Genomic DNA, 288,358 nt, shown 5'->3' on the forward strand with positions numbered 1-288,358 from the left:
GGGACAAAATTGGCGTCCCCATTTGGATCTTTACTGCGGCTACATTCAGCAGATGAAGAGTGCTTTCTGTCTTAATTGTTAGGTTGAGGTTAGTAATTGGGGTTAGGGTTAGGTTGACTCCGCGGGGAGGGAATTTAAGTCAGTATGCTACATTAAAAAATATGTGTCGACTGCTCGGGCACACTCGGGTGTCCGTGATAAATATCTCTGTTCCCATTCTGTTTTCCATGATTGCGTCTGGACCTTCTGAGACGGAAGAGATTTTCTTTTGCACTCATTTGTTTTGTATTTTTTATCATAGTTACTCTGTTTTAGTAGCTATAATTAGACAACCTGTAAACAAATTCCCAGCTTCACCAAACCAAGATTAATTATATATAATTCAGCCAGTTTGTCCACTGATGGTGGTGCAAAAATAAATGATTTAAATACTGCACTGTTTTTGCAATAACTCATAGTTGAAATACCTTTTATCTCTGCATAAAAGAAAAATTGCCTTTATATCTGAAATGAGAAACAAATGTGTTGCAACATATTTAAAGGGGAATTACCATTTTTTACAACCTGGACCTTTACACCCTTCTGGCATAACATATGATTGTTTACTCACACATATAACTTTGGTGTCATTTGGAGTTGTTTGGAAGATATTTAGCACCAGTGGAGCGCCACGTATATCCATATAGTGGGAGCGACTGGGGCACCGAAACGCAGCCTCTAAATAACGCATTATCTGCAGCGAAACTCGTTCATTTCAGCAATATTTTGTTATGATACGCTAGTGCTATTCCACATTGAGTCCGGAGTTACCTGTTGTCTATTCACAGACGTGCAGTGGTTTGTTGTTCTTTGGCCAGCTGTTCCTCTCTCTGCCTCCGCATCCTCCTTTCAACAAGCTTCTCATCCATATACTCTGGCACAAAACAGTAAGGACGTCCATCATAAACAAAGTCGTCGTCCACAACCTCAGAATCGGAAAAAATATTCAGCCATGTTGCAAAAAAATAGCAGTAGCAAATTACAGGTAAAGAAGCCGACCGTCGCGGGGTGCGCACGGAGCTCAGAGATGACATCATCCAGGTCAGAGGTTAGTAGGTCAATCTACAGACCTTTGATGATGCATTATATAGCATGAATGAAGGCATTTGTTTTAACCTACATGTGTCATAAGAGAATTAAGACGCACTTTAAACATCCTACATTGTTTTCACATTAAGTTTATTATAAGACTGTAAATCAAACATTTCAAACTATTCTTTTTAAATGCTGTTATTTCTGAGTGGGTTTTAATTTATGCTTTGACAAGGCCATGGAAAATCAACCATTCAACAAATCTACTTACTATAATTGGAATAAACATTTCTGCATAATTGCCTCTAAAAATAATCAGCCGTTTGAAACAGTCTGACCCTGAAAAGCTTTAAAAGTGTTGTCTGCTCCGCTGACTGACTGACTGAGATGCAATGCCTTCCGCTTCCTTTTTCTGCATAAAGAGCGATCCACGCCGAGCTAACGCTGCTGCATGTGGCCCCTGAAGAGCCACGTGTCAAGACAATCAGAGGGCCTGACAGTATCTCTTGAATAGTCGTCCTTCAGATAGCCTTCTCATCTGTCTAGCAGTCATGACTCTAAATGCAAAATCAGAGATGTGAGAAGAAGGCAATTAATTTTTCACCTGCAGGAAATTTAGATCTCGCCCGTGCCGTTAGCGAAATGTAAAAATCATAAATTCATGCGAATGCTTGGAAACGCATTCTGTACATGGCGCGTGTGTGAATTGTACTGTCGCTCCTGCTTTCTAATGTTCCTCTCCTCTGGGTAGACCCAGACTAATAATACTCATACTCCTCTCATCTGTCCAGAAATGTACAGTGTCTATTACAGCTCTCTCTCTCTTTTGTTTCCCCTCCAGGGCCCAAATGAACAGAGCAGTAATGGGAACATCACTTTCTCTTCCTCTTCTGTTCACCATCGTTCTTTCGCTTCGCTAGGAGGGAGACTGAAAAACAAGAGGTTAACAAGGAAAGAGCTGCCTGTTACTGTCGTTGCGTCAACCTTATGAACACACACACACGGTTACATGCACGGTGATAACTCTTTCCAGTAGATCAAACATGTGTGAGCTTGGAGGATTTATAGATATTTTGAAAAGAAAGGGATTAAATTAAGATCTTGCAGAAAATGTCTTGAGTTTCTCAAAAAAAAAATATGCAAAAAGTTTGGTTGGGCCATTGGTTTTTGAGCAAACTCAAAGCTATAATTAAATGTGGTGAAAATTATGTGGAAAATCTCGCTGTCATTTGTCCAGAGTGGTTATTGGACTGGGAATTGCACCTGCTGAAATGCCTGCTGTTGTGATGGCAGATGTAGTACTCGTGACAGCCAAGGTTTACAAGCGTTTGGCCGTAGTCTTGCCATTTCTTATTTTCGTAAATGTTGCATGCATATTTGACCTTAATACAAATGTTTAATCGAAATTTAGGCAGCTTCAAAACCGAGGAGAGGAGGAGATGCCAGATAGTGCTCTGCTTGGGGGTAGGTTTGTCCGAACTGATATATTTCAGAAGCTTTTTGATGGGTCGCTTCGAAATTGTATACAGACATTCATGCAACACACAGGATGACTTTTCACGTTGCAACGCCATTAGGGAGGTTTATATTTGTGGAGGAATGTCTCTCATATGTATAGCATCCATTGATGTTGTGCAGTCATTGCTGCACGCATTAAAATCATTGCACTTCTCTATATCACAGCCAGTTCTAGCTGACATGAAGGAATAATTACAACTGGATTCCGAACAGTTTTGTATTTCAAGGTTTTGTTCAGTTCACAACCTCGACTTCTTGTAATTCTTTGCATAATAAATCATGCATAACTTATCCTACCGTCACCTTCTAATGACAAGACCACACCTCAGTATGTACAAAGAAGTTTATTTTGACCAGGTTAAGGGGAGGGGAAAGGTAAGGGATGGGATGAAGGGATCGAGGGGATGGCAAGTAGGAAAATGTAGAGACCGATGGTGGTCCTCTGATGTTCGGACGGATGGAAAAACCAAGGGAGTGAGATTCCCCGCCTCGTTCCCTTTGCAATGAAATTGTAAAGGAGGGTAGAGGGTTGGAGGGGAGGGGTTTGAGAAGTGGGACAAACGGGCGAGGAGAGGTTATGCGCCTATATAGGTAGGTGCGGGTAATTGGATGTTTGAGGCGTGGACTTGTTCCTGAACCTAAGTTATATAACTTCATAATGAGGTGAAACAACTAATGTGAGCATTTATTTCAAAGTAAGTCTGTGCCTAAATGCTCCCTTGCAGAGCTGGTGGTGTAAGCCACATGAAGGACATTGGAGAAACGATAAGTAAACATGTTCCTCTTGGTGCCTCCTTCGGTTCCAAACACCACGAGGACAGTTTAACCTTGTAACAAATCATCATTATACAGCCGTGTTGTCTGTGGAGCGTGCAGAGAATGTGAGAGGTCAGGCCGGACCTAACCTCTCATATCCATGTACGTGAGATTGCGAGATCGTGTGTGCCGCTGCACTGTACTTGCAGTGGCGTGAGAGGATATGACGGGTCAGTGCAGCGCCGGGACGTGGAGATCGGGAGAACTGACCTTGGCTGTTCTATTGAATTAAAGTTTTTTTATTACAGAGTACGGCGCGAGGGAGGAGGAAAGGTCAGGAACATATTCATTGACTTAATGCTGTGAAATTATGTAGGCAATCATCTGCTATGTAACTACAGTAGCAGAGATTGTAGCAGTTCTATTAAAGGAGATATCACCATTAGAGTATAAGATGTGTTACTGGTAGTAGTGATAAAGACATTGTTTTCACATTAATTCATATCCATTGAAAAGTAATTATCGCTCATCTCCATTGCCTGATTTATATTTAGTAGGATAATTTGCCAGAATCCTCTCTCTCCGGTCTATTGTTATACCACCAATTGACTCAACATTTCTTTCCTGAGGTGTTGAGTTTTACTGGCTGTCGATTCACTCGGTTCTTGTTACAGACTGAATATTCCCCAAACACATTACACGTTTAATGCTGAACAAATGTATTGGTAATTAAGTGTAAAATCCATCATTTACACTGGAGAAGGAAAAAAAATGATATGAAATACCGGATTCATTCAGTAAAATTGTGTATGTATTCGTTTTAAACATTTATTTTCTCCATAAACATCACGGGGAACAAAAGTGTGCCATCATCAACCGACAGAATTAGCAGCCAACAAAGTTTGAAAGTAAAGTTAGAAATGTGTCTGCACCAGGAGCAAACTCAGACCAAAGCCGTAGCCATATGCAAAGAGGGGTGTTGTTCAAAGCTCCGCAAAGGGTCAAACACATTTGTAATGTGTGGATGAGCTTCCACAGAGCAGCACTACAGGGAGAGTGGCTATATTTTGCAGCAACAGGAGTTAAGTGAGATCACGAGGCGATCACAGGCTGGCAAGAGGATGTGAGAGTGGATGAGGAGCAGTGGAAAAAAAGAAAAAGCTGTAGAGTGCAGGATGGAAGACAGAGAGTAGAAAAACATTTTCAGTTACCGCAGCAAAAGTTCAATACCATTTTATACTGACGGGGTACATAAACAGCAAAACTGTTTCTTGCATTTGTCTGTCGTCTATAGATTACACACTTGTCAAATCAATATGTGCTGAACACCGTTTTCACCGTAAGAGTTCAACAAATAAATGCTTTCAAGCTTCAAGTCTCAAAGAGTTTGGGGGCGGTTTAATGAAAAACAAGTGGCCCCGTGCAACATCCCTGTGGAACTCCGCTAAGAAGAAAGCTTGGGTTGATGCGTTACAACTGGGATGATTCACGACAAACAGACAGCTGGTTTTCTCTTTACAATAATATATTTAATGTGAAGACAGACCACATGGCCTGGCATGTAATGTGGCCTGTCTGCAGCACTTTCAGTGTATGCACAATACACCATCTTAACCAAGCTACCAGAGACAGGGTCAGTGTTTTGGCAGCTGCCTGGCTTTTTGTCTTGGGCAGGTGTGCTTCCCTCAGGCTGCCCAAAGCTAAAATATTTCTAATGCTGCCAAATATTGGAAATCTGAGCTTGTCCACACACCTATGAATATAATGAATGTGTGTGCAACAGTATCTCTGTTGTTTTAGAGACGAGAGAAGTGAGCCATGTCAGCTGGGAGTTGGAAGCGGGATGAGGGTTGAAGGTCTGTTATTGTCTGAGATACCTGCTTAAATAAATCTAAGGTAGCAGTAGATGTACAAATGTGAAGAAAGAATACCAGCTTTAACAGTGCAGTTTGACTAAATGTAATGTAACTTTTCATCGACCACAACTAAACTATTAAAGATAAAAATGACTAAAATGTGACTAAGAAAAATAAGCATTTTCATCTGAAGACTAAGACTAAAGCTAAATCAAAGAAAATTACACTGATTTACAAAATAACCTACCATTGTTGTTGGAAAGTTGACTAAGTCTACACTTGTTTAAACTGTTCATATTTTAAAAGGAGGCTCATCCTCTGAAGAGCGTGAAAGTGTACTGCAAATGTCTGAGCTCCAGGCATGAATTTTGTAGGGAAATGAAATCCAAGACCAAAAGCAATAAAATCAAAACATCCGGTTACAAACAACAAAGACATGGGGTGTTAATTAGCAGCGACATTAAACTACATTATTCCTCCCTTTAAAACACAAACTGACTTAGCCCAAAGTGACCCAACACAGCAGAGCCCCGAGGCAGAACTGGAGGACGCACAAAATCTTCACGGCCTCTCACACACACACACATGCACAGTTATACAGAGTACATTTTCTCCAGGCCTTCCCCACAGTGGCCTCATGCAGGGCGATGGAGTGTCAGTCCTGTTTGACTGCTGTGAATGGGGAACAGGTGCAGCAGTCGACAGATGAGGACGACTGTCTCCCCAGCCTTCTGAATAAAACACCATCTTCATCTCAAACTTTAGGCCACCATACTCTGTAGTTAGGTTCAGGCACAAAAAAAAAAATGTTTGGTTCATCCAAGTCATGTCAGTTACTACTTTGTCCTTTAATACTTTAACATTTCACCACCAAACACACTATAAGGGACTCTGTGCAGTAACAGATATGTTTTGTTAAGTCTGTCGTCAAAGTCAAAACTATGAGATGTTTACTTGTTCCATATTTGGATTGTCGTGTCTAAGAATTTAGAAATTGCCGTTCATTCCTATCCATTGTCAGACAGATGGGAACCCAGAAGGGGGGGTCTTCTAGAAACAGCCCCCCGCCCCACACCTGTCCTGATACATGACCTCCAACCTGGAGCCTACCAATGACTGATTGAAGCAGATGGGGGAGTCTTAGACGGCTGTGCTGGCGGTTTCTCATCTTTTAGCCCAATAATCAGAAATGAATTGAGTTCCTCCTTCATTTCTTCCTGACCTTCAACAAAACGTACGCTACAGACACAGTGACGGTTTAGGCTGGCAAGCGTTCGCCATCGTCCGTGAGGTTTTGTGTTCAGTTTTCACCTACAATAATAATAATAATAATAATACATTTTATTTAAAAGCGCTTTTCAAGATACTCAAAGACACTTTACATAAAAAGGACATCAAATTAGCAAAACAATGTGAAATATAACATTAAAAACACAATAAACTGAGCTAAACATTAAAAGCAATTTTAAAAAGGTGTGTTTTTGTCAGAGATTTGAAGGTAGGAAGGTCGGTACAGTCGCGGATGTGTTTGGGGAGAGAGTTCCAGAGGGAGGGGGCAGCTGCAGAGAAGGCTCTGTCGCCCCAGGTTCGATGCTTGGTCTTGAGTGGTGGAGTAAGGAGGTTTGCGTCACATGAACGGAGGCTGCGGGATGGATTGTGGCGATGGAGCAGGTCAGTGAGATAGGAAGGGGCCTGGTTATGGAGGGCTTTGTGTGTGAGGAGGAGGATTTTGAACTGAATACGCTGTGGAACTGGGAGCCAGTGGAGTTTCTGGAGGACAGGAGTGATGTGATCACGGGAGCGGGTGTGGGTGAGCAGACGTGCAGCAGAATTTTGGATGTACTGAAGTTTATTTAAAGTTTTGGATGGTGTGCCATAGAGGATGCTGTTGCAGTAGTCAATTCTGGAAGTGATGAAGGCGTGAATGAGGGTTTCAGCAGCAGAGAAGGAGAGTGATGGACGGAGTCGGGCAATGTTCTTGAGGTGGAAGAAGGCAGTTCTGGTGATTTGATTGATGTGATGATCAAAGGAGAGGTTACTGTCAAAGATGACTCCGAGGTTGCGGCTGTTGGGGGATGGAGACAAGGTGGAGTTGTCGATGGTGAGGCGGAAACTGTCTGTGGTGTTGTTGAGGGATTTGGGGCCGATAATGATTAGGTCTGATTTGTCACAATTTAGTTTGAGGAAGTTGATCTGCATCCAGGATTTGATGTCAGCGAGGCAATTGGAGAGAGTGGAAAGAGTGGCGGGAGTGATGGAGTTGGTGGAGATATAAAGCTGGACGTCATCAGCATAACAGTGGAAATGGAGACCGTGGTGGCGAATGATGTTGCCAAGGGGGAGCAGGTAAAGTATGAAGAGGAGAGGACCAAGCACCGATCCCTGGGGGACACCTTGGGACAGAGGAACAGTGGAGGAGGTGCAGTTGTTGATGTGGATGAATTGTTGTCGGTCTGAGAGGTATGATTTGAGCCAGGAGAGTGCAGTGCCAGTGATGCCGAGGGAGGACTCAAGGCGGGAGAGGAGAATGGTGTGATTTATGGTGTCGAAAGCTGCAGTGAGGTCCAGGAGGATGAGGATGGTGAGCTGGCCGGAGTCTGCGGAGAGGAGGATGTCATTGGTGACTTTCAGGAGGGCTGTTTCGGTGCTGTGTTGGGAACGGAAACCGGATTGAAATGGTTCGAACAGGTCATTTGAGCAGAGGTGGGCTTTGAGTTGTGTGGCGACAATACGCTCCAGTATTTTGGACAGAAAGGGGAGATTGGAGATGGGCCGGAAGTTCGACAAGATGTCAGGGTTGAGTCCAGGTTTTTTGAGGATGGGGGTGATAGCAGCCAGTTTGAGTGAACGGGGGACTGAGCCAGACCTGAGGGAGGAGTTGATGATTTCTGTGATGAGTGTGGAGATGGCTGGTAAAGAGTCCTTAATGAGGTGAGATGGGATGGGATCCAGAACACATGTAGAGGTTTTCATGCCTATCATAATTTTGGGCAGCTCCCCTGGTGACACGGGGGAGAACTGAGACAGAGGCTGAGAGGTGAGGAGGGGAGGAGCAGGTGAGGGAGTGGGAGTGCAGGCCGTGGGGGCAGGAGAGGAGGACAAGTTGTTGTAAATGGTGTCGATTTTTGTTTGGAAGAATGAGAGAAAGGAGTTGCATTTGTCAGTGGTGAATGAGTTGGAGGTATTGTCGCTGGGCTTGAGGAGTTTATTTACTGTAGAAAACAGAGCCTTGGGGTTGGTGGAGCCAGAGTGAATGAGGTGAGAGTAGTAGGTGGATCGGGCAGTACTGAGAGCATCCTTGTACTGCTGAAGGTAATCTGTATAGGCTTGTAGATGGACAGTTAAACCGGTTTTCTTGTGAAGTCTTTCAAGCTGTCGTTTTTGTGATTTCATTTTGTGTAGTTCAGGAGTGTACCAGGGGGCAGAGTGGGTGAAGGAGACAGTTTTAGTTTTGATGGGGGCTAGCTGGTTGAGACAGGAGGAGAGTGTTACGTTGTAGAATTTGGTGAGGTCAGAGGGATTGTCAGTTAACGGAGGGGGGGAAGCAGATATTTTACTAGCAAGAGAGGCAGAAAGGGCTGAAGGGGAGATGGATTTGAGGTTTCTGAAAGATATTGTCCGTTTGTCCTTAGCGGTGGGAATGGGGATGTTGATGTCCATGATAATTGCCAAGTGGTCAGAGATGTTGAGGTTGACGCTGGAGAGGTGATGTAAGGTGAGACCAGTGGAGCAGACCAGGTCCAGGATGTGACCACGGCTGTGGGTGGCAAAGTTGACGTGTTGAGTGAAGTCGAAGCAGTGTAGCAGTTCCAGGAATTCAGTGGCAGATTTGCAGTCAGTGTCAATGTGGATGTTGAAGTCCCCCAGAAGAAGAACGGAAGGTGAGATGGCCGATAACTGGGTGAGGAAGTCAGAAAAGTCAGAGAGGAAGGAGGGGTTTGGTTTGGGAGGGCGGTAGATGATGGCAGTGACCAGAGGAGTGGGACCAGAGAGTTTGAATGTGAGGTGTTCAAAGGAGCGAGCAGCAGGGATGGAGATGGTGGATGTTTTAATGTCCTTCCTGTAGAATGCTGCTACACCACCTCCCCGCCCCTCAGATCGGGGTTTGTCCATGTAGGTGTATCCGGTCGGTGTGGTCTGGTTGAGAGAAAAGTAGTGAACACGTAGAGGAAGCCCTCTCAGCAAGTGTTGGGTGTATAAAATATCTTTCAATAGGGATTCAAGTCCAGCAGGGCTCTGTTGTGCAGTAAGTGTAGGAACTGTGTGACGTCTTAAAGATTATTGCTTTGACTTTTGGTCCATCTCTTGAACTCAGCATTACATTTTAAAGCCGAAGCCCAGAGTGTGAACTGAAAAACTTAAAGGGGAATTACCGTTTTTTACAACCTGGACCTTACACTCACCGGCCACTTTATTAGGTACACCTGTCCAACTGCTCGTTAACTTAAACTTCTAATCAGCCAATCACATGGCAGCAACTCAATGCATTTAGGCATGTAGACATGGTCAAGACGATCTGCTGCAGTTCAAACCAAGCATCAGTGTTCGTATAAGCTGATCGCCAAAGTTGCCAGGGTACGTGTTGCACCGAGCAGTCTGCAACAGGTTGAGTTGTGAAGATGGACGATTTCTCCACGACATCACCTGCAGGAATCCTGATAATGCGTCATGGCACAGGGTGGCGCCATTTTGGCCTCACCTGACGTCAAAAATAGGCAAAATGTTGGAGTGTCTGAATCTGAATAACTTCAAGCGTAGATGTAATTTAATCAAGAATGGGGAATTGTATATATATTTTTTTTTTTTTTGGATGAGGTTGTAAACATTTTTATTTTGGGGGCTGACTCACTTTTGGAGCCAACCCCAAGTGGTCATTTGGGGAACTGCAGTTTTTTTTTAGCACTTCCATATTTAGTCAGCTGCAGGGGTTGCTGTGTTGACACTTCTTGTAAAATAAGTGAAATGTTTGAAATGCCATTGGAGCATTAGGAATATCGTCCTTCCAATGGTTTAGATATTTCTGCATGGTGTTGATCTGAGTGACCAGTATTGCCATCCCTTGAGCAAAGTCACTAACACGGCTTCAAATAATGTGGTTTCTCTCTCAACCACCTTCCACTATAGCCACCACTTTTATTCTTTCCACCTGGAACTTTGTCCTACCCTCTTGTATCACCCACTAACAAGCAATCATACAGTGGCTACCGAGTGTGGACCAAAAGCAATAAATGTCAGGAGAGAAAACAGTAAATCTACAGTATGCTGACCCCCACTGTCCCAGTAGAGGAATGGCTATATAGACCGACATAGACAGGGGTGAAGTAAATCTCTCTGTGTCTCCCCTTAGCGATAAATGTCGACTTCAAGAGCGGACCCCATTTCCAGTATTCTCTTGTGACAGAAGAGTTATACTAACACACACACATATATACAGCTGGACAGACCCACTAACACACATGGCCTGACCTACACACACACAAATAACAGTAGAAACCATTTCAGTGCTCATGCCAGAGGACAAAACCATAACAGTAAAATATTAAATATGGCCTCATTGACCTCATTTTCCCCTCACATGTAAAAGTACATGTATGATCAGTAAAGACTTACTGCCTACAGTGCACACAATCGCTCATCAGTGTTGACAGTGACATTCAGTGACATTGCAGCAGGGCCACACGAAGAAAGAAAGAAAGAAGGAAGCCCTCTCAGCAAGTGTTGGGTGTATAAAATATCTTTCAATAGGGATTCAAGTCCAGCAGGGCTCTGTTGTGCAGTAAGTGTAGGAACTGTGTGACGTCTTAAAGATTATTGCTTTGACTTTTGGTCCATCTCTTGAACTCAGCATTACATTTTAAAGCCGAAGCCCAGAGTGTGAACTGAAAAACTTAAAGGGGAATTACCGTTTTTTACAACCTGGACCTTACACTCACCGGCCACTTTATTAGGTACACCTGTCCAACTGCTCGTTAACTTAAACTTCTAATCAGCCAATCACATGGCAGCAACTCAATGCATTTAGGCATGTAGACATGGTCAAGACGATCTGCTGCAGTTCAAACCAAGCATCAGAATGGGGAAGAAAGGTGATTTAAGTGACTTTGAACGTGGCATGGTTGTTGGTGCCAGACGGGCTGGTCTGAGTATTTCAGAAACTGCTGATCTACTGGGATTTTCACGCACAACCATCTCTAGGGCTTACAGAGATTGGTATGAAAAAGAGAAAATATCCAGTGAGCGGCAGTTCTGTGGGCGCAAATTCCTTGTTGATGCCAGAGGTCAGAGGAGAATGGCCAGACTGGTTCGAGCTGATAGAAAGGCAACAGTAACTCAAATAACCACTCGTTATAACCGAGGTATGCAGAAGAGCATCTCTGAACGCACAACACGTCGAACCTTGAGGCGGATGGGCTACAGCAGCAGAAGACCACACCGGGTGCCACTCCTGTCAGCTAAGAACAGGAAACTGAGGCTACAATTCGCACAGGCTCACCAAAATTGGACAAAAGAAAATTGGAAAAACGTTGCCTGGTCTGATGAGTCTCGATTTCTGCTGCGACATTCGGATGGTAGGGTCAGAATTTGGCGTCAACAACATGAAAGCATGGATCCATCCTGCCTTGTATCAACGGTTCAGGCTGGTGGTGGTGGTGTAATGGTGTGGGGGATATTTTCTTGGCACACTTTGGGCCCATTAGTACCAATTGAGCATCGTGTCAACGCCACAGCCTACCTGAGTATTGTTGCTGACCATGTCCATCCCTTTATGACCACAGTGTACCCATCTTCTGATGGCTACTTCCAGCAGGATAACGCGCCATGTCATAAAGCGCGAATCATCTCAGACTGGTTTCTTGAACATGACAATGAGTTCACTGTACTCAAATGGCCTCCACAGTCACCAGATCTCAATCCAATAGAGCACCTTTGGGATGTGGTGGAACGGGAGATTCGCATCATGGATGTGCAGCCGACAAATCTGCAGCAACTGCGTGATGCTATCATGTCAATATGGACCAAACTCTCTGAGGAATGTTTCCAGTACCTTGTTGAATCTATGCCACGAAGGATTAAAGCAGTTCTGAAGGCAAAAGGGGGTCCAACCCGGTACTAGCAAGGTGTACCTAATAAAGTGGCCGGTGAGTGTATTTCTGGCATAAAATATGATCATTTACTCACCCATATAACTTTGGTGTCGTTCGGACGATATTTAGATCTGCATATATCCATATAATGGGAGTGACTGGGGCACCGAAACGCAGCCTCTAAATAACGCATTATCTGCCGCAAAATTCGTTCATTTCACCAATATTTTCTTTGGCCAGCTGTTCCTCTCTCCGCCTCCGCATCCTCTTTTCAGTGAGCTCATCATCCGTATACTCGGGCTCAAAACCGTCCATCATAAACAAAGCCGTCGTCCACAACCTCAGAATCTGAAAAATATTCAGCCATGTTGCAAAAAACTAGCAGTAGCAAATTACAGGTAAACAAACCACGCTCAGAGATGACATCATCCAGGTCAGAGGTTAGTAGGTCAATCTTCAGACCCTGGATGATGATAACAGGTAACTCTGGACTCAACGGGCAATAGCACTAGCGTATCATAACAAAATATTGGTGAAATGAATGAGTTTCGTGGCAGATAATGTGTTATTTAGAGACTGCGTTTCGGTGCCCCAGTCACTCCCACTATATGGATATGTGCTGATCTAAATATCTGATGAACGACTCCAAATGACACTAGAGTTATATGGGTGAGTAAACGATCGTATTTTATGCCAGAAATAAGGTCTGGGTTCTAAAAAACGGTAAGTCCCCTTTAAGTTTTTCAGTTCACACTCTGGGCATCGGCTTTAAAACGCAATGCAAAAGTGAAGGGACAGGGATTTGGCGGCATGTCGGGTTTGTTTGCAGTCTGTATTTTCAGCAGTACTCTATTTACAGTAGCTATATATTTAAAATTAGTGAGTAGAGTGATAGAGGAAATGAGGGTTCTGGACGAAAACAACTGGAGCATTTATTCATTTTTGTTATCATTCCATCTTTGACTGAAAACATACAATACACAAAATTTGAACAAATGAATTGTCAGGAACACATGAATGCATTTGAATGCAACACAGAGGCTGTCAACTCCTCTGTGTTGCATTCAAATGCCATAAGCATCCATACAGGGGATCATAATCAGTTCAGCGCCCTGCTTTGCATTCTGCATGCACAGATAATGTGGCTGGTCAGTTCCAGCTGACCCCGCTGTCAGACAGATGGGAACCCGATGGGAGAGGAGGGGTGGGCTCTTCCTGAAACACCACCCACTGGTGCCCATGGCGGTCCTGATACGTGACCTCCAACCTGGAGCTCACCACAGAGCTGGTGACTGACTGAATAAGGTTTCTGCGAAAGTCAGAAGTCATGCCATGTTTGCATATTTCAGCTCGCCGATAAAACAGTGCGCGTATTTGACTTTCATCTTCTAGTCAACAAGTTGACGTTCATACAACCTGAAACGTGGTGTAGAGGTCAAACTTCACAGGGAGTTATTATTTTGTTTTATCTTTGGTTTTCCAGTGGCATACACGGTCTGCTTTTTAAATCTTCTCTGTATGCACGCAGACAATGGCGTTAAATATTCAAAGATGCTTTATTTGATTTTCGACACACACGAAAGGTATCAAAACGAGCCAACAGACTTCCTTCACGTTGGCGTGGCTAACCTGTTAGGAAACACATCGTGCAGACACAGAGCAGCATGAGTTGAATATTCATCCTTTATCATTTTAGTTTAACCTGTACCTACTTCAGAGGAAATTATGTTGCATGAACATGTGGACTCACCAGAAATGACGCAGCTGATCATAGTGCACTGCATGTTGCATTACCTGTCAGTATAATTACATTTACACCCATAAAAGCAAAAATAGAGGAACACAATTTGAGACATGGCATAACTTTTTAGTTGCTAAATGCTCCTTTATTTGTGACACAACATTAATTATGCAACAATTAGCTATTTGGCATTGTGCACTGTAGGTTTATCCAAGGGTCTTCTTCAGGTGCTTATGGTTGGCACTGCAAAATATGCCTAAGGGTAGCCATCTGAAATTATATTATATGATATTGTGACCAAAACTAAAAGAATACTTATTTCTGCAGTAAATTTGGGTATTTTATGGAGGTCTATGTGGATTAGGTTTTTGGTTCAAAGCTAAAAATCCCGAGTTCATAAGTGTGCGTTTCTGCATTTTTATGGCAGGTACGCACACAGCTGAAGGGGATGTAAGTCTCTGCCCCGATAACTATAACACCTCTGCTGCTTCAATTACACAGCCCTCCAAACATCCATCAGCCAAACAGCCCCAACAAGCGACCAGCGAAGGTCAGAGTTTGACAGCGTTAGATGAGGTGTTGATCAAAGCGACAGAGTTAAGCAGTGTTAAGGCAACAGAATAGTAGGTCATGTGCGAGCAGCCATCAGAGGTGGTTCCTGCACACAAACAAACCTCTGGCCGATGCTTTTAACTGTGCCGGCGTTGTATCCTTTAGTGCAATTATCGTCACAATTAGTCAGTCGTGGCCGCTTTGCAAGGTCTGACGAGACAATTTCACTCGAGGCTGACAAGAAATTAACTTTAACTTGATAATAACTTTATTTACAGAGCTTACAGGTTGTATCTAAAACTTTATTATAAACGGTATAATAATAAACGGTTTTTGGCTCAATAGCTAATCGCTCAAATTAAATAACGGGATTATTGCACAGAAGTGAATTTACATGTAACTTAATTGTTTAAATTACATCAAGGCTATAAATAAGTTTTGCATAATTAAGGGGATGGTGGCATTGACTGATGGCAAGGTGCTGTTAACAGGTTGTTAACCGCCCCGCCACACATGTTCCACCTCTTTGTCCAATTTTAAAATTAGCCAAGAATTCCTGTGGGTGGCATCGCTCAGACTTTCTTTATATACAGTAATAGGGTGAATGAGAAACACTGCATGGGTTTCTACTAAACCGTTGATTCTGCAGTTTCTGTCAAATCTGTTTTTAATATTTTTGGTTTTATAGCCAGCAGGCTTTTGTTTTTCTTTTGTTTTTTTGTACGCATTTGTTTTTTTTTTTAGCTGGTCACAGTTAGAAGCACAGAAAAGCGTTCACAGAATTCACTGTATAAAACAACATATATTTCACTCAGCTCAGTGAACTGAAGCAAGCCAAGGCGCAAGGTGAAGGTGGACAGAGGCTTCAGATAAATGCTAATGTTCCTCCATGCTGGCTGGTGAAAAATGTAAGGAGGTTATAAAATATTTTATGTTTTGTTGCTTGCTATTAGATTTTCTACTGAGGTAAACGTCCTGAACTAATGTTTCCCTTACCCCTTGGTGCAACTTTAAAACTTTTTCGTTTCCGCAGAGTCAAAAACTTTCCTAAAAATCACAGCAGAGCTGTTGCCGTTTGCTGGATCTCAGCCTAAACGCTGATGCTCACAAGCTGCCTCTGTGTCACCAATACATACCCACCAGTATTCTGCATATTGCCATTATACCACCTAAGGGCGTGACATGCTTGCATAATAACTTTTTGTGCATGAATCTCCTGCAGCCAACATACGCTTCAGGCTGCACGCAGGAATACGGCCCCACTTCGCCATTAATAATGAGCTGTTGTTGGAGATTTTCACCTGCCTCAGGTGAACTCTGCAGTTTTGTGTTGGGCATATTTGAAAACAACTTCTTTTTAGATTCATCTTCATAATTAATGTTACACACATTCGCCCCCACAGATACCCGTTAAAGTAAGTTTCTTTGAGAAGTTGTGACTAAACTGATTTTGAATAGTGACACTGCTCCTTTTCTGACAAACTAATTCATAATCAATCTTTTCTTTCTTTCAAAACGTGAGCATTCAAATTTGAAAAATGTCTAAAAACGAAGAGTACCGTGCACCTCAGTCAGGAGATAATATCCAGAGTATTAATGTGCATTATCAAACGTATCTAACGTATTGCAGCAACCACTACGATATTTTATCCCCCACTGCAGACTTTACATTATACGTATAAAAAACACATTTGTGTACTGAATCAAACTCCGTTCCTGAGCCGAGTGAGGAGTGAGCCGAATGCAATGTGTCTGTGTTGATATAATGAGCAAAACTGCCGTATGAATCACTCCTGTCATCGCAGGTATTACAGTTCCGTGCCGTAGGCCGTCCGCCGTGATTGATAACTCAGATGATTACACTTTGCCACGGGGGTGAGGAGGAAGAGCAGGAGGGATGAGGCAAAGGAAGGGACGTAATGACACTAATGATAATTACAGAATAACTAATACCTGAAACGTAAGGTAAAGAAGCTCTGCCTTCAGTCACAGACATGGCAGCATATACTTTAAAAGCATAAAAGACATTTAGTCAGTGTACAACTTTAATACAAAGGTAATCATATGTACCGTACATCTATGGGAGGCTCTAACTGTTGTGCAAAACTATGAACATTTAACAGATTCAAGTATGTGCAGGAAACATAAATCACGTAATGCTCATATAGCTGATCAGCAGCTGGTTGATGTGCTTTAAGTAAACCAGTGATAATGTTTTGTAAGATCTGGAGAGGGGAGGAAAAATAGTTGTCTGCAAAGGTGCAAAAGCGGGAGTTATTAATGTAACTAAGGTTCTACGAATACATTGATCAGGCATAACATTATGACCTAATATTGTGTAGGTCTCCCTTGTGCCTCCAAAACAGTTGTGACTCATCAGAGAACGGACATGGATCTTCTGAGGGTGTCCTGTGGTGTCTGGTAACAGAATGTTGTTAGTGGGGGGGCCTTTGAGGGGAGGGGCCTCTGTGGATCATCCCACAGATACTTGATCAGTTTGGGATCTAGAGAATTTGGAGGCCAGGTCAACACCTTGTGCTGTTCTTCATGTTTTTTTTTTAGTTGTTCCCAAACCGTTTTTGTGTGTGTGTCTGTGTCAGGCTGGATCCTGCTGGGGATGGCTGCTGCCATCAAGGAGTGTCATTGCTTTGAGGTGGGGGTGCCTGGTCTGGTCTAGGTGGGTGCTACATGTCTAAGTAACATCCACACATATGCCAGGTCTAACAGTTTCCCAGCAGAACATGGTCAGTGTTTATTTCTCCTGGCAGTGGTTTTAATGTTGTGGCTGCTTGTCAGGAATAATGAAATTGAATCTAGGAAGAGTCCAATAACAATGATGGTACAGATACAGGCTGGTAAATACTTAGAAGTCCCTCATTAAAGTTATGATCAGAACAAATAACAAACAATAAAGCTGCGTCCTCTAAGAGGATGCGAGTATCTCGATCATCTCAATCTTGCAATTACTCATTGTCACAATGACATTGTCTTTGCGTGGAGAATATTAATAATATCATATTAATTATGAATTCCTTACTACATTAATTATATGTTGCCGTTGCATGAGCACACAGCTGACAACGTAAGACTCATACATTGAAAAGTAAACAAACATGGAAGTAGTCATGTAATTTCAGAAGTATAATCATGAATGCACCGATGCATATATCCATTAATAATCATACTTCTGAAATGGCATGAGTGTAATTATTAATGCCTTGATGTTTATGTGACATTCTGAATTTAATTAATGTATATAAGCCCCACCCCTCCACCCCTTCCCCCTCCAAGTGATAAATTAATCTTTAACTGTGGCAATAAATCATAATTTATATATTGATTAAGTTGTACTAAAGTGAATAACTGTTACTAAAAACATCAAATAAATGTAATGGATAAAAAAAAGGTACAATAAAGAAGCAGAAATTCTCAAATAAATTACAACTGTTGCTCTCTTTATATTTACTGCTACAGCTGGCGTGTAAAACTCCCCCCAACTTTTTCAGCATCACAACGTTGGCAGTCCAACAAATTAGGTTTCCCTGAAATTCTGCTGTGTCACTTTGGCTGGCCTGTCCCGACAGCGTGCCCCTATAGCAGCTTGCTAATTACCGGACAGGGGCCTCGTTCTCCCAAACCAGACCTGACAGCGTTCCGTGGCGCAGCCACAACGTCACGGCGGCTAAATGAAGAAAGTGGAGCCGGTGAAAAGTCCCCGCGGCGATCCCGGCAGACTGCCCCTCCTAAAAGCAACACGGTTTGTCTATCATGTGTACGTTGGCCCCCCCGCGGCTGTTGTCAACATGCTCTGTAAATGTTGGACCTGCTCACCCTAAATAAACTAAGCTCCTGGGGGAAAAAAACAACATTTAATTCGTGCCCGGCTGAACACAGACAGAGCAGGTCAAATGTTTCCCTTGTAAATTTGCGTTCATTTCATGAGTTGGTGTTGCTTCCGCTACCTGAGCGTTTATGAGAAGACATCTGCATGTGTGTGTCATTACCAGGAGCTTGTCGGTGTGTGAATGACTCATTGCTACCTGATGAGAAAGTCTGTCAGTCACACTCCAACAGTGACGGGCTGATAATCACCTCCCAATTAGCCGGTCCGCGCGAACAGCACTATTTAATGGACTCTGGAAACAACATCTATTTTAGAGAGCTTGTTCCACAACTCTGGTGTTACCCTCCCGCGCGACCTTTGACCCTCGACTTAATTTGCGCCGCATGGGTCAAAACGACACATCCTGCAGAGGACGGAGGATGCAGTGCAGGCAGTTTAAACTTGCAGGTGTGATATAACTCTAATGGTTTTGCAAAGCATCCACTCTCTGTTTTTCTAGTGAGATAAATCAATAGGAATGCCGAGTTAATCCACCCACCTGTTTCAGACAGGGAGCAGGAGGGATAAAGGGAGTAACTGATGGATGTAAGAAAGGGATTTAATACAAAAATAAAACACAACTTGGATTGTTTTTTGGGGTAAAAATAGATTGAGAGTGTGCTTTATATATATTTATTTTAAACAGAGAGTAGACAGGATCGTCTGTTTGCAGCGAGAGGAGGCGAGGCTTCACACGAGGGCTGTATAACTCATTGCCCTCACAGGGGGTGGATGGGAATAAGAATCGAAGACAGCACTGGGGAGGGGGAGAGGAGGGGGGGCAATAACTGGGTGAATGCGGGGCGGGATGACGGAGAGTAGAAGAGGCTTATTAAAGGGAGGTGGAGAGGTGAGCTGTGTTTGTGCCAGTCTGTGCCAGAGTCGCTCGGATCGGTCCCTCTGTTTTGGCTGGCAGATGGGTCCTGTCGTGGCGCCGCCTGAAGGATGGCGAGCCATGCCGACGCCTCCTTCACTAGGAACGCACACACACACACACACACACACAATGTTCTTTTGCAATTTCACTTCCTTCCTTGCCAGCATGGACGCAGCACTGACAGATTGAGAGCAAACAGGCAGGCGGGCAATCAGCTCAGACACCTGAGAGCGCCCTAAGGACCCCCGCTCTTGCTGGCAGGCGGAAGGGACTGCTGGCTACGCTGCAAAACACCAATTAGGTCCTCAAAAAAAAAAAAAAAAAAGAAATAGAAAAAAAAAAGAGGGCTCCATTAAAAGACCAATTAAAGAGCCATTAGGCTCAGAGTAATGAGACGAGTGATACCTGTTAGGTCTGAACCAACCTGAACCAACAAAAATAAAGCAGCACCCAACACCTGAGCAGTTCAGTTTTATTGGATGGCCTCGTGGTGAGACATCATGCTCAGTCACTGAGGTTGAGCTGAGAGTGCACGCTAACATGGCAGAGGGTCATTGATTATTATCATATTCATTCATCCTTTTATTCAGTGACTGACGGCGACAAACCAACGAAGCAGAAAATAATGCTTCACATACAGTACTCCAAACGATCCATTTTGACATACAGTAAAATGATCCATATTTGCGGCGGGGCACATCCGAAGACTTCTTTCCCGGAGTGCGGTGATAAAGTGAGCTGCCACCGAATTCCCTTTCCAGTCGTTAAAACACAGTGGACTTTACAAGGGCAAGAAAAGGAATGGCTCGTAGACGGACACTGTCGCACAATCACTTAACCATGTGATTACTTTCCATTTCTATTGGCTGAAGTGGCCTCTCTCAAGTTTCTGAATCTGTCTGTGTGTGTGTGTGCATGTGCGAGTGAGAGGAAGGGTGAAAAAGCCAAAGACAGACGGAGGCAAGTGTCCTTCTGCTTGATATCTCGGCCGCCTCCATCAGGACCAATCAATACAATCCCTCAGAATTACTGTCACAACAGAATGACTTGCCCTGTCACGCAGAGAATACACGCACACACGCAAACATTTCCAAACACACACAGTCAAACTTTGTATCCTGCTCATTCTTCCCTCAAAACACACACACACACACATACACTGACTTCCATTATGTTTATTGAGGCAAACAGCAAGAAATTGAACTATTTTGCGCCGCTCTATGTTTACTTGACGCAACGAAAAGATTGCATGTTGAAATGGCTCTAACAGGTAGGCCCGGATCATTAACCTATCATAGACTTCACAGAGAGAAGGGGCAACGCATCACTACTTCCCCCTTCTGTGCAGAATTGGAGCCAATAAAATGCCATCTTGCACACAGTCATTTGTAAACAGAATCGAGGTCCGGATTCCTTTAAAGAGAAGGAGGAAAGAAAAGAGGAAATGTGCCTTTTTTTTTTTTTTTTTTTTTTGTGCATGTGCTGATTTCACAAACCTAGATAAGCCCTTATCCTGGTGTCGATAAAACCTGCTTAAACAAGGTAAAGTACTCAGAAAGAAACAGAGATACTGCAGGCGTGGCTTCAGCCAAGTGACACAACCAGTGGCTGCAACCTCAGTGGCTGTAAAATTAAGCCAAAGTGGAAGTGCAAGTCCTTGAATGGCCACTTGAGGTTGGCTCCAAAATCCCCACAGACTTCCATGTTAAAATGCCCAACCTTAGAGCAGAAAGAAACATGTACATGGGGGTAAATTTTAAGATAATCGGAATCAGAATCACATGCCTGCCTCATTTTTGAATTAGCCACGAGCTAGGTGGAGTCAAGCATCCAATGGGTGGCGTCATGAGGGGTTTGTCCAATTGTATATACACCAGTCAGTTACAACATTAAAACCAGTGACAGGAGAAGTAAATAACATTGACCATCTTGTGACAACTCATTGTTCTGTTGGGAAACTTTCGGACCTGGCTTCCATTAGCGGCATTCACCCCATAGCAATGACACTCCTTGGTGGCAGCAACCATCATAAAACGACACAAAAGTTTTAGGAACAACTCAACAAACCTTGAAACCTGGCCTCCAAATTCACTAGATCCCAACCTGATCAAGTATCTGCGGGATGCACTGGAACAAATCTGAACCACAGAGGCCCCTCCCCTCAACCCATAAGACCCAAAGGCCCCCCACTAACAACATTCTGTTGCCAGACACCACAGGACACCCTCAGAAGGACCATGTTCATTCTCTGATGAGTCACAACTGGCTCAAGGGAGACCTACACAATATGAGGAAGGTGGTCATAATGTTACGCCAGAAACATGTACACTGAAGAGATTCAGTTCACAGTGGAAGACAAATATTACTTTGTGGCCAAACATCAAAATAAAGTGGATCAGTGCAAAAAATATTAAAGAGACGCATCAAATCTAGATAAGTCACTTATAGCCGATGTCTGCATGTACTTCATGAATCCTCGGAATTTTTTTTTATTTATTCACTACCAGTTTGTGTTGAATATTTATATTAATCAAGTATACAAGGACTTGACTGAACAGACTTCTCTGTGCTCCACGCTGACAGAAATGTAATGCCATGTTAATTAAAGTACGAAGCGAGTTCTAAAATATTGATACTGGGGACATCAAGAAAATGACAGCATCTTTTATTTATTTTTCATTCTCACAACGTAATATCAACCCATGGCAGCTAAAGCATCATTATACGTTTTTACATTTTTCTTTTCTTTGTTTTGTTTGCACACTTGACAGATGAGATTGTAACTAATTCAAGCAGCGCATATATTTTTTATCACTGCGTAATTAGAACTATAACTTAATTTTACCTGAGTAAAATTACATCATTACACTTTTTTTCTGCCATGATTAACCATCCCTGATATTTAAAAGTGCGCTCACTTTCCATTTTTACAGGAGTTTAATTAATCTTAAAGGGGACTTTAACTTTGGTGTCATTTGGAGTCGTTTGGACGATATTTAGGTGTCGTGTATATCCATATAGTGGGAGTGACTGGGGCACCGAAACGCAGCCTCTAAATAACGTATTATCTGCCGCGAAACTCGTTCATTTCAATATTTTGTTATGATACGCTAGTGCTATTCCCCGTTGAGTCCGGAGTTAACCGTTACCGGTCTGTAGATTGACCTACGAACCTCTGACCTGGATGATGTCATCTTTGAGCGCCGCACGCCCCTGTGACGGTTGGCTTGTTAACCTGTAATTTGCTATTTTTTTTGCAACATGGCTGAATATTTTTCCGTTTCTGAGGTTGTGGACGTCGACTTTGTTTATGATGGACGTCCTTACCGTTTTGAGCCAGAGTATATGGATGAGGAGCTCGTTGAAAGGAGGATGCGGAGGCAGAGAGAGGAACAGCTGGCCAAAGAACAACAAACCGCTGCACGTCCACGAATAGAAAACAGGTAACTCCAGACTCAACGGCTAGTGCATAATATTTTGTTATTATGCACTAGCCGCTATGCTAGTGCATATCATAACAAAATATTGGTGAAATGAACGAGTTTCGTGGCTGATAATGCGTTATTTAGAGGCTGCATTTTGGAGCCCCATTCACTCCCATTATATGGATATACGCTTCACTCCGCTGGATCTAAATATCTTTCGAACGACTCCAAATGAAACCAAAGTTATATGGGTGAGTAAATGATCGTATTTTATGCCAGAAATAAGGTCCAGGTTGTAAAAAATGGTAATTCCCCTGTAATGGCTACTTGTATTTGTGATGTTGCTGCAAGTTGTACCGATGGAAGGTTTTTGTCTATTTGTCTGTGTAATGGAACGCCCTCCCAGAGCATCTGTGACAAACATGGCAACATTTTTATCTTGTTGGGACACAGACTCACTTCTGTCTCTCCATGTGAGGGCAGATCTGTCCTTGTTACATGGCTGCATATTGACTTTGGCAGGAAAATAGATATCATGTATCCTTGGGGTCACATTTGTCTTCATAGATAGCACGTTCAGACACAAAGATGAGGGGGGAGAGAATCGGGGATGACACAGAGATGGTCAATAAGTAATAAATGGAGAGGACAACAAGATAGAGAGGGAGTGAAGGACATGGGAAGAAAGGGACAGAGGGAGAACTAGGACACAGAAGGACAATGGAAAATGGAGGGAATGTGATAACCAGAGAGATAAAAAATTATCTTCAGATGCTGGCTGGCTGGCTGCTTTGGGCATCTGGGATGGGAGGATGAAGCGGAAGATAGGTGTGAGGTGATTAAAGTATTGTGTTGGCCCCATGAGGACTGACAGCCATCCCTTCCCTGCTCATATTTTCTTCACTCAGGAAATGCCATCTTCTCCTCGAGTCTTAATCACATGAGACCGTGTTGTAGCAGCTGGCCTCAATGTCAGCACAGGGCCGCTGCTCTGGGATCTGTGCAGGGATACAGCAAGGAGACAGATGCTGGTAACTAATGGCCGTCGCTACGGACACACCCACACAAGGTTTCCAGTGTGAACAGCTACACAAATGGCTGCACACATTTCAGCTGCACATGAATACAGACACATACATTTGTTCCTAGTTCCTCGTTTCTAGTTGCCAGGAAAAAAAGTTAAACAGCTTATTTTAATTGACATGTGAGTTTATTCTGTGCAGGACGTTTTAGCACTTGGACGCTTTTAATTTGCTTTTGCATTAAGTAAGCTGTGGTTTCTATAGTTATCTTTTAGGCAGATGGCATCACTCAAAAATGTTTCTCTGTACTGATTCAAGTATATACACTGATCAGGCATAACATTATGACCACCTTCCTAATGTTGTGTAGGTCTCCCTTGTGCCTCCAAAACATTTGTGACTCACCAGAGAATGGACATGGGCCTTCTGAGGGTGTTGTTAGTGGGGGCCTTTGGGTCCTATGGGTTGAGGGGAGGGGGCCTCTGTGGATCATCCCACAGATACTTGATCAGTTTGGGATTTATTGAATTCGAAGGCCAGGTCAACACCTTGTGCTGTTTTTCATGTTTTTTTTCCTGAGTTGTTCTTAAAGCATTTTTGTGCGTGTGTCTGTTTCTATGTCAGGCTGCATCCTGCTGGATTTCTATCAGACTGTGATTGCTATGGGGGTGGGGGTGCCTGGTCTGGTTTAGGTGGGTGCTACATGTCCAAGTAACATCCACATGAATGAATACCAGGTCCAAAAGTTTCCCAGCAGAACACTCTATTGTCACAAGATGGTCAATGTTATTTACTTTCCCTGTCAGTGGTTTTAATGTTGTGGCTGATCGGTGTATAGTATAAAACTGCATCTTCACGCAAGCACTGTTACACTAACAAATGCAAAGTAAATGTGTTTCTTCACATTAGACTGATACCAGTCAGAAAATGTTTGCAAATTAACACAATTTACTGAATTGCCGGTCGCACCACCTCATCTTATTGTGATATGTAAATTAAAAATGAGGCTGGAAAGAGACGGTATCATGCAGCTTTTTCACACAGCCATGAACATCATAATAACAGGATTTTTACATTAATGTCAGAAAACTGTAATTGTTCTGACTGCAGTTAGTTTTGTGGTTAATTATGGTTTCACATACGGCGTTTGGCTTGTTGGGATGGTTACTCCATCAGAATGAAAGTGCAGCCAAAGCTATGATTTACTCCAAGTTCAGTTTAATGACATATATGATGCGGTGTGTATTATGAGTCTAAATTGCATCCTTGCTTTGGGACACACACACGCACAGCTTCATTAAACTTACAGTTTAATCTACGTCTCCAACCGGGAAGTACACAGAATATGTAAACTCACGCACACAAACATTGTCATCTGTGTATACACAAACAGAACAAGGTCACTCTGGGCATCTGTGTAACCAGCAGTGTCGAATGTTTGGACTGCAAACTTGCACTTTAAGCCACTTCAAATAAAAGCACCGCACCGAACAATTGTCATCTGTATTCGGCACGTTTACTTTCATGCTCTCGGTCGCTTGTAATCAGGAGAGCTGCTTTTATTGTGCGAGGGCAAACTGAACAAGTGACCAACGGCGGATCGTTTAGTTGATGAAACTGTTTCAGAGACGAGAGAGGCAGTCTGGGGATAGGAGGGGAAGGAGGAAGGTTGTTGTGAAGACAGAAAATGATGAGGGAACTGACTGCTTTGAGAGCCTTGTCAGCAAAATATATTCAGGGTCACTTCTTATAAAAACAGACACACGTCTTTATCATGTATCTTTATTCTGTTTAACTGTGCTGCTACTTTTTTTATCTACTCAAAAAACTATTCAGCCATACACATGTGCAGCGGAATCAGTAAAAATGCATAAATATATTGTAGATGCATTAAAAATGAACATTTAGATTAGCATTCTATGTGCATTTCATATTATCTCCATGTATCAATTGTATATGCAGAGGCGTGCAAGCATATACTGTATATTCAGCACATATGATATACATTCACATAGTTGGGGAGGGTGAGTGTCAAGATATTAAAGGAGGGCGACTGGGGAGGGGGGGATTGTCGATATGGCATGTACTGTATGTGCAAGCACATGAATATTCACAACCATGAACGCACAAACACGCCACACACATGAACAAGCCTGTCCCAGCCCTTTAGCTGACCATCAATCTTCACTGACACATTATTAAGCATGATAGCTCTGGTGGGGTATATCTATATCGAGATTGGCTCTCTGTTTATTTACACAAACGCGTTAGCACGCGCCGATGCGCGCACACACCTCCCTCGTACTGTTTTGTTTTTCAAAGTGTCACACAGCTATCTGTCATGCTTTGAGGGGAAAATACATTTATAACTTCACATCTCCATCTGACTCCCCCGTTCCAAATGGAACTCGCCCCGGAGGGCTATGGTTCAGGCATAACCAAAGATGTTGTTTAGCAAACTCCACCAGCTGTAATATCACAAACATCAGCGCCGTAACCTACAAACAAAGTCAGTGTAAATGTGGTTTCTTGCAGTGCAGCTGATGCAGGTACAGTACATTTCAACGAGGTCTGTCTTTTGTTGTCTGAGAAACTAAATTTGTTCTCGCTTCTGCTTCCCCCCCCCCCCAATAGCTTTTAGCAACAGTTCACTGATGAGATTTTCAATTAGTAGGTGTCTATTTTAAAACTAAATAATAGGCGGATATTTGCAGTGTGTTCAGAGTATATAAAAAGGATGCAGAGTCCACCAAGGTACTATTTTGGGACATCTTCTGTTTAAGCTTTGATAATAGAAAATATACCAATACCCCTTTACATTTATAAAATAAACAAGGACAATTGAAAGATAGTTCTCAGCCTTTCACATGAATATGGAATAGAACAACTCAGGTTAAAATTCTTGGTATACAGCCAAGTAACTACAATATCCTGCAATGAGGACAGAAGAATATACAGCAGGAATTTGACGGCTCATGACTTGGAGAAACTTGTGTCGGTCTTCAGTTAACCAGGCTGCTGTGAAGCTGTCCTTAAAAAGTCAATCAGAAAGCTGCAGCTCAATCAGAACTCTGCTGCTCGAGTCGTCGCCGAAGCCAGAAAAGTGGATCACATCAACTCATTCTGCATTACTTTGGTTTTTACTTCAGTATTTTCAGTCGTTTCCGTCAGTGTGTCTTCATATATCGGCTGGTATTTTTTTTACATCTTGTCTGAATGCGTTTACGTCTTGTCTAAACTGTAAAGTTCTGTTATGGTGAATGGCGAAGTAGGACCCAAAGGCAGTACAGAAGGGAGGCAGAAGTAGGAAACGAAATAACTTAAATGAAAACTTAATAGAATAGGAATCTAAGAGCAGAAAGTGCTGTTGAGAGACAAAGAAAGCAAAAACACAAATCCCAAGACCAAAAGACAATCAAAAACCCAGTAAAACAGAGAACTGCAAGAAACAGCACAGCAAAGAGGAAAATTCACAGGCCAAAAGAACAAAGCGAACTGCAGCACTATATAAGCACTCATGGGCAGAGGGGGGACGAGACACAGGTGAAACTAATGAGGGTGGAGCACACAAGGAGAAACTAATCAAACAATCAAAGAGGGGAAACACACAGGGACAAGAAACACAGAGGAAAAGAAGCTTACAAAATAAAAACAGGAAACACAAGGAAACAGGATTAGAACAGAGGAACCAAAAACACAAGATCATGACAGAAAATATTCAAAAGTCCATACTATGGCAGTAACTTATTTTAAAAGCTCCTTTTTGGGGAAATTTGCCGTGCAAATCCACATGTCAATGTAAACTTTAAAGCTATTTTCTGTCAAAAGAAATGCATTAAAAAAAAACAACTAAGTGCATGTTGGTGAGAATGTCAACATAACACTAATAGTTTAGACTTTTGCGTCAAATTGGCGCTGAGCATACGCAAACCCTAACAACGTAGCTGACGTGCACCACCCCAGAAATGTTACCATGCTGCAACGTAGACCACAAGAGCTGTGATCGGTCCACTTGTAAGTAACATGTTTCCGCTTTAGTATTTACGGCTGCTTCATCATCTCTGCAATTTTCGAACTGATTGTTTTGGATCAATAAAGATGGAACACGTCAAGGAAAGGTTAACGGAGGAGGTTCAGAGGTAAAAACATTTGTATGACTCTTCTCTCTGGCAAAAAAGACACGGCGGCGACTAGCTATGGGTGGTTACATACGTAGTTTACGTACGTAGGTTATAGCGTTTATGTAACCTACGTACGTAAACTACGTATGTAATTTACGTACGTAGGTTACGCCGTCTATGTCCCGCAGTACCCTAAAAGAGCCTTAACAGTTTAAGTAAAGGACATGAATACTTCCTCTTCAACCAGGGCACAAACCTACAGATCTGACATCAACACGGTTCCACTTCAGTCGGGAAGTGCACAGTGCATTTTACATGGTATTGAATTGCAGCTCATCTTTTAACCTTCTTGGTCGCATTTGCGCTCGAGAGTGGGTGAATAAGAGAGATCTGATGTGCCAAAATGTGACTCTTAAATATTAAACTGCCTCCAGAGATGACACCATACAATAGTCTATTATTAGAGCAACTTTCTGTCTGTGACTTGTCAAACAAAACAAAAAGGTAATAGTTGCTTCTTCCTGTCATTTGCATATCTATGCATATTTAAATCGTAGAAGTCATTGATATATTGATACTCATGTACACATATACAGTATATTGTTTAAATATCAAATTTCACATTTTTCAATATGACTCTGACTGTTCTAGTTCAAGGGGCAGAGTGTGTTACATCTGATTAAAGCGAAAACACACTGTGCAACTTGAAGGTCAACCCTCACCCTGAGTGTTAAAATTCACTTTCCAACCACCGACAGCAATGCTAATGACCACATGAGAAGAGAGCCTCCTTAACAAATATTCTTCTCATGCTTCCCCCCGCCTCCCGGTTCCAGGAGACAAGGGGCCTCTCTTCAGGGGGTGTCCCTGCCGGCTGGCGATGACGGCTGCAGGGAGGCGGCGGAGTGACTGACGACTCAGAGATAGTCCGTCTGTCAGACAGAGTGATGGCTGGGAGACACTCGCTGACAGACCAGGCGAGACGAGAGGAAATAAGAGAAGAGGAGGAGGACGAGGAGGGAAGCCTGGCAGCTTTGTCTTTCGTTCTGGGGAGATATGGGAAATGGGGACAGCTGGAGAAAAAAAAACTGTGGTGGCTGTGTTGCTTGTGAACCATCAGCAGATACTTGTTGATAATGATTTCAAGAACGATCAAAGGCTGAAAATGTGCTCCATTATGCTCCATTAATCTTGTATCCACTGGATGTTGCTCAGTGATAGTCTGCAGCCAGTGTGAAAGCTCTCACTGGGACATAATGAACAGGCTAATCAGGCGAGCCTGTAATCAGCAAGTGTCTTAATTAGGGAGGGTTGTTGAAGAGCAGTGCTCCGCCTGGGTTCAATCAGTCAGGCCTCAACCGGCCACAATTTGAGCGAAAGATGTTTTGATGATACCTTTTGATTATAAGCCTTCCCTAATAAGATCTTTTTCATCGACAGTATTATCAGCCACACGGCTCAAGAGAAGGTAATGTCAGTCTGAGGAGGACATTTCTTTTATTTTCAGTAAAATAAATCAACGCCAGTTGGTTGCATTGACGGTAATAATCCTGAAGCGGTTGGCGACATGAATGCCGGCTATATGAAGCTACAAACTGCTCCTTTTTTTGTCGCTTTATGGTGCAGCTTTTTTCAGTTCTCCAATGACACAGTGAAGCATCAAAACAACTGCACTGTACGTGAGTGTTTCATGGGTTCATCTTCATGGAGAAGATGGCAACGAGTGCTTGAGCAACACCTCGAAAGCAACTTGTACCCGACAATGTACCTGGCCCAGCTTGGTCACTTCATAACGCTGTTGTGAAATCCAAGGATTCCCTGGGAGTACACCGAGTTCTCTGGTGCCACTGCGGTTGTCCCATATATATATGGACTGCCTTGAAATTTGAAAGCATTTACAGTACGTCTCCTCTATTGAAAAGTTCTAATAATTTTGGTAGTCCATTTATATTAAATGTTGCACCATTAGATCAAATTCATGGAAAAATACTTGTATTCTAATGACGTTTCCGTCAGACACAGCTGTATTTTGGTCCTATTTAGCAAACAGTCTGAGGCTAAGAAAGATTGTGGTAAAAACTAGGTCTGGTGTCCTACATATCCAAATCTCAGACAGTTACAGCAATGACAAAAAAAACCCGTTGGCGACACAAAGTGGACAGGTTCCTAATGGAACTAATCTAATTTTTGACGCAATTGACAACCAATGGGAACACCAGATGAAGCAGCAGCGGTGTTGGTGGTATTTTCTTTTCCAATAGAGAGCAATGACAACAAGAAGAGCTGTTTTTGATAATCCATAATGACGGTTTATGTTCTGCTTGATTGTGTGGTTGGGAAAGAGGTTTACCGAGACAACCAGAAGTGACTAATAGTTGGCTCCAGAGTGATAGCCAAAGAGTTTTACATGTGGACAGGGCTGTCCTCTTCAAAGTCGTGTAATTATCTTGACTGAACAATGGTATTTATAAGCAGATCAATAGTTGGTGACGCGGCCCCGTAGGTGAGTCCTGTGTCATAATGCTTCCCGCCGCTGTATTTCATTCCTCCATCTGTGCCACTTTCCGCCAGTCTTCTAAAGCCATGTGTCCAACTCCGAGTTTCGACTTTATCCCAAGCTAAATTTGAACCCTTCACCATGAAAACGTTGAAATTGATTTGCATATCCTTAGCTGCAAGAGCAGTCAATCATCCCAGTGTCGGGCGAAGTGCTTCCCCGGGGGTCACATGTGGTTTCCACTCTCAGGTTTGCCTCCTTCAGGCCCAACATATCCAGCACGAGCAGCGGCACCGAGACTCGCATTAGCATAAACCTTTCCCTTCTCTCTGCCTCTTTTCCTCTCTCCGCCTGCCCTTCACACACTCACTGACAAGTCCTATTTCCACCATGTTGAAACTAATTGGCCCACCACAGAACTAAGCTTTTACAACTCGATTGCTTTTCTCTTTCCTACCTGGGCTCAAGGCAGTTCAATCATGAGACTGAGTGGCATTTGTATTCAGCGCCAGTGTACGTGAAAGATCCTCCAGTTTTATTAAAACACAGAGTTTGTTATGTGTGGTTAAGAGTCTTTGTCTTAAGCTCTACACTCTTGATGTGTCAGGTACTTGAGGAGCCACGATGCTGCACGTCTTCCCATCAGCTATTTCTAACACTACATGTGCATGTGTTTCCTGTGCACGGATGTGAAGTATATTTTACATTCCTCAGGAAGAAAGAATCATCCAAGGTACAGCGTGTCAGGGGAGCTGAAGCCATTTTGAAAGGAAGTGATGGCTGTGCCTACCAACACCGTCATCATTATTCAGCAGAATGACAGCAACACATACTGTACTGTTTACTTGCAGGCTGCAGAAAGGAGAAAAATAATGAAACACAAAACAGTAAATGGAGAGGAGACAATAAGGCTGACAAGAAAGTTTCGAGGACCGCTGTGATGTTTTTGTCAACGTCAGCTTTTTATTTTCATTTCTTCTCTCTGTCTGGCTGCTATATTTTCCTCTTTTCCGTTTGCTCTGACTCATTGTACATTCTGCCTCCATCTTCGTCTTGTCTCTTGTCTTGTTTTTCCCTTTCCGTCTGCCTCCTCCACGCGCTCCATACCGCTCTTTCCTGTCATGTTATCATTGATTAAAAAGAACTTCCCAGAGGTCGCAGACATAATAAGCTCTTAAAAACGTTCATTAAGCCTGCAGCTCGGAGCACGGAGGGCTCGCCGCGCAGGTTTGGAGTAACGGGCACAAACATCTTTATGCGCGGAAACGCACTCAGAGGAACAGTGTTACTCAGATCTTGCGTGTGAACTTGTTTATATGTTAATCCTGGGTAATGAAGAAACAACGCGATGCAAGGGAGTTTATTGGTTGTCAGGTTCTGGAGTAAATGGAGGTGGAGTGATGAGAAGGGGTCAAGGGGATAGTGTGACGAGTGGGGTCGAACATGGAGATGGAAAATGGTTGTCAGACGTGGAGAAACCTAGAGAGCGAGACTCAGGATGAGGTGTCTAGAAAACGTTTCTCCTTGTCCACCAGGTTCCTGTGATGAAAAATGGAAAAGGACGTGGAGAACAGAGAGGGATGGGGGAGAGGTTCTGCTGGGAAACGTCTGGACCTGGTATACGTGTGGATGTTACTTAGACATGTACCACCCACCTAGACCAGACCAGGCACCCCCACCCCATAGCAATGACACTCCTTGATGGCAGCAACCAGGAGGATGCAACTCAAAAAACATGAAGAACGTCACAAGGTGTTGACCTGGCCTCCAAATTCACTAGATCCCAAACTGATCAAGTATCTGTGGGATGATCCACAGAGGCCCCTCCCCTCAACCCATAGGACCCAAAAGCCCCCCACTAACAACATTCTGTTACCAGACACCACAGGACACCCTCAATAGACCCATGTCCATTCTCTGATGAGTCACAACTGTTTTGGAGGCACAAGGGAGACGTACACAATATTAGGCAGGTGGTCATAATGTTATGTCAGATGAGTGAAGGTAAGAGTGGGAAATCTAAGGACATGTTCCTGAATTTAAGTCTTCATAACTTCATTATGAATAATTTTGATTGGTCTTCTGACCCTCATCACGTCACTGTCCCCTCCCCTAATTGACTTCCTGGTGTTTCTTCCCACGGTGATAATCTCCAATCAGCCATCTGCCGTGCCATCTCTGTGCGCCACCGCTCTGCCCTTCCCTCCGTCCCTCCGTCCCGCCACCACGTTACCACTTTCCCCTGCTGGCAATGCCAAAATGCAATATACTCTCAAAGCAGCCATCAACCAAAACACTGTATGAAATCATGCACTTGCCCTTTCTTGTGCAATTTATGTGTCACAACATCTAAGACGCTGTGTGTGTGTGAGAGTCTGTGTGAAAAAAGGCCCTCCTGTGATGGACGTAATAGGCCAGGACAGATGGCCTCCCATCCCACCAAAGCACCACCAGCACACACACACACACACACACATTTACATGCACAGACACACGCGCCCGGAGCACAGCCCCTGTGTCTGGTCGTGGTTGTTGTTGCCTGTTCCAGCGCTAGCCTTATTCTGTCGCTCAGAGCAGCAGGAGAGAGCTACATCTGTGCCGCGTTCGCTTGTGATGTCGGGACAGAAATAGAAGAGAAGGAGCCGCCGTTTGAACCGACCATTCAGCTCTCTGACATCTCTGGGTAAAAATAAGCTGTTCGGGACGCGGCAGGCTCTTTGGTGTTGTGCGTTGAGTTTAACATCTGTTCGTCATAACCTGGGAAAGCTTCACAGCGTGACGGGGCGTCTACAGGTGTGTGACCGGTCGCCTGATACTGGGTGAAATTTCAATTTGCTGTTGTTGCTAGAAATTCAGTTCAACTTCCCTGTTCATGATCAAGTTTGTCATCTGAGTGACTCCATGGGATGAAATAAAAGAAAGGAAGTCACTGTAACTGTGTTGTATTAACAAAGATGGAACAGGTCGAGGAAAGGTTAACTGAGGAGGTTCAGAGATACAAACATTCGCATGACTCTTCTTCGGCGAAATTTCAGCGAACGTTGCCATTGTTGAAAGTGAAGCAGGAACGTACAAGTATAAATGACTCACACCGATGCAGGCTACGTACGTAAGTTACGCCGTCTAATGTCCCGCAATGTCCCACAGCTTCTTTTCCAAAAGTCCATGGATAACGCATGTCCACACCAGAGCACCGTCAGGATGGGCGAACCCATCAAGGAAAACTTAAAAATGACAAAGAGTGCCCTTAGATGGCTGCTTTTTTAACATATGTTGCAAAGCCATTGTTGAAAGTGAAGCAGGAAGTGGAAACAAAAATTAACCTGACTGGCAAAAAAGACACAGCGTCATTGTCTAGCGTTTGGGTGGTGTTTTTACAGAGCAAGCTCGACTGACGAGCGTACAAGTATAAATGACTAACACCAACGTAGGCTACATACGTAAGTTACGCCGTCCAATGTCCCACAAAGGCACAAACCTTGTTTAAGAAGGAGAAGACATGCTCTGGAGGCAACAGTTTCTTTTCCGAAGACCATGGTCCATGGATGTCCACACCAGAGCATCGTCAGGATGGGCGAACCCATCAAGAAAAACTTAAAAATGACAAAGAGTGCGCTTAGATGGCTGCTTTTTTTAACATATGTTGCAAAGACAACCCTCTCAAATCGAGGAAGGCCCCATACAGTGCATCCAAAGTACTCCACATCCCCCAAAGGCGCCCCCTTTCATCTATCCTATGACAGATTAGTAGCACACATACATCTTCGCCCGGGGCTAACCAGAAGCTAAGATCAGAACTGGTTCTCGCTGCAAACAAATCAAACGAATCAGCCTGGGGGGAGCTATTTTCTAGGAGGTTAGAGACCACCCCTCTCCAACCTGTCTCAGCCCGGTTGATTTGTTCCAGAAGAAGAGGCGCGACTAGGTGCGAAATCTTGCATCGAAAAGTGGACCGGTTCTTGATTAATTTGAAAAGTAAAGAGGTTATTTCAATAAGTTACACAAAAACACAAAATGCCAGCTTCTGCACCAAGAGAGTGGTGACTCCTCCACGCCTCTCCAGCCGTGCCTTTTGTCCACACCGTCACAGGTGAAGCTGAGTGGAGTAATCAAGCCCATGCACCAGCCAAAGACACTTGCGCTGCACAGCTAATCGACCGTCTGGTTAAGATTTATTTATTCATAGTATTCACTGTGATCACTTTTGCCGAGAACAAATTACATCTGAAATCACACCGATGATGATCACCCACTCCAAACAACCCACTTACACACACACACACAAATATTCAAATGGCGAAGGCTTTTAAGTGTCCCAGGGTAGCCTTAAGCTTTGCTGAAACCCATTCCAGTAGTAAGGTGCATAAAACCAAACTTTGATGTGAAGACAATGATCTTTAATTAATTTATTTTTTGGGTTTTTTTTTGTTGGTTAATTTAAATATCATCTCTTTTATCTCTGCGTTTTGTTTACGATATAAAATCCCAAGGGTGTCAAATGTAACATCAGTTCTTCATGCAATAATACTGGATTTCATTCATTTGCCAGCATTACACAAACATAAGGTCCTTGAAATTAATTAAATTAGCAGAATTTATTATTAGCACGTCCACCTTGTACCCTGCATCAATTCTACAACAATGGTACGTACGTAGATAACATTTCTTGAACCTCCTTGCTTGACGGACCTATGCAATCATTCGTCGAGCTTTAGGTTTGAACTCCACGACGCCACTGCCCCTCAGTACAACAGGGCCAGACGTGAATCTGTCCAGAAACTCCCTTGCGCTTGACAGAAGAGTCAATCGGCAGATGCTAATCCTGAATCTCTGCTGATGAGAGATGTCGTCGGCGTGTCACAGAGGTCCACAAGTGAGAATTTTGTTGGCTGGGTGTCAGCGAGGGAACAGAATTAGAGGTTTGTTATAGTATCTGCTCGACAATCAAACCTGTTATATTTAAAGACAAGACGAAAACCCCAGAGGGTGGAGAAATGAAACCCCTACTGCATGTTCTGTTTGTGTGTCTGCTGATGTTGTGTTCATTTGTGTGAAATTACAGCACCGGAGCATTATCTGCATTTCCGTATCCATCATTACAGTTTTTGTTTGTCAATATCGAATGAGAGCGAGAGTGCCGTGAGTCATCAAGGTTGGTGACTGTTGTCTGCCGCTGAAGGATACTACAGGCTAAGAATAACTGAGGCCACAATGGAGAAATGACAAAAGCAGTAATTAGAAGCAGGATGAAACCCTAATGCAATTACACGGACTTGTTTCTGCGGAAAACAAGAGGATTAAAGTTTAAATGACTCATTTGCAAAGACAAGCAATAAAACAGTCATGTAATCTGGGTTTGAGGGCATAGAATGCACAACTCGTCATGCATTATTAATAGGTTTTATATTAAAAGTAATATATGCACGCTTCCTGCATATCCCATTACAGAGTGGAAGCGGGGCTATTGATTAAACACTTTATGTGTCTGACGCTTCATGTGCAAAGAGTAAGGCAACAGCTAGGAAAATAAAAGTGTATCGCTAACTTTTACTGTGTTGAATCCTGAAATCTGTGGATGCCCAACGTGGACAGTATTAAAGTGGCAAAGATTTTCGTGTAAATAAATGTCTGTTTAGTCACTTTCTTTTTTTAAGATAACACTATGAGGCCTGAGTCTATGACCTACTGTTGAAAGTGGTGTAACATTTGCATTTTTGCGGATTGGTTCTCATTCACGGCAAAAAAAAAAATGTTAAGATCCTGCTAATGTAATCTCGATGAACAGATACCTGGAACAGTGGATTCAAAGACTGCTGATAATTCAAGTTGGACATTTTTTACTGTTGCGCCGTCACATTTAAAGCATTTTTATTCCTTTAAAACTCGCAAAACCCCAGTTGACTTTTATCAAGAAGTAGCGGCAGGATATTTTGTCCGTGAGTTTTGCCCAAAAATGAGCCTCTAAAGGAAGAAATGGAACCTGAAGGAGCAGCCATAGTGAGCTGTTAGATGAAGAGCTGCAGATGCCATGTCACCAGGTAATGGTTGCTCACGTGATGATAGAAATAAGTCAGTTATTGCCTGTTGTGTGCGTGGTGCTAGCTTTAACCATTACCACCAAAGTAATGATGTAAACTTTAAACAGCTAGCTTGATTTTTAAAATTTTTTTAGCTAGTTAACTCCTGTAACCTCTTACATCAAAGAAAATTATAGGCCAATGGTGCTAACATAACACAGAAAAAAACATGTGAAGTTTCCTCGTATTTAGCTTAACAAGGCTATATATGCTACATCCTGTGCTGGCTAGCTAACCAGGCTGGCCTTTAGCATATTAGCATGCTACTAAGTGATAACCTCGCCAGTGATAGTGTTGGTCCAGTCAGCTAAACCATCCACGTACAAACCAACTTTGCAGAGTTTAGACTTTATCTTTGAAGACATGTTTTTGATGAAGTTAGTCTCAGTTTAGTTAGCTTCACTTCATTTCAGTTTGTGTCTCGTTGCTACATTGCTACATGGCAGAAGAAAAACAACATTTAATAAACCTTTCAGCACCAACTCAAAATAATTCATAGCAAAAAAAACATCTTTGGTCAGATTTTAGATTTCATTAAGGAGCTAATCATGCCATACAACATGCATACCAATGGCTGTTTGTTTGTCTGCAATGCAAAATGGAACTTGCAACAATCAAGTTAGTCGAGATTAGGCCAGTGCGCCTCTTGTCTACCTGTAAATAATTCCAAAGCCTCATCTCGTCTCACATCAAATATTTAAGTGGTTCCCAGAGTAATAAAGTTAGGATTGATTAGAGGACGTGCCCCTTCGTTTGGATGCCCGGGGCGGGACGGAACCAATAAGGGAGGTAATTAGACGAAGAGGAAGATCGTGAGGGGAGGGGTACACTTGAGTCTATCTCTGCGTTTGCATTTGTATGTAAGGGCAATTTAACTTACTTACCATTATCGTAATAGCAAGGGAAAGTAGGCCAATTAAATCTATTTAAATAGGCACTGAGATAGTGTCATTATTAGATTCCTTGTGTGTAGGCACGTGTAAAAAGTCACACGCTGGCCTGCCATTTATTTAATATTTAAGCCGCAGAAAGACTTGGTTTGGTTCTCTGAAGCACATGTATGCCATCTAGTGTTAGAATCAGGACTTGTGCAACAGTGTGTGAAAGAGAGAAGGAGATTTTACTCACCTTCACCTTAGTTTTTTTGGTAAGATATGGCAAAAGTGTTGCTGTTTTGCACATTGTACATACTGTGCCCTTGCCGGTTTCTCATTTTTTTCTGGTTATCATTTCCCCTGGAGCCTCAAATCCATTATATATTATTATTATATAACTAATCGCTGTGCAGCAGCCAAGCAGCCAAGCTCTCCGCTGATCAGAAACCTCCAGCAGGTGTCATTTCTGGCCTCTCAGCTTGCCGTCTCCTGGGACTCGTGTCGATTCAGTGCACCTGCGGTTTCAAGGCGAGGGGCTTTGGGTTTAGGGTGTAGGTGAGTCATTACGTTGTGAATCCTGAATAAATGACATGGAAAGGTTGGCCACCCATAGAGTGCGGCTGGCAAAATAATAGAAACACCACATGCAGGTGTTCAGAATTCGTACGTGGACGAGAAATAGTCGAACGTCCTATGTTTGTATTACCTGTGCATGTTTTTTGTCATCAATTTTAAAAGAAGAAAAGATATTTGTAGCCTCAAATCAAAAGTACTCTGATATGTGTGCAAGGATTATTCAAAAAGCTTACCTCTATCAAGACACGACATGAAAAATAAAAGTATTTTATTAGAAGTGTGTGTCAAAGATATCCAAAGAAGCAAAAATATTAAGTTCAAGCACTTGAGAACAAAAAAGCGAGGGCGTCTTTATCATCATAGCATTTCTCATGTTTATACATAATTTCCTATGATTTATAACTTGAAAAAGCAACGAAAGCAAAAGTATGATAAGTCAACAGCAATAGTGAAGATATATTTAAGTGGATTTAGGTTTATGGTAGAGTTCCTTAGATGTTTCAGTGCATATGACCAGTTGGTGGTTTAGAGTTAGAGAGGTTACAGTTATCCCCTCAGGGTTTTATAGTGAGGTTAGTTTAGGCCACCATGTTTTCAGTCTTCTAGCTGTCAGAGGAAAGTGTGGAACACGCGAGACTTCAGGCTTTTTGTCCGAGAAATGTTCCTCGTCGAGAACTTCATCACCTTGTACATATTTAAATAGCTTCCCAGGCTGGAGAACGGGAACCAGCGAGCAGTCCGTTGGTTCCCGTGAAGGTTCCAGAAGGAGGAGGAGCATCGCTGGAACACCTCGATGTTGACCGCGTACTGACCCGGCCCCCACTGGGACACGCGGACCAGCGTCACGGAGGAGGCGAAACCGCAGGTTTGAGGGGAAACGCCGTGAAACACAGACTCCCCGGGCCTCACGGACACGCCCCTCTCCCAGACCATGCCGCCCTCCTCCGCCAGTCCCATGCCGCTGACGTTACAGAGGGCCTGAAGGCACGCCTCCTCCAGGGCCTCCTTCTCGGGATTTCGGAGCAGGATGGCGACAAGACGAGGCACGGCGCCTCGGCGTAGCAGCAGCTCCTGCTGTTTAGCTGAAGGGCACAGAGTGTATTGCGTTGGTAGAAATGTACTGGACTGATTAGCATTTATATTTAGAAGTGAACTCAAATGGGAAGTGATCAGATGACACCAAAATCTTGCCTTACAGTGCAGCTACACCAATCAGGCATAACATTACGACCACCTGCCAAATATTGTGTAGGTCTCCCTTGTGCCTCTAAAACAGTTGTGACTCATCAGAGAATGGACATGGGCCTTCAGGGTGTCCTGTTGTGTCTGGCAACAGAATGTTATTAGTGAGGGGCCTTTGGGTCCTATGGGTTGAGGGGAGGGGCCTCTGTGGATCAGGCTTGTTCCAGTGCATCCCACAGATACTTGATCAGTTTGGGATCTAGTGAATTTGGAGGCCTGTGTCAGGCTGCATCCTGCTGGGGATGGCTGCTGCTATGGGGTGGGGGTGTCTGGTCTGGTCTAGGTGGGTGCTTCATGTCTAAGTAACATCCACATGAATGCCAGGTCCAAAGATTTCCCAGCAGAACATTGAATTGTCACAAGATGGTCAATGTTATTCACTTCTCCTGTCAGTGGTTTTAATGTTGTGGCTGATTGGTGTATATTACAGTTAAACATCAGTCAGGTGGTATTTTTCGGTAACTTTAACTTGACTTACGGCTGTCGTAAGACATGTGTGAGATGGTCCTGGCGGTGTGAAGAAGCAGCTCTTGGTTCGTGCTGGTCAGCACCGACAGCAGAGCCGTGACCAAACCTAAGTCGCCAAAACCTTTACGGATCACAGCTGACGGGAAACAACAACAAAAAAAACCCTCAATAAATCAAGACAGAACTAGAAATGACAACAAATATACAGCACAGAATGAGGAAGCTTCATTGATAAATAATAAATGGCGTATAAATAAAGTATAGGCTTTATATCTGTATGAATAACCTACATTCCTTGGCGAGTTCAGCCAGCAGTTTGGCAGTGAGCACAGCGAGAGGCCCTCTGCTCCTCAGAGACAGGGCCAGGATTGGCAGGATCCCACTGATCACTACCTGCTCAGCAGCGCCTTTCTCTGGACACAAACAGAATTGCATATGTAAACACAACAACGGAGGCCTTCACTATTCCGCTAAAGCTAATGTGACCACCTCAGTGTAACAGGGTGTCCCAATGGGATTGACCTTCAATAATCATACCTTGTTCACTTTGTAAGGTTAAACTAAATTTTGTCTTGAACAAAGAGGAGGCCTGAACTATATTAAGCTCTAGTAATCTTTAATCAGTGATCAGAAGTGACCTAAACAGAATCTTCCACTCAGTTTCAGCTTTACCCTCTACGTGATCCCTAAGACCCTTCATACCTCTACTACCTCTTTATCCCCCTGTTTCTCTCTCGCTGGGAGAAACAAATACAGCTTAACGTCCGCTAAGGACTTACAACTGTCGTGCACCTGATCCCTTAGTAGCCTCTCAGCCCCCCATCCCTCAGCTACAACAAAAAAAAGGGTTTTCTACATGTTTCATCATCTGCCACTACGGGTGGGAAGCGCGCTGTCTTAACGTGCACCAATATGGAAACACATAAATATGTAAATTACAAGCAGCAAACATAGCTGTCAGCACTTTGCAATTTAAATGCCATCAAACGAGAGGCGAGTAACCCCTCATTATGCCACCAAACTCACGACAAGCAATGACACATTTTATGCCGCTATAGCCGAAGCTTGAGCATGAACTGAAATCAACTCAGTGAAGTGAAACGGACTTACTCCTCTCCTTGATATTGGTCAGCACTGTGTTCAGATGGGGCTTAAGTTCGTCTTCAATCAGCTCCATGCCAAGGACTCTGATAGCACCTAATGCATTGTTCAAGTTGTCTGCGCCGACAGGAAATGGAAATATTGAGAGTCATGAAATGGGCGACAAATAACAGGCCAGGCATGGTATGGGTGATGTACGGGAGGTCAGGAAATATGAAAGCGATTACAGCAGAAGTGGCCGTGCTCATAAATCAACACGTGTGACATAAAAACACACTTGAGAAGGGCGTCTCCAGTGGGACTCCACTCCAGATAGTAAAGAACATGCCATTTATTTTCATTATTACACATGTCAGACTCTACTTTCCGGTTTAAAAGACCAGCACTTTTCTTGAATGCATTGTGGGTCTCTAGTGTGCTAGTGCCACACATGCATCAATTTCAAATATTGCCATTGCTATAGCCTTACAAAGAAGAATTTAGTCACAGTGGTTGTTACGTTCCTCTGAACCCCCCACTGCCCTTTTAGTGGAGGCGCAAGTGTCTTTGGATGATTCATGGGCTTAACTGCCTTAATCTGCCACACCATAGGAGGTTTGGCTAAAAGTGCACAGCTTGAAAGCCCTAAGAAGACATCTCCACTTTTGTGCTACAGAAAGTCACCCATAGACTTTGATCAAAATTAAATAAACCCTTATTTTTGTAACTTATAACACAGAAAAGTGTTGGCATGTAAATGACATTAACACAAATGGCACAATGGCAGGTTTTTGGTCATGCAGTAAGCAGAAACATTGCACAAATTAAAAAGATGTGACTTAATTAAGGATGTAGAAAGAAAAGTTAAGGGATCATCAAAGTTATTAATCCGAATGGAGGGGTAAATGTGTGTACCCAAATGTCATGGCAGTCCATTAAATTGTATTTTTAAGACATTAGTTTGAAAAAACCCTATGACCGATTAAGGAACAATTCTGAGGATTACAATAGTTAGTATTATCTAATCTCGTAGCAATTCACCCAATTTCTGATGGGAAAATGGTGGAATGGCCAAATTGTTTTACAGCAATACCAGCTGTACAAGGCTGATCTTAGTCACAGTTGAACCTGGAGCTAAACTCAAAAGTTGCATGTTAATGATTATTAGTTTTGTTGGCACGCTCATCCCATTTGGGTCTGTATGTCTGTACCGTGGCGGTCCATTGAGTTGTTGTTGAAACATCGCTCTGAAAACCACAAATGGGATCCTCATGGTCAGTATTCTCTTGGAGTCACGAATGTATTAAATCTAATATGGATTCATCCAAGAGTTCATGGCACAATGGTGGGCAGGCCAAACAATCTTATAGTGGCTCTGTGAAGGAGACCTAGCTAGGGTTACATGTTAATAACTAGCACCATACAGAATGTACAGTTGAGGTACAATTTAGTTTTTTGGTTTTTTGGTCGTACAGTTTACCAAATCTAAATTCTGACTTGATCCTAGCTCTTAAGGGATCAACAAAGTTAGCACATCAGGCTGAGGTACAAATACACGTACCTAATTTCGTGGTAGTCCATTCATAGTCCCTGAGACTACTTCCTGTTACTTGTGTCGACCTTAATGGTAACTGACAAGCAAAAAGTCAGAGGAGCACCAGTGTGTCCTCTTGGATCCAGTTGGACATTTTTAACCTGTATTTAGACTCAGCTATTTGCTAACTGCAACGTCAGAGCTGAGTTAGAGCACCAGACGAGACGAAAGAGAGAGAGCTTTATGAGCAGATGTCTGCAAGCTGCTGCCCACAACTGTTTGATACTGCTAGTTAGCAGCTTCATGGTGACTGCTTCAGTCAAGGAAACTTCAACAGTAAATAGGGGTTTCCAACTGGTCTGTACAATATAAAATGAGCCAGCTGAATAGTCCTTTGGTTAACTTATACAGTGGACAGTGACATATAATAACTAGTAGTCTAGTCACTATTTCACAACTTGCACCAGATCTATTTTGTAAACTGCTGCTGTTTTTAAAAAAAATCATATTTTAATTATTTTTAGCGTTTTATAGACTTATTACACTTGTCTTGCAGTCCGAGGCAGCCATTGACTTCTACTCTTTTCTGTCAGATTTAAAAATCAATTATCAGACTGTGGAAACTGAATTGTGAGATCGATTAAAAGTGAAAAGGCGATGCAGCGGTTGGCGTGGACATGGACTACATTACTGCACAAAGATAATATAATCGCCTCGATGCCATTGATGTTCACTGTTGTGTATTACACAACTCAAGTTTGCAGACTGTGCCGTTAAGTTTTAGGATAGGAAAATATATTAAAGAGCTTTACTATAGCACTCTTAGGAGCGTTTAATATCAACATTGGCCTTTAATAGATGTACAGTAAAAGAAAATAGCTAACATTAAAAACTACAACTCATTCATTTTCACAAAGTTAAGTTAACCTCCAAGAGAATCTGCTCAGTGGTCACCAGTATGTAAAAGCACCAGACAGTACATACATGCTAATGGGAAGCTTAAATTTTTAGGTATTACGATAACATTAAAAGTTTCACACTAAACCCATCGGTCATAATATTGCTCCACTCACCGTTTGGTGTGTAGGGTTGCAGTCGACTGGATCTCCATCTATCCTTGTGGGACCGTGCATATTTGTATGAAAGTGGCACATTGGGGTGTCCCATTCTGTGCCGTCCCGTCGTCTCTGGACTGCTTACAGTGAAACTTTCTCAAGTTGACATCCTGCACTTAAAACTGTGCTATTCTTTGGAGTCATTAGCCGTTGCTTTTAATCCACCTACTACAATTCACACCTCGATTTAATGGCACTGCCGCACTTCATAGCTCCAAAATAACACCCTCTGTAAACGTCTGTCTTCCTAGTACTCCAGCTGGCTTCCCGTTCGCTCTCAGGGTTAATGCAGAGCAAATCCTCACTAAAGCTGTTCCCTCTTCCACACCCCGTGTGTGTATGCGTGTGCACTGTCAAGGTATTAGCACTTGGCTGACTCTGCTGAGTGTATTCCTACCACCTAAAATCTCCCATAATGCCTTTCAGCTTCTAGAAAACCTGAGCCAAAACAACAACACCACAGACAGGTGGGTATCTGGCACTAGTTTGTGTACACAAGTGTATTATTAGTTGGCATTTTTCCTAGAATGCAACATGTGCAACGTAGAATAAGATTTTTGGTCGGTCCATAGCTTAATGAATAGTTTGTGCTCTATTTCTGAAAACCCTAACAAGAAAAATAATAGAAGCAACATGATTATGAAAACTTTTTTTTATATATTTTACTCAACTGTTCCAGTGACAATTGTCATGTTGTACTACCGCTGTGTAAATCTAAGAAATAAATACAACAGATAATCAGGAGACACAGTACCACCAGCTAAAAATATAGAACCTAAATCTCTAATATTGTTTCATCTACACGGTAGGCCATACTTGTGCTCAATCAATCATCATTTATCATTTTTCCATTTGTACATACACCAGTTTGTCTCTTCATTGAATACATAACTTGAAAAAAAATAATATATGATTCAGATTCAGTCAGACAACATGTACACAAAAACATGAAATTTTTTGAAATCGATGATTCACTTGAAAGGAATAGTTTGACATTCAAATGTGCTTTGCGGCCTTCTTGCACAGACTTAGACGAGAAGACTGACACCACACTCGCATACATGGAAATAACGCAGCGTGTTAGCCGATTAGCCTAGCTTAGCATTAAGACTGGAAACTTTTCTTCTACAAAATTCAAAAACCACAACATTTTAGCTGGCTAATTAACACAATATGTTGATTGTTTAACCAGTGCAACAACTGAACGAACACATTTAAATGCCTTACACTCGAGGAACAGCTCATAATCCCCTGTAAAACCAGTGTTTATGGTTTTATTACTTGCGTAAGAATTAAACATATAAAATCAAGGGTGATAGTGTGTGAGCTTTAGCATTACTGATAGGATTTTGTTCAATTTGAGCAGAACCAAGAGTTTCTAACGTAACTGCTGGTGAGGTGTGGTTAGCTGAAGTCATCAGAGCTCTGATCTCCTTCCCTGGATCTCAACCCATATCAGCCTATGCAAAGACGGTGTCCAATCGCTGAGTATATGTCTGAAAAAGTCTGTGATTGTGTCTTTAGAGCTTAAGACGTCATGTGACTGGGATCCACGGGTCCGTCTGTATTGAGACCACTGGAAACAGTCTCATAACCCACAGACACCAGGGTGAGCACATTACTCTCCATGTCTTCAGGCTTGACTTGCTCCTCTTGGGTCTCCATATGACAGGGGGCTACAGGTTCCTGTACAATCTTCTTCCTTGGTTTGGCCCGAGCTTTGTCTTTTGAAATGACCTTCCCTTGCTCTTTCACCCCTCCAGACGCCTTGTGGGGCTTCTCGCCGTCGGCTGAGCGGGTTTTGCGGTGGCGCCTGCGGATGCGGCGCATCAGCGGACTGGAGTTGACCGGGTCTGATGCCGCCGCGCCGGACAGGATGCGAATCTGCTGATCGATTACCATGACAATCATGTCCAGAGCAATGTCTAACATCCCAAGGCCGAGGCTGTGAGTGACGCTGTCAAACGCACCACTGTTGACCGGATCCTTGAAACATTTTCTCATATCCTCAAGGTGGTTTCTAGGACAAAAAAAGGACACTGTTAATGTCAGCTCATTACATCTTATTTTATCAAAACATTTTGAGCTGATCCATACTTGGTTTCAATAATTTTGGACCAGTGTTGGACTGTATTTGTCTCTGGGATGAGCTGTTTAGCCATGTTGTTGTAGTCGATGTAGTCATGGGCAAAATCCTTCATGTCTTCACACAAAGCTTGGGTATCACCTAACGAATTAAAAGAAAATACAGTTAAAACACAGTTGATTCTCAAATTTAAACACTGCTCCACATACAACTCTGTCACCTTCAGTGAGCTTGGAGAAGGAGGAGGATACGGAGGTAGTTGTGCTTGGCGTGAGGCCGAGTACATTAAGCGACTCTAGAAGTGTTTTCTTGCTGGCGGGGCCTCTGCTAACCCGGGTGTACGCTGCCAAGGACCGCAGGGACATCTTTTCTGGGGCCTGCAGACGCCTTTTAATTTCATCATACGAGATGAGATATTTCCCTGAAATTAGAGCAGCACATTCGGGAGTGATTCAGCAGCGTTCGGTCAAATCCGAACGGATACATTTTTAAGTGACAAAAGTTGTAAAGATTCAAATAACTGTCCACTCACGAGCCTTAGATCCTTTCATGTTGGGATCCAGGAGAGACGACACCTCTGCAAATGGCATCTGGCTGGCAGACTCTGAATTTATGTTCAAGTTTGGAGGCAGCTCCTGGTTCTGGTTCTGGTTCTGGTTCACATCCTCAGTCTGGACTGCGTCATCAACCTGCACCTGAGCCTGAATACTGGGCTCTATGGTGTGCATTTCCAGCTGGTTGTGGTCTAGCGGCGCCTGATTTTGTGCCTGAGGGAGGACTAATGTGTTTTCAGATAAACCCTGAAGGCTCATGCCGCCTTGCGCGACACTGCCAGCTTGTTCCGAAGGCACCTGAAAAATGCCCATGACCGGCTTCACCACAGTGAAAACCATGTTCCCCTGGGCATCCAGACCCACCATCCTAGTAGACTGGTCCATGTCGACGACGCGCAAAAACTTTACCTTTCAACCTGCAGGGAGGAGGCTCCGGATGCTTTAATGATCAGATCAGGTTACCCTAGAGGCCCATGTAGTGTTACAGTGGACTCTTCTGTTCTGTTCTAACCGACTAAAGGAGAACGTAAGCTGACTCCCTCTACAGTTACGGTAAAAATCTACCACATTAAAACGGTTACATTTCACTTTCTTGGTCCGGTTTCATGATGCAACGCTACAGCTGAGATTTCATTCTGGAAAAAAAGAAAAGGAAAAAGAAAAATCATGATTGATTGATTTTCTCATCTTTATAACTGACCTTTTGGGATGATCTGAGTAAGTAAAGCATTGACATTATTTCTGTATTAACTGTTAATATCTGACCTCTTTCTTCAGAGGTCAGCACATAGTTTAAACGGATCAAATAGTCTTAGTCTTTCTGTTTATGAACAAAACGAGGCTCAAATTGAAAAATAAAGATGGGTTTAAATGTGCAAGAAGTAGCAACTGAAGTAAAAGCACACAGAAAACTAAATATCAGAACTGTGTCAAAACAAAACAGGGCTCAAGTGTCAGGGAGAGGTCAGACACACAACACAAAACAATTATGGTGCTCTTTTCTTTTTTTTTTTTTGTTTGTGGCAAAACACTCCTGTTCTAGGAGGTTAAAGCTCCACAGCTGGCTTGTCTGGCTTTGCATGTTGTCATGTAATGTATTTATTCACCATGGTGAAAGGGAAATGCAGCGCAGGAGCTGCTCGCTCCGTGCGTCAAAGCGCACAAAGTATCCATCCAGACGCATTACGCACAGGTTCACAAGGAGGCGAATGGAATGAAAGCGTAAAAAGTACAATTAAAAAAAACCCACAGCTCTAATATGTACAAGATGAGAGCAAGCAATGTAGAAAGTGACAGGTTTTTGTGACTTTAAGGTAAATTCCTGTGAAGTTGTGCCAACTTGTGGGATTTAAACATCATGAGGCCTGACAGAGAGCGTGTTCAGAGTTTTAAGTCTCCCGCCCTATGCAAGAGTAGGCTGTTAAAGTAATAATTTATATACATAACGTCAAGCTTTATCGTTTCTATATGTATTTTAAAACAATAAAACATTAAGTTATCATGGTGTTACACTTATACGTGAAACCTGCCAACTAGAGACGCAAATCTTATCAAAAATTTAACAAACATCCATCATGGCCGCCGGGCTAGACTGTTGCTGTTTTGTTTTCTTCTATGGCAGGCCGAAAACGAGTCACAAAACAGGTCGAAACAAAGCGGGTCCCGGACGGTACACGCTAAAACTCACGAGCCCCTGCCCGTGAACGCAACCGGTGACGGCTGTCCCACTCACCGAACTGCCGTCTGGGTTCTCCTAAAAGGCCACTGATCCTAGAACGGTCCGCGTCGACGCCAGCGACATTTTTCCTTCTTCTCTGCTCTTGCTTCGGCGGGTTGCAAATCAGCCGCATGTGCACTACCGCTCGAGAGCGCTAATCCCGGCCCTCATTGGTCAACTGGCACGTCGATCACGAGGGGACGTGCGTTTTCATTGGACAAGAATGGAGTCAGTGGAAAAGAAGGAAGTGGTATTTCCGGCTCATATTTTTTTTTTTATAAATACAAAGTCGTAAAAGCTAATATTTATTCGTTTGTTTGTCTTTTTTTAATTTAATTTCAAGAATAAGAATAATATAATATTGGTTTTATTATTATTTTTCTCTACATAAGTGCAAACACTTATCGCAGTTATCAAAGGTTTGTAGTCACAGGCTTTTTAATTTTAATTTTAATTTTAATTTTGCTAAATGAATGGCTCTGCAGCCAAATACAGAAGCAGCATTTCAGCATTTCAGCATTTCAGATTAAATATTTCATCGTGTTCATCACAAGTCGTGTGCAAATTGTGCCTGCACCGCTACAAAAAATAATAATACAAACTTCTAATAATACAACGTGTACAACTCATAAATTAAACTTTAAAAAATGTGTATAGATGATCCTTATAAAATTAGTAAAATCACAGTATTAAATCACAAATATTAAAGTTAGCTGCTTAAGTTTCTCCTGACTCTGTATTGGTACTATTAATAATGTTATGCATCCTGGACAGTTCAAGCTTGTTCTGCCTCCTTGTGGCCTTTGTGCACCATCTAGTGGACAGATTTAAGCATTACATCCATCATGATATCCTTTACTCATTCACACTAAATGATTTTACTCATGAAATTATAGATTTTGTGTGTGTGTGTGTGTTATAGACCCAAACTTGCCACTTGCCAAAACGTTACATACATTTATAAACACCATAATAATATAAATATCCTGCACTAAATCCTCTTTCGGGGTACCGTGTCGTGGTGGTTAACACTGATGCCTCACAGCAAGAAGGTTCTGGGTTCAAATCCAGGCCGACTGGGCCTTTCTGTGTGGAGTTTGAATGTTCTCCCTGTGTCTCCAGGTACTCCGGATTCCTCCCCCTGTCCAAAGACATGCTCGTTAGATTCGTTGGTGATTCTAAATTGGCCGTAGGTGTGCATGTGAATGGTTGTCTGTCTCTCTGTGTTAGCCCTGCGATAGACTGGCGACCTGTCCAGAGTGTACCCTGCCTCTTTGCCCAATGACAGCTGGGATAGGCATGATGTCTCATGCTCCCTGAACCACTCTTTCACAATTTGAGCCTGATGAATCCTGGCATTGTCATCTTGGAATATGGCCGTGCCATCAGGGAAGAAAAAAATTCATCCACCTGGTCATTCAGTATATTCAGGTAGTCAGCTGACCTCATTCTTTGGACACATAATGTTGCTGAACCTAGACCTGAGCAACTGCAGCAACCCCAGATCATAGCACTGCCCCCACAGGCTGGTGCAGTAGACACTAGGCATGATGGGTGCATCACTTCACCTTTTACCCTGATGCGCTCATCACTCTGGAACAGGGTAAATCTGGACTCATCTGATCACATGACCTTCTTCCATTGCTCCAGAGTCTAATCTTTATGCTCTCTAGCAAACTGAAGCCTTTTTTTCCAGTTAGCCTCACTGATTAATGGTTTTCTTAAGGCTACACAGCTGTTCAGTCCCAATCCCTTGAGTTTTAATAATACATTGGACAGTTCTTAACCCAATTTTAGTAGTTTCTTCAATCTCCTTAAATGTTTTATCTGCTTGATGCATGCCAATGATTTGACCCTTCTCAAACATCTTTTCAGAATGAAAAGCTACTCATTACATCAGTTGGGGTTAAATAACTTGTTGCCAGCTGAAAGATAATCACCCATGCAGTAATTATCCAATAGGAGGCTTGGACCTATTTGCTTAGTTAAATCCAGGTGGTGTGTACTACAGGCTTTTACACAAACAGACCAAGACAGCAGACTGTAAAATATGTTACATATTTTATTTAAATTTGTTTCAATACAAATTAAAAAAAAAAAAAAAAAAATGTACAAAATAAAGCATAGAAAGTAGTAATTATGAAAACAATGTCCATGACAATAACATAAAAGAAAAAGGCAACAGTTAAATAATTCATTAAAAACACAAAGTCAGCTAATCTGGAAAAAACAAAAAAAAGACCTGATGCTGTGTATCTACACAAACGTTTAACAAGGGGGTTTCGGGTTAAGGAAAGGCATAGACCCGGGCCTGTGAGAACACAACAGTGAGTTTGAATCCAGAAGTTCACGATAACAAAGATGAACAAGTATTTTAATTCCTCAGATATTGAAACAATGTCACTACAAGAAACATTGATGTTGAAACGTGTTGAGAGTAGGCTGCTTTTTCTCAGTTTTTAATTCAATTTTTATCTTTTGTAATCTTTTCCTTACACTCTTATTTACATCGTTACTGTGAGGTTGAGCCGCATAAACATCCCATATTAACTTAGCTTCATAACAAGCAACATGACTTACCAAACCATATTCACTCATGATGAACAAACTTCAGTACAGTCCTGCATTCACAGTGTGCGTGACATCACCCCGACTTGACGATAACACGAGTAACTGAGCACGACAGCGAGCTAAAGTGGAAACACTTGACAGAACAGAACACACATTGTACGTTTAGCAATCTTTGGCGTCTGTAGGTGTCAGAGCCCGTCAGCGCCATCGCTCGGTGTCCACAGCGCAAGACACTCGGAGACCCGCGCGGAGGTGTCCAGCTCCTGTCTGGTCGGTCTCTGTCTAAATCTCAGTCTTCGTCCCGGCTCGGCTGGTTTGGGTGTTAGTGCTGGTGCTGGGAGTAAATGTGGGTGTCGGCTCAGTGTCTGCGTGTGCGCTGGGCGCCGGCGGTGCCTGTGGTGGTGATGTAGAGGAGGGGCTGGGGCTGCCGTAGCTGAGGCCCTCGCCTCAGGTTATTCAAGTTGGCCACAGGGGACTCTGCATTTTAATAATTATTATTAAAAACATCTATAATATTGATAATGGAATAAAGATGATTGAAAAGGGTGGAACAGTGGGTTACCTGTTTGCTGGCTGTTGTGGGGGGGCCTGACTTTGGCGAGATGAGGGATCCCTCTGTACTGGGGACGCAGCATGGGGGCCTGGGGCTGACCGTTAATGTGGAGATGAGGGTCTGATGTGCTGTCCAGAGGCCGAAACCTCTGAGCTGTGGTTGTCTTGGTTTGAGGCAGCTGCAAGTGAGAGGACGACGAAAATTACCAACTGATTATGAAAAGACACGCTTCAGACATGGCAGACACCCAGATCTAGAGACAGTATTACGACAATATCACACCAAGGAAAAGGAAGAGAACACAAAATATTTATACTCAGGTCAAACCGCAACTGAAAGATACTCACTGCTTGACCAGTGACCTCGAAAGAGCGCGAGCGTCTCTTTTTGCGGCGAGCTTCAAAGTCCACCTCACGAGGCGTCTGGTTCTTGGCGGCGGCCTGGCGGTTGCGCGGGCGCGTCCAGGTCACGTGCAGGCCGGGTCCCTCCCCGGTGCTGCTGGACAGGTTGTCGTCGGAGGTGGCGTGCCTCAGCTCGGGGCTGGGCTGCCTGCCGCGGCGCATTGGCAGACCTCTAGGGGGCGCCTCGCTCAGAGAAAGGGTGCTTTTCTGCTTCTTGGGGTCCAGGGGGGACGGCGCGGGGGGCAACCGCAAGGCGTCCACCTCAACAGCTTTGGTGCGTCGACGGGCTGCTTTTACCACGATGTTCTGGACCCCCTTCAGGATCTGCTGACGTTCTGTGGAAACACGGGGAGAATACTGTTGACAATCTGCTTTCATACACAGGACAGGAAGTTGACAGGCCATCAGAAAGCAACTCGTAAAGAAAATGAATCCCTTTTTGTGTGCACAGTTGAAGACCATTCATTTGACAGGCAGGAAATTAGCAATTTGAAGATGGTTTAAAAAGTGCAGTGAACTGCAGTTCCTCGAGTGTCCACTTGAGGCTCTAAAAGCGAGTTCATAGACCACCATGCAGAAATAAACACGTTTAAAACCTGGTGTAAAAACTGCTTTTAATTTTCCTGTTCAGGACAACTGTACAGGGTTTTTTGTTCTATATACAACCCACCAGTTTAAATTATAGGTTTAAATCATGCATATTAATAGCGTAGCCTCTTTGAGTGACAAGTGGGAGCCCTCATAGGTTGATAGCTGTCCGTCTAGAAGTCGTCTGTCTGCCTCAGCTCTACTCACCCTCCATCTCTTTCCTCATACATAAATCAGCTGGGAGCTAGGCGTATATATATATCTATATATATATAGATATATATATATATATATGTAAATATGTACCACTCTATACTTGTACCACTCTTCAGAAAATGTTTGGGTCTTTATATACAGTCACTGAGACACACTACATGTGTTTGAACGTCTTACCATTTCGCGAAAGCGGGATGTCGGTGCCGGCCTCGCTGCTCTCAGGTGAAGAGTCCAGGTGGCTGCTGACACTGTGGCTGAGATGGCTGTAGCTCAGAGAGCTCTCAGGAGCCAGAGGCTGCAGCTGCTGACGTGAGATGCAGGGTGCCACGTTACCATCAGACATTCACAGGAGTGTTTTGCTTTTTTCTTTTCTGCTCACGCTGAGTGCCAGCTCACTCAACCCCGTGCCTCTCCAAAATGAAATTTCGAAAGTACTCCAGACTCTTCTTACATCTAGTCAATGAGTCATACCTCTGATACATTTTCACAGAGAGAAAATTAGATCGAGGTGATATTATTTCAAGTAGTCATGCTGGTTTGAAATTTTCAACATGCTAAACTGAGAAAAAAAAATAAAAACTGTAGCAGGAGTTGAGAGAGAATAGTATGGTAGAGTTTCTTTTATGAAAGTGCGTGGGTTGGAAATGAAAAATTTTCCAGCAGAGTGAGAGACCTGTGTGAGTTTAATTCAAACAGGAAGCCCTGTAGCTCGAATTGAAAAGCAGCACCTGACTAGACTGTATTCTCAACGTGAGGCACCACTCAGGGATAGCTACTGAACCAAAATGAACCCGGAGCAATTACTGCGTATTAGAAATGTGCTTACCTCTCTGTTGCCTTTCCCATTAATGTGGATGGGAGGTGGGGTCATTACAGACGAGTTTTTCATCTGCCTGGCGTGAGGGCTGCTTTTGAAAACCCTGTTATTGTCCCTGACGCAGGTAGAAAGAGAACAAAATTGTGACCCCGTGCGTGCGGCTACAGTGACATTCCGAGTTAAATACAGCTTTAGAAATTTGAAATGAAAAACATTTGAACGAGACGTCCTCTTACAGCTCAGGCTCGGGCAGAATGGGAGGCAAAGTGTGTCTGCGGATCTTGGCTTGACCTCGTCTGCTGTCGGCGCACATGTTGCGCACGCTCTCCTGGTCTGAGTCCATGTCCTGCATGTTGTCGCGACCCTGAACAGGCAGGGTGATCTTGGGTAGAGAGCCCTCCTGGAAATAAGAGCACAGGAAGGTTTTATACCAGCGCTCATCTTATTTATGTCAAATTAGTTTATTAATGAATTGATTTGTCAGGCTGTGATTACCTTGATGGTGTGTCTGGTTGTCACCTTATCCAGGGCCATCGCTCTGTCCAGCTTCCTCTCATCTTGCTCCCTCATGTACACATCATACAGCTCCTGGAGGTGGGGAGGTACGAGCAGACTGTGGTCTGCAACACACAAGACAAGTATAATTAAATGAAGCAGATTTTAACTGGACTAGGGCTCCAGCTAACGATTTCTTCATGACTGGATTAACTGTTTCCTCAGAGAAACACAGACAATTTTCACATGAGTACCCAGCACCATCAGATGTTTTGAGAAATGAATAAATGATCTGTTTCACTGAGTCTTTTTTTGCAGCTCTCCGACAGACTCACCATCAATAAACTGCCTCTGCTGCTGGATGATTTCATCACACAGGTGCCTGTGCTGCTCAAAGCGTTGCACCACGAAGTTTTTCTGCCTGATGACGTTGTCTTTGAGCAGCGCGTGGGACTGCATCTCGGCGTTTTCGATTTCCAGCTCGTGCACCTTGCAGAGGAGGCCCAGGACCTCGCGCTGCTCCTCTGAGCTCACCCGCCGAGGCAGCAGCTCCTCCAAGCGCCGCGCTCGGTCCCTCAGCTCCAGAAACCTGCGCTCCAGCAACGCCTAGGAGAGAAGCGATTAACTGATCAGATTGAAGAAGATGCTGCGGACCTGTTTTCAGTTGATTGTTAAGAATCTCACCTTCTGTTTGTGAATCTTTTTCTGCTCGGCCATGAGCGCGACCAGGTTTTCTCGAGCCATTGCCACCTCCTGGGTCTCTGCGCTGTCCGGGGGAGACTCAGGGGAATCAGAGTCCTTCTCACTTTCATCCTTATTCATACTTTCCTTCCTCCTTTCTGCACGCCACTTCCTCCTGCGTCTGCTCCGCTCCTGCTCCCAGCTACGAGAACAACACACAGACGTACATTTAAACTGCCAGCAATCATAACATGTTATCTGGTTTTTGGAGCTACAGCACATTTGGAGGCATACACTCCTAATCAGGTCACCTTCATCAGTGAGAGTTAATGAGAAAACAAAGACCGTAGAAGTACAGTTGTTATGGTTACAACTAAAACACTGACTCTGCAATGGTTAGAAGGTGTTTGGAGGTGTCAATCTGGATCTCCATGTTGCTATTTTCCAGCTCCATCAGGCTCTTCCTGATCTCCATCTGTTGGCGGAAAGCATCCAGAAGCTGCTCCCTCAGATGATCCATCTCGGCCCGGCTCTGCTGGCTGGAGTGGGCCTGGACCTCCGCTGCAGACGGCATAAAAAGAAACAGTTATCGTTGAGTGGCTTCAATTGGCAGACATTTCTTCGTGTACTGAAGCCAGCGGTGTGGTCTTCACCCTGGACGTTGCGGATGTCGGCCCGGTCTGAGTTGAGCTGGCGGCTCGCCTGATCCGCGATCTTCTTTTTGAGGCGCTGGATCTCGCAGCGCAGGTCCGAGATGATGTTGGTGTACTGAGCAATGTGGTACGACACATTTATCAGGTTCTTCTTCACCTGAAGCATGCAATGACGAGAAGGAATACTTGTCACATGGTTCATAGTTTCAACATCTGTTAAGGTTTTATATGAGATATAATGAAATATTTTATTGTTCCATTAAAGCTATCTCTATCTATTAATTAGTAAAAGCAGAAAAGCAGCTGAAACTTTAAATATGTCATGCTCACCCGTGTTCGAATGCTTTTGGCACGGTCAGCGTACGCCAGCGTGTTACGAGACTCCTCAAAAGCCACAGAGGCAGGGCTGATATGGGCTATCATGACTGTCCGGCTGTTCCCGCCTAATGAGTCCTATGGTTCAAAGATGAGAAAGAGGATGATGAATGTAACAAAAGAACATGAATCGGAATCATCAACGCCGCTGGACCTTTAAACAGCCGTACCTTCAGGAGGCGCGTCAGCTTGCTGTCTCGATAGTTGACGTACTTGTTGCCGTTTTTGTCACTCAGGGCGTTAATGCAGTTGCCCAAAGCCAGGAGGGAACGGTTGATGTGAGCGCCTTCTTTCAACCGCTGACCCCGATTCTGAGTCTTAAGAGATGCAGAGAAAGATGAGTGAGAACACCTCTGAACTTACACCATCAGTAATGCTTTTTATGTCCTTGACAGAAACTGGAGCACAAGAGAGATAGGAGAATAAAAAAAAAATGCTGCAAAGGTATCCAGCTAGACTTGAACCAATAACATATTCAGTGGCTTGAAGAAAGAGTCAAAAACCTGATTTGGACAAATTTCTGCTGTAGTAGTATTTCATTAATAATCGGTCTAATCTGAACAAAAATGCCTCATTTAAACACATCAGTGAGAATAGATTGGCCTATCTGGATGGAACTTTAAACCAGACTGACCAACAACCATGTAAACACTTGATCTGATTGTTTCTCTTGGACAGAAATAAATGCATTCTTCGTTAATTTTGTACGTGATTGTCCCACGTGGAGTAAACTTCAACTGACGACACGAGGGTCAGAAACACGGAAGCAGCAAAACAACAAGTTGTTCAAACAAGTCTTTGAAAGGATGAATGGATTTTGAATCGACGCGAGTGGCAACCACAAAATGTGGTCATGTAAAGTTGGGAAAAAAAAAAAAAAAAGTTCTTCTTCTTCTGCTGTTGTATTTCCAGCCGATATTGCCCGTGTAAACAAGGGTAACGTCACAAACTTTCACGCACCAATCAGGATTCAGCAATATTTGAATTAGACTAGTGTCACATTCGGATTGTCCGGACCCAAATTAGCAGACTTCCCTTCATAAAACACCAGATACAACTGGATGGATTCTTGTTTAGGTATAAATAATGATGATGATGATAAACCAACAACACTCCAACTTCAGAACAGAAAGGAGTAGATTAAATGTTTTCTTTCCTCTTGACCAGCAGGTGGCAGTACCTCCTACCTTTGCTCCACCAGTACTGAACGAAATCAACTTCAACTTTCACTAACTGCATGCACGCCTCTTCTTTAGAGGCAGAGAAATGGTTCCCAGTGACCTCAATTGACTAACAGCTCTCTGTTCTGCTCAATTCCTAATGGATGTGCCTGTTCATCAATAGTATGGCGGTGAACCGTTCAAACAGTCTCCAAGGTGAATAAGTGCTCTCACTAGCCAACTGTTTGCATGCTAATCTCAAACTGTGGAAGCACGAGGCGGCGGCGACGTGAGCAACAAAGACAAGCCATTTATATGACGGACAAAAGCTGAAAAACGCAATCACAAACCTGAACAAATACTTCACCTAAGTGCTTAAAAAGAAGGCCAAATGAGGCCTAGAGAATGAATTGGCTCCTCTTCATCGTCTCATAATGCAGCTCTGCTTGAATCGACCGTACCAGTGTGAAAATATTTCACAAAGCGAAACAGCATTACACCGGCTGTGCTTGAGAACGATTTATCTGGCTGCTCAATTCTTCCACTTGAATCCCTCGTAATCTTTGTTAAAAAAAAAAAAAAAATGCTTTTATTGTACAATCCTGCTCAAGCTTTTAATTCTCTGTTTCAGAACAGAATTTTTCTTCCAGTGATTATACAAAGAGAGAGAGAGAGAAGGAAAGCAACACATGATGATTACAATTATCAAAGAAATATAACAACACTTATTAGAATCTTCTTGTTGGTTTCGTGCCAGCGGCGGCAGACGAGTACACATATTTTACTTACACCTCATAACTGTTTTTTTTTGGCCCCTCGGGGGGCAACAGAAACCAGCTGTGACTGTCACTGAGATATGTATCGTAACCTTGTAAGTTTATATGGCAAACTTAAACACAGATTTTGGCTCTGTTTTGGTCTCCACACATATCCTCCACACTTATTTTGACAAGCTAGTTGCGAACACCACTGTGCCGCCCTATATATTTCAGTTTACTACTGTTATATTTATAACAATGCACCATGATAAAATTTAAATTTGTACAATCACATGTTGCAATAGCTGTATTGTAATAAAAACACGTAAGTGGTTTCCATCGTAGTCAAATATTCCATCGTACTCCATTTCATTCCTCGTTAGTATAGTGGACAGTATCTCCGCCTGTCACGCGGAAGACCGGGGTTCGATTCCCCGACGGGGAGGTTTGCATTTTGGAGGAGCTGTGGAGTAGTGCTTAGAGGTGCAACTCGGACATGTATCCATGGCTGAGGCGTCGGGGGCTGCTGCCCACTGCTCCTACTGTACACACTACTGTGCGAACAGTAGTGTGTACAGTTGGAGCATGGTCAAACAGCATGATATGATATGATGATATTGTGCAACTACTAATTATAATTAGGACACTCCTTTGAAGACAACAATGTCCCCATTTTAGCTAGAGAAGAGAGATGGTAAACGATAAAGGAAGCCATCTATGTTAAATGTAAAAACCTTTCTCTGAACAGAGGAGGTGGAGTGAGATATAATCTGCCATCAATCTACAACACAGCCTCAACATCTGTCCCCAAGAAGATTCACCCCCATTCACACCTTGAGAATGGAGCCTCTGACTGACAAGGGGTCATTAGAGCATCATTCATTGGAGAAAGAGGACAGAGTCAAACAGTCTCTTTCAATGAACTTTTTTCTTGTTCTTGCAGCCCTAGGAGCGAGAACAAATGTCTCGCTTTTCGTGGAGTATGTAACAAGCTTAAGTATCTGGTTGTTAACAGACACTAGTCATGTAAGTTTATGATGTGTAACACCCACAGATGTTCCCATTTAAACTCCAATTCCCCAACACTCTTAGAACTGAAGAAGCTACTTGGATAAATTCCAAACATCTTCAAGAAACTCTGTTACCTTTCATTAGCGTTTTAGATAGACCGAGTTTATATATACACACCTGTGCTGCTCGCTCAGAGCCAGCGAGGTCGATCATGAAGAGGCGTGCGAAGCGGACCTCCTGCAGGACGTCACGACAGCGGCTCTGCTGTTTGACGGCCACCTGCAGCACGGCGTGGGAGCGGGACGATGTCTGATTGGCGGCTGTTGGCTCCTGTGTGCGCTGCTTGTTGCCCTTCATCAGTAGTTCCATGATCTGAAAAAGACACGAGTCGAGTTCTTTGTGGTGCTGGACTGAAATAAATGAGTCATCCAGCGGCGGGTTAGGTGACTTGTCTCACCTCTTGGGCATTGATGGTAGACACCTCTGTGATGCCAGCAACCTGAATCACCCCCTTGGAGTCTTCTCTTAGGTCTAGGAAGCCAGAGGATGGGTTCAGCAGGTCACGAATCATCTCGTTGTAGATCTAAAAAGACGCAGATAGAAATATAAATTGTCAGCTGAATGCACCTGCAATAAAGAGCAGAAGATGATGTTCCTTAGGACATGGACACACATACTGGGGACATGTTTATGGGGCGGCTGTGGCTCAGTAGGTAGAGTTGTCCAGAGTTGTGGACAACATGCTCGTGCGAGTAGAAATACACAGCCATTAACCATCTTCGACCATTGAAAAGGCTCCATTCAAGCTTTCAGGGCTCCTACACAGACTTAAACCTGCCGCAAACATTTCAAGTGCAACATTTTCAGCAGGTTTCTTTAAAAAATAAAACTTTTTGGGTGGCAGGCTGTCGTCAAACCTGGGCCTGTGCTCTCCTTTCTTGAAAAGAAAATTCAAGCGACTCCTTGGGACTGACAGCGACGGTTAAGCAGTGAAAGCCACTGTACCGCATAAAAGCTCAGTGCAGGAAGTGACATCGTGGACAGCGACCACTGGATGCCAGTCTGCCAGGAGCTTGGAAATGTAAAGACACTTTTTATTTGTCAAGGCGGCTGCTTTTACAGACACTGACAGTTGAGACACCCGTTCTGTTATTTTTTCCATTAGCACTCTCATTGCTGGTGAAGGCTGAGTGTGTCCAGTCATGTTAGCAGCTCTGGGAGTCATAGTTGTTGAAATTCAACCTGACAATCCAACACATTTCACCGAAAAACCACAACATCGTGGTGGCGCTGGAGGAAAAATCAGGCGAGCGAAGAACCAAAGTTATTGAAAGGGCCCTTTGCTGATCTTCAGCTCCAGGAACCAGTGACATCATTGGTTCTCGGAAGACCAATTTTTCATTTCTAGTCTTTTCCTCTGAGAATCCAGTGATTGTTTTAGATGGCGCTCATCTTCTGCTTGCTTGTATTGCTTTTATTTTTACTTTCCAAGAGCTAAAATTGCATATTTGAACGTAAGCGCAGAGGTTGTTAACAGAAACATAATCATTCTGCAATTAGCATTAATGCCAGCGTGGGTTGTTTTTGTTGGACGCAAATGCCAACACCAAAGGATCCCGTGGTTGAGTTACAATGCACGGATGTTTTACTCTTTATTTGGAAAGAGGTGTGCTTGAAATCTTCTTCAACATCCCATGGATAAATAGGAAAAAACTGAAAGGACAGAACATTACTGGGATTTAAAAGCCCACCTTCATGAGCTGGGCAGGTTGCTTGGCTACGATGCATAGAGTAGGTAGGGCGTGCAATAATTCCCATCCATACTGACCAAATACCCACATAAAAAGCAGCAATTTTCCCTTTTAAGATTCATCTTCTGTGCCAGAAGAAACTTACATGGCTGCTTTCCTAAGTTGCTGAGGTGTTTAATTCTGGACCAAAGCAGTAGCCAGAAGCAGCTGGCTGACTCTGCCTTCCGCTGAGCCTCGGTAATGTAGCTAAAAGGGTTTGTCCTCCTATTAAAGTTTTCCAAATGTGACACAGAACCACATGAGCAAACAAGGGTCAATGGTAAAGAATGGATAATGGTGTCGTTTTATCCATGAAGGTTATATTTATGTGTTTCCGTGCACGTGTTCGGGAGATTGCACACGTGAAACGGAGTGTGATCTGAAAAAGAAAAGGAGCAGATGTGTGCACTTCGCTCGGTCGGGCTATAAAACGGCGTTTAACCTCTTTGTGGCGAGGCAGCGGTGGTAACAGATTGCTGCCTAGAAACAGCAAACACACACACTTAACACACACACACACACATCCTTGTGTGAGGACCACAGACCAGTCTATGGTCAGGACACATCCCGTTGAGTTCAACCAGGGGAGGGAGCATCCTGACTGGATGACTGGCGTTTTAATAGGAAATTTTTCGCTTCCGCCCACCCCGACCGCTACTAAAGAGCTCCGCTTCAATAACGTTGTCAATCACTGAACATAATGATAGTGTCTGGCACTGAAAACAGAATGTAACTTTGATGTCTGATTGAAAATTTGTATGCAACAAGTGCTTGTATTGTGCCTTTTTCCTTTTCTGTTGGCGGCCAAATGTTCTTTTCATATTTGCTTCTTTTGTCTCTCGATACAAGGTTATATTCATCATCTGATTCACGCTTTCTGTTGTCATCATTTTCTTTTCTTTCGCTCCAAGCTTTTTCTTTAGCTGGAAAATATTTAAATAAATGACTCATTCTTCTTTATGTTGATTGCTGCAATCATTTCCAGAATGAAAGGAAAGGAAAGTTTTTTTTAAAATGTGAAATTCCCTGAATTTAAATAATACGTGCAATTAAGTAACTAGAAAATTAGGTTACATTTGTGAACTCAAGAAGAGCCCAAAGTGACCTCTTTAAGCACAGAGGAGTACGGCGTAGTTTCTGCTTTCAGAGTCAAATGAACCGACTCCTTTGTATCCAGTGCTGCTGGATCCTTTGTCACTAAACACACAGGCTGAGCTGTACCTTCTTGTCAGTAATGAGGTGTGGAACGAGGGCCAGAAAGCACACAGAGAAACATCAGCTACGCCGTTTTATCCGTGGCTCGTCATCCGCTGACAAAGGCGGAGGTAATCGCTCAGCTGACAGGAAACAGCTCATTTCACACCTGAAAGTACTGAGAGTTTCTGTACCACAAAAGCACCTTTACATCTGGAAAATAATACGTGATGTACTGTGTTATTTCGCATGTTTCTTCAATCGATAATGGTGTTAAAGTAGCAGGTGAGATGGAAGAATGACAAAGTTTCACTTTACATCATGACGCCAAATGTGTGGCCACAAAAAGAGTTTCTGTGGCTACATGAAGATAAGTAATTAGGCAGTGACAATCTGTATTGGTGCTAAACTAATACAAAATGTCTCTCCTTATATAAAAAAACTAATTACAGGGTTGCAATGCTAAAACTATGGCGGCCCGCCAGGGTCTAATTTACACCGCCATGCTCTCATAACGAATCGGAAATATATTTGCACGTTTCAAACAACGCTGTGCTTGCGTTGTTTTTCCTATTGCTCTTGATAGGACACCGGCCACTCACCTGTTCTGTACTGAATTTAACCTGACGGGGAAAACGGCACGAAGCAATTTGTGCTCTTGGTTTTTTAGACCATGGAGATTTACAGTTATTTAAAGAGAGTTGGTCAAAACCCGAAGGAAACGACTCCAGATGTAACGTGAACTAGCTTAACTTTATAAGCGCTAGCTAGCAAAGTTAGATTGAAAGTCAACTGTTTACTATAAATTAGATTTACTGAGTCTTTATTTAATCTTACATACATCTGCCCACAGAATGTCACGTCTCAAAAGCATTTTGTTTAGTCTTCAAAATTTTGTGGGAAACACTCAATTAAATATAAAAAGAAAAGAAAATAGAGAAATTATACGGTAGAAATTGAACACCCAGTGATAGCTCTGATGCTTTTATTACTAACCTCTGCTGTGTAAGTAAGTAAGTGGCTTTGTTTTCTTAACAAGGCAACTAAAATTATAGCTTCTTTCAACAAGTGGCAACAGCAACAAGGCAATTAAGCATGCTTTAGAAAACAGCAGAGCAACATGATGGACAACAGGAGACATACAACAGTCTTCATCTGTGTCTGTGTTTTTCTGTGGGGTTGTGGATGAGGATGCCAGCTCATTTCAAATGGATACAGAGTAAAGCGACACCAGCAGTATCTGCCTGCAGTTGGCATTAGCTAACAACCACAGATGTTATCAGTGTGGAGAGATGAGAGCAGAACCTAAATGCAATGTGGACAGAAGCAGAGATGGATGTCTGCGGTTCACACGTGAACAAATCAGCAGAAATCTCTGAGTGAGCAATCAACTTAATGGCTGTAACATTTCAAAGCCCCTCTGCAGGGCAATTAAAAAGATGTGTCACTGCCGCTGCACTAACTCTGATGATTCTGTGGGCACGTGACGGGAATACAAGTTGTTGACGTAAAATGAAAAGACCTACCTCCAGATAGGACATGGAGACGCTGTACAGCATGTCGTCACTGGTCTCCTCGATGGCACGGAACAGGTCGTTGAGAGTTCGGACGTAGATGCCGGGCTCCTTGTCTGTCCCCAACATGGTGTACGTCTTCCCACAACCTGATGGCAGCAGACGACTTTGAGATAGATTCTTTACACTTATTGATTTCATTTAGCATGTATTTAATCATTTTTAACAGTTTAAGGGGTGCTCTAATAATAATAATAATAAATACATTAATAATAAATCCCAACTTTGAAGTCAGGTTGCATCAAACATATAAGAATAAACTTAACAGATGTCATTCTCTCGGCTGTAACCTAAAACTTGCTTGCACAACAATACTTGAAAATAATAGCGCAGGAACACACTACCATTATTTAGAGCATCTCACATCATCTCTAAAGAAAATTCATGTAAAGGGTCGAAGAAGAAGAAGAAGAGGAAGAACTCCATGTAGCCTTTTAATACTTGTAGCTAATGTTAGTCTCAAAGGCTAGACATTTCACCGTTGCACCGCCGTGTCCTTGTAGACTTGTTTCTCTCAAGGATTATTCTGAAGTAATCGGGACGGCCCAATCAGTTTGGAAAGTTTAAGAGCAGATCGCATTAGTAGATAATATGGGCCAAACCTCGATACCAGGAAGGGTCAGACTCTTACGCTGATTGTGGAAGTGGGGGATATCAGGGATAAATTGTCCCAAACCTCTTTTTGGTGCTTCCATCGGCTTGTTTCTAGACTTCTTTACAGCAAAATTAATGTGAACCAACTCAGCTGGTGAGCTACAAACAGCAGACTGAAAAAATCTGCCAGTAATTGATGTAAACTGTGCACCATTTAGCAGCTAAAGAGCCCAAAGGATAAATTATTTAATGCAGTTTATATATATCATTTATACCATTATGTATTTATCAATTAAATTCACAATGAATATACTACTAGTATTAATCAAAACACCACCTTATGAAAGATGAGGGTCAAATATAGAATGTTTCCTGAAGCTAAACATGTTTAGTATTCCTGCACGACTGACAGATCCAGATGTGCTGTCTTAATTAGTCCCTGGCTCACCTGACTACTTCTCTGCAAGAGGAGACAAAGATGTCCGAGACAGATGGAGGGACAGAAGGGTGGCAAAGAAACAAGAGACAGATGGGTAACTTTGAGCAGCAACAGCACTCAGCTAACTCAGTCCACTAACTTGGTCCGTCACTACGCAACGGAAATGGAAGAAGCAGAGTATGACTCATTTTCTAATCAGACCTGAGCTAAAATTAAAAAAAACTAAAATGGATGCAAGTAAGACGTCTCGCCCGTTTCCTGAGAGTGTGCTGGCTAACTGACTCATGCTGGCCAGAGATTAAGTGTCACAAAGGTAGCACATGTAATTGGTGGATGAAGCACCTCTGTTCAGACAGAGCACTAAGTAATCTACCTGGGTCTAGAGCAACACACACAGAAAAAAACACACAAACCTGTGGGTCCGTAGGCAAACACAGTGGCATTGTAGCCTGAGATCAGGCCTTCAATCAGCCCTTTGGTTGTAGCTCGGTACACTTCCTCCTGCACAGGAGGAAAGAAATACATTTTCAAGTGATAAATGAGCACATAAAACACATTTGGTTCTTGACTGAAATTTGAAATTGTGTTTTTTTTTTTTTTTAACTCACCTGACTGGCTGAGAAATCGAATGCCACGTCAAACATGTAAGTCTTCTCCCTGGAGCGGTTGGCACGCAGGATGTCGTCTGGATCCTCCATGGGGTCCATCAGAACCACCATCTAATGATGAAGCAGAAGGCGGCGGCACAGGGGAGAGAGAGGCAGGTTAGTTAGTAGGTGTAGGTCTCCAAGCTTATATCGCCATCGGAGCCGCCAATTAACTCAATGATGTGTCTCTTATCCATCATTGTCAAAGGCTACACTAATGAGCGAGTGTGCTCTCATTTCAGTGGGGTGAGGTTTCGCTTGAAAGCACTGCAAAATTAGATTACCAAAATGACATTTGAAATGGTAGAGAAGTACAAAATACTGTCCCTGTCTTTAAATAAATGCAGTGATTGAATAGATTAAATAATTATAGCCACACGCAGGAGTGTGTTTATGAATTTACTTTACGCTTCAATGCACGGAAGCAAAATGAAAAAATGAAAAAATGTGCAGTCCACAGCTGCAGCATCTGATGGCTGGCTGACGCAGAATACAGATGCCTCTCTCTCTGTATGTGTCTATCGAGCCTCTCTGCATGTGGCGTAGGTCAGAAAAGATTTCAGCTCAGCTTTTTAGTTAGATTTATCTACTGCAGACGGACCCAGCCGTTTGTTTGATGTACTCCCACAGTGCAATGAAATGAGCTCGAGTACTAACTTAATCCACACCAGCCACCATGTTCATAACGTCTGCATTTGAATTCATATTTTATTTATGTTTTATATTTACATTGTCCTTTTTTAGTAGGTTTGAGTAAGCTTGGGCTGAATCTACTAGTGGGCGGCAGCTGGATGCTTCAACGGGTTATTGAATATCTTAATGTCAGTCGCGCCATGAGGTGTTAGAGCTTTGACACACCAAGCTCACGGTCAGGTGGGCTTCTGTTGCTTTCTGTAGCTTCTACTGTATTACAACATTGGCATCAGCATGGCATAGCATGTTGGATCAAAGATGGAGCCCGCCAGCGAAAGATCACTCTGATTAGAAAATGCAACGACAACGTCAAGAAGGGTTTTCTCATTTTCCATCATCATTTTTCTGTAACCGCTTGCTCTCATTGGGCGAGAGGTGGGGTACACCCTGGACAGGTCGCCAGTCTCTCACAGGGCTAACACATAGAGACAGACAACCACACTCACACCTACGGCCAATTTAGAATCACCAATTAACCTAACAAGCATGTCTTTGGACAGTGGGAGGAAGTACAGCTGAATCAGTTCGGGAAGTTTAAACAGATCTCATTACAAGATACCGGGAAAGGTCGGGCTCTTCTGCTGATTGTCGAAGGGGTGGGGGTGGGAACATTTTAGCCCAAACCTCTTTAGACTTTATTTCAGCCTTCATCAGCTTGTAGACGTCTCTACAGCAAAACTAATGTGAACCAACTCAGCTGGTGAGCTACAAACAATAGACAGAAAAAGAGCTGAAAAAAACTTCCTAGCTATCTAGCTAGTACTATAATAGTGTTTCACTTTTTGAATGACTGCCACTTCCTGGTTTGGACCTTTATTTCCTCCCACACAAATGAGAACCACACGCTAGATGGCTGGCGGATCGTTAATGTGCATCTTTTTGGCATAGGTGCACCTTATGTTGATGGTAGTTCTTTGATGTGGGTTTGGTGTGTCCGAGCCCTAGTGAGGGAAAAGCTTATGGTTGTAAAACCACCAATAAATATGTTTGCCTTCTTCATAAAACCAAATATGTGAGCCAAAACCATTGAATAAAATCATAATTTTTAAGTTGTTCAAATGACTTGAGCTACTTAACAGTCTATTCATCTACTCAGCTGAGGTACATATATCCTTGGTTTGGGAAATGTTAAAGGAAGCAGTCTTTTCAAATGTATGACAGGCTGTCAGTGTGACAAATGCACACCTCCCCTCTATAGATTCGCACTTCACAACATGTATGCATTTATGCAAATGTGCATCCACTCAGGCCATCTGCAATAATCCTGCCCACAGGACATAACGACCAAACGAGCAGCCCACATGTCAAGTACGTTCAGAGCGTCTGGAGGACAGAGACCAGTGAATTTAAGGGGAACGTGGGAACAAACTGTGCTTGCTGAAACTGTGCTTTGTGCATTTGACAGTCTGAGCAGTACAATCATGTCGTACAATCATGAATACGCAAAGACCGAAATGTCACATTGCTCCAATTGTGCCACTTGACAAAAGCCATAGCCTAAAAAAAAAATGTAATTTGGAAATCACAGCTCGCACAAGGCAGAACATGACATCAGAAATAAAATAATACCACTGACAATATCACTGAATCAGAGTGGCTGCAACTGACTTTGGTAGGCTGTAGGCAGCTGAAGAATTGTTGTTCCTTTCACAATATTGTGGGCCTGAATCTCCTGCCCGAAAAAGTCAATAATAATAATAAAGAAATATGGTGAAGAGGACACTTGAGTTTATTTCATATTGGGACGGCTGGGAGTTTGCCAGGTTTTTTTGTGCAGCAGTGGGCCTTGAGAGTCCTCTGAAGCCTGTAACGCTGAAGCACTCGGCTCGTTTGATGACCCCCTCAACCAGTGAGCCGCTCACTTTGAAGCCTCTCAATTGAAATTCAAGAGGAGAGATTTCACTTTTAATAAACTGACAACAGCGGATGAAGGCGGGTACCATGGAAAGATAGCATGAGCTGCAATCAGCAGAAAGGGGGAAAGGAGGGGAGGATGAAGTACAGTGCTAAAGGGAGAACGGGGATCGATGGAGACCACTGCATGTTTGTCCTTTGAATAAACTCAGAAATGTCTCTTCATTCAGTTCTCTTCTACGGCGTGCACACAATGATGACTCATTGTGCCCTAGACACAAGGTAGGAGAGTGAGAACAAATGGACAGCATGCTTGTCTGTTTCTGATCCTTCCTTCCTTTTCTTCCGTCTCATTCTCCTTACTTCCCGCTTCTCCGCTAACTCTTCTCTGCATGGCACCGGGCTGCAATGACGTACAAGTTCTGATCGCATTTCACAGCAAAGATAGTGTGAACAGCGGAGTACTTCTCTCGGTATCCAAGGTCAGAAGCTCTTAAGCCACTTAGTCTCATCGACAACCTTCCTAAACGTCACGAGTGTAGTTAGAAGAATCAGTTGATCAAAAGTCAGCAGAGGATGTCCGTGTGGTCCAGAGGAATGTTTTACAGTTTCATCAAAGCTTTGGCAATACAAAAAAAACACGTGTTCGCATCCTAGTGCACACGTCTCCATTAACTAAATTACTGTACCTAAGCTGAGTCTTTTAGACTCAGACATAATCCTACCAAAATATGACTTCTCAGCAGTCTGTAAGAGAAGAACCAGGCAGAGCAGAGTGAGTAGACACTTCATAAACAGATTCTGATCCACAATGAGCAGCAGTCATCTTATAGGCAGTCAGATAGTTGACGATAAACCTACTGATCAAGGGACTTCATTTCTTTACATATTGTCTTATATTGTGTTTTAGTTACTGTTAAGCCCATCCATTTTCCGTCCCAATTTTATTGTATATAATAAATATACTGATATAATATGAATTACCCACCACAGTTTCTTGGAGCCCCATGTAAGGTTTTTCAATGCAAACTGATTAATTAACACAATGGATGAATGGATCATGGGTGTTTGACCCTTTCTGTTGTTAAAACAATTGATTCAGCTCCACTATTTTATGATCTTTAAGTGATTTGATAGCTCTAACGTGAATCCTAATTGGTGATTATCTCCGAGTTGGGAGCTAAATGCAACAGAAAGTTGTTTTCCTGAAGTGTTACCGCCACACAGCATGCAGCGTACATCACCATTGTACTCTAGTTTCTTTGAGCCCAGTGGAAACATGCATTTCTGCACATCGGAGAACGCTATCTGTGGATGTAAAAAGAAACAGGTTTGTGTAAATAAGAGGTTACAATAAGGTGAAAATGATGTCTTTTCAATTGTATCCAGCTGTATGCGGACTAGACCTGTTTATATATGCATGGCGTACCTGTTTAATTGTGTTCCTTGAGAAAGCTGATGAGCATGCAACAGCGCTCTTACATAATCGCAGGTATAGCAGGTATCAAATAGTGTGTGCATCGATGCACACTTTTGTCTCGCCATTAAAGCCCGTGGGTGTTGATAACACCTCTCGTCCCATCTGTCATCTGTGTTTCTTGAGTTACACTACCTTCCAAAGCTCCACCCATGAACGTCCACACTCAGCAGCTGCTGCGTAGGAAGACTCTATACCACTAATTTTCTTAAGTCTTCTGATAAGACTATAAGATGCTGGCTCTAATGACTGCGGGGCAACATAAGACTGGATGTCTGGGCATGTGACTCATGGACGGAGTGTGCCAACACGTATGCCCTTCACACTAGACTGTCCTCTTTTCAATTAGGAGGCTTTGGAGAAACAAAGAGCCTAAGGTGAAGTACGGGTCAGTTTTAGCTGCTGAGCTCTGAGTGAACAGAGCAGGTAAAGGAACATTTGGAAACACGGCAGTCTCGTGGATACCATTAACTCTCCCACATATCCTCCCTCACTCTCTCTTTCTTTCCCGCAGTTGCATGGAAACATGTACTCATTGACACATAGCAACTAAGAAAGAGGCACTTCATGTCCAGTGCAACAAGCAAGTCTGTGCAAGCAGGGTGGCATGAGGCATAACTGACCACGGAACAGGAGGCCAGCGCACTCTCACTCAATATGTCTATTTGTATAGGATGAAAGGAGGTGACGTCTGTCGTGAATATTTTTATACTTAATAACATTCAGGAATTGGCAACGCTCTATGTCTGTGTGAACCAAGAGCAGGTGAGATGTTTGGAAATTCTGAGCATCTGAAAATACCACTAAAAGCTCATAATTTATTCAAAAAAAGGAACCGACCAAGCACATCTTGCAGCTCTAAACACAATCTGTCAAACACAGAAACCAGCAGAATCTCTATGATTTGCTCCACACGAATCCAACAGGCTTAAAACTGGGCTGTGAGTCAGTGGGCAGCTGCACAGCAACCATTCTCCAAACACAACTGCTACAATACAGCAAACACACAAATCCTGATAAGATTAAAAGAAATGACTGACTGGTGCAGTAGGGGGGGAAGCTTTAATTGCAATACTGTACAAACACTAAGGCATGAGTGCGCATTTGTTAACTATCTGTCAGTCTGCCAATGCGAACGTTTCTCTAACCTTCCAATTGCAAATCGTTTCTGAAGCTGGAGTAGGAGGTAGAAAATTACTGAATTACGCACAGATAAAGCGCAATCAGAATTCACTGTATGATTTCCTTTGGTTGCTGCATGTGCCGTTCTATTGGTGCTGACCATGTTTCAAAGATCAGGAAAGATCACAGTTTTATGTGAGTAATGTCAAAGTAAAGATTTTCCACTCTCACTGCTCTATCTACTAGGACCTATCACCTCTGACCTCTGACCACCGCTGACTAAATCGTGGGCGCCACTGAACAAGACATCAGTTCACCGAGAACCGCACAAAGTAAGAAAAGAAAAGCAATTTCCTGGTGGACAGCCCGTGTAAGCACGCTGACATTTTTAGCACTTTTAATCGTGCTGTCACAACAATCATCCCAATGCTACAGCCACTTTTCAACTGGATGCAGGGTGTAGCTCAATTTAACTCGACCCCAGGAGCTGACAAAACAAAATGGCCAGAGCGTGAATTTACACACCGTGGCGTTGAAAAAAAAAAAAGAGGCTCCTGAAATATTCATATCAGTACAAGGATCAGCCAAAGTCAAACAACAGCTTGCTTATGCAGCGACATGAAACCAATTAGCGTGATGGAATCATCTAAATGCCGTAAAGAGCAGCGGGGCGGCGATGGAGCACCGCTAGCCGTGCCCTTCTTGGCTGAGGGGTTTTCTTATCAACAGGACCTGCTGTTCGGGGGTCATTAAAGCAGCAGGCATGACTTAGTTGGGCATCTTGCTGATTATAGCACTGCTAGCTCCCAGCGCAGATCCATAATTCAAAGCCTGGATGTGGTGTGGTTTTACAAGCCAGCCAACCCTGGTTGGTTCTCACTGACTCCCTCCACTGTCCTGTGCCAAGTGGCAAACGCTGCCAAGACAGGCAACAAAAGTCAGCAGTTGAATAGACACGAACCACTTTTCATTGTCAACCTCTGGTTCATTACACCCAAATAATGGCTTGGGTCACTAATAAAATGACAAAAGAGAAAATTGAAATCTCATTCACACAAATGGCCTCTAGTGTACTGGGTGTTACTCATGCTGTAATAACACACAAAGACTAGAAGCAAAATAATTTTCCTGTCTCAGATTACTCAAGTAGTTTCCATGATAATCACAAATAGGCTTCAATCTGGTCATTGGCAGCATGTGAAACTGAAGTAAATACATTCAGTAGCTAAAAATAGACAAAACTCAAAGAGATAAGATGAAAATCCAACTGGACAACAGCACCAGATGTAGCAGCAGGAAGACTATTTTAAACAATAACATGCAGATGATGTCTGAAACAGAGCGATAGAGCCAAACCCTCGAAACCACCCGTACACACTGGCGTCACGTTTTACTGCTTACATTCGCGTCTTGTCTTTATTGCTCTGTTTTCAGCAGTCAGGAGGTTACATCCTCTTAGCTCAACAGGTTGAACATGCATGTACCGGAAAGATAAAGAGCAGTGCCTTTGTCAGTGTCTGAAGTAAATGTCGACCTCTGCATTTAATTTCTCCCTAGAGACGCCATCCTCACTTTAACCCTCATCCCCGAGTGATACAGTGGTTACCATGGAGGCATGTTTCCAATTCAGTATCAAGTGTGTTGTGAAATTCTGGCACATGGCTAAATTATTGTAATACTAGAAACCATTGGGAATTTTAAAAAGCTCCATTTGGATTCTAATCTGCATGAAAATACACCTGGTTGTTGGCAGTAGAGTGGAATGCAATGTCAAGAAATATAGTGAAAATAAAAAAAAAAAGAATGAATCCTACTGCCGTGGATCACCCAAAATTTGGGTGCACCGCAAGATCAATCCATTTACAGAAAACAGCGTTTTTAGGCATATAGATGGACTAATTAAAATAGGAGAGTCTATTTTGTCAGATTAATGTGAGACATGCAACTGAGTAAATGCTGAAACTGAAGCTGAGGCTGCTAGCGTGTTTGTGGACCCGCCCACATACAGTATAAAGCAATTTGCTCATCAGCCATCTCATCGTTGCTGACAGTTGTTTGCTTTTGGACATTCTACTCTCCGGTTGCCTCGGTAACCCTCTCGCAACCCCAAATGTTTCTGTGTGAAACAAGGAGACCGCTAAAATATCGCTAAGGTGCGTACGGAGCTAGCTCGTCTTGCTGCCACTGCTCTTCATTTGAAAAGATAATACCGCCAATGATGCCAGAGCTCCGTCTGGGTACACCGAACACTCCGAGCCCGCTATGTGAATTTGTTGGTAGTTGTGGAAGGTGTTTCCTTGCAATGTTGCAGTAAACATTTAGGGAAGTCAGTGCTTGTGTCATTTATCACCTACATCATACACTGAAATTGGTACTCACCTCAACTACATTGCTTCAAAGTTGACATTACTTTGTCTTAGTGCCCGCTTACTACGTGTTACCAAAGGTTTGTTTGTCTATCATCACTACAACTCACTGAAATTAATTCACTTATCTGTTGTCAAATTGGATTTGAAATGAACCATCAGCGCCAAAAGACACGCCAAAACCTACCGTCATCCTTGACTATCCTTTTATTTTCATGCTAATATTCATCTTTAATGTAATGACCAGCCTTCCAGCATCCACTGTAATACGAAAGAAGCATCTGTGTGGACAGCCGGGCTCTCTCTGAGTTCAATATATCCCCATTCCATTATCTTCGGGCTGCACACTGACATAACGGCGGAGTTGTTTAACAATGCCATCTGTGTGCCGTGTCAAGAATACGGCAAAGAACAAAGGATCAAGATCACAAAAAGAAAGCAATCGGGTCTCGGCAGTGACCTTTACGGGGCAACCTTTCAAGCTGCTCTTTCAGAAACGCAACCAAAGCTTTGGAAAATCCAGCGGGCACAATTGCAGCTGGTTATCTGATAGAAACCCTCAGCGCTGCCCTCTGCACCCCAACAATGCTACTGTATATCTCGTTTCAGGAGCTCTCCATGATTGCAGGTGTGTGTGTGTGTGTTGGATCGCAGCGTACCTGATACAGCGTGCCTGATAGCAAGGTCTGCTCTTCATTTGAGGTTACATAAGACGTCTGGCTGTGGCAAACAAATGCCCAACCAGTACAGTCAGATGAGGGTCGCAGCAATTCCGACTCAGACACTCAATAATAGGCCTTCAAGTTTATTGCATAACGCAATAAGAAGTCTAGAAAGATCAAGAATTGGATGACAGAAATCACCTTTCTATTTTTTTTCGTCCAATTTACCTCCTTTGATACTCTCATCATTTCCAAGGGCACATAGGACAGATGTACTAATGAATGCCACAAGCACAGATGGTTACAAAGGATAAGATGAACAATACAGTGGTTTCTCATTCATAAAAGCAATTCATTGTACCTTCGGAACACAATTAAGGTCTCAGATATGGAAGACCACCGGGTGACTTGATACTCCCGTTTATGACAATTCAAAATTAAATAATAAAATACATCAACCATGCATGTGTCCTTATTTTAAAGTGCAAAACTACCAACCCATCGCCTTTTCATTGTTCCTTGTCTTCCATACCAGATTTGGAGATATCCTGGAAACAAACAAACAACAGCACCACAAGCACACCCTCCTTGGCAGAGGTAATTAGGCTGATTACCAGCTAAGCTATTACTTAAGCACGTGGTAGCATCACAAACAACAAACATCCAAAGGTTTACCAACTGGCAGGGTAGTTCAGCAGCTGCCAGAGACTGGCATAGGTTGGTTGTTGAAGGTCAGAGGTAATCCTGAGGCGAGGGGCCAGAGGTCGACCATAACACACAAACTGGAGCAATCAATTACCCAGACAACAACACACACATACGCATTTACACACAATGGACGGAATCAAGTTACAGGTCTTTGTGGGTCAACATGTCGCCGCAGACTGACAATATGAGAAACAACTTCAGAGTCTGCTGCAATTTGGGTCTAAAAATGGGAAACCAAAAGATTTCGCTTAAAGTATGGTATTATTTTCAGTTTTCTACAAACCACTTTTAAGAAAATTCAAAATATAAAGAAGGACGCTGAAATATGAATCAGTGAGGTAGTAGTTTTGGAATTAAAGGGATTTAAGTCAGGAGAGCTAGGTAGGTGGTAGGTAGACAACAACAAAAATTGACAATGCTGAACATTTTACCAGTATTTTACAATGCAGAGTATTATGTTCATCTTTTTAACAGAGATGAATATTCGTGGTCCATAGTAGATGAATATTTGTAACTATAACAAAGAAGACACTGACGACTGCTAGTACTAGTCCATTTGAACATATATAAAGCCAGAATCTTTTTTGTTATTTTTCATTACAATTCTCACTATTATTATGATTCATCTGAATTACAAGACTCTTTTATAGATTAAAGGCAGAAAAAAACATGAAGAACCTTTAATAAGTAATGGCTTTTTGAGGGTCTTTTCAGACGGAGGCAGCAGCAAGCTGTGCAAGGATCGATTTAGTACAGTGTCAGGTTAACTTCACACCCATGTTCACACATAATGACAGTAATAGCAGAATGGTGCTCAACTGCATGCTATTTTCAGTGTTTTCGCCCATCAGACAAGACAAAATGGAAGATGTTGTCCATGTAAAACGCCAAACAGCCATTACGGTTTCCAAGTGGCTTCAAGCCTTTTGTGGCCAAACCAAAGGGATTCAAAAATAGACATTACTCTGTTTTTTTTACTCCGTTTTTTATGAATTACAGAAATTTAACAAAGAGGAAGTTTAAAAGAACAGTGACAAGTGGCCACACAAGACTGTAAATGTCAAAACTTAAAAGGTGAATGGAAATGGAAAACTGCCATAATTAATTTTCCTTTTAAAAATGCCAGTATGCGTGTTAAATATGCTTTTCTGACTGTGCTATTGGTGCAAAAAGACTAAAACTGAAAATGGCAATGAAAAGCTCTTAGAAGAACAAATGTTTTGTAATGTTTCACTATTAAACAGCCAAATTTCTGTCAACTGAATTTTGAAACAGCTACAGCGTTTAGCGTTTAGCTTGTATTAAAAACATAATGCACTTACTTTAAAAGAGCAAACAGGAGCTGGTCAAAATGAAGCTTCATAGTAAAATATGACCAAATATACTGAACTATTCAAGCCCATCTCAAAAAAAGCCTGCTTCAAACAGAAGCTTTTTAAGGGGAATATACACACAGGAAGAGACTAGTAGTACAAAAGACATATAATAAAATTCAGCTTTATCCAGTCTGTGGTGAGCTGTTATGTTCTTTAAACCAACATGTGTTTACATATCAGAAACCTGAGATGATTCTTGGCAATATTTTGAGTCTTAAAAAGGGTCATATTGCGTGACGTTAAGCTAATGTTTGAATGCTAACATGCTAACCTTTGTGACACAGTTCTGTTAAGCCTCCTTCATTAGCATCTGAGCAGCATGATTAGATGGAAGATCAGTATTTTCTCGTAAAACAGATCAAAGCAGAGGTGCCAGTTTCGTTTTCACAAAATTCTGGACGCCACCCTGCCAACTGCATAACATAAGTCATGACTCATATCAGATTTTCTGTTAATGACTCAGCCTTTTCTGAAGGGTGCACCCTTGTGGATTACGTTGGGTCACACTATTCCCTGCTTAGTTGGTGAGCGTGCGTAAACAATGCCCTTGCTTCCAGCTTTAACCGGCACTGCCACCGTTATTCGGGAAAAGCAGTCTCATGGATGAGACCATATAAACAACTTGTTGTTATGGCTGGAGTATTACACCGAAAGCCCCGCAGAGACTGATTCCCTCTAGATCCTTAAAACCCAAGGCAGACAGGAGATGTTTTCTCCCTAAACGGCCGACAATCGCTCGCTGAAAATCTGTCTGGCCCTCAGTGCCATCTGTTTTTCTGTCTGCAATTGCCAAAATCTATTTTTTGTCTACCTTTTGGTCTTTTAAACCATTTCATGCTGTCAGTGAATTATTATTTTTTTTTTTCCCAGCTCTTCTTAGAGTTCAGTTGTCAATGTGTTGAGTGGATATCAAGAGGATGCTTAGCAATTGTTCTTCACCTTAAGTGTGGGAATCGATTTGTGATCTATTGTGGCGATACACCAGTCCTTGCCTATCACCCAATAAAAACAGCACATTTACGGCCCCGGGCTAGCCTGGGCTTCCTGCTTGTGTGAGACTTATTAGGTGGCTACAGAGGAAGCAGGGGAACAAGGTGCTTCTGATTTGGTTACACAGAACAGAGAATACACAGAAAGAACCCACTGTGGACACAGATGAATAAGAGTTTTTCATTTAATCCTTTCCCTAAAATGAAAAATATGCTAACGCAATATGCATCATTAAAAGTCGATGAGGTTAGAGGAAAAACCCTTAGGGTAGTTCCTTCCTTTTCATCATGACCCTGTGGACCGATGAATGACTCACAAGATATCCACAGCATGGTGCAAACAATTTACCCCCACTCTTCACTATGTAACAGCTAGATTGTATAATTGTGTTTTTTCAATTAAATCGCATACTGAGCTCATTATGATATCAGGGTGTCCCATGGTCCGTACAGTAAAGACCTCGCTGTACCCTCTGAGGGTTTAGCAGTAAGTATGTTTACATGATTACAAGGCAGCTAACAACGCGGCCACTCTAGCTTCTGGTCTCATTCAGAGGCTGCTTAGCGCCACGCCCTGCCCTCTTGTTAAACCCAGGGGGGAGCATTAAGAGGGATGACATGCAACACACACAAACATGCACGGACCCACGCACAATGGCCCTTGTCGTAAACTCAAGGGAGGGACGGGGATCAGGGGAAGAAGAGAAAGAGCCACTTGTAGGTGGAAGTGGAGTCAGAGGAAATAACGAAAGCGAAGATTATCCACTTGCCAGGGGCAGACGAGTATATTTGACCTGACATATTAACCCAGCTTCGCGAAGAAGTAGGTCTACCTTGCATCTCAAAATAAACCGTACTCGTTGCCATTTTAGGTTCAGGTCTTTTTCCGGCCTCTGTCTCTGAGTGTGGAGGTTAAGTCTTCACCGTTAAAAAGGACATGGCTATTTGTATTTCCTTTCCTTGTCTTGTCCAGCCGTGAACCTATTCAAACACTCTGTCTCGTAAAAAAGAGTCCACATAGACAAAGTGTGCCCTTTATCCAGGTTTCCCCACATTTCTAACCAGCCTATTATAGCAATGGGCTGCTTTTTAAAAAACATTTCCATCAACAGAGGGTGGAGTAACATTAAGACGGCAAGTAAACTCGTCCGTATTTTTTCTGTGGTCATTTTGGGTTCAAGGTACTCACTAAAAGAATTGTGCATTTTGATTCAGGTTGGCTTCCTGAAACAGTCTGCAAGAACTTTCTGCAAGAACAGCCAGTACAATGTTCTCTGGAGTTTTCTGTAATCAAAAACCTAAATTAGATCATGCTTGGACTTTTGAGTACAAAGCCTTTCAAATTCAGTAGTTTGAATTCCAGGGGAGCTGCTTTTGCTGAATCAGGCCAACAGCAGTGCAGCCTCCAAGGTGAGGGCAATTTGAATCTCCTTTCACTGACAGAGCGACGTAGAGGGTGTCAGAAACTCTACACTGAGCACTTGAGGTGAGGTGCTTTGTACTCCACAAAGGCAGAAAATTTGCCAGTTCATGGCATACTGTAATCAAGTAGCCTTGTGCTTGGACCGGGCTGAATGCTGCGTATTGTTTTAAAGGGCTTGATCTTTACAAAGAAGCCGGGAGGCAAAATGGTACATTTTTGTTTGCCTACTGGCTGACATTCTCTCTTTCTCTCCTCTCTTTCTCTGAAAACAGAATACTCCTCAGACAACCACATGAAGGGGAAAAAGTCTTGCGCTCTTGTTATTGTGAAGAAGGGTTTTGAAGTTCACTATTATCTGAACTGAATTCAAAAGATGCCCATTAAAAGCCCCATCAATACTTGGTGTGGTGTATTCATTGCGACTGCACTCACAGTCCAGATTGCATTGACAAGCCCAGTTGTACAAATGTCCCATTAAAAGAAAGTCTTTAATTAATTCAGTTCAGCTGCGGACAGGAAAAAAAGAAGCAGCAACAACAACAAAAAACAAAAAATCCACAGTTGTCGGGGACCTCTTCCACTACTGTATTCCTTATTCTCACATACGTACGACCGCGGAACGGGATATATAAAACAAACAATGGCCCTGACCTTGTCTAGGTGTCTCCATGGAGACGGGGCCTCACCATAAAGCATTCCCCTCTGTGTGCGACTGACAGACAAACCCTGCTGAAGACATGCCGAACAAGTTCGAAGGCTAAGAAAGACGTATCCTGCAGGGTGTAAACACTCACTTCCACTAACTGGATAGTTCCATCTGCACGTGCATGGATACATTTATGAACACGCTTGATGGTTGTACTGACTTTATTATTGCTGACAAAGAAAAAACGATTTAAGAAATAAGGAATCCAGTGTTTATGAGGCAACACTACATAAGCATTTAATTGTATTCTCCAGCATATGGAATTTGATCAGTTTTAATATTCCTATTTACAGTACCACAACAGTTGGTTCATTGTAAGCTGAGTGAATTCAGTAGAGAGTTGAAAAGGTCCTCTCAGGTGTCTTCACAAGGTTGAGCGACCATCTTTATCCCTCCTACGCTAAACATAGCTTTACTGTTAGCCTCTTAAGGAGGGACCTCTCACCTCTGGGATGGAAAATACTGTCTGGCTGAAGCTAAATTTGTTTTCGAGCATCTGTTCAGAATGTAAATACAAACAACTTGTTTACTACCCGTCAATTTCCTAGTCCGAGAGCTCAAAGGAAACTCTAGGAAAGAGTAAATGGCACTCAAGGAGCTGGTGCGACCCAACGTCGTGTCCTTATTGAAAAGAAGAAATAATATACCAGAAGTCTAAAAAGTACATCAGTGTGAGGTCAGGTGAGGTCAGGTGTGGTATTTAAAGTGAGTGGATTTGAGTAAAAGCAGTTTTTTAAATTATCCTAGTCAAAGCACAGAGTATTTTTCAAAGCAACCAACAACAATCGCACCAAAAAATGTCTTCAGAGAGACTTAAAGATGAGGCTATCGCCAGCGGCAATATCTTTGATGACACATCATTGTGTGATAATGCAGCTACAAACAAGGACCAAAAACACACGATGCAATGTTCCTATTGGTCGTCTTTAGAGACTGTTTTTCATCTTCAGTCTGCCTGGTTGTACACTTGGCCTTTAACTCGACAAAGCATGATTCATAGTGTCTCAAGACAACACTAGTTGGGCTGGTTTCCTAATTTCCTCCACATCACCACTTCGTCTTCTGCAACAACCAAGTTAATTTTGTGATTATAGTTTTGGGGGGAAATTAGTATTTCTAAGTCACTCATTATGACCTTGACTGAATAAACACCAGAGTCAATTAGTATCTCATTCACAAATCCACCTCACTACACATCTGACCTGTGTACTACTCACTCAAGGACAAGAAAAGCCCTTTGAGCGTAACCGGGAACAGGTGGCTCGTGAAAGGTAGCGGCCGGATCCCCCGAGGATGTCAGCGGGGGGGGAGAGTGAACCAGAGGGGGACAGAGAGCAGGTGGCACAAGGCTTAACCTGAGCTAAACTCCATCCAATGAGCTCATCTCCTCTGGCTTAACCAGCTTCAAGTTGTCTGCTTTCTGCCAGGACAGGCAGATCTGAGTACTCCCACCCAGTCAGCCAAGTCAGCCACCAGCGCCCAGCTAATCTGTCTGAGCACAACTTGTGGGCCATATGGCCTTGGCCCATCTACTGTCTCACAAACAAAGTAATCAGCAGACAGTGCATTTATGAAGAGGCAGCGTGTGGAGAGGATTGGAGGTGTTGTTTGCGTGCACATACAGTGTCCGCATAAGTCTTTGATGTGATGGCTACGGCAGAGGTGACAGCTTAGGTAAACAGACTCAGACTTCCCGTCTACTATAATCCCACCACATCCTTGTGTTGACATGACCTACCTCTCTATATCCACTCCATTCATGTCGGGGGCAGTTCAGGTCAGCCCGTGGTTAAAAAGCAGAATCCCACGATCAATCTGTCTGACTAATAAATGCGCATGCATGTAAATGCACTGTGCTAACATTCAGATTGAAACTCATAGAGACCATACAGTATGACCAATCGATATGTAATTCTCTGTTTAGACACAATACAGCATTGATTGTGCTAGTTGGGAATAAAATCAACACAACATGAACAGGAGACACATAAATAGACTTCTTCTGCCTGAGTTTCAGTTGAGCTGGGGACAATAACAAAGCCTTGTTACGGAGGCTGTGTCAGCACCATATCCACCTTACTGGTGTTATGCTCTAATCCCCTGAGTCCAAGCCTATTTTAATGATGTCATGGCAAGCAGAAGTGCTGATGTTGTCCTTAAGACTCCTTGTAATTAAATTACTTCTGAGAAGACAGACAAACAACTCAGATCTGAGCGCCACTGAGTGTTGAGTGTCGAGTAAAATCCTTCAGCATCACGAGAAAACGCTGCTTATTACGCACATGCATGAATGCAATGCTTCCCTCCAGCACTTGTCACTTTTATGTCGAGGCAACCCTGCGCCAATGTGTCAGCTGCTGCTTCTTTTATTTTCCCGTTTCGGTAAAAACACCACCACCACCAACACCAGCAGGCCCGCAAAGCAGCCTGCACCGAGCCGGGAGACGACACAGCAGGTAGCAGTGCTCATTATCATTTGCAGTGCCGTCATCACCATTGCACATTCTGCTAAAAGGTCTCCAAGAGGGACCCGTTCAGAAGCAAAGGCCCGATGGCAAATATGGCCCTTGTGGGGCTTGGATAGAGTGGAAGGTCACATGCTAATACTGTGCACATAAAGTCCAGATATTCAGTATTTTATTGCTAAAATATATGAATCCAGAATCCAGCTTTATGAAATACAAAGTACAGAATATACACACAGTATGTATTTAACCTTTTGTTTGCTGTTGCGCACAGCTAAGGCCACCACAGCTAATCAATATTCAGCTCATTCAGAAACATCCCTGCGAGGGTTTTTACGCTAATGGAAATTAAAATTAGCATAACGACTCCATTCAAAGAGGTTTTCTTGCCAAATCAATCAGGAAGCCAAGCCGAGTAAACGGAGCCGAGCGCTGGGCTGTTAGAGTCGTTTTCATACGTCAAAATATCAGCAGATGGAAATTTAGAGACCGTTCAAATGTCATACCATAGGTAATTACAGCAGCAACTAATCTTTGTTATCAATTAGTCTACAGATTTTCTTTTTGATTGATTGATTAATTGTCTGGCCAACAGCATGTCTGTAACAACAGTCAATAATAATACTCGAGTTGCGTTGAACGTAATCAAGTTGACAGATATTAGCAAGGACGAATAAAATAATAAATATCGGATTGATTGATTGCCCGGCAGTTGCTGCATTTAAATGCACATTAGTATTCCACTAGTAGTTTGAATAATCAGCCCAATCATAATAAAAAAAAAAATACTCATATAACCACCTCACTCAGAACAGACTGGTCCAGATTGACGACTGTTTTGTAAACCTATGATAGTTCATTTAATATTAACGCCTCCTAATCGTGTATACACCATTGTTTCTCTTGTTTGGGAATAACTAAATTGTTTCTGTGCGTGAATTTACCCACGTGGGGGAAACATCGGGTGACGTGAAGGACAGGAGGAACAACGAGATGCTCAAACAAGAGTTTGAAAAGATGAACGAGGCCGGAATGGATGTCATCTTTGATGCTGTCAGCAAAGTTTGGGTTCAGAAGCTCTTGAACCAGAACCAGAAGCTTTGCGCATGTCAAGAAAAGTTCTATTGTCACTGATGTTTTGGTTCATGAAACACATCTTTCCAGATCATTTAATTAGCGTCCATTAAGTAGGAAACTCTATGTAAATAAGATAAGCTAATCCTTTAATTTATCCCACAGTTATAAGAGAACAATGCTAATAATTGGTGGAGTGTTTTTTTAAATAATTTCTAAATGCCAGGAAATGACTAAATAATAATTCTTTGAGTTCTCCTACTTACTACAGACACACTAATAGACTGAACTACCATCTGTCTTGCTGCGGCTGAATTCCAATTAAATTCCAGGCATTCGCTATGGTGAAGCTTTGGAAGAATTTGCTTTCAATCAGCTGGCAGAAAGGTCACTCTCTCTGCTACGGGTCTGACTCACCTAGCATTTAGTTACAAATGAAATGTGACATTTGAGCTTTACAAATGAGTTGTTTGTTAAAAGGAGCTGCTGGATCCACCAAGGTCTCTCTCTCTCCCTGCAGACATCTTATCTGTGCAGCCTCGTGATGGGCAGGAAGCGGGTTTTGAAAAGGAAGACAACCGACCTTTCCCACACAAGCGCAAGCACACACACACGGTGACCCCGTCACTCACTCAAGATACAGAGCGGTAGACTGAAGGGCGGCCATCTCACCTGGTCGTCCACTCTGTGGGCCACGATGGTAGCCGCCTCCTCCTGCTCGGCATCGCTGAGGGGTCGGATCCTCAAGGCGACCTGCGGCACACAGAGCGAATCCAGTTATCCTTGAATGTACGCAGCGCACATATTGAATTTGCAGAAATGATTGGGTTGGAAAGTGAATTGAACACCTTGATGTGGAGAAATGACACCGGCAGCACACGAGAGTACTCTGAATCTCCGACGATACATGAGTTTCTACTCATACTGATTCTGTGTTTGGTGCAGTTTTATCTAGAGCTGTAACTGTATATGTGACTGCGTTAAGACAACTTGTTAGACTTGCTCCGAGCTGAATGAAACTGCAATACAAGAGGAAAAAAAAAAACAGGCGCCTTTGTCAGCTGCAGCTCGTGTTTGCCTCGAACGGAAACATTACAAGTGATTAAAGCAGGCGCGTAATATTTTCCAGAGTAGCTCCGGCGTAACTCGGTGAAGTCTTAACAAAATCATCATCGCTGAAGATGTTGCCAGGATCATGTATTTAACAGAAAGCAGAATATGAAACACTAAAAAAAAAAAAGAGACATCTAACAACCCAAATTCGAGGAGAGGCAGTACAAAAGCTGCATGAGCAAGCTTTTTAAATGTCAAACACGGGATGAAAGATGTTTTTCTGTTCAACTTGACAATAAGGAAGAATCACATTAAGACCTGTCATCAAGTCCCGGGTTTAAACAAACCCCTCTCTGCCTTTTTCTGCATATTACTCATGCTCCTCTAAAGCTGAAGTGGAAATTCAAAAATGAGCATAAATACTTTTACCTCTATGTTAAGACTGGTGTAGGGCGAACATAGCATGTTGCCCAGAGCATGCTGGGATGATTTATAATAGATACACTTGCATGCCAGTACATCAGATACATTAAATGCATTCTGATTTAACTGTGCAGCACTATATCTTAGCTTAATGAAGTCACGGTTTTCAGTATTCTTTTAAATAACAGAATTGTACAGACAAATGTTTCTATTATTTTGACAAGCCCGTTTTAGTCAGCGGGCTAATTCAATCCAGTTTAACAGCGCCACAAACTACACCGTTGAATCATTCTGGTGCAGTTTCACCACGTTTAACCCGGATACCACAACAGAAGATGTAGTGCAGGACTTCTACATAAGAATGCGTCCGTTTTGATTGGTGAACCCAATGTTTTGGCAAGCGAGCGTAGTAGGACGAACGGATTACGACCTCGTTTAATTCCTAATCCCAGCCTTAATCACTTCCCGGCTTGATCGAAGCCAATCTCTTGTGCAAAAAGTAAGAAATAGAACTAAAGACGCACACGTTCAGAGTTGACCTGCCACTACTGTCTGCGTGTCTGAGTGATTTACTTTTAGGAAAACGTTCAGAGGTCAGCGGAAAGTCTTTTAAATGTGACACGGACAACAGCAGTAGCAGAGCTGCATCCATCCACAGGCATATGCAGCTAGTAAGAAATGTGCCCTTTAGTTTGGTATTATTTTATTAATAATAATACTACTACTAATAATAATAGCAATGCTTGTCCACCTTAGTTTTGCCCAGGCACCGAGAGGGGAGTAATAGGGTCCCCTCTCTGTCAGCGCCCTGTAGAAAACGCATTATAAGCCGGACAAGAGAGGCCAGGCAACTGAAACAGCCACTTCAATAATTCAGGTATGGGCTGCAGAACACAGTGCAGGGAGTGTACGGGAAAATTGAACATATAACACCTACAATGGGTGCTGTTTGGAGTCACAAGCAGACTGGAAAACAAGCTTTATATTAGGTACACGTGTACAATCTGCAGCAATGTAGTCGAAAATGTTCAATTTAAAGATTCTGTGTTGTTTTTTTGTTTTTTTTAGCATTTAGGACATAATGGGTGCTGGTGTAGGAGGTATAACATTGTGACCCCTTCACGTACCCCTTTTATGAGCTCAAAAATAAACAGAAACAGGACGTTACAGGAGCCATAAAAGTAGCTGGTTGAACAGGTGAGCCCAGTAAAGTGGACAGCTAAATAGGGTCAAGTAATTTTAGGTATCACATTAAAAAAAAACTCACAGTTAGTTGGTGGTCCTTTGATTCCCCCGTGTCCTTCATGGTCACTTTCGGTCAGGGTGGAGGATAAACGAGCGTCAACGGTAGACCATCCTGCTCCGTGTCGGTACCTGCATGTCTCCTCCTCCTCTTCCTCCTCCAAATAATAATAAAAACACCTGCAGAACACTCAAAAACTCACTGCCTACTGTTCAGGCTCCTTCTTTTAATGGCAACAGCCGAGCTGACAACCTCTCGTCGTGTCCGTTTCACTTAACGACCTGAAGCCGAGTTACTCTCTCTTCCTCGGGCTGTCCTTCAAACGCTCCTCCGCTGCGTCTCCGCCTCCTAACACACGTTTCCACGGGAATAATTCAGACGGTGAAACTGAAAAAGAGTTGAAGACCAAGCAGTAGCAGCAGACCACCTGCTACATACACCTACTTCCCCCGTCTGTCCTCTCTTCTCTCGCTGCCCTGCTGCTGCTGCTGCTGCTACCGTTGGTTCGTGTGTGTGCGTGTGTGTGTGCGCGCGTGTTCGTGTGTGTTTGTGTACGTGAGTGTTGTCCCTGGAGATCCGCGGATCACCGGCTCTATCAAGTCAGCTACTGGAAACAATAGGAACCTACTTCCGATTATAAAATAAAACCGTGTACTGTAAAATAATAAAATAAAACGTATTTCTGTTTTTTATGTGCTTTTACTGTCAGTTTGTTTCGTTCACAACATTTATACAAAATAAATAAATAAATAAATAAATAAATAATTGTGGACACGGGGCTAATGCTAACCTAAAAGTTAGCCTAATTAGCCGTTGACCTGTAGCAAAACGGAGTTTAAAAACATCAACTCCTGTGTTGAATGTGTCCATATGCCGCACAGAAACTCTTCTAACAACTCCATTAAAAAATAATAATATAATAATAATAAAAACATCCACTTTATAATAAAACACATTCAATTTATTTCTGCAGTTATGTTTGTGGATCAAAACAAAGATGGCGACCCTGGGCTGCCTGGACAGAAAACAGGTCACTTCAACAGAAAGTGATACATAGCACACCTTTTTATTCATTTATTTATTTATTTTTCTTATCGTTCAGATTAATAATAATAATAATAATAATAATAATTATATATATATAATTTTAATAAAAATTGTCCAGAGTTAATGGAAGTTTTAAGAGATTACCATCCATTTTTTTTTCAACTGCCTTTCTGGATTTTTCAGTTGACAGGAACTTTTGTGTCATGGATGTATGCTAATATTTACAGTTGGATTGAGACTAAAGGTAAAACAGCTTCAGTGAATAACGCTTTCTGCAGCACTATGCTGACATCTGCTGGAACAAAAAAAGAAATCACCTGTTTAGAGCTTCAATTTCAGGGAACTTAAAGGTCAAGACCAAGGACATTTTTTGAGATAAAATCAGGTAGATAGATAGATAGATAGATAGATAGATAGATAGATTTTCTATCTTGTGAGGAAAATTGCAAGATTTATGTAACAAGTTAGGTGTGGAATAAATATTCTGCAGGTTAATGCCTTAAAAGTACAGAGAGACTTCAGGTCTCAGAACGGTTCTGAGCTAAAAGGATCTTTTTTTTGTTCCTTAAAGTTTTATTGAGAATTTTTCCTTTAAGTAAGTGCAAAAACAATGTAAAAGCAATGCAAAAACATAGATGTAGTACTGTACAAGACATAGGGATCTTATAACCGAGTATTTTCAGATTCAAATCATATGGCATTTTCCAAAATTGTACTATTTTATAACACTTCCAAAAAACGTGAGTGATCTGTGTCCATTACTCCACATCCTCTTATTGTTTATTAATATATTTACTCTTGACCTCCCTCTAGATCCGTGAATTAATGGACATGTGATATATTTTCCGCATGTGTAGCTAATCTTCATCAGTGATTTTTATCTTAAATTATGATTCCCATTTTTCTTTTATTGCCCTGTGATGGACTGGCGACCTGTCCAGGGTGTACCCCTGCCTCTCGCCCGATGACAGCTGGGATAGTCTCCAGCAGACCCCCGCGACCCTTAACAGGAATAACCGGGTATAGAAAATTAATGAATGAATGAATTTTTCTTTTATCTATTTTGTTGAGCATCTATTTGATATCTATTTTTTTATATAGCCTGGATATAATTCTAACTTTGGTTTCTTTGTATGCATTGATTATGAGTTGGATCACGACATTCACTTCTCCGGAGGGGTCCATCCTGATCTCTTTCATAAAGCACTCTCTGAGTTGCAGGTACCTAAACAATTCATATTTATCTAAATCATAATTTCTTTTTCTATTTTGCTGTCCATCCTTCACCAGAACACACCATGCCATGATTCCAAAAGAATAGTTTTTTTAATAGATAACTTATTTTTAAAAAGGATAAAGTCAATGTTTTTAGGACACAAACACTCAACAAATAAATGAAGAAAATCAAGTTTTACTCAAAGCTCGTTTATTCAACTCACAGTTAGCCCCTCACATTTGGGGTCGCACACAAAATTAAGCACCACTCTCAGTGCCTGTACAGTGTCACATGCTGAAAGAAACAAAAAAAGCATCAATAAATGCCACTGCATGTATTAAAACCTACGGAAAATAAATCATTGTTAGTCAACACGAACAGGAACCGTGTGGATAGTTTGACGTGATGAAAATAATTACCTGAATATTCTCATTAGTTAAAGCAGCACAGCTTCCCACATCATGATAGAAACCTTTTTGTTATTTGCTGGATTAGAGACACGGAGAATTTGGATTAATGGGCTTTTTTTTTTTTTTTTTTAGAAAATACAAAACAAAGTGATCCTGTGCGATGCTGTCACACAAAACTAGAAAAAATATATATAAAAAAATGGCACACTGTTTAAACAAAATCAAACCAGACTAAGACAACAGTCTGTTATTGTACAATTTATTTACAAAAGCCGTGGTCTAAAGGTAGTCTTCTCTCCAGAGATTTAGAAACAAAGCTTCACTCGTTCCACGTGTGTCTGTGTGAGAATGTAAATAAATTATACCTCACGATTGCCTCCTGCTGTGTGCTGCCAGTGCTGGGTTTGTGCTTCACATATATCAAGCGTGAAGCATAATACACAGATAAAACAATATGGCACGCTTACATTGTGTTCACATTTTTACTCTTTGGAGACCTGAATGTTAAAAGTAACACGCATTTCCACTTCAAAGCTAAATGGTTCGATCCGTTTCAAAGTGTGAAGTCGGGTGAGAAAGGAACCCAACAGATTAGGAGCAGGTTAAATTTTGCAGGTTCGCTAAGAAAGGGCAGAAATGTCATTTAAAACACGGAGAGGACAGCGTGGGCATGGTTCCACTGGTCTGCGCCGGCCGTTGTCCTGAACTAACGAGATGTAGCACGCCGTCCTCCGTGACGCTTGTAACCGCCCCTGTCCTCTCGAAGGGGGTGGGGTGCGTCGCTGTCTCCCTCCTCCTCCTCAGGCAAATAAAGAAGTCTATGCTCGGAAGTCGTTTCCAAAGTGTCTACTCTGTTCCTCGGTCATGGACAGGTAGGTGGCCCTCATACTGGGGGAGTACTGTGGAGGAAAGACGGACACAGAGACACGTAGAGAGAATATTAGAAGCACGTCCTGTGAGCTGATGGTGAGGTTTCACAGTTTATGGCCTGATCTGAATAATCATTTAATAATGAAAGAAACAGGGCTCAAAGGAATGGTCCACAGAAAATCTGTCTTTTGACTCTCAAATTCAAGCTCCTGCAGCACCGGCATGCTACTCTGATACCGATGAACCTACGCAGAGAACAAAAGATTTAGTCAAAATGTTAAAATTAATTCAAAACAACTCCTACAGCATGATCCACTTCTCTGCAGTTTATCTGTGCACTCATTATTGTGCAGAAGGAGCAAGTGAAAACGCCCAAATTACAGTTTTGTTTGCACATTCTAACAGAACATAGCTTCTGTCTGAAATCAAAATTTGCCAGAAAGGCACTAGAATCAAGAGATTTCAAACAATGCACAGCTCTAATTGCAACGGCTGTGCACCCAAGTTGACAGCAGCTGCCGTCCTCAACAAAATGCCACCTTTCACACTTACAGCTGCGGAGTATTTGATGCTAAAAATACAGATTTTCAGTGGATCATACCTGTTTTTGCTATCCGCCTATCCTTCACTCGTTAAATACAGAGTTATGTTAAACACTTCCCATATAGAATTAATTCTACAGCACTACACGTGACGCCTGTCCGCGGCAGTGACAACTGTAGAATCGAAGGACTGTGGAGCAAGACTGCATGCAAAAGGGGGAGGCTAACGGTGAGGACGTCCGAACTACAGTACCGTCCCGTGAACACCAGGTGCAGACAAACCCTTGCTAAGTGAGAGGAACCGTCTGGAATGAGGACAACAGGTTGTGGGTTAAGAAGCCATGCCAAACAGGAAAACTGCACAGGAACCAAAGTGACGTGAAAGGTGGAAGGAGAGCTAACGGACGGAGATACGACAGTGGGGAGAGGTGAGGTAATCCTGAGGAAAAGTAGAAAAGACTTACTCGATTTCTATACTGCTGAGAGTATATCTCCAAAAGGTGATGAAAAGAAAGAGGGAATATAGAAATGAAAGATAAAGAACGAACACACAGGTGACAAACAAACGAACAAACAAAAAAAATATATAAAAGAAGCTGTTAGCCGAAGACGACTGCATGGTGCTGTACAGTTGTAGTCATGGGGGGAGAGTTCAATTATGCATTACATGCTGGTATTAATTATGAAAGAAAAGTCAAGAAAAGGCAGAGTAAATCACATTTTCTGCTTATAGTCCTGTTGGAACTACGGGATTATGATGATGATGACTGGCATAAATGGCTGATATTGGCCTATCAAAGAACACGATGCAGAAAAGATGTGTTGGGTAACCAGGAAATTGTGCTATTACACAATTTGTCCAGCAGAGGGCACACTGTTTTCAATCTTCTCAGCATTGTCTGAGTAATATGCTAGACCCTGACCCTGACGACCATCACGTTACTTGTCATCACATCTGTTTTTTTTATGTTTGTGAAGTTTCAGTCACTCAGGTCATGGTATATCTAAAACAAAACTAAAGGTGCAGACACACCAGACCGTTGTCAAAGAACTACCGGCATTGGAGGCCGACTGCGATGTCAGCTTACATCGCCTGTGTCTTGACTGAAAGACTGCACTTGAACAGAAAGTCTGCAGGCAAAGGCCAGCTGGCATATACACCAATCAGGCATAACATTATGACCACTGACAGGAGAAGTAAATATCATTGACCATCTTGTGACAATTCAGTGTTCTGCTGGGAAACTTTTGGACCTGGCATTCATTCATGTGGATGTTACTTTGGCATGTAGCGCCCACATAGACTAGACCAGACCAGGCAGCCCCACCCCATAGCAATGACACTCCTTGATGGCAGCAGCGATCCCCAGCAGGATGCAGCCTGCCACGGGCACGCTCACAAAAACACCACAAGGTGTTGACCTGGCCTTCAAATTCACTAGATCCCAACCTGATCAAGTATCTGTGGGATGATCCACAGAGGCCCCTCCCCTCAACCCATAGGACCCAAAGGCCCCCACTAACAACATTGTGTTGTAAGACACCACAGGACACCCTCAGAAGGTCCATGTCCATTCTCTGATGAGTCACAACTGTTTTGGAGGCACAAGGGAGACCTACACAATATTAGGAAGGTGGTCATAATGTTATGCCTGATCGATGTTGTTGTGCATGTGAATGAAAGGAAACCAGGATCTGCTATTAGCACGGAAGCTAGGACGACAGGAAGAGCTACAAACCATCGTACAATGCTGCTATGGTTAAGTCATTATGTCCAGGGCTCTACAGTTTATTCATGATAATGTTGCTGTAAAAATATTTGTGTATTAGATGAAGATATGAAACGAGACACTAATTATCGCTGATCAGAAACAAGCAGGTATTTGATTATGTATCTCTTTCTTACACACAATCTTAAAAGATCAATAGATTAGATTCATGCAAAATGCATGTATCTGATGTCTTTCATCACACGCTTGCGCGGCGTGTTATTAACAGGCTGTGCACAATGAAAATTTAATTCAGGTTGTTTCTATTTTTATCCCGGCGTGACATAATAGGAGGCAAGCGGCCCAGCAGGGGACGGATTAATTCAGCGAGGAAGAAAACCTCAAGTGTCAACGGTGAACAAGTTTATCGGTTAAGACCTGTGTCACCTCCTCCTGGGAGTTTGGACCGAAAGAAGCTAAAAGATGTTCTGTTCCTATTAAATATTAACAACATTACTTCCCCTCTCCTTGCTTTGCTGCTGTATGTTAGCTTCCTGTAGGTTATGGACGGCAGAGAATGGCACAGTGTGTAGCAAGAATTCCTCAAACCGAGGAAAGGAGGATGACAGAAAGTGAAATTAAACAAAGAGAGTAAGAGCTGAGTAAAAAATAAATAACACAATAGATGCTTATTTATAAGAAAGCCAGTTCCTGTGCTTTAAAGGCTAAATGTGTGTGTTAGTTGAGAGGGAAATGACATCATAGGAAAGACTTGGCCTCTGGGACCCAACGCACCGAGGGGGGTGGAGAGCCTCGTCCTATCAGAGGCACGTTCTCGTACCTCGGATTTCCCCCGAAAAGAGCGGCCTGGCCCCTGCCAAGAAAAAAAAAATAAAAAATGAAACTCAGATGCCGGAGGAATTCATTTCATACACATGTAAAATTAGGACGGGCGTTGTTTTCTCACATGTACTCAGACATGGGGGCGTTGGAGACGGCTGGGGCGGGCGGCTGCAGGCTGCTCTGGCTGCCCATGCTGCTGCTGTAGCTGCAGAAGCTGTGCATGTTGGCGTGGTTGGCGTTCTGAGAGAGGGGCCTCCTCGCCCTCGGGTTGAACGGGTCCTCCTCGTCAATGTCGTCGTAATCTTGTTCCCTATAGAGGGAAAAATCAGTGGAGTAACGTCAGCAGTTAATTTTTGTCATCAGACAAAACTTGTGCAACTGCGGTACAGGAAGAAAATTAGCTTAGGGTTGCTTGAGCATTTCTTGGCACATGTGATCACTTTATGTTCTCAGTGTATGGCGGGGGACTCTTCCTTCCTGAGAAAACATTTGGGTTCTTGTGCAGTTGCATGCATGGGTTGGCTCAGACAGTACAGTATGTGATGTGCACAGAGATCGGTGCAGGGAGAAGAAAATGAGGGCGCTCAGGCAGACAGGCAGGCAGGGAGATGAGCCCGAAGAAGTAACTGACCTGCAGGCAATTTGTCTCCATGCCCTGGGAATGGCACATAGCATGACAGTGAAGGCACAGGCGGCCAGGATGGAGAAAAGGCAGAGGTACAGCACACCCTCCACCCCGTCATAGCACACCCCGACCATGGCGTCCAGGTAGTCCTAAACATAAATACAAACAAAGCAGCAAAAAGACAGAAGGTATGCTCATTAGTCTGCCTGCTACGTTCGAATTCACGGCAGGCAAAATTAGCCAAAGATGGAAAAGCACTTAGAGCGCTGGTGTGTGTCATCTCCAGGCGGACGTATTCTTCACTCATGTATAACATTATCCTTGTAAAGCGCATTGCACGCATGAGACACAATGAACAAGTCAGACCCTGCGGAAAACTAACCTCATTCACAATGCTAAGAAAACGTTTTAGAGAAGCTGGATCTTGGCAAATTTAAAATTCTCTCTGTTGCGCTCTGCTCTGTTCCACGTTCACGTTGCAAGCTGAAATCCTACACGGCCACTTAGCTCTCCGAAGTTGACCCAGTTGCGCCGCTGTGATGCCAATTAGGATGCAGTGAACAAACCTTGTTGAGTCCTCTGCAGTCCAGCAGGGCGGTCAGCTGGTGCAGACTGGCCTCCGAGGAGTTGAGCAAATGCTGGATACCCACTAGATCTCTCTGGGGAGGGGTGAAAAATACTTATTTATACAGGACCACTGATACTACTCCTTAAGCAATTCATCTATTTGCACCGTGTGTGATACCTCGGCTGAGGGAAACAGAGGCACAGCAAACTGCAAGAGGCCCTGGATCTGGATCTGCATGGTGGTCAGAGACCTCTGGAAGATGGTCAGAGGCTGCAAACAACAACAGCGTACAAATGAGGTGCAACATTGATCTTAATGAAGTTATAGTATCATAATAGAGGAGTTGCATAAGTTAGAAATGAACGGTTCTCAGGCTGTTTTATGACTAAAGTAATAGATGTAATAGAACAAGCAATAAAAGAGGGCCAGAGTTATGCTTCGGTCTCATTCTTGGTGAAAATGCAGTGGTACCAATCACATACGTTTGTTTTAATTTTAATGTTTAAAGGATGACGACATCCAACAGCGTCAACAAGCGCTTGAGCAGCACCTCAATGGTGAATCGCCATGAAAATGAATCAAAAACTGAATTATTCCAAGAGTTAGCATGCACTAAGTCAAGCAAAATCATGAGAGCAATATGGTGACATGTAAACAAGACATGGCAGACAGATGTGTCCCTATCCCTAGCTTTGTACATTTAACATTTTTCTCACAACTGCATGTCCATCTCTTACGAGCATCAAAGTCCATCATTTTGAGCAAATGCAGATGTTCCTGTGATTAATATATTTATGAAATGAATCCCTTGATCCGTTTGTTTCGCTCTTTGTTGCTACACAAACACCGTGAACAGCCATAAATGTGTTCAGCTCCAAGCAACGAAATTCCACACATCTAGTCTGTACTGTAGCGTCCACGTTGTTTCAATAATCTGACTAAAAAGAGCATGAATGCACTCAAGTTGGAAAAACTATTTCCCAACTTGGAATATGAGACCACCCAAGGAGCATGTGAATGCACTGTAATACAGCACAGGGCTAAAATTTTAAATTCAAATCCTTCAGCACTGCAGAAAGATTCACTTCACTGTAACAGTAACTTTTGCCTTTAACCATTGTCTTACAGGAAAATTATTCCACCTTGAGTTGAAAAAAGTCAGATGCTGAAAACTATGATAATCTGTGGGGTGCTAAGCTAGGCTAGTTCACTATTAGCAGGGCTTGTTTAAGCTAATGCTATTTATCTATTACCTTATTATCTGGTTGACAATTACTAAGTTGTTTAAATGCCAGAATTTAAAAACTTTATTTTATTTTTTTTTAAATTAGAGGAAATTGGTAAGTTTGCTTCAGCTTGATTTAATGACGTGCAGTCACAGCTAGCATTAGCTAAAGCTAATTTAACCAGCCAGGATTTATTTGGTTTGTCTCCTTCTTTTGGAGATATTTGAAATAAATGACAATGTAAATGTTTTTATTTTCTAATTGCATTTAAATAGACATATAATATTAAATATATATTGTTAAAAATACACTCACTCTATAGTCACTTGTCAGAAAGTCAAATTAATTGAATTAAAGTCAAATATCTGTCACTGTAGTCATGTACGTTCTCACCAACAGGGGGCAAAATAAGCCTCCATAAAATAACTGGATAATGTTATCTGGGCTGACAGCACCTTCTGCCTTCTACCTTCTTTTCTTAATTAACATTCGAGTGCAACCGTGAGTGAATTGATCCGTCACGTCTCCAAAGTATAACTGTATCTTAACAGCAGTCATCCAATCTAACAAAAGAAGTCCCTGACCTGAGGCACAACGTTAAACTGAAACAGGATGTGGTCAATTGCCTCAACTATCTAGAAATGTAATTGGTTTCCTCTGATCTGATTTTTTTTTTTTTTTTTTATCCATTTTTTTGGCTCTGCAGGACTGCCGGCTCTCAGCTGCACGGTCTAATGGCCTGACCAGATTATTTTTTATTCCTCTTAGCTTGGGTGAACTCGTTCTGAGAGAAACAAAAATAGGACAGAGAAGGTGTACGGAGGAGGACGCGGAGAAAAAGGAAAAGAGACGATGATAAGAATAGAATACGGAGCTGTGGAAAGAATCAGAGCTGGCAGTGAAACAGAAGGGCACTGGGGGGCAGATCTACAGGGCGCCGCAGCCTGACAGCACACCAGAGACGGGGATTGACACATAAGAGGGAGAAAGAGGGAAAGCTTGTGTGTTTGCCAATCGCCGTGAATTCCTGTATCTGCCAGCTTGCTTGTGAACTTTGCACCTGTTGGGCTCTCTGTGAGGCAGAGAAAAGAGTGCTGACTTTGTTTACCAGGCCGGGTGATGCTTGCCTGCCCTCTGCCGCTGTGCTCTTCGGGGCATGTCTACCAGAGCCAGATAATAAGATCCGAGCTCTGCCCGGGCCGAGGCCTGCAAGAATCGACTTAACTGCTGACTGCTGTCAGCGGGGAAGTCAGCGATGTGACCCACAAACTCCTCTCTCACAACCCCACAGGAGAGGGAAGAGGAAGATTCGGCAGGTTGCTTCATCTTAATTTATTTATTTATTTTTTGGGTTTCATAGACTTTGTCTCGGGAGCTTAGCGTCAGTTAGGCGTGCTTTGACATGTGGCCGCCAAAATTGGAAATGCAAGTGAAAGAGAAAGGAGGAAGGAATAATGGAGGGAGGGTTGTCTGCTTGGAGATTTTATACGTGAGGCGAAGGATGCAACTCAAGCAGACAGGGCTGGACACAAAGAAAGAGTCGGATAAAGGAGGAGCCTGAGGGGCCAAAGAACACTTCCTCATTGAGCGCTGAGCACAGCGAGTTACAGGAAGATATGGTGACATTATTGTTTAAAGTAAGCACCAGAGAAAAAAAGTTTTAATTGGCTTTAAATGACTTAGAATTCAAATTTAAATTAAGATATCATATCTTAGGCTCAGGAACAAAACCACGCCGCTACTTTTTTTGAGCTCTTACCCTCAAAGCTGTGTCTAAACCCTCATTTCATTACAGCTTTCTGTGTGAGCTTTCTCCTTCCCTGGTTTCCTTTGCGTCCGAAGGCCATCTTCCATTTCCGCAGGCAATCTCGCTCGTCCCTTTCATTCGACCCCTTTCACCCCTCCATCTATTTCACCCCTCCATCTATATGCCCTGCAGGATAGGCAATTACATCTAATGGATGGATGGATGGATGGATGGATCCTTAAATTCCACCAGTTAACTATTTATTACTTCTTATTTTTCCCATGAATATCAGTTTCTTCTTCACACAGCAAGAAACCAACTTCTGGAGTCCTAACCAGACCGGGTATCACATCCCAGTGATTCAGCTTCAAACTATTCACCGCTAAAGCTTGATATTCTGCAGCGGTTCACTAAGAAGTTGGATTTTAATGTGTGTAATGCCAAATAAAATGGTAAAATGTGTGCATATTCGCTAAAATAACATAACATTCATCCCTGAACTTCAGTTATTTTGTTGATGAAGACACATTTAAGCGTCATGGTATTGAGTTTTTGAATATTTTCTGTGTCCCTCTTTGGATTTCCTCGTGTTTCCTGTTTCTCTTCCTTGGTTGTCTTGCTTTACTAAATATTCCTCCCTGCCATTGTCATATCGTCTGTTGAGTTGCCCGTTTGTTTTCCGGCATTCCAGCCTGTTGTCCCTAGTTCCATGTTCCTTGGACTTTGCTTTCTCTTTTTATCTGATTTCACAGTTTTTAGGATTTGTGTTTCAGGTTCCACCTGCCTACCCTGCAGTGCTTTTTGTTCCACATTTGCTTCCTGCTCCTGCCACCCATTGTGTCCTGCGCTTGGGTCCCGCCTCGCCACACACCATACCATTTAACCAAACTGAAATTGGCCGTCCACCATGAGTGATGTTTTAATTAAGCCTTTTTTTTTTTTTTTTTTTAGCTGCAGACAGCTTACAACCTGCAAATCAACTAGCTATAGCGTCGCTACTAGCTGATCTCACTATGCAGAAGCTCGGCGGTGCATCGCATCATGTTTCCTACCTGCTGGAAGGGGTTGGAGAGAGTCTGGTTGCAGTAAAGGTAGTAATGGACAATATCTGTGGAAAACACACACACATATTAAAAAACAAATGGACAAAAGAGGTTGATTAAAAGCATCTCTAACAGCTGAAACACAATTAGTGTCACCGCCACAGCTTTATGCTCTCATAATAACTCCATTAAAGGCAAATTATTCATATTATTCACAGTGAAGCTCACCCGCACCGACGATCCCCTTTGTCTGGCTCATGATATACTTGTCAGGGGACACGCAGAAATCACTTGTGCCCTGAAATAAAATAAAAAACAGGAGACGTGTGAGAGCATTGAACAGCAAACACCTGAAAGAGGATATAAGCTTCTTGGAATAAGTAATTCATAAAGGTCCATTCAGAGAAGGACGGAATCAGAGTGTCATGTCATAAGTGATCTATGTGATATTAATATTTCAGCAAGCGGAATAATAATGACTATCATCTTCACCTCTTCTTTTTTTTTTTTTTTTTTTTTTAGGCAAAGCAGGAAATAAGGCTGCTCTCATGATCCACTTTAGCGCGTCTAGACAGGAATACTTTTCAGTTCTGTCACTCGCTCGCAAACAGCTTTCACTTCTCCGGGAAAGTGCTAACGAGAGGAAACTTGCAAAATAACAAAAGCCGACGAGCTGAGGCCTCTTCTGAATCGTGCTGTCTGAATGCTAAATGTCCCCCGGGCTCAGGACAAACGCGCAGTTGCATGGCCTTCTCTCGGGGGCTACGCTAATGAGGCCCACAACCAGACGAAGCAAGCCGAGGTTCCCAGCTCAACCCGGGGTAGTTCGTTAGAAACGAGGAGCTCCACAGCTCAGGAGCAAGTTTATTAGAATTCCTGAAGGGACGACATGGATTCTGAGAGAATGCAAAGTCCTGACTGCACGGTAATAAGGAGTTCTGCGAAGGGGTGCATTCGCCATGCATTTATTTACGCCGTGCTCAGCCACCGATTCGTGTGGCTTGTGGCTTCCACGCACAATTTATAGATTCCCATGCAGACATGATGCGCATCTGTGAGTCAGCGGAGCGAAAAAATATGTCACACACACCTGAAAACACAGCCTGTAACCACACATGAAGATTCTCAGAAATACAAAACAAACATTCAAACCACAGAGGTTTTTTTTTTTTAGTATTATTTTTTAATGCGGCGGTGGCTGACATCGTTAGAGCAAGGCAACACAACTCATTTAAAGTCGGGGCACAGTTGTGTGACCGCAGGGGCTAGGAGATTTTCAGCCCTGACTCGCGGCATGGGGGAGAGGATGTGTCAGTCGGCGCTTTTACATGCACAATAGTAGCCCTCCGGCTTGTGGGCGTCAGTATAAAGTTCGGACAAGACAAAAGCATTTACAAAAATAAAAGCTCCGGCATCGACTGAGCGCGGGCTGCTGCAGACTATATTTTCAGGTGAGCGCAAGGAACATAACGGAGCTCTTGCATCGCCCAAAACACGCTCGCGCAGTCAATGCAAGGCCAGCTTTACCGAATATGACAATGCTCCAAATTTGATAAGGGTTATGTAAACAGCATGTTTAGGCCATAATCTGATGAAGACGTGAGGGATATGCTATTCTTGGGCAGGCATACATTTAAAATATGCGTCTTATTCTGGGTTTTTACAGCAGTTTGTGACACAGACGACGTCAACAGACTGTGGGAGAGATGCATGCGAAAAAGAACAGCCCCTATATCTGGTCAAAAAGGAGATGCGCTTTTAAACATCATGGAGGAATTGGATTTGAAAAGGGGTTTTTGGGTATGCACACATATCGTCTGTCAGGAATGAAAGAGGGAGGCTGTGTTTGGTCGAACCAGTTCATCCCATTTGCTGAATCTAAATGGGAAAATCAGCCACAACATTAAAACCATTGGCAGGAGAAGTAAATAACATTGACCATCTTGTGACAATTCAGTGTTCTGCTGGGAAACGTTTGGACCTGGCATACGTGTGGATGTTACTTAGACATGTAGCACCCACCTAGACCAGACCAGACACCCACACCCCATAGCAATGACATATCATGATGCAGCCTGACACACACACAAAAACGGTTTAGGAATAACTAAAAAAAACATGAAAGACAGCACAAGGTGTTGACCTCTCCTCCAAATTCACTAGATCCTGATCAAGTATCTGTAAGATGATCCACAGAGGCCCCTCCCCTCAACCCATAGGACCCAAAAGGCCACACACCGCAGGACACCCCCAGAAGGGCCCATGTCCATTCACAGTCACAACTGCTTTGGAGGCACAAGGGAGACGTATACAATATTAGGCGGGTGGTCATAATGTTATGCCTGATCAGTGTAAGTGGAAACAGGATAGCAAGTTATCCGGACACAAGGGTAAATATCAGAATATTTTGTGCATGTAAACGTAGCGGCTGATTTTCAGGCGTCTCTGATGTGGTAAAGCACCACACAAGCTCCTAGCAGGTGCTTCATACAGGAGCCTATCCCAGCTGTCATTGGGCGAGAGGCGGACACCGTGGACAGGTCGCCAGTCTATCGCAGGGCTAACACAGATAGACAGACGATCATTCGCACTCACACCTACGGCCAAATTAGAATCACCAATTAACCTAATGAGCATGTCTTTGGACGGTGGGAGGAAGCCGGAGTACCTGGAGAGAACCCACGCAGACACAGGGAGAACATGCAAACTCCACACAGAAAGGCTACCAGTGCTTCAGTTTCCTTTTAAAAGTCATAAACCACAAGAGTCATTTAAGGTGGAGAGTGACAAACATGAATAAATAAATTCAATTTGGCCCTGCGAGTGGACTGCTGACCTACTTGATGTTTACTAAAGTCTGCAGTCCCCCCCCAAAAAACGGGTAAATGCAAAAGATAATGGATGGCCTGAGTTTGCTGTGCATCAAGTCAGGAGTCTGAGTTTTACCATTACTGAAGGAAATCACAGTGATTCAGAACACCACAATAAACCAATTTTTTTAAATCACAGAAAATGTATTTTGAGGGGCTGTGGATTAGTGGTTACAGAGGTTGACTTGGAACTGGATGGTTCAAATGTGCTTCTTGCGTTTTTGAATGGAAGAGCACACATTTTCCCGCTGTGGCGTCAACTATTAAATAACTTGTGATGTTTAATTCTGTTTAATATTAACGCAAATCAAATATGTCTGAGTTTAGACAGTTGCTCAGACAAAAATATTAAATCTTTCTAAGTAGCAGAACGGGAAGCCTGCATGAAGGTGTGGTACGCAGGCGTTCCATGTCTGGAGTTAATGCATTGTGATTCAGTGTGGTCTGCACAGCTCTCAGTGACTAATCGCACATTTTCTAGACATTATACAACAAACACGCACACACACACACTCCTGTCCTGCTGCTTCAAAAAATCACACTTGTACAGATAAGGCTATACGACTGACACAGACCTCTAATTTAGGGTCCAATTATCTGTTCACACATTAAAACGATGTCTGAGGAGCCGGCGCAGATTGTTTATGTATCTGATTTGTCTCCTCTCAGGCAGAGAAGAGGCCCGGCGGACTTCAACCTCACAGTCACGCCGGGGCGAGCTTCAGTCAAGCGCCGCCAAAGGAAGACGGGTTACGCAACGGGGCAGCGTCATTTCCACAATTTTGTAAGACGCGCGAGTCAAATCATTCGCTGATCTTCCCTTTTTGTTTTGTTTCCTGCATACTTGTATGTTGCGTGCAAAAATATGCACATGGGAATGGACAGATTTCAGCGAAAGTTAACGGATTCTTTCATGTTTCGTAAAGGTCAAAGTCTGAGTGTTTTATAATAGGAAATTCACGGATGCACTGCAGTGACATTTGCTAGGAATGTTTTTCACAGAGGAAGCCATCTTTCCCTATAGCGCCACATCCCCACCTGAACTCGGCGTGCGTCATCATGTAGCCGGCTAATCCAGCTGTAAATCTTAAAGGGGAATTATCGTTTTTTACAACCTGGACCTTATTTCTAGCATAAAATACGATCGTTTACTCACCCATATAATTTTGGTGTCATTTGGAGTTGTTCGGACAATATTTAGATCCAGCGGAGTGCCGTGTATATCCATATAGTGGGAGTGACTGGGGCACCGGAACGCAGTCTCTAAATAACGCATTATCTGCCGCGAAACTTGTTAATTTCACCAATATTTTGTTGTGATACACTAGTGCTATTCCCCGTTGAGTCCGGAGTTACCTGTTATCATTATCTGGGGTCTGTAGATTGACCTACTAACCTCTGACCTGGATGATGTCTTCTCTGAGTGCCTTGCACACCCTGTGGCGGTTGGCTTGTTCACCTGTAATTTGCTACTGTTAGTTTTTTGCAACATGGCTGAATATTTTTCCAATTCTGAGGTTGTAGGACAACGACTTTGTTTATAATGGACGTCCTTACTGTTTTGAGCCAGAGTATATGGATGAGGAGCTCGTTGAAAGGAGGCAGATAATGCGTTATTTAGAGACTGCGTTTCGGTGCCCCATTCACTTCCACTATATGGATATATGTGGATCTAAATATCGTCCGAATGACTCCAAATGACATCAGAGTTATATGGGTGAGTAAGCGATCACATTTTATGCCAGAAATAAGGTCCAGGTTGTAAAAAACTGTAATTCCCCTTTAAATATGCTCCGTATAGAAAAGGTCTGCGTATACACAGGTAAGGGCGTGAATATCGATCCATCAAACGCAAACCACAGAGAGTGGAGACTCACAGAGAGGGCGTTACACTGGCAGATGCGAGAGAAACCAAAGTGAGGATCGAACCCCATTGCTCATTATTTCCATCTGAAATTCACACATGTAAACAATCCTCCACAGCCTCGAGAACATCCAACAACAAACCTGGAAAAAAGAAAGAATAGCAGGCCCGCCCGAGGCAGGTGATTCAAACACCGGAGATAATCCATCCGATATTCATTCTTCCAACTGTTTCTCTCTCTTATCACAGCGATCCCTCCCCTTCATTCAAACACTTGTGTGGCTTTTTTTAATATATTTATTATTTTATTTTTTTATCCGTAGCACGAAAACACTTTCATTATTCACCTATACAGTCCCGTGGGCTCTGAAAAGCAGCAATTGGATTCCTGTTGTCATAATCCTCGACTCTGAATCAGGCTATTCAGGCTCGTATAATGATGCTGACAAGGTGCAGGTTTGGGGGATTTTGTTCTTTTTGTCAGTCTATTTTTAGGCGTTTGACGGCAGAGATCAGAAGCGCATGAGGCAACAGACAGACAACTAAGATCAGAAGGGTTTCAGACTGGGCAGCGAGGAGGTGCTGAAGGCTTTGTAGATGACGCTGCATGGCTGGGAGGGGTCTTTCTCGCTTGCACGCGTTTTACAAAGAAGTTAAAAACTTAAAATTGAGCAAAGAGAGGCTGCTGGTTGGTGGAAATGCAGCTAAATGCATGCATGCAACTTTAGTGTGTTGTTTCTTGAAATAATAAGAATTCATACATGCGCATAAGTATACAGTGTACGAGGACACATGCAGAGCTTCTTCTACCTTAACCCTTAAACACTGAAAGACATTATTTTTTAAGTGCAGCCGCTGTGCACTTAAGGCAATTCATCATCGCTGCCAGGTAATAAGAATTGATTTCCGACCAGTTCACAGTAGTTTATAAGCCACTCAGTCAGGGGTGAGGAAGTGAAGCCACTCACCACGGCTGTGGCGAGGTCAACTCCCAGAGAAGTCCAGCTCAGGATCAGCGTCAGCACTCCGAACACCATCATCCTGCGGGGACACAAAGCAACAGCAAGGTCAAAAATCTGTTTATTTGTAGAATCAGGTGAAGCCCCCCCCCCCCCCCCCGTGAACCCGGTTCAGGAAAGGCTGTCGTTGATCTAAATGAATCGTTCAATAAATGTCAGCCCTCCATCCTGATTGTGATTTACAGGTGATCAGGCATAACATTATGACCTCCTAATATTGTCTAGGTCTCCCTTGTGCCTCCAAAACAGTTGTGACTCATCAGAGAATGGACATGGGCCTTCTGAGGGTGTCCTGTGTTGTCTGGCAACAGAATATTGTTAGTGTGGGGGAGTGAGGGGTTGAGGGGAGGGGCCTCTGTGGATCATCCCACAGACACTTGATCAGTTTGGGATCTAGTGAATTTGGAGGCCAGGTCAACACATTGTGCTGTTCTTAATGTTTTTTTAGTTGCATCTTGCTGGGGATGGCTGCTGCCATCAAGGAGTGTCATTACTATAGGGTGGTGATGTCTGGTTTGGTCTAGGTGGGTGGTACATGTCTAAATAACATCCACACGGATGCCCACACGAATGCCAGGTCCAAAAGTTTCCCAGCAGAACACTGAATTGTCACAAGATGGTCAATGTTATTGACTTCTCCTGTCAGTGGTTTTAATGTTGTGGCTGACCGGTGTATTTTCCAATTTACATTCTGCAAATGGGATGAACTGGTACAGACGATATGTTCAAGTCTAATGTTCCCTCACTTTTGTCTCTCCACCAAGAGAAAACTCACATTTAGCTTTTTTTTTTTATTACAGATGCTATACATGTTCAAACATGAGGAAGAAATAGCTTGACGTTAAGCTGCGGGATATGACAAATGAGTGGAAAACCCCAAAATGAAAAAAACAAATAAAAAAAATCAACTGGAATCTTTAATTAACACCGAAGGGAGCAATGGTGGAGCTGAGCTATTTTCATAACGGCATCTGTTATTGAAAGGAAACGGCGTGGGCCCCGAAGGGGAGGGAGTGCTGATCTCATTGGCCCGCCATCAACAGAAAAAGTCAGAGGTCATGTTTATTTCCACGGAGTTCATTTTTGCAGCCTCATCATACAGCTGCAGCGGTGTGGCCTCACAAGCGGAAAAATGACAAGCACCGCTTTATGTGCTCCATTGGCCTACATCTGATTACTGCCCCCTGGGTGGATGGGTGTTCCTGCACCCATGGGGACCTTAAAATGAGGACTCCCACCCTAATGATCTCAATTTATCATAAAACTGACGTCAAATGTATATATTCATGGGGGTTGGATGCATACCTCTGCTCAACTCTGTCTACACAATAAGACAGAAGAATCAATATCTATTAAAAGATGACACTGATCCTATCATCGATCACCTCTTGTTAGGCGTAATAATCTCTAGATAATCCAATCAGCTCTGGTTGATATGACCACTGTGACACTTTATAGATGCCATCACGGTTTAATATATGTTTTCTATATATATATATATATATATATATCCATCTCCAGGCTTATCGCCAGCACGCTCATCTTTCACCCGTCTCCAGCTAATCCATTTCACAACGCGCCGAGAAGACACCTTGCTCTCAACATTGAACTTGCTCCTTCACCATTTTCCTTCACCTTTCCGTGTCTCTATTCCCTGCAGTATCTTTTCATTGCCGCCATATCAGTCTTGCTGTTTGTCTTCCACCTTCTGTCTGACACAGAGCAGTCACTGAGCCTTGACACTTGACGAGATACGAAACGGGGGGGGGGGGGGAGGCTTCGCAGACTCCTTATCTTAATTTGAAATCGAAAAGCTGAACCGATGCGAAAGTTGCTTTATTGTCTCACTGCTTCAGTGTGGTTCACTGCAGTAATGTCTTAGCGATCTGCATATGATTACATGGCAGGTATCTTTTCTGAGAACAACGTGTACATCTATCGTCTCTCGTCCTTGTTGTTGATCACAACAAATGAACAGGAAGAAGTTTTATTTTCTTTAATTTATTCTCTTCTCTTGTGGAATACTGAATACTCTCACCTCGCCAGACTAATCTGAGCAGGAAAACACACTCTTTATCTGAACTGGTCATATCTTATGTCCCGGGGCACATGAGGGAACATTTGCCGATCACTGACCTAAGTGTTTGTCAAACCATTCTGGCTTTGTAATGCTGAACTATGGGAGAAAGTTTAAAAAACCCTGCCACCGAGTGACCAGGCAAACTAGAGCAATGCCCTCTGATCGCCCCCTCAGTGTCCTCACTAACAGAGACTATATTCAGTTTTGTGCTCTGGTGGGCAAAGGAGATGGGGTGTAAAAGTTGGAGAGGCCAATGAGCAGGGCATTTTACGGATGAGGTAAATTCTTCCTAATCTAAATCAGTTTGGAAAATAGTGTTTTTTCCCCTAAAACTGAAAAATCTTCTTTTATATCAAGCCTACAGCAAAGAAAGTGAAGGTTTAACAATCATTATACAAACCATCGTCAAGCTGCCTAATTAAAACCGAGTGAAATGAAAGTGATGTGACCTCAAAGCCGAGAGACAGAAGACTTGGGAACTCATTGCTAGTGCCAATTACCTTGCTGTAATAATCACATCTCTCTCTAAATTTCTAATTTTGGCTTCTGCCTTGTGATTGCCATGTCAGAAACCATTAGTGAGTGACTAAATGTGCCTCACCATCATGTATTTTTGTGTCTTGAACAAATTTAAGTCATTTTCCTGACTGTTTGTAATTCCTGATTGTTCCGAATTCTTGTTTGGCTAGTTTGAAATTGCTTTGTGTGCAATAACGGTGACTGCATACCTGGAGAATCCTTCAAGAGCCTTGAGTGATCTCTTCAAAGTTTGAAGAGCAGCTTTTGAATAAATCATCACACTACCTGCCTCTTATCTTGAGTTGTTTTGAATCAAAACCTGTGACCTGGATTTTCAGCCTCTGGACTGTAGCAAACAGTTCTGCCACTGGCTCATCGAATATTGAAAAACTGTGTTGTCTTCATACATGTGGATTCTGCACTTTATATCATAAATGTGCAAAAGTGCCAAGGACCAAGTACACTTCCCTGTGGTACACCACAAATGATTGCGGCTAGGATGGACAAATTTCAAGCAAAAACTTAACTATTTCCATGAGACGAGGTTTTTGTATTTTATTGCTGTTCAGTCTATAGACTATATTTGGAGCTCAAATAAATCAAATTAACTTAATTTTATGTAAATACTAGATGATTTTTTGCCACTATACTTGTATTATACCTGCAATTTCCTAAACTTCAGTTATCTCCTGAGTGGTGACGGATGAATTGAATCCATATGCTGAAGGATTCTCACATCTCTTAGTCATGTCACCTAGAAATTTATATAAATACAACTTTTTTTTTTTTTCTTTTTTTTTTCCCAACTGTGAAGGGAAGCCTGAAAGCTACTCCAGGCAGCTCAACTCAGTTTTCTGCTACACTCACACTACATACTCATCTCATTACAACACATACCTGACACATCCTTTTGATCACGGAGGCATACTTAAAGTGTCAGTGCTCGGCTTCTTTCAGATGCCTGCGCAGAAGCCGCTAACCTGAAAGCTATACCGCCGCTTGCTGACACTGTTGCTTCCACCTGTTCGCCTGAATCTGGCTTCCCCCTGAGGGCAAATTAGTGCCATCGCTTCCCACTCCCTGCTGAGCAATGAGGTGGGAACACAAATCCAAACATTAACGCTGCACATAATCTACATCCACAGAGCTGGTTGGCTGGAATGTGACACTGTGGGCTGGATTATGTTTACTGGCAGTCACTTTTAAAGAGAGTAAGAAGTGTTACGCTCCTTGCAGCTCGCACGCCATAAAGAAAGGGTTGGGGTGGATGTGGGCACATAAAGCAAAAGACTATGACACTAAACACCAGTGTTAATTTCCTGAGCACAGCTGGTGGTTAGGCTTAGGCAAAGAAAAGCACTTTGGGTAAAATTACATAGGTATAGACCGGTTCACAGCGTAAACATACAGTATCTCATCTTATGTTTCAAGTCACTGTTGGCCTTTTAAATACTTTAATCCATAAAATGTGATAGATGATGCGATATAGGAAGCCAGATTATGCAGCTTTATGTTGCAAATAAAGCAAAATAATGTGGCTTAATTAACCTCCACAATTAAAAGGTTGTGTTTGATGCCCGCGTGCCACAGTGAGTCACGTTGGCTGCCTGAGCCAGATCACAGGCTGTGCTTCATTCGCTGAACTTTCACATATCCTCGGGCTTATTGAGCGTTGGGCAGTCGGTAATCTGGACGGTCAAGGTTACCTGAACTGCACTGACCTCCCCTGTAAAACTGTTTATTACTTTCCGCACAGAGCTACGGCTTATGAATTCAGTTCTTGCTGTGTAGCCTTCCCCGTGACGGCTCTAACGATTTGTGTCAGCCGGGGAAACGATTTTTTTTTCTCTGCCGGGTCAGTGCTGTCTTTATTAATGACATTTTTATTTCCGCCATCACACCAAGACAGTGGATGGAAATTTGTTTGCCAAGCTAAAGGCATACGAATTCCCAACTCAAAAACATGCCTCTTCAATAAAAATATGGAGTGCAAAAAGATATCCATTCAAAAACTGCTGACAGCAAGGTTTTTTGGGTGTCTTTCCCTGTCTAACTTGTGGGTGTGACTCCTTGTCGAGGCTGTTGCTGTGTGTCATGCTAACACAGGGCCAGCCATTTATGAGTACCAGAAAGACTTGGGAGGCCTCCAGAGCATAATTCGCCTCCAACTGCTTCCACTCTACTGGAAGAGAGCATCCCTTGGGAGGCCGGACGACTCTTGACACTGACTCATCTTGTGTGTTCATAGAGGTGGGAGAGTGTAGTGGGGGGTGGGTTTGTGGTTAGTAGGGCAAGCTTGGTGCAGCTCACACTCTGAATTGAATGATTGAGGGAGACAGAAGGACGCTCGACTGCATGAATGGAGGCCGGGGTGGATTTCATGCCCGCTGACTATGACCAGTGGGAAAAGAGAGAATAAAAAAAACTGTATATGGTTGTGTTTTTATATACCCTGCATGTGTTTTTATTATTATTTTTTTTGTTTTCTTGTCACTTATAAAAGGTGAAATCAATTAAATATTAAAGTGAAAAAAGGCTAAATAATGAATCACATGCCGTACAAAGCTCCGGAAATACAGTACGTTTGTACGTCTGTAATTCAACGCGACTCAAGTCCGGAGCTATTTAAAACAGGTCAAGTGTTAAACTGGAATAACAATCTCCGGGAAGTTGTACTGTTGATAACATCGTTTGGCTTCGCTCCCATCTCTCCGCAGCTCTCCGGTCCAATTTGTAAGAGCGAAGCCATTCAGACGGCAACACTCTGAGCGAGTTGGGCTTACTGCTGGCATCGCTAAAAGGCAAACGGCGAAGTACAACGGGGCGAGCAGAGCAGTGTTTGTGCAAGGATATGATCCACTGCTTAGCTGCCTTGTTCGCAGGCAATTTCCCATGGGAAGAGAAGCAAACCCTGCACGAAGCCCCCTCTATATAAGCAACGAGCCACCTCGTTGTTAAAATCTATCATATCTCTACTTCCTGTTCTGTATATCAGATTAGATTAATGTGATGCATACTGATGGGATTATTTTGTACTCACAAATAAAATCTTCATGAGGATGAGGATTAGACAGTATTTTTTTGCAGCTGCAGCTGGTCTTTCACACCCTATAGTGCATGAGATGGGCTTGTTCTGCTTTTAATCATCAGAGTGTAAAGAAATAATTGAGTGTTTGATAAGAAGATGTGAGCTTCCAACATCTGGACTAATAGAATCTGTATATCGACTACAGCAAAACAAACATATTTTGTTTCTATGATGTCTGCCATTTTATTGCGACTTTATTGCGACATCTGCTAGTCTCCTTATCTGCTCTTACTCTCCTACTGTATATCCTGCAGTTGCCTCCGGACTCTTTTACTGCCTTGGCTCCCCGCTGTGCAACACCGTGAAATGTCACATAAAACACATGAAAATGGAACAGACTGCTGGGTTTCTTGCAAACAACAACAACAAAAAAGAAGCTTGTTTCGGTAAATAGCCCAGTTTTGCAGGGCACATTAGACTCACGTGGTGAGCAGCCAGCGGGACTGCTTAGCCAGCCCCAGACAGGCCAGCAGGCAGATGATCAGGTCCAGGATGAGGAGCAGTAGGTAGGAGAGCCACCTGCAGACACAGACAGAGCAGAAAATTAACCTGCTTCCCTCTTCATGGGAAAGACCGTGAAGTTTTGCGACAGAGATATGTGACACTTGGCTCTTTTTTTTCCGGTATGTATTGGACATCACTTTTACAAGGACATTGTACTCATCTGGTTAAACAGCGTGTGTTTATCTGCCGTAACGCTGCCTGAAAACATGGCTGTCTTCACCATGCTCATGAGAAAGGTCCATATCTGTGACCCCGTCCTGGTGTGAAAACTCATAGCTAATGATTTGAACGCCAAACATTTTAAATAAACAACTTCCCATGTCGCTAGCACAGACTCACTAGTTCCATTTGAAGTCACACTAGACACTTTAGCTAATTAGCTTCATACATAACGCACTTAAAAAGTCAAACCTTTAGCAATTAGCTAACTCATGAACGACACATAGGCCTACTCTATTTCACAACAAAGCTACTTTGTGCTCTTGATCTGGTTTGGGGAGTTTTTTTGCCAAGAAAACTTAAGTGACATTTTATCACATAAGCTATGCTGCACTCCAGGGACAAGCTAGCTAATCAGTATCAACTAGTTTTTGCCTGAGACATGTAGCATTAGCCTCCGTTTTAGCTTACATTCCAGCCCTCAAAAGCTTGTTTAAGATCTTTTTCCACAAAATGTTAATTTTATAACAGGAAAATAAGAGTTTTGTGCAACTAAACAAGTTAGCATCCATAAGCTAGCTAGCCCAGGCTAAATTACTAAAGAAACAGCTAACTTTACAGCAGAAAAAATTGATACGGGTGTACAGTAAAATCAAATGCTGGCTAATGCTGATCTCCAATACCATTGTAAACTGTATTATGTGTTTTTTTTTTGCTAGCAAAGTGTAGCAACACATGTATGAGGCTCAACAAAGACTTAATTACACAGGTGAGGATAATTTCGTCACAAATCACCATACAATGACTAAAACTATATAGAAATAAAGTCTGTAAAAAAGTCCCCTCATGACTTGGAGAAAACAAGCAGGGCCCATAAACCCAGAAGGGGAACATGTCCCACTTCTTTTCACCTCACCAGACACAAAGCTGTCACCTGAGGTGTGTGTGTTTGAGTGCATGTCCATGCTTGGGGGGTATACTCCAGTCCAGTTGCCCTCCTCAGTATAACCATCTGTTATGTGAACAGTGGCCAATCTGCGACCGGACACGGCAAACCTGTCCAGATGGTTAATTATGAATGCATTTGAATCCATACGGCTGAATGTTTCATGCTGTGAACTTCACCTCTTCGTCTGAATGTATAGATCCATCTAATCCATCATTTGCTAATCTTCGTTTCTTTTCCTCATGCACTCATCTCATGTATATCTCATCTTTTTAATTATTTATTTTACTTCCCATCAACCTGTATTTCTGTCAACTACAGAATCCTTCCAACGTCTCCTACAGTTCTCATAATCTCCTCTTTCTTTCCTTCCCCTTTTTCCTCCTGTGTCTTAATTACTCACAGTCCCTTCTTTCCCTCATCACCACCCCTTCCTTGTCTTCCTCATTTCATCTTTTCCCCCTCTTGGCAGGGTACACTCCAAGAAGCTGGGGCACCAGCATGGGCGGCTCTCCAGCGACTCTGCCACAGCGTTTGTCTGTGTTATCCTAATCCAATTAGAGTCTAACTGAGTGAAGCGTGGATGCACGTGGGGGTGGAAGGGCTGCATGTACTCTATGTATAATAGAAAAGCATATTTCCTCAAGACACTGTCGACGAGCAGAAAAGCAGATCCTAAGTGCTAGCTTCGGTGTAAAAGTTTGATGAAGACAATCGTAAAGAAGCAGAGGTCATCGTCATCTGTGATGACCTCCACAGATAAATTAGTCAGGAATGTAGCTAAATGTTAGATAGGAGGATGTTTGTAGACCTTGGTCATGTTGCGTCTTAGTAGACCTTGATCAATTATCCCCAGAGACTGAGCCAAATATTCAAATCATCTGATATTTCTCTTTCCGATTAAGGCAAACTGCAAAGTACTGTACATCTGTCAGCACATTCTTCTATCATGATTCATGCTTTTTAATTACACTGTTAAAATGTGGGACAACGTGAGACAACATGCTTGTGTGGAGACACACAGGGTGTAAAAAAAAAAAAGAACCTGGGACCACTCTAGCTAGTAAACTCAGCTTAGATAACTCTGTTGAGGAATCAAACCTTCAAACATTTGCTGTTGAAGTTCCAAAGGCCAAAAAATGGTATCTGGGACAGTCCTTATTAATCGCTGTTTTTTACTGGACGTCACTTTTTCACCCTCTGCTGTGTATTTTATTTGAGAACAGAGTGATGAAAACTCTCAGTGCACATCCATAGCTCACCCGGTCGAGCAGGAGCTCCATAAACTGAAGCGACATCCCTCAGGTTCACTTCCAACCTGCACACATTGCTGCATGTGATCCCCTTCCTACCCCAATCCTTCCCGTATTTCTCCACTAATACCTATTAGTGGCCAAAAAAATTATACAGTTAAATAGATAATGATGAAAGTCAAATAAATAGCAGAATATAGTCTAGGAGCCATTTTTCACCTAGGCCTTCAGTGACCTCCAACCTCATTTAAAACACCTCTTAATACAATCGTTATGACGCCACTGCTATAGAAACCATCAACACTTACGGACACGCAATAAAACAGGACGTTGCATCGTGGTCAGGAATCTCATATAGCATAATGAATACCATTACTAAAGCAAGAAACTCACTTAAAACAATTCAAAAAGTCTCCTCTCACTCACTGCAGCCACCACATACGTCAAATCCAGCAGAAGCGTCAATGTCGACCAAATAAAATGGCAAAAATATGCATAAAGATGTAAATATAATTCATTTTACTCATCAGAACTTAAGAAACAACATAGAGCTCTCCTCATAGCGCTCATAGTGGCTGACCTAAAGGCAGCGGACATGGATACACCCTTTCCCCGGCTGGGTCAGACTAGCTAGCTCTGGGATTGGGCGGGCAGCCTTTCCTCACAATATCCAGCTTTTCCTGGAAAGTGCACCGTGAAAATAGCTTTCCATCAAAACGAGGACGATGGACGAGGACGATTTGCTTGTGCAGCTAGCAACAGATGAACATAAACCGCTGGCTTGGCTTAAACAGAGCGGCTCTCTGACCCTCCAATCAGATGATCTGAAAACGCTGATGCTACCGTAGGCCACTTAGAAGGCCTAAGAATATAAACTTATATGAAATGTGATTGGTTAAAGAAACAGCGTCATTACAATGTATTTCAATGTCTTTCAAGCTTCAGTCGGCTGCAGTTTTAATTGTGAAGGCCCAGGCAGATTTCTTTGACTCCAGCAATACATGATGCCGGAAATATGATTAGATAAAAGCTCTAATGAAAAGTTACACTGCCAGAAGCACCGCAGCCGAGAGACAGACAAGCCATAAAATGAAAAGAATAGGCTACTGGGAATAATTTAATTAGATTAGTGGGAAAATATTAAAATGTAAGTCAGTGATTTTGATAAAGTTTAGGCCAGTAGAGAAGGCTTTGCTGGCACTGACGGCCCACCACTGCTAGGAGATATAAAATCTTTTGAGAAACTAAAAATCTGTTTAAAATGCATGGTCAATGGAAATACAGAACATTTTTTTTTTTTTTTTTTTATGCGCAGTACCCTTAGCATCCAAATAGCAATATAAATTGAGACTAAGCTAAAGCGTTTCTCGGTAAAAACTAAAATAAATTAGTGACGTCAAATATGAGAAAACATCCGATAGTCAGAGAACAACCAGAACGGCAAGCGAAGAATGAATAAAATTAGTCTGGGCTCATTAAAAAGGACACAGACAGATTGTTGGAAATAATTCTGTAATGCTCAGAAAAGTGGCATGACGAACTTTTTAGAGTAGTCATATTGCTGAGACACGCACTGAGGACAACAAGCTCGGAGAAGTCCAATCAAAACCAAGCACGCACGCCCCCGCTCGCAAACTATTTGTTTGTTTGAACCAGAGATAATGAGTCCATTGACAGCTTGCAACGTCTGGCTGTCTGCTCTCGTCGCGTGCCTGCTCTATTTGCATGGATCTACGCGTGGTATTGAGTTATTGGCCGAGCAGAGGAGTCGTATTACAGATCAATAAGCCGGCTTGTCTGTTACAGCAGACTCCACAGAAAAAAAAAAAAAAAAACCCACAGAGCCTAAACATGGGCTGATCAAATTCACCACGGGTCCGCTTCAGCTCTAAGAGGATAAGAGTATGAGCTCAACAGTAATGAGACCCGGCTTTGGATAATAGTTCTTAACACACTGTAATTGTTGGCTGCCGTACTCTATCATTACTATCTACAATTAAGAAGTCTGGTTTATGCAGTGACTGCTAATGATTAAATGGGCTGGTTCTATTTTCAAGGATCCGGATACCCACATGCAACCACGTTATTTCATCCCATCCACCAAAACTCATGTGATATAGTCACGTTATTACATATGACATGCACAATGTAACTGCTACACATGAATGAGCTATTCCACCATGGGTCCTGATATCTTAAAAGTGTATTTGCATCTATAAGAAGCAAACACAAAACCATCAATCCTGGTTTGCAGCCATTTTTTGCTTAGACATCTTCTCCAGGATGATCCAGCACGGGCGGCTATGTTTAAAGATGCAACTTGTTCCTGCTGATTTGTGTCCTCTTAAACCTGGATGTTGACCTTCTTGAAGGTTTTCTCTTCCCGCTTCACCGTTAAGCTCGTGCCCGCCTGTCAGCAGCACGCGACCACACATACTGTACGTCTCTGTTCCTCACCTGTAGTACTCTATGTTCGCCGTTTGATCAGCGACCAACGCCAGGTCCACTTTGGCCTCCTCCCAGTCAGGCAGGCCAAGCAGCTGTTTGATGACGTTGTCGGCCATCTGCTGCATGAACTGCAGGGTCTGCACATAGTCGCCGCGCGTGGCGAAGATCTCGTCCAGCCTTGCGAGGTGCTGGTGCAGGCCGCTTTTCATGTTGGCCATGGTGCCAGTCACCTAGAGGGCACAAGAGGAGAGGAATAGGATGAGTGGAGTACCGTGTAGAGTTATAGTGTGTGCATAAAATAAAATATGGCCAGCATGACAGCTTTTTTAAGCTTTTTTTGACTAATTGTGAATTGTTTCGATGAAGATAGAAGCTCTCTTTTGCTCAAACCGATGCACCCAACCTCCTGTGGATCCGTTCACTGGTTCCTCAGGGAAACAGCTGTGTGTGTTTGCCCGAGCCTCTCTTCCAGGCTGCTGTTATGAATCACTCTTAAGCCAAGTAATCACTGGGAAAATCAACACCGAACTCAAATAAGTCTTTGTGTGTGTGTGTGTGTATTGCTCTCCGGCATGTGTGAGCTCCCACAAGTTTGAAGCGTCAACGACGTGAAATGAAGCAGGAAATACAGTCATCGCAACACTATTTCCTGATTTTTAGCCAGGGACGGTATCATCCTGTTTCCTGTTTCAGTCAGAGTATCAACCCCTTTGATCCAAGCTGAAATATCCTGACAACTGTCATCTTTATAAGGACTCATGATCCCCAGACGATAAATCCTACTGACTTTATTGTTAGATCAAATGCATTCAGGTATGCTTTGAGCTTGATACTAACTGCAACAGCAAATATTAGCATCCTAACACAGTAAACTGAGAGAGTGGCCATGTCAAGCTTTATATATGCTGTATTGCTTTCGGATTTAGCCACAAAGAGCTGGCATGGCTGCAGAGCGTGACTGCAGTACAGACTGTTCCTCATGAGAGTCATCCAGCTGAATCCGTCAACTAATTAGCTAGTAAGGGCAAGGCACAGATATTTATTTATTTATTTTTTCCCCACAACTTGCAACTACAATATTAATATGGGGACAGACTTTTCTTAGCACTGGACAGAGAACAGAATCTTGCTTGTGTGGGAAGCCTTTGTCCAACTTTTTCTTTTTCTCTGAGGAAAAGAAATCCCAAAAACTGGCCAAAAGCGAGATTAGCCAAACATGAGGCTGCGTGGGGACAGGGCTCCGCTAGCACAGAGCACGAAAACTGTGGGTGAGTCCGGGTGAAGAGGTCCATTTGTGGCAAACGGTTCATCTTGGAAAACAGCCAGGAATATATATATATATAGAGAGAGAGAGCCTAGAGGTGAAATGGTAGGTTTTCTGATGCTGCAGCTACTTTTTGTCAGACTATTTTCCAAAGTGATATCTCACTAATGAGACCGATAGTTTGTTTACCCGTTTAAGCCCTGTAATCATAGAGCAACTAATGCATTCCCCAAGGGGAACTGTGATCCTCTAAGCAACAATCAAAACAACATACACTCATTTATTTTGACATGTCACATTTTTATTTATTTATTTATTTTTTATTTTACTTGGTCGGCCAACTCCACATTATACGGTGTGTGGAGCAGATAACTCCTGTACAGGCGCTAGCCATCTTCTCGGGTTTAATTACTGTGTGCTTTGCTCGAAGGGAGAAGTTGTTTACATGGAAGTGGTGTTCTCAGAGACATCCTGCTATTTGATAATTAAAAAGGGTTCTAAATGCTCTCATTCAGCTCCGGGTACTTGGCATTCACGAGACAGACAACTCATATTGTTGCCGTGTTTGTCAGAGACAGGGTTTTTGCCGAAGCCGAGACGTGGAGAGGTTGGGTGGAAATAATTAGCCGGGTTTGCATTCAACGTGCGGCCCGCGCTGGATGGCCCGTGGAAGAACCGAGAGAATGAAAAAGGGAGCCGAAGTTAAAGGGAAGGGAAGAGGAACGGCACACACAATTGATTGTTATCCGCGGCACTTCTAAAAATACGTCTTCACAAATCATTCACTGTTGTTCTCGCTCTTTAAAATGTATTTTTTCTTTCAACAAGTAAGAAACGTTGGACATGTTTCCCCTACAAATCATGTGTTTACAAGGATGTATTGAATTTTAGTGTTATTTTTTTTGCTGTTCCAGAGGAATGATTTTTTTTATTATGGGCTCTAACTACACAGATGAGAATCCAACAGGTAAGAAAGGTTTGTTGAATTCACAATAGCACATATATATGTATTATAGATAAATGAAAGTTAACCAAAAACTCCCAACTTTTAACATGTATTTTTCTTAAATTTTTAAAATATATTTCAAAGGACGACTATTAGCTGTGAGGCTAGGAAGCAAGGAAGAGAAACAAATCATGGTACTCCTGAATCAAGCTTATCCATTGGTCTACATTTTATTCACTGTGGATATATATATATACATACACATATGAACGTAAAATCACCCTCTGTGTGCTCTTGAAATGTAGTTTTGAATCAGCTGAAAAGCTCCTGACAGAGGTCCAAGTAATGGCAACAGCCTGGGAGACGCTGCCAAAAAAAACAAACTGGCTGGCCAACAGCTGACCGTCGGTATGTTGCGTCACAGCCTTTGGATATAAAATGTAGTAACTTCATCGTTTATCATATAAGACGTTTATGTTGAATTTTATTAACTTTAACACATGATTTTGCGAGTTATAGCAGAAACACTGTAACCTTTGACCAAGAAATTTTAGCTGACTCCATCCTTGAGTCCAAGTAAATGTTGTGGTAGATCCATAGAAATTCCCTTGATGTATTCCTCAGATGTAATGTTCACATGATTATGACAGACAGCCGGCTGAGGCATAAAAATATACTGGAAAAAAATGTACACTGATCTGCCACAACATTAAAACCACTGACAGGAGAAGTAAATAACATTGACCATCTCGAGGCAATCCAATGTTCTGCTGGGAAACTTGAACCTGGCATCCATGTGGATGTTACTTAGACATTTAGCACCCACCTAGACCAGACCAGGCACCCCCATCCCATAGTAATGACACTCCTTGATGGCAGGATGCAGCCTGACACAGACACACACACAAAAACAGTTTAGGAACAACTCAAAAAACATGAAGAACAGCACAACCTGGCCTCCAAATTCACTAGATCCCAAATTGATCTACAGAGGCCCCTCCCCTCAACCCATAGGACCCAAAGGCCCCCCACTAACAACATCCTGTTGCCAGACACCACAGGACACCCTCAGAAGGCCCATGTCCATTCTCTGATGAGTTACAACTGTTTTGGAGGCACAAGGGAGACCGACACAATATTAGGAAGGTGGTCATAATGTTATGTCCGATCGGTGAAGACTGTTACAATTGAAGCTTAGATTGACTTCCTTTCCAACAAACTAAATATTATGCCATCAGAATTACCTGAAAGATGACACACAGAAGTCTAGCCAAAATAATGGCTCTAGTGTTTGGCATATTTCAAACAGAACTGTAGTGAAGTTTTTTTATCGGATCACTCATCGATACGTCTTCCTACCCACGCTGAGCTGATGAAATCGCAGATGAGAAAAAAAGGCGTGTATCTGATCCTCGCCTCGTGTGTGAGAATCTTATCTGAAATGCCCGGGGAGACGGCCAATCCAGCTAATCTCTCCTACGTCTTGGTCTGATCCTCGGCGCCTAAGTGATTCGCACTGACCGAGAAGATATGACTCCCAGTGCCAGTCTTTATCTCGGTCGAATGTTTTAAGGGTACGGAGGAGCCTAAACAAACACTTTAATGCGCAGCGTGTTTAGAGCAAAGCTGTTTAACTGTTGGATATTTGTTCCTACGCGCCAGAGGGTAAACGACAGACAAAAGAAAGTCTGAGAAACCAAAACAGGTGACATAACTGTGACAAAAGACACGTAGCCTCAGGCTGGGGACATGACAATGTGGCGTCAAGCTTCAAATGTAGATTCTAGCTTAAGGAAATGCAAGAAAATATAGATCAGTGACCATTATGTAAAGGTTTCCTTTCACATGAGTGTGTTTTTATTTTGAAGCCCCTGAGCGATGTTCGAAACAGAGGCCTGGTCACGCAGCCTAAAAATTTTCTTTTCCTTTCTATTTATATATTCCATCTTTACAGACCTATGTGTATGTGACAGGTTGAAAGATTATACAATCTCAAAAGACTGTTAACAACACCGGTAACTCATGATATGAAAAAGTTAAAAAATGACCAGTGACGTTTGGTATAATATGTTTAAAAGTAAGGGGTTAAAACGCTTGCACGGAAAGTAAAAATAATCATGTGCTTAGAAACCATAATGGCGTCTAGAACTAGTAATATTAGAATATAATATAATATAATTATCTTGCATCGCTCATTATTTCTTATTGTTTAATGTGCCTGTGATGAAGTGATCTGGGTTCGATTGCTTTTGTCTCCACCTACGCAGTTTACGGGGAGTCGCTACATTTCTCCCTCACTCCAGTAAAGCTACTGTTGAAGAAACACCACTAAATCACCCAATGTTCAGGTACGTCTGTTGTCAAATTCACAGAAATAGTAGCTACAGTTGTCTACCACATGTTAATTGTAGTAAAAGTAACGTAAAGTAAATTAGAGGCGAGTTTTGATGAGTGAAGTGTGCGTGCACGAGGCAGAGCTAGCTCGCTTGCTAGCCAAATTCTGTTAGCTGTCTTGTGCTAATCGATTTAGCTTTTCCGTAATTATTTCTGGTTTTATATGAAGTTGAACGTATATATTTACTTAATATAGTTTTATATAGTCAACTTGTGTTGTTGTTATGTCAGTTTCTTATTTCTTTTACTTGTATTTGCATTTATTTATTAAAAAAAATGGTATTTGTGTTCGCTAAAATGCACTCCAGTAAAGCTACTGTTGAGGAAACACCGCTAAATCACTCTCATGATCATTTTTCCCCATATTCAGGGGCGTAACATGTACTTGCAGGACACATAGAAAACAACATTACTCCTGTTAGTCAATTATAAAATAGATTATACTTTTTTTTTGTTTGTTTGATTTTTTCACCAGAGAGATCAGAATTGGAAACAGACAGCCTGTTTTTTTTTGTTTTTTTTTTATATCTGTCTGAGATTCTCAGACCACTACATGACGTCTTTCTCCAGAATTGGATCTCTATCTTTAGGCCTGTTGAGGCTGGCACATAGCCTCAGAGGAAGTGATGTCTCACAGTCGGCCCTGCGAGCATGAAACTCAGGATGTGAAAGAACATTTTTAATATAGGACAATGCTTTGTGATTTTTATTTTTTATTTTTTTTGCTTCTTTGGAACTAAGTGCTACGTAACAGAACTGCTACTGAGCAGGCATTCAAGAATTACATCCACTTTTGTCAGAACCACTTGGCAAATGAGCGTATTTTTTTAAGTAAAATGAGAGAAGAAGTTGTAGGATTAAATCTTTCTCCTGCTCTAACATATTGTTTCTGCTTGATAGTGGAGAGAATGTAGTCAATTAAAATTGAATGCGGGAGCTAGAGCATGAAATGGAACATGGATCTGAAGTGGCCATGGCATCTTGTCAAAGATAGTAACCATCTTCTCCGTTGCCCAGCAGAACCTCTACTTAAAAAAATATACCTCCTTTTTCATTCTGATACTTGACGAGGATGTCCAGCAAAGTAGTTTAGATGAAGCTATGAGCATGAATTTAGTCAGTTCAGCAACTCTCTGAAGGTCTGTAATTCAGTTCTTATTAGAGCAAATGTTCTGACAGAGGCTTGGATGAGTGGGAAGTGGTTTGGCTACACAGACAGACCTCTGGCCCAGAATATCAGTCCTTTCTCCCTAAACTTTACAAAATTGCCCATCCAAGCATAGTAAGGTAAACAAAGTTGGCAAAACATCCATTAGTCACATCTTAATTTTACACAAGTATTAGTCCAGGAGTCACAGATGGCACACTTTCAACTTCCTAAACAAGTGAAGATTAGGTGGTGCCTTATCTTGTAGAAAGTGACACATTTATCTCTTAAGAATCACCAAGCCCAAAAATGTCTATCAACTGTAGGGTGGAGCAGAAATGACGCCTTGGTCTGCTGTGTTTTCTCAATAACATACTCCGTCAGATTTCCATGGAATCCCAGGCATTCTTTTCCACTGTCACACCCACCTGAATGTTCCCAAAGTGTTGTATCTAACAAAAAGGTTGCACCACTGCCTTAAGATGCCTCTCCTTTACACCAACAGAGGTACAATGCGAGCACAAAGCAGAATCTTCCTCAGATTTAAAGAAATTTTACACAAATTTCCAATGTGAATACCTTTCAAAGGATGAAAGTGCTTCACCTATCTGTCTCCTTCCAGTCGTCCAGAATCCTCAAGTCAAAACACCTGTATTTCAGTCGACTGCATTCAGGATGTCTTAATAAATATCAGCTTGGACCAGCCCAAAGCAGCCCTTCTCCCTGCACATAAATGTTTTGTGGGGCAATGTTGGTCAGGAGTATCTCCATTGGGAGTTGATTATGCCCTGGCGAAGATCTACTATACCAGGCCAATCAAATTGTTCGGGTGAACTTTATGATGGATAGTGACGGACAGAAGAGTAACAGTGACGTAGTAGCTCAGGTCATCTGAGCACCATGGACTCGATTGGTTGTAGGACCATCCAATTGTGTGCAGGGGTACACACCTCACAATGAAATCCCAATGCCCTCTTACTAGACTCAGATTCTAATAAGATTTGAGTCAGTTTGCGCCAGGCTACATAAACATAGGTGAGTGCAGGAGCTTTAATCGACTGTTAAATTTAGAGCTTCCCCTTAAGCTTTTCTTCCAGATCATTATAATTCACACACTCATAAGGGCTTGTGCCAAACATCTGTGCTCAGGGCTCCTTAAAACAATATAACGACACATCAGGGCCTCTGAGATATTCTTGAGGAGCACAAGATATCTGTGCCTGTTTGTGTTTTCTGCAGGCATTGTACTGTATATTTCCTATAGAAATTGAAAACATGGCTCAAGAACCTGCTGTAGGTAACTACAGCAGGTTCTTTCGTGCAGTGGTCATAAATCTGGCTTTACTGTGTATCTCCTATTGACCTATATGTTGATGTCACACTCTACTTTAACAGTATCCCAGGATAGTAACAAAAACAAAACAAACGCCAGGATCTCATCAAATTTTGTGGGAAACACTGGGTGAACCCTCTGTAATTTCACCCCATTCTCCATTTTGTCAGTGCCTGGCTTCGCCAACTCCTTGATAATTCAAAACTGGTGGAGCGTGTGTGGTACTTAGGCAGGCAGGGGATACCTTGGCAGACCCACCTGTCACTCAAGTGACCACGCCCTAAATTGTCCTATAGTTGGGCATATTAACATGGAGGTCTTTGCAGATTGAGTTGCTTGACAGTTTGCCTTTCAATAACTAACTCCTCCATTCATGACAACTGTACGTAAATTATATCAAGCACTGTGGTTGCTTTGAGTGACAAGAAGGTGACCTCACAGGTTGCAAGCTGTCTACCTCACCTCCACTCACATTTCAAATCTTGGACCATTTTTGGATGAGCCAGGAGTTAGGCAGAGTCAGGCACCGTCAAGATGGTGGCGGCCAAAGCCACCACATTGGGCTTCAAAACTGCTCTTTAGGAAACATTTGTATGACATCAAAAAGGTCTTTAGAGACTGACTTCCTTGCATTTTTTGGCTCTTGTGTTGGCTTCTTTTTTCAGCCCCAGACGTTGCCGCTTGGTGAAGACTTGTCATAAATGACTTGGATTTGCCCAAAAAAGTTGTCAATTAATTCCCTATTTTTAGCGTTGAATGTAAACAAACTAATTAGTCCTGTTGCTTTTTGTAGGTTGATGAATGTGATGTTCATCAACCTTAGCTGTGCGAGGTCGCCTCGGTGGTGTGCGACCAGAAGTAATCCTGCGACAGTGTCGGCGCGGGCACGGACCCCGGGTGACTTGCTGTCGAAGAGTAGGGATTAAGTCTCCATCTGCATTAATGGAGATTAATGTGGTGGTATGTGAGCCACTCAGCACGGTGACTCAACATGGCCTCAGTAATAAAGGCTTTGCTGAGAGGGTATAGAGCCCGCAGCGCAATCACGGTCGCACTATTTTGAGGCGTGTTGGGACATCTTTCGCTGGAGATTGGGGGAAAATGAGCTCAAAAATTTAATGCAGTGTTGCTTTTAGCTCCCTGGCTCTGATATACACACATTATAAATAATTTAAACAGGAAACATGTAAGAAATCCGTCACTGCTCATGTTGGATTATCAGTGAAGCTGTCACTTGGGATTACGTCTCTTGTGGCGTACATTAACCAGTGAACCGTAAACATGTTAGCCTTTTTGATTTACTCCATTTCACCAATAAAACAGCACGTTACGCTTGTGTTACTATAATTCCAAGATAGCATTTCTAGATTGATGTTCACTTATTGTAACCTATTCATCTTGGAAAGCACATTCATTTCTCAATGTCGTATTAGCAAGCAGAAAGAAATAATTAACATATAGCTCATCTGAAAGCCTGTCAGTGCGCTCTTCTGGGAGGTGTGAACTTGTGCAAACAAATAATTGGACATGGTTGCCTTTATTTTAGCCTGTCATTATGCGTGTGAGTGCAATCGCCTATGTGTGTGTGTGTGTGTGTGTGTGCGTGTGTGCATGACTGAGTTCATTGCGCGCAGCTATAGACTGTTAAGGAGTCTAATTCTTGAGCGGGACAAAGAGCCCAGTGTGCCACACACAGTTCCCAGTCTCCCCCCACCTAATCAACCATGAGCCCAGGAGACAAAGCCCTTTGATTGGGAAGAACAAGGAGCCGTGCTAGCCCGTCTGATTGGCAGAGTCAGGACTGAAATCGGTATTGAAACCATTGACAATGAAGGCCTCGCTGCCCTCTGGCCCACACAAATGCCTTTTAGCCCAGCTCCAAGAGAGTTTGAAGTGAGTTAGCTCACAGTATAAGAGAGAAAAGGAAGGAAGTCGGACTCATTGTTGGTTAGATGCTTTTTTCCTGTCCTGTTGATTAGCTTCGGTCTGGAATATATGCTTATGATGTGTTTATGAATGCGCACTGAAACACACAGTAAGAACGTGAATTCACTTGCATACTGAAAGTAGACAGACATTGCTTTGAAACAGGCCCTCTTAAATCTGGAAACTGGCCAGCGGGGATGCTTTATCTGTTCCGTAATGGGAGTGATGTGACAAGCGTTTAGCCACATTATTAATAACTCTATTGTTTTGGAGATGGATGTTGTGAGGGGTTTTGGCAGCGAGGAATCACCAGTGGACGAGGTTGACGTCTAGGTCAGTCACTGAGCATTTGGCCAGAGCTCAAACACAGTCTGGATGCGGGCCTAAAACATAATTACAAACATGCATATTTCAACACCATTCTCATTATAAGCTTTTTAGAATAATGCAAAATAATAAGCTACTTACAACACAAAGGGACTGAACGACAGAAAACCTGAGGTGAACTTTCCCAAACAATAAGTGACTGATATTTACCCTGATTGTGTTTGGTGTTGGATGAAAGACACACAAACACACCAAGAACATTTGGCAAGCGGCCTTCGGGAGTGGGAATTGAGGAAGCCAGCGGATCCTCAAATGGCCACTTCTAATTCTCTCTGGCTCCAAATCTGAGTCAATCCCTTATAAACCTCCTTGCTAAAATGTCAAATTTTACAGCAGAAATAAACGTGTTTACAGCCCGGTATAAAACAGCTCTATAGCTAACTCCTCCATTCATGACAACTTTACGCGAAGTAAGGGTGTGGCCGCTTTGAGTGATGGGAAGGTGACCTCACAAGTTGCAGCTCAATTCACATTTCACCATTTTTGGATTAGCCCGGGAGTCAAGAGCTGCCAAGTCAAGCGCTGCCAAGATGGCGGAGGCCAGAGCCACCACACTGAGCTTCCCAACTGCTCTATAGGGAACCTTTGTGTGATGTCATGAAGGGTCAGCCCAACTTTTATACAGTATGCAGGCAAATGTTAAGTTATTGAGAGCTTGGCTAAATCAAGTCCCCATAATATAAGTTAATTGGACACTTACAACACTTCAGCAGAGTTCCTTACACAGCCATAAATCTAAATTTTGAAGACTAACTGTACGGGTGCCAAGTCAAATCCCCTTATGAGTCCTTTCATAAACAGTTTTTTAAGTTTAATACTACATACATTTGAAAGGAACACACTTCTCCATGTTTGACTCTTGAAAAATGCCTTGTCATTAGCGCAGAATTCGCAACAGTGAGCCACATTTGGACGTCTCCTGATGGGCAGGTAAAAATAGAAAACGATCATGTACACACACTGAGCTGGAGCGACTGCAGCCCTCTGTTTTCTGCCGAGGCCACAGAGGTTGCGAGAAGGTGGTGCGGGCAGAGTGTGTGCTGTGTGGGATTTGCCTGGACGGACTGTGTGTGTGTGTGTTTGTGTGGAGAGAGGCTGTCAATTTGTGTGCAGCCGTAAAAAGCTATAAAAAGACCGTAAAAAACATTTAGAGGCATGCTAAACTGAGTCCGCCGGGCTTTCCTTCTTTTTCCGGAGTGTGTTTGTGTGTTGTGTGTGAATGCATCCCATCACAAGCAGCTTTTCAGAAGCCTTCATCCAGAGTTGTTTGTTTCCTGCTGGACTAGCCACTCATCTTTAGACTGTGTACGACTTAAAATACAACAAATATCAACTGAATGTTCTCAATTTATTTCTATGAACTAAAATATGGTGCCGTTTCATTCATTAAGGCTTCTACGTACCAGACTGTCCACACCACCCACTGTGTGATTGGCGTTGTACAGAGAGTAGGTCAACTGGTATACACCGTCATTGGTCTCACTGTTGCCGTAGAAACCCACACCCACTGCGATGCTGCAGAGAGAGGAGAAACGGAGGGACAGGTAAGCTTTTGATAATTTAATGAGTAGAGCAGAGTATAACAGCAGACATGCTTGGCTTTTAAATCCTGTATGACCAAAGTGATGCCCTTTACAGTCAATGAATCCCAAACCTAAGGACCTTGCTGAATTTAAAAAATGTGCAACACCCCCCAAAAATTTATAATTTCCTTTCTATTTTAAGACAACCCTGCAGTAGGAACACACTACCTACAAGCAACATGGCACAACAGAAATGAACCCCTTCACAGCATTATATGAATATTTCATACCTTTTGTCACTCTGGAATTAGGTCATTATCATAAAGCAGTATCATCAGTTTCTCTATCAAGTGTGACTCTTGGAAAAATGCAAGAAATACAAAAGTAATGAGGCGTGCTGGGATAATCTCTGAAAGGAGACAGTAATGTCATTTTCAGTTAAGTGTCCGACAGTACGAATGAAAAGGTCCAGCTGCCAAGTTCCTCAAATATACCTATTCGCTCGTCGCCTACTATTTTGTAGCTGGCCGCTAGTGGACGAACGAGGCTGTGGTTGCCTAGGTAACCCGCCTCGAAATATTTCTAGTTTATGGACTGCCTTCACCGATCTCTGTTTGAAAAGAAAATGCCGTCAACGTTGCCACCTCTTCATCTTGGTTCACCCAAAGCGCCAAGCCCGTTGACTGCATGGTGAAATTGGTGGTAGACAGTGTTTTATTACAGTATATGTTTTTGGGAACTTCATGTGCTGGCATCATATGACGTCAATCAAGTATATCAGCCGCTCCCACTGGTCGTTGCCTCAAAAGCATCCCCTCAAAGTTGAGATCTTCCCCTTTAACGTCAGACTCTTCGCTTTCTTCCATAAAATACACTTGTGCTGCACTTTCAAGCACCGTGTCCAACTCACACAGTCCATCTGTACTGACTTCTTTTGATGCAAAATAATAAAGCATTGCTACGTGAAGATAAATATCCAAAATCTCGTGTGCAGCAAACCTACTTTTAAATTAATACTCCCAAGCAAACCTCTGAAATGAATTTACTACAGCATGCAGCAAATATTAAACACACTGCATCTAAAGGGCACTGAAGCTGCGAGAGACTGTTTGGATTTCTGTGTTAATTTATGTAAACCACACTGTTCGAACCAGAAATTATACAATATGGGCTTTTGGAATGCGTGTGCATAATTTGAAACCACTTTTGCATATTCCGGCGTCCAAGGATTTAATTTGTTCAGCTGGAGCATCAGCACAAACAGGGGAACCACAAACACACTGTAAACACACACTCTTAAGTAGTTTCTCTGGGCTTCACATTCTCCCAGAGCGCTGTCATATTTTGCTGCCATATGACAGGTTTTGGAAGCAGCTACACATTCATTATCTACAGAAACCCCACAAGTAGATCTGACTGAGAAACATAACAGCACTTGAAGGCCCTGGACAAGAATCCTCCTACAGATAACAATGTCCGTGCACATCAAAAACCAGGCACGGAAGGTCACATGTCATATTGGTGAACAACAGAAACAGATGCAATATAAAAGCGGGGAGTTTTCCGCAGCGTTTCATACCAGAGGCAGCCTGCCTCAAATGAATTATACGTCAAAGGAAGTGTTTTACCCTTTATGAAATAAAACATGAACTGCAGAGTCTAGACCGCTAAGTTAATGAACGAAGATTTTATTCGCACACATTTCAACGTACTTTAAAGAGTCAGAATCAGCAAGACTTGGGAGATTACAGGGCTTAGCAACTCTGGAGGATATTCTTTATAAACCCCCATTGAAGCAGTGCAGTGAAACATAACAGTGCAGAAGTAAATCCTATCATGCTGTGCAACGACAAACACTGAGAAGCTTCAGTGATCCTCGGAAGAGACTCCGAGATCCTGTTTTCTCTTGGTTTTCAAATGCATCTTGGGCGACCAGCCAAAGGAGGACAGCACTAAATCCAAGCGTAAACAACCTCTAAGACTCACACTGATCCAGTCACTCAAAAACCACCTGCCAAGGTTGTCTGGGACGCATATGACCACATAAGCTTTGGAAGTGGAAATCCTCCCCAACCAGGACGTAACAGCAAAATCAGTGAAGAAAGAGGTGGTTGTTTTGATGACCGAGCAAAAAAAGCCTCCAAACACTGAGAGAGGCACTCATGTACAGTTCATCGGAATAGGTGTGTGTACTGGAATATTTTTGTCTTCTTAGCTACCAAGTGCAAAACAAATCTGGCGCTTGTCTGGCAACATACAGACGTAGTGACTTTACACTGGGCCCTCTGAGATTCTCTGGGACCTAATGTAAGCAGTAATAAATTTGTACACAAGCAGTCAGGCTGGGAGATCCATGGCAAACACAGGTGTGAGCAATGATATTTCTCGGCTGTCGGTTTGTGTTCAGATCACCGAAAAACATTTTAAAAACCAGGTGCAAACCCTTCTACATCACCAGATAAGGGCTTTGGGTCCTATGGGTTGAGGGGAGGGGCCTCTGTGGATCATCTCACAGATACTTGATCAGTTTGGGATCTAGTGAATTTGGAGGCCGGGTCAACACCTTGTGCTGTTCTTCAGGCTGCATCCTGCTGGGGATGGCTGCTGACATCAAGGAGTGTCATTGCTATGGGGTGGGGCTGCCTGGTCTGGTCTAGGTGGGTGGTACATGTCTAAGTAACATCCACACGAATGCCAGGTCCAAACGTTTTCCAGCAGAACATTGACTTGTCACAACAAGGTCAATGTTATTCACGTCACCAGTCATAATGTCATGCCTGGTCGGCGTAGACTCGTCCCTGACGCTCTGAATAAGTGTTAAGCAGAAAAAGGACACTATAAGTGAGTAGAACTTTCTATAATATTCGACTGGAATTGCTAAAATCTGGCAGAGCTGTTAACTCTGGTGGTGGTCGAAGCAGAGTGCAGGTAGAGTGGAACAACAGGAGCTAATCAGTACAACAAGGATTGAGTCTCATTAGCTGCCCCCCTGCAGATGAACCTCCCACTTGGCAGGTTTTACAATAACCTTCAGGGCAAGACATGGAGAGAGACGGTGGGAGATACTGTATATTAAAGTCTGAGAAGGCAAGAACAAAAACAACAGTATGGAGAAAGACAGGAAGGCCAAAAGAGCTGGACACATAGTCTATATATTCAGACGGAGACATTTTGCAAAAAACAATATGACGTGAAACCTGAGAGTAAGACATTCGGACAAACAGAGCAAGACAGAAAACAAAGAACTAAACAAAGATATCTTCTATATATTTGCTTCCCCCTCTGCAATGCCAGTTCTCTTAGTGCTGCTCCCTGAAATACCTCCAGTCTAATCCAAAGAGAAAGAATATCAGAGATTTGATTAGGCGTGTACTGAGCAAAAGTCCAGCCTGTCACACTGATAAATGAAAAAGAGGATAAAAGACAGTGATGGAAATTTAGAAAAAAAAAAAAAAAAACTACAGCCCGTAGCAGAAAAAGGCCCTCGGCTGCTTTAAATAGACTCTGACATGTTGAAATACGTGAGACTTTGACCTAGAATGGCAGCAATGAATCTCCTGAGATGGAAAAATATAGACAGATTGATTTTATATTTTATGCTTAACATTGCCCTTCTGAAGTCGTTGCTTGGGCTGCGTCCAAAAAAAAGACCTTAACATGCACTGTAAAAGACAAACAGCTCCCTCCTTCAGTACCAAACTACCATGGATATATTATTATATTATAATAAACAGTCAGTATCTCAGTCCAGATGTCCTCAGCATGAGCGGCTTGATCAGTGATGCTACACTGTAATTACAGACTTAATGTGCTACTACACTATGGGCAGGGCTGCAGCCACAACTGAGTGACATCTGCTCTGGATTCACCAGTGTTAATTAGGACGGACATCACAGCGTATCAACTCCAGCCACTGTCAAACTTAATTAGAGTGGAGGACGGCGAGACTTCAGGCATAGGGGAAAGGAAGAGGCTGAGAAGGAGCACAGAGGAAAGGGCAGCGACCTCAAAGGGGAGAGAAGAACAGAATTAGCGAGACAAGTGATGAATCCGGTTCTCGTCTTCAGTACAAGTCCAGTAAAAAAGTCCACCGGGCAATCACATCCAACCTCAGTTTTATCCAGGAGACTGACGTAATCGCAGTTGGAAATCAAATAGAAAGCTAATTTCCCACCGGTTTTTCCTCAAACTTAATTCACGATATTAAGTCTTACAACTTATCAAGTCAGACCATGTAAGCTCTTTAAATCTATTCCAGACGAAGACAGGTCTCTCTAAAGGGATTACTATTGAGAACTGGTCGAGATTAAAAAAACATATAGAAAACCAACCCTTCAGAAGTATCTGACATATAGTGACACTATTTTTTATAGTATATAATTTGAAAGGAGTTTACACTTAAAGCTGGTGCTTCAGCTCAAGGCTACACAGAAGTGCAGAGCAGACAAATGAGATGATTTTGTTTGATGTATGCATGAAATCCTATTTGAAGTGCTTTTATATGATATGTCTCGCCTGTATGTGAGTATTTCGCCCAACACTGACAAAAAAAAACTTGAAGGACTTCTTAACTATAAATTGGAGTTAGTTAGTTCCAGGAAAACAATTTGCAAATGTTGATGACTCATCCTGCACTTGGGGGCGTACAATGAAATGCATGGAAGATGCCTGCTCAGGCCGTTAGAGATGACCAATCAGAGTAGAACTGACTTTTTGGGGAGGGGTCAGGCTACCTAGCTCTGTTTTTACAGGAAACACGTAAATGTGCAGAAGCAAACAACTCAAACTTTACTGCACAATGGCTGCTACCTCCAAATGACGAGATTTAATTAATCAATTAGCTACTTACCGTAGCTCCAGCTGAAAAAAAAAAAACAACAACAAACCTGCTTTTATCTGGCTTGATCTGAAATTACAGACTCAATTTCAAGGGGTAAAACTGCATATATACTGTATGTTTTAAAACAGATTTAAAGTTTAACCCGCGACCGAGGCAATTAGTTTGTTGGGTTTCTCGAGATCATCGGACAGCATGGGCCAGTTTCTCCAGTCAAAATGTAAAAAAAAACAAACCTTGATGAACCTTCTGCATATCGGTACACAGCTTTAGCCACAGTTACCGCGATCCTTGCCCCCCCCCCCTCCCCCGCTAGTTGGTGCTTTCAGCTGCATTTCTAATTTTGATTTGGCAACATAAATCTTTAATGTGGAGAGGACCGCCACATTTTAAGAAACTGCGCATAAAAAATTAAATTCCATAATGAAGTCTAGTTCACATGAGAAGCCATTTGCAACCCTCGACAGAGAGAACCCACAGAATAAATGTGTGACATCAAGCTAAGTACTGTATGATTAGAGCCTTAGTGCTGTTTTACCGACGGGAGATTCAAGGGTAATCTGACATGCTGAATGTTTGTCTTTGTGCTTTTAGCGACCAGCATTTACCTTGAATTCAAAAGCTCTCCAAAAACGGAGAAGCCACATGGTGATAATATGACTAAAACGGATGTGGCGTTGTTGTGCTTCGATTCCATTACAGAAAATTTGGTGGAGTTGCCGTGTGGAATTTTAGAACAGTTCCAAAGACATCAGTGTCTACTGCCTCATTTTTTATGATTTAAGGGCGTAATTCATGTTCTAATTTGGGAGTAAAAAATATCTAGATGTTTAAGGGAGTTTTTCAGATCTCACTCAGGCATGTTGATAAGGACAGGGAGACATAGTGCAAAGGAAACATACTGTAGAGCCAAAGTTATCCTAGCAGGGACGTGTATTAGTGGAGCTGTTACTGAATGTTACTGAATTTGGGTATGAGCTTTCTTGCGCAAAAACATTTCCTTTCAGGGGAGATGGATTCTCAAGGGATGTGAAAGATTGTGAGATCACAAGTTGCGTGCTTGAGGCTGAACCATAGTGGTTCGACCAATCAGCATCACATATGGAACTACTGGCAGCAACTGCCGTGTTTTAGGTGCCCTAAGCCCTAAGAGTGGCTATTATGTGCAAATATTCCCAACAAAGGTGGCAATAATCATCTACCGCCATGCTAAATTCCTAGCTTGCTACAGTGACTGCTTGCTAACTTTCAAAGCTCTTCAGGTAGCGGTGATCTCCTACAATGCAAGTTCATTGATCTGGTTTGACAAAGCCCATGACGGATGTTAATTCATCCAGTTACCCGACAGTTTCATAGGACATCAGTGACTTCTCTAGTGGTAATCACAACCTTTTAATTTTCCAGTTGCTGACGTTTCCAGAACTGGTGGTGGATGCTAAGTTTATATTTTTATTTTTTGAAGATCCTTTTCATTACGCCATTGCATTTTCTACATTAAACCACTGGCGGTGGTGTTCTCACGGCTCATTGCTGATGTTGAACACCAATACTATTACTACTTAAGTCATAACCACCACTCATGTTTTCCATTTGAACTCAGCATAAGTTTCCTCTTTGGTGCTCCCCTACAATGTCATGCACGATAGTTTGTCATTCTGCTTGGCTGTGATAGTATGCAAGCACTTAGTGAACCCTCTTCCGAATAGTTTCCATAGATCTCATGATTTTTTCGGTATAACCAACAATCCGACATACAACATTAGCAAATAATAGCTTTCTGTTTTACAGTTTATTTCTTCAGTTGCATTCAGACATGGGGGCAGTCGCACGGATAAGGTTTCGCCAGAAGTGCTGAGGTTTCAGGATGTTTTACACAAACCACGGCAGCACTGTGCGTTTAACAATGAACTGTCTCTGGAAAACATGGCCGATAATGATAACGCTCCCGAGGCTTAATTTAATATTTCCCACTGATTGTTAAGCGTGGCCGTCACATGCCTGAGTGTCCACTCTTCTGGCGGCTAATTTAATTATCTACTTTGTGAGAACAGCACACCTCATCAACTGACTTAATGCTGGTGATTTAAGCGCTGATTATGTTGCGTTAGTCCATGTCTCTGTTTCCGTAAGTTTATGACAAACTGCAAGACGATCTTCGGTAAGGGGTTCATGTTTGTCAGCAGCGTGAATGGATGATTTGCGGCGGCGGAATATTAAATGAATGAAAAGTGGGATAATGAACTGCTCCAGGTTGTCTGTGTAGCAGCTAAAGGCTGCGATGCTACTGTCATTAATCTTTATATCGCTGCTAAACTAATGTCACATCACATCAAGAAAGTTTTCAGTTTAGCATCCAGGAGCCTCCAGCCAAAACAAATCTACTGCAAAGCTCCTCCACAGTTAAATCTGCGAGGAAACACTAATAATAATAATAAAAAAAACATTTCTTCTCCTTTAGTTTTGACAACCTAAGTGGTTTATTGAACACATCCAGTTTTTTATACACGATTCTTAAGCTTGCTATTCTCTACAGGTTACTACTTTTCTTTCTTTCTGCTTTGTGTTCGCGAAGCACAATCTAACGAGGCTAAGGAAAAATGTAATTCAAGCTCACAATTAGTAACCTCCACCCTGTTTTCCCTCTGTTGCATTAGGCTGCATTATCCTTCCAGCGGTGAAAACAGGAGCTTTATATAGAAGCAGCTTATATAGGATATGCTTGATAAACCCTATAGTATGCATTATGCTGGGGGAAATGTTATTTACACGCACTGAATGAATCAAACTAAAGAGCCATCATAATTATACCCAACAATGTACTAATTTTCCAGACCTTTATGATATTCCTTCCTCAGGAGTTGGAACATATTTGGTACGGTATTGTGCTGTTTCAAGTCAAACGTATATAATCTCCATCATTTTATAATATAGATATAGTACTTATATTGTTTTAAAATATTATTTTCTTCTACCTTATTTACTTACAGTAGCATACACTAATGTAGATTTTTCAATGTGCAGTATATATTATGTATATAAAAATGTACCACCTACACCTTTATGCATCTTCCAGCAGGCTGTCCTGACCAATAATGCACAATCACACTTGCACATTGTCAGCAGAATATTGACAGTACACCCACATCAGGATGCTTCCACCCCAACGACGATACGGTGCGAGTGTGAGAGTCAGAATGCCAATGGGATATTTTGCTAATACCAGGGTAAACTGAGTGCGGCATGAATTATACAATGGTTGTGCCAGTACCCGGCTCCTGTAATAGAGTCCAAAAGGAGCCACATTCAGAAAATACACGTCCTAATGTTCACTCCTTCTTTCTATATGACATTTCTAAAACCGAAAATGCACCGAGGTCATCAAAGAGATTTTTATCTACATCAGTGTCTCAGAGGAAAGAGCGAGGCTTTGCAGAGACAGATCAAAGATGGATCTCATCAAAGGATGGAAGTACAGAACACTAGCCATGCTACTGTGGAGCCAAAATTATCAAAACTACTTGCAGAAGTGCAAATAGAACAAATAGAAGCTCAGGATATTGAATCAAAAAAAAAGAAAAAAGTGGACGGACAGGGATGCAGACCAGAAAGAGAGAGCCTAAACATTTCAAGAATACAAATGGGAAAACAAAGACAAGCAGACAAACAGCAATATAGTAAAGACAAATATACAGAGAGTTTACGCGCTGTGAACTAATAAGTTCTGAATCTCATGTGGGAATACAGAATGTGCAGGGACTGTGCAGTGGAAAAACAGCATGCCACTCCCTGTCAGGAATACAGAACGGCCAATAAACAAAACGGGAAAACACACAGAATGCGACCAACGGCGAGCGTACGTGCGCTGCAATCACAGTTCATCATAACAGCTTGATTCTCTCACCATGTGATGAGGCCGGCGGCGACGGCCGACCAAGTGACGCAGCAGGAGTTGGGCTTCTTGCTTTCCTCCTCCTCGTCCTTGCGGCAGCAGCACAAACAGCTCAGGTAGATGGCCAGGCACAGGAGGTTGAGGCCGAGCCCTGCAGCCGCCACGCAGCCCAGGAATATAAGAGACTACAAAAAGAGAGGAATGAAATGACACAGTTGGTTTACTTTGGTTCAACTTCGTTACAGGCAGCATATGTTCAGCTTTAACAAAAGTACCTGTATTTTACTGCAAATACAAAGCCTTACATTCAAAGTTTTATTCAAGTAAAAGTCAGGAAAATTGCAGCATTTTTCACAAAAGACCTTTTGATTCAATATTGTGGGGAAATCCAGGACGGCACTGTTAACAGTGGTCATATTCAAGTGTTCCAGTGAGATATTTTTGTCTGCCTGCGACCAAAATGTACTCAAAGCATCAAAGCAAAAAGTGCTTTGTGGATATTTGTATATTATTGGATTATAGAGAGGCATTTAAATGAATGTTAAAGTTGGTTATGGATGAGCTAATCGTGAAATGAAATGAAACGCAGGTGGCATCAGACTGAAGTGCTTGAGAAAAGTACCTCAGCACTGTGGATGTTAACTTGTACGCCTCGAACCAGAAGACAGGCGAAGTTTAGAGCGACGCTAGCTTAAAATAAAACTCAAGGTGTTAGCGAGGAGACATATATTTTATCTACAGGATGTGGCGGAGACCAAAGTGGAGCTAAAAAAAAAGAGAGAATACTGGTGCACTTACTCGAGTGGTCGAAAACAAGACATTGGATTTATAAATACTGAACCGTTTCCTGACATGTTTGCCATAAAGTGTTGTTTTGTTATTTCATCCACTAGTCTTCAAACAAACATACAACACTGAATAGTTAAAAGTTGTCATGGAAACTAGTGGTTCTCTGCTTTTTAGCCAAACAAGGCTTCTTTTTTTTAACCACTAGTTATGATTTTTTCCCAACTTGGAAATAGGCAAAATTCTGAGCTAAGATAGGTTAAGAAAAAGGATGAGGCAGGAGTCGCCTTAACCGAATATTTTCCATTATTGACCGTTTTTTTAAAAACTGTGATGGAAAAATCTGAAGGCCATCTGTCATTTTGACAGATTGCAATTCACACCCCTGACCACTTGGTGGCGAGTGATGTTATTAATTGTCTCTTGTCTCTAATCGCAGTTTCCACTCCAAACATCGCAGAACTTTTGTCAGTGCTTGATTTCCTGGTACACCGATTACACTGATGCACACGTCAGAGCTCAGCTATGTCTATGCGGCTAACGGCTACCAAAATGGAGGAATCGGATGAAAGCACGTTGCTAGGACTGATGGAAGGCAAATTTTATTTTAAAAAACTACCTGATGGAAGCCTTGATAAAAGCGGAGTTTTGTGCAAAAAAAATAAAAAAAGTTTGCATACCACTGAAGCACTTCAACCCTACAGTGCCATCTACAGTCAATGGGTGCCAACTAATCGCTTTTAGCGCTAGTAGTTCCGGGGGCATTTTTATGACCCTGTCAGTCAAAATGACAGACAATGAAAAAGTCTAGCGCAACATTGTTTTCCTGACGATGTGGTGGAGACCAAAGCAGAGGTAAAAGGAGAATGATAATGGAAGGACATTGCTCAGGCAGCTAGAAAATGGATATGAACGCACATAGTGTCTACTGGTTGGGCAAAATGGCGAATGTTTGCTACCATGTTAGACGTTGTTTTGAAGTTCTCAAGCAGCCAAAACATACTTTAATGCAACTAACCAATAAGCTTTTACAGTGATAGCGCTAGCGCTCTCTAAACTTTCGGTGTTTGCATGAAGCACTGGACCACGTGATTTACCAATTACAGTTGTGTATTACAATCAATAATTTCAGCATTAGGCCAGTTGTACAAAAGTGGTTCCTCAGTAATATGTTGGCTTCCATATAACTATACCGCCACGCCAATTTTGCGGTTTGGTCTTGATTTAATCAGACAAAATGTAATTTTCTTCTGTTTAGCAATGTCTCTCTGTTTAGATCATTCCAATGTATGGTTCCAAACAAACAATTTCAAACTTCCTGTCAAGGCTTACTGTGACTGGTGCGATAATAATACACATAAAAACTAATGAATATGTCTGCACCAGCTCCGGTAATAAGGCCAGCTGCATTCTATAAGCCTGTCTCCAGCTGGAAAAAACAGACACCTCCTCATACATCTCTGCATTCACTTCTCTCCCTCTCATTCCTCCTTTCGCCCCCCCACCCCCCCAATCCCATGCCATCCCATCCCACCTTCTGTGAGAGATGGAGTGTGATGACAAAAATAGCAACGACTGTCGTAACAGCCTCAAATGAATTCTGCATCCATCTGTGAGCAGATGGGTTTATTCAAGCTCAGTCCCTCTTCTCAGTCCCCCCCCCTCTTTTACTCTTCCTTTTTAGTTTGTCAGAAATCTTTTTGGTGCTGAGCCATCTGTTCTCGTGCTGCGATGTCATGTGTCCTGCGAGTCAAGTGATGGGATTAAAACCCAGAAACGGAAGAATCTGCGGGATTATGCCAGCGGCTCCTGTTCAGAGCCAGGTAAACTGTAAATTGAAACAAGTTTATATAATCTGACGTGATCCTCACACCTGCGAGGTATGTGTTAATACCAGAGATCCTTTTATCGCTTTTAACATTTCCTCCCTTCCCCCCACCTTGTCCCATTTCATGCTTTTCATGTGGAGGGCCACACGTGGTCATAAAAAAAACAGAGGAGGTGTCATGGCAAGGACAAGGAGGTCTATCAGAAAGTTCAAAACCAGAAGCAGCAGTAAGTGGCTCCAGTCACGTGGACGATTTTATTTTAACCTAATAGAAATCATCCTGATCAGAGCATCCAACTCAGCATACACCGATCAGCCATAACATTATGGTAATAATACTGTGTAGGTCTCCTTTGTACCTCCAAAACTGTTGTGACTGGGCCATCTGAGGATGTCCTGTGGTGTCTGGGTTGAGGAGGGGGCCTCTCTGTAGATCATCTCACAGATACTTGATCAGTTTGGGAATTTGGAGGCCAGGTCAACACCTGTTCTTCGTGTGTGTTTTTTTAGTTTTTCCTAAACCTTTTTTGTCTGTGTGCCTGCTGAGGATGGCTACTGCCATCAAGGAGTGGGTGGTACATGTCTAAGTAACACCCACACGAATGAATGCCAGGTCCAACAGTTTCCCAGCAGAACACTGTAGTGTCACAAGATGATCAATGTTATTTACTTCTCCTGGGGAGACCAAATCCAAATCAAACACGTGTTCTCCAAAAAAATCATGTGCAGAAGGAACGTATTTATTCCAACCAGAGAGAATCATCACTTGGTTCAAGTGTTTATTTGGTTTTTAGGTGCTAATTTAATGGATTATCAAATGTTTACACCACCCCTCTCACCATCTGTTCTGATTGAGGTCATTAAATGATTTTTTTTGTTCTGATTGTGCCATTATTCTGATTATTAATGGAACACTAGTGTCCGTGTAAACACAGCCACCGACTCCTCAAATGTCTTACATCCTCGAGTGTCCCATAAAATGTAATGTGTAAATGGATGGAAATTTAGCGCCCCAGGTTGGATAGACGGGACCGTAAAAATGTGTTAATTGCCGCACTCAGACAGATGGATGGCAGCGCGCACCAAGGTGAGACAAAGAGAGGAGCCCCCTCTGTTGTCGTGAGGCGGGGTGGGGTTTTTGAATGATGAGAGTTGGCACAAACCGGGTGTAATTGAGGTGAACGCGGTAAATGAGATGGAGATGTGGGGCGCAGGTGGATAATTTGAACAGAGGGGGGGATGGGTGGGAGACAGCCTGGGATTGTTCAACAAAGAAGGGAAAAGAGATGGGGAAAAGGGGGAGGGGGGGTCCTGCTTAACGCACAAACAGTGGGCCACCCAGCCGCTCCTATCGTCATGGTAACGCGCAGGTTAGTTGGTGCCCTTGCGTAAAGGGAGGGCTGACGAGTGAAAGGGCGAATTATCACAGCCTATTTGAATTAAGCAGCATGTGACAGGCTCGCCTCAATTGCCGTGCCTCCTGTCTTGTGATTCCTCTGCAGCCAGGCAATGCAGAGAAAGGAGGGAATGTGGCAGAACCAGTGAAGAAAATGGTTCACAGTTGACAGACCTGGGACTGTTTAGGGACCATGAAAGGAATAAACTTTGGTTTTCATGGTAAGTTTCGTGGTGTTTGGAGCTCTTAAACCCTTCAGAACCCGCTGTATAATTTTAAAAGATGCATTGCACTTAAAAATGAACTCTCAGATGTATTCTCTTTAGAGAAATATTTATACCAAGGCTGCTTTTAAAGCAGTTATAGCTGGGGAAATACTTTCTTTCTGTCTGTCACTTTGTCTCTCTCTCTCTCTCTACTGTTCTTTCTTCTCTGTAGTAGAGCGCAAAAATAATGGCTTCTGAATTATGCAGAATGCATTCAGCGAAAGGACGCACAAAGAGACCGCACATGTACACAACCCCGTCCTGGAACCATCACTTGTGAAGTACTCCAACCTTCCATTAAGTTCAAAAACACCATTTATCTTTTACCGACCCGAGTGTGCACACATTCGCTCTTTGGTTAAATCAAATTGGCAGCTCTGACCATTTAACTGCTACCTAAATTAGGTCTGAGTAGTTTCCCATAAAGGCAGACTCAATACGTTAACACCCTTCTCCTTACTTACTCATTGCTCACTCAAGAGGCTGCACTGTCTTCTCTCTTTTGTTTCTTCCCCCTCCTGATACGCGGGGGGTGGGGGTGAGCATGAGGCTGGAGGCGATGACAAAGGAAAGAAAGGAAGGAGGATCTAGCTGAGCTTTAAGAGCGGAGACAGGAACGGGAGAAAGAGAGGTGGTGCAGGCGAAGGGTGACTGAACGACAAAGTGCGTGTTTGCACGTGTACGCATTTGTAATGGGAAGCCGGAGACGGGGCGACCTCGTCCACATGACTCCTCATTGCTCAGTGCGCGGACCCGTTTCGCTCCCATTACAATCCCATTGTAGATGACTTTGCCCTGGGGCGGGAGTGTTGCATAATACTTGCATTCCCAAAAAAACACTGCTAACGCAACAGTCCCAGTGTTGAATGTACATAAAAGAACAGAAACGCACACAGCAACACAAATCAGTTATTCCCTAGGCCCTAAAGAATGACTAATAGACCCATGTCGGGGATGACACATAAGTGAACTCGTCAAAATTAACACAAAAATACTTTTCCGATGAACTTTTGAGGAATCTGTTACTCACAGATATTATCATGTGGCCCCTGCATGAACTCTACAAAACGCCCATTTAGTATACACCAACCAGGCATAACATTATGACCACCTTTCTAATTTTGTTAGTGGGGCCTTTTGGGTCCTATGAGTTGAGGGGAGGGGCCTCTGTGGATCATCCCACAGATACTTGATCAGTTTGGGATCTGGTGAATCTAGAGGCCAGGTCAACACCTTGTGCTGTTCTTCATGTTTTTTTAGATGTTCCTAAAGCATTTTTGTGTGTGTGCCTGTGTCAGGCTGCATCCTGCTGGGGATGGCTGCTGCCATCAAGGATTGTCATTGCTATGGTCTGGTCTAGGTGGGTGGTGCATGTCTAAGTATCATCCGCACGAATGCCAGGTCCAAAAGCTTCCCAGCAGAACATTGCATTGTCACAAGATGGTCATTGTGGTTTTAATGATGGCTGATCGGTGTATAATAAACCATGGAAGCGGCCTACACACACACTCGCACTTACGCCTACAGGACAAAGGGAGAAACGTAATGAGGCCATAATAAACTGGTGCAGAAATGACCTAGAGGGCATCGGCTGAGTCATTTACACTCCCTCAAGTCCCATCAGAGGTATGATGAAAGCCAATGGGAGGATGACAGCACAGATGGGGCAGTGAGATGAACGACGATGATGCTGTAATGGGCTATTTCAAAGCCATCTGGAAAGTATAACAAACAGGTAAGGAAAAAAGTCTCAACAGAATAGCTGTACCGCTTCCAAACACGAGGCATTATGAAAATGTAGTGAAAGGCGACGAGGCTACTAAAATCACAGCTGAGTAGAATCTGTGCAGCTCAAGAGAACATTTGTGGAGCTTTAGTCTCAGTGTAAGAAAGTGACTGTGGGAGGTATAATACTGGGGTAAGATGTGAAAGTACATATTTAAAGTTTTAAAGTCATGGTTCGTAAATCAGAGCAGTGATCTCTAAAAATGTCAATGTGTTTTTACCCAGAATAACCCACCTAAATATATAAATGAGCACTGCAATGTTACTAGAGCAGAACAGATGCAAACACACAACAGCGTGTAAGTGCTATAAGTGCTATACAGTATGTGCCTTATGCTGAGGGCCCATTGAAAATCAATTTTAAATACAGAAGAGTTAACCATAATTAATAGATAAAGATGGAAAGCACCTCCATCTGTTCCAGTGCATCTGTTAAGCAGGACTACTTCTTGTAGCAGAGGAATTCCACAAACTTGGAGTGGTGCTAAATGCATGCTAAGCGATATGAAGTGTCTTCCGCAAGCACTGCTGCTCCACAGCAGGTGGCAGACAGCTGTGCGTAGGTTGGGAAGGTCCCCGCAGGCAACGTGTGCACCAGCGTACAGTAAACGAATGGACAGTGACATTCTTTCGGTATGATGGGGTTAAACGGGTGTCAGGTCAGTTACGGAAAGAAGAAGACATGGGAGAAGAAAGGAGTTCCTCCTTAAAAGGTCAAAGCTGAGTGGGCAGCAGCAACCCAGATTTGCTGTTGAACCTCAGTGAAGAGGCTCTTACTCTTTTATATATTTTTAAGGAAACCAATGATATGCTGTCTTTGTTGTCACCTTCACACTCTTTCTCTTTTAGACTATAATCATTCAATCTCACTAAGAGGATCAGAAACGTTTCTTGGACGCTTCCCCAATTCAGTTTCTCTCTTCCTCATCACCAAAGATTGTGAATTCACAGAACCTAAGTTACATTAGTAACTTTTTACCTGCTGGCTCCACTGTCCTCCTAATGGCTTTAGACTACTCCATCTCCAGTCAAAACTGGTTGATGTAAAAACAACATTGCACCAGATTGCAAACTGCAAACTACAGAGAGATTCACCTGACATGCACAGGCTTAATCAGCTTTGCGTGAACCAACAGAAGAATATATCAAATGGATTTTGATTTTGGATGTAATGGTCCTGTATGGAACTATGTCCACAAAGCCTAAACAGACATAATCACCATCCTTTCAGTACGCCTCACAATGGGCAAACTGATCGTTGTGTTTTGCTTTTTAAATGAGCACTCCTTTCAAAAGCAAAAGCAGACAGAAGACGTACTGTGAAGCAGTCACAAATTATTCCCTAACATTTCTTTCTTTAGTACATTAAACATTCTGCATGGCATAACACAATGATTACTTGGCACCACCATGACGGGTTAAACTGAGGTCGCCGAGTGCCCGAAATAGTATCACCATGAGGGCAAAGCCCCCCTATCCAAAGATGAATGGAGCAGCCCAACTTGCTGTCTTCCTCTGTGCTGCTGCTGCCTGTTCCACTCCGACACTCTGGTGAATGCCCCCAGGGACTGGGGTCCTTTCCAGCACAGTGCACAAGGCTGAGGCTACCCATGTTCACAGCTGGGATGCCATTAAGTCCCACCAAGCTGACCCATGGGATATGGATGAGAAGAGAAGGGAAGGGAAGGAAGGAGGGGGTTCACTGCCTTTTTCAAATCTGTGACACCGTGTCAGGGATGTACTAATACCAGTATAGCTAACACAAACATATAAACAATAAAACAGAACTCATAATCCAAGGAATTTCCAAATGCTAGCAGCGGGAAACAGCAACAGCTAGACTACCTACTACAGTGGCCTTGATAACTTGATAGCCAGCTATTCCCAGTTATCTGGAATTTCATCACCTTCTTTACAACCCAGGTCTGACATTCCCTACTGTCACTGAACCTGAAATGGAAATGCACTTTTTCTGAAAAGGGAGGTATTGGTGCAACACTTTGGTGAACTGCTTCTGGTCCTTCCATAAATCCTTAATGAACCTCTTGTCAGTAACTGCCCCACAATGCGGGCCCTGCTTAGGAAGACACCTTTGGAGTGCGGTGAGGCGTGTTATCTCTTCTTCCTTGACACCCTCTCTGAACCTAAAGCCCCAACCCTTCCCTCAGGGGAGTCAGGGGTCACGGTTTTGATTCTACACCCCCACAACAAAGGGAACCCAACCCCCAGCTTCCATGGCAGAGCAGCCTTCCATTGACGGGAAGGGGAATGCAGTTACATGAATCCACTTGTCCCAGTTCTTGAAGCTTTGGCGAATGGTGCGCATGATTTTTGATATGACTTGCTGACACATCGCAGTTGATGGCCAACAAAAATTATGACGCCAAGGAAATGTGAAGTAACACAAACCCCAAGCGCCGTGGATAGCCATTCACTGCTGTCATTTCTCATTTAAATGTTGTTAGATCAGGATGAGGGATGGACATACTGCCTTATTAGTGCAGACCTCAGCCATACCATCTAGCCAATCAGGTGATGCTAATCACTGGCTTCAAGCGCTATGAAGACATATTGGGGTTAATGACCTTCTGGAGAGCCAGAGGGGACACTGTGAGTGCGTTTTTCATTGTGAACGCATGACATAAACAAGGAATACATGGGCAGCTGCCTTGGAGGGGAAAAAAAAAACAAGACATCAGAAGTGATAGAGAGGCCTGTCTGAGGAGCACCAAGGTTTTTACAATAAGGTTACATCATTATTCACACAAACAGGGAGAGGCTGAGATAGGACAAGGAGCACAGGAATCAAGAGCGACAGATTTAAGATTGATTTTCCTGAGGAGGAGGCAATAGGAGTTGGTAAATTTCCGATGCAATCAGAGCGGGTGCGATAGCTGAACAGATAATGGATTTTCAGCTCTCAGCATGCATAATTTTCCATCACACAAACTGAACACAGTATACAAAACAGTGCCATATGTGCATTTAGTTGTAAAATCAGCTGTAATCAGTAAAAATCCATGTGAAGATAGGCTAACGTAAAAATTAAACCCTAGTCCTAGTAACCATAAAACTAGAAATATAATATAAATAACAATGAGAATGAGAAAATAACGACTCAGGCAGCACCATCAGATCATTTGGGAGGACATTATATTTTCCTAAAAGTCAAAAAATACATATTTATGCCTCAGAAACTTCACAAAAATTCCCAGTCTTCTAAACACGAGCAGCTCTGACAAAATGGGGCATCCATTTCAACTGGGACTGTGAAGGAAATGCAGGTCAATGACAAAAAAAAGAATAATAATAATGAAACAATAGGGGAAAAAAGACAGAGGGTCTGGACTACTTGGCTGTCTGGATGCACCGGGGTGGAACACTTTTCCCAGACAATATCTGAAAGACAATCCGCAGAGGCAGAAAGATGGAGTGTGTGTTTGCTCCTGTAATTGATGTCTGCGGCTTGTTCATTTATCTGAAATCACTCTATGCCATGCCAATAACCAGATGAAAGCTTTCAATAGAGACTTGTCTGAGGTGAACATTAAAGCGACCAGTGGTGAGACATGTACTTATGTCAAGGACAACCGGTGCTCATATCAAGCAGGAAGTCTTTATTCACTGGAGATATGGATAGACAAATGGTTAAAGGTTAACTTGACTGATATTTTGCATTAACCATATCGGTTCCCGAGTATACCTTTATGGCATATTTCACGTGACAACCATAAACCATCATGATGGGGCAGTGAACCATCATGACAACCATAGACCATCTTACCCTACAGTGCATTGACAGATTTTCATTAGTTTGGACTGGGGGGATACCTCACGTACATTATCAGGGATATTATCTCTTAAAGCCACAGTACAGACGTTTTGTTGAACGTTTCTGCCTGTAAGAGTAATTACAATCACTGTTGCGTGCGCGTATGACTTATGACTATAGTCCCTCCTCTTCTTCAATCACTTTCTGTTTTAGACTGTGTTCATTCCTCTGAACGCTGAACTTCCTTTGCACCTAGAGAATCAGAAACGTTTCTTGGACGCTTCCTAGATTCTGCTTCTCTATTCTTTTTCAGTTCCTGCTGTCTCTGCTCACCCTACAGTGCATTAACAATGCCTCTACCCTTTGACTGATTTTGCTAGTTTGGACTGGGAGGATACCTTACGTACGTCTCTGTCTCGGGCCCCCAAGACCTAGGATTAGCACTGCTATCACATTTACTTTAAATGCCTGTCCGAAAGTTTCTTCAAATAGCCAAACTTGGGTACTGCTGCTGAGGTTGCCTTTGCAAAATCGGCCCTACTGTGCATTGACAATGCCTCTACCCTATGACAAATTTCCCGAGTTTGGACTGGGAGGATACCTTACGTACGTCTCTGTCTAAGGCCGCCAAAACTTGGGATTGCCACTGCTATCACGTTTACTTTAAATGCTTGTCCGAAAGCGTCTTCAGATGTGCGACGGAACTTCCGTTGCGGCTGCCATTCCAAAATCTGCAAATTGCGTTGGGGTGATTCATAGATGTTTAGATTAGTAATGTTAAAACCTGTGACCACAAAGTTTCTTCTGCAACTCAAACTAATTGCCTCCGTCAAGTTGCCGAGCTCAGGGGCGACACAGTGGAGAGGTGGTTAGCACTGATCCCTCACAGTGAGAAGGTCCCAAGTTCGAATCCATGGAGTTTGCATGTTCTCCCTGTGTCTGCGTCCCACTATCCAAAAACATGCTCATTAGGTTATTAGGTTGTGGAATGGTGTCAACGAAACCACCTCCTGATCAACGTGGGGAAGACCAAGGAGATGGTGGTGGATTTTCGTAGATGTCGTTCTGCCCTCCCCTCACCAGTGAACATCCAGGGAATGGACATTGAGCAAGTGGACTCTTATAAGTACCTGGGTGTTCACCTCAACACCAAACTGGACTGGACTAACCACACTGATGCACTCTATAGGAAGGGACAGAGCAGGCGCTACCTTCTGAGGAGACTGAGGTCTTTTGGAGTGAAAGGGGCACTCCTGAAGACCTTCTTTGACTCTGTAGTGGCATCAGCCATCCTGTACGGAGTGGTCTGCTGGAACAGTGGCATCACAGAGAGGGACAGGAAGAAGCTGGATAAGATCATCAGGAAATCCAGCTCTGTCCTGGGCTGCCCTCTGGACTCAGTGGGGGAGGTGGGTGACAGGAGAGTTCTGGCTAAACTGTCATCCATGCTGAACAATGAGTCCCACCCCCTGCATGGTGATCTGACAGGACTGAGGAGCAGCCTCAATGACAGACTGCTTCACCCTCGATGTGTGAAGGAAAGATACAGAAGGTCTTTCCTTCCTGCTGCTGTTAGGCTCCACAACGTACAATCTTAATATGTGCAATAGTATTAACATAACATAACATAACATTTTAGTAGCGTAAAAACATTTTTACAACTCAACCCGTGCAATACTACAACTCAGTCTGTGCAATATCTGTTCCACTATTTATCTTTATAGCTACCCTTTTTGCTCTTGCTATTTTTTTATTATTTCTGTAAGCTGTTATGAACTGCAATTTCCCCATTGAGGGACTAATAAAGGTTTTCTTATTGTTATTGTTATTATCATTATTATTATTATTAATTGGTGATTCTAAATTGGTCGTAGGCATGTGAATGGTAGTCTGTCTCTCTGTGTTAGCCCTGCGATAGACTGGCGACCTGTCCAGGGTGTACAGAAGATGAATGAATGAATGAAGTTGCCGAGCTCTCCTTGTTTTTATCTGGCAACTACATCCATAAAGCTGATGTCAATAAACGCTTCCTGAAATGCAGTCGGTCAAATACCAGGAGTTAAGCGCCTCGAGATAAACAGTTGGCGGCCCTAGCTCTCCACTCCCCATGCCATTCAACCACAGCAGAAGATAGGTACGCAACAGGATGAGATTAATAAAAGGGCACGGCTCAAACCCCAAATGGTTCAAAACAATGTGAAAACTATGATGGGAACCTTTCTGTTAGCATAATCCAACTGTTTTTATACTGGTGAATGGAAACGATCATGTAACATGACTGTAGCCAGCTCAGTTGTGTTATATCAGGACCCACATGATTAATTTCTACCTTTTACTTTGTTGAATGCACACTACACCACGCTACGCAAATAGCTCCACAACAACAAAGAATGTTTTGTTGCAGAGCATGGCGGGTTTTCCTGCAGCATTTTCTCAACACATTATATGCTAATGTCTGTGCTTGACTGAGCGTGCATTAGTATTCATACACAATCTTTACAGTAATTACTATGTCAAGGGGAAACATATTTAATGTTCACAAAAAAAAAAAAAAACGTGTGCAGGCTGACTTCCTGGAGTCTCTCAGGACCAAACTCAAGAACCGCAGTTGTTTTAAGTAATGCCTGATGGAACCACTTTAATAAGGAGCAGCCTGATCTCTAATTTTTCTTGTGACGTCATTTGCACACGGGCTCGACATGAACATAAACTAGTTAAACAGAAGCACACGTGTCATTCGTTATCCCGAAACATTTTAATATAGAACTTTTAATCTTCATTAATTCACCAGTGAAATGTTGTAACCCCAGCTGCTTTGGATAGCACCGGAGTGCCTTTACTGGACGGGTGAAACAGGCCATGTGATGGACACGGAGAGTGTTTGGCATAAACATGTTTGGGTCACAAAGCAGGAAATTGAGAGAGAAAAGAGAAGTCAGATGGACGAGGACCTGCTGACCCACACATGATGCCTGGCTCAACGCACACACACACATACATACATACACACACACACACAAACACAGGATAAACTAGGCCTCCGTCCTATTTCTGGGCAAGCTTTTTCAGGTTTTGCCCTCTTTCTATCCTCCAGGCCGCAGGACAAGGAGATGTGGAGCAGAGAAATACATTTCCAGAGAGACCTGGCTGAGGAGGACCGAGCAGTCGCTGAGCAGATCATGTGCATCCTCAAAACAATAACCGGCAGTGCAGGGGCGTCAGTTTCACGTGAGGACAGCGCGCCAAATAAACTGGTTCTTAGAGAAGAAACAAGGTCTGAACTCCTTTTCCAGGTCAAACCGTTAACTGTGCAGCGCAGGAGATAAAAAAAAAAAAAAAAAAGCTTGATTATTGTCAGAAGACAGAAATTAGAGAAAACCCCTGGGCGGATAATTCAGCTGACCAACATTCCTTTGCTGACAACTGCAGCGTCCAACAGTGAGAAACCTACAACCACACACACACAGATGCAGACAAAGAACAGTGAAAGATCTCGACCCCTTACATTCCTTCACATTCGATGGCCCGACGCCAACAGAGGACTTCACCAGGATTGCCTACACTACGACTGGCCAATTACAAATCCTCTGACAAAGCATGTGGCCCGGGTTGAAGGCGCAGCTCAAATGCTCAATACCGCTCACAGTCGAGGAAACATCGATTCAGCAGTTCCTTTACAAAGGAATGAACTCAACATCACACGGCTCAATTAAAGTGCGTTCAACTGAATTCTTTATGATAAGACGCTGCAAAAATATCAATACAGTTATTCTCCCCTGAGCGGATAAATCTCTCATATATACACCAGTCTGATATAACATTATGACCTTCCTAAAATTATGTAGGTCTCCTTTGTGCCTCCAAAACAGTTGTGACTCATCAGAGAATGGGTCTTCTGAGGGTGTCCTGTGGTGTCTGGCAACATGTTGTTAGTGGGGGCCTTTGGGTCCTATGGGTTGAGGGTAGGAGCCTCTGTGGATCATCCCACAGATACTTGATCAGTTTGGGATCTAAGTAATTTGGAGGCCGGGTCAACACCTTGTGCTGTTCTTCATGTTTTTTGAGTTGTTCCTAAACCATTTCTGTTTGTGTGCCTGTGTCAGGCTGCTGCCATCCCCAGCAGGATGCAGGGGTGAGGGTGCCTGGTCTGGTCTAGATTGGTGCTACATGTCTAAGTAGCATCCATACGAATTCCACGTCCAAAAGTTTCCCAGCAGAACACTGATGGTCACAAGATGATCAATGTTATTTACTTCTCCAGAGGAGACACATGCTTTTAATGCTGCTGCCCAGATCAAACACTTGTTGTCCAAAAATCATGCGCAGCAGGAACATATTTATTCCAATCAGAGCGAATCATCAGTCGGCTCAAGTGTTTACTTAGTTTTTAGGTGCTAATTCAACGGATTACAAAATGTTTACACCACCCTTCCCGCCAATCTGTTCTGATTGAGGTCATTAAATGAGGAGTTTTTTTGTTCTGATTGTGCTATTATTCTGATTATTAGTGGAACACTGGTGTCCGTGCAAACGCAGCCACCGACTTCTCATACGCCTTACATCCTCAAGTGCCCCATAAAATATAACGTGTAAATGGATGAAAATTTAACGCCTGGGTCCATCCACACGAATGCTATGTCCAAACAGTTCCCAGCAGATCAGGGAATTGTCACAAGATGCTCAATGTTATTCACTTCTCCCAACGGTGGTCATTACTGATCGGTGTATATAACACTGTAATGATACTACAAGCTAAATCACATATGCAGATTTACGGTTTTTTCACAAGCTTTTACTGCCTCATTACTAACATCTGGAAAATCCTGCTGGAAATATGAATTTATTGCACTGCTATGAGTCACTTCATTAGCAACACTATCCCTCAATAATGCGAGCTTAATTCACTTGACAACTATGCAAGGACATCCAAGATCAGCGTATCACCTCCATTCCCAGTTCCTCATCCCTTGATTGTCTACACATTATCACCGCAACTAATGCAATCAAAACAGGAGGTGGTGATCAGAATTAAGCTTGACAGCCCACAAAGGATGAAACATGTAATGCCCTAAATAGAATTGAGTCAGCTGGAAAGCGTGTCATTAGCTTTGGTGCGTTAAGGTATATTGTTCTACGAAGTGCGAGAATTAAAGCCTCGGTGTACGGGAGAGGAAAAACTGAAGGGAGCAGGAGCAAATAAAAAGGCAGCGTGAGAAGTCATACAGCAAGAGCAGTCGACGGTTCCAGCGGCGGGGATTTCCAAACTCGGACTGACTTGACCGCCCGTGGCTGACAGGAGGAAGTACTTCCCACCTGCTGGGACTCACCGCCCTCTCCCCTCCCGCCTACGCCCCGTGGCTCTGACTGCACTTCCACAAAGCAACTGAGAATGGAAACTGGCAGCATGAGATTCAAAAAAATAAAAAAATAAAAAATAAAGCTCCCACTCTTTGCCTCACTCTGTGTCTTCCCTAAATCCAATTTAGTTCAGCTGTCAGATGATGCCTTGTCGAGCAGAAACACATCAATGCCGGTGCAGAGATGGGAGCTAAAATCAAAGGATAGCATCGCAGCTAATGGTGAAGGAATTGTTTTCATGCCTCGAGCCTATCCTGCTGAACAATAGACACTTGTGCAGATGGGAACTGGAAAGAAAAACTTTAACCTAAATTCACTTTAGAACTAGGCAGCTACCTTTTTCTCTAATGAAAAAGCTTAGTGTCTTTGTAGCTAATCTACAACGCACACTAGTGAACATAGTGGCACATTAAGCAGATAAAGGTTGAATATTTCTACTAGAAATAAGTAGGGAGAGGCAAAAAAAGCAAAGTTAATATTGAATGTTGACTTAAAATAGATGCTAATGTCGTTTACGCTGTTTCTGCAGATACTGAAGCCAACTGCTAACTGTTAGCTAAGACGTTTTAAGATTCTAATTTACATAAACGTCTGCTAAGTCACTAGCTACCGATGAACGAGCCTATGACCCACTGAAGCAGATCGGTTTCCAGTATTTCAGGGAATAACGGAACGAGCAGGAGCAGCCAAAGTGAGCTACTGGATGAAGAGCTGCGGGCAAAATGCCGCGTACCCCATGTCACGTGCATGTAGGGACGTCCGGACTGGTTTCGGGAGATTGATATCGGGGCCGATCAAGGCATTTTTAAAAACGACTGGATCGGATCAGGTCTTTTGTAGTTGCTTGTTTTAGGTCTGCGTAAACCACAACTACGTCCCAGTGGCGTCAAAACTTCCTCTTCTGATTAAAAGGGTTTTGGCAAGCGCGAAAGCTGCCAAAAACAGGAGGAGGAGGAGAAGAAGGGGAAGACTTTGAGGAAGTTGCGTGACGCACATGTGATCTAGCGGAATATGAGTAAGATAAGACTTTGTGAATTTCCAGGGCAGGAATTTTTGTTTTATCAAGATCCGATAGGGATTCGAATGATTCTTAATCATCGATCAGGCGGCCAAAAACAAATAATTTATAATTAGACCAGTGTTGCTCTAAGAATGATGGAAATGATGGAACTATTACCTCATTGCTTCCTTAAAACACTCAACTATTTGCCGTCATTACCAGGAACTATGTGTTGGCAAATAAACCAGAACTGAAATGGTCAGGATTACCACCACCGCCCCTCCCCCATTTGACTAAACTAACTTATCTCTGACCACTTGAAGAATTAGTTTCTGTTTTCTATAAGCTTTTTGCTCTGTTTTTGGTCTCCTCCAGGTAACGAGAGAAATATTTGGCTTAACAGCTGCCAACCGCTCGAATACGTTCGCCCACAAGTTGCTAACTTTATCTGCAATAACGGTGTGAAACGAGTGGGTTGAAGGAAACTGTTGCCCGCTTCCTGTCCCTCTGTCAAACATTACTTAAAATATAAGCAGCCTCATGACCCACCGGTGATCTTTATCATAGGCATCTCAAATCTTAAGTATTCTCATTTCTGGAAGTTTAACTTTCTAGCTGTGTGTTTCGCGTCACCAGCTGAAATTAAACGCTTGCAGGTCTTTGTGAAGACCCTCTCTGACCCCCTCGGACCTCTTGATGTCCTCACTCTGGAGGCCGCTGTGCTGGGGCGCTAACTTAAATGCCATCTATTCTCAGCATGATACAAGTCCTCGCGCTGACAGGGGGAGCGCTGGGACCTTGAAAAATTAAAGAGTGAAATAATAAAACATTCATGGAGCTTGACATGTGTTCACAAGCAGGTCATTAGTCATCCAACGCTTGATCCCAGCCCCGCTTCGAGGCCGCGTGAAACGGTCCTGTCACCGCCTCTGGAACTGGACGGGAATCACTTTGACTCCCATGGGTTGGAAACGCTTCCACGCCAGCATTCTCCCACAAGTGTGCCTCCTGATTCCCATCTCCCTCCCCTCCCTCCCCTCTCGTCTCTAAGACAGACCCAACTGATTTGTCCCACTTCAACTTAAATGTCAATCGCTGCCAGGGCCGGCTGAAAGCAAAATTTAGGAGACGTGCATGTCGTGCGTCTACTGGCAAACTCAACGTGCGTGCTGTTCCTTGATAGAAGCATGTGATACTGTAATGCCACTTTAGCAGGGAGAAGAGTAATACCTGCTTTGTTTTGTTTTCCACTTGGTGCACTGATCTATGGGACACATTATAGCGCCTAATAAATGGCCGACTCTTCAAGGTGGTTACAGTAAGTGGACTGCAGGCTATTTGGAGATATTATGGGCCACTTTTGTCATCAATAATGCAGAATGTAATTTCAAAGTAGCACAGATCATAATGATTGGAAAAACTCTGATTTAGTGACAGCAGAGGAGCAGAGGGAAATCCAATTAAAGGATTACTATGAAGACATAGATGTTAGGGTGGAATTATAAACTATTGGGCATGTCCCAGTTTTCTATGTCTTTGACTGAGCTTCTTGATGAAGCCCCGCATCCATCCACCATCCTCCTCCTCCTCCTCCTCCACTGACCTGCTGGTAGTTCTCATCGTCAGGCTGGAAGCTGTTGTCAGTGGGCTGAAACCTCAGGCTGATATGAGGGAAATTGTGAAGCCAGTAAGTCCACCAGGGCGCAATGTAATCCACCCGAGCTGAAGACATCCCTGCTCCGGAGATTGAGAGAAAAAAAAAAAAAAAAAAAGTTTAGGCTACAGCCCAAATTAGCCTCTCGGTGCTGGAGGGGGCAGTCCGGTCCGCCGCCGTAGAGCTTAATCAACTCTCACATCAAACAATGGCAACAATAAAAAAGCATGGTCCGGTGGTGGAAACGCGACCACACATGAGAGGAAACATGCGAGAAGTCGTCCCGGGGAAGGGAAATATCTGGTTGCAAAGTAAGATCCGGCAAGAATTTAAAAAAAATATATAAATATATAATTAAAATAAAAGCGGTAACCAGCGTGCGCCCATGTCTCCTTGGCTGTGGATCCAAATACTCTCTCCGGCTGACTGCTGCTGCTGCTGCTGCTGCTCCAAACAGACGCGCACAGGCACAGGGAGCAGCGGGAACGCGCACCGGTAGCAGTATCACAGGCAGGACACGAGGATATACGGGAGCGCGCACACACATTCGCTCGTCTACTGTAAGTTTAGGTTTAGAAATTAGCTTGGAAGTTTGGTAACTTCTGTGATATAACATAATTCACTAAATAGACATATATATTAAATAATAATTTGTTTATATTTTGATGCTTTTAACTCGTTGACATGAGCCACTGCTGTTTGAGCGACTGTACTGCCACCTAGCGGCCAGATCAGGTAAGTACAGAGAGGATGCAATGGACGTCCGAATCAAAGCAACTTCTTTATTTAAGCAACTAAACTTCTGGGCAAGAGGAGGGGAATCTTATTTATGGATTTGTTCATTTCTTTAAATTATAGATTAATATATTCAGAGCATAGGTTGTTCAGCAATTAAATCATTTGCAGCTTCAGCTTAATTTTAGAGTTTGTTTTACATGAAGCACTCCGAGACTAGAGTAGCACTCGAGATGTTGAGGAGTCCCGTTTAACTAATACAAAGCAAACCTCAAGTTTATGTCAGGGGGTTAAACATTTTGCTTCAGAGTCATTTTTGGTCTACATGAGCAGATCTAGCCCAGTCCTTCAGTAACCGCTCATAAAATCAAACCACTGCGTGCTAGTTGTCTGCCGAATTTAACGCCACAAAAACAATTTAAAGTGGACCAGCTGGAAACGAACGCTTGGAGTTAATTTACTGGAAAAGCGAGTACATTTTGTGTGGTTTAAAGTCCAATATATATGCATTTTTTTAAGCACACTCATGAATATTAAATACATTTTTTCCAGTTGAAGTAAACCTCCAAACTTAACTTTTGCATATACGGTAGATGCAACTGTGCAATTGGGGATTTTCAGAATAAATTAAGGTTAAACATAATTCAGGACCCAGATATAATATTTCAACATGTCTGCTTACTTTAGCTCAAACATGACTTCTCGTGGAAAAGCTATTAAAACACCATGTATCCCATTATTGATAATCAAGCAGGTTCAAAACGGCAACTAACAACTAAATTTTATCAATCTAACATTTTTTTGCACCCTTGGCATGACAGGAAAATGAACACAAAAGCAAGAACAGTTTTTATTTTTCCAATTTTTATTACAATTATCTGTACATCACGGATTTACTTCAGCTCCTTCACAGCCAGACCTGGAAAGAAAGAGACAACAGGTTAGAAAATACTCTGACAAATCCTTTACATCACTTTCTGCACCTGACGATTTTAACTTTTCTTTGTGAATTTAAGTGTGAATTCACTGCTGCACCAACTTGCCAGAACTGATTAAAACATATCAGTTGTCAGCTAATAGGCACCATTTCCCTAATAAGGGGGCTTCACTAACTGTATGCACAACTGTGAAACTAATAAATCCCTTAAATGCAACTGAACGCACGTAAATACACCATAATCAATGCAGACCAATAATGTGCAACATTAATGAATTAACTAAATTAACCAGAATCCACTGATTATATACATTTGAGACGAACCTCCCACACACACTGACCCCAACATAACACTGCTATAAACTCAGTAACGTCAGTGTTTCAACCAGTGTCTGACGTTTACCAAATTAAATCCATAACCTTTAACACATAGCTTATAATCTAATCACTCTTAGTCATCCTGAACAAAGCTTAATGGAAAAATACAGATAATCTATTACAATTTCTTCCATTTAAGCAGCACAAGTTTAAAATCTGCACTTATCCTTTATGAGATGAACTGTGACAGTAGCACGCTACAGATTGGATGCTGCTGAACAACACACACAAACTGGATGCATAAAAATCCAGTTTTGTGTCCCTGTGTTTCTACAGTTTGTCCTGAAATGATCCGTTCTGTTCAACACGTCCTAAACTAAGCATCTGAAGTTGTGCTTTCAGTTGAAGTTTAATTTCCCATGTCGACCTGACACTATTACACATGTGCAGCTTTCTTATTTAAAATAGGAACATTTCTTCTGTAAACAGCTGTAGTTGATCTAGCTGCTCTAAACCAAGATGACTCCTAAGGCCAGATAAACACACTGACTTCACATCCCTCATTCTCAAACATCTGCAATGTGTTTTAAGAATGCTTTGAAAACTTTGTTGCATCGATTTTGTGCGTTTCCTTTTGAAGTGCACTTCTGTAACTGAAGCTATCATCTGCAGTCAGCAGACATGTTTCATGTCTTTCCTTTTCTATGCATGGCCATTCTTGTGCTGGTAGAAGACAAATAGAGCCTTGTACAAAAACAGGCTTTAAGCAACAACTGCTCCTAAAGATCCACATGATGGATCAGAGCTGGTAAACATGCATGAATCAGCAAACTAGCGCTGCCAAGATCATTTTGTCACAGATTCTTCAATTTAACTGGAATGGTGACCAAAATTATATTTGCCACATGGTTGTGACTCAGCTGTCTTGTGTTCACTGAACATGCCGTTATTTGTTACTGACCTGGTGGCAGGGACTGCTTGAGCTTCTCAGCCTTCTCCTTATCTGTGATGACCAGGGTGTACAGGTACCTGCTGCAGCGCACCTTGAACTTAACGTTGTCCCGGTTCTTCTTGATCTTTACGGCTGCAGGGAGACAGAGACAAGGATGTGTTCAGGTTCAACTCCGCAACCGATATGTTCTCTTGGCACAGAACCACAGTTTAAACCAAAATCTTGATACGAATAGATGTGCATGGATGTTCAGTGTTTCCAAAAGAAGGTAATGCTTTCAGCTTTTGTGCCATAAATTGTAAGGAAGTTCTTTGAACTTAAAATTAGTTTTCCCATAAAATCATGCAACTGACTTAGACACCTTGTTCTGTACACATCTGTACCTAATGTCCAACAGTAGATTTGTATGATGGAGCTGATTCACCTGATATGTACACATATAAATCTAAATGTTAAAGCTAAAACAAACAAAAACAAATACATGCAAGCTTTCCACATTAGCATTTTGTTCACACAGATAACAGCATGTGTTTAACTTACACTTGGCATCCTTCCTCCTGGCTTTAAGCAGGAAATCTTTGATTTCTTCTATCTTGCGAGGCTGCAAATAAACAGAGCAGACAAATATTTAGATAGAGCATTAGAATACTTAGTGCTACGGTTGAACAGGTAACTGGTGTCAGTGGACCGGTGGAACTGAGGTTTCTGTTAAAATCCGAAACACAGCACTTGGTCCATCATTGTTCTTGCAAGCTTGTGAAATGCATCACCGGCACGACAGCCCGAGATGTTTGGACGTCTTGCTGAAAACCCTGACTAACGTAAAGCAAACCGCGCTAACGTAAAGTCAGTTAAGAACTGTTGCTGCCAACGTCGCAGCCAAGGCCGTTTTGAAGTCCCAACACATAGGCAGGTTAAATTACTAAAAACGTATGAACTCATGAACTTGTCACTTCAAAGATCGTAGTCTGACAGAATCGGACTACAGCCGGGCAGCCCCATGGAGAGCATGAGCGGCATTTTGCTAATGCTAACATCCTAAGCTAGCCCCTTTACAACTTAACTGCGTAACGTTACTGTGTCGCTCAAAACACATTTCCATTTTTTATCATACCCGTCTAAACATTATACAATATTATACTCGTGTAGGGTTGTTTATTTGAGTATTACAGTGAGAAGCAGCGCTTACCATGCTGCCGTTTCAGCGGACTGAACCCTGCGGAAGAGCAGAGAAAGATGGAGTCAGTTAATCAGTTATAACAACGGGAACAAATGTTCTAGAAATAAAATTTTTATCTCATCATCCAGCTACCGAAGGGAATAATTACAATCTGACATCGAATTTGTTGTAAATATTATCAATAAAGAGGATGGATGGTGATTATAATAGTAATTTTGTTCGTGAGGAAATGTGTAACTCACTCAGTCGGCCAGAGAGGGGATGAAAAGGGGCGGGACTTCCGGTTAAAAACGCTTTTATATCGGTCTTACCGTCCGGACTACGGCAAGCAGAGAGGACCAGGAAGAAAAGCGAATCAAATATTGTGGTTAGCTGATATCGCTAAATAATTATCCAGAAAAGTTAAACAATGTTTGTCCTTTACGGGGGTAAGATACACACAAAAAGAGAGAAAGAGTAACTGTGTTATTTCATAACTATTCAAAAATATATATGTAAATAAATACGTCTTATTTTATATTTAGAGGAAATAAATTTGCACATTTTCAATCGAAATATTTTCAATCTGATTTTCCGGCTGCTGTTCATTCTGCTTAATTTAGTAGGGATGTCATTTGATTATTAGAAGAGACAAACAATTAGTTCAACAGCAAAAAGCAGTGGATACCTGACAGTAACATCAACCAGCTGTCCATGCTGCCAGAAGTCCTTCGAGGATTTTTGGATTGAGATGGAATTTGTTCAGTTGAACCAGTTCAGATGTCAAATAAATCCTCCTCCTCGTCTTTCTAGGTCCGGACCCTGGTACAGTTCCAATCCTGATGTGGATCTGTGTGATTGACAAGACAACAGGAAGTGTACAGAAAAACATCCATGAAAAATAGCAGCTATATGTGTGTGGTCCTATCATTGGTTTCCACGAGTAAACACTGCCAGATGCAACCTTCAGTGGGAATGATGGAGGACTTATACTTGCAGAACATCCAAAGTTTTATTTGTATTAGAGAGAAGGAACCTCACACGAAGAATTCAATTCACAAAACGTAGAAAATTACATTCTTTATGTAAACTGACAAGACATAAATGTTGCAGGTATTTTTTTTCAGTCATTAAATTCCACTACCTGACCAGAGGGTGGAGCTATAAACTCATTAGCGAAACCTTCTTACCCACTCACAAAAACAAAACACTTAATATATTTCACTTGCTCACAAGATTTTTATAGAAATAAAAGACTACAGAAATAAGACTGCCATTGGTAACAAATCATGTTTCTTCATCAGTGTTTCTTTGCTCAGCAGAAGACGTGGACATGGATTATGATTGCATTTAAATCAGATTTATGAGTAAACAGTTGATGTGTTATTTGCACATGGTAACAGATCAGTCACCTCTGCACGCTGGCAGTCCAAACTCCAGCGTGTCGAGAAAAAATGTCACTTTTCTGAGACACATTTAAGACAAAATGTTCTGAGGTGGGGATGTGTGTCAGTGCTGTAACATATCCGAGGCCTCGAGCAGTCATCTCTTCTAGATCTTTGTCTTAATTAGCCGCCGGATCACAGAGTCTTCAGCTATGACTCTGGACGAATTAAGTCGGAGTTGTCCTTCTCTGGGTTTGTCGCACTGAAGCCGCCCTGCAAACTGCTGAAATTGATGTCATTTCATACAAAAACGAAAGGAGAAATCATCCAAGGATTAAAAAAAAAAAAAGCACACATACTTTTAAATGATCCAGATCACACTTGCAGAATTAATGTTATACAAAGAGAAAAAGTAGTCAAACACTACTGAAGAACACTCTGCATGCTGCTTGTAAGGTCACTTCAAAGTGCATTCATTCATTTTCTATACCCGCTTATTCCTGTTAAGGGTCGTGGGGGTCCTGCTGGAGCCTATCCCAGCTGTCATCAGGCGAGAGGCGGGGTACACCCTGGCTAACACAGAGTGTGTCACACTCACACAATTTAGAATCACCAATTAACCTAAAGAGCATGTCTTTGGATGGTGGGAGGAAGCTGGAGTACCCAGGACCTTCTCGCAGACACAGGGAAACTCCACACAAAAGGGCCCAGCTGGCCCATGGATTCGAACCGGTGACCTTCTCGCTGTGAGGCATCAGTGCTAACCACCTCACCACTGTGCCGCTCCAAAGTGCATTCAGTATAGTTCATAACAGAACATTATTTTCTGGTAGCTACAGAGCCACGATTTACCCCATAGATCATATAGCAAATAATCAGAATCAGAATCAGAATCCCTTACTAATCCTTCAAGGAAATTGTTTTGTTGCTGTTGCTCCCATAAAGTGACAGTTGCTGTTTGACAGAGCAAATACAATAGAATACAAGTAGTACAAAAATATATAAAAAATAAAGTAAGATGCATGTAAAGTAAAAGAAACAATATTGCACAAGTATTCACAATATACAGGGATAACAAGTTGCAATAAATTAACATACACTCATACTAACATAATTACTCCAGCATGCACACTGTTAAATTTTTGCCTCTTGTCTGCAACACAGCTGTTGTGCATTTAACCCTTTATGAGGCGAGGAACCATATTTGGCAGCTTCCACACAATCCTTTAATTTATCCCACAGTGGGGAAATGATACAGGAAACAATGACATGCTTCATGCGGGTGAGGGGGAATTAAGTGGGGTGACACTGCCCCCTCGTGGAGCCTATAGTGATGTACATGCCAGTCTTTGCAGTATTTTACAGATTACTGTATTTCTTTTTAAATTATTGTGCATTTTATATATAGATATAACTGATTTATTATCAAAATGTATTTCAAAGAGAAGGGAAAAAAAACGTTACGAACTGTAAGCAGCTGGTTGGCTAGAAGAGGGCAGGTTTCTCAGGTGAATTCGGTTTTCAAATAATATAGTAAAAGGTGTCAGAAAAGCAATATTATATAACAGCACAAAAACTACAACACACTGGTGGAGAGAACTTGGCGACCATGTCAAACAAGAATCACACTCAAATAAGGAGCGTACGCTAAAGGCTAAAGTAGAAGTACACTTCAACCATCCCGGGAATTAGCCGCGTCCCAGCTGCCTCGAGTCCTCTCTCCATGATGGCCTCACCTGTCGCTGTAAAGAGACGGCGGATAATAGTTGACACACACCCCCCCCAAAAAAAGAAAAATCAAGCAGACATTTGAATTTCTGAACGACAGTGCATATATTTATGGAGCAGCTGACCTCTAGAAGAAATCTGCAGGGGATGAAGATATTTTTGGGTGGATTTATTTAAAGACACGAAGAGACCAAAGCAAAGTCACTCACTCTGGATATCTCCGACTCTTTTCTGTAACAGGAGCATTCTTGTTCACAGCTGTTCTGTGAAAGTGACATTCTTCAAATTGGATTTTACCTGCCTCATTAAGGACATCTCTGCCTGAAAAAGCACGGAAGAAGAACTTCTCAAGGTAGGAGCGTGTATTTATGAGTGTTGTCCTGCTGCATGGTTGTTATTCTGCTGCTGTTGTGTGTTTGTCTCTTTTTATGGGTTTGTTTTATTTGACTATTGCGCAGTGGGTTGATTTGTTTCCCTATTATGCTTCTGGTCCAACATCTGCAGCAGATGTTGTTCTACCTGTTGAAGCTAAAAGCTGTTACCAGGTTGCAGATTGATGTCTCTTTCTTTTCTTTTTCTTTTTTTTTTTAATGCAGCCTTGGCTTTTTGTTGTGCAGTTGTTTATGTGTGTGTGTAACTGTGGTAGTATTCCTAGCAGGCTTTTATATATGGCACTACATTTTCTGATAAAGCATGATGGGTAATGGAAGTGATGGGCCACAAAGTGTAACCCGGGGCCCGTGACCACCTTAATCTGCACTGTGCAGAACATAATGCTCTGAGAACTCCTCATGCCTGTGAAGCGTATTATGCACGAGGGCCATTCATCCTCAGCGTGGACCTTCTGTTGCCCTCCAGCTCACTGTTGTTTTTCACCGAGCACCTCCAGTGTAGTGGCAGCGAGCAGCGGTGCGTTACTGCATCCATACTGCGCTCCTGTCTTTGAATAGGAGCATGTGAATGGAATTGCATCACCTAAGACACTGATGTGGGCACTCTTCTTATATTTGATCCGTGTTCATAAATCTTTGTGAGTTATGGTCAGGTCAGTGTGTTAAATCAAAGTTTGTAACGGAGGGCTTTCAGTTAAAGAGAGTGAGTTATACAAGTTACGTTCTTTCCTTAAAGCCTTGATTCGGAAAAGGTAAAACTCTAAAGTGACACATTCAAGGCCGTAGTCAGGATTTATACTGTAGTATTTCCAAAATCCTACAAGCTATGGCCTTGAATCTGTCATTTAAGATACTCAAGGATTTTGGAAATACTAGGGTATACACCGATCAGGCGTATCATTATGACCACTGACAGGAGAAGTTAATAACTTTGACCATCTTGTGACAATTCAGTGTTCTGCTGGGAAGCTTTTGGACCTGGCATTCATTTGTGTGGATGTTACTTAGACAAGTAGCGTCTGAATGAGACCAGACCAGGCACCCCCACCCCATAGCAATGACACTCCTTGATGCAAGATGCAGCCTGACACAGGCACACACTAGATCACTAGATCCCAAACTGATAAAGTGGGATGATCCACAGAGGCCCCTCCCCCCAACCCATAGGACCCAAAGGCCCACCACTAACAACATTCTGTTACCAGACACAACTGTTTTGGAGGCGCAAGGGAGCCCTACACAATATTAGGAAGGTGGTCATAATGTTATGCCTGATCAGTGTAAATTCTGACTTGACTAGAGAAAAGAAAATCAGTGAAAAGAATTCAATTTTTCTTCCACATTAAACTTTAAATCATTCAGTAAACTCAGCTATAGTTTCTTTAAATCTCCCTTCCCTTTTTGTCTCAGGACACCTTGAAATGAAGTATACTTGGCTCCACTTGGCATTTCGTACACACACAGCGATCGTTTCAAAGCTTCGTCACATATTAGGTTTTCAAACAATAATCCGTCTCCATACGGAGCAGGTGATCTCCAGAAGAAACGCGCAGGTTATAATAAATACAGATTTGACCCCAGTGGCCTTGATTATAGCTACTCCTGTATAATTGCAGTGGCGAGAAACCGCTTGACATTGAATAAATAAATATAATATACATATAAAGATAATACCAAGTTTATAAAATGGAATATTAAGTAGAGAAGGTTAAAGTCTCCTTGCTGTACAGCATATTACTCAAATATTTATCATATGTATGTAAAATGAATTATATCTCTCCTCAGCATAGACTGTATATAAATATGGACAATGCGTTCCCACTTCCTCGCTTCAGCCAAACTGAAGCTATTTTCCCAGGGATATGGGCAGCGCCATCTTGCGACTTTGGAGCCAGAGTCTGCGCAGTACGGTCCAGAAGTGGAGCCACGTAGAGCCGCGATAACCTGACCACACTTTTCTCCAGACTCAGTCGTGTTTACGTTTAATTAATACCACATTTTGCTCTACCTCCACCAGTTACAAGGAAATGTTGGGTTATACACTGTACTTATTTTTAAATATAGTTTTTAACAACTCTCACAGTCCCATGCGATGCTTTGTGAGAGGTTGGCATGCCAACTGGCAGTCGCCATTATGTCACATCCTGTTTCTATTCTAAAACGATACTTATCCAAACAATTGACACTTAAACATGCGTCAACATCGTATTAACTACCTGAAATGACTGAAACAATCCTTGAAAAAAACAATTATTTGACATGTACTTTAGTGTTTTAGTTTGGCCCAAGTCCCATCCACTAACATGAAGGAGGCGGAGCTTATGACCTATACTGCAGCCAGCCACCAGGGGGAGCTCTACTTGCTTTGGCTTCACTTTTGTGGAGCAGTTCAGCCGCTGTCCATCTTTATACAGTCTATGCTCCTCATAAGGACAAATGGAATATTTTCATAACTAAATCCTCCAGAAACTGCAGCTCATTGTAGAGCCTAAAAGGCGAGGGTGAAAACAAACTCCATGTTGTAATTAGGTGGTTTTCATATTTTCTAAATGGATTACATTCACACAGCAGCCTGTGTCAGTGCTCCAGATTTATCTTAACAGCTCAAGGTCAGGCCGACGCCGGGACGAGGCAACGCTGGCGTCTATAGAGAAAGAAGATAAGCAGCCAAATGAGGCTGTATTTAATCCAATTATAAGTGTCCTTTCACTGGTGGAATAGTTGATGCACTTCAAATGGAGTTGTGAATGTTCCGCTTCTGCCCGCTGTAATCGGCCTTTTCTCTTTTTTACTCGGAGAGGTCAGAGCGGGGATTGTTTCTCAGACGGCGGACACCTTGTCCTCGCGCAAAGGCTCACGTCTGCAAGTTATCAAACCCGCCGGTTCAGGCTTGAGGACACAAACCGCGCTGCACTTTGCATGATTGGCGCCAGGAAGATTGAGGAAGATTGAGGGGAAAAATTGCACGTACGCTACAATTTGTTTCCCCCAAAAACTGCTGCGAGCTGGGTTTTAGCCGCTCATAGACATTTTCTGGCAGACGTTCTTTCAGCTGAAGACTAACTGTGAAATATGGTTGCTCTTTTTGCAAATATATAAAAAAAACAAAAAGGTTTGCTTAGGACACCTCCGAGACGTATCGCTAGCAACCTGCTGACTTATGACTTCAACTATCCTTTACACTTGAGACAGATAAATCCGAATGGGTGCCAGAATAATAAGCCTTTAAGTATATAAATGGTTCACACTCCAGAAAATCCTCGTCTCTTATCCCCACACCCTGACAAAAATAATTCTGTTGCAGCAGAGTGTAGTTAATGGGTCATTTCTGCAAGAACCCATTTCTGCTCGGCGAATTTACTTCATGCTTAAGCTACTGTTTGGCCTTGTGATTTATTATATGTACTTTAACAGGAAAAGGTAGTGGCCCAGAAAATAGCAACATACTGCAGGCATAGAGATTCCCCATATGATGCCCCCCCCAAATCCCCCCGACTCGCCCCTCGGCTCATTAATGAGCCCCATCGGCTGAACCCTGTTTTAGTATTCAGATATGATGATCTGTGTCAATAATTTACGCAGGGATCTCCACGCCAAGACGAGCATAAAGTATTTGGCCGTTGGAGCTTGAGTGACACCTTCGGCCTGTTTCCATGGAGATCCACTTTGACACGGGCGTTAATTCAGCAGAGCGCAGAGAACACCAGACCGGCCGTTTTTAATTAACCCGCCGTCCACGCGTCTGCCCGTGCTCGCAGGCCGCAACCCCACCGCCCCCCGCCCCCGTTCCCCCACCACCACCCAAGATACTCAATCAGTGCTCGTGCTGTCGGACACGTTTCGCTCAGGTTGTTAAATTTTCAGGAGTGCCGCGTCAATCAAGGGTGAAAATGGGAGTGCGGTTTCGGTACACGTTCAGGATTTTAGAGAGAGGCCTCAGTGCAGTTTCAGGCTGAAATAACCACACTCCACAATGTGTGATTTTTATTTATTTTTTGTCCTTTTTTGGTGTACTTGGTTGCAATCTCCAAACACTTTCCTCAACAAACGAGCAGTTTGTCCCAGCGCTGCTTGTTATTCCTCGCCGCTAAGTAGATGATGCTCTATTTTCCCGACTGGCATATCTCTAACACTCACGGCTCATGCTGGATTTTCACTCCATTTGTAAAGACCAGAGAAGACGGCCTTGAGCACTGTTTCGATACTAATTCATAATTAATATAGGTGTCAAAATACAGAAATAACCAAATAAGGGAACACTTCATGCTTTATGTATACTATATGGGCAAAGTAGGCACAAATATACACCGATCAGCCACAACATTAAAACCACTGACAGGAGAAGAAAATAACATTGACCATCTTGTGACAGTTCAATGTTCATGTGGATGTTACTTAGACATGTACCACCCACCTAGATCAGACCAGACACCCCCACCCCATAGCAATGACACTCCTCGATGGCAGCAGCCATCCCCAGCAGGATGCAGCCTGACACAGGCACACACACAAAAACGCTTTAGGAACAACTAAAAAAAACTGATCAAGTATCTGTGGGATGATCCACAGAGGCCCCTCCCCTCAACCCATAGGACCCAAAGCCCCTCCACTAACAACATTCTGTTGCCAGACACCACAGGACACCCTCAGAAGGCCCATGTCCATTCTCTGATGAGTCATGCTAAGGAATATTAGGGATATGGAGGTATTAGGAAGGTGGTCATAATGTTATGCCTGATCAGTGTATGTGTTAATTCTGTTAACTAAAAAGTCATAAGATATGAAGGGGCCAAACTGACATCTGTGATCCGTGTCTGGACCAAAAAGTTGGACTCGAACTCACCACAAAGACGACAGCCAGTACATTCTGTGCCTGTGTGAAAGAACATAACTCCTCAGGAAGAGCTGTAAACCATCATACTGTACAAAGCTGCTTCACAGTTTATTCATTTTCTAGAGTCTAGATGATGACGATGTTGCTGTGACATTGGATACAGTCACACCAGGAAAAAAAAAAAAGCCTCCTGGGTGCCCTTTAAAGTCCTTGTTTACTTTCCTCACTTCCATTTCTCTCGTAATGCGCCGGCTCCATTAGCCTGAACAGTCAACCAAGAGAGATCAGCCGTTGGTTCAACAGGGGTCACGCAGGGGCAGGCCGGAAAAACGTTGGCGGCTGACACTGAAATCCAAATAGAGTCCCATAAGTTTACTGTCGACACTAATTGCAAATATGGAAACCTTTTTTTTTTTACAGCTTGGAGTTTGATCTCACATCATCAATTTAAAAAAAAACAACTCATTGAGTGTCGATCTGATAAAAACACAAACACAGCATGTATGTTTTCCTATGTGATGTGATTGCTTCCTTTTAATAACTCATCAGAATGACTTGGTATCTCCTGTTCATCCATTATTACTTCTTTTCCTTATCGACCGTCTGTTTCCATGGAGGGTGGGTGTCACATAGAAAGGGTGCACGAGCACGTTTTCTTTAACTGAAACTCTTTTGCGCCGTCTTTTACCTCGCACAGCAACAAACATGACCTATCTGCGGCCAAGCCCCTCGTTTATTTCAAACGCAGTTCTAGTTTTCTGACAGTAGAGGGCAGCAGGTAATCGTTGTTGTGGACTTTAACGGCGTCTCATCCTCACTGATAACATTGGGAGACGCTGTGTATCAAGGCATCGACTCCTCCACTCTTCTACACTTTGAAAAGGGACTGATTGCAGAATTGATCGTTACATTCTCCTCTCCCCCTTTTTGTTTTTTAAATACAAACACATTTGGTTGTATATAAGATGTCAAATGAATAAGATCACACCTCAAATCATCATGCTGATCCTTCAAAGTCTTACAGGACTTTTTTTTTTTTTTTTTGTCAACCGAAGACTTATCCATACAGCAACTATTTAATTGTGCATTTTCTGTTCGCCTTTTTTTTTCTCTTCTTCTCACAAATTACTATCTCACCTTCCAAAAAAAAAAAATTATCAGTTCACTTTGCCTGCCTGGGGCAACTGTTAATTTATTTACACAGCAGTGTGCGTTTTCATTCAGCACTCATTTGAAGTCCTTTTCTTTGGACACACCTGCTATTAAAATCGCTCCCCGAAAACTATAATCCCCCTTTTGTGTAAAGGTAGTAATTGGAATAAAAATGTGTACCCTCAGGCTGAGAGATGATCGTACTTTGTAAGTACGTGCCGGCTTATTAAAAAGGGATAGTGAGGGTTACAGGGGAGGCGAGAAAAAAAAAAAAAAAGATCTTAGCTCAGAGATCCTTTTTAAATGTAACAGACACATAAAGCGTGGATGATGGAATTTCAGGAGCTTCGGCGCAGACATTGTAGGTAATGATACACATCACTTCTGCCTGCAGGCCTGGACCGGCGACAGCAGAGGCAGCTCCACCTGAGAGCTAATGAGAAATGCAGCGGCGGGTTCTGTTATTAATCACATTTTGATCTATTGTGTGGGCGACAAGCGACGAAAGATTACCTTAAATAGTTTACTGAACCGCCGTGATTGGATTTGCATCGATCATCGAGTCAGTGGAAGGCTTTAAACGCGCGTTTGTCGTGAATGCGTGGTGAAATAGAGCAGGGGTGGAGGAGTGTGTTTTTGATTTAACGGATTTGAAAAAGTTACTCACCGGAGGAAACCTGCAGTGATGAAACACCCAGGCAAAACGTGAAGTTAAAATGAAGGTTGGTGTCATTGAAGTTCTGTTTAAGTACGCCTGGTCATTAGCAATGCAAGAAGAGACTACTCTAAAATCCTCTCCACCACACCGCTCCACTAATCTCCCTGATTATTGATCAGATTGATTTGTCAAATATTGATCCCTCTTCCGGCGGCCTTATCGCTGGCAAACTTAAAGTACATCTTGCAGATGAGGGGGAGATTATTAGAGAGTCTGAGGCTTTACCCTGACAGAATCTCAATGCGACTGTGCTCAGACTTGTCAGAGCGGCCGGGAAATATTGAGAAAGTTTACGGCCAAGTTCTCGTCTGCGTGGCACTGCAAGAGGCTTAGGGGGGAGTCTGCGTTTGTCACGATTCCTCGCCGTTCAGGGCCTGCTCATATCAGAAAGCTAGGACGCAGAGGAGGACGGAGAGGGACGGAATCGGGTAGCACGTATGAGAAGTTTGCAGATTCAAATCGTTGTTGTAACCTGAGCCCGAAGTTGCTCCCAAAGTCAGGCAAGCACCTTGCACGGCAACTTACGCCACTGATGTGTGGGTGAATGGCCAACGCTGCAGATATACACCCATCAGGCATAACATTATGACCACCTTCCTAATATTGTGTAGGTCTCCCTTGTGCGTCCAAAACAGTTGTGACTCATCAGAGAATGGACACGGGCCTTCTGAGTCCTGTGGTGTGTGACAACAGAACGTTGTTAGTGGGGGGCCTTTGTGTCCTATGGGTTGAGGGGAGGGGCCTGTGTGCATCATCCCACAGATACTTGATCAGTTTGGGATCTAGTGAATTTGGAGGCCAGGTCAACACCTTGTGCTGTTTTTCATGTTTTTTTCAGTTGTTCCTAAAGGGTTTTTGTGTGTGTGCCTGTGTGGGGTGGGGGTGACTGGTCTGGTCTAGGTGGGTGCTACATGTCTAAGTGACATCCACATGAATGCCAAAGGTTTCCCAGCAGAACACTGAATTGTCACAAGATGGTCAATGTTGTTTACTTCTCCTGTCAGTGGTTTTAATGTTGTGGCCGATCTGTGTAAATGTTTCATTTAGACATGCTACAGAACAATCACAGATACAGCCCCGTCACCTATTCCACACCAGTCCATGGAGCCATCAATCCTGCTCGTTACCCTCGGGCAAACCTCCTCCGCCGTGCAAGGCCTCAGGGCTGACCACCAGGACCACCGTCCCCATGAATTATGCCGCGGCTGTGGATGAATTCTAGGTTCAACATTTACAGAAGAACCGAGTGAAGTGTTTCTTCACAGTGGAGCGAAAGCAAGACAAAAAGGCAGCGAAAGAGTAAAGAGTGGTGTTTCATAACCTTAAAGGCTACATGAGTGGAGTTATATATATATATTTTTTTTCGTACGACATCTTTCTAAGCACTCTGAAGACATTAGAAAATATCTATGTCGATGTTTTGCTTTCAGCTCTTCGCCGTGACTCAGGTCCAGATCAGCTCTGCACTGCTGTTGTGTTTTATTACACCACCTCAGACTCCACACACAGGGATGTGATGTGTTAGCACTGTGCACGAATATGCTAATAATGTCATATACGTGTATACATAGACAAACTTCCGTTCGGCTATGCCTGCAAAATTGGTGGTTTGGACAAATGCATGAAATGGCAGTATTTCAGAGTTGGTGGTAAGCAAGGCGAACGGCAGCTGGAGCCCCTTTCACTCTGGGCACAGAGTTTAAAAAGAATGTGTTTTCTATTTTATGAAGGAGTAAGGGGAGAAAATTGAATGAAAGACGAGTTTTACACAGAAGAGACTTAATAAAAATGCCAGAAGACGCTTTTATCGCTCCGCATTCTCCTTCGTATTATGAGTTTTCAGGCATTTTCCGATCTTTTTAAAACTTTTACACATTTATACTGATACATTATTACATTTTTGTTGTATGTTATCCAGCATTTACGGCAACTGCTGCATTTAAAAGTGTCATTTCATGCACATTAAATCTGTCCTCACAGGAGAAGAGTGATAAAAGGTTCCTGGGAGTCGATTCAAGTTAGAAGTACACAGAAAATCTCACATACAGTTACATTTTGCATTAGAAGACTGCACTTACAAACCTGGTGCATAACAGTGACAACATTGCAGTTTAACGCCTTCCTCCGGGAGTTATTTCTCAGGTCAAACTCTACGTCCATACATCATGAATGAGCAGCCCTCTCCGACTGTCCTCTGGACCGTGTCTGAGAGACCTCCCTACCTGCCATCGGGGGTCTGTACAGCCATCATTTTCCACTTGCTCCCCTCCAGCCTCTACACACACACGAATGCACACACCTGCCAGCCTGCGGTGTCAGTGCCAGGATGTCTGTCGTCCCTTATGCCCTCAGTCAGATTGCCCTTGCCTGCACCACTCTGTACTCACAGTGTCAGTCTTGGCTGACAGCTAGGCTTCATCGGCCAGCTAACATTTCCTGGCCCCCGTTTGCCGAGCACAGGCCGAGCTGTCGGGGCCGTGCGGCGCGCCGATGCTCACCTCTCTTAGCACCGGCGCGGCTCACAAATGCGGTCATTAAGGTGACAAATTTCACCTGGTTGTGGATTTGCGTTCCAGCCAAAAAAATAAATAATCTGCTTGGTTAGACATCAACAGAGTTAAGCTTGATGTATGTTCGTCGTGGTCGAGCGAGCCGAGTTCGCTAATGGCGTATACACTGCAGGGGGAAATTTGAAAAGTAAAAAACAAACTTCGCTCATGAGTCACCACTGTCTGCTGTGCATGAAAGTACATTTAATAATAAAAAAAAGTGTCCTAATCAGTGACTCGACGAAGTAACATTAGAAGAAACATTGTTTAACTCCTTTAACAGGGCAATTACAGAAGTTACAACATGCAAAAATTACCAGACGAATGTGAAGTAATAACCGCTATGACGTCATGTCAAAGATTTACTGTATGTCTGGTGTGTTGCAGAAATGTTTCCTCAAGTTAGCGTGCTATCCAGTTAGCACCGTCCCATCTCGTAATACCACTTTTGTGCCACAAAATGACTGAGTTTCTCAGTTATCCAGGTCGTGGTACATCCAAAAACCAAGCTACAAACAGGCTTTGTAGAGACTTTGAGCTTTCTTGAAGATGTTTCCCCACCATCCACGTGGCTTCTTCAGTTCTAAATGACTCATTGGGAGTTTATTTTGTCTGTGGGTGGTGCACGCTTGACTAACAACCAGATACTTACCTGTAATTGGAGGAATTTGTAGTGAACAAAGGAACGTCCACTAGCAACCAGATGTCAGCCACAAAGAAATGGGCGATGAGCGAATTGCTTTATATGTGGATAGGGCTATAAAGGGATATTCCACTGCTTTAGGGTTAGGGACTCAAGCCCAGTCCAATTAAGAAGGATACACAGATCAGGCATAACACTATGACCACCTTCCTAATATTGTGTAGGTCTGCCTTGTGCCTCCAAAACAGTTGTGACTCATCAGAGAATGGACATGGACCTACTGAGGGTGTTCTCTGGTGTCTGGAATAGAATGTGGTTAGTTTGGGTCCTATGGGTTGAGGGGAGGGGTCTCTGTGGATCAGGCTTGTTCAAGTACATCGCACAGATACTTGATCAGTTTGGGATCTAGTGAATTTGGAGGCCAGGTCTTTGCTGTTCTTCATGTTTTTTTTGAGTTGTTCCTAAATCTTTTTTGTGTCTGTGCCTGTGCAAGGCTGCATCCTGCTGGGGATGGCTGCTGCCATCAAGGAGTGTCATTGCTATGGGGTGGGGGTGCCTGGTCTGGTCTAGGTGGGTGTTACATGTCTAAGTAACATCCACATGCATGACAGGTCCAAAAGTTTCCCAGCAGAACATTGTGTTGTCACAAGATGGTCAATGTTATTTACTTCTCCTTTCAGTGGTTTTAATGTTGTGGCTGATCGGTGTACACTGAATACAGACCGGTTTAACATCACTCTCTTTGCTCTTTGAACAATATGTGCTTTGGCTCTATTATAGACCTAACCTATCATATGTACTGTAAAGCAAAGCAAACAAGTACCTGTGAAGAACATCTGTGGTAAAAATAGACAGTATCTATCTGAGGTGGTTGCCATGACGCCTGTATACAAATGATGCATGCAGCACATACTGTTAATGGTATGAGTCAAACTAAAGATCAGACCCATCTTTCTTCATTTGGCACTCGGCTTTTTTGCTAATACTCGAAACTAGTAAGGCCATAACATAGATTCCATTAGCTTAGTCGGTATATTCAACGTCTACATAATGGCTATATCTTACTCGCTGTTCTCATTACCGTTGGCTCATTACTTCTTCTAATACCATGTACCTTCCAGCTGCTCTTTGTCAGCGGTAATTAGGTGATGATCTGTACCAAAAGATATTAAGATGAATTCTAAGGGCAACGGGTGGTATTAGAGAGTGAGATAAGTCTTTCTTCAAATGCCCTGATTAAGCTATGAAATGGCCATGGGGCACTTTGGGAAGATGGGTCTCAGAATCTATTTTCAAATGCCAAAAACAGTTCACCAGCCCTTGCCATTTTGTGCACAGAGAATATTGCTCCTGCTGCACTCTATTGCTTTATGGAGGTATATTGAAATCTCTCACTTTCCACCTACTCCCCTCCCGTCGTTGAATATTTATCCAATCTCTCCGCCACCGTACCGTTATAGTTAGATGAGATATTTATGATCTCCAAAACAAAATGGATCTATTTATCCTTTCTGGAGCTCCGATTCCGCTGACTGCCAGTGCAGGCATGTAGACACATTTCTTTCTCGGTGGAAGTCAAGGAGAAACCACGTCAAAAACGGCTTTGGAAAAAAAGAAAAATTGAGAAATGTGCCATTTCAGTCACTTTTGACACCCTTTCAAATTGTACATTAACATATTTGTGGCATTTGCAATCACAGGCAGCTTTAATACCAGACACCGAGTAAACACTTAGAGACAGTGTATCACCTTGACAGACTGTGACAATGTCTTCAAAGAGGGAAAAGTGTTTTTTTTTCCATTACCGACCTCGTCTTGACCTCTGAGTGTTGAACTATTTTTTCTATGGCAACACAGATGAGTATCGACCTGCAGACACTCCAATGCATCAACGTGTTAATCGTACTGGGCATTATAGAGAGCATTTAGCTTCGTTCTGAAAAGAATGAATACATATATTTGCAGTGCATTATCTGGGCTCTCTTGAACATGCATGTATAAACTGTCTGTGTTCACAATCTGTCCTTGTAATCCCTGCTGTTCCTCCTATAGTGTTCTGTACTGCTGGTCTGTCCTGGTATCTATTTTATCTGATGGAGGGACCCCTCCCACATTGCTCTACCAGAAGTTTCTCATCTCTTATGTATGGGATGTTTTTCTTCAAGTTGAGAGACCAAGGATGGGAGATCTTCACATGCTGTGGAACAATTTCAGCTGGTTTTTAAGACTGATTCTTGCATTGATGTCCAGTTAGGTAGCTCTCCATGACAAGGCCAAATAATGTTATAAGCAACACAGATGCAACAGATGCATTCCAAAGTAAACTAAAATTATGATCAGACTGAAAGAAATAACAGCAATGGTGTTATGTCAAAGACACGGGTCTGTTTTGTTGAGATCAGCATGCTAACAAGCTAGCACCAGCTCGTCTTGTAATACCAGTTTGTGCCACAGGGTGTGCTAGTGAGTCAGTGTAATGGCCAGAAAATGACTTGCTTTGCTCAGGTGTTGTATTTTTCTTTTTTTCTTTTATGGTTCGATCACTTTAAAGGAGCAAACTAGGATTGGTGGAAAACCCGACCTGAACGTTGAAATGTTTACTCCACCAAATCACAAAAACCAGCAAATGTAAAGCTTGTTACATACTCCGCAAGAAGTGAGAAATTTGTTCTTGCAGCTTGTTTTCGACGCACCATCTAGGCAGAACTTTTTTCTCGTGTGGTGTCCGACAACTTTTTTGTGACTCGTCAGAAATTAACAGTGGGCGTGGTTAATGCGGAAAAAGCGGAAATGCTAGCGGTCTCTCTGTGAGCTCCCAGATGCTGACATTTGCAGTGTGACCGCTAATCTCTCCTGGGTAGAGATAACATACTGTGTGTGGGTGCATGCTAAATGAACGACTGGCCAACATACGAAAATAATAAGAAAAGTGCCTCTGGTTTTCCAACTCCCACAATGCTTAGCCCGTGTGATGTATGCTGCATTAGGAGGACCCTATGAGGACTTCCCCGGAGTTCGGCACTTGAGTTTCTCGTGAAGTATAAATGACCTGGCCTGAATCAACTTTGTTCTTGTTCTTGACTATGTAACAAGCTTTAACTTGTAAATCAGAATCACCCAACACTTATTGCCTTTTTGATGTCCCTGGGATACTTCCCAGAAAGGCACTATTCCCACTATTTATTACAGTCAAACGTTCAGTTCAGTAATTCACAGAGACCTTTTTCCTGTCCAGAAATGTCCTAACAGCAAACTCATTTCCAAACAGTATTCTGGGAAATGGGCTGAATGGTCAAGAACATAACACACACGGGGGATGAGTTCATGTGAGGATATACCATAGTCAAAAATACTATGTAAGAGTGACCTATATTTCCCGTTGCTCCATATATTTTTTAAATTTGCCACCAAGTCAGTGGTACTTTAAGGTAAACGTATGTCTGCAAGACTCTTCTCCTCCAAGACAGTGGCATGCTGCGCCCTTAAGGTTAGCTTATCCTGCGCTGCCAGATTCAAGATCCCATCAATGATTTACTGCAGTTTTTCATCACAGCTGTCCTCTTGTCTGGTTTTGTAGAGCTGGAGTTCACATATGAATTCTTCAGTTCCAGATCACGAGATGTAAGACGCTCTTAGGTGTGTGCTGTACATTTTTCAAATTTAGTAGCCCTCCCTTTAAAGTGCAAGGCGGCAATAACCATAACTTGTCACGGAGATGAGTGGTATTGTACGAGAATAGCAATTCTGCCAGGAAAGATCAAAGAGAATAATACTGGAAAGAAATATTAGAGGTCTCTGCGGGAAAAATTAGGTCACTCTACCAAGAGAGGAAAAAGCTGCTCAAAAATTTGCATTCAAAAATACAATTAAATGCCTTCAAATGACGATGGTGCAATTACGTGGTTATGTAACTGGTTTCTTTCCATATGAGGAGCCATTTCACTCGTGAGAATTTGTGAAATGATTTTGTGTCTCGTGACTTAGAGTGCTGTCTGTTCACGCGAATCAGCCGAGAAGTTGTAGAGTGTCATGTGGTGGAAGAAAGCCTTGCTCCTCTTTCCAAGATTCTCAGCAGAAATAATAAGTCAGACATGAGAGCTGGACTCCCCTTAACAAACGCACTTGTGCTTCAAAAGTTTGGCACATTAAGGAATAGTTGTGACTGCGAGTTGGACGTCACCAGTCAGCTGCGAGGCAAGTAGCCAGATAATGAGTCACTGATATCCATTCAGTGAGTTGGATAGAATTACACGGTCACATGGTTAAATCTGACTGATTAACAGACTATTTTCTACCAGAGTACCCCTGCCAACTGTCTCTTCGTGCAGCATCCGTCTTTTGCTGGATATTTTTAGGACACGACTGATGTTACTAATCTAGGACTGCGCGCAACGTTTGCAGACGGTTCATTTGAGGAATACAGGTCAAACTCAATGACGTGTTGCTCGATCACGTTGGGATCTAAAGGTGCTCTCGACGGGTAGTCACAGAGAAGTAGGCGCAATACCAGTTGAAAACAGACACAAGAGGGCTCACTTTTAGAAAACCTCGACTGGAAAGTCTCTCCTAGAAAATCATTCATGCGGTTGCTCTTGGTTATTCACATCCGAACTGACGGAAACAGTTGTCAAGAAAGAACAACTACAACCGGAGAGAGAAGCTAAAACCCCGACCCCTTTCTGCACAGAACGCGCCAATCATGGCGTGAAATGGGTATGAATGTCAGATTGACGTTTGTTGGAAAAGTTACAGAAACGGACCGAAGCCGGTGCATTATAATTGCGTTTGCCATTCTCCCACACCGCTCCTCTTTGTGGGACTCACTCTACGGGGCCACTGTGACAAGTGAGTGACTCCCACATGAATTATGGATAATCCCACGGGGCAAACACTGGGCCAAAAAGCTGTTAGGCCCTGCGGCCCGCTATGTGTGACATCCCTCGCTCCATACAAATTCAATTCTAGTCAAAACTGACATTGGGCTGTCCTTCAAAATCCAAAGTTAGGGTCACAGTCAGCTTTTGGTTTGATTGTTTTTTGTCATGTGTGTCTGTTCTGAAAGCACAAGACCTGCTGTCCCATTCTAAGCTGAAAGAAGTCTCATTGAATTTAATTTTCACTCTGATTGTCTGTTCACTTCAGTGTACTTTTATTATCCTGACATTAATCCCACTGAGCCTCTTAAAATTGGATTGACAGTCATCAATTCCAGGTCCCCGCTCTTCTAATAGTGCACCGCTACTGTACTCTTGTGTTAAATTCCCCTGCTGCCGCCTTTAGTGGGTGCCTAAATACTCTATTTTATTTCCAGAGAATGTAATAAAAGATACCACTGAACCGGTTAAATGTTTTCAGCTTGCTCATACGACCGTGCGGGCCGCGGCTTCTGGCCTTTTCCCAAACCATTACACCCTCGCTTTAATGGTTGCGAGGAACTGGCAGATACTCCGTGCAAAAATGTGACTCACTTTCAGCTGCCCCCTCGTACGCGACGCCAAGACTCGGCAAGCCGCGTTCTCAGACACGCGAGTTTTTCACTAACAAGAGTTGACACCTCAACTGGTGGCATTTTCACGCTTTTGCCTTACTCCATTATATCCACAATGACATGAGTGAATGAGCATAGCATTTGTTTGTAAGAGGAGGAAATGATAGATTAGGAGAGCAGGACAAGGCAAGGGAAGCCTCTGAGCCGTAGCAGTAGGATTAATTCCCTTATTAGTTGCTCTCTCTCTGCAGCGATGCTACGCCATGAAAGTCTAATACCATCTTTTTATGGATTCGACTCAATTTAAATTACCTCCTCTTGTATCCAGCAAGGCAGCCACAATGACTCTTTCTGTTTCTCCTTGTTTCCTTCTGTTTTTTTTTTTTATCCTAGTGGCTTCTTGTTACTTTGTCGGAGATGATGCAGGAGAACGGGAGAATAAATTTGCGATTGGCCAAGGAAGACGCTATTAAAAATGAGCCATCCTCACCCTCAAACACACCAACAGGCAAAACAGAAGCGCTCGGCGCTCGAAAAGATCATTAAGGCAAAAGGGGAGAAGTTTCTCTGCGAGTAAAGGGGAGCGGGTTTTTGCGGTGGATATAGTGATTTTCAAGGTGATTAAAAAGCCATTAGTGGAATGACTCTCGCAGGTAATTCGCAAGGTAGTCATTCACCACCCAGTTAGAAACCAGGAAGGGCTCAGGCTGGAGAAACGACTGTTATTAGATGAAGATATTATATCAAATTGCCCGAGTGAGAAAGCTCCCCCACAATCTCCTGACTGTGAGCTAAATCGCTGTCATTTGGAAAGATGGGCTTTCATTTCTGCTGGCATTTTCTCATCAAATAGGAGGATCCTGAGAAAAAGGCTCATTTGCCAGGGAATTCGAAGCAAGACTGTGTAAAAATTACTGCATTTAATTGAATCATACGTTGTCTGCCTCGCACTTTAGCATTAAGCTGATAAAAACAGAGCAAACACGGCGTTCCCAAGAAAGACGACGGCGTTGTCAAAGTGGCTCCTTTCATAGGAAAATACACCAATTTCTGCAGAAACACATGTTTAAAAAGACAAAAAAAATAAAACTTTCCTCACACAGCAGAAACTATTACTGAACTCTAGGAAGCCATTATTTTGGCGCCGTTCAGGAGTGCTTATTGAGTTGTACACGGTGTGATTTTCTAATGTATATTTGTACTCTACATTGACCACAAACTCTGTGTCTGTTTCAAATTATAATCATGATGTAAATCTATTTCTATTCATGGCTTATTGGCTTCCATATTTCATTCCAAGCTCCATTATTTTCTGAAGATTGCTTCTGTGTATCCGGCGATATGGGGTCACCAGTCAATTTGTGCGGCAACTTCAACGGAGGCACGGAAAGTTGGTTTGCAAAAATCATGTAAAGCTCGGCGCTGAGATGCAGTGTTATTGTGATGTTCTGTCTATGTATCCTGTCTATACCCGGATCAAAATTTCCCTTCAGAGTTTCGTCTCTAACTTGGCTTGGAAAAACTCATTTTCCTGTTTCTATCATTGCATTGTGCTACCAATCCTTTTCGTCTGGCACTGCATATTCTAAATATACATTGGACCACAACACGATTATCATCCAGAATCTGGCTAATTGTTGACACAAATGAACGGGTACTCGTCGACAGCCAAGCAGCCTAAACTGCAAACCTTATTTAAAACACTTCGCTCGCTGTCATGAAGTTTCATCACACTTTCTTGGCCTAATTGGTTGTATTCACAGCCGAACTGGCAGAGTCTGTTTCGATATCTCTGTCAAACCTCAGAGGCAAGACATTGTGTTTCTCTATTTGGTTTCACCCAAGCAAATTGGACGGGAGATCTGTTAAAATTCATAAGATGTCCTTTTGTAAAGCATTTCCAGACATCCATCTTTAGATTTCAGGGGCTCGGAGGTTCGATCTGCCAAGCTTTGACTTTGCTGCCATCTTTTCAAGTTTGCCTTATCCTCGCATCGCAGCCAGAAATCCCCTCCAGGCATGGATAACATGTGAACCTGAAGCGCAGAAGTAGGACATGTGTTTTACACTCAAAAATAGAAATAACATTTATTTTTTCTGATCATGTTTGGACTGCCAAATCTTCCACATATGTTTAGAAGACATGTCAAGTCTTAGAAGTGCGAGCCTTTTCAGGGTTTCTCGTGCGGTTATTTGCAATAGGCTCCTCGACACATTCACGGCAAAGGAAAAAAGACGAGAAGAAGGAGCTGAATATTTATGGTATTTAACCCCTTAACATCTAGTTCTTCTGTGATAAAAAATAACATATACAGAATACTGGCTTATTGCAGCTCTTGGATGAGGCCTTGGTTCTTTATACCGAGTGACTCAGATCAACATGTGCAACATTTCAGACACGTTTCCTCAAGAGAAGCCTGACATATTTGTAAGCACTGCTTATTTTAATGCTCATTTTGCCACGTGAAGCCTAAATGTGCTGAAACTGGAACAGAAACTTTCGCTAGATCAAATGGAGTTCCATGTTTAAACATAACAAAGCCATATTATCTGTCTGTATTAAAAGACACATGTTCGTATTGTCCAAACTAATTTAAAATGATTTCTTTTCAAACCTGGATCCTTTCTCGGATACTTCTGTGACTACGGGTCATTCACTCTCTGTCCATGGCTGATGGTGTTAACAATGTTTTCGGGGTGGCACTGTTTCCTTTTCAGGTTGCCTCTGCAGACCTCTCCTGTAGTACCCATCTACTAACAAACTGCTGAGTGGGAGCAGAGAGCTGCGCCCTCTGGAAAATCTCAAATCAACCAATTAGCGAGCAGCCTCGGGTCGTTTTCTCACCAGAAGTTGAAGGACTTACATACGCACTCATTTGGCTGGTGCCGCTCGCACAGGAAGTGTATGTGTTCGCACAGAAGTTACACAGTTATCTGCTTGATAGTTATTCTAAATTATGTAATTAAGGTATGTTTAACATCTTTAAAGGTTACTCTTTCTCCTCTGGAGCTTCACCTTAAGCAGCCACCAAGGCTTAGTGCTGCCATTGTAGAGATCACTTCAGCAGTCTAACACATGACAAAGGCAAACCCACTTATATGGTAAAATTTCAGTTTCACAAATACTTGATTGAGAGAAAAGTCATTATTTCTCAGTGGGATATACACCAGTCAGGCATAATATTATGACCACCTTCCTACTATTGTGTAGGTCTCCCTTGCGCCTCCAAAACAGTTGTGACTCATCAGAGAATGGACATGGGCCTTCTGAGGGTGTCCTGTGGTGTCTTACAACACAATGTTGTTAGTGGTGGCCTTTGGGTCCTATGTGTTGAGGGGAGGGGCCTCTGTGGATCAGGTTTATTCCAGTGCATCCCACAGATACTTGATCAGTTTGGGATCTAGTGAATTTGGAGGCCAGGTCAACACCTTGTGCTGTTTTTCATGTTTTTTTTATTTGCTCCTAAACCGTTTTTGGAGGAGTGTCATTGCTATAGGGTGGGGGTGCTACATGTCTACGTAACATCCACACGAATGCCAGGTCCAAACATTTCCCGGCAGAACATTGAATTGTCACAAGATGGTCAATGTTATTTACTTCACCTGCAGGGTTGGGTAGTAATGGATTACATGTAATCTGGATTACGTAATCAGATTACAAAAATCAAGTAACTATAATCAACCCAGATTACAATACAAAAATTGTGTAATCAGATTACAGTTACATTGTTGGGGATTACCTGATTACATTTTATCAATAAACCTTTGATTAATGAGCTTTGAAACATTAGATGTGAAAAAATCCTAATATGTTGTAAAAAGAACATGTTCACTTTTGTTCTATGATATGTTTACAGACTTATTTACAGACTTATTTTGAGATTTTGAAAGACATGTTATGGATATGTTATGAGAAATGTTCAGAAAGAGAAATATGAGAAAAGATAGAAAAATGTTTTAGGAATGTTTTTAGTTGTAAACATTCAATATGATGTGAGAAAAGAGTTAAACAGGTTGATATGAGGATATGGTCTGAAAAACGGATATGTTCAGAGTAAAGAAAGTACTTAGTAATAAATATAAAGTTTTTAGTTAATACAGTTTTTAGTTCATTCACAAAGGAATGCTTTACTGAGAGCAAAAAGTTTTCTTAGATGTAATGAAATAATAAAGAGAAAAATAAAAAGAGAATTCATTGATCAATTCTGTGACGGTGTCTTTTACTTAAGGTGCATATTTATTGAAGTAATCTAAAAGTAATCAGATTACGTTACATGTTTTTGGTAATCCAACTGATTACGTTACTGATTACAAAAATTGCCATGTAATTTGTAGTCAGTAATGGATTACATTTCAAAGTAATCTGACCCAACCCTGTTCACCTGTCAGTGGTCATAATGTTATGCCTGTTTGGTGTATATACGGTAACTCTGCTCTGAGGAAGGCTTGGTATTCTTGCAAAAACATAACTTTAATCTGGCAACAAGTATTTCGACAATTTCCCAAAGACAGACGGACATCTTTAATCTCTTTTAAGGCTAATGTATGCCAGATGAAAATTTACATTTTAGAGAATTTAATTAGCTATTTTCGTCCCCATTAAAAATGTAGACTGTTGTTTCAGCCACGGGTAATTATCTGCGCACACGCCAGTCCGTACATCACCAGTGTGCATGTCAAAAAAAGTAACTAATGAGTGAAGGACTGCGAACACTCTTATGTTGTTGGTGTTATAGGGACAATCAAGAAAACCAAAAAGCAGTGTTACCATGGAGATGGTATGTACAAGACAAGCTATACATAAGCTCCAAATGCTGCATTTAACAAGCGGTGAAGCATGGCCAGCTATGCTCTTGGTGAGATTAAAAAAAAAAAGTTGAATCCAGCGCAACTTGATATTTAGCCCATCATGTAGCCACAAATGTTCCATTGGAAATTATTTGTAGGCTGCAGTTCTTTTGCTGCTAGATAGTTATTAAGGTGGCATCTTAAAACCAGTACATTCTCCATCCAGAGGAGCCTTTTAGCATCATGTCTGAAATAATTTCGGCCCATACTACACCCTGGTAAAGCGTAGCGCTGCATGAAGGATCGGGAATGGTGTTAGACATAGAAAGTGTTGCAAATACTCAACTCAACAGCTTACACATGTAGGCTGTGTGCTATTGCGTGACAGCATTTGTACACGACTGATAAAGCCCGAGAAGGAGGCAAACTTGGGCGTCATCTTTTTCAGAAGTCTCACTTTCAGTTTTCAAACTAAAACCGTTTCAGCAACATTTCCAAAAGTCTCAGATTTAGGGGTGCTGTAGTCAGACGTACTCTGGAGAAGGCGGCCCAGTTAACAAGCCTTTCTCAAGATAAAATTTACTTCTGTGGTGTGTATCCCCGGGCTCGCGTGTTTCTCAGTCAGTTATATTCCTTTTCTCTCTGGACTTAATGCCTGACCTATTTAAGATTGAACTTGCTTCCTATTGTGATGATATTGCCGGTAACATATTGCATTCTCTTTCCTTTGAGGCCAGTCGGGGTTTTATCTTTATTGGACGTCTCCTTGGTCCTTTAGGGCACGTGTACACGTATGATATTAAAGTGTAAAACACAAAGTAGCCAACCGTAACTGACTCATTGTTAAACTGTAACACATTATATCACTCCCGAGGGGTTTGAGATATTTAACCCCTCTCCGGCTTGAAGAGACGGTGCTTGAGTTAGGGGCTGGCGTAGGTGGGGATTCGGGGGGGAAATGGAAAGGGTGCGAGTGGAAGCAGCTTATGTGAATAGCACTCTGAGAAATGACTCGTTTTTGGCTGTGAGAGATAGGACCAGAGCGATTCCCTTCCGACTTTAGGCCTTTATTAATGTCCCACTGCAGGTTTCCTCTGAGGGACGCATGGCCGAAGACAAGCTCCCACTTTCATCTCCCAGTTAATGAGAAAAGGCCAGATAACCATTGAGCCCCTGCAGGCCTGGGCAGAGATATGAAGCCCAGTTCTTGTTGTAATCTTCTAACATAAAGCTTTATGCCTCACTGCCCTGGGGAAAAGGGTCCAATTCAGTATGTCAATATATACACATTTAAACATCATGTACAAGGTATGTGTTTGTTCTACAAGTGGATATCAGATGTTGCTCCTAGAGGGGCCCTCTTTCTTAAGGAAGATCATGAACCCCTCCACATTCATAGTTTGCCTTCATCAGCTTTTGTAATGGCTGTGAGGTTCACAGTTTAGAATAATCAAACAAATTGTCTGTCAATTTGATAGAAAGAGAACAAGTGGAACTCTTTGCTGTATCTTAGCATTTTTCAACACCTTGTTTTGAGTTTTCAGTGCTAGCAGCTTTGTTGTTTTCTCCCCACTCATCAAGCTTTTCTGTAGCAAGAGCAGGCAGCTATTTTTAATGAAACACCTTTGATAAACCCTCTGTACACAGCCTACTTGGTACCAGACAGCAGACAAAGTTAGAAACCGGTTAACAAAGTGGAGTAGCGTTAGAACCATGAATCATTCTCAGAAGATCAAAAAGGTGTGAATAATCTGGTTCGACAGCCCCCGAAACGTCAGTATGATGGCTGAAACTACAAAAATAACCGAGGTGGTCATGAACCAAGCATGTTCTTTATGGGTTTAAAACTTTATTATGGTATTATGACGAGAGTATTTCTGCCTGTGTGTGTATGTCTAATCTGCATACCACCAAATCTGGACAACTTCCTGTTTTGGATTAGTTCCTGACTTTCTAGTTCCTCCCCTGATCCACCTCGAGCCCTCACTCGTTCATCCGATGTCCAAGCGTCGGCAGCCAGCAATTGAAGAAAATGTTACTTGAGATATGATTATAGAAGAATGAGTGAGCGTTATTTTTTTTTAACCTTGTTAATTTCCTCTACTTCCGTGACTAGTACAACTTGTATCCCGTGTTTCTGCTAGCAAGCGTTGGAACTTGCTCAAAGTTCCTGGAACCTTTAGTCTTAAGGAACTTTTGTCCTAAGGAACTTGGGGTGGGGAAAGTTCCTGGGACGAGACTTGTGATTCTCGCCGCAGTCTAAATTTGGCATTGAGTCTGCTGACGTATGAAGAAGCAACAGCAACTATGCACAGAGCAACTGATCGTGCTTTGTCAGGCAATTTCCCAATTTCATAAGCTGTTGTGAAGATTGACTACCTAAACTTTTAAAAAGTGCCATCACACCCTCATTAGGAGGTAAAATAATTTAGACCCTGGCCCCTGCGGCGTAAAAGCTCCAACGCTTGCTAGTCACTGGGGGAAGCTTCTGTGGTGGAAATGCTGCTTCTGTTTAATACTGGGGAAGAGTTCAAATAGAAAAATGTGTCTGTGAAACTGTGCAATTTGTCTTCCCTTTGTTTACTGGAGATCACAGATGTATTGTCGGTTGATATATTCAAGAGAACACCTTTTTTTTTTTTTCCCCCTTTTTCATTATTTGCCTCTCAGTGATTGTTCCTCTCTGTTGTCAGTGATTTATTGAAGAGCCCTTTGGAAACTTTGTGTAAAAATTCAACAATAAGCACTTAGCTTGTAAATTCCCCAGGCGGAAGCATGAAAGTCAGAACTATGATACATTTTCCACCGAAACAAGCTGGAGTGAAATATATTTCCAAAAAATTTCTCATAATTTAATTTACATGACAATGTCACGTCACCGACGGGTATTTTCCCGAGGCGCCAACAGGGAGCATGTGGCGTCATCGTTTAACGGCGTATATCAGTTATCAGTTTTCTGATTCAAGTCCTCTCATCCTTCCACTCCCTCCTCCTGAACAGTTCCATTTCCAATCTTCACTCCCATTAATGCTTTTCTGTAATTGCATTAGCAGTGACAAAGGGGAAATAGATGTGCAAAATGTATGTTCCAGAAGGAAAGTTAATTCTCCGCATCTGCAGGTAATTGAATTTTAATTGATATGCAGAAAGTGCTTTTGCAATTGAGTGCAAGAACACAGAGCAGCAGTTGGAAAGGACAGCCTTATTATTGCACTGGCTGCGAAGCTATTGACTCTATATGGCAGCTGGTACCAGAAACTCCATTTGCTGCAAGGTAACACACGCATCCTTGCATACACTCTAATTGGACCTGTAATACAAACATGAGTGTGACTCGGCATGTTTTCTCTGGTGTACAGGATTTACAGGGGTCGGAGCTGATACACAAGCGGTTAGTTTGGCGCAATTGCAAATTAATGAATTGGGGAGCTTTGCTAGTCATTGATTCTGAGAGCTTCATTTGGAGTAGCTGGTACGTATTTATTGGTCGGCAAATTGTCTGAGGTTGATAAGAACATCAGCTGTTGAAGCGTATGGCACGCATTTCTTTTCATAGTCGATAACTTAATTAGCATCCTACATGAATGCCATCGTCTTAATCCAGCGTGATTCCTTTATTAGTTTTTCTGTTTTTGCTAAGAGACTGTTTTGCATTTTGCATCAAATTCAATACGGAAATAGATATAATTATGAATCTTGGGAGAGAGCTGCCCCGTACCTCTTATCTTTTTTCCAATGCTTATTTAAAACATACGTTTGTTCCGACAACATAAACCCTATGTCTATAAGTAATCCTATCAATCTCAGCAACAGATTAGACTTAAAGCTATATTACGAGACTTAAAAATACTTAATAATTCGAAGCTTATAAACCTGTTTTTAAGCCCTTGTCTAACTAGTTCACACTATGCCAGTCTCCTAATCTCCACCAGTTTTAAATCTGGTGTCTGTGGCAATATTCAAACGTTGGAACACCAGTAGCAATGTGTTTTACACCGATCATCAGTAACTTTTTGCCAGAACGGACAGAGACGGAGTAGCACACAGCAACTAGGAGTAAAGGTTGTTACATACTCCGCGAGAAGTGTGCAGCTCCTCAGGCAGCAATAATCAAAAGTACATCATTTTGTTTGGGAGTTCTCGCAGATTGTTCGCGACACATCAACCAGGCAGAACTTTTTTCTTGTGTTGTGTCCGGCAACTATGCTGTGATTGGCCAGAAATTGGAAGCAGGCTTGGTTAATGCGGACATGTTAGCGGCCACTCTGTGTGCTTCCAGATGCTAATATTCTCAGTGTGACCACTGATCTCTCCTGGTTAGAGATCAGCATACTGTGTTTGGGTGCATGCTGAAAGAATGGCGTGATCCGACGGGCATGGTCGTCAGAGCGACTGACCGACATCCGAAAATAATAAGAAAATTGCCTTTTGTCGTCCGTCTCGCGCATCTCCCACAATGCTTAGCGCATGCAGTGGGAGGGCCCTATTAGGACTTCCCCTGAGTTCGGCACTTAAGTTTCTTGTATTACCTGACCAGAACAAACTTTTTTCTTGTTCTCGCAGCCCTTGGAGCGAGAACAAATTTCTTGCTTCTCACTGAGTATGAAACAGCCTTAGGACGAAGAAACAAGAGTTACAAATGTAACTACACTTCTATGAATTCATCATCTCCGGTGATCCAGAAGAATGAAACGGAATCTAGGACATGTCTAAGAAGAAAAGTTTGATGTTGGCCCAGATTCAGATTATAGACCTTCTACAAACTGTATCTTTAAGTGAGGTCCTCGACTGGTGTGTTGTGCTGTCAGGCAACATATCAGTAGCTCCGGTTCTTACATTTTCATCAAAATTTAATGGCTTACTTCTCCCTAGAAGGCTTTAGTGTGAGTGCAATGCTAGCTTTAAGAGTTCACTGAACAGTTGATTTTGTTAGATGCTTTGTAAACACCTTCACTTTGACTCAAGGTTTATTGTTATATTTTATTTATTTTCACCATCTGTTCACTGAATACTTGAGTATTATATATGACACAGATCCCTTTTGAAGAAAGACCAACAATCAATTTAGATATTAGATTCACAAATGTTCAATGCAATGCACACAAGCTGGTGAGACACTACAAGCAGCCCAGAAAACTTTTTTTTTTAAATATATTAGTATATTTAACATATTGTAAATCAATCAGTCAATTCTACGTACCATGTAAAAACCCCTTTTTAGTGACGTAGATCCATGATATCCTAGTTAGTGAAACCCAAGGCACACTACAGTCCCTCTGTACTAAAGACATGCCATTTTAACCTTATCAAGAAGGTAATTATTGTATTTATGAATATTTTCCTGTACTGGGTGAAACTTACCTCACTTCTAAAACTACAGAGGTGTTAGCGCCCATCAAGAAAATTCAATGACCTCCTTCTGACAACAGTGAAGTTTTTGACCATGTTAATGAATAGCATTTTTAAATTTTGAAAGACAAATCATCAGCCATTGTTGGCTGCAATGCAATAATAAACTGCAATAAACCAATGACAGACTCAAAACCATAGTAGACAGTTAGGGGCGGATTGTGGGGTGGCGCTTGCCATGTATTACGCTCTGATGTATCCACGTTTTGGTATTTTGCAAGCTACATATCACTAGTTTCAAAACTAGAATTTATGTTTTCTGTTGCAAAGGGAGAAATTGTGAGGATTTGGGTGTCTCTAAAGGACCTGAAGAACCAAAGGAATGGGTGCAATTTGTTTTCGAAAATTGCAGCATGCCAGGTGAGGTTTTGAAAATCTAACCACACACCAGTTTCTTTCCACAAAATTTATACCGAAGCCCCGTGCTGATAAAGGTCAACTGCCTTGTATGATGAATTAGACGGCTTTCTCGAGAGGCTTTCAGAGGTGTTTGAAGCGTTTCTCTGCATGGTTACTTGAGCAAGACTTGTCAGAGGCATGAGGCTCATGTTAGATATGACCATAGACTGTATAATTAAGGACAACGTGTCCCCACTTCCTTGCATTTCCCTGGGCTTAACCCTAACCCTAACTGTCATATCCCTGTGACTAAAACAAAACTTATCCAAACAATTGACATGTGAACATGCATCAACATTATATTAACTACCTAAAACTGAAACCATCCTTGAAAAAAAAATTATTTGATGTGTATTTTATGGTTAGTTTAGTTTGGCCCATCAACTAACATGGAGGAGGTGGAGCTTATGACCTATACTGCAGCCAGTCACCAGGGGGAGCTCTACTTGCTTTGAGGAGTAGTTTCGCTGTCCATCTTGTCTATGGATATGACCACTATGTTTCCAGTGTGCATAAAATACATAGGCGCCCCTGGACAATTTGCTCTTCATATTTTTCAGATTAGGTTCGAACATGGATTGCTAAAATTACACCAATGTTACATTGCCTTTGTGCAGAATAGAGTAGTTGTACTTTGTTTGAGCATAATTGAAGGTGTGAAGATAGATGCGGTACTAATTAAGAGATTTACACGTACAAACCAAGGCAAAGACGTAGAAAGTCGCTGGAACTCAAATTGGCGCACTGATCCCCATGATGAGTAAAACATAGTCCGAGACGAACTTTTACATTGATGAATCAATGTAGTCTTTACCAAAACGTGGATCAATATAACTCGAGCACATAATTAGATACCAAAGGTGCACTAATTGTCTAAGACACTTGCAGCCAAATGTTAGCCTAGAATCAAGACGTGCCCCTAGCGGCAGCAAATTACATTTGCTTCCAGGGGCAGTCTAGTTACTGTCCGTTGACTTGAGATGTCGAAAAATCCAAAATGGACCGGGCCAATCACGAGTCGGTGGGCGGACTTAACATGATGACGACTGACCTGCGACCATAAGTTCCGTGAATTACGCGTGAATTCCCCATCCTGCTAGAACTACCAGAGCGATGGCTGCTGCTAGCGAACAACTTTCTTTCGAATCGGCTTTGGCCGCCACTCTGAAAGACTTGAAGTTAAGCTTTTCTCTGAGAAAGGAAATCTCTTTTCCGTCGCTCTGACTACGTCACCTTCTTCGTTGCTCTGATTGATTGTAGCGCTATCCTATTGCGTGGAGAGGGAGTTTGAAAGACAAGCTTTATCCCACCCCTCCGGTTGAGCCCTGTCTACATTTAATGTGGGTCTGGCTCGTCAGGCTAGCCAAATGCTGCTTCAGCGGTCAAAAACTGTTTTCCGTCCAGGTGGAACACCTGACCCAGTAAGGATAGGTTTCTGTTTGTAGCTACACCCTTTCACTTAAACCTTTTACAGAATACCTTCAAACGTATATGTATTATGGCTCCTACACTGGTGTTTTAGTGAATGCCAGGAAATGAAGTCATATAGAATACATTGAGATTAACTTTTGTTACACCTGCTTCTACAGACTGTTCTTTCTTCTTTAAAGTTTCCACAGCTCTATTGACTTTATTGGTCGTGACTTATACTCAACCCATATCCAAACGTAACCCCAGAGTTTTGGAAAAAAAAAATCTCGTAGTCCTCTTGAGTTTTTTTGGCAGGCTCAATTCTTTTATATTATCTAATCCTACACTGGAATTAGTTACAGGAATCTAACATGGCCTCAAAGTTCCCCCCGGCACGTTGCCCGATCCGATGTGCTGATTTGTTCAAAGAAAACGTCCGGAGTTGCTGAAGAAAAGTAAGCATGAGACCAGCATTTCATCATGAGGGTGGTTTTCTTATCGCCTGCGAATTGACCCCGTGAGAATCCCGGCTTGGTTTTTTCGCTGTGACCACAGATATCTCAAAGCTCCAATTGGATTAGAGACATTGAACTATTGGAATCGAAATGGCTGGAATGGAGCGGCCATAAAATGGGTTGTATTTCTCAGAAGGCATTAGCCCGGCCCACTGGGAGACGGAGTGTGCTGCTGGCGTGGGGAAGAGATCAGAGAGAGGGGATCCTCCTCTGCAGCTCCATTGTAGTCCAGGTAGCATAGATCAAACAGAGCAATCCCCACAGAGCTCCCTAGAAAGTGCTTACCGGGAGGCAATCTTAGGCAGCCCCAAAAGAGAGGCATGGCATATGGCCTTTTGAAGATAGTGGTTTGAGATTACAGCATATCCCGAATCAGAAAGCATTAAGAGGGTTTGGTAAGAGACAGAATGACAGATAAGGGTAAGGCAAAAATCTTAATGCAGCACTTTCAAAGTACACAGCAGAAAATGTGTATGGACCTGCTTAGATATTGATCGGCACCATCGTCAGAGGCTCGAGAGGCAGAGATGTTTTCAAGAACGGACTGGAATTCGATAAAGATGATGCTAAAAAGTGTAACATCAGCTCTGCCTCCTTCTACTTTCTGTGAAATTAGATGACTTTCTTGACAGGATTATCACTTGTTTCCACTTTGCGTGGACATTAACTTTCCGTCTAGACCAATTTCCTGCTCCGTTCTCCTATCTGCACCGTTCACTCGGAGACAATAAAATCCAGTCAAATATACTGTGTAATGGCATAATTTATGTCAGACTGTAGTGGCAGTGTGTGTGTGCGTCCTCTCTCATCGATGGCTGTTTTTGACAGCTGTTCCCTGCAGCCGGCTAGGGAGTCGGCCACCACTGCGATGCCGTTTTAGCTTCCAAACATCTGAGTAATAGAAAAACTGCTTCATTGTACACTAAGGGGGCTGATATAAAAGGCACCTCACTTGACCGAGACTTATTACCACTCTATTTGCGAAGCGATGTCTTGGCGATATTTTGTCTGATAAGAGGGCAATTTCAATAAGAGGCTTCACTGGCTTTTGGCCCCCGTGGGCTTTGGCTTGAGTGGGAGGGATATATTTCACAGGGGAGCGCTTGATAAAATGGGGGACGAGCATTTGCAAAAGTGAGATAAAGCTGTCTCTCTTTTTCTTTTTTCTTCTTCCACCCAGACATTTTCCCAGGGAGTCATAAGGAGTTTACTTAGTGTTGATTGCGAGAGGAAGGCACAACCATGAAGAAATGGAACAGTCTGGGGCTGGTGTCCCATTCATTTTCCACTCTGATGAAGATGGTACAGAGGAAGCTATTGGTGGTGGGGGGAGGTGTGGTGCGGCGGGGCGATTTGGGAATGTGCCAAGCCCAAAATTAAGATGACAGCAATGACAAGGCTCGATGCCGAACAGATCTATCCCACTGATGCAAGCCACAAGCTTAACAACCCATGTAGGGTCTATCTCTGTGTGTGACGTGTGTGTTTGTGTGTGTGTGTGCGTGAATGTGCCTGAGCTTGGGCACTCGTGTGTGTGTGTGTGTTTGATGTAGCGTGCCATATGTGCGCCTCCTGACAAGATCATGGAGACTCAGTGTCAAACTAGACAGCTGATTGCAGGCTGGAGTAAACACCTGACATCACACGCCCGTACAGCTGGGGCGAATCACTGCACATGGTCGTCAAAAAGTGAAGGCGCGCAAAATCTGTGAAGTAAACGGGAGTGGAAATCACAGCGTGTGGAAATTGTTGTATTGGTAATTTGATGTGTTTGCTTAAGTCCAAAAGTTTCTTTCTTTCTTTCTTTCTTTTTCTTTCTCAAAGCAGTTCCTTTTGCCATCTAGGGTCATCTGCTGGTGTGAAGTAACAGTCAAATTGTGTTGCCATGGTTAGCTAGCTAGTTAGTTACAATGTGATCTTCAAGGTGACGGAAGATGTAGCACAGATAAGCCGTTCCATCAGCCCATAATGGTTATATATTTATTGTTCATGGGTTTTTATTTACACATACACTGATCAGGCATAAAATTATGACCACCTTCGAATATTGTGTAGGTCTCCCTTGTGTCTCCAAAACAGTTGTGACTCATCGGAGAATGGACATGGACCTTCTGAGGGTGTCTGGCAACAGAATGTTGTTAGTGGGGGCTTTTGGGTCCTATGGGTTGAGGGGAGGGGCCTCTGTGGATCATCCCACAGATACTTGATCAGTTTGGGATCTAGTGAATTTGGAGGCCGGGTCAACACCTTGTGCTGTTCTTGACATGTTTTTTTTAGTTGTTCCTAAACCGGGAGGGGGTGCCCGGTCTGGTCTAGGTGGGTGCTACATGTCTAAATAACATCCACACCAATGAATGCCATGTCCAAAAGTTTCCCAGCAGGACATTGAATTGTCACAAGATGGTCAATCGTATTTACTTCTCCTGCTAGTGGTCATAATGTTATGCCTAATCAGTGTATATACATGAATACATCAATTTTAATTAACCATATGCAGCTGTTTCACCATTTATCTATTACGACAAACTCCGTTTAACCATTTAGCACATACCTTTAGCCAACTAGCTAACTGCTACTTAATATTTTCCTTTTTGCCAACTATTTAAATAAATATACACTGTTTAATGGGTGAAGTAACAAGGCTTAAATATACATAACTTATACCTTTGATGTTAGCAGTGAATGATTCACACTATCATGACCTAAAGTTAGCTAGTAACCTTGGGTAGCCAAACGGTAACATAAAAGAGACATTCATGGCTCCACCAAGTCAACAATATCCTAGCCTCAGGTCGACAATTGGTTCAACAACCTTTGTTGCTGGAACCATGTATTGCATTTACCTCTCCTTTTTTTTTTAGTCATTTTGATAGTTACTAGTGAAGAGTGACAGGAAATAATGGTGTGGCATCAAACCTGGGTCACTGCTGTAAGGACTATGTCCATGGTTTATGCGGTGCGCGCTAAACCAGCCAACGGGACGCCCCATGTTTCCATTTTAACCGTTTACTACTTTATTACTTTATCAATCTTAACCATTATACATCCCTTTGAGCTTAACTATTTAAATTTGGATACATGGTTGGTCAAATTGTGACTTCTTTCTTGTCAAAGTAGCTGCTCCACAATCTTTTAACCCTGAGCCTGGCCAATGGTCCTCCTTGCCCGGGCAAATTACTGCTCTTATGATTTGGCTGTGAAAGACATTTCATACTTGAGAAAAAAACATTCTGATGTCTTGCACTTTTAGAACTCTGTGAGCTTCATACAGTCACTTGGTTTTTGTTAAATATTCACTTCTAATTCTCCTGCTCCCTAGTCTGAACTATTTCACTTAAGTTAAGTAATTGACATTCGCTAAGTTCTCTTTCACTTTGGCTGAATTGGTAAGGGTAAAGTTGGTAAATGGAACTTTAATGTTTTTTATCTTTCATTTTTTTCGAAGAAATTTCGTGTTCTTTCTGAAATCATTTGACTGGGAGAACAGATTAATGTGAAAGTCACTCTCCCTCTCTGACCGAACACTGCCTTGAAAACAGAATATCTAAAATTCTCCTTGCTCTTGTCTTCCTCGGTTACATGCAGGGCGCCTCCTCTCCGCTAATGGAGATTAATTATGTGGCGATAACAATAGGAGAAGAGCTATTGAAAATTGGTTCTCCCATTCATATAAGACAACCATCTTTTTGGTGATAAGGAGAAAAAAAGCCACTTATTATCTTCATTGGGAGCAAAGATAGGTCTGAAGCACGTGCTCAAAACGGATGTGGATCTCAGCTAATCACAAGCCTTTCTCCAAATGTGAGTCACTAACACCGTGTCCTAAAATAATTCAGCTAGCAACGTATGGTCAATAGTTCTGCCCTACAGTCAGCGCAGTGCAGAATGCGAGGGATTTGTAGCACCGGCTAATTAAAAGTCGGCTTCTGTTTTCCACTCTGTATGCTCTCACTGTGTAACACGACGGCAAGAAATCCTGACTGAAAATGCGATAATGACCATTATTTTGCATAAAGCAGAGCCGTTGAGGGTTTTAGGTTGAGGTGATGGCAGGAGGACACATGGAAAAAAAAAAGGAAGATCTCAAGAAGTGTGGGTGCAGTAATGACTGCTAATAATGAAGCAAATGTTTATTTATGTGCTATGGCCAAAGTTGTCTCCGAGTCTTTTGGTGCGAGTCAAGTCCTGAAGTCTAGATTTCAAGTAAAATGCATATGTCTCAGTTGGCTGAATAAAACGACTCAGTGTTTCCACGTTTGTCCTTTAAATCTCGGATAGTTTTTATTTATTTGGAGGCAAATGAGTTTTATTCACAGTCTTTTACAACCATTTTACTATAAAAATTCCAGAATCCTTCACTTTTTTATTTTTACATATATTTGTTTCCCTTATCAATCTACACTCATGTATTTAGAAATTTTAAGAAAATTATAATGTTATCATCCATTTAGAACCTGTGACATAATGACGTGCAAACTCTATGGGGGTTTGATTACGTTCTGAAGCAAGTGTGTATGTAAATGTGCACTAATAATGTTTTTAGCCATGCAGCATTAAAGGGGAACTACAGTCTGGCATAAAATACGATCGTATATAACTTTGGTGTCATTTGGAGTCCTTCGGAAGATACTTAACTCCGGACTCAATGGGGAATAGCGTATCATAACAAAATATTGGTGAAATGAACGAGGCTGCGTTTCGGTGCCCCAATCACTCCCACCATATGGGTATATGGGGCTAAATATCTTCCGAAGGACTAAAAATGACACCAAAGTTATATGGGTAAGTAAACAATCGTATTATATGCCAGAAATAGGTCCAGGTTGTAAAAAAACGGTAGTTCCCCTTTAAAGATTGCAATGTTAGCTTGTTGATACTAACATTTAGCTTTTTAGTAATATGCTCTGGCACATTTCTAATTCAGGCAAGATGATCTAATGAACTAAGAGGCTGCCTGATATTTCATCAGGTCATAATTTGTTTTGATTTTGACTTGATGCTTATGACAAATGCTTAGATTTTAGTGCTAATTAGCCAATTGTAGCTTTCTTCTACACTTAACTACGGTGGTAAACATTAGAAAGGCTAATTATCAGTATGATTACAAGCATGTTGTCATTTCAACTTCAACAGCTCAAAGCTCTGCTCTGCGTTTTGTAAATTTATCAAAATTCAAGAAGTAAACTCTTTTTGATTTGTTCAGGTAAAGCACACCTTCAGGGTGTCAGTGCTCCAGTCAAAGGAGTCAGGTCAAAATCTAGTCTGACATCCGCAGCTCAGGCTTTTTTGGAAATGCCGTTTCATTCAACTGAGTCACGCAACAAAGAGACAAACTATCAGACAGCCACGCTGCTGCCACAAAAGAAGAGAATTCACGATTGGGGAGACAAAGCCACTGTCTTTGTTTGCTGCAGGGATGTTGGGTTAAACGGCAAAATCAAAAGCTCTTTACTTACAAATTCAGCTGATGCGCACAGCAGAAGAAGCTGCTGTGACACTTTGATAGTTAATTATTCTCTGGTTCTAAAACAGCGGTTTTTAATGGTGGGGTTAGGTTTTTACTTGGCTCAACAGCAATTATTTGCTAAAATACCAGTGGTGAAATGCTAGGTTTATAGCGTTGACGGCACTCTAAAATTACGGGTTCTGTTTGGAAAAATTATTAAGAGAGTTAAGGATGGTGGTTTTCTGAAACTAAAGGGATCTGAGAATCCCCTGACAGGTTTCATATCAGTAGGCATCTAAAACATAATGCTGCTCACGGAGGCTGTTTAATAGCCCTGCTGCTTTTACTTAGTTTGAAATTTGACAACAAGAGCCCAAAATAACGGCTAATTTACGTCACTTGCAGTAATAACCTTAGTATTCAGTCAATTGTGCACTGGTATTCATTACACACACATTCCTGGGACCCGGAAAAATGGCCCCGCAAGGTAGAGTTTAGCCGCCACAACTTAATGAATACAAGAACACACGCAGAGGCAAGTTTCCCTCGTTATTGACACAAAAAGGTACGTGGGTCCAGCTCTGACAGTGTGTTGAAGGAAAAATAAAAAAGATCTCAGAATAATGATAAAATTTCTCAAAATTGTGACGAAGCATAAGCAAATAATGAGACACCTTCTAAAAGGAATGAAATAGTCGCTTGACTTGACGACCTTGTGTCTGAGAATGACGAGAAACATTGACAAAATAATGAGAAACTAACAAAAAGTGACTTAGTATTCCAAAATAATGAGAAACATTCCTAAAATGTATTAGTTAGCATCTCAAAATGAAGAGAAATCTCAAAATATTGATTTCCTGTCTCAAAATAATGCAAATAATTGAAGAATCTATATGAGAATCTTTCTAAAATTAGTGAGTTTCTTAAGATAATAAAAAGTCTCAAAATAAGGACTTAGTAATAATAGGACATTCTCAGAATAATGTGTTAGTATTTTAAAATCTTATCTATAAAAGATTAATAAATAAAAAATAATGAGAAATTCTGCGAATAATGATGTAGTATCCTAAAATGATGACATGAAATCTCAAAGTAATGATGAATTTTCTAAAAATCATTTAGCGAGCACATCAAAATAATGACTTGTACCTCAAAATAATGAGAAAAATACCCAAACAAACTATACAAACGATAGGAGGAAGAGACTTCATTTTACTAAACTTTCTAAAAAATGAGTTGGGTATCTCTAAATAATGAGATATTCTCTCCAAATAATGACTTAGTATGTCAAGATAATGGTTCGGAATCTCAAAATGATGAGTAATTGATGGAGGAACTAGGACACTCTCGGAGGCAAAATAAGATGGATCGTCACAATTCTGAGAATAAAATAGGTATTTCAAAAGAAAATAAGATAAAGTGTCTCTAAATAATGATGCAGAATCTCTAACTAATCAGGAATTGACAGAGAAACCATGTATCAACAGACGTTAGAACATTAATCTTTAATTTTTTTTAAACTGACAATGATGTCTAGGACCAATTTGTTTTGGGCCTCCACAAAAAAGTTTCTTCTCAGCAGGTTTTCATGTTATGCACTTGTATAATTAAAAACAAAGGAGAGGGGAGAATGAAAAGAAATTGAGTGGAGCGAAAAGTTGTGAACTAAGTGAGAAGAAGGTCATGCCTGAGGGCGGGCCGTGCCTCAGAGGAGAATGAGAGTTCGGAGACAATGAAAATAAACCCAGCAGATCTTATCGCCTATGCATTGTCTTGTCTTCCTCTGTGATAGGGGAAAATCACGTCAGGGATAAACACAGTATGAATGTTTAAGAGGCACCTCTCCTTATTTTTATTCCATCTTATTTTGCCTACGCTCAAAATGACCTCTGGTAATCTTCAGAGGTGAATATTGCCATTTTCCAGAAACCCGCATATGAAAGAAGATTGTGAGGCCCACCAGGGGAGCTGAAATGCAGGTGTTGAATATTACAGTATATGTATTTCATTAGGGTTTGGCAGTTTGAATGATGTGGTTGGAAATATTAAAAGCAGCACAGTTCTCTGCGCATTGATCTGAATAGTAAAGGCCTCGGTGGCTGTGAACAGAATTCGATAAAGGACAATGGAAGGAACGCATCCGAAAGATTGTGAAAATGATCAGTGAATACTTGCTCGCCTCTATGAAAGCTTTTCAGCTGAGATCAGCTATTTCCTTCAGGCATCCCCTGGGTATCTGACACAAACACGCACAATAACTGGCACGTATATGGCATAATATACAGCATGCAGACCGAAACTTTCCAGGGAGTTAATGCATCCCTATACACAGCATACAGAAAGACTGCAGGGTACGACTGGACCGAATGCTGGCTACATTCTTAGAGTTGGCTATTGACTGAATTCATTTACACATCCAGCTCACACACTGACCGGCTTCAACTGTGTGAGAAGAGGAATGTCTTATTGGGATCCTTTCAGAAATGAGGATTCTGAACAGGCTGTTCCTGTTTTCATATCTGCCTCCTGCAGTATGTTTACTTTGCCCACTTGCAAAAATATTCACATTTTTTCACATCAACTCACACTCTGGTGAAATTTCCTTTGGGTAGCCATAGGTTTTAAGTGTCAAAACCCAAATGGCAAAATTATCTTCTAGAGATAAAAAAAAATAAATAAAAAGAATTCACCCAAACTGCATTAAAACCAAGATTTGATTTTTGAATATAATTGAAACAAGTTCACGGTTTAACTACAGACAGTATAAAGATGGAAAGAATGGAACAGCTCCTCAAAAGCCAAAGCAAGTAGAGCTCCCCCTGGTGGCTGGCTGCAGTATAGGCCATAAGCTCCACCTCCTCCATATTAGTGGATGGAACTTGGGCTACTAACTAAAACACTAAAATACACATCAAATACATTTTTTTCAAGGATGATTTCAGTCATTTTAAATAGTTAATATAATACTCAAGTGTCCTTCTGAGATGTTTTGTTTTAGTTAGTTATTTGACTCTATAGAAAACAGGATATGGCATCGTGAAGACTGCAAGTTGCCATGCCAACTGCTCCATGAAGCAGTCCCGTAGGGCTGTTGGAACAATAATTAAATAAATGAGTACGGTGTATAATCCAACATTTCTTTGTAACTGGTGGAAGTAAAGCAGTGCACAGTATTAATTAATTGACAACGCGAGCGAGTCTGGCGGAAGTGTGGGCGGGGCATCGAGATCGCAGCTCGACGTGGCTCCACTGTCAGACTGTACCACGCAGAACCTTCCTCCAGAGTTGCAAGATGGCGCTGGCCCTATCCCTGGGAAACTAGCGTCAGTTTGGCCAATGCAAGGAAGTGGGAATGCGTAGTCCATATTTATATACAGTCTATGCATTTAAACTGCTAAACAGAGTATTCGTAGTGTGTGGGTCACGCAGACTAACAAAGCCTCCGCCACTAATAGGATCCCTAAAGAGTGGTTTTGAAGCTCAGTGTGGTGGGTCCGACTCTTAACATCCAGCTGATCCAGCAATAGGTAAAAGGTAAAGGTGAGTGCAGCTAAGGCGGCGGCTAATTATGTATAATTTGAAGCCTTATTATAATTAAAACGAGTGAGTTATATCAAAATTAACCGTGTTCAGGGGCCATGAATGGAGAAAATAGCAATAGAGACCAAAACAGTTTTTTGTACCACGCTGTAAATCCTGTAAAGTTGGACATATTAACCTGGAGGTCAATGGGGTTTGACTTTTGCGGGCAGCCTAATGAGGAGCTGCAGTTCACAGGTTTCCTCTTTGTATGGACAGACCTTAAAACAGACTTTTTATCAACTTCAGTCAACTATGTCTTATTGTTTAAATCTTCTAATGTTTCGTGTTTTTATGCACAAACCACAGTCATATTCCACATATGCTAAATATTATGCACGGATACATTTTGCAAATCTCTACTGTTATAATAATAATAATAATAGCGTTTATATGCTGTCATTGCATTCAGAATACAGTACTGTACAGTTAAGGAAATCAGTTAATGAATTAGGAGTTAGTCAGACAGAAAAGCCCTGGCAGGCGTCAGTGTTGGCATACGTCATGCATAAAGTGCATTATCAGATAACATGTACATTATTAGACTGAAGATAATCTAACACTGATAGCTCTGTGGTCAACCATTGATTTATAGAAACATTCCTAAGATGATAGTTTTTTTTACACTTGTAATTATAGCTTTTTCCTCTGTGTGTCAATTGTTCCTGCGCCTTCTAAAAAAGCATTGGCAGGCAGATCGATGAGTAAGTTTATCTTAAGTAGGTGTTCAATAGGAGGCAGTGGACACTAATTAAAATGGCAGTTTGACACCGTATTGGTTTGCTGTCTTCAGGTGGAGCACTAAAGAGATGACCCCTCCTCACAGAGTGGAAATGTAATTTCATGGCCTGTTAAATACTGAACTCCAGGAGTAAACAGTGAGGCGTTCGGGGCTCATGTCTGATGGGGGCACGCTCGGACCGCAGCGGCACTCCAGCGGAGGCGCGTCTAGTTCTTCACAGCAAAGCCTCTCTGGCTCAGTGGCTTTTTGCCTCCACTTCGAGAGTGTAAACACTGCAAGAGTGGATTGAACTTCTCCCGATAAGCACTTGTGCAAATAATTACACTCATGCGGCATGTGCAAGTTGTTGTGGAGTGGGAGAACACTGAAGACTTTATTTATGCAAGCAATTAATGACAATATTTACTGCAAACCATTTATGGAATAAATAATATTTCTCTGCAGCCAGAGACGCAAAGCATTCAATAATTAAGAGGGTGAAAACCTCCCGAAGTTTTTGTAAAAAATCATTATTAAAAGCGAATAAAATATAAAATAAAAAAAGGCTGTTTGACACAGAATAAGCATTCAGTGTTTCCATCTCTGAAGAAGCAATGCAAGCTCCAGCTCTAAACTGAATTTACTCACACTGCTGCAGTGTCCGGCGCATGTCCTCCTCAGTCTCACCCCATTTATTATGTATAGATATATAGAGATACAGAGCAATGCATACTCAAAGGATTTAAGCATAGTGGTACCACCTGAAGATCTGCTGCCTTTGTGAAATATTCAGTGAGGCTGTGAAAGCAGAATGGGAGCAAAGAGAGATTCAGGACTTATAATGAGTCTCCGAAGACATCAAAAGTGAGAAAAAAAAAACACAGAAAAACATATAAAACAATTGATTCGGGTTTCATCACGCAGGCTTTCCATCAAAATTGGCAAATTAATCATCAAGCAGCTTGCACAGCCCTCATCTTTCAAATGATACGCCTTGTTACCAAGCCGAGATAAAAGATTTAATAATTTACAGAGTTGACCTTTGTTGAACCTTTTACTTATTCTTGAAGGAAAGGCCCACTTTCATTCTGTCTATTCACCTGGCAGACTTCAAGACAATATCTGCCTGAGCCAAAAGACAAGCCCCGTCACAATCAAATAGTTCTGGCAGTCAAACTCCGAATGTGACGCTCCAAACCCTGATGGGAAAATCATACAGATATGGATTATTGCATTGATTCCTATTTCTCTTTTTAAATAGAAAACAAGGAAGGGAGATTAAAATTGATTTACTACCCAAATAAATAAATAAATAACTAAGTTGCTGCTCTTTTCTGAAAGCAACTTTCTTCAGCGGCGCCCTCTCCTACTTAAAAATGAAAGGAGGAACACAAACGTGCTGCAGTGCGCACATGTTCCCCCGTGTTGTGTTTTTGAGAAATAATACAAAAGCCCATGCACGCTCGAGAAAGCAAGGACAAAGAAATATAGAGATAAAGTCGCAGGGTCCAGACACGTCGCCTCCCTTTCTTGGGCAAAATAACATTAACGCCGCATAAAGAGGGACGATAAAATGCATAAATCACCATTATAAACACTGCCATAATGCAGGGTGATATTAAAGTTGGTTGTTTTTGTAATAATGTTTGTCTCACCTTGCATCTTGTTTGTACAGAACAGCTGACACAGTCTCTTACAGGTATTGGTGTTGGGTGAAAAACAAACATCCTCCTTCGTGTGCGGAGTTGATTGGCTCGGTCACCCACGAATCTTGATTATTTTAATTGGCTTTAGGGTGCAATTTTACTTTTTTTAACACCCATTTATTTGTATTAGACGGAGGATCGTGTGGAACCGGAGTTCAATGAGTCTGTGTGGCTGGGTGCAATTTCAGTTAATTTCATACTTAATAACTTCATTTTAATTAATTCAAAATGTATTCAAAATATTCAGTGATAACGAATTATTGAGTTTGTTGACCCTGAATTAGTCCTTGTGGCGGGTGGCTCTATTGACTGACTGCTTGGTACGCAAAACTATATATACACACACAGAGACCGAGCCATACAAGCCTTTAAGGTCAGCATTAATTTGTTGATTTTTCTCATTTCACCTCTGGTGTAGCTAGACTCAATTCTTACCTGAGTACAAGTCTGGTGACACTTGGATTACATTATGGGGTGCGTTTTAAGCTAAGCGAGGAAAAAAAAAGAAATACATGCCACTCAGGTTACGTGTTTGACTACGTCGCTGTTAATCTGTCCATCGCTGCATAAAGCCCGCCCGAATGATTTGATTGGCATAGATCTGCCAGGGCATAATTAGTTCCTAACGGAGTGACACCAGACCAACTTTCAAACTCAAATATTGTATGTGTGTGTGTGTATTGGGAAGTCTGGGAGACTACCAGGCTAGTTTCAACCAGTTAAAGCAAATACCCATTTAATCACACTTTAAAGCAGTTGTGTGTATGTGTGTGTGTTCTTGTACAGCTATCTTTCTGAGAACCAGGTTTTACACTGTCAGAGTGAGGACATGTGTGCAAAGTGAGGACGTTTTGGCCCGTCCTCACTTGTTTACGAGTCTGTTTTAGGGTTGCAATTAGGTTATGGTTAGGATTAGGGTAAGAGTTAGGGTTAGACTCTTAGTTGAGATGCTTAGGGAAAGGGGCTTCGTAATGATGGATGTCCCCACAAAGACACCTAACTGTCCCTATCTGTACTGAAAGTAGCTACCTGTACTATACTATAACCATATTTTCACTTTAATTTGGTTGATCTCTTATGGTGTGTCCAGACTTTAGGAGAAAAGGAACAAGGCTGATCTATCATGTGTGCTTGTTTTACCAAAACCACTTCCATTCTCTCTCTCCAACTCAAATGTGTTGTGTTGTGTTTCGTCTGGAAAAAAATGGAAGAAAAACTTCATTATCAAGAAGAAAGTCACACATTTGGTCGTTTTGTAGATTTGTCCCTCATATTGTGAACATTATTGCCACAAACACAAAAGACAAACAGCACCTTAAAGCATTAGATATTTTTTATTTTTTTTAAAACAAACTGAAATGGAGACACAGCATGACGTTAAAGCGTCCTCAAAATAACCAAGGGATAATGAAAAGCACACGTCTTCCTTTCCCATCCAGTGTTCACATGTGTGCTTCCATCTCAGAATTCGCTCTCCTCTGGCTCATTGGTCCATTACGTCTCTCCTTTTTTTGCCCTGCCCTTCATATCGCTCCCCTGGACACTCAGGCACCCATGACCCCGTGTGTGGGAAGAGATGGGAGAGATCAGGGAGCACAAAAGGACTGGCTGCTATTAATTTTGCCCAGGCAACCTTCACAATAATCCAACGAGACAGCCGTTTAATTGCGCTAACCCTGAGCCCACGGCGGGCTCGCCTGTCCCAGCGTTCTCCTTTCCCAGTGAATACCAAGGAGCTGTCTCGCTTCGCCTTCATTAGAGCCACTGAAAGAAAGTGTTGGAGAGGCAGTCTGAACAGTTGGGTTCTCATTCTTCCGTGCGCTTCCTTTTGCATTGCTCACTTTTATTTTCCTCGGCGTTGTTATCTCGGACCCTCCACAGAAAAATCGTTCACTTTCAGCTGTGACTTCTGCGTCCTGGAGGGAAATATCATGGAGCAGAGGCTGAGAATGAGTTGTGGTGTGTACCCTGAAGACATTGTTAGAGGCTAGAGAGGTCATGGATAAGCTTGAAGGCTGCTAGGTCAGGTTATTATCACCTTGACCTTTGTTTAAAAAAAAAAAAAAAAAACAATAGTTCACTGCTACACAAAAAACAGAACAAATGCTTAACCTAACCAATCTATTTTTCTATTGATAAGATCAAAAAACTCAATAAATCTACGTATGGTTAGAGTTCAGACAAGTCGGTATTGTGAGATTTTGTGGTTTTGCGGCGGGTGAACGAAATTTTGGTTGGTTTGATGAAGTTTTTCTACAAACTTTATTTATTCACTCGTCCCAAGTGATCGCACTGAATGTGCACCGGTTGTGCGAATTTCGAAAATGCACAGAGTATCAATAGACAACATGATGTCGTCAAATGGCTTCTTAGTACTCAGATGTGAGGAGTTGCGGTGGTCGGCTGCTGTGGTTTGTTTGCAGGATGCTCTCTATGCTTCAACTGCATCGTCCTTTACACTAGCGTAAGCAATCTGGGTGGTCAAAGTACTAAACAAAGTACTGGTGTACTAGCTTTTAGGCTGAAATCCATCGGCTGTATCTGGCAACGCTGTGACAGATGGTTGATGCCTGGTCACACCAGCAAGAAAACTCAAATCTGCGTTCTTCATGACCCCCACCCATAAGGAAAACAGAACTGCTTTTGTTTTAACTATAGAGAATCTGAGAATTCAACTCAGAGAAAGCTAGCATAGCTTTTTTTTTTGTATGCGCCACCATTAGCTGTTATTTAACATCAATGAAAACAAACATGAAAATGAAACAAGAATTTGCGGTACAAAGAATCATCTGTGTTTTGCAAATGTGTTTTCCTGTTAGCAGCTAAGCTAGCCAGGAAATGAGTTTAGTAATTGGCGGTTTGCATGTTACTTCCGAGAGCTTTATTTCAATTTTGCCATTTATTAACATGGCATAGTCCACTGAATTGAATCCTAAAATAGTATAAAGAAAATGAACAACCTGGAGCTATATATGCGTGTGTATCTCTGGAGTTAGCAGTTAGCGGTTAGCTAGGAAGTATTTCACTGAGAATCACTGCAAGCACACTCACAATGTCACTGTATACCTGTCTGGCGTGCTAACTGAGTTAAGAGCTGGTGTCGAAATAATTTGTTATTGCGGGACTAAAAAGTAAGTATTTCAGTTAGCGACCGTTGACATGTAACTCTCACTGTTTTCTTGTGAGTGGTCTAAAAGGTCGCCGACTCTCATCAGTTGATACAGGCCATTTGGAAGCTCTGGAGAAAACCCCTCTCGCAGGTGAGATTGCCTTGACAAGTGGTGCTCCAGTCTGTCAGTCTTTACTCACTTCCTCTCTATCTGCTCTTTTGCCCGGCCCCGCTCTCAATAGCTATCCCTTCACTGCAGGTAATTACAGTGCAGAGGCTCCGCGGCCGGTAAAGGCGAGGCCGGCCACTCCGGGGGAAGGCGCATGATCCATTAGCGGAGCACAGGGCTCGACGGCCCATTCCTCATTCCCATTTGTCTTTCCTTAAAACCGCTCGCTGCCCTCATCCCGCTCTGCTCCAGACATCTTCCTGCTCCACCAAAGCCTTCAGATTCGAGCAAATGAAAAAAAAAAAAAAAAAAAACTCTTTAAAACAAATTTCAACTCTCGACAGATCCACAGAGTTTTTTTTTTTACAAACCTGAATAAAACTTCACCCTGATAGCCAGGCAGTCAGCCAGTTTGCACTCGAGCAGAATCACTCATCGCGGGAGAGTTTTGACAAAACAGAGCTTCGCTGCTCTGAATTCAATAAAGGCAAATGTAATATATATTTTTTTTCATATTCTTATACTGCCTGCAAATAATTTAACGGGCCTAGTGAGAGGTGCAGCCTAATGGATTCAGAGAGTTTTTCATTTTCGTGTCCTTCTTCATTGGCAGTGTCTCAATATGACAGGAACACACTCAAAAACAGGAAGAATCAAAAACTGTCTAGGGGGGAGAAAAAAAAAATCCCTCTGTTACTGCTGTTCTCACTGCTAATGAGCGGGCACATTTTCTGGTGGAAGTAACAGCCGCACAATGAATCGTTTCATTTTTAAAACAGTTGTACTTCATTTTCCCAACTGTCTGCGCTGCTGCTGCTGCTGCTGTCACTCCACGGCCCGTCGCACCGAGCGTCACGCGTGCTACCCCTTGTGGCGACACGAGCTGTCATCTGTGTTGGCGCTTTTTACTCAAGCCTCAACTGGAGGAAAAAGGGAGACGAAAAAGTTAATTCCCGTAATGACCTTCTCCGCCGCTAACAGGTGAATCCATTAACGGAGCAAAGAGAAGCAAAGCCAGCGGGGCTGCAGCTTCCTGTCACTTCCCAGAGTTAACTCCTCTTGTCTTGTTTAATCAGGTGTAAAGTCTACGCTGATCGATAACCCTGCCTGCAGAGAACCACGTTACATCCCTGTCAGACTACCTTGTCTGCAAACTCACTGGTGCACCAGTAAGACACGATAACATGCTGTCTGCTCTTTTTTTAAAAAATGTTTTATTATGCATATATACCAATCAGCCACAACATTAAAACCAGTGAAGTGGATAATATTCATCATCTTGTGAGTATGCAATGTTCTGCTTGGAAACTTTTGGACCTGGCATTCATTCATGTGGTTGTTACTTAGACATGTAGCACCCACCTCAACCAGACCAGACCAGGGACCCCCACCCCATAGCAATGACACTCCTTGATGGCAGCAGCCATCCCCAGCAGGATGCAGCCTGACACAGACACACACACAAAAACGCTTTAGGAACAACTCAAAAAAACACATCAAGAACAGCACAAGGTGTTGACCTAGCCTCCAAATTCACTAGATCCCAAACTGATCAAGTATCTGCGGGATGATCCACCGAGGACCCTCCCCTCCACGGCCCCAAATAACAACATACTGTTGCCAGACGCCACAGGACACCCTCAGAAGGCCCATGTCCATTTTTCTGATGAGTCTGAACTGTTTTGGAGGCACAAGGGAGATCTACACAATGTTAGGAAGGTGGTCATAATGTTATGCCTGATCGGTGTATATCAGTTTCTTTTCTGGCACAATAATGCATTGTGCATGGTCTTCACCATCACTGTAAAATTAAGTCTTTACTTTCTTTTCATTATGAAAAGTTATGAAGTGGCTATTATGTGGCACCGGCGCCTGCACCTTGATGTTTCTATTTCTAACATCGGTCAGCGTCGCCACTCGCGAAACACCCTCGCGAAACACCCTCGCGTGAGTTTTGCAACGAGGTTGACGATAAAAGCAATCAGATCAAATTCTCTTTCATGCAGGGGACAAAGAAAACACGGCGGACGCGCCACTCTCTTCCTCTCTCTGAAATGTATAGATCGATTTCGCGCAGATCAGTACAGTGAAAGAGCCAATAATTGTTTTTCATGTAGTGAGTGATGACCTCATTGCATATATTCATACATTATATGCATAAATGCATGCGTATAATATGAATATATGCATGTGCGCGCATTTCCCAGATATGTGACTGTGAAAAATTACAGCTGTTGTGCTTTCATCTTTTCTCTCCCGGTCGCTCGCGTTCTTGTTTCCCATGCTAACCTCCACGGCAGAAATCAATTCTGCTGACCCTAATCTAAAAGCATGACACGAGGATTAATAACTCGCCTGATATGGAATATGCGCAACTTTCTGTCAGCCAGATGAATAGTCTGCAGTCCAATTGAAATAACACACGAGGAGCTTTTTAATCATTGGGTCAAGGGGAAAACATCTCCTTGCTTCACTCAGCTCGCCTAAAAACAAAGTGGCCCGGCTTATTATTGTAGGTGTTAACGTTCTCCAAACAATATTATTAAAGACTCGGTGCAGTATTTGTAATAATATCTCAGAGTAGCACATAGATAACACTGCCTGCTCATCGTTAGAATGGAAACAAACAAATTCTGGTGGATATTTTCTACAATTTTTCCGCTTGCATAGAGCTAAATGAATTGAATTAAAAATAAGATAAGTGGAAAAAAAATAATACATCAGTCTGTAATGAAAATGCATGTGCTTAAGGCCTGAAAACCCAAACAATTATATTAAAATAGAGCCGTGCACAGGGGGGCTGTAGAGCTGGATGATAATTGTCTGTTGGTTCCGAGTGACCCCCTTCTACAGTATGTAACACACTCATTTCATCCACCGCTAATAAAAAAATATTGATCAGTGTAGCTTTAACTTGCTCAGTGTCCAATAAAGTCTGCCACTTTTCGACTTCCAGTGTGTTGTTAAACTGCAAACTGAGATTGTCGGTGACGGAAAAGCGTTTCGCCGGGCTGTCTCCCAGTGAGCAGTTCAGCACCACGTCCAGTGGACAGCTCCCGTTAGGGCTAACAGAGGAGCTCTGTAGCGCTGGGCCCAGATGACAGGTTTTGGTTGGGACAGTTTTATCCTTGAATTCACCCCTCCCGACGCCTCGCTCTGCGCCGAAGCTCAGCCCAGATTATCAGGTAATGTGAGGTGTTTATAGTCCCGCTCTTAAAGCTCCCCAAATCCCTCAGAAATTCATCTGTGCTGCCCCAATTAATATGAAAAAAGGGTTTAAATTCTGGACGATTATGTGGCTGTCTTCACGAAATCTAGTGAGATAAATGAGTCTACAATGATATGAAGCAGCAACAGTAGACATTCTAGCCTTCTAGGCAACGTTAGCTACGATACTACAGTTGACTGTTATTAAAACTGACAGGCAGCATCTGCCCAACACTTTTCTCTCAACACTCATTTAGTCTTTGCTGCAAAGTATGTCCATAGACTGTATATAAATATGGACGCCATGTCGCCACTTCCTTGCTTCAGCCAAACTGACGCTGTTTTCCCGGGGATAAGGGCAGCGCCATGTTGCGACTTTGGAGCCAGAGTCTGCGCAGTACGGTCCGAGAGTGGAGCCACGTGGAGCCGCGATATCGATGACCCGACCGCACTTCCTCCAGACTCACTCGCGTTTTCGTCTAATACTGCGCTCTGCTCTACCTCCACCAGTTACAATGAAATGTTGTATTATACACTGTAGTACGGAGCGGTTGACGAGGTCGCCATTATGTCACATCCTGTATCCGTAGTGTCAACAAACTATCTAAAACAAAACTTATCCAATAAACAGACACTTGCATCAACATTATATTAACTAACTAAAATGACAGAAACCATCCTTGTATTTTAGTGTTTTAGTTCTTCCCATCCACTAACATGGAGGGGGTGGAGCTTATGACCTATACTGCTGCCAGTCACCAGGGGGGGCTCTACTTGTTTTGGCACATTACCGCCACCTGGTGGAGTTTAGATTTACAGCGATATGTTTCACCACCGTCTTTATTTTGCTTACGTCCTTTACCCTGGCAGATCATGTGGCGTGGTGCTTTCAATTCTCTCTGATCTGACACAGTTACCCAAGTAATGTCCTATAGAATGTATTGTGCTGTTATTTTCAAATCACATAGTGTGTGCAAGTTTGAGATTACAGAGAAAATCTTCTCCATACGTGTGAAATTCCAACCTGATTTCAAGATCAGGTTGGAATTTCAGGGCTTGTGTAGTCAAAGCCCAGTTTAAGCGATTGTGGACTACCTTTCTCAAACCCATACAGCTAAGCAAACCAGTGTCATTTTAAATAGATACACCTTAGTAATGACAACGACTGAAGGTCAGCAATATAATAAGCCTTTGACCAAAGTTAATACACATCCTAAAAGGTGTTGGCGCGGTGTTAATTGAATGTTTTGGTAAATTGAACGTAATGGGATTTCAGAAAATTGCGCGCGAGCCAGTCCATTTACCTCTAACTGCTGCCGTAAGAGCGGCGCGAATTATAGTAGTTCAGAAGGGACGGCGGTGTGTCATTCTGAGAGGAAGTAAAATGTCAAAGATGACAAGGGTCGCTGACTCAGATGCAGCCGAGGGTGTTTTAAGACTTTGAAACTGTTCGATGTAAACTTGACTAAAATAGAAAAGAAATATTCCAATCCAATTCAGTCCAACTTTGTTTATAAAGCACCTTTAACAAAGTGAAACAAAGTGCTGTATAAAAGAAATAAATAAAACGCACAAAAGAGAAATTACTTAACAGACAGAGAAGAGTCCTGTTTAATGTGTGGAGCAGGGGTCTTCAACGTTTTCCAGGCCAAGGACCCCCAAACTGATGGAGAGATGGAGTGTGTTTAAAGACATTTAAATTTATGGAAAAAATTCGCGACCCCCCCCTGGAGTACCTCCGCGGACACCCTAGGGGTCACGGACCCCCTGTTGAAGACCTCTGGTGTAGAGGCAAATCATACCACAACTGTGGAACCGCAACAGCAAAAGCACAGTCCAGTCTGAACTTCCGTTTAGTCTTTGGACTGAGGCTAAAATAATTCATCAAATGATAGTTTACTCTTGTTAGTTCATGTGTAGTTCAAGCACTTGACTCAATCGGCCACAGTCACTCTTTTGTCAGTCTACATCACTCTGGCAGTGAGAGTCACTTTCTTTATTTTTTTTAACCACCAGATACTGCAGGTGCATATTTTGCATATCCCTCTCACCGTTTCTGTGTCCTGACCTTGTTGCTTTCGCTTTGAGGCCTGCGTGGTTGTTAAACAGTTTCCATGATTTTGGTCTTCAGAGTTGGAAAATATCACATAGATTAGCATCTGGCATATTTTTAGGGGTTTAGGAAGAGTCAATTATCCAAGGCCAGATCACGTTGGCAACAAGCTGAGCAAGGAACTCCCCAGCAACACATCCGGCTCCTTCCTTGATGCTGTTTTTTTAGGTAATCATCCAATTAATCACATTGATTTTTGTTATTTACTTTTACTGCGTTCCTTTACCGCTTCCTCTTCATATTCCAAGATGGATAAGCGGCTCCTACTTTACACTGACGTTTAGGATAATTGGGAGCAAGCGTTTTCTCCCTCATTGCTGCTCAAGGAAATGTCAGTCAGCATTAGCATACTCATTTATAGAGTTCTACAGCTGTCCCTGGCTGCTACCTCGCCGACCCTCGCTCCCCCGTGCACCCGGCCGCCCCTTTCAAGGAGGGTTATCGCAATGATTATGAAAAATGACTCCCGAAAAAACCCGATGTGACACATTATCTCAATATTAAGGGGGGGCTTGAGCGAATAATAAGTTTGGCTTATTAATAAAGGTATGAAAGGGTAAGAAGCTGCCAAGTGAAGTTAAATGCCACTGTCAATCTCCGCATGAGTCACTTTTGACTTCAAAGGACATTTTACCTGAGTCGTGTCGCGGTATTTATGGAGACACCGGTGTCCTAGTGGGACTATCATGTGAGATCCTCCTCAGAAATTCGGTGGATGGCGCCTGAAAGCTCAACACTTGAAAGATGAACCGGTTAACCTGAGTTTAGATGAATGTATGTGCAGGTGGATGCTCGACCTGTCTGGCAAATAGTAGGCTTGCATACTGCATTTTACCTGTGTGTGTGTGGGCGTCTGTGCATGTTCACGCTTTTGCAGGAGCACATGCATGCGTCTCTGTAGGCACACACTAGCAAAGAATGTCAAATGAGGAGCAGCAGGTAGATAAACCACGATCGCGCCGTGCGAAATATACCATCCCCGTATAAGGCCGCTTTAAAGAAAAGAAAGAAAGCTTTGAATTCCCTGCTCGCTGTTCATGAATAAATGATGAGGTGCGTTTGAATGAATCCATGTCCTTTCTCCGTGTCCTTTCTAAAGTTCGCTAAATGGCAGACATGGTGGTACATGGTTCCCATCTACGAGCTAGCTGCCACTAATCTGATGGTTGGGACTTTATCCGGGCGAGCTATTCGAGGTTCCCCCACCTTGTTTGAGGCGCTTGTTCGGCGCCTCGGTTGCCGATAGCCTAAAGGTCTGGTATCAAACGGAGCATGTACAGCGGTATAAACTGCGGCGCTAGAAAGTATCCGCCCCGCTCCTCGCTTTCCGCCGGACCTTGATTTGTGGCTGTATTCCTGCTTCGCTGTGATATAAATAAACGCAAGAAATGCCACCCTTCGTGATCAGCCCTTAACGCCGAAGAATGATGCGGCCATCTTCACAAAACAAAGGTCACCCGCTCACATTTCCCACACCCGAGTGCCAAACACCCTCATGTTAGTGTGCACAGAGTTCTCTATTTACATTTATTGTACCATTTGTGGGTATATGACAGGCGTGCGCTCCACACAACTAATTGAATTGGTCACTGTCGTTTAATACTTAAGGAGCTAAGGGGGCAAATTAGCTCGAGCGAAGTCTTTCAGGAGAGGAAATGAGGACGTACGGGACATGTTTCGGATCTCTAAAGAACACTGGGAAAGACAACCAAAGTACAGCGGCAGTCGCAGCTCGCGCCCAACCCCCGACAAAGTCAGAGCCACGAGCGAGACGGAGCCGGGGAGAAAGAAAGGCGAGTAACTCAATGAGAGTCTGGGGCAAAGATAAGAGAAGAATTAGCAGTTAATTTGTGGAGAAATTAATCCGTTTTCGGCATGAATCGGAGCCTAACTCCGTGGCATTGTTCAAGGCAGCGAGCGCTCCTATCTCATGTCCCCAGATATTTGCAGGTCACTACAGAGGAGAGGATTTCAATTTGGTCACTGATGTTGGATCAAGAGCCGGAAGACACAAAAGAAGTCTTTGTTCCAGCAACGAGGGTTGGATGGAAATGGCACATATCATCTTGGGAGAATTTCACAGCCGCTAACGTGCGCCCATCGCGATGCGTGTGTGTCTTATGAGTTGCTTTTTCGCAGAGAGGGGAGGGGGCTGAAGGCCACGCCACGGTAAAAAAAAACAAAACTCGACACACTGTAATTGGAGTTGCCTCTATTTGATATTGAGCATTTAATCTCGCATCATTAATGCGGTGCCATTTAGAATGCCTCGGCATCCCCAGAATATAGAGAAGGTGACATTTAAAAAGCCCCCAGTTCTCCGCTGACACCAAATATTTCGCCAGTTACCCAAATTAATTCACTGATGACTTGCCTTTGGACACGAGCCGCGCGACATAACAATACGGGAAGGATTTTTATGAAATTATTATGCGCCAGGCAAGGTTGTGCAGAAAGCTCCGTGGACTTCTGTTTTCTTAGCTGAAACCAAAGACTTTAAAATGACACCGCGGTAGCTTGGGTGATATTAGAGTGTGTGTACATGTCCTTGTGGATTTGATTGATGCTCAATACACGGCGACACATCACCGAGCTCAGACCTCTCGCCTACATTAAACAATATATTCAGTAATACCTCAGACATTAAGTATTCCTCTTGTCTCTGTGTGTGAAAGAATGAATATAAAGATGGCAATTTCATTTCGAGACATGCTCTCCGCCGAACCGCCGACCTCTGCCGCTCGGTGTCAAAGCTCAGAGCTGCTCCCGTCCTGACCCCGCACATCCTGAATCAAGAAGGAGGCGCCTGCCCCCCCTGTTCGCGCCGTGGTCTCCGTGGCGCAGAGAATGGCATTGAGCTGTTGTTTGCCGCGCTCGTCCCCGCGACTATTTCATTTCTCCGCTCCACGCCGCTGTCAGCCGCGTGCAGCGCGAGGCGCCGGGAAGGAGAAAGAGCCATCATTTTCCGACGGGGAGGGAGGCGAGTTCTCCGTCTCAACCTTTCATCATCCTCGCGCCCAGTGAATGGATTTGAGAGACGGAGTGTTTCTCGCTGTCTGAGGTATTGTTATTAGAGGCAGCGTTTCATTAGGGCCTACGCAGGGCCGCGCGTTTTGCACACTGAGGCTCTAAACACCAAGCCCCATTTATTCCTAATGAACGAGTCACAATAGTTAATTTTTAACAAGTGCAAAGAGATGCCTCGTAGCAAACATCACTCAAATAATACTGCATTCAATGGGCGGCTATTTTCAGCCACGGATGAATGTCTATTGTGATGAAAGGTCTTCAGTGCAACAGTGTGTCTAAATGAGTTCTGAACTGCGCTCGGACAACAATGGAGCTCTCTGACACAGATGAATAAGATATATCGGGCTTGTGCATCAATACTTGCTACCGATTTATTTTCATAGAATTTGTTGAGTGGCCCTGTAAGCTTGCACTAATGCTCTGTTTATTATCAGAATAATAGCCCAGAACAAAAATGCCTCATGGAACCACCTCAGTGGGAACAGACTGACAAGGTCGAATTGTGTGCTATGACCCACATGTAATCTGTTATAGTTATATGTTATAGTGAAGTAGCAGCACTTAAAGAGGAATTACATTTTTTTTAGAACCTGGACCTTATTTCTGGCATAAAGTACGATCATTCACTCACACATATGACTTTGGCGTCATCTGGAGTCGTTCGGATGCAGTGGAGCGCTGTGTATATCCATAAAGTGGGAGTGACTGGGGCACCAAAACGCAGCCTCTAAATAACGCATTACCTGCCGTGAAACTCATTAATTTCACCAATAATTTGTTATGATACGCTAGTGCTATTCCCCGTTAACTACCTATTAACTATTACTTATAACTTAACTATAACTTAAGTTACCTGTTAACTCTTCGGTGCCCCAGTCACTCACACTATATGGATATACGCGTATTTTATGCTAGAAATAAGGTCCAGGTTGTAAAAAAAAAGTAATTCCCCTTTAATAACCATATAAATGCTTGACATGATACATTCTGAATGCATGTTTCCCCAAATGCGGGGGCTGACATCAGATGAGTTTCAAGGAGGCACAGAGGCATGGAGAAGGCCAAAGAACGAGTAGTTCGAGCGAGAGTTTTAAAAGATGGATGAAGCTGGAATAAACGTTGAAAACAATCGGTGTTGCCAATAAAACTGGGCACAAAAAACAGCCTAAAAAACACCTTTTGAGCTTGATATTCCTAGCAGACTCACTGCTGCACAGGAGACAGAAACACATACAACTTTTAAAACCATCTGTCTATGAAAAGTTAAGGGTAAGTCTCTAATCAGAATGATTTCAATCATTAGCCGCGAGAATATAGCCACACAAACTAGCATATATTTTTTAAGATAACCGGACAAAGGCATAGAAGAAAAAAAGTAAATATAGTTATCTTCATCTTCTGTAGCCGCTTGTCCTGTGAAGGGTCGCATTAAAACCACTGACAGGAGAAGTGAATAACATTGACCGTCTTGTGATAATTCAATGTTCTGCTGGGAAACATTTGGACCTGGCATTAGTGTGAATGTTACTTAGACATGTACCACCCACCTAGACCAGACCAGGCACCCCCACCCCATAGCAATGACACTCCTTGATGGCAGCAGCCATTAGGGGTTGTACAGACTAGTTGACTTTACTGCTGCGCCATGACGCTTTAAGCAGGAAGTCGACCAATCGCCCATCACGTGACAATAACAGCACGGATGCCTCGGAGAAGAGCCCACTCAGTCATTGCAGCAAACTAGCAGCGGTTCATCAAGTGTGTGGAAATATTTCACTGAAGATGAAGCCTTGCTGCAATACAACAAACTGCATTACACGCTCACCTGAAAGGGCGTCCGCTAATGCTAGCAGAGGAATGGTCCAAATCCTCTCAGTGGCAGTCAATTAACAACTTCACCTGCGGTAACAGAGAGAAAGAGTCTGCAAATCAACAATTTGTTGGTGAATTTCATTGTCTAAAGTTATTAGACCTTTAGCTGCAGTACACTCAAAAGGCTTTGGAGATATATCCTATCTTACAACTCTACTGTTAAACGCTATTGACAGTGCCGATTTATATAGGCTAAACATATCTGCAGAGCACAGTATTGTTACGCTCATGTGTTTATGTTCAGTTCTGTTGAGTTCCATTAGTTGACACTGTTGCTGTGGTTGTAGAGCGTGTCTTTCTTTTTTTTTGCCGAGAGAGAGCCGCGTATTAGAAGTGTCAGACTGAAGGTGTTTATGGTGTTGACGTGGGCTACGGCCGACAGTAGTTTGTGTTCGAGCATCAATTACCTTGCAGAAAAGCCTCCGTAGCTTCTTTTGTGTGAGGCGCTCAATATGTATTCAGGTCAAGGATATAGATTTCATTGTTGCAAAGCGCTGCTTTCTACTGTGTTTTAATGCTTGACGTCATCGACCAGTGGACGTCGACACGACTTTCACCACATATTAGTGGACCCGTAGAAGCCATCCCCAGCAGGATGCAGCCTGACACAGGCACAAACGGTTTAGGAACAACTCAAAAAACATGAAAAACAGCACAAGGTGTTGACCTGGCCTCCAAATTCACCAGATCTCAAACTGATCAAGTATCTGTGGGATGATGCACAGAGGCCAGACACCACAGGACACCCTCAGAAGGCCCATGTCCATTCTCTGATGAGTCACAACTGTTCAGAAGGCACAAGGGAGACCTACACAATATTAGGGAGGTGGTCATAATGTTATGCCTGGTCGGTGTATACACAAACAATAATAACATAGGGGTGTGAATCCATTAACTTCTATTATCATAGTGCTATGTTTCAGTCATCAATTCTCCATTCATGCTGGATGAGAACGAGCAGAGTTCTCCCTATTAGCTTCTCCTCATTATGACACACACACACAAAAAAAAACACACACACACAAAAGCAAGTGAAAGCACAATTAACATTAATTCACAACACCTGCTTCCAAAGACATTGAGCGTCCATCAGTTTGCTGCTGCGATTTGAGTAGAATTGATGGCAACACACGGAACGGGGGGGGGAGACATTGAAACGACGTGGTACATACACGCTGTACATACATGCAACGCGGTCCAGAAAACCGATTAGTTTGATTTACTGGGCCCTCGCAGAAAAACCTTTCGACAAGGTTTAATTATCGTGCATTTACAGCGTTTTTCATGTTTAAGAGGTGATGAATTGTATAATTAAAGGGCTCACAATGTAAATCAATGGGGCAGAAAGAGAGAAGGTAATTAAACGGCGCTCTGGCTGGCATCATAATGTTCCAACTTTCATGGGAGATGAGACACCCACCCCCTCCCCTCCACCACCTTGCTCTAACACTTGTTGACTGTATTAATGACGGAATGTTGACACACAAAGGGACCTCCTGAAAGGGAAACCTAATTAGCAGCTTTTTAATCAAGTTAATACAAAGGACCACGAAGAAAAAGATTGAGCTGCTCTTTGTAGAGGAAGCAGGGGTTTTATGGACACAGTCTCTCTTTTCTAAAAGGGTCTAAATTAGTCTAGCAACATGGCTTCTTCATTTGCGTCTCGAGCTATACATTTTCCAATGACGGCGCTGCGTGTTTGCTTTCTCCGCAGCCCGTAGAGAGGCCAGGCATTTCTGCAAAACAAAGCCGGCGCTTTGTCGCATCTTCTTCCAATCTGCACGGCGAGGAAATGTTAGGATTCTGCAGCATCCTGCTGGGCTCATGTTTCCATCCCCTAAACCGCATCTCCTTTTCAAATCAAGCTTATGTCGTCTCTGTTCTCCCTGGATTTGGGACGTTTTGGAGCTATGAAGAGCCGCAAGTGCTGATGTGACAGACCTCATTTGCAGTCTCGGCCCCGGTGCTCACACTCAAACCCTGAGGTGTTCTGTTACTTGAGCAGCCAAAGATAAAGCTCTTTTATTTTCCCCAACCATCCCCAGAGTTTCCTGGGACTGGCGGTGGGGGTGTACCGCATGTGTGGTAATTGAGTTTGGAATGGGCTGTTTGAGGTGGAGCTGCCACTATGTTGCTCAGTCATAGCTATCCCCCCAATTTTCTCTCTCCGAGGAGTTCTGGCCCCGGGGGAATGTGCGAGCTGAGTGGACTATGGCTGAGTGTTAGCGCTGCGCGAAGCTACAGATGACACAGGCTCTACTCTCGCGGAGACACTCCGCCTACATCCTGCTCTCACGTACTGTATCGTAACCTACTGTGGTAACAGGATTAACCGCCGAGTTAGGTTCAGACACCCCTAGTTGCCTCCGTTGGCTCTTTAATTTATGCCATAAGAATGATACGTTTCCTTTTTTTTTTTACTTCTTTGGGATTTGAAAAATAGCTTTTAAATGTTTTGCATTCACCATAAAATTTATTCCCGCAGTTTTAGTCTGCCTTGATTAGGAGGCAAAACCAAAGCTCGCACAGGGCAAGAAATTAGCAGTCACACGGCAGGACAGGCTGTAAATTTGGCTGGTTGTTTAAAACCAAAAAAATTGCACTGCAAAACCACCAGTCAAGCTATTTATTCCCCTTGGCTTCCAGTTTTGTTTTGTTTTTGTCTTAACTAAGCTTCATATTTTACTGTTCACACATGGTTTTAGTAAATTCCCTAAAATGTGTGATGAGCTGTTTCGTGTTTGCAGATGTTGAAGCCAGTCAGTAGATTGTTATTTAGCTGCATATAGCCTGTTTTTATGTTTTATTGTGATTTAATATTCATGAGGAAAATGTTACCATTCTCAATAGCCTCATTCATCCTTTCATTAAGTCTTTGCATTTCTTATATACTGTATATCGTTGCACACTTGTTAGCTTGCTAAACCGTTAGCCTTGGTGGCTTTTTGAGTTCAACGGTTGCCTGGCAGCGTACAGCTGATGATACCACAAACTCACAACTTTCATTTGAAGGCAACTAAAGCTGAAGACACGCTACAAGTCTGCACTTGTTGGGGACAGCTTGGGTAGTTGGCTCTAAAATCTGTGCGGGAGGGGAGCAGACCAAACCCGACCTCAGTCGTAGTCAGTCGTGAACGTATTACCGGCCCAACTGGCAACACATGTTGCCAATGAAAAAAGAGACGCAGGACACAGGAAATGGCACCGGAAGACGACGGGAAGTAGTTGGAATATCCAAACAACTATGGGGAACAGCGGGAGAGTAGCGACAATGCGAGAGATTGTGGCAGGAGCACTAGTGCCTATGTAATGTTGGTTGCAGTCCATAGCACAACTGTCGAACTCACGAGAGTTTGCACGAGAGTTTTAAGTGTTCAGTTTGCTTTAGTTGGTTTGACAAATCATGTTTTCAGTCGTCATGCAAAAATCTGCTGAAGCCAGTCTGTTAGTGTGTACTCCTAGTCTTCTGAAAATCTGTGAAGACTGTGAAAGTTGTGTAGTGTGCTACCCCACTTGAAAGCTACACATTTTGCGCATACAACCATAAGTTCACAAGTTCCATTTGAAGGCAACTTGTGTTACCCGCTCATTAGCTTGCTAAACTGTTAGCCTCGTAGCTTCCAGACACTTCGAGCCTAGCAGCACTGGAGTGCAAAACATTTTGTGTACACGACTTTCACGAGTTCCATTTCAACACGTCGTTAAAGACAAAACCAGCTTAGAGTTTCTTCTTTTCAGCTCAGATCTTGCAGTTCCCTTGTGAGCGACTTCCACTGTGGCAGTAACATCATCACTCTGCAGTTACGCATGCATTAATATGAGCCAGCACACAAAGGTGCCACATCTGAGACTGTGATTTAGAGTTAGATATCTTTCTTTCTCCTTTATTGTCATGTTGCTAGCACGTCCTCACTGTAGAAACACGTTCTTGCATGTTCTCAGAGGTGTGATATTGTCCTTTATTGCCATGTTGCTCGCACATCCGGACCGTACAAACACGTCTTGGCATATTTTCAAAGGTGTAATATTTTCATTGTACAAAATAATCATGGATATAGTGTACTGTGCGTTTCACTGGCTGGTGATGCTGATTATTCTTAGTGTTTTGGTGTCCGTGGCTGTAGTGGTGATGTAGTGGTGCTGTAGTGGTGCAGTAGTGGTGCAGCGTGGGCGGCTGTCACCCCAATGTCTGAAAACAGCAGGTGGAGCCCACATGACCACCTGGCATGCAAAGCACAAAACCATTAATCCATTCTGTCAGACAAAAAGAAATCTAAAAAAGACAAGCATTATCTATAGGAGCAGCTCCTACTGAAGGAGAGCGGTCTTCAGATTAATTGCCTCTTTAAACTGACTGACGTTTTTGACTGATTTATGCCAGTCAAGCTGCAGTATGAGCTATGCATTTGTTTTTTAATCCCTTGCACTTTTTTGATGTCATGAAACCATAGCCTTTGAGATGTGTAGTGCAGACACCCAAAGGTCAGACCCATTACTGAACAATATAAAGATTACACACAGGGAAAACACTGATTGTGGCTGTTACATACCAAGGAACTCCCAGGAGGTTGCTTTTTACCTGCTGTCGAAAGATCTATCACAGTGTATAATGAGAAGTTTGCCCTGACATCCAGCATCTTGAAGACCATGGAGAGGCTGCTGCTCCATCACATCAGGCCCCAGGTCCGCCATGCTCTCGACCCACTGCAGTTTGCATACCAGGAGAAGGTGGGGGTGGATGACGCCGTCCTCTACCATCCTACTCCATCAGACTCTCTCATACTTGGACAGAGAGGATGCTGCTGTGAGGATCATGTTTATTGACTTTTCCAGGGCATTCAACACCCTCCAGCCCCTGTTACTGAGGGACAAGCTGACAGAGATGGGAGTGGGCTCATGCCCTACTTCCTGGATAGTGGACTATCTCACTGGGAGACCTCAGTATGTCAGGTTGGGGAACTACACGTCTGGGACTGGGATCGTCAGCAGCACTGGAGCACCACAGGGGACTGTGCTGTTACAACACAGAGTTATGTCATATGCAGAAGTTCTCAGATGACACTGCAAATGTGCAATTGTGGTGCATCAGGGATGGACATGAACAGGAGTACAAGAATCTAGTGAACAACTTTGTCTCATGGTGCGAAGCGAACCACCTTCTGATGAATACAGCTAAAACCAAAGAGATGGTAGTGGATTTCCAGAGGTCCAGGCTCCACCTGCAGCCCATAACTGTCAATGGAGAGTGTGTAGAGGTGGTTCAGACCAATAAGTACCTGGGTCTACAGCTAGATCACAAACTGGACTGGTCGGCTAACATAGACTCAGTATAAGGTCACAGCCGTCTCTATTTCCTCAGGAGGCTAAAGTCGTTTAACATCTGCCGGAAGCTGCTGGACATGTTCCAACAGAGTTTCGTTGTCAGTGTGCTGGGGAGGCAGCACTAAGAAGAAGGGCACCGGATTGCACTGGATGCCGAATTTCCCACGGGATAAGTAAAGTATCTGTCTAATCTAATCTATATAATCTACATGCAAAAACAAACCAAAAGAATAACAGGTGCTAGGTTACCTGTAAATATCTACAGGATAGCATAGAAAAATATGGAATAGCTGATTCATAATTAGTCTTCACACCGTTTCATACACAGAACCTCAACTTTAGCTTCATTACTTTAAACCACCAAGTCTCTTTATTCTCTGTGAGCCTTCACCCGAACACAAATTGTACAACGACCAGGAAAAAAATTAAAAAATAGCACAGCGCATTACTGAGGGTAGCGGTAAACAAAAGACATCAAAGGAGCTCCAGACTGTTGAAAGTAGCCAAACAAGCAACTGCTTTGAATAAAAGAAAAAGAAAAAAGGGAAACGGGCTTTCTGCATTAACTCTTTTGCAATCACTCGCAAGTGCAAAAAAGTAATTGTGGCGAAATTATTCTCCAAAAAGAAGACATAATTCGTCCCACACTTAAAATCAGCGGGGGCAAAGCTCAGAACTGTGTGCGAATTTGATTTCATGTGCTTCAGGGGAATTGAATAAGGCTGCTGATGGAAGTGGCACAGAAGGGAGTGGGGATGTGAGAGTAACCAGCCGCCGTTTCTTGGAGGGGTTACAATTTAGAGGGCGGAGCAGATGGATGGCCAAGAATCAAACAGCTGCTGTAATCAATTCAGCACGAGAGTTCATCATGAGTCTGTCTGAGAGGGAGCGAGGAACAAAAAGAAAGCAACCGACTTATGGCTTGTTTCACACAGGACATTAAAGTGTCCTTTTATATTGTAGTTTTTTTTTGTATAAGTAGCATATTGGAGCATATGTTCCTTTTAAGGCCAGATGTATAGTGGCTTTTAACTGATGAGTGCACACAAGGGCTGTCTTTTGTATCTCATGTGCTGGTAGTGCAGAAATTAACACTGCATGAATTGTATGCAAGGTATAGCATGCAACAGCAGGGTTAGATGTGGAAAGTTTTGTAGACAAGCTCTGCAATTACCTGCTTCTGTACATTGCCACTGCATGCTTGTCGCAATAGCTGCTGTGAGATCAGTCCCATTATAAAAGTCAAGAGCAAACCCGCAAAAATGAATGGAAACTAATCCGAGGCTATTGAGTCAGTGCATGCCGTGAAAGGGTCTCAGATCTCTGGCGCGCCCCCTAGAATCCTCCAGTAGTACTACACTTGCAAATATGCAAACAGTTCTCCGCATGTTGCGACCTTTTGGCTACGCAAGCACGCGGCCATCATGGCGGCATGGCTCTGCGTACGACAGTCTTCAGTTTGGTCAGCCACTCGGGTCTTATGGAAAATCATGGTTCCCAGTAGGTGAAGCTGATTTATGTTGTTAATTTCTTTTCTTTCTTTTGCGACCTTAATTCTTTTGTTTTCATAAACTTTGATGTGGCCCACCTGGGGTGAATTGAAACAACATCCTGTATATTGGTTACACAACTAATGACGTTCTAGTCAGCTTCTGCTGTACCTTGTGTTCAGTGCTAATATGAAAATACTAGCATGCAAACCACTTCCCAGATGGTGAACATGGAGAACTCACCTGCAAACTGCCAGCACGTTAGCATCGTCATTGTGGGCATGCTGATGGTGGCATCTAGCATACACAGTGCCTATACACAAGCCTCAAGTAGCTGCTACCACGTAGACTCTTGGTCTGGTACCTTGTTGACAAGACATCAAGACTTAATTTTTTTTCAAAACAAGAAGAGTAAAGAGTAATTCCTAGAAATCAAGGGGCTCGTCAGGTTCAAATTTGTATCACCTTAGCAGAGTAATTCACTAAGCATTTGAGCGCTAAAAGAACCTCTTCCCAAAGAGCACCAAGGAACAAAATGAAACCACGTTATTAAAAATTACATCTATTTATCTACTGTATCTTGAGAAAGATATCTGCATATGCACTCTTGATCCTTTCCTGAAGCGGTGGACCTTCACCACTTAAATGCGCACAGTTCTCTCATTCTGAATCAAAGAAAGGCGTGTGCTGCTGGATGTCGCCAGCCCTTAGCAAACATTCTCGTTTGAACAGTTCCAACGGCAATAAAACGAGCACACAAAGATTCCCAATGAGCTTGCCTAAGTAGATCCCTTGATTAAACAGACGCAATGAATCTTCTTTGCAGTTTAAATCTCCCATTTACAGTCTCAGGCATCCCTATCTGCTGTCTGCTTTACATCCCGCTGTAACTTAAACTAGAGAGGTTTGATGAGGAATGAAATGATGGCTGCTCTGTTATGTTTGGATAATCTCTCTTTGGTCAGGCTTTGCTCTGCTCTTTACACATTTTCTGTGTAGCTCGCCGGCACTGTTCTTTGAGGGCTTTTATTCACTTGCCAAGTTGTTGTTCTGCAAGTCTGCGTTGGTGCTTAAGGCTAAAGCACTATCACATTTCCACCTGGAAGGAATACTGTGGACCTTTTTTATGAATGCACTCCTGCAGTGGGCACAGACAAGCACAAATAATACCGCATGTCGACTGCCGAGAGAGTTTTCAATCACTGGTCCAAGTTGAAAGACATGCGGTTTTCGACTACTACCAGTTGCTGCACCCAGTGAACGTTAGAGAGGCGCACAAACCAAACAACACAGTTCCATTACAATGATTAATTAATCTTGAATGCTTTCAGGGAATTGGCTCGAGAGGTAAATGGGGCTTTATGTTTGCAAAAAGCACTCAGATGATTGGAATTAAGGCTGTGGCATAAATGTTTTCTGGTACACCAATGAAAGGCAGGTCATCAATCCTCACCCCGGTTCTTGGAAAGCTACGTACACATTTTAGCGTTTGTTATATTTAACATGCAGCACTAATAATGGAAAGCCTGTTAGCTTCTTTGAGAGACTCAGCTCGAGTCTGTTGCCAAACGCTTACACCTCTCATAGCAACACATAATCAACACACCCAGATAATAATGCTAGGATGTTGAAGCTGTCAGTTCTCTGCTTGTTGTCTTTCTGCATGCATGCAACCACATCAATAAACCAATTTACACTGATCAGGCATAACTTTATGAACATCTTCCAAATATTGTGTAGGTCTCCCTTGTGCCTCCAAAACAGTTGTGACTCATCAGAGAATGGACATGGGCCTTCTGAGGGTGTCCTGTGGCAACACAGTGTTGTTAGTGGGGGCCTTTGGGTCTTATGGGTTGAGGGTAGGTTCCTCTGTGGATCATCCCACAGATACTTGATCAGTTTGGGATCTAGTGAATTTTTAGGCCAGGTCAACACCTTGTGCTGTTCTTCATGTTTTTTTTTTTAGTTGTTCCTAAACCGTTTTTTGTGTGTGTGCCCATGTCAGGCAGCATCCTGCTGGGGATGGCTGCTGCTATCAAGGAGTGTCATTACTATGGGGTGGGGATGCCTGGTCTGGTCTAGGTGGGTGGTACATGTCTAAGTAACATCCACATGAATGAATGCCAGGTCTAAAAGTTTCCCAGCAGAACACTGAATTGTCAGAGATGATCAAGATGGTATTTACTTCCCCTGTCAGTGGTTTTAATGTTGTGGCTGATCGGTGTGGTCTGGCAGGTATTTAGGGGGCTCAACAAACCAAGAGGCAGAGATACAACCCCAACCCTAAAGCCATTTTGACAATTAGAAGCCTTGCAAAAAAATGTGTTGTATTAGGCTGCTAACAATGGTGGGCATGGTATGTTAAATATCATATTTTGAAGTGTTTTTGCCCCAATATATAGAAAGATGAACTATTAATTGGTGTCTAAACATATAAATAGTTCTGTTAGCAAGGTCAGCCCCGTAGTGGACCACTATTTTGGTCCACCACTGCACAGAATCACCACATGCAAACAAAGTAGGTAATGGTGATGCATAGGTTTCCTCTATCTTAATGTCAACACTGCAGTCTGAGTGTCCAAAAAGTCAGGAGAAATACTAAAAATAATTGGGTGAGTTACTCCTAACTTTAGAAGTTTTTGGTCGGAGCAATGAAAAATTAAGAGCAAGCATCCTTCAAATGTGTTGTGGTAAATCAGTGACTTAGCTCCAGTGCATCTTTTTAAGGACCACCCTCTCCCCTTTGTGTTGGATGAGGAGTTAATTTTATTCCATACTAAAAGTTGATCTGTTAAGAGGAAACTTTCAGTTAGGAACCATTAGTTGGAAGATAAACAGCTTTGTCAACACGCCTCGTAACCTCGATGTTTCCTCGCGAGCAGTGATGAGGTCAGAAGTCAAGTATTTATGCTGCACATGCTCCACATTTACAGTATATGATAATCATTTCGCCCATACTCAACGGATTGAAGCAAATGTACGGATACACATGCGGAATAAATGCTGCATCTGTTAAAACCACCTACCTATAACCCTGTTGTTGAAAAGGGGTGTTTCAAAGAATGCATTTATGAACGTTAAATCAGCAGCAAGCAGCAAAATAAGGCTCCAGCATGTAACCCTGCAAATTAACCGCGTTATGCAATTTTCTGAGGTACACATAAGAGTTCTTCTATATATAGTAACATGGTGTGACCACATGTGCGATGTACGGTATGAGAAAAGGAACTTTTTTTATGGAGGAGAAGAAAAAAAGAGAAGAAGTGAAGGTAAGGGCTCATTAAATCAGACTTCACCTTTCCAGAAAGCCGACAGTGCTGCTCATTATGACGGTCTGGCACCTGTGGACCGCCGGGCAACTCCAAAGGAGACACTAAATGGGGACGGCAAAGAGAGTATTCGACATGATGACAAAGGAGCGAGCATGGGACAGAGGAAAGGGGAGGATGGGAAAGAAAGAAAGAAAGAAAGAAAGAAAGCACGGGCAGAGGAATGGACAAACAATGAGAGTAATGTCTTCAGTTACCATATTCAAAGCCCTGCACGGTTGCTGTATAGTGCTGTCACTACACTACATCAGTTAATGGCATGGAGGGGCTGCTGTATCCTAATGGTATCTGGGTTGACAAGCGGATGAATGAGCAACTGTGCACTCATGTGCCGGCAAATGACAAACAATGAAACGTGGGGAAAGACACGCGTACAGTAAGGGGAATGAGGACAGATGAGTCTCAGTTGATCAGCTATGTTTCCTCTGCCGCACCCTCCCATCCGTCTTTTAGTTTGAGATTATGGGCTCTGCCAGCTCGCTGACGCGCAAGAGATCGCGACTCCGGCCTGTCTTTTTCTCTAGTTTTCCCTCGGAGGCTCCGAGTAGGAGCCCAGGGATAAAGCAACGGAAAAGTGGGAATGAGATGAGCACCTGCTGGAAAAGGGTGAAAAGCGTCTCGATCCACCAGGGGCGGGATGACACATGTGCCGGAGCTCCGGGGGGACTTCCTTCACGGTGTCGGCATCAGAGCCCGCGCCGTGGCTGCTGAGTGTCATGCATAGACGCTCTCATTATGGCGCGGTGATGGCGATGACTCACGCTGTTCAAATGGGCTGTCACTTGCGCTGAGGCTCACAAACAGTAGTGATTAGAATTGAAGACGTGTCTGTTTCGGGAACTGCCGGTAGACTTGTGGCGGAGAGCTAAGCCCCATGCTGTGCTGGCAGACTCCACTGTCAGACGAGGGGAAGGACTATTGAGCAAATAAAGCTGCTGGTTTTATGATTTTTGAGAAAGAGAAAGCTAAATAAATGAAGGAGGGGATGCATCTCTTTGAGAAGCATTACTGTGGTATGAATAATAACAATAAAAGAAAAATGCTGTAAAAGCCTGTTTTTATAGCAGCCCGCTTGCCATACAACTCTCATTAAACAGTCACTTGATTTTATGATGGCTTTTATCCGTGCCTCTAAGGTATAACTGAGGAGCCGCTGATGAGGCATATACTGCCGCCCCAAAAGATGTTATTGTGCATTCCAGCTTCAGTTTCCTGGTAATATACTGTATGTTTGCTTAATTGATCCAGTCAATGTGGCACGCTTCCATCAGAGGAACTCTGGAGAGACTGCGCCAGTTTAGATTTGATCGACTGAACCTCTTTCTTCTATCGACTAGAACAGAAGCAACGCGGCTCACATGGGGCGTCCACATGGACCTGCAGCTGCACTCAAGCATCTCCTGCGAACACGAGATTGTTGTGTGCTGACACTCAACTTGAAACTATGTCATGCTCGCGTCAAACTGCAGAGGGGTTCACGGACAAGAAGCACCTCCCCTCCCTGCTCCTCCGCATTAAGCAGGTTGTCATGATTGATTCCGTGCTCCACTCCGCACGACTTACAGCAATTATTATTCACTACAGCTTTTGCATATTCCTCAAGGTTAGACCCCCGGGAAACTAACATATCGCCTGCGCGCTCAAAACGGCACAGTGTACGCAGGATACATCAGTGCTGCCATAGCAGCTGTCAAACGGTTATTTCAGCTGGGGCTGTTTGGATATCCATGCGGCTCCGTTTGAATAAGATTGTTGTGTTTGATCTGCTGTATTTGATACTTGCGATGGTTTACATGCAGCCTGCTGACAGGGCTGTGGACCTTCTGGTAACAATTAGTAAACTGTGAAGTGCGTTGGTGTGTCCGGGCCATTATCATCGGGGCTAAGGAAGCTGTGGCTCCCTGTTGCACTGCAGGGTCACTAGTCACTGGCAGGAAACTCATTTCCTTTCTTAGCCTGCTAGGGAGTTAATGAGGGCTAATAGGCAGTGTCACAAACTTTATGCATGCATTATTATACACCGATCAGGCTTAATATTATGACCACCTTCCTAATATTGTGTAGGTCTACCTTGTGCCTCCAAAACAGTTGTGACTCATCAGAGAATGGACATGGGCCTTCTGAGGGTGTCCTGTGGTGTTGTTAGTGGGGGCCTTTGGGTCCTATGGGTTGAGGGGAGGGGCCTCTGTGGATCATCCCACAGATACTTGGTCAGTTTGGGATCTAGTGAATTTGGAGGCCAGGTCAACAGCTTGTGCTGTTCTTCATGTTTTTTTTTTTAGTTGTTCCTAAATCATTTTTGTGTTGGGGGATGGCTGCTGCCATCAAGGAGTGTTATTGCTATGGGGTGGGGGTGCCTGGTCTGGTCTAGGTGGGTGGTACATGTCTAAGTAACATCCAAACAAATGTTAATCATTCAGTGCCAGATTATTTGCGGTAGCACCAATGATGGCCTGTCCCTTTGCCGTCGGAGGCACGCGCCCTTTAGGCCTTTCACTGGACATACCCCTGGGCTGGGTGTGATTTTTAGTAAGCTTGCACTGATGTGCTGGTGTCTCATCATCAAGGTAATGCTGCTGGTACTCTTCACATTGAACCCTCTGGGCCTCATTCAGTTTGGATTATTACCCTTTCCTCAAATGTCACTTCCAGTTAGTGATATTTAAATTGTCCAGTGACCAGCATTTCTCTTTCTTCACCTCAACCTTCAGCTCACGGTTTCATCAAATCGTTAAAGTACCGGCAAGTTGATTACAAAATGTAAATGCAGTCTGTCGATTTCTTCATTATTCCCCAGCGGGAATGGGCCTGAATATCTATATCTGAGTTAAGCATGCAGTGCGGAGGTTTATACAAACACTAAAACATCTCCGTACGTCTTGGTAAACAAACATGTTTTTCTTCACGAGCCTATATTTGCCGGCCGTCCGTTTCACAAGGTAGAAAGAGGAAATATTCCGAACACACAGAGCGGCGTGGACCTGCAGGCTGAATTTTGAATGTTGAATGATACTGAATTTAGCATGTTTATTCACAGTGCTTACCTTGTGCATAATATGCATTTCTAATGAAAGTGTACCGAAACCCACTTCTGGCTGTGATCAGAGAACAAGCCCTCAGGGAACAACAGCTGACAGTGAGAGAACAAAAGTGGTATTGGGATTTGGAGTCATATTCAGACTTGTAAGAGATGCATATAGATCACAGCTGAGAGAGACACAATTATGGGCCTATGTCTGTACTCTGAGAAAAAAATCGCTTGCTGCATTTTTATGGACGCTAGTTTTCCACTAACATTCAGAATAATAAATCTGAAGAGATATTTCAGATTGAAAGTGCTGCAGTGCACCCGTGATAATCCGTTCAATGGGAAAATATTAACACCATGTAAACACGTGATCCGGTCGTTTCTCTCTTGTTGGAACAAACGCATTCTTTCTGTGCATGTTTGCTCTGCATGGGGTAAACATCAGGTGACGTGATGAGCTTCCGCGAGGGAGCAGAAACAACTAGCTATGTAAATAAGTGTTTGAAAAAGATGAATGTCGTGTGCAGCGCTGACACCGCCCGCTTCCCCTGTTGTTTACTAGTGATGGGAGGTCCCGCTGTTTTCAAAAGAGTCGACTTTTTTTGGCTCGGCTCGCTTAGAAGAGCTGAATACTGAACCACCACAAACACGTCAAATAGGTAAAGTCTTAACTTTATGACACTTTAGATAAAAGTCTTTAGTGTAGAAATACCAGATGCCTCATTTTGGATGTCTAGTTTTCATTTATTTCTTCACTTTTTCCTGATGCTCTTGCATTTAAATCCAGCTCCTTAGTCTCTTTGTCACTCTGTGTGTACCTGGCATGTACTGCTATACTGGCTGTCTTTGGAGTGTCTGTGCCGCTTCCTTCTTTTACCTAATGGTGTGATCCTATTCTGTCCTGGCATGTGATTGGCCGCGTGGTGTGCCCAACAGGAGTGGCTGAAGATTTGGCGCTCCGCAATGGGAGTCGTCATCTCAAAGAGCCGGCTCGTTCGTGAACGACACATCGCTAATGTTTACCACATGTGGGGCAAGCAGATGCAGAAAGAATATAGAACTACGAAAGAGGACAGCATGGTCATAAGGCTCTAATACGTTTCTATTTAACAGATTATCAAAGGTTTGCACCCTCTATCTCATTCTGATTCATTTAATTTCTCATCTGAATGAGTGTCCATGAAAACATAGTCAGTGTCATTGAATGGAAAGCTTATATTAGAGCTCACCTCAGCTAAATGGCCATGGTTAAACAAAGCACATTGTAGTCTACTTAATAAATTACAGAAGGCTACAGCCATCTGACCCAACGGTTGCAAACCTGTTATTTGAATCCATAGAACGCAAAATAGTAAACAGTGCGTGTCGGATCACGGCGGTGGTTCGTGATTAATGCCGTAGGAGTGGTAGGTCAGTGTGGAAACATGCCACATGATTGATTTCAACCTTGTTATAAGGATTTCTCATAAATAATACATACTTAAGTTCTATATGGTCTGATGTAGGATTGGCTTCCAATGAGACAGTTAAGTTACAGTGAATGCAACCCAACAATAGAAAAGAATAGCTTAATGCCTTTGACTTCGGGTGCGTGCGCTTTGCTTGCGCTACACTGTCAGCATAGGAAAGGGCTCGATGAGATCCACATACAGGTCCCAGTTCATCTTAATATGTCTGCGGCATACCTGAAACTGGGACCAAGAGAGCGAGGAAGAGGGATTCGCATCTCCCTCCCTTCCTCAACACTTCCTCATTACCATCTGCGTTGCTTACCAGTATGCAGGTGGTAAAGTAGTGCGTGCCTGACAGTGTGGTAACGGGCAGATGTAGCACGTGTGTGTACGTGTGAGACTTACATAAATTTTCTCCTCTTTTGACCAGTTGCCGCCCCCCCCCCCTCAGTCCTGACAGCTCCTTAGATTAAGCCTCGAGAGTCGAGGAGAGCTGTTTAGTATTCCGCATGACCCGTCTGCACTGCCTGGGCCGCACCAAATGGAGCTCCCCACGTTGCCACCAAAATGGAAAAAGACAAATGTTCAAACTATGTGCAGTAACTACTGCTGAAGTAATTAAATAGATAATACATGGCATTTTCATTCATGGGTAATTTGAAAGTTCAAAGCATTTTACGAAAAGATAAAAAAAAAAAAAAAAAAGAGTTGTTCAGTTGGTAGGGTTCAGTTTAAAGGAGCAGTTTGTGAAAAAATAAAAAAAAAGTTGGAGCGTCTTTTTCCAGAGGGGGTCGCTGTTGTTTCTGCTAAAACGTCCTGAAGTTGCTTTTCATCATGACGTGCTTTTGTGCTTAAATACAAAGTCAGAAAGTAGTTGAATGTGTAAAAGCAGCTCAAGGAACAGCTTTTTTTTTAAATATAAAACTAGACACTAATTGTTAACTGCAGAGAGAATATATCAAGTCTCTAGATTCTTCATTCTTTGCCTGACTTTCTCTAGTTTCTTCAACTGTATGATGAATCTCAGCTCCTGCTGCTGGGACCAGGCCTAGAGAGGCTCAGTGCGTGGGACATGGTAAACATTGTGCAAGAAAGCAAACAGTTTAAAAGAATAAACCGGGTGCCTCAGAAGAGCCATTTCTTCTTCTTTTTGTTTCACTACGTTGACTCAACATCACATCTTGAGGTATAAAACTGTATTACAGGATGGACTGTTCTTGCATTAGCACCATGCTAACTTCAGCGGATATTTTTGCAACGAAACACGTACACCATTTGGCACATTTGTCATAGCTGTAATTTCTCCTTTTAAAACATTTTCGTTCATTTCTCAACGAATCCAAAATAGAGCTTTACTTCTATTTACTGTATGGCACCATCAACAGACATGAGACAGAATTATGGAACATGATATACACTTTATACCAGTCAGCCACAACATTAAAACCACCGACCTGGCATTCGTGTGGATGTTACTTAGACGTGTACCACCCACCTAAACTACACCAGGCAACCCCATCCCATAGCGATGACACTCCTTGATGGTATCAACCATCCCCAGTAGGATGCAGTCTGACATAGACACACACAAAAATGATTTAGGAACAACTAAAAAAACATGAAGAACAGCACAAGGTGTTGACCTGGCCTCCAAATTCACTAGATCTCAAACTGATCAAGTATCTGTGGGATGATCCACAGAGGCCCTTCATCTCAAAGTAACTAACAACATTCTGTTACCAGACACCTTCAGAAGGCCCATGTCCATTCCCTGATGTGTCACAACTGTTTTGGAGGCGCAAGAGATACCTACGACCCACACAATATTGGGCAGGTGGTCATAATTTTATGCCTGATCGGTGTATATCTTGGCCCTGAAATAAAAGTCGGCAGTGAAAACGAAACAAAACAAAAAAGAAAGTGAACTTAAACTCTTAAAAGAATGTGTAGACATAAAGGCCGCTGACGACAGGCTAAAAAAAGTACTGAAAAGTATTCACTTGAAGATAAAACAGCCATTAAAAAGTTTCAATTAATAATGCAATGCACTTCATTCCATTTTTTTTTTTTTTTTTTTTTTTTTTTCAATTTAGGGACAACCATCAATCATTTTCTCTGCTGTCCTCTCTTAAGCCTCCGGTTTGACCACACACCAACAGCGACTGCTTCCACCAGTCCACAGAACTCCAGAACAAACAGTCTTTGTGCTGTCGTTTTAGTCTTCAACATAGAACTGCCGGTTTGGCAGAAGTGTTGCAAGTGCACGTTCACCCTTTAAAATAAATCACCAGCCATAATAAACAGACTTTTAATCAGAACATGAATCAAGATATGAACACGAAACATGTGTTTCACTGCGTCCGTTCTTCCACCTTGTCCCTTCCGTCTCTTGAAGTGTTTAAACAGCTCGCAATTATACTAATAAACTCACTGCTCACAATATAATTAGCCGCATTAGAGAATGAAGGGGTGACAATATGAGATTCAGTTTTTCTTTTTTAACTAATTACATTGTATTTTAAATGATGGACACCTATTATTACAGGATACCGAATGAACCGCTGAGGATAATGCTGCCGTCTGTGTGAGGAACAAAATGAGAGAGCTGTCATCATTTAACTACAGGTGCATGGTCTTATATTTTACATGAGAAGAGAATGTCTTCAGAGGAGCTGATGTTGAAGGATGCCTTGTTGAGTGGAGGACAGTTTATACCACCAGGCTATCAGACTCACGACAAAAAAACACGACAAATCAATCTCTGGATTCTGAACATACACCCTATCTGACAGCTACAACAATGGGAAACTTTTGGACCTGGCATTCATTCATGTGGATGTTACTTAGACATGTACCACCCACCTAGACCAGATCAGGCGCCCCCACCCCATAGCAATGACACTCCTTGATGGCAGCAGCCATCCCCAGCAGGATGCAGCCTGACACAGACACACACAATGATCAAGTGTCTGTGGGATGCGCTGTAACAAGCCTGATCCACAGAGGCCCCCTCCCCTCAACCCATAGGACCCAAAGGTCCCCACTAACAACATTCTGTTGCCAGACACCACAGGACACCCTCAGAAGGTCCATGTCATGATCGGTGTACTTCCCATCCCAAAGATTAGCAGGTGAACATAAGCCGATATACCGTCAATGATGCCACCTCTCCGTCTTGTTGAACCCAACATGGTAGGAACCAAAAGTCATCTACGGTGCTTCAGTGTGGTAAACGTTTGACTCTCTATACCTAATACGTCATACGATCAACCATACCGACCGCTCCCATTGACTGTCGCTTCACGCGCATCGCTTCAAAGTCGAGATAAAGATTTTATTTTTTTTAACCTATCGTCTCCACATCTCCTGAATGAACGTCATTAGCAATCAACGGTCTCTTGTCGCCAAATCACAGCTCGTCTCTTTGTCACACTTGACGGGGGAGGTTGTGCGGAAGGAAGGGCATTTAGAGTCTAGAGCCTCCAAAGGATCAAAGGGGTGGAAAATAAAGCTCTCAGACACTAACCCTTTTTCTCCCTTTTCCTGGAGGATGCGAAACACACCATCATACTTTTTACACCCCTTTCACCTGTTTCTGTGTCAAATCCGGAGAATCCTCTGGAACTACTGGTACTTGCAAGGAGGTGGCATCAATCACTCCTCATTTGGAAGGAATTTAGACCTTCCTCTCGGCGTACATACCAACATACAATACGCTCAAGGGGATTAAGCTTTGCAAACTTTGAGATTAAACTTCGAGACAATTGGCTTCTTGATGCTCCTCTAAACACGCCGCTGCACCTGAGAGCTAAGGAAATCCTCCGGCACTTCCACCGGGACACTCACTCGCTCGTTCAGCTACCAACGGTCTGAATTCATCAGCGCGTCGTAACTTCATCAGGACCTTATTTTGTTTGCGGCGTGCATTCCCCAAGTGTTCCCACTAATCCTCCATCAGGTTGCTTAAAACCCAGTGCTTTCATAACCAATAAATTTGACTGGCAAGGAGCCGCCGCACCGTTGATTCGACTCTCAGGGCGAGCATTCATTTCATCTCTTTCCAAAATAATATTAGACCTCAGCTACTCCCTTTTTGTTTTTTGCACTGGATGTAACATTTACAATTTAATATAACTGTAGCGTGGGTAATAAATGTGTAATCAAAGTGTGCACGCAACAGATCTCACCTCTCAATTATGAAGATTATTTCTTGCTCCTTTGAAATTATAATTCATTTTTATAATAACCATTATAATTCCTAGTGGTCTTTCTTGTTTGATCAGCATGAGCAACTCTTCCCTTGTTATTATATGAACTGTCAGGTGTTGTAAGGCATTCGCCACGTCCAGTGGAACAGTGATGTTAGAGGAGTCTTCAAACCAGCGCAACTACAACATGTGCTTGCACACAACTGTTGGAGGCCAGGATGCATCCCATACAAACACTCGCACACTAATACACTTTTATGAGGAGCTGGCTATCTCTGCTGTAAGTGAAGATGGACTCTATCACCCTGGAGAGGGTTATGTTTCTAGACCAAAGGAAAACAACGTGCCCGCACTGTAAATGTTGCAACATGCAACTAAACAACATTGCTCCTCTCCTCCTTGCTCCTTTTCTCTCTGTCAGTAACTATTGGGGTGAGTATGAAGTACTGAAAAAACCATGAGCAATGAGGCCTGGGGCAGAGAAGAGATGGGTAAGCAGGTGGTTCTGTAATGTATATGTGTGCATGTATGTGTGTGTGTGTGTGTATATGTGTGTGAATTGCAACATGAGTTTTTTTTTTTTTCTCTGTAGAATGGCAAAGCCAGAGCAGCAGCAGCTCTCATCAGAGGGTTGTATATGTGGCAGTGTAATGGGGTCACAGTAGATGTGCAGGACAGGCAGGGTCTCTATTCCACATCCTGAGAGATGGAATGTGCAAGGCGGTAGCTGGAGCAGCCAGCAGAAGGGTCTGAATAATGAATTTTCTCTCTCCAGCCTGTCGGCTTCACCCACCCCATCCCGCAAAACTTCTCTTGGATATTAAAAGGTGTCATAGGCCCTGCAGTGTCGCAGCAGATCCAGCGGTAATGATACGAGGAGAAAGCATCGGAGAGATGTGCGGGAGTGAAACGGGACAAGCAGATGCAGACTGACGGAATAATACGATAAGCCTGGTGTTTCGCCGTCTACTTGCCAAACACGGCAAGTTCTGATTTGAGCAATTATGGTAGGTTATTCCGGACCGGGAACGACAGTGCGGGCCTTGTTTCCAGAGGACGATACGTGTGACGAAACACCTGAAGAATAGGTTGGACACGGGCTGTGTCTACCAGCTGAGTCCACACGGTGACAAATTCGGCTCCCCTTCTTTGCGGTGACAAACAGCGAGCATCACTAAGCAGATTAGACACAGAAACAATGTTGTCCATCTTTGAGTTTTACCTGAGGCACGATCCATTGAGCAGTTCTCTCCCCGTAGGAAACAACAATCCCGTCCCGATGCTATTGCGTTGACGTAGCCTTGGCATAATATTTGCTGCTACGTGGGTATGAATTAACCATCCTCAGAGCACAAAAAAAACAAATTAAACTAAATAAATATTCACAGGCACACTACTTTAAATATAGATTTTGCCCAACAATGATAAGAACAATCGCTGACCTGGTAGAGCGTGTCTGAAGAGAAGATGCAGTATAACTTAATTGCCGAATGTACTTCGCAATAGAAATGTACATTTGTGTGTTTTAGGTGTGCAAGGTGATGGGGGACATGCAGACTCGAAGACTGTGCCACATCATTAGTCTACCATCCAGGTTTATTAGGGTAGAACGTGGCCGGCATCCACACGGTGACAAATTCTGCTCCACTTCTTTTTCCGGTGACAAATAATGAGCATTACTCAGCAGATTAGACATATGATAACCATTCTTGAGTTTTACCTGAGGAGGAATCTGCTGAACAGTTCTCTCCCGATGAAAACTAAAACAAAATAACAGCCCAGTCCTGAACCTGCTGTAGTTTACTTTCACTAGAATTGAAGTAATTGCTCAATGTACTTGTGTGTAAAAGTGTGTATGGTTGTACACACTGCACAAAAAAAAGTAAAATAACACTTTAATCAGAGTATAGCATCAAGTCGCGGGGGGGGGGGTGTTAATCAATTTCAACATGTGCACTAGAGGGGCAACAAAAACGGGAGTGGTTTTACAGGGGGAGGCAACTGACGTTTCTTCCCTCCTCATCTTTTCTGGCTGTTTTTCTCTAGTTTTCCATTTGCCTAGGGTCAGAGTCGCAACTGGTAGCATGAGGCGATACCTGGACCCTACCGAGGTTGCACAGGCAGTCCAACTCCTCCAGGATGACACATCAATATGTGCCATTGCCAGAAGGTTTGTTGTGTCTGCCAGCACGGTTTCAAGAGCATGGAGGAGATTCCAGGAGACAGGCAGTTACTCAAGGAGAGCTGGACAGGGCCGTAGAAGGTCCTCAATCCATCAGCAGGACTGGTATCTGCTTATTTATCTAAGGAGGAACAGGGTGAGCACTGCCAGAGCAACTGCAACATGACCTCTAGCAGGCCACTTTTGTGAATGTCTCTGACCAAACAATCAGAAGCAGACTTCATGAGGGTGGTCTGAGTGGGTCCTAGTGGGCTCTAGTCACTGCCCAAATTTCGATTGGCATTTGGCATAGAACACAAGAATTGGCAGGTCCACCACTGGTGCCCTGTGCTTTTCACAGATGAGAGCAAGTTCACCCTGAGCACACGTGACAGGATCTAGAGAAGCTGTGGAGAACATTATGCTGCCTATAACATCGTTCAGCACGACAGGTTTGGTGTTGGGTCAGTGATGGTCTAGGGAGGCATATCCTTGGCTAGACAATGGCACCCTGACTGCCATTAGGTATCGGGATAAAATCCTTGGACCTATTGTCAAACCCTACGTTGGTGCAGTGGGTCCTGGGTTCCTACTGGTGCATGATAATGCCCGGGCACATGTAGCCAGAGTATGCAAGCAGTTCCTGGAAGATTAAGGAACTGATACCATTGACTGGCCCCCACACTTACCTCACCTAAACCCAATAGAACCCCTCTGGGACATTATGTTCCGGTCCATCTGACTCCGCCAGGTTGCACTTCAGACTGTCCAGGAGCTCAGCAATGCCCTGGTCCAGATCTGGGAGGAGATACCCCAGGACACCATCCGTCATCTCATTAGGAGCTTGCCCCAGCGCTGTCAGGCATGCATACAAATACGTGGGGGCCATACAAACTACTGAGTGCTGTTTTGAGTTGCTAAAATCAAGTTTCGGCAAAATAGACAAGTCTGATTTCATTTTCATTTCCATCAAGCAATGTGGCATCCTTTCGTTCCTAACACATTACCCAGTCCATATCTGTATAGACATCCAGCACGATTTTTTCCCCCATTGAGATCTGAAGTGTTTTCAAGGTGTTTTCTGAGCAGTGTATTTGTGAGCGCCCTTTAAGGTGCACAAGGTGTCGGGTAAAGTCTTGAAGCGACTTTGCCACATCATTAGTCTACAAGCTGGGTTTAGTAGGTACAACATGGCCGACATACTACATTATTAACTGGTGCGCTGAGAGATTTGCCGCGTTCGGGAGCAGACACTACATCTCTTCCTATCACCGCAGAACAAGGTGAACGGAGGCAGCGCAGACTGATTACCTATTCAAAGCGTCGCCGACTGAGCCAATCAACTCGAGGGTGCAGCGGAGAGTCGACTGATACGGACACGGTGGCTTGCGAGCACACGCGGCGGCCCTCGGTTCACGCAGCTTTCGTGTTTGTCTTCTGTTTCCCCTTGTTTTCCTTTTTGTTTTGATGTACCAGCAGTCCTTGTGGATGGCGCGCGGCCTTGCTATGACTGCTCCTCTTCTCCGACAGAACAAATTAAGCTAAAGTGACAGACGAGAGGCCAAATGGCTCCAGAACGGCACAAAGGAAAGTGCTGTTAATGAAAGTCCCTTGTTGTGAAAATGGGCTTTCACAGGAACCTCAGTGGCGGCGGGGAGAAAAAAAATAAATAAATAAAAATAAAAAAACCTGCCATGAATATGCAATGCCTCAGTCAGCTGTGCTTATTTAGCATACTAACAGGGGGGGGACAGCTTTTTGGAGCTGCTCACTGCTGCGCTCGATAAGGGCAGCTGTTTGGTCGAAGTTGTAAACTGTACAAATGTGCAGCGGTTTTCGGAGCCTTTTTAAGCCGGGGTGTGAGGGATTTGCTGCTGCATCCATGAACTAATGCGAGGTGAGAGTCGAGAGTTTTCTGCGGGGTATATTAAACAGCTACTTAAAACAAGAACTGTAATTAAAATGATGACAGCTTTATTAACATGTGCAGAGGTGTGGAGCACTTGATTAGCAGAGAGCAGCTGATTTATATTCTCGTGCATGTGTGTGTGTGCGCGTATGTGTGTGTGCGCGTTGTAACCCAGCCTGCTCTTTTAAATGGGATGCACTGGAACTACTTTCCTAGGGAACATTGTCAGAAGCTGTCAACAGCTGTTATAGTATTCCCTGCCTGTCCTCACCAAACTATTTATTGTTTATGGAGCTGACAGTTATTTGCAGTGAGTGGGTGGTCCGCAGTGTGATTATTGCACTGCCGCTTGAAAAAAAAGAAAAAAAAAAAGAAAAGTGCTCTGGATTGAAAGAGAGAGAGCGAGACCATTTATAAGACCTTGTTTACTCTTTCCTGCGTTTTTCCTGCGTGGAGCTATCTCTCCACCGAGAGACATTTTTCAGCGTCCCATAACAAGGCCGACAGCATCTGGCTCAAAGAAAAACTCCAAACTGAGTTTTCTCTTCAACGGCGGAAGGCTTAATCCATGTAATTCGCTGTGAAATCTGATTCGTGGTGACAAGCCCAAGCTGAGATAAGATAGTATTGTAATTGTCTTGCGCTGCCAGTCAGGGCAGACTGAGGCTCGAACGCACGCAAATACACACACACGCTCGCGCAAACCTGCGGAATTAATTATGTCTGTTTTTGCATGTAAAGCAACCACTGTTTTCACAAACTGACCATTTTTTAGTTCACCACTGCAGCTCCGAATCTTCCATTTTAGGCGCAGAAGATCTGATAGCGCTTCGACATCTAAAACATTTACAATGTTAGTCTCAAGGCTGGCCTCTTATCCCGGCTTGCCAGCTTCCATCAGCACATCTTTGTGAGGCTGCGAGGTGAAAAACCAAGCACACAAAGGAGTCCTCTACTTTGAGGTTCCTCTCCTCATTAATGTCTAAATTGTATAGCTGACGGGCCCGGGCGAGTGTGTGCGTGCGTGCGGCTTGGCAGGGCGCTCTTCTCTGGGACTCGCCGGCATCACTTGGACAGATGGCGGGAGAAAGCAGCTGTGACTAAGGGATATACAGAAAGGCCAGAGAGCTAGCTGCAGCCACAGCGCTGCGCCGGTGACACTACCTCGGAGTGGAGGTTGAGAGCAAAAGAAGTGAAAAGGAAAACAATACAGAGTGCTCCCTTAAACTCTACCGTGTCGCGAGCGCCACCGGGCAACGAGCTGCAGTCTATATCCCTGATGTCAAGAGAAACTCGTCACCTCTCACAGCCCGCGCAGACACAGAGTTTCAATCACTCGCCTTCCCCTTTCTTCCCTTTTTATCCAGGTCCTCAGAGCTCCAAACCAATTCCATAGCGTCCTCCCAAATACTACCTTGACTACCGTCCTCTGATATCTCCGAGCGCCGAAATATAAAGTCCAGGAAAACTCCGGGCTCTTTCCTCATCCCGGTTGATGTGCTGTTTGGCAGAGGGGATGCATAAGAATGAGCAGTTAGCAGCGTTTGGAGTCCAACTGGGGGGGGGGGGCCTAGCTTGAGAAATGAGCTGGCATTTGCAGATAGGCAGGCACAGACTGATGGAGTCACTCTGAGGGGTTCTGAGGGAAATTTTCATTGCTTTTCCTTGCGGGGGTAAATCACGCTGTACGGTAAAGGGGTAAGTGCACCGAGGCGATGTGGCTGCGGCACAAGACAGCCCGAGTCTGGGGCGTCTGCTGAGCACGATATTAACACGAGCCAAGATGTCTGCTCTGGCATGGGATTTCGTTATCTGCTGCCCTCGCTTTACCCTTCACATGATTTTGGACCATATTGATGTCAGATGATTTTTGTTTGCTTGTAAATCTTTTGAATTATCAGCTGCGCAGAGAGGGAAGTAGCGCTTCGCACGTGTCTGTTTATCCTCAGGTATTCTGTTTGATTCAAAGATGAGATTCATTTGCAGCTACTACTAGTAAACAGAAGGGAACAGCGAATTAATCCACATGCCTCCAACGGAAGCTCCCGTCACTTCTTTTCTATTGTTTCCTTTTTCTGTTTCGGGAATGCGGCAGCTGTTCCCCAACACAATATTTGAAGTTCTTCTGGGGGCTTTTCGCATGACAGCCCGACTTGTTCTGCTTGAAAAACAGCCGTTTCTAATTAGGCACGGTTTCCAAATAAAAGGGTACGCAGAAAAAAAAAAAAGGCTCCAAATGGTTGTCGTTAAAGGCTCATGTCAGCGCACACAGGTTAGGTCCCTACTCTCATAAAAAAAAAAAAAAAAAAGGGTCTACTAAAAACAGAGGCTAGAGTAAATGTGTGTGTGTGTAATCATTTTAGGTATGCAATTTTGTGCTTGTGTGCTTGTGTTTGTTTGTTTGTGTCTGCCTCAGAGTGCAGGCGGGACCTCATTTACAGTCCAAGGGGTCACTTATTGACTGAATCAAACCCCCTGACAGGGTCCAGACAGAATGGAAGCTTAACAAGATTACCGTTATATATAGCAGCGGTAATGGGAACCTCTCTGGAGGTTCTGGTGCTGCTGATTTGTGCCCTGCTGCCCAGATTCGAGCATTTTGCACGCCGCCTCTCTCCACCGGGAAACTCCTGATGCATTACAGCTGCAATGGATCAATCAATCTAGCTACTCCCTGCACTCCCATCTCTCCGCCCGCTGCCTGCCAGGACGGCGATTCCTCAGAGGTCTGTGCCGACGGCTGCTATATCTGAGTCTGCGCCTCGAGTGCGTGCCCGCTCACCTCCGCCGCCAGTTAGTAAAATCACTAACTGAGCGGGCACCTTGTTGCTCTCCGCTCCCGCCCCGCCCCCTAGTCGCGTCAGGTTAAAGCGGAGGAGCTAAGGACCGAAGGAGGTGCTTGAAAGGAGGCTCGTATTAGAAAACGCGGCGCAGACACGCTTGTTTTGATTAATGGACCCCTCTCCGCTGTTGAGTGACGAATTATCAGAAGGCTGGATGGCTCGTTCATCACTGTCAGCCCGGGCCTGCTCGTGTGCCGTATCCAGTCCACCAGCCAGTCGCGCAAGCATCTCGCCCTTATCGCTCCCACCTGGTCCTGGAGATTTGCAGCAAGCGAGGAAGGGGGACTAGAGTGGGACGCCGGAGACCTGAGGGAACGCAGCTGAGACTTTGACGTGTGGCGTCAACCGCTTTTTATGTCACCCTCCTGCCATGGCAGCCATTACAGAAATGCATTTATCCTGATATTTGCTGTATGTTTACACAGATTACCCAACTAGTAAGGCGTGAAACCATTATCACATGATTGAAGTCCATTTGGAGAAAGGAAAAGTGGGTGATAAGAGTCTTTGTGTTGAACAACTGAATGGCAGACAGTGGAAATTTGTTTATATCTCAGCCCAAGGCTCTGCCCGGCCACTAATTAAGCAGGTAGAGAGCGCTTTGCCAACGGGAATCTTATCTTTGCTTTTTCCAGTTCGACAGAGATAGTGTCCAGAAGCATAAACACTAATTAACTACCAAGAGTGTGCTTTATTGTGGGAAGGCTGCCGGTGCCTCTTCACATGGGCGTTACGGCGGTACAGATGGAGACAGGAGCTGCACACATAGATGCGCACGCGCGCGCCCTAAAATAAGCACATTTCCATTTTTACGGTCTGTCTCCTTTTTCATGTTCGCCCCCCCCCTTTCTTTCTGGCTCATGCGCCCACTCCCACCTGTACACAGGAGGGAAGGTAAAGTAGTTGTTTTTCAAGTGAGGCACTATCCTCTGACACAGACAGCGGACCAAGCTGAGCCCGTGATGGATGGGAAGTGGACAGCTGTTGACAGGCGGGAGGGCGGCGGGGCCGCGAGCGACCGGCGGAGACACACCTAATTCCCAGGTCTTATTTTGTCAATAAACAGCAGCCAGTGGCACTCAATTAGAGGGCTTTATTGACTATGCTGCCTGGCCCGTGTCAGATGTCAGCTGGTGACACAGCGTGATGTCCTGCACTGACACTGTCTCTGAGATTACAGAAAATAGAAAAATCAAAAGAAGATTGCGGGAGCAGGGAAATAAATAAAGGGGGGGAAGCAGAGGGAGGATTTGGTGAGAAATAAGAGGGAAGGACAGGGTGAGATTAGGGGAGATAAAGTAAAAGTGGGCAAGAGAGAAGTACAGTAGTCCTCGAAGCGTTTTTCTTAAGTGCTGAGGTTATTACGTCTTGTTTGGCTCACTGAGTGTGAATAAGCGCAAAGTAACAGATATGACAAACGGTTGCAGTAATTGGCAGGTTTCACTTTGTTGTCTGTCTTGCCGCTAAATAAGCCTGTGTAAGAAAGATATCCTCCTCCCCTCCTCTTTCTTGAGAGCGAGTAAATCCTTTAACCGGTGTTTGTTTTCAGCCTCCTTTTCCTGCGGTACGGCGTCTTTTGTTTCACTTCAAACGCCCGCTGCATCGTCTCTTTTTTCTTCTGGAGAGGAGGAAACGGACAGAACCACCGGCTCAGCTGTCCCTCCAGAGTAATTGGTTTAGATTTATTTCTTCAAGTGGTTGCATTTTCAGACACAGTGATGCTTTTTACAGTATTTTAAATGATCTGAAAGAGGAAGAAGGATGTTTTTTAGTGCAGATACTGGTGTGACTGGAAAGAAGAACCCATCAACCTGGTTAGATGTTGAGAGTGGGTGCGGGTGGAGAAAAGCATTTAAAGCATTTCCAGTTGCGCTGTGTGAGCAGGGCCACGTTTTATTCCATAAAACGTTGGTTCGTCTTCCGATGCATATGCGAGGTAATTGAATTTATGGTGTAAATGTTTTGCACTTACTATATGGCGCCTTTCTGCCTTAGAGCCACTCGAAGTTCTCCACACACCCTCGTACACTAATGATGGCAGAGCAGCCGTGCAAGGTGGTCTCCTGGAACTGGGAACAAGTTCAACTTTCATTTCTAGCCTAAGGACACTCTGGCATGTGAAAGGGCCAGGTGTTGAACCACCAACCCTTGCGATTACTGCGCAACTCCCCCCTACACAGCCGTCATTATGAATATAACGTTGTCCGGGAGGAGGAGGAGGAAGAAGAAATGGACAAGTAAGCACAGATCTGTGGCAGTGAAAAGATCCAGTGTCAGAAACAAATCCCACAAATATATATATATATAATAGCGGAAGGAAAGTGAATCTGAATTTCCCTGGATGACAACCCTGTTGTTGTGGAAGAGATAACAGGCACGATGGTAATGAGGATGGCATTTCAAGCTTGCTTTCCGTAAAAGAAAAAAACACACACAGGGTAAAGATTTACTTTAATTTACATGACAAATACATATACTGTGAATGCCATTGTAATTTACACCGAAACAGGGTATACATGCAGTCGCAGAGAGAGAGATGTTTTTATGAAATAAAATCAAAAATGAGCTGCTGCATCCCTCCTGAGCTTGATTTGAGGTTATCACAAACGCACGCAGGATATAAACGTTATCACCTGTCCTAGTCGGGGTACGTAGGAACCCCAAGTCAGGACCAACAAGGGGGCGAGTGCTGCTAGTATGCACGTCCTTGGTCGCCGTCATGCTTTGTATTTTGCACGTGTGGAACGTATCTTCTTATGGATAGCACTGCAGACATCGTGTATTCCTGAGCTGTACTGCTTCCTGACGCCAAGTCTGATGTGTAATTATTCAGTTGTGTGTCTACCATAATAACAAAGATCTTGAACCTAACATCTCCCTGTGCCTGTGCGGGTTTCCTCTGCGTTCTCCGGCTTCCTCCCGCCCTCATTCACAAGACACGGTTGTTAGATTAATTGGCGACTCCAGTTGTACTTCTATTCTTACATCCGCAACTGGCGACCTGTTCAGAGCGTACCCTGCCTCGCACCCAAGGATTAGACTCTAGCCTCTCGTGAGCGGTAATAGATAATGAATGAGTGACGAATGAATGGTTGACACATCGTGAAGCCGGAGCTGTTTGGGCGACTGTGTCTCCCTGGTGTCTCGTTAGCCGCATTTCCGTAATTCATCTGGATTGTTGCATTAGAAAAAGGTATGAAAATGGCAAAAATTTGGAAATGGAAACGCTTTTTCCAGAAGATGTTATGACTCAACAAGCATTTAAAGGGAAACTACAGTTTTTTACAACCTGGACCTTATTTCTAGCATAAAATATGATGGTTTACTCACCCATATGGCTGTCGTGTAATTTGTATTCCTTCGGGAGATAATTAGATTAGCGTATATCCATATAGTGGGAGTGACTGGGGCACCGAAATGCAGCCTCTAAATAACGCATTATCTGCCATGAAACTCGCTCATTTCATCTAGGGTCTGTAGCTTGACCTACAGACCCTGGATGATGATAACAGCTAACTCCGGACTCAATGGGGAATAGCACTAGCGTATGTTAACAAAAAAAATTTCGCTGCAGATAATGCGTTATTTAGAGGCTGTGTTTCGGTGCCCCAGTCACTCCCACTACATGGCTGATCTAAATATCTCCCAAAGGAATACAAATTACACCAAAGTTATATGGGTGAGTAAACGATTGTATTTTATGCCAGAAATAAGGTCCAGGTTGTAAAAAACTGTAGTTCCCCTTTAACTCACGCGACCGATGAGCTGTTTTAGCAGAGGAGAAGAAGAAGAGTCTCTTCAGCGTGTAAAGTACTTTGTAGTTGTCATACGGCACCTCCTGCGCATATTACAATTTCTGTGTTTTTGTGAAGTTTGGGGAAAAAAATACTGTGGCCTTGTCTCCATATTCTCTTTTTCTTGCTTGAGAATTAGATGGAAACATACTGCCTGATAATATCTTTTACCTCATGCAGACAACACAACAAGCTGCAGTGAAGCAGGGCTTGCATTCAGTGGATTTCTTACAGTGTCCTTAAATGTGAAAACATTATTAACATCGGTGTAATCTGAATATAAATGCACTGCAGGGAGTATGGTTTCAAAAATAAGGCTATGATTATTATCTGACTTCATGAAAAGTACAGTAAACATAAATTAAATACCTAAATCAAATCAATATGTGGTGTGAGCAGCTTTTTTCCTCTAAACGGCACCAATTCTTTAGGGTATACTTTACAGTTTTTCACAGTGTACTGTCTGGCAGGTAAAGTTGTAAAGATTAACTATGTGAGGTTGTCGTTACCGTACTGTAAAATAACTTTGGTAGACTCCTCCCCAGTGGCAAATGAACAAGAATGTCTCTTTGTTTCTCAACATTGAGCAACAAACTAATTTTGAGCAAATTCCCCAAATCCATTTGCTGAAATCCAAGTCTTTACCCATCTCCCCATAGAGACAAATATTACAAATTTTGAATCATCAGCCCCGAACACCTGCTGCTGTTTTTCTGCATCCTAAATCTCGATCATTTCTGTGCATAAATGAGCTGCTGGGAGTGGAGGAGTGGATTTTTCGGAGGCAGGTCTTCCAAAAAGATTTCTTCTGACCAAGCCTTCTCTGGTATACCAGGGTCCCTTGGGTGGTCGCCAGCTGAGCTGATGGTGCTCCTGGACACCTTCCAGTTTCTAAAGAAAGTCCGTAATGTGCCTTTCATCTGCTGCTTTTAGTCTCCTTGGCAGACCGCAGTGTTTTCAGCCGCCGACAGCCTTTGAAACAGCGCAGGATTTTACATTTTTATTATTATTTCTAGTAATGACCGGTGCTCACCCGGGTTTTATTCCTCCTACACTGCTGTTTTTGTTTCAATTAATGGTTTTGCTTCTGCTCAAACAAAATTATTGTTAATTATCTTTCCCGGTTAGTTCTCTGTGTAAAAGGAAATCTAAAATTTGGTGTTTGGACGTTTCCTCGTTGAGACGTAAACCCGCTACACGAGGCAAATGTTTCGGTAAAACATCTAAAGTGAAGTTTGATGCCACTTGTGCAGGGAAGATCTATATTTAATAAAAGGGTTTCAAGAAAGTATTGAATTGTTTTTTTTTTTTTTGTTTAATTTTCAGTATTAAAAAATGCATTAATCATGATGAATGGTACGGGAGACATAAAACATGATGAGGTGTCTCAAAAATAATGGATGCTGCAGAGGCGGAGGCACTCCACTTCATCATTCCCTCCACTGACTTCATTATTTTTTCGTTGACTTGGGACACTGCGCTTCTTGCGGCTTATTTAATAACCACTTACAAAACTCGAGCTTCAATTGGAGATTCACTCCAAAAGTTGCTCGTCATTTACCGAATTTAACCACTAAGGCCGCGTACATCATGAGCACTACTGCTGCTGCCGTTACTCGAAGTCTGCACCCTGATAAGCAGCAGGTTGCGTTTTCGACTGGTGACTTAACTGTTGGCTGGAGCTCGTCTATATTTATAGTGTATATATTTTAAACATTGTGTCAGAAATAGGGATAGGGTGTAAAACACTGCGCATTAAAGCCTTTTAAACACTCTACTATAATTTGATAGCGTAACGCAGACCTTGAATGTTCATGACTCACACGTTCTGCGGCATTCTGTGGGGATCTAGTTGCTCCTATGATCTAATTATGATCATTAGCACGCAGCGTGGTGCAAAGCTGCAACTACCTTGACACCCAGCAGATGGTTATGCTCGGGACGCCAAAGCTGGGCAGTGGTTCTTTATCCTAGCAGGTGGCTTCTTAACCCCATGGAGCAGCGTCTGACTCACAGCCACAGTAACATGCGGTGATTTTACTGCGTGAATTTAAAGGTGACATTTTTATGTTAGAGCAAATAATAGCTTTTTACACTGCAGTTGTATTAGCTCCTGTTATCTCAAGCCATTGTGATTTAAAAAAAAAAACTTACAGCTACGTTTTAAAATTGCAACAGAAAACCATGCACACGGAGAAATCTGGATGAAGTTTTACATCTCAGTTGGTACTACCAAAGTGGTGTTCAATTATAAAAAATGAAATTAAAAAAACCTTATATGCACCTTACTAACGGGTAATGGTCACACAAAATGAATAGCTGCACCATAGGCATGGGGAAACATCGCCATGAGTCCGTTAAAATCTAAAACTACGTTTCTTTTGAGCCTCATTTTGGTCTCCACCAGGTGCCAAGAAAAATGTCTATGCATCTGCTAACTGCACAACTTTCCTTAGAGACAAGTAAACTTCTCAGAATTTGTCTGGACGACCACAACAATGCACTGCACTGTTCACATAGTTATTTAATTCGTTGTTTATATATAAAAAAGAATAATGTTAGTGGAGCTCTACATTGCCAGAACGGTATAGCTGGAAATAAGCTTGTCCCAAAGCACTGAGTTGTGATCTTGTAATAGCTTCACTCTAGCTAAAAAAAGATATGTAAACGGTTTGAGGATTTTATAGCAGTGGACGGCTTAAAATATTCATGTTATATGGGATAAAATCCAAGCTTTGGCTTAAGTAGTCATTATAGTTGCCGGACTTTCTGTGCAAACACTGCTGCTCACAGGAAGAAAGAGAGCCAATATTTTATTCCTAAATATTGTCACTGCCTCTGAACTAAGATAGAACAAAGCCTTCTGTTTAAAACTGTGTTCCAAACTGGGACCCGGCCAGACGTACAGGTTGGACTTACATGGGGAGTAATTCTTTGAGAGTATTAGGCAAACAATTTAACTGCGAGCCACGTGCCAAAGTCACAAATGAGCATCCTCTGCAGCCAAGTGGACATTTGCTTGCCAAGCACAACTAATTATCGGGTTAGTTTGGCCAACATGTTCGAATGATTTATGATAATGAGAACGACAATAAAAACTGCAACCATCAAATGGTGGGTCTGAGCATGGCATGTCAATTTCGTCTGCCCTCTCTGTATCATGGGTGAAGAGAGAGAGCAGCAGACACCGGAGGGTTTGACTCTTAAGTACATACCTTCAACGCCCACCAGAGATGGTCTCCGGAGTAGTGCAACATAATGTGACTCATGACTTGCCATGTCTGCCTGATGTTACCAAGAGTTTTGCTCTTTTAGTTTAATAACCATCTGCTGGTGTCACACAGTATGAGAGGTAGAAGCTCTGACCACATCACCTGTTTCAATATGATACCAGCTGAACTGGAGTAAGCAGAGAAAATAGAAAAAATACAAGAGAAATATCACTGTACAGTACAGTAATCCACTGCTTTCAACCAGTGTCCATAACTGGACATTGCTTGAAAGCATGATGGCAACATTTGACTAACTGATCTACCGAGCAGTACCAACACATCGCTACTAAATTAGCTGACATTGGTGTTGACCATTCAAGCCTGCAGCTTGCTTGGCCATCGTTTTCACAACGGGAAATTTTTCAACAACGTTGAAACAAACGTTTGTTTGGCGGTTTCTCCACTTTGACAAAGTAGCCAAGATGGCGGCCACTGAGGATGAACATTATGAGAAAATCATAGACCCTAGTCACATGGTAACATGATATAGTGTTAAGGGACTACGGGACATAAATGGCGTAACCTACGTACGTACCCTACGTGGTGTGCTTGTCAGTCTGGCTCACTCTGTAAGAACGCCACCCAAACACTAGTCGGCGCTGTGTCTTTTTTGCCGGTCGAGTTAATTTTTATTTCTACTTCCTGCTTCACTTTCAACAATGGCGACTGAGACAAGTCATGCAAATGTTTGTATCTCCGAACCTCCCCAGTTAACCTTTCATTGACGTGTTCCATCTTTATTGATGCAAAACAATCAATTAAAAAATTACAGAAATGGAGAAGCAGCTGGAAATATTAAAGCGGAAACACGCTGCTACCAAGCGGACCAATCACAGCTCTTGCGGCCATGACGTGTAGTTACATTTCTGGGAAGGTTCATGTCAGGCTACTGCGTTAGGGTCTGGTCTATTGCCAAAGCTACGTCGTCAAATTGAATTTGAGCATAGTTACATTTCCGGGGAGGTGCATGTCAGCTACAGCTTTAGGGTCTGCGTGTGGTCTGCGCTGTCGCTGTAGCTACGGTGTCAAATTTACACAGAAGCCTAAACTGCCTGTTAGTGCTACAACTGTCTGTGTATGCACTTAAACGCTCATGTTTTAGTTAGTAGTAAATAAATGTCAGGTAACTGTTAGTACTGTTAGTATCACTAAAATCACTGCAGCACAGAAAACAGAGAAGACGTCTGGGTAAATGGTGTGTATGAGCCTGAGCAAAGGAGATCTTTCTGTACTCGTCTGGCCAATGAGTCACGAGAACAAGGACGTGCATTTCGGACCAGATTTCTGGGGGGGTGCCCGTCAGGTTACGGCGTAGAGTGCTGTGTAAGGACAGGGTTATGCCGTAGCTAAGTACTATAAATTGCGCATAAGTAACCAGTCGTAGTGCATGATATAAGAATTTGAAACTAAATAACTTAACTAATCCCAGAAATGTCGTATTGCCTGATGAATTTTAATTTCAGGAGAGCTGTTGGAGTCGAGTTGTTTGTCAGTAAATGCCTCTGAAATGATGGCTAAGTGCTTGTTAAACTATAATGTTTCCATTCCCACGTGCGCTGAATAGAAGAGATAGGATGCGCCGGCGTGTCTGGGTTTGTTGAGTTTTGTTAAATTGTTTAAACATCATCTTAGAACGCTGAGTGACAAAAGCGAGAAAGATAACCAATTACTTTTGCTTTTGAGTGCTTATAAAAGTAACGTTTCAATAAGTGATATGCCAAGGACAGTTAAGTCCATTATTCCGGCAGCTTCCATTGCTTCTGACTGCCGACTCTTCTAGATGGTTGGTACCTCAGTTCTCTCGCGCACGGAGCTGATCAGCGCACTGTATGTGAACTGATTTCTTCATTGTGTATGACATACTTGCATTTGCAGGGTGTAATGGAGAGAAACGGAGAAGACACCATACTTTATCGAGCTATGCTGATGAGACTACATACGGCACCTATAGTAAGTGCAAGAGTAGAAAACTCTGAAAAATGAGACTTGTAATCAATGCCCTTATGCTTGGTTCCTCCAGTAACAAATGAAACAGACAGATTCCAAGGGCAATAGGGAGAAACTATTACCAAGTCAAACCTCTAATAAAAGTTGCAGCACTGGGTGTTGAGTCTCATTCATTCTGAAGGTGCAACATCTCTGAACTAATTTCTAGTCTCGTCCAGGGCGGCTGGTGGTGCACCGAATTGGAACAGAGTGGGCACGCGAGAGAAATAAAGCTTCTGTGTTTGGATATGATGGCAGTTAGAAGGCACTTATGGATAACTATTCAGATGTTGGAATTGAAGTATATAAATATATAAATGGTGCATGTGAGTGTGAATGGTTGTCTGTCTCTCTGTGTTAGTCCTGTGATAGACTGGCGACCATCCAGGGTGTACCATGCCTCTCGCCCAATGACCCTCAAGCAGAGTACAAGCGGTTAAAGAAAATGAATGAATGAACAAAATATATAAATGTTGAATTGTTAGTCAATAACAATTACCTCATTGTATGAACAAACTAAGTATATATAGATGTTGAATTGTTGGTCCATATCTTTCTCAAGTGTTTGTGTTGGTATAGTCTGGGAGTATTTTTCTTGGCTAACCCCGTGACATGAATGCTTCCCCCATACTGCAGAGCAATTGAAACCCAATTGCTGTGCTTTTCATTCAGCCACTGCCGCTTGTTTCCACTTCATTGTTAGGACAATGGGTCAGAGCTGTGTTGCAGATTAACTGTGCAAATAAATAAGAAAAGGAGAGTGAGCGGGAGCCCGGGTTGGGGCAAATCAATAGGGTCAAAACGAGGATGGAAACCAACAAGAGCAGGAGAGAGTGGAGGGCAACGGCAAGACGGAAGTGGAAAGAGCTGCGGGTAATCAAGTGAGCCATCAGCTGCATGTTAAACCCACAGGAACCGTTTCCCCCAAGGAAATGAATTTTCAGGAGCACAGTGTGGGTTCATCTCCTCCAACTGAAGTCTGCATTAAGTGTCCCTATTGGCCCCGTGCAGAAAGTTCTGGTGTATTGATTCAGCTGCTCTGATTATGTCGCCTGTTTCTCTTTTGCTTACTTACCCAGTGTAAAGGCACGGATTGCATTATCACATAAACGCTCGCCTTAAGTTTTAGTCCCTGTTCGGCATCTTATGGTGAGTGTCAGTTTTTCAGAATGTCGCCCTTTTATAAACCCTTCCACAAATAAATGAACTGTTACTGGAATTCATGTGAATTACACAGGCTAGAAGCGTATGCAGTCTCATTCCTATGTGCCAGCTGTCGGCCTCTAACATACAAATAACACTTCACAAAAACGCGGCGGAGCAAGAAGGATGTTGTTTCTGCAAAACCCAGAGCAGTGGCATGAATTCGATTGAGGTGAAATTCTGTTTGCGGCCCAAAAACAATGAGACGGGGTTTATTAAGTAAAAATGGGGAAACAGTGAGAGTGGAAAAGCTCTCGCAATTGCATTAGGACCGGATCTGGGAGAGCTGCTGCAATAATGGGAGGGAAGTCTGGGTCAGATTACAGCAAAATGGTAAAGGGTTTAGTGGACAAGGAAGGCCCTGAGAGAGCAAGACAGACTGACTGAGAGGCTAAATGACAATTATGAAAGATATTGGATGTGTAGGAATGGAGCGGATGGAAAATAGAGGGGGAAAACGAGGCCGAGTTAGAAAAGTTGTACACGTGTTTGGAAGAAAGTCGTGTGGAAAAAAAGCTGTAAAACACTTCAGGGTCGACGTGCCATTAATTTAAAAACATACTTCTCAAACGTGATATAATTATTGTTGATGGAACAGGATGTTGGGCTAGGACATAACATAGTGAAAGATCAATCAGAAGGTTAAACCAAAAGGCTGTCAGTTATCAGGATGGATATTGACAAGATTTTGTCGATACCAACGTCTGTATTGACTCCGCTTATCGTCCGATTATTTATCTATTCCGTTGTTGATTCCTGATCAATTTTATATGCGGTCGGGAGCTGCTGCTTTCTGAGCCGAGCTGGCTGTACAACCTGAGAGCTATCTGTAGCTGCAGCAGTCTGTCTGCCGTGGATGAAATGAGGGAATATTTGTGCAGCGTTCGTTTTCATTTCATTTTTTTTTTTCCTCGGTCAAAGGAAAATCTGCTAAGCCTGCCTGTGTGGTGCTAATCTTAACATTGGATATTTACCCTTGGTAACAGATGCGCTGCTCGGTTGGGAAGCAGCGGTACACGTGCAACATAGTCAAATGTCAAAGGCATGGCATGCTTGGAACTCAAGCCCATGCTATGGAGGAAGATATTTCACCACATTGCTGGTCTTTCTACCCTTGCTTTCATTTTGCAGACATTACAGCTAGCAGTGTTGACGCCTTTGTCCCTGACCTGTCTTTGGAGGCAGCGTAGACGCGAGAGTTTGTCGTCATAGTTTTGCAACCTGCAAGAGATCTATCCCTATTAGCAGTGGCAGGCCATGCATTTTCCACCTAGGCCTTCAATGTCCTGCAGCCTTATTCAAAACACTTCTTCATATGATCGATATGTAATGAAACAGGACGTTGCATCGTAGACGGGTATCTCATATAGCAAGATGAATGCCATTACTAAAACAAGAAACTCACTAAGAACAATTCAAAAAGTCTCCTCTTACTCACTACAGTGAGTCAAATCCAGCAGCTCCAGCAGAAGCATCAATGTCGACCCAATAAAATGACAAAAATATACATAAGAGATGTAAATATACATTTTTTTACTCACCAGAACAATTTAGAGTTCCCCTCGGCGCCTGTTAGCCAAGGGTAGTGCTCATAGTTGCTGCGCTGAAAGTGGCGGACACACCCTTTCCCTGGCTGGGTCAAGCTAGCTAGCGCCAGGATTCGGTGGACTTTCCTCACAATATCCAGCTTTTCCTTCAAAGTCCGCTGACTGAAATAGCTTTCTAAGAAAAAAAACCCACATCGATGGCCTCTCCTCCTTCCACCATTGTGAGTTAAAAAAATAGCTATCAAAACGTTAACGGCGATTCACTTGTGCAGCTAGCAACAGATGAACACGAACCGCTAGCTTGGCTTAAACAGAGAGCCTCTGTGACGCTCCTATTGGAAGACGCGAGATCGGATACGCTACCGTGGGCCACGGGGAAGGCCTAAGAATATGAACTTGAAATGTGATTGGTTAAAGGAACAGCGTCGTTACCATGTATTGCAAGTTTCAGTTGCCTGCAGTATTAATTGTGAAGGCCCAGGCAGATTCATTTGACTTGCGACACATGATGGCTGAAAAATGATTGGATAAAAGCTCTAATGCAAAGTTACACTGCCGGAGGCACTGGAGCTGAGAGACAGACAAGCTATAAAAAGAAAAGAATAGGCTATTGGGAATAATTTAATTTCAAATTAACGGGAAAATATTAAAATGTAAGTCAGTGATTTTGATAAAGTTTAGGCCAGCAGAGAAGGCTTTGCTGGCCCTGATGGCCCACCACTGCCTCGTAGGTAATAGGGGGACAGGTCATTTAAAAACCTCACTAAGGACTTTATTGGTTGGGCATTATGGTTTCATCAGCTGGTGTCTGTTTTTGATAATTTTGTGTTTGTTGCACCACAAGAATACAGCATCATTTATGGGTGGAATGGGTTTGATTCCAAAAGAAAGGCAACTAGACTTACAGAGAACCTCTACAAGTCTAGTTGCCTTTCTTTAATATTTTTGGATATACCATGACCTGGATGACTGAGAACCTGCATGGACAATGGGTTTGATTGTTGCTTTGCAGCACCCTAGCTAACAGTTATGTCCCTGAGGTAAATGTTTGCATCACCCCAGCATGTTCAGAATGACAAGGGGTTGGGCAAAAACAAGATGTTATGGAGGTGCAAGCAAATTCATCTCCACTGGACTGACTTCTTACCTCATTTCAGCCATGTAAAGCGTTGAGTGTGTGTGTCAGAGGAGCAACATAATTTTTTTTAACCTTGCCAGAATTGCCGTTCTGTCAAAAACAGAAATGTGAGACATATAGCAGAAGGTCCAAAGAAAATATCACGCCAAGGTATTGACAGGCAGAGAAAGTTAGAGGCAGCTGCTCCGTAATCCAAGGAGACTGCAGTCTCATTAAGCAGTACAGTACAGAGGACCTTGAAAGCACAAAATGGCTTCAACAATGAGGTGAGTCTATGAACGGCGCATCGCTCTAGGTTGACTGTGGCTTCTCAGTAGCACCCTGATGTCTGGCCTCGCTGCCTGGCTGTCTGCTCTCTGACCGTCCCTGACAAGTGTGCGAGCGTGAGCGCCACTCCCTCAGTGTCCTTGCGCCTGCCAGGGCACGACACACACTCATCGATATGTGGAAAGATACACTCTCTAACGACGGGGGATAAAATTGGACTGATTTAATCACGCCGTTCGATACTCACCTCACCTTCTGCCAAATGACAATGTGATTGAGGACATTAAATAGCAATAAGAGAGTGCCACTGTGCGAAGATGAACTCCTGAGCTGCTGTTTTCATATTGCCATCTTCATCTCTGAGGAGTTGCGGAGATGAAAAAAAATAATGCGTCTCTCCTTTGCTGTTGATCGGCAGAAGGAAACTATTTCCATAGTGTACATACAAAAAGAAAAGAATAATGATCTGTGTTCTTTTTTTATGGTTTGGTTCTTTAAAAAATCCCGTCGTCACAATTATTGCTTTGGGTTGTTTTTCCAGACGTAACAAATTCAATTGTCCTTCAGGAAAACAAACTTTAATTAGATTGTCATTGCAATTAATGACAATGTTTACCATCACAGCTTATAGAGAAAGTTCTCTCAAGGTTGTTGGTGTTTATTATTGGTGATAGAATAGTTTCTTACGTTAAATGGAAAAAAAATATACCTTCCTTCCTCCTCTTGGGCTTTTATCCACCTTGAGGTCCTAAGCGTATTCTATTCGCTCAACAACATTGATCCCCCCCTTTCCCATTTCACAACAACTTCCTCTCACGCAGGATGTTGTTTTCTGGGCGGCGGCTATTATAGGTTGTTTGGTGGCGACCCTTGGGGTTGTGTGGTCTCTCATACTCCCAGCTCTTATCCAAAGTGATTCCGACAGGCACATTAAAATGCAAATTCTTGTCTGTGCACTCCCTGCCATTTTGTCACTTCCTTTCTCCTTGTGTGGCATGTTGAGGGGAAAGGAATTAGAGCGCTGGCCCTGGGGTTGAATATTCAAATGGCCACCTGATTTCCCAACAGAGCAGGTTTCCATTTACATAGTTCCCTTTCCCCATTTACTGCCCATCAGCGCTCACTGACTCAGCCGCAACTGTCCGCCGGACAATTTACAGAACTTTCAGCTCTCACATGCGTACAGTGAAGTACGGATTCCATCGACCACTTCATTCTTTCTCGACCCATTCACAAACTTCCAACAGCTAAAAGGGTATTAAGAAGTTGTTGGTCGGCTAGCGCTGTGGAAAATGGCTCCTCATTACCACTCTGGTTCTAAACGTTTGTCGGTAGAGGTCAATGCTTTCATGTACCACTGGAGGGGTTACTGTGGTTTGACTGGCTAATTAGACATAATTAGTATATAAGGTTAAATATGAGCACAATAGGATAATAAGTAATCAAGCTCATAATGAACCGGAGCTGGCTGTTGCCCGTTTGCTGACTGGGAGAAAGATCCCTATCAGCTAAGCACAGAGAACTTTTCTCTCCTTGAAAGTACACAACGGAACACTTAATAACACACCAGGCTGTGTTGTTATCTGATAGATTTTTATTTGGTGCAATAAGCAGGAGCTGTAGAACAACAACAAGTAATAGCACTTTGGAAAAAGTGTTCCATCATGACTGCAGCGCGTCTTGGAAACACATATTGTAAACACAATCGTTCAAAATATACTCTCATGTAATTTTCAAAACTGTTGCATACCATTCCGTAATCATATTACACACCGATCAGGCATAATATTATGACCGCCTTCCTAATATTATGTGGGTCTCCCTTGTGCCTTCAAAACAGCTGTGGCTCATCAGAGAACGGACATGGGCCTTCTGAGGGTGTCCTGTGGTGTCTGGCAACAGAATGTTGTTAGTGGGGGCCTTTGAGGGGAGGGGCCTCTGTGGATCATCCCACAGATACTTGATCAGTTTGGGATCTAGTGAATTTGGAGACCAGGTCAACACCTTGTTGTTTTTTTCATGTTTTTTTTTAGTTATTCTTAAACCGTTTTCGTGTGTGTGTGTGTCTGTGTCAGGCTGCATCCTGCTGGGGATGGCTGCTGCCTCCAAAGAGTGTCATTACTATGGGGTGGGGGTGTCTGGTCTGGTCTAGGTGGGTGGTACACATCTAAGTACCATCTACACGAATGCCAGGTCCAAAAGTTTCCCGGCAGCAGATTTTATGGTCACAAGATGGTCAATGTTATTTACTTCTCCTGTAAGTGGTTTTAATGTTGTGCCTGATCAGTATAAATGACCATAAACAAGTCGTTCTTTCACTACAGGTGATTGTGTGTTGGGCTTTGAGCGCTGCCAAAATGTGCGATCAATAGTGTACCTGAAAGCCTCCTGTGTAAACACAGACAGGCCCCGGAGCTGCTCTGCTAACGTGCTCTCATTCTGCCTTCTGTGTAGACACAGTGCTAGACGGCATGACACTTCTGTTATGTACTCCGGCCTGACCACGTCTTGTAAGTATAATTTAGAAATCTATCAGTGAGGTGATAAAAAGCTAATGTTCAAGTGTAAGTGGAGACGGGGTTATTATAGAATTAAATTTCCCTCTGTTCATTTAACTACATCGCAGCGCTGCCACCGTAGAAGATGCAGTATAAAGTAAAAGCCTTCTACTGGAGCTAGCAGTGACATACGGAGATAAGAAGTGTACAAAAATAATGTCTCCACGGTAAGCCCGTCTTCATTATACCTGTCTCTGTCAATGACTGCCCTCTTCTCCTATGTGCATGAGCTGAATGGCTAATTACCTGGATAAGGTGCATGGGGAGCAGTCGACCACAGCAGCCACCTGTCGGCTGGAGTGCCTCCAAATGACAAACGCCCGCGGGGCTCTGCTGCCCAGGTTGAGTCTGTGTTTTCCACTCTGTCGCCTTGCACTGCACCTCAGCATGGCAGCATCAACCTGGGGAGCAACTGTTGTCTTTACTAATTTACCCAAAATAGCCGCCCGCCTCAGGCTCTTCCATGCTGCCAGTGCTGGTGAAGAGCATCTGTTTTGAACTGCAGGGGCAAGCGTAATCACACTGCGCGAGGGCTCCGGGCGTTAGCCGGGCTTTCAGCTAATAATAATGCACGTCTGGCTGTTACTGACACATAGCGCTTCCTGAAATGACGACTCGTCCCTCACAGTCAATCGAAGACACCTGGAAGGACAAAATGTGTTTTTACTACTGCCATAACCTTTGCCCTCTCATTTTATACGTCTAAAGTGGTATTTGTGGTGATTCATAACTAATAATGTCATCCTTTGGCAGTGTTTCCCACAAAATTTCACGAGACCCTGGCTGTCATAATAATGTCTTCTACTCTCTTAATAAAAGCCCCTAATTATGATGCTATCCCAACTATTAAAAGCTATTTATACAGTATATGGCACATAATAAGATTAGGAGGTTTGTATCAGTCAGTTTTTAAATTACCGCAATAATGCAGATGTTAGCGACAAATAGCAGTAGCCTGTGTAGTTCATATACGTGAATATTAAACAAAATGCTGTGGAGACGTGGTATTCTATGGGCAAATTTATGTAAGATTAAATAAAGTTCCAGCGAATAAATCTAATTCATAATAAACAGTTGACTTTCAATCTAGCTTTGCTAGCTGGCGCTTATAAAGTTTAGCTAGTTAACGTTACGTCTGGAGTCGTTTCCTTTCGGGTTTTGACCAATTCTCTTTAAATAATTGTAAATCTTCATGGTCTAAAAAATCAAGAGCACAAACACTGAATTTTAAAAAGTGGAGGTAACGTTAAATTTTATTAGCGAACAACACAAATAGCTTCACATGCTAGGTGAGTCGGCCGTGCTGTTTTCTCCGTCAGGTTAAATTCAGTACCGAGCGGGTGAGCAACCGGTTTGTGTGGAGGGTCTGGGTGGAGACGGCTTTGGGGATGAGAGGGAGAGAGAGATCAACGCAAACAACGCAAGCACAACGTATATTTGCGGAGTAAATTAGACCCTGGCGGGCCGCCGTAGTGTCAGGATTTTATAGGAAACCTTGCTTTGCTAAAGATTTTTCATGTCAAAAAGAGACTATTCAGGGTTATTTACAGAAATCCAAAATCACGGGTCAGAGTAAATGGATGCTGTTCTGAATTTTTTGACCTACAGAGGGGGGTGAGGCAAGGGGACTGTCTTAGCCCCCTGCTGTTTGCTATAAATATTGAACCCCTGGCAGCCTCTATACGACAAAATGAGGAAATAAAGGGCATAAAAGACATGGGGAATAAAGAACACAAGATATCTCTTTATGCAGATGATATCCTGACCTATATAAGTGACCCAGCCCTTTCTGTCCCTGCACTGATGGACACCTTAAAGAAATATGGAGAACTCTCTGGTTATCAAATCAACCAATCAAAATCAGAGGCAATGATGTTGGTTGGACACTGGCCAGCTCAATTATCAGGGAGGCTTGATTTCCACTGGTCTCAAGGATTTAGATATTTGGGAATTATTGTAACGACAGACCCATCAAGATTGTATAAAGCCAACTATGGGAAATTGATGGGTCACATAAAAACGGACCTTACAAGATGGGAAATCCTACCACTTTCTCTGATAGGAAGAATAGAATCTATAAGAATGAACATTTTACCGAGGCTGCTCTTTCTCTTTCAATCACTTCCTATCTATGTTCCTGCTTCCACCTTTACTATATTAGATAAATGGATGTCCAAGTTCATTTGGCAAAGCAAGAGACCTAGACTTAAATTTAAGAGACTACTTTGTCCAAAAGACAGTGGAGGCCTGGACCTGACTAACCTGAAAAAATATTACTGGGCGGCCCAGCTGAGATCAATGGTTGCTTGGATATCCCAAGACACTGACACTATATGGGTTGGAATGGAGCAGAGTGAGTGCCCAAATTTACCATTAAATTCAATCCCATTCTTAAACCAAGACATATGGGGGAAAAATAAGATTACTAATGTATGGACTAAGAACACCTTAAAGATATGGTCAATTGTGAGGAAAAAACTACAACTTCCCTTGACAGTCTCCAGAGCTATAATAATAGCAGATAATTGTGAGTTCTCTCCAGCTAGGCTGGACAAGGGGTTCCTGAAATGGAAGGAAAAAGGTTTGGTGGTTTTGAACCAGCTGTTTGATGGACCAGTCTTAAAATCATTTGAGCAGCTTAAAGAGAAATATGATTTACTAAACCAAGATTTCTTTAGGTACTTACAAATTAGACACTATTTACAAAAACATCAGGAGTGGGAAAAGCTCTGCTCCTTACCAACAAAAATAGAACAATTATTTATATCAATAATTGAAGGAATAGTGAAGACAAAGTTCATATCACATATTTACAAGGTAAATGAAGAAGACCAAGAGGAGAACGTGTACCCGGCCCGGAGGGTTACCGGGGCCCCACCCTGGAGCCAGGCCTGGGGCTGGGGCTCGTGGGCGAGCGCCTGGTGTCCGGGCTTTCGCCCATGGGGTCCGGCCGGGCCCAGCCCGAACGGGAGACATGGGCTCACCTCCCTGTAGGCCCACCACCCGCAGGAGGAATATGAAAGGTCCGGTGCAATGGGGATTGGGCAGCAGACCAAGGCGGGGGCCTTGGCGGTCTGATCCTCGGTTATGGAAGCTGGCTTTCGGAACATGGAACGTCACCTCTCTGGCGGGGAAGGAACCGGAGCTTGTGGAAGAGGTTGAGCGCTATCGACTAGATATAGTCGGCCTCACCTCGACACATAGCGTCGGCTCTGGAACCCAAGTCCTCGAGAGGGGTTGGACCCTCTTCTTTGCTGGAGTTGCTCCGGGTGAGAGGCGGAAGGCCGGGGTGGGCTTTTTGCTTGCCCCTGGACTATCGGCCTGTACGTTGGGGTTCTCCCGGGTGGACGAAAGGGTTGCTTCCCTGCGCCTTCGGGTCGGGGAACGGGTCCTGACTGTTGTCTGCGCATATGCGCCAAACAGCAGTTCAGAGTACCCGCCCTTTTTGGAGTCCCTAGGACGGACGCTGGATGGCGCCCCGACTGGGGACTCCATTGTCGTGCTGGGAGACTTCAACGCTCATGTGGGCAATGACAGCGTGACCTGGAGGGGCGTGATTGGGAGGAACGGCCTGCCTGATCTGAACCCGAGTGGTGTTCAGTTATTGGACTTCTGTGCGAGTCGCAGTTTGTCCATAACTAACACCATGTTCGAACATAAGGTTGTTCATCGGTGCTCTTGGCACCATGACGGCCTAGGTCGTAGGTCGATGATTGACTTTGTAGTCGTATCATCTGACCTGCGACCGTATGTTCTGGACACTCGGGTAAAGAGAGGAGCAGAGCTGTCAACTGATCACCACCTGGTGGTGAGTTGGATCAGATGGCAGGGGAAGACGCCTCGCAGACCTGGTAGGCCCAAACGAGTAGTGAGGGTCTGCTGGGAACGCCTGGTGGAGGAACCTGTCAACATGGTCTTCAACTCCCACCTCCGGCAGAGCTTCAACCGCGTCCCGGGGGTGGTGGGGGACATTGAGTCCGAATGGGCCATGTTCCGCTCCGCCATTGTGGAGGCGGCTGTTGCAAGTTGCGGCTGCAAGGTCGCTGGTGCTGGTCGCGGCGGTAACCCCCGAACCTGCTGGTGGACACCGGAGGTGAGGGGAGCCGTCAGGCTGAAGAAGGAGGCCTACAGGGCATGGCTTGTCTGTGGGTCTCCTGAAGCAGCTGACCGGTACCGGATGGCCAGGCGGTCTGCGGCGAGGGCAGTCGCTGAGGCAAAAACTCGGGCGTGGGAGGAGTTCGGTGAGGCTATGGAAGAAGACTATCGATCGGCTCCGAAGAGATTCTTGCAAACCGTCCGTCGCCTCAGGGGTGGTAGGCGGCAACACGCTCACACTGTTCTCAGTGGGGGTGGTGAGCTGCTGACATCAACTGAGGATATAGTCGGGCGGTGGAAGGAATACTTTGAGGAGCTCCTCAATCCCACCAACACGTTTTCCATAGAGGAAACGGAGCCGGAGGGCCTGGGGTTGGACCATCCAATCTCTGGGGCAGAAGTCGCCGAGGTAGTAAAACAACTCCGCGGCGGTGGAGCTCCGGGAGCGGATGAGATCCGCCCTGGGTATCTCAAGGCTCTGGATGTTGTAGGGCTGTCTTGGTTGACACGCCTCTGCAACATTGCGTGGACATCGGGGGCAGTACCTCTGGAGTGGCAGACCGGGGTGGTGGTCCCCATTTTTAAAAAGGGGGACCAGAGGGTGTGTTCCAACTATAGGGGGATCACACTCCTCAGCCTCCCTGGCAAGGTCTATGCCAGGGTGCTGGAAAAGAGGGTCCGGTCGATGGTTGAACCTCAGATCGAGGAGGAACAATGCGGTTTTCGTCCCGGACGTGGAACCATGGACCAGCTCTTTACCCTCACTAGGGTGCTGGAGGGGAAATGGGAGTTTGCCCAACCAGTCCACATGTGTTTTGTGGATCTGGAGAAGGCTTACGACCGTGTCCCCAGGAGCATCCTGTGGGGGGTGCTCCGGGAGTATGGGGTGGATGGCTCCTTACTAAGGGCCATTCAGTCCCTGTACCAAAGGAGTGCGAGTTTGGTCCGTGTAGCCGGTAGTAAGTCGGACCTGTTCCCAGTGAGGGTTGGACTCCGCCAGGGCTGCCCTTTGTCACCGGTTCTGTTCATAACTTTTATGGACAGAATTTCTAGGCGCAGCCGGGTGGGGGAGGGTGTTGTGTTCGGTGATCGGAGGATCCCGTCCCTGCTTTTTGCGGATGACGTGGTCCTCTTAGCTTCATCGAACAGCGACCTTCAGCTCCTGCTGGGGCGGTTCGCAGCCGAGTGTGAAGCGGCTGGGATGAAGATCAGCACCTCCAAGTCTGAGGCCATGGTCCTCAGTCGGAAAAGGGTGGATTGCCCACTCCGGGTCGGGGAGGAGGTCCTGCTTCAAGTGGAGGAGTTCAAGTATCTCGGGGTCTTGTTCACGAGTGAGGGTAAAAGGGAGCGAGAGATCGACAGGCGGATCGGAGCGGCATCTGCAGTGATGCGGATGCTTAACCGGTCGGTCGTGGTGAAGAGAGAGCTAAGCCGAAAGGCGAAGCTCTCAATTTACCGGTCGATCTACGTTCCAATCCTCACCTATGGTCATGAACTTTGGGTAATGACCGAAAGAACAAGATCACGAATACAAGCGGCCGAAATGAGTTTCCTTCGTAGGGTGGCCGGGCTCAGCCTTAGAGATAGGGTTAGGAGCTCGGACATACGGGAGGAGCTCAGAGTAGAACCGCTGCTCCTCCACGTCGAGAGGAGTCAGTTGAGGTGGCTAGGGCATCTGGTAAGGATGCCTCCCGGACGCCTCCCGGGAGAGGTGTTTCGGGCATGTCCCACCGGTAGGAGACCTCGAGGCCGACCCAGGACACGATGGAGGGATTATATCTCTCGTCTGGCCTGGGAACGCCTGGGGGTTCCTCCGGAGGAGCTGGCGGAAGTGGCTGGGGAGAGGGCTGTCTGGGCTTCCCTGCTGAAGCTGTTGCCCCCGCGACCCGGACCCGGATAAGCGGAAGACGACGACGACGACGACAAGGTATTACAGGAAGAGTCTACAGAAAATAATTTGGATATTAAAGAAAAATGGGAGCTAGAAATGAACACAATAATCTCAGATGAGCAGTGGGAAATTTCATGCAGTCGAGGACATAGGGTGACCAATAGCCCAAATTGGAAGGAATTTGGTTGGAAAATCAAAATGAGATACTTTAGAACTCCACTTATAACATCAAAATGGAGCAACACCTCAGATTATTGCTGGAGAGGTTGTGGCTTGGTGGGAGACCACACGCATATATTTTGGGACTGCCCAAAGATATCAGAATACTGGAAAAATGTACAAAAAGAAATAAAAAAATGTCTTTGTATGGATTTACCTCTTGAACCATCACACTTTGTGCTAGGGGTACTGCCAGCTGATTTTGAAGAGAACAGCCAAATAACTTTGCTGAGAGTCCTTCTTTTAATTGCAAATAAGGTAATTACAGCCTCCTGGCTGAAGCCACATCCTCCAACTGTAGTGCAATGGAGGGAAAGAATCCAAGACGTTTACAATATGGAGTATACAACAGCATTATTACAATTAGAGGCAGATGTATTCCTAAATAAGTGGTCACCCATTGCCCTACATTTTCACTTGAAATGAATAACACGTAGCATTTATTTTTTATTCTTATTTTATTTATTCATTACTGGTACATGCACATTTGTGCAAACCTTTCTGTTTTTTTTTTTTTTTCTCGATAGTATATATTTTCTTGCTATTATTATTTTATTGTTCTTAGTTTATTTTTATCACAATCGTCATCTGCAATGTGTAAACGACTTAAAAACATGTGATACTGTTGAGATAAAGGTCTATGTATTATGGTTAGGATGAAAGATATCCATGGACTGTTAACCTTCCTGTGGACCTACCCATCGCACCTAAACTGTACCATCAAAACGTTTGATATACTGTATGACTGCACTTGATAAAAGGAAATAATAAAAAGTTAAAAAAAAAAAAAAAAAGAGACTATTTTGCATTCACAAGCTTGGACCATATTTGTGGAAGGTGTTTTTTTTTGTTTGTTTTTATATGTCAGTATGTTTCTGTGAAGCAGGGGAAACTCTACAAAGGTTGAGAAGAGCATCTCAGTCATTGAACAGGGTGCAAAAAAAAAACTTCTGGACTTCTGGCTTGGTGTCTGTGCTGGCAGACAAAATCAATAATCCTTGGTTTTTGTGTGCGTTGTTGCCTATTGCTATAGCCAGTCAAAATAATTAGCATCCACAGAGAAAAATGTTTCCAACAGCCTCCCTGGTCCTCCCACATCTAAAAGCACAAACATAGAGTCGTCCAAGGATATCTTTCTGAAACCTTTACAGGTCTAGCTCAAAAGGCTGCTACAGGCTTAGTGCTGGGTGTTTTCAGAATATTTGATCAAGTGTCACGGCTACAGTCAAGCTCCCGGATATTTTGTCCTCCCCTTGAATAACCCAATAGATAAACACATGGCATTGTACTAAGAAAAAAAAAAAAAAGGTAATTTGAGGAGGATATTGCACAGAAAATGTGTTTGGGTCAGCCAAGGGAAGAAGTGGGGTTTAAATCCATCTCTTGAGGGCACTGTGATGTTACCAAAGTATAGCTTTATTGTTTTGTAATAAAACCTAATTGTATAATGTGAGGTAGCTCTCAGATGAAACGTAACAGTGCTGAAACAAAATTACCCCGCCATTATGTCCAAAGAGTGCACGGATCATTTCAGCCTGAATGGGGTGAGAGAAAACATCAGCACTTCAGAGAGATGCTTCGGGAAGCCTCCACGAGTGTTTAAGTGCAAACATGTGCACGCATGTTCAGTGTGACTCTGACTGCACGAGCCTTTCAGACCTAATTGGTTAACGCGCACACTCTGACATACAAATACAGTTCAGCACTAGTCCAGCTGAAAGACCATTGCAAAGTGCCAATGGAGGGATTTTGGAAGCAGGCTCGTGGCAGAGGGAGGCCTGTTTAATGTGGCATCTGTCGCACGACAGTGTGTTCCAGCTGAAACAGAGGGTTGGGGGGGCCACTGGGGCTTTGTGTAAAATATACTGTGGAGGTCACTTTCCACTGCTCCACTGAACCAGGCCGTGATCCAGACTGCTGCAAGAGCTGGCTCCTGGTGCCTACAGCTAGCGACATACCAAGAGAATCAGAGAAAGACACATATGATAGGGAGTTGCTTAGAAAGACATAGAAACACGCTGCGATGTAAGGTGCAGTGTTCAAACCTTGGAAGTGATTGAAACTAGTCAGGATGCATGTATGTTTTAAGATGTGGTCAGACCTAACACAACTTACAGTTTGCATACAAAGCAAATTAAAGCAGTAATTAATGACATTAAGTTGGTCTCTTTTCATTTAGATTTATCAGATAAAAAGGCAAGGTATTGAGCATGCAGTGATTTACAGTGGTGTGGCAATCAGAGACCATGAAGTGGTAAAGTTGTGGAAATGATATTCGAAAAAACCCTTTGCTATGTGAAGTGCGTGGGTACTAAGTTTAGGCCATGACCAGTGGTGGTGTCTTATGTGGTTGATTGAAATATGACTCAAGAGTTTACGGTGAGTAAAAAACACTTTGGTTGCTACCACCAAAGTCACCTCAGATGAAGCGGTGGCGGCATTGACAGTATTTTCCTCTCAAACAGAGAGCGGTGACACCAAGAAGAGCCAGTTCCATTCATGCTGTGGCAATATTTTTATGTTCTGCTTGATTCACTCTGAAAAATTTGAGGTTGGAAATATATAAAAGCTTCCACTATCAACCAACTATCAACTGCAAAGCGATAGGCCTTATATGTCTAGGATTCCTCCATAGTATCAGCCCCACCAGGGTCTTGCTTTTCCAGTCTGGCAAATCTGGAAAATGCCAGATGGTTCTGGCCACCTAGAGTGCCCCAAGGCCACAAGCATTAATGTGGGCCAAAACAAAAAAACAAAACACTTGACCGTTGTGGCCAGCTTAATTTTACCGGATTTATGCAGGTTATACCAGAGCTCTGCAGTCGGTCATATCACACCTGCAGCATTTTGTCCGTTTACTTATTTTTGCCGGCTGCCAAGTTATCAGTCCTGTTATAGAGGACATGGGTCAAAGATCTGTGGTTGTGTTGTAGCTGTAAAATACTGTACGTTCATTATTAGAACTAACCTATAACCCTCATTAGTATGTCACACTAACAGCACTGTTGCTGGTTCTGAAACGATGGTGGCACTGTGAACTCGGCATATGTTGCTTAGTACTTATATATTATAAATATTCTGATATTAGGATGAGTATGTTGGGAGGAAATGGGTCTGATTCAGACTCCATTTATAGTAGATTTAAACTTTGCCTTTAGCTTTTATTATTCCAGGCTTGGTAAATGTTTCTGAAGAACCAATCTAATGAAAACAGCTTTATAAAAGCTTTTAAAAGGGACTACAACATGACTAGTCCTTCAAGGAACAAGCTGAGTCCTGAGGTACAGATACAGCCTACTATTTTTAATCCACGTGGTCTTTTCATACATAGTTCCTATCAGCATTTTATTGACAGTCAAATGATTTGATACTCATCATCACAAAGACCAGGTACCTAACAGCTCAGAGACACATCTCCTTAAAGAATTAATTGCTCAAAAATGATTTCCTTCATATCTTGAGAAATGCCCAACGCCTTGCAGCATTTCATTCTACACCAGCGATCTTATCACTGTAACTTTTACCGTCTTTGTGTTGTACCCCAATATTCCTTGATCTCTTGTGTTCAATAAGTTCTCTTCGTTTTTCCCCCCTCCCCCATGCCTCTGACCACAGTTGAGACCAAATTTGGAAAGAGCTTGAAGTGTGTCAGCTAATAGGATATCTGATTTTCCATTGTTACTTCATCAGTTCCTGAATGCAAAGTAATTGTCACAGCTATTTTCCTACTCTGGTCATTGATTTGGTCTGTCAAGTAATCAAGCACTGTCTTAACACTAATGTCTTTGACTGAAAATGAAGCGTGCACAATGGATCAGTGTACAATGAGCTGAAGACATTTTACTGAATCTCTTACTATTTAAAGAATTTTTTTTTTTTCTTACATAAGAGATTATATACGTAGAACTTATATAAATGTGCTGGAGAATAACCTCAAGTCACCCCAAACTCCATCTCAGTGCCCAGTTATATTTTTGAAAACTGACATTTTCTTTTTTATCTGGAACATCAGAAGCTTTTCTCAGACTCTTCCTCAGATGTGGTTTATTTTTCCTGACCACCATTTCCTGTGAATTCATAAACCTGGTCATATACCATGACCTGGATGACTGAGAACCTTCACAGACTCATAGAACCTTAGTTACATTTGTAACTAATAATTTCTCTGACTTATTCCTAGTTGCTGCTGCTCAGTCTCCGTCTCTACATTTTATTCGCCTCTTCAGCTCTGGAAAACAGTCATTGCTGGATCAAATAAAACCGCAATGCTAGTTTGAGCATGTTGACACTTGACTGACAACTTCAGTATACTGTGAAATACAAAGAGATATAACTCTGAATCAGCATGGGCTCTTTTGGCAGGGGCTGGATACATAGCTCTGAAAATCTATTTTACTCAGCACTCTTAGCACTCAAGAAACTTACCATACTGACCTTGGGAACAGTCAAAATAATCACAGAGAATTCAGATGAGATTCTTAGAAGATTCATAAATGATCTGAGAATCTTTTTAGCCAACATGGAGACATTTTTATAACCCTAACCCGAAAACCTGAGCTCCTGCTCCAACTACAGAGGGATTACCCTATTATCCATCCCAGGAAAGGTTTTCAACATAATCCTGCTAGACCGGATGAATGACGTTGTTGACGGGCAGCTGCGAGATCAGCAGGCTGGTTTCCGCAAAGATCGCTCCTGTACCGACCAGATCGCAACACTACGCATCATCCTAGAACAGTCTCTTGAGTGGAACTCACCCCTGTACGTCAATTTTATTGACTACGAGAAGGCTTTTGACAGCGTGGACAGGGCATCACTTTGGAGGCTGCTAAGACACTACGGGGTCCCCGAGAAAATCATGACCATCATCAGAAACTCTTACGAGGGACTTTCATGCCGAGTAGTCCATGGAGGTCAACTCACAGAGGCATTCCAGGTACAGACAGGAGTGAGACAAGGCTGTTTGTTGTCGCCGTTTTTGTTCCTGCTGGCCATCGACTGGGTCATGAAAACATCCACATCAGGAAAGCGAAACGGCATCCAGTGGACGCTGTGGTCACAACTTGATGACCTCGACTTTGCGGATGACCTGGCCCTTCTCTCCCACACCCAGCAGCAGATGCAGGAAAAGACCAGCATTGTGGCAGACAACTCTACTCACCTTGGCCTCAACATCCACAAAGGGAAGAGCAAGCTCCTGAAAGTCAACTCTACCAACACATCGCCCATCACGCTGAACGGCGAAGCGCTAGAAGAGGTGGACGACTTCACCTACCTTGGCAGCATTGTCAACAAGCAAGGTGGAACCGACGCAGATGTGAAGGCAAGGATGTGAAATTGGAAAAGCCAGGACAGCCTTCCTCCAACTCAAAAACATTTGGAGCTCAAGAGACCTGTCCATCAAAACAAAGATCAGGATTTTCAACACCAATGTTAAGTCTGTTCTGCTCTATGGCGCCGAAACATGGAGGACCACTGTAACGACCACCAAGAAGGTCCAGACATTCATCAACACATGTCTGCGCCGCATTCTACAGATACGTTGGCCTGAAAAGATCAGCAACGAGGAGCACTGGCAACGCACAAACCAACAATCAGCAGACCAAGAAATCATCCAAAGGCGCTGGAGATGGTTAGGGCACACATTACGCAAACCGGTCTCAAACACCACCAGACAGTCCCTTTCATGGAACCCGCAAGAGAAGAGAAAGAGAGGTCGACCTCGAAACAGTTGGCACCGAGACCTGGACGCCGATGTCAAGAGAACAGGCCACTCTTGGGGACAGTTGGAGAAGATTGCTCAGGACCGGGATGGCTGGAGAACCCTTGTTAGCGGCCTATGCCCCAGGAGGGGTCAAAGGCGTAGATAGATAGATAGAACCCGAAATGCTCAGTGGCCATATGTCGTGTTCATATACCATGGCTGACATAGGGTTGACACTATAATGGTAGGTTTTCCAGTAACTTACTTACTTACTTTCATGGTGAACATCTGAAATGGCTCCTAAATTGTTGCCAGCAATAAAGAAAATAGAGAAATGGGAGGGATGCAAGAAGAGTTTTACTTCTTGCAATTTCCAGAAAGCTTTTAGTGTGTCATGACATTTATTTTAATGGTCTATGATTGTTCCACTTATTTGGTGACCCCTATTTTTAGCCTTAAAGTTATATAATGCCGTCATATTGCCATACCACGAGGCTCACAACGGCAAATAAGAAATGATGTGTCTGAAGAGGCAGCACACTTGGTCATAGTTAAGACTATTCCCCGGTGGTGTCATTTGTTCAAAAAGGGAAGAGTTCACAGACTCCTTTTACGTTTTTCAGAAGAGCACATTGTGTAAAATACCCAGTATTCTTTATGTTTTACACCAAAGACAAACTATCTTGCACCTAATTATATGAGACAAGCCGTCTTTACATTTTTTCTGCTTTAACAGAAACAACATTAATAGGCAAAAACATCTGGACTGAGCAAATGCTTTTCATATATGGATACCTCAATTAAGAGCATCACAGGAAAACAAACATAGCTCTTAGCTTCTTTTACCGTGAGCCTCTGAAGTTGAATTTAATCAGCTTTAAGCTCAGCTGAAATTCATCTTAGATTCAGACAGCGTTGGAAACGCTTTCCTCCGAGAAGGAGATGCTCTGATCATTCTTGGCAATTTCAGCCGGAACAGCCGGCCCTTATATCAAAAGAACAAGTGATCTTGAAGGAGGGGAGTGTGTGCAATCGGCATGTTGGTGCAGTCTAAATAGATTTTTGATTTACACAATATTTATAAGACGGGCTTTTCTTCTGATGCATCCTGTAGTCTTTCAGAGGCACTAAATTCTGTCGCCAGGAGAAAGTTTGTTGACTCATTCCGAGGTACGCTGACTGAATACATAAAGAACCTGGATCTGTTGTGTTGAATGAGGTTTGTTCATATCATTTTATTCAAGGTCTGTGTTAACACTTGACACAGATATGTGCTGTACAAGCATGTGTTGTGTATTCAGAAAGTACTAAGGAAATATGCCGTTTTATTGTTTTCTCAACTGTACTTCTGCACAATACACTTTAATGCAGGTATGTCGAAACTCAAATAATTTAAAAAGTTTTGAAGTGTAGTCCCAATTTATTCATGAAGTTCCAGCTGCAAAAGCGTTATCTGTACAGCACACAGAGCACAGCGACTAAAAGCCATTGGTTTTTCATTGCTGCCAGTCAGTTTTCTTAAGGGCTGGCTCTCAGAAAAAGCATCAATCCGCTGCCATCAGCGACAGCCATCTATTTCCAAGAACAAACACAGGCTGCACACCCAAAAAGAAGAGAGGTTTCTCTTTTCCTACAGTATAAAATGTCGACAGTGGATTGCCACGGACCGGGTTGTTCTTTGTTACCTTATAGTTCTTTTTTGTCTCCTTGGGAAGAAGATTGAGTGAAAGCACTTCTCGTCTTCCATATTAGCCTCGGAAGCCCTGTTATACTGCCTGTTCTAATGGCAGGGAATTATGCTGACAAAGTTATAGCTGTAATAGCCCAAAGACAGGACTTCCGACAAACTTTCATGAAAACAGGTGAGAGAATATAGAATTCTCTTTCCACGTCCCTTGGGTGAGGAACAAAGCTGGGTGTTAAAGTTGGTCTTGGCTGTGAAAATGCAGCGAAAGCAGCCCCGGCTAATCCTGTGGAGAGCCATTGTGACGCTAATGATACACCAGGTGTATTTCTTCCATCTGGTCCTACTGACCCTGACTCACTCTGATCAGGCTTTAAGGAAGCTGAGGATTACATCAGCTTTGTTTGTTTGCTGGAAGGGGAGATTGGAAGACACGGAGACCTTGTTCTTGAGAAGCAGACAAGGGCATCTTTCACTGCTATCTGCCCAACAAAAAAAAAACATCTACTCCCCACTCCCTGCAGAATATAGATTTTTCATCACCTGTCCACTTTGTTGGCGTGTACATCCTAAAGCAACGCGTTACGTTAAGGTTTGCATTATTCAAGGGCGTTTGACACGAGGGTCTGTGCACGCCGTGTTGTATCCTTCTTCTGTGAAGCAGCATCACTTTTCATTTTTAGGGCGAGGTATTTTCTTAACACTTATCACTCCAGGTTTACAAAACCATATCCATCCAGCGCCTGCAAAGCTTACTCCCTGGAGTTTTGACAAGACATATTTCCTAACCAATTCAAAGCGTTAAAGTGACACTTTAGTAAATATGTGCATTCGTTTTGCAAAAAGAAGATTATTAATCCTTCTCAGATGCATTTGCATATCCAAAGACGCGTCAGGCTAAGAATGGTATTCCACACATCCGTCTCCCCAGCGATGTTTTCCTGTTCCTCATGAGAGTTCCTGAGGATTACCAATGCCAGATCAGGGACTGCTCTTAGCTATCCAGTAAAAACCTCCAAAGGGCGACACCCAAGAGGCATCCCACAGTTGCCTTAACTACATTGACTCACCCTGTTCCAAGGCTGTGCACAGCCTCCCCGATCTCGCCCATTAATATCCATGACATCATTGTTTTAATCGCTTCCCAAAGTTCAGGGCGACGAGCGAGGGCTGGAATGTAGACCGACTGGTAAATCGAAAGCCTTGCCCCACGGCCCAGCTCCCCCTTCACCACAACAATCCAGCGCAACGCCTGCATTACGACACGCGCCGCGCCCGTCCTCCCGCCCGGTTCTCACTCAATCCTGCCTCACCTCTGTCTCGTTAAATATTAAACCAGCTTAGTGAGGCTTAAAGTCTGTGGGTCTAACTCTGAGCGAGAAAGAAAACGACATGTTTCTCAAAATGCAAACGCAGTCCTTTGCAAAGAAAACGGCACACTGATATGTCCAGATTGCAGATCAAGGCATAAGCTCCCACACTGTTTTCAATGGATTATGTTCACTTGTGTTGCTCAGACCAACTGCTTGCCAGGGATGCACGCTCAGACCTCGACGGAGTTGTGCATGCTTTTTTCGGTGTACACACACAGACGAGGAATTATTTAAATAAATCATGGCAGCAGGATTGAAGGGTAAATTACTTTCATGTAGAGAGGTAATTGTGCAAAGAATTTAGGATTTTGGATTGATAAAGTAAGTATAAAAATAGAACGAGTGAGCCATGCATCATTTTCAGTTCTTTCCCCTATGTGTTTTACCTGAGCTGGCTCCTATGTGATTTCATCCATAGTTTTTGCAAATATTGCTGCAAATTGTTTGTGTTGTCAGCACCCGGTAGGCACTAGCACGCTGAAACTTAAGGCCCGAGTGTTTATTTGCCACAAGGTGAGTGGCTTCTATCCACAATCTCTCTAAGTGTGTATCATAGGCATGTTTGAAATGCATCAGAGCCCCCCCCCCCCCCCCCATCCATCTGAGTTTTAAGATGTCTCCATGGAGATGATTGACGACAGTAAAAGGCTGCTCTGGAGAGAGGCCCCGGGTGAACAGATGAGATCACAAATCTCATCTCTTTCTCCGTCTTCAGTCTCTCTCTCTCTCTCCCTCCCATCTCCCCCTCTTTCTGCAACATACACAAACACACGCGCGCAAGCAGTGCGTAGTCAAACATTGCTATCCCCTCTCTGTCCCCTTTCATCTTCATAGTGTCAGTAAAAGGGATGAGGGAAAAAAAAGTCCAAGGTAGAAGAAAGGAAACTCTACTGAGATATTTTCTGAAGATATGAATTGTTACTGTGCAGGATGCGTTAGGAGGCTGGACGATGGTGTAAGCCTTTGCCTCTTGCACAGTTGGAATAATCATAAAAAGACCATATATATCCTAGAATCTGCATATTTTCCAGAAAGCCGGACTGAGTAAATAAGTGCTCAGTGTTTTGGTATTCCAACTGTGAAACCAGATATACTAGGATAGAATAGAATTGCCATTTGCACAGGTACAAGAAAGTACAAGTGCATTGGAATTCTTGTCAACTAAACAGTCAAGAGCAAGAAGATGAAATAAATACTAAATACACACACTATTACTACTGAAATATGTACACTTTAGATGTTAATGTAGGCTGTATGGGAAGGAGAACAAGGAAACAGTCCAATAAAGGATGGTTCAGCTGTTGTGTGAATTTAGAGAGACATATGCATCAAGAGACAGAGCAATCGCCACAGGCTCGATTCAAGGCCTTTTTCATCATCAGCTTAAAGGAATTTCAGCAGTTTTTGAAACATTTCTGGATCTTGGCAACCCAACCGTGGCCAGCAGCTACGAAGAACCTTGATTCTGCTATCATGTTCCTCCGTCGTGTCATTTCATTAGTGTAATGACCCATCGATTTAGCATTTATGCAACAAATTTTATTGAGGATGGCTGTGGGCCAAGTCAATCACAGGCTGGACCGGCTGTGCATCTTGGCAAAAGAAGGTGATTAAACTGACTTGGAAGAGCGAGGAGTGTTTCTCTTTCCCCAACCTGGCAAACAGGGAGTAGCCCCTCCGGCAGCACAGGCAGACTGGGTTTCCTCCATTCTTACCTTGTCTCCCTTATGGGAGGGAGAAGGCAGGTTGGTGCTGTTTGCCCAGGTTTGGGGCATTTAACCCTCTGAGATATGTAGCAGGGAAACGTGCATGGCTCAGAGCAAGAGCAACAGATGGACTCTGTATGTTCACAATGAATCATTATCGAGCAGGAACAGCTTGAAATCCTGATCAACCTCAATATAGGTTTGCTCTCGTTAAAGTAGATTTGGTTCTCCTTCAACACGCGTTTCTCCCCTGAGGGTCAAATGCAATAATATGCCCAGTAACATTTTACCAGTGTTGTATTTGCATTTAACAAATTGGCAAGCCGGACTGATTTGCAAATGACTTGTCACTCTTACTGCGTTTGCCCTTCAAATACTCACTGTTGAGCATTTGACTTGCTTTTCAAAGAAAATGAGGTTGGACGATGCGGTTTTGGATAAAATTACATTAATGTGTCCCAGTTATACCTCATTATTTTGATATGGCTGGAAGGGGAAGGCTATCAGTTTCACCTTCCATGTGTTCAGTGGCCTAGAAGTTAGAAAGGCAGCTTTCTATGTCCATGGCTCAAGTGCCTTGAGCAAGCAGCTAAGCCCCCACCAGAGACTTGCATGGCTACATGGGTTAAACGCAGAGAATAAATTCCTTGTATATATACGCATACACCAATCAGGCATAACATTATGACCACCTTCTTAGTATTGTGTAGATCTCCCTTATGCATCCAAAGCAGATGTTACTTATCAGAGAGTGGACATGGGCCTTCTGAGGGTGTCTGGCAACAAAATGTTGTTAGTGGGGGTCTTTGGGTCCCATGGGTTGAGGGGAGGGGCCTCTGTGGATCATCCCACAGATACTTGATCAGTTTGGGATCTGGTGAATTTGGAGGCCAAGTCCTAAACCGTTTTTGTGTGTGTACCTGCATCAGGCTTCATCCTGCTGGGGATGGCCGCTGCCATCAAGAAGTGTCATTGCTATGGGGTGGTTGTGCCTGGTCTGGTCTAGGTGGGTGGTACATGTCTAAATAACATCCACACGAATGCAAGGTCCAAAAGTTTCCCAGCAGAACATTGTATTGTCACAAGATGGTTTTCAGAGGTTTTAATGCTTAGCATGATGGCAGCTAACGTTGTACCTTGCAGGCTATGCAAAGATGCCCCTGAGTCCATCCAGCACATAACAGCAGGATATAAGATGCTAGCAGGCAGGGGATATGTGGAATACCATAACCAAGTTGCTGGCGTGGTGTAAAGGGACATCTGTGTAGAGTATGGACTAGAAATTCCAAGGTCAAAATGGGAGACACCTTGGATGGTAGTGGAGAATGGCTGAGCCAAGATCCTGTGTATTTTCAAGATACAAAATGACAAGTTGGTGATGGCCAACCAACTGGATATTCTAGTGGTGGATAAAGGGCATAAGAGGGCCGTAGTGGCCCAAGTGGTCCAACAAACTGACAAAGTGGCACCAGTAGATTCCAGGAACAACATCTGAGATGCCTGTCCAGAAGATTCTGCTACCATGTTACCATAACAAGTAGACCCCCACAATACCATGCAGAACATGGTAGGTATAAAAAAAAACAACAACAACAAGTCAAACGTAATTCAAACTAATTATGGAAAGAAAATGATTCTCTGTACTTACAAACTAAGCATTGGTAAAATAAACTTTACATCTTCCCTACTCTTTTTTAGTGCAGCATGTGGGGCAAAAGTAGCCGGTTAGGGTCAATAAATTCCTCCAGAGCTGAAGGCCGTCTGCCATTTTGCCGTTTTGTGTATTGATGCTTTTTGAAGGCATCTTTAGTAGAGGCGCACAAAGCAATGCAATGAGTAATCTGCAGAAGCCACTTATTTCTGCTGCTGAGTAATTAGCAAACTGATGTCCTCTTTCAGTGGATGAGTCTATGGTACCATTCTTAAAGTGCATTTTTAATAAAATTAAAGGGATTCATTGCAAGTATTATTCAAAAACAAGGCTACAATATAATCTATTCCAAACCTTTACACCCTGAGGAACATTTGACCTTTCCATCAACACGTTGTCTGTCACTACATCAGATAACAATGGCAGGTAACCACGGACATGCCTGTTTTAGCGAGTCTGCAACAACAGGGCTCCTCAAAGATTGCCATTTGTCCCCATTCATCTCACACACTGCTCCCACTTTAACATATTGGCATTTCTGAGGTGCTTGGCGGTAATTGTCAGCCACATGGCGGCTCCTCGTTTGTTTCACTGACATTTTGCCTTTGGTTGATTGTGTATTTAACAGGGAAAGGAAAGCAAAATTAATTGGAGAGAGGCCCTAATCTGTCTGCTTGAAATGTCACCCCTGTATTGTGATGCCTACGCTGACACAGTGGCACACAAGAGGCAGCAACGGAGGAGGGGAGCGAATTAGAGAAATGCAGTGGGGAAAGGACAGACAAAAGGAAAGGAGTAACACAAAATTACAGAAACAAAAGAGGATGATAGAGGACGTCTACACTGTTCTCAGAAAAGATAAGTGCTCAAAGTTTCCAAGCATTTATTTTGCATATTTTCAATTGCGTCCCTGAGCTCTGTTGACAAAAGAGTAGAGAAGAGAGTGTTTCGGCGGTTGCTCCAGACGTAGGGAAGGTACAGATGATTTGTTGTTCTTCTCTAGCTGGTCTGCAACACCGTTTGTCTCAAACAGTGTTGAAGTTTGCACGTGAGGCATAACTTGGAAAGCACGAGCTGATCCTCGTGCGATTATCTGGGGTTCTGGAGTTCCTCATCAGGCTCTGTCCTCCAAGTCATTTCATGAAATGTCAGTGCCACAGGCGTGAGCCCCTGAAGAGCACAGTGAGACGGGCAAAGAAAGCTTCCCGCTAAGGTCAGTGACACAATGCCTTGTTTTGCACATTTCCACACTCACTTTTCCGCCAACTTATCTTTGCCAGCAGTACGCCACTCCTCCTGGAATGAGCCAAACAGATAACGCAGTGCTGACCCATAAAAAGGGAAAATACAATAAGTACAGTTTAAATGAACAAAATGACTTGTGTTTTCCAATACAGAAAAATGTTGTAGAGCGTTTTGTAAGGTATTTTGGGGTGGCGCCTGCAAACATGTTAAAATAGGCAGTGTATTTTTATCATGTAAAGAAAATTCCAATGGGCATTGATTTACTGTGCTAGCATGGCTGGTTGGACAACTTTCAGTTTGCGGTATCAGCAGTGAGTGTTAGTGATACCCACTTGCTAGGCTCTAATGACTTACAATATGACAATATTTCGGGGCCTCAGGTATTAGAAAGCAGATATCTGTTGTTGCTTGGCTTGCAACTTACGACTGAGAATGAACTTGGAGTGGAGAGATAGCACTCGGTACACTGTTTAAACCTCTAAACAGCTTTGTTTAAGGTATTTGCATGACAAGCACTGCATGTTAGCCTGCCTCCCAGCACAGTATGACACAGCGGTCTGCCCGTTTTTCTTTCCATAATCCATGATGGCGGTTTACTTGCATGCGGTGGCGATCCTAGGTTCTGGTGGGTGCGGGGTGGCCTAGCTAGAGGCTAGTCCAAGCTAGCAAAAGCTGTCATACAGTACATAGGGGGTTGGTGGAGACTCGTCAATGCATTGTAGGCACTGTAGGGCCACCATAGGTATAAGAAAAGGGGGTCCTTTATCTGCATGCAACCAAAGCATGCTCATATGCTTTTGGTCATTTCTACTTGGGTCTACAAACAAAAACCAGAAGGCTTCCGGTACTTAAATCTTGTCCCTTACCTACAGATTCTGCATATTCATCTAAAGATTTCTCTTTTTAGAGATTAATATTTCACATGGGCATTTAAGTAACTCAACTTACCTTGATATAGATCACTTTGCACCGTTCAGAGATTTGGGAAATGCAAAACACAGAATTGGGGCGAGTAGATTAATTAAACTAATTAGACACGTCCGTACATACATTATTAGTGGTGGTGAATTGAATACACATTTGACCTTGTTACAAGTTTTATTTCAGGTTTTTTCCTACTCCGTTTGATCATCTTGTTTGGGTCGCATCCTTCCTCCACAGACAGTCTTTCTTTTAATAATACAATATTACCATATTACAGTTATAACTTAAATCATCTCAAATATAAAAATACATCTAGATAGACGAAATACTATCTTCAGCCTGTTCGGAACAGGCATCAGAGTGAAACCCTTTTCAAAAACATGCAGGTTAAAGGTCACCTTCATTTTTACATCCCTTCGTCCATATGTGCAATTGATTCCTTATGAATAATTACTTTCCAGTTGTTTTTTTTCTACATGTTTTCTCAGAAACAGCTTAATTGCATTGAAGAACTTGTTGAATGAGGATTAAAGAGAAGTTTGTCTGATGAAAGTGATTATTTTTCATCCTAAATTTGAAGAGAACTGTACAGTATGACTCCCCTGCAGGAAGCTGGTTGGTGCTTTATATTGTGATAGTGCAGGATAGTTGGTTGTGGTATCCAAGGCTCGATTCTGCAGTGCAAAAGAAAGGAACAAATTGAAAATCTAAACGCAGTTAACAGGAAAACTAATTCTTCACATCCATGTGTAGTAAATGTTATAACTTTTTGCTGGGACTCACAGAAGAACTGTCCGAAACACATCCCACAGAAGGCGACGACGCTGGAGATCTGCAGTGCCCGGCCGCACTCCGCGCTCATCAGGCAGTCTCTGGTCTTCAAGCAGCACGTGGGACAGCCGCCCTTAGAGCGGTTGCTGTCCGTTTCCTCCTCGTGTCTCCGGGGCTGAGTTTGCCTCGTGTCCGGGTGCTTCTCGTCCCACTCCTCGCTCTCACCTTTTCCCATGATGCTTGTTTGTTCTGATGGAAAAAAAAGTCAAGCTGGTCACAGTTGTTCGAGGATGGGCGGTTCAGATCTGTGAAGAAAACGGCCAAAATGTAACTCCCACACCCTAAGGCGTTACAGCAGCTTTGTTTTTGATGCTGTAACAACAGTCAGCGTTCACTGTCATAAAACTGTAGTTTGCTTGTCAAGACGTGAAGGCTGTGATTCAGCCGTTTTTCCTTTCCCTTGTGAGGGTGTGTGTCTTCTTATCACCTCTGTGTTTCGTTTTTAGGAATGTTGTCACAGGTAACATTCATGCATCGCACTTCCTTAAAATGTGGATGACGTTGGATAATGTCAGCAAAATCAATATTTACCAGCCAGGCCACTGAACCCTTAGTGGTTGATGTCTCTTTTGAGGATAAATCTATACATGTATTAGTCTTTCCAAACGACAGAGAACTGTTCAGTTTCATTAAAGGGGAATCATCTTCCGTAAGTGTGAATCATTAACGCTGCCGTCTAAACTTAAGCCCCTTTATGAACACTTTATTGAGTGAAGTCACATTGATTTGACAGATTAACAATCCTTCCATGCTGATGATGATCATTCCTCCTGCCAGGAGTTGAGGCCCGCTGTTTTAACTGTCGGATACAATTGCACCCCACAGACATTATCAGATATTAAGTGATAACCCTGATGCTGAAATAACAACTTATATGTGCCATCCGGTAGCTTCCCATTTATTAACACTGACAGTAAATTAGATTGCTGGCATCTGGAGGGTATACTGGCATTTTGAATGCACCTTTTCCATCTCCTTCTGCTTTCAAAACTCCATTGGTTTTCAATCATAAGTAATGAAATTCCATCACCCTCCTCGGCCGTGAAAGCGACTTGGAAAGGAAGTGAGAGAAGGCCATTAAGAGAAGAGAAAAAAGAGTAATGGTCTTACCCTTTACTTTCTGAGTCCCCTCTCTGTCAGTTTGAATCTCCTCTCTTTGTAGAGCAGACTTTCCTTAGAGGAGTGCAGTCAACGGACACCTTCAGCCTTGCAGACACTCACACACTGTTATGGACAACAGAGCGTCTGTGTAAATGGCTGATTCGGCTCGCATGAACAGAGCGGGTGTGTCTTCAGGTTTGACTGGTTTGGCCGAGGTGAACTGCCAAGAGGACATTTTACTCACAATAAACAGGCTATTGAGAGGCTTAAAGGTGCAATATGTAAAATGAGTTGCCCAGAAGATTCCGGGCCTTTTTCCAGAAGGGGTCGCTGTTGTTTCCATTAAATAGCTGATGCTGTCTGCATCATGACGTGCTATGATATGCACATATTTGTGTTTAAATACTGACTCAAGGCATACATAAATCACTTCAGAAGCAATGTATGAAATAATTATTTTATAAAGCTAGCAACTGCTAACTAACGGCTGGGGGGCAAGAAGATGTAAAGCATGCCTTCTGGACCTAAACAGTAATTTTTTAGTAACTTTGCACGACTTTGTTCATTTCTATGGCACACAGACATCAGCGCAACCGATCTGTTGGATAAGGTGAGCAATCTGCGGGCTTCTGTGTACCCTGATGCTGGTGGCAATGTACATGATAGGCTAAAAACACATCATAGCCAACTGGTTTTCCTTTGAAAAAGCTGACTACTTGTCCTTCAACTTGAATTACAAGATGCTAGAATCAAATTATCTTCTTTTAACATTCGACTGGAGGCTGACCGGACGCCACATTGACTCATTATTCCCTCTGGAGGAGCTCATTGGCATTACAACACGAGGCAGGCCAAGGCTAGCCAGTTAGCATGCTAACTTCAGTAGATATATCTGCAGCACAATACATAGATATTTTTTATACAGCATCAAAACCTTTATTTCTTCACATACTTTTGAAACTTTTAAACTAAAACCCAAAACTCAAAACATATTGCCCCTTTAAAGTTGCCACCGCTAATCAAAGTGGGAAGGAAAGTGTGATCTTTACCCACCAAAATAATAACTCAGTCTGTATTATTTTCTGCGATTCATACATTGATACAAATCAAAATGTGAGCACCCTTATTCTGGCTTTAAAGTGCCATTTTCTTTGACTAGATGACTGAAGTGTGTGAAATCTGAGCATTTTATTTGCAGTATTCCTTCAATTATTCCCCTCCACACACCGTAATACTGTCTTTTAACCGCTGATAACTATTGCATTTCTCCTCAGCTGTGTGACAGAATAATGCTGCTCGGGGGTTGCTGTGGAAATGCAATCAAGTTTTAATAAATAATTACAGAGACTAATTAATTGATTAGACAGCCCATTTCAGTACATGATGAACAATGATGAATTGAGAAGAGCAATTTAAGGACGCAATTAATGCACAAACAGTCCAAATACACTGAAAGACCTGCATTCCATTAAGAAACTTACTGAACCATTCATCATCTGTAAATGTGGCGATGGAAAATGCTCGCTAATTCATTAATTTCATCTCAAGAATATATTTGATTTAGTGAATAGAAAGAGAAGTGTGTGTGTGTGTGTGCGTGGGTGTGTGTGTGTGTGTGTGTGTGTACCCATAATGTAAAACTTTTCAAGTTTCGTTAGTTTTAAGGTGAATAGTGCTTAATTGTTGAGTTAAGTCTCCAGGAAATTAATTTAACACTTTTTGAATGTGTTTGTCTGAGGGTCATTGATGAGAATGATTCTCTCTCATTGTGCATGACCATAGACTGTATATAAATATGGACTACACGTCCCCACTCCCTTGCAATGGCCAAACTGATGCCAGTTTAATTTTTCTAACTTTAAAATGCTTATTTTTGTAGCCCTGAGGGACCACTTCACTGACCGGTTGTCATGGCAACTTGTAGTCCTAACTAACTACAACAAAACTTATCAGGAAAATGGACAATTGAGTTTGCACCAGCATTATCTTAACTACCTAAAATGACTGAAACCATCCTTGATAAAAAAAAAAATTATTTGATGTGTACTTTAGAGTTTTAGTTTGACCCAAGTCCCATCCACTAACATGGTGGGGGTGGAGCATATGACCTATACTACAGACAGTAGTATAGGTCATATGCTCCACCCCAGAGCAGACCTATACTTCCATCCAATGGCATACAAATGTTGCACTTGAAAATGCCATATAATAAAGAGCTGGTCCATAGTTTCCATCTTACTTTGACAACACTCCAGTAGCTGCTGCAGATAATACAGAAAATACAAATGGTAGAAAACCCAGTTATAAAGTCTCGGTGAAATGGCCAGCAGAGTTTTCTTTCCTTCTATTTCTGTTACAAACAGTTCCAACTGGCTGAAACCACCCATGCATGGATACATACATCGAGCCGAGGCTGTCTGGTGAAGGAAAGACACTGGGGAGGGGAGTGAAAATCCAAGAAATCATTGATTGGCTGCACAATTAGTACACGCCCCATAGTGTAGGATGAGTCATCAGCATCATAATTTCGCAGGACAACCACCAAATTATCATCAAGAATACAAATAGGGTTTGTTGGCACATAGGTGACATATTGTTACATTTCATATTACATTTCATATAACAATAAACCAGTGAACAATGAATTTGATTTCTTGGGGACTATAAACGGTCACAGCGAGTGAAGCCTTGAAGAGAAGGGGGGAAAAAAAGGAGGCACTGGGAAACACAGATGTTCATGACTCAGAGCTTGTTGCTGAAACTCCATATATAGTTAACAAATTTCAAAATCCATTTGAGACTTTAATTACTTTTTCATGATGTTAGTAATTTAGAGGAAGAATATGCGCACTTCACTTCTTAACTGCTTCTCGAGAAATGTTCCAAATGTGACAAGTTTTATTAACACCTACAGGATATGGGGGATATTGTACTCATGAGCCAAAAGATAATTGGAAACGAGAAGCGCTATTTAGCTGCAGCCAGACATCATAATGGCAAGAAAGCGTAAAGTTAACAAGGGAAAAAAGAAAGAGCGGCTAAACCAGCGAGCCAGTTTGAGCCGTGGTAGCTTATGTGTGTCTATACCACTTGATATAATCAGTGCTGTGGGTGGCAGCAGAACGTAATATGGCATTTGCATTTTCACTTCCTCCATATTTTTTTTTTCTCTTTTCTCTCCTCAGTTGCTCTATTACCCAAGCAGGCAATAACTTCCCGTATCTGGCAGAAACATGACAAGCAGTCCGTCTCATCTGATCACGAGCCCATGCAGGCGCCACAGTCCCACAATGCACCCTGCCAGCTGTTATTGGACGCAGGCACTCCTATTGTTGCAGAATTGCTCGCACTTCTAAAATCTGCCATTTGAGGGTCTGGGGGAAGTGCAAGTACAGCCAGACCTGGGAGAAAATGTTGATTTGTGACGTTAAAGGAGTAGATGAAGGGAGGATATGCTTCGTCTTGACAGCGCGTGATTCTGGCTGATGATGCACCTGTCACCTTCACTCTTTGTACAGTGAGCAAGATGACAGGAAACCCTGACTGCAATCGAATTTGCCGACTTTACGGGGTTGTGACTGGTTTTCATCTATACTTTTCTGTCAGCGTGTCATAGATGTATGTGGGCCAATGCTTGCTGTCATGCTTAGTTGACTAAAGGTTGTAGGGACGGTAGTTCTTGAACCGACGAAGACCTTACAGCTGGTTTCTAGTGGATGTGTTTCCTCCTTTTCTACCTTTAAATATGGCAACAACAACCAGCCATATCAGAGGTTTGTGCTATATTTTTATATATTTTCTGCCACCACATAACATCCACATAAAATGCAAATTCTTGCACCCTAGTTTAGAACACTTTAGACACTCATTAAAGTGTTACCTTTTAAGATCTAGGACGCTAAGTGGCCTTTATTTCCTGTCTTTTGGGGGCAGTGAATGCGATATATCTGTAACACTGAATGCCTACCTCGACCCTTTATGAGTGACAACACTAAATTAATCACTGCTGTTGAAATGCACTTCACAGTGGCTGCAGCTATGTGCTGGAGACGTTACTTTTTACACACTAAACTCTCTCACTTCCCACATCTCCGGCCTACGTCCCACACAGGTTACCCACAAGGCCGCATATCTCAAACGGGAAAGGCTCCACCTCAAGTTACAGCTTTTCTCATTAGTTAACCACAAGTGCAGCGCATGTTTTCATGAGGATAAACGGATGCTTGACTTAAAGAGTCTGAGTTGAGTCAGGGATCTTTGATTGATGGTTTGTAGCGTCGACTGTTAGGGGTCGGGCCTGGACCTCAATAATGATTTGTCTTCGGATCGGGGTAATGCTGTAAACTTCAAGATTTGAGTGCTGTGTAAAGTAAAGCAATTTGCCCACCCGTCTAAATCTTGAACAGTTGCTGAAGGACACTTTACAGTAAACAGAACCCTTGATGTGTTAAGAGCTAAGTAAATGCTTACAGTTGTAAAGCAGATGTTCCTTTATTATCTGTAACCACATCCCCCGCTTGGGCGGGGATGTGGTTACACCTATTGAACTGCAAAATGCTTAAGACAAAAGGTTTTGCCAAATGAATGTAATGCAGAAAAGGTTCAGATCAGTCAGCCAATTAATTACTCTGTGAACACAGTATGTACTGCACTGATTTATGGTGTCTTGGTCTGTTGTTGTTCCCAATATGGAGAAACCACCTTAAACCTTCTTCATAATCACGTTGAACAGCACTTGCATGTATGAAAGAGCTGTATAACTAATCTCCGAGGTGAACATAGACTCATCTTCTAGAAGTAGATTCATCGACAAGTCCCTCAAATTAAACAAAAATAGTGTATACTGAAACACGCAAATGTATTTTATAAACTGCCTCAGGTTTGGTTAGTTTTGGGCACAAAAACCCTGCACCGATCAGCCACAACATTAAAACCACTGACAGTGGAAGTAAATACCATCTTGATCATCTCTGACAATTCAATGTTCTGCTGGGAAACTTTTAGACCCGGCATTCGTGTGGACGTTACTTAAACATGTACCACACACCTAGACCAGACCAGGCACTCCCACCCCATAGCAATGACACTCCTTGAAGGCAGCAGCCATCTGCAGCAGGATGCAGCCTGACACAGGCACACACACAAAAACGGTTTAGGAACAACTCAAAAAAAAAAGAAAAAAACACAAAAAACAGCACAAGGTGTTGACCTGGCCTCCAAATTCACTAGATCCCAAACAGATCAAGTATCTGTGCGATGGACTGGAACAAGTCTGATCCACAGAGGTCCCTTCCCTCAACCCATAGGACCCAAAGGCCCCCAATAAACAGCATTCTAGACACCAAAGGACACCCTCAGAAGGCCCATGTCCATTCTCCAGTCACAGCTGTTTCGGAGGGACAAGGGAGACATGGCTGATCGGTGTATATTCAAATTTGAGCTTTGTTAAGTACACATCACTCCCCAAAAGAACACACAATAATAATTTCTGCTGTAGGGTAAAGTGCGGACTAAGAATTTAAGAACCTACAGATAGATCCTTGAGCGGAGCTAAGGCTTTTGAGCGGAGACCACCATTGGAGCAAGACATAAGAGAATACAGTGACAGCATTCAAAGAGGTCAAATAGTGAGCAGTGTGTGGATTCAGCTTTATTTGTATCTTGGTGCAGCTGGTGGCTGTAAACATAAGACCAGTTTGTGGTTTTTGTGTCTTGGCCTGCAGCTACTCCCCTCACATCAAACACAGAAAGAGACTCCTGCGGATGATTCCGAATGGCTGGTCGAGACTTTGTGATCTTCTGTTTGCAGAATCCGTGTAGTAAAGTATAGCAGCTAGTTAACAGATTGGGCTGCAGCAGCATGTAATGGTGCGCCTCCCCGCCCCAAGCACGTGACTTTTGGGAAACAGTTGCTCGCTAAGGATTTAATGCCACCTTTCTGTTCTTGTAGGACTGTGAGTATGAAGGATAAAGTTGTGGTTAATAGTGAATATGTCCGTACCGCCTCTTTGCGGTTTTCTCTGTGTGTGCACCATGAGCAAATGTTATGCTGAATGTAAATGCAACAGAAGTGTCCGCTTGAGTCCTTTCAGACTCGTGCAGATGAGAAAATGAACATTTCACCGACCCTTGACGACACTCAACATCTTTGTCCTCTACCCTAAGAGTTAGATATTTCCGTGTCACTTCCATAAGATAGTGATTACACTTTGCTTCATTAGATTTTTATATAAGTGGTGGAAAAAAATAACTGTCTCCTTGTCACTCATAACTTCACACATTAAACATTTGTGCAAATGCCACACAAAGCAATTAAATGTGATTCGGTATAGCCGAGTACAGTCTCAGTTGTTTATTGTCAGTTTATTGCCACGCTAGATTCAATTCAGGGGAGAGCCACCGTAAATCCTGTGTTATTTTCTCAGGATATTGCCTCGTCTGCGTGGAAATGTATTTTCTTTCATCCCACCGCTGTTTCCCCGCGTTTCATTAAACTGAAAGTCAACGAGAAATTAAACAGAGGGAGAATGCAACGCTATTAACTTTTCGTGTTGGGAATTTGGCCTTGAGAGCCTTGAGATTAGCCTGTTTTGCTTATATTCATTCCATCCAGCCACGCACTTTTCTTTTCTCTAATGCTTTCATTCCTCCTTCACCACTCCTCCTTTTAAGTATTTGTCTCATCCACTTATTGGCATATCAGTACATAATAGCACACCTACAGTACAGTCGTAGCCTGCATTTTCTGTACGGGCGTTGCATGGTGATTGTTAGCAAGCACGTTTCTTTTCGTCGCTGAATCTGTGCAAAGACACGGAGGCACTGGGTGCCGAATGGTCGTCAGACATGCAGATGTGACCTTGATGACACCTGAGGGAACGTGGTTCGCCGTGAGTTCAGCTATCATGCCGCGGGCGACTCTATTAATTCGCGGCACTGATGTGAAATACAACCAAAGATATTTGTTGGCGGTAGGCAGTTAAAAAAACGACACTTTAAGCATGTCACAGTAAAGCCGGATAAGAAAGAGTAAAGCATTTCCTAACAGTTTGGTCTGCATGCCGTGAGAGCCATAAAAATGACACATATTCATTCAGTGAATTTAAAACGTTCAGTAATTACAAAATAATCATTTATTCGTAATTGTGTGTGAGCATTTTACATTTTATCCTTACAGGAAACCGCTACAGTCTCCGTGCCCTTCTGCATCAGCTAATGCAAGAAAGTAACAGCCCAACTCATCCTCCGCCTGAGGGTTAGAAGTGGGTTTGACCACATATGAAACGCACCATTTAGCTCATGTTTGCCATTCCACTCCCTCCACCCAGCGCGAAGATAATTGGATATAAAACATCAGCGAAAAGTCATAGCTCTCCTTCTCAACCTCACGGGCCCAGTTCACACAATAAAACACCATTAAACCTCATCAACGGCGCTTTAAATGTGGTCGACAGGGGGAGACGGTTCAGTAGTCCGTCTTATAATTCACGTCGATGCGGTTCTCATTGACCTCCACCCCTGCCGGATGATCGGTTTCTTTCCGTTCTCTCCGGGCCAATTCCCACTTCTCAGGCTGTCCGCTGTGTTCTGGTGAAAAACCCAGCCCCTCTCAGCGACTATCCCAGTGTAATTAATGCAAAGTATCAAACAAATGCAAATAAACTCGGCCCAATTATCATCTCTGCTTAATAACTAATTAATCTAACGCTCCATACCGTTACGACGTGACAAAATATAGGCCGGTTGAATGCTTGAATAAACCCACGGACAGGTTTTAAACTTCGCTGATCACTGGAATTGACAATAACAGCATTTTCATTTAAAGAAAAAAAAAAAGAAAGAAATGAAAATGAATGATTTACAATTATGCAATTATCTGCTGTTTAATGAGATATGCCAATTAAATGTTTTGAGGAAAGTTCACATGCTGTGCGAAGAATGTCAAGTAGCTCGATTCAGACTTTTGACTGCAGTATAATGTACAATAATTGGTCATCTGCTGCAGCTAGTATGGGCATGCTGTTGCAGTGAGCCATACTCGCCATACTTTGTTGTACTATGTAATGTCCCAGCCTCGTATTTCTTTTTATCTTATGTCTGTTTTGGACTATACTTTGTGCCTTTGTTTAACTGCTGGTGTCTTACCCATAAGCCTCTATTTTTTTTTTTTGCATTCTATGGTAAACCACCTCAAGTCTGATCCTCCCTTCCTGGTTCAGTCAACACTCCAGTCTTCCTCCCGCCTCCTTTCCATGTTGTGTCTGTCTGTTTTGTTTTAAAAAGTCACTATAGAAAATATATTTGCAGGACTGTATCCAGCTAATGAAGCCAAAGCAAGTAGAGCTCCCCCTGGTGTCTGGCTGCAGTATAGGTCATAAGCGCCACCTCCTCCATGTTGGTGGATGGGACTTGCTCCAAACTAAAACACTAAAATAAAAATCAAATAATTTTTTTACAAGCATGGTTTCTGTCATTTTAGGTAGTTAATATAATGTTGATTCATGTTCAAGTGTCAATTTGTTGGATAAGTTTTGTTTTAGTTAGTTATTATATATTATTATATATTACGCTATAGAAACAGGATGTGACTTAATGGTAACTACCAGTTGCCATGCCAACCACTTCGTAAAGCGGTGCCGCGGGACAGTGAGAATTGTAAAAAAATTCAAATTAAAAAATAATTGCAGTGCATAATCCAACATTTCCTTGCAACTGGTGGAGGTAGAGCAGAACGTAGTATTAATTAAACAAAAAGACGAGTGAGTCTGGTGGAAGTGTGGTCGGGTCATCGATAACGCGTACTGCGCAGACTGGCAAGATGGCGTTGCCCCTATCCCTGGAAAAATAGCGTCAGTTTGGCCAGTGACAGAAAGTGGGAAGACATTGTCCATATTTATATACAGTCTATGCGCTGTACCAGTCCTTGTCCATGCATGTATTTAAACTTTGACGCTACCCTGGTCTGGTTATGATGTGGGTTCGTTATTTTTTATTGTGTCTGGTATCCCGTTAGTTAGTCAGTCAGTCAGATACAGCCCAGGGTAATGGCATACAGATATTCTGATTTTGTCAAGATTTAAAGTATTTTTCTGGACATGTTTCTCAACAGACCTACTTCATAGTCTTTGACTTGTCATAGGCCGCATTCTGCATTTGTACTTGCTGTTTCACTATCATGGCCTCCTGGGACACTAAATGGAACTGAACCGTTGTTAAAATAGCATTATGCTAATTTTCTGTCTTATTTCCATCAACCCAAATAAGGAATACTTTGCAAAAGTAACGTGTGCTACAGCGAAAGTGCCATCTTTCAAAGAGTTCAGAGGAAGGTTTTTTTTATTTATTTTTTGAACAGGGAATTGGCTTACTCGGATAGCTAGCTATGGCATTTCTCGTATGCAGTGGAGAGAACATGAAGCAATCCAGGAGAGAGATGCCTAGCCCGGAGCAGCATTAGCCTTGCAAACGGGTACGACCGGCGAGGGCCATCTAGAAGCCGAGCCGCCCAGAGCAAACAGCTCTCCGATGCCAGCAGAAATGAAATCATTCTGCTGCCACGAATTTCAGTGAGTGCTGTATTATGCTTGATGCTGTCGCTGACACCAGCCCACATTTGTGTGTGCCCTACAGTGCATAAAATTATTTTTGTCACGTAACACTAAAACAAATGAAGAGCTAGATGCGCTGCTGTGTGTCACCACAGCAACATTTAACACTCATATATATATATATATATATATATATATACACATATATATGATATTTAATTTTATATGCACAGAGCCTTGTAAGATGTCAAAGGAGGAGTTTATTTCTTCTGTTCACTACAGTTACCTTGTTAATGATTTTTATTTCGGACATACGGTAACACACGTTATTAAATATCATACAGTTTTCAACAAAGTTTAAACACTTTCAGCCAGGGAGGCGCCCTGGTTTCCTCTAACGTCCAGCTGCCACCGGCTGTAACTCTGTGTATGTTATTGTGCTTATATACAATCAAATGAAATGGATGGCTGAAGTCAGACAATAACATGAAGGGAAACCCTAAACCTTTCCAGTGATCCATATAAAGGAAGCACCCTGCAGGTTGCAATTACTCTGATGGCCAACATTTCTCTTCCCCTCACTCTGTGGCAGGAGAGCTGGGGTGAGATCAATCCATGAGCTATTCAGCAGAATGGTGTGTCAGAATCCTTTTCTTGTCTTTTTTTATTCATCTATTTTTTTTTTTTTTATAGATTTGAAATTAAACTTCAGATTTTGTGATTATTGCGTGTTATTTGTGCTCTAATAAAAATGTAAAAAAAACAAAAACAAAAAACAACAACACAACATTTGGACTGATGTGAACATGACAACGTGTGAAAAACGCCTTTTTCAACAATCTAAAAAAAAAAAAAAAACAACTCACCACCCACATGGTCGATGAATATGTTTTTTGGAGAATAGACTGAAAATTCAGTTTCGATCCATATTCTGAGCTTTTAATATGAAGGCCGTGGCACACTAAGCCATTGGAGAAGTTCATAGGACAAACACAGAAGGCTCTTTTCTTTTTTTCAGTTAGTCAGAAGTATTTTCACAAAGTCGTGATCATCTACGATGGTTGGCTGTTTGCCAGTTAGGACCAGATCAGCGAGTGGCTGAGACCCTTCTTTCGGTGGTGTATCCCTTTGAGTTGGTGCTTGCAGGACCTATATCTGAGGCTTTTTAGGCAATTCAGCACGTGGAATCAGAAGCGAAATGAGTCTGTCAGAGAAATCACTCTGAATGGTTGATTAGCTTAGAAAACCAATGGGCGAAAGTAAACACCAAAGTTCAAAGGGCAAACACACAAGGTTCTTCTCTTTTTATATTTTCATCTAATCTGAACAATCAAATACGCAAATATGTTCACAACTTCATGATCATATCAGGCCAGTGGTCGGTGATGTCGGGCCAGTGATTGTCTGTGGCTCTAGTTTTGGTGGCGAATCCCTTGCAATTGGCACTAGCAGGACTCAGCAAACCAGTGCATACAAGAAAAACAGATGACAAAAGCAAAGAAAAGATGAAACCGGAGACTTGGGTTAGAGTTAACTGTAGACCCACTGGTCGCCATTATTTAGGAGGGACCGCCTAATCTCCCCGGCAACAGGTGCTCTTCCAGTTTCCCCTTTTGAATGAGGAATACCGAGTACTGCCACCTGCATGCATAAAGAGGCGCAGAATGTATGTGGTGGTGGGCCTTTGGATGCAGTCTTTGTGATGTGTTCCAGTGGAAATGTTCAGACACAGGCGACTTCAGGCAACGTCACGGTCCGCCTCGGTAGTGGCGGTAGTGCTTTGATGTGGATTTGGCGTGTCTGTACTTTAAGTCTGCAGAATGGCATTAAGAACTTACAAAAAAATGCCATCACGCTGAAGTTTCACTGCAGGAATTGCAGAGTTTTACGGGTGGTGTGAGGAATCAATGTCCAGAGATGAAAGGTTATCAGTTACTGGAAGATACAGTGGTGATTTTTCTTTTTTTTTGTATATGAAATTATATTATATTATTAGGTTTTTAAACTGGAATTCTCTCTTTGGATCATTGTTAAACACCTCGCTGTGGTTGAGGTAGCTCTATACTCACAGTGTGCTTTTTAACTTTGAGGGTACTGTAGATCAGGGTGAGTGTGAATACCTGCTGCTGCAACCCGGCAACTCAAAAAAGAGTCATGTCGGGATAAAAACAAGGTTGCTGCGGCAGTTGTGCACTCACCGTGTTGTTTCAAGTAGCTCGGGAAGCATTAAAAAGTAGAAGAAAGAGGCAAAAGAACTGCTTTTAACCATCCTCTTGAATTGGAATTAGTGGCAAGCCAATGGCTATTTAAATGGTGTTGACTTCACTGCGTCTTCTCTGCTGAAGTAAGAAGTCAAATCATGTAGATGCAAACTTTCAGAAAGTATTTCAAACTTGGAAAAGAATAAATATTACATGTGTTGGGTGCATGCATTGCCAGGGGTCATATTCACACTGAGGAGGATTCTTTGTGTGAACACCGTAGGTCAAAATCTATAATATTCAGCTCACATGTTGCTATTGGAGTTTAGATATTTTAGATTTTTCCCCAATTTTACAAGGTCTATAAAGCACCGGTATCTAGAGATGAAGGTCTTTACATCCGATCAGCTTATTGGGTTATTGGGTCTCAAGAAGGCTTACCGGAAAAAGGCAGAAAGGGTACGTGGGGTAAATGTGTGAGTATGTGAGCGTGCCGCAGGAGTATAAGTGTGAAATATAGTGGCTGTGAAGGGTGCAGCGTAAACCGGGCCACTCTGACTTTTTTTAATTTGGATTGGCAAGTCATCTGCCAGGACGGCAATATTTTATCCTCAAGTCGTTTTCTGAGTATCCTGCTCCGGAGCAGAGTGGCTCTCCATCATGTTTGTCAGAGGAGACTTTATTGAAGAACACTGAAACCAGATTGGATGCTGGGCGCACGGCAATGCAAGCAGAAAGGAGGGATGTGTGTGTGTGTGTGTGTGTGGGTGTGTGTGTGTGTGTGTGTGTAAACAGGGTTGGTATTGTTGGAGTGATTACATTGAATTTGCACGAAGCCCCGTGACTTTCTTCGTCGCTAACAAGCCGTTCCCCTCGCTGGGCTTGAGCGTTTAAATCCATTTCCTCAGAGAAGAGTTCATATTGAGCTGCTGTGTGTTGATTAGGGCAAAGTCCTCAAATATGATTGACAAAGCAAACGACTGTTATTACATTTTTGTCAAAAGCTACATCATCCAAGTGAACATGTTTACGCCAAAACTCTCTCAATCTCTTAAGATCATGTCCTTGCTCTCAACGGCGTAGCTTTTCTCGCATCACAATTGAAGCTGAAAAACAAGTGTTTCCCTTTCAAAACTACTGCGGTCCGCCAGGGTCTAATTTACTCCGCCATGGTCTCATAACGAATCGGAAATATTTTTGCATGCTTCAAACACCACTGTACTTGCGTTGTTTTTCCTATTGCTCCCAAAAGCATTGAATTTAACCTGCCGGAGAAAAACGGCTCGGACAGCTCGCGTAGCATGTAAAGCTATTTGTGTTGTTCACTAATAAAAATGTACGTTACCACCACTTTTTAAAATCCGATGTTTGTGCTCTTGATTTTTTAGACCATGGAGATTTACAGTTATTGAAAGAGAGTTGGTCAAAACCTGGAGGAAAAGACTTTAGATGTGAACTAGCTTAACTTTATAAGCGCTAGCTAGCAAAGTTAGATTGAAAGTCAACAGTTTACTATAAATTAGATTAATTTGCTGATACTTTATTTAATCTTTCTTACATTTGTCCATAGAATACCACGTCTCAACAGCTTTTGTTTAGTATTAATGTATATGAACTGATGAACTGCACAGGCTGCCGCTACTTGTCGCTAAATCCAATATCTACGTTATTATGGTAATTTAAAGACAGACTGATACAAAATGCTCTTATTTGATGTGCAGACATTTCATATACTGCATAAATTGTTTTTAATAGTTGGGATAGAATCATCATAAAAAAAATGCCAGGATCTCACGAAATCTTGTGGTAAACACTGCACCAACATAGCATTTCCTCATATATTTCCTTCTGTCTTGTCTGTGTACATTGATTCAGGAAATAAAGGATCTGGACTATATCCAAGCTCTATTAGTTCGCAGTATCTTTGCTATTATGCTGTTTAGACGCTCATTGCTATTGAAAATGAATCCCTATCCACTCACATGGAATTGCCACTGTGCAAAGAAACAGATTGAATGTCTATTATGGACGTACAGGCCAGAGTGTTGAATGAACCAGGTGTCAAAAGCCATTCATAAGACTAGATAATGTTCCTTGTTAGGTTTCTTGTTTCACATACAATGGCTCACTCCCACTGAAAAGGACGGGACTGGAGAGACAGGAGTAGTCTAAAGACCCAAGGGCATCCTATTCTTGTGAAAACACTGCCTTTGACAAAGCATATCAAATAGTTTGCATTCAGTTATGTAG

The 288,358-nt window shown here is 42.9% G+C and overlaps 4 protein-coding genes and 1 long non-coding RNA gene across 8 annotated transcripts; all 5 read right to left on the reverse strand.

Moving 5' to 3' along the window:
* Positions 1–43,992: 43,992 nt before the first annotated feature.
* Positions 43,993–47,859, reverse strand: LOC311504861 (uncharacterized protein). 2 transcript variants are annotated; one of them, XM_084568194.1, is made up of 5 exons: positions 47,744–47,835; positions 45,990–46,646; positions 45,678–45,878; positions 45,469–45,598; positions 43,993–45,391 (listed from the first exon to the last, which is right to left on the reverse strand). In XM_084568194.1, the coding sequence occupies exons 2-5, from the start codon at positions 46,393–46,395 to the stop codon at positions 44,899–44,901; spliced, it is 1,230 nt and encodes a 409-aa protein (XP_084424320.1). In that variant the 5' UTR covers positions 46,396–46,646; positions 47,744–47,835; the 3' UTR covers positions 43,993–44,898. The 2 variants fall into 2 exon arrangements, with proteins under 2 accessions (XP_084424320.1, XP_084424321.1); XM_084568195.1 differs by having other exon boundaries at positions 45,990–47,859.
* A 2,029-nt stretch (positions 47,860–49,888) lies between these two features.
* kif19 (kinesin family member 19) lies at positions 49,889–84,476 on the reverse strand. Of its 2 annotated transcripts, none has more exons than XM_084567406.1 (20): positions 83,904–84,476; positions 81,833–81,913; positions 64,207–64,317; positions 64,012–64,099; positions 62,518–62,654; positions 58,465–58,590; positions 58,185–58,379; positions 55,249–55,395; positions 55,034–55,156; positions 54,704–54,860; positions 54,437–54,611; positions 54,054–54,252; positions 53,705–53,975; positions 53,370–53,494; positions 53,111–53,274; positions 52,884–52,989; positions 52,235–52,358; positions 51,200–51,588; positions 50,862–51,030; positions 49,889–50,776 (listed from the first exon to the last, which is right to left on the reverse strand). In XM_084567406.1, exons 1-20 carry the CDS (start codon positions 83,940–83,942, stop codon positions 50,658–50,660), a joined length of 3,045 nt encoding a protein of 1,014 aa, XP_084423532.1. In that variant the 5' UTR covers positions 83,943–84,476; the 3' UTR covers positions 49,889–50,657. The 2 variants fall into 2 exon arrangements, with proteins under 2 accessions (XP_084423532.1, XP_084423531.1); XM_084567405.1 differs by having other exon boundaries at positions 52,235–52,361.
* Positions 84,477–86,355: 1,879 nt separating this feature from the next.
* ttyh2 (tweety family member 2) lies at positions 86,356–150,571 on the reverse strand. The gene is made up of 14 exons (XM_084567653.1): positions 149,916–150,571; positions 132,134–132,306; positions 123,276–123,387; positions 112,485–112,705; positions 107,589–107,684; positions 101,428–101,500; positions 95,954–96,023; positions 95,735–95,790; positions 91,887–91,979; positions 91,708–91,800; positions 91,148–91,290; positions 90,641–90,826; positions 90,469–90,547; positions 86,356–87,451 (listed from the first exon to the last, which is right to left on the reverse strand). The coding sequence occupies exons 1-14, from the start codon at positions 150,042–150,044 to the stop codon at positions 87,371–87,373; spliced, it is 1,605 nt and encodes a 534-aa protein (XP_084423779.1). The 5' UTR covers positions 150,045–150,571; the 3' UTR covers positions 86,356–87,370.
* Positions 150,572–151,548: 977 nt separating this feature from the next.
* On the reverse strand, positions 151,549–154,360 carry rpl38 (ribosomal protein L38). The gene is made up of 5 exons (XM_084566945.1): positions 154,331–154,360; positions 154,098–154,124; positions 153,449–153,509; positions 152,918–153,040; positions 151,549–151,620 (listed from the first exon to the last, which is right to left on the reverse strand). The coding sequence occupies exons 2-5, from the start codon at positions 154,098–154,100 to the stop codon at positions 151,595–151,597; spliced, it is 213 nt and encodes a 70-aa protein (XP_084423071.1). The 5' UTR covers positions 154,101–154,124; positions 154,331–154,360; the 3' UTR covers positions 151,549–151,594.
* Positions 154,361–272,582: 118,222 nt separating this feature from the next.
* LOC311504863 lies at positions 272,583–274,813 on the reverse strand. 2 transcript variants are annotated; one of them, XR_014699644.1, is made up of 3 exons: positions 274,369–274,813; positions 273,211–273,503; positions 272,583–273,101 (listed from the first exon to the last, which is right to left on the reverse strand). It is a non-coding gene; the product is annotated as an uncharacterized lncRNA (long non-coding RNA). The 2 variants fall into 2 exon arrangements; XR_014699645.1 differs by having other exon boundaries at positions 273,211–273,447; positions 274,369–274,524.
* Between the last annotated feature and the right edge of the window lie 13,545 nt (positions 274,814–288,358).

Source organism: Chelon labrosus (genome assembly GCF_963514085.1).
Source record: "Chelon labrosus genome assembly, chromosome: 19".
Classification (NCBI taxonomy): domain Eukaryota; kingdom Metazoa; phylum Chordata; class Actinopteri; order Mugiliformes; family Mugilidae; genus Chelon; species Chelon labrosus.

What these genes read in the sequence shown, in the direction of transcription:
- LOC311504861 (XM_084568195.1), bottom strand. Translation starts at nt 46,395, where the DNA reads ATGGACCAGTCTACTAGGATGGTGGGTCTGGATGCCCAGGGGAACATG. An exon ending in CATGAAAGGATCTAAGGCTC is followed by an intron (nt 45,879 to 45,989) that starts GTGAGTGGACAG and finishes CTCTAATTTCAG; the next exon opens with GGAAATATCTCATCTCGTAT. An exon ending in TCCAAAATTATTGAAACCAA is followed by an intron (nt 45,392 to 45,468) that starts GTATGGATCAGC and finishes TTTTTGTCCTAG; the next exon opens with AAACCACCTTGAGGATATGA.
- kif19 (XM_084567405.1), bottom strand. Translation starts at nt 83,942, where the DNA reads ATGAAGGACACGGGGGAATCAAAGGACCACCAACTAACT. An exon ending in ATGGGAAAGGCAACAGAGAG is followed by an intron (nt 52,362 to 52,883) that starts GTAAGCACATTT and finishes ATCTCACGTCAG; the next exon opens with CAGCTGCAGCCTCTGGCTCC. An exon ending in CATCCCGCTTTCGCGAAATG is followed by an intron (nt 51,589 to 52,234) that starts GTAAGACGTTCA and finishes GTGTTTCCACAG; the next exon opens with AACGTCAGCAGATCCTGAAG.
- ttyh2 (XM_084567653.1), bottom strand. Translation starts at nt 150,044, where the DNA reads ATGTCTTCAGCTCGGGTGGATTACATTGCGCCCTGGTGGACTTACTGG. An exon ending in GCCGCCGGCCTCATCACATG is followed by an intron (nt 123,388 to 132,133) that starts GTGAGAGAATCA and finishes CTCTCTCTGCAG; the next exon opens with CATCGCAGTGGGTGTGGGTT. An exon ending in GCCCCCATGTCTGAGTACAT is followed by an intron (nt 90,548 to 90,640) that starts GTGAGAAAACAA and finishes TTTTCTTGGCAG; the next exon opens with GGGCCAGGCCGCTCTTTTCG.
- rpl38 (XM_084566945.1), bottom strand. An exon ending in CAGGAGGAAGGATGCCAAGT is followed by an intron (nt 153,041 to 153,448) that starts GTAAGTTAAACA and finishes GTCTCCCTGCAG; the next exon opens with CCGTAAAGATCAAGAAGAAC. An exon ending in CAAGCAGTCCCTGCCACCAG is followed by an intron (nt 151,621 to 152,917) that starts GTCAGTAACAAA and finishes CTTTCTTTCCAG; the next exon opens with GTCTGGCTGTGAAGGAGCTG.